Source organism: Cololabis saira, chromosome 15 (assembly GCF_033807715.1).
Source record: "Cololabis saira isolate AMF1-May2022 chromosome 15, fColSai1.1, whole genome shotgun sequence".
NCBI lineage: Eukaryota > Metazoa > Chordata > Actinopteri > Beloniformes > Belonidae > Cololabis > Cololabis saira.
Window position 1 is genome coordinate 5,337,804 of NC_084601.1, and position 288,358 is coordinate 5,626,161.

Here is a 288,358-nt window from a genome sequence, read left to right on the forward strand (position 1 = left end):
AAGATGGCGATGACTTGGTGAAAGGAATATAAATCTGAAAGAGCAATGTTAATATAAGAGGTTACATGAGGCTACTGAACACAGAGAAGCATAGTCTTAAAGATACATACAATTTAGTTGAGGAAAAACATCAACTTTAGACAGTTACAACATTACAATTTTGGATGTACAGGACTGTCTCAGAAAATTAGAATATTGTGATAAAGTTCTTTATTTTCTGTAATGCAATTAAAAAAACAAAAACGTCATACATTCTGGATTCATTACAAATCAACTGAAATATTGCAAGCCTTTTATTATTTTAATATTGCTGATTATGGTTTGCAGTTTAAGATTAAGATTCCCAGAATATTCAATTTTTTTGAGATAGGATATTTGAGTTTTCTTAAACTGTAAGCCATGATCAGCAATATTAAAATAATAAAAGGCTTGCAATATTTCAGTTGATTTGTAATGAATCCAGAATGTATGACATTTTTGCATTACAGAAAATAAAGGTATTTATCACAATATTCTAATTTTCTGAGACAGTCTTGTATGTATTCGATTAAAGTGTAGACTTTCAGTTTTGATTTAAGAGTTTTCACAAAGAATTTTTTTTTTAAATGATACTATTTAGGAATTACAGCCATCTTAATTCAAATACTTCAGTTTTCAGGGACTCAAAAGTATTTGGACAAAGTAACATTATTGTGAATATAAGCATCATTTTAAATACTTGGATTAAAATCCTTTTCAGTCGATCTCTGAAGTGAGGAGCAGATGGACATCATTAAATTCTGAGGTTTCTTCCCTGGAAAAGCTTTGCCAGCCCTTCACGGCAGCCACCTTCAGTTTGGGCCTTTCTGCCATCGGTAAGTGAAAGTCCTGCTCTGCTGGGTTGAGATCAGGTCACTGGCATGGCCATTAAAGGTATTAAATATTGTATTTCCTTGGCTTCAAAAAGTCTGGAATTGCTTAAAATAATAATAATAAGCAAGCGATGAACGGGCCCTCGCACCACATTCAGGCTGCAGTGGAAGCTTGTATGACTTGCATGTAGATTCTTCAGGCCCGGACGTTTAGCGGAATACACTAGCCACGACTCTCTATGTCAAACCATTCAAAAGTTATGGCAGAAAATAGGGATTATAAAATATGGACCAATCAGAAGAAGGGGCGGGGCTAATTTGCAACAATTATGTTCAAGGACTCAAAACCGAGTCCGATGACACCACCCACTTTAGTCTTTATATCAAACCATCCAAAAATTATGGCAGAAATAGGAACTATCAAATATGGACCAATCAGATGAAGGGGGGACGCGCTTTTTGGCGTCTATCGTCGCCACTGTAACGCTTTTGAAAGAGAAAAGTAATGCGCGTCGTCGCAGGATGGAGACGCACATTTTGATGTATAACACACCTGGGTGCACGTTATGGTTCGGGCCGTATTAACTGCGCCAAAATTACACGATGAATTCAAAATGGCCGACTTCCTGTTGGGTTTCGGCCATGGCGCCAAGAGACTTTTCTTTAAGTTGCGATATGATACAGGTGTGTAGCGATTTTCGTGCATGTACGTCAAACCGTATTGTGGGGCTTGAGGCACAAAGTTTTCTAGGGGGCGCTGTTGAGACATTTTGCCACGCCCATTAATTCAAACCATTAAATATCAAATTTTTCGCCAGGCCTGGCTTGCGTGCAAAATTTTGGGGCACGTTTAGGGGGAAAAAAGGCCCTCATTTCGTCAGAAAAAAAGGAAAAAAAAAAAAAGGAAAATTCCTACAGATACAATAGGGCCTTCGCACTGTAAGTGCTCGGGCCCTAATAACGATAATAATAAATGTTATTCATACGGTGCCTTTCAGAAAAAAAAACCCTCAAGGTCACAATACAACATAAACAGATTATCAGAGTATTAAATACGAAAAAGAAATACTATTTTAAATATTAACTGGTTCAGCAGCACTTTCAGGGTCATTATTCACCTGCATGGTTAAAAACATCCTATCAGTTTTGAAGCATTTGTCAAAATGTGAAAAGAATATAGTCCCATACATCTCAGAATTTGATCATGCTACTTCCGTCAGTAGTCCCATCATCAAACACCAGGGAACCTTTCCCACTGGCAGCCATACAGGCCCATACCATAACACCACCTCTCCTGTACGCGTGTTCTCTGACATGTAAGTCGCTTTGGATAAAAGCATCTGCTAAATGAGTGGTAGTAGAAGTAGTGTTGGATTGTGAGCTGTTTCTTTCTTTTTACCCACACCCAGTACTCGAGTTGTAAAAAAGAATCAAGGGGGATGGTGGATTTTATCATATGGGGACAGATAATTTGTGCTGATTACAAATAATATAATATATTACAAATAATAGCAGTGACCAAAACACCTGCAGAAATACTGCAGGAATGACATAGCAGCAGTTAAATGCAGCCTTCTGTAAGCTTTAAATATCCACTGGGCTTACATCAAATACATCAAAACACAACAATAAAAAACACTTTTCTGAACTTTTCAATATGACTCTGTCCTTCACAGGATAAGTAAAATGGATCACTGCAAAAACTCAGAATCTCTAAATGTTGAAATAGCAGTAAAACCACATTCATTGATGAAATGACATAAGGGATGGAAAGGGGGGATGGCAGTTTTACAGGGGGGATGATTTGGACCGTTTTTATTTCAGGGGGGATGCCATCCCCGTCAACTCCAGTACTGACACACCTTTTCTCTTCTCATCATTCAGACAAGTTTAATTTGGTTTTATCTATCAAATTAATCTAAATTCGGAACAAATTGACCATCCAAGTCTTATCTGGCTTTCCTGGTCTTCGGTATTACTAGTGGTCTGCAGCTTGTTAACCCCGTCTTTCCCTTCATGAAGGCATCTGTTGATGGCAGATTTTGACACAGATGATCCCACCTTCTCCAAAGTAATCCTCGACTTCTGTTGACGTTGTGAAAGGTTTATTCGTCATCACCATGAAAAAGATTTTGCCATAATCTACTTTCTTCTGTGGTCTACTGGGCCTTTTGATGTCATCAAGCTCATCAATTCTTTTGAGAAAGCAACAATTTTAAGGTTTGTATTGTTTTTTCTTATAGATGGAGCTCTCCTTTGGCTTCATATTAGTAGTTTCAGTCAAAGAGCTGCCAAATACCAACACCTGATATCAACCTAAAACTTTTATTATCTTATTTTGTTTTGAAATAGCGAGGGAATGGAAAACACCAATTTAATTTCCTTGCAATTGTCAAAATCCCTTTGAGTCCCTGATGGTACTTTACTTAAAATGACTGGTATTTCTAAATGGTAAGTGTCATATTTTTATTTGAAACCTCTCAAATTAAAACTGAAAGTGTACACTTTGATCACATCCAAGTTTTTATTTTTATTTACCTCTGTTGTGGTGATACAGGACTGAGAAAATTAGAATATTGTGATAAAGTTCTTTATTTTCTGTAATGCAATTAAAAAAACAAAAATGTCATACATTCTGGATTCATTACAAATCAACTGAAATATTGCAAGCCTTTTATTATTTTTATATATATATATATATATATATATATATATATATATATATATGGATCTATGGATGAACCATACTGTTCACTGTTATTACCTCTTTACTTCACAATAAAAGTCCCATGTTTACGGTTGTGCCACCCTGACATTTAAGAACATAAATTGCTTGACAAAAGTTTTTCAATTATATCAACAGCTTTAAAACTATTTATATTTGTAAAATTTGGTTAATTTGAAAGGTTTCAAACATAAAATAATGCCATAGTATTTTATCTTGAATTTCTTATCATTAAAAGGTCATTTTTAATAGTTTTCTTAGTCTGTTCATTTGCACCGGTTGCACCGCCTGACATTTTGGGGGTTTGAGATGCCAAAATGTAAAATAATATATTATTTGAATGTACCTAAAAGGTATTCAAACTAAATAGGTTTTATAAAGTATAAAATAAAGTGATATATGTCATAAATTGATTAAAATTATTTTAAAAGGAAATAATGCACCCGGACACAAAAATGTGCATGTCATGTCATTGACCCATATATAAAAAAAAAAATCTGTCGCACTTGAAATATGTAAACAAAAGAAAACCCCTTATGGGACTAGTTGGTTTGACTGGTAACAGGTCAGTATGTCAGGCTGACTATCAGAAACAAAAAAGGGGGAAAAGCCTGTGGATGAATAATTAAACAATTTAACCTTTTACTGGACTGTTAATGATTTTTATATACATATAGACACACACGTTTATTTTGTTTAATCTATGCAACAACCTCAAAATCCAGACAAGCTTTTGCCTTCTTAATTCAAGATAAATTACAGTGAAGGACTGCCCAATGATTTGATGAATCTAAATGTAGACCTTTTGACACATACGCTCGTCTTCCAGCAACGAAGGACTGGACTACACATGGACCCATCAACTGATATTTGTAGTGATTGTCCAAATACTTCGGAACTCTTTGTTTGAATACCTGTAATTCCTAAATGGCAACTGGCTTATTTGTGTTAAAAAAAAAAACTGATTCTAAAGCTTAATAAACCTCCCTACAGGACTGTCTCAGAAAATTAGAATATTGTGATAAAGTTCTTTATTTTCTGTAATGCAATAAACAAAAATGTCATACATCCTGGATTCATTACAAATCAACTGAAATATTACAAGCCTTTTATTATTTTAATATTGCTGATTATGGTTTACAGTTTAAGATTAAGATTCCCAGAATATTCTAATTTTTTGAGATAGGATATTTGAGTTTTCTTAATCTGTAAGCCATGATCAGCAATATTAAAATAATAAAAGGCTTGCAATATTTCAGTTGATTTGTAATGAATCCAGAATGTATGACATTTTTGTTTTTGTAATTGCATTACAGAAAATCACAATATTCTAATTTTCTGAGACATCCTGTATACCATATTCACTAGTCAGCATTCACATTTTTTTGCTTGACCAGAACAGTTTGGACAAGAGCAACTTTTAAATTCAAAACACATGAATTCACTTGTTTTTTAAACTTAAAATTCTGCATCAAATTGCTTGTTAAAACAGTCAGAAGTTTACTCACCATCTGTCCGATACCATCATCGGTGACCAGGTGTCTTTTTGCAGAGCCCTTTGAAAAGCCCTTTGTAAAGCTCTTGCGGCATCTCTGGAAGGTTTCTTAGTGAGCATCTTACGTAAGAATGTCATCAGTTACCAAAGACTTCTCTGTCCTGCACCTTCAATATTATTACACAAAAAATGAGCAGCCCACACATTATCCCCAGCAACATGTAGTCAAGCCTTCTCCTCCCCCTCCAACCTCCCCCTGCTGTGGAAATCCTTTATTAATACTTGAGTAGGAGTTGAATAACGGTCTACATGGTTCACAAGTGAATCAAACACCCCTCTGCTTTTGTTCTCCTGTAAGGAGACCTCCACCGTGTCACCAATTAGACTTCACAGCACCTGCAGCTCACGCACTTTCCACGACAATTAGTTTGTTCATTTCATCAGCCTGAAAAAAGGCAGCAGTAAAATTCAATGAACGAGCACAGGGAAATATTTCAGGAGGAGCAGTGTACGACTGGAAACAAAAAGGGGTGCTTTGACAGAAAAGGTCCAGAAATGTTTGGGGCTGGAGAAACAGGAGATGCACTAGCAAATTAAATTACAGAGGCAAACGCAGGAGCAGAGTGGAAATTAAGCCTTCTACTTGAAAATGTAGATTGTTACAGTGAGACTGCCAGTGACAGGAACAGTCCAGAGGCTAAAGGGCAGCGCAGGATGGTAAAGTGATCCCACTCCATATTCAATTAGCTATTGAAGCCTTTGAGGCTGCAGCCAAAAGACAGAAGAAAAGAGAGTGACTTTTTCAATGTGGTGGAAAAAACCACAACAAACTCAAACCTTTATACTCCAACCTTATGATAAAACAGAAACCTTTTATATTTTTTGTCATTTAAAAACCCCAATTGTGTCAAACTATGTCACCGCTGTGACATGTGATATTCTACACATGTACATGACTGTCTCAGAAAATGAGAATATTGTGATTTTCTGTAATGCAATTACAAAAACGTCATACATTCTGGATTTATTACAAATCAACTGAACTATTGCAAGACTTTTATTATTTTATTATTGCTGATCATGGCTTACAGCTTAAGAAAACTCAAATATCCTATCTCAAAACATTAGAATATTCTGGGAATCTTAATCTTAAACTGTAAGCCATAATGCAATATTTCAGTTGATTTGTAATGAATCCAGAATGTGTGACATTTTTGTTTTTTTAAAATTGCATTACAGAAAATAAAGAACTTTATCACAATATTCTGATTTTCTGAGACAGTCCTGTATTCTACAAATGTAACGCTGCTGCTGAGTCGATGCATCCTGGTCTGTTCACTACAACACGACAGTCCCTAAAAGAAATGGCTATACTTCAGGAAAAATCCACCTGACAAAACTCTAGTCAGAATTCTTTTATATGTAAGTAGGGGGAAGAAAAATGGAAGTTCAACCTTTGGTTGAAGACAGACCTCAAGTTTAAAGCAAATTAAAACATGTTCACGACTAATAAGTAATTTCTCCTTTCAGTTTTGTCAGATGTAAGAGTTCCAGTTTACCAACAAACACGACATACAGGACTGTCTCAGAAAATTAGAATATTGTGATAAAGTCCTTTATTTTCTGTAATGCAAAATGTCATACATTCTGGATTCATTACAAATCAACTGAAATATTGCAAGCCTTTTATTATTTTAATATCGCTGATTATGGCTTACAGCTTAAGAAAACTCAAATATCCTATCTCAAAAAATTTGAATTAAACTGTAAACCATAATCAGCAATATTAAAATATAAAAGGCTTGCAATATTTCAGTTGATTTGTAATGAATCCAGAATGTGTGACATTTTTTTTTTTTTTTTTTAAATTGCATTACAGAAAATAAAGAACTTTATCACAATATTCTAATTTTCTGAGACAGTCCTGTAAGGAGCTGCACTTCTCAGCAATTAAACTAATATGTTGATAAGAAATTTACATCAGTTAATATAAATATATAAATCTTGCATGCATGCATGCACATATGTATAAATGTTTCAAAATTATTACATTTTTAACCATCATAATGTTCCAGGGTAAAAAGATTTTGACAAGTTATAATGTTAAATATCTGAAAAACTATTGCTTCAGATTGAAATTAGAGGAAAGAAACAACATTTTTACACAATTAACTTTATCACTTTATCCACGGAATGAGAATATGTTGAAGACGCTGCATGTGTGGTCCAGATCAGGAAAGTGTTTGGACACAAAAGACACAAGACACAGAAAAAGGTTTCTTTCTTTTTTTTTTTTTTTGCTCATTAAACACTTTAAAATGATGAAGGCACTTGCAAATGAAGAGGTGATGGGAAATTGCAAACCATACTTTGGTGTTCAGTCTACTGGAGATTCGGAGAGTTCCTTTAACTTTTCTTTTCTAAACAAAGTGAACCTATCAAAGAAAATTAAATCAGTCACAACCTCTCCCAACTAAAAAAAAATAAAATAAAATAATAATAATTGTAAAAATGTAATCAGATATACTAAATTTTCGTCTATCCCGAGCTGCAGAAGAGCCGTAAAGTGCATTTTAGGGCAGCGAAGGCACCAAGTAGAAATGCTACTGATTCTTCTGTCGGTCTGTTTTGGTTAACGCTCAAACAAATTGCTCCCAAATAGAAATTGAGCTGAACAACAAATAAAACAAACCAAAATAAAATTAAAAAAAAAAAAAAAAAAAAAAAAAAAATCATACAACTAAGAGATATTTAACTTATTAAAAATGATGCGTATTGCTTCTGAGAAGAAAAGGGATTTTAAGACAAACTTCCAACAAAAGGCACAACTTCAGAACAAGTAACAGATGTAGCACCTTCTCTCAGTTCGTACAAAATTGTTATTTATCCACAGTGAAGATCCAAAATTGCAGCTGCAACACCTGGACTAACTTGTTACTGAATTAAACTCTGGACTTTAGGTACGAGATTTATGGTCCACGGAAAGTCACTGCCACATTCACATTAGTGCTCATCAAAAATGTTGGCAGCCTTTTTCTTTTTTAATTCAAAACGAAACATTTTTCAAGTCGAAAGTCATTAATACTTAAAAAAGTGTTAACAGACTGCAGTGAGGGAGTGCCAGTCCCAACCGTAGTCTCCTGAAAACACTTCCATTAATAAAACAAAGCTACAAGCAGGCAGGTTTGACATGTGGCAACGTCACCGTGTCAACAGCACAAAATCTCAGCAGAAATCAGAAGGACACTGGAGGTGAGAAGAAATAGGACATTAGAAAACCAACTCTGCTGCTAAAGGTACCAAGCAGATCGCTGCCCCTCCTCTCTCTTTTAATTTAGTGTCATTCATCGAGGCGATACTGGACTAACAGGGTTTTTGAAATGGAGGACAAAGGTATGAACGTGCGCTGCAGGCTGCCTCTTTCATCATGACATTCTCACGTACTTTGGCTTCAAGATGAGGTCCCATCGTCAAACCTCCTTTTGTAACCTTTTCCCTGGCTCTCCATGTCCAAATCAGTCCATTTTACTGTGGTTGTTGTTGAGGACAGTGTGACCGTTCTGCACATGTCCATTTTTAGACTTTTCCTTATGCATGTGACTTTCATCTTCATCGTCAGACTCTGTCTCCTCCTTGTCGCTGCGTTCGTCCTCAACGATATCCTGCTAAGATGAAAACAAAACAAAGAGTGTTCCAGCTGGTCAGAGGTGACAATAACTGTGTTTACATGCATCAATAACCCTTTTAAAACCCAAATATTGGCAATAACCCAAATTTGCACGGCCATGTAAACACCAATAACCCCTTTGAATAACCCGAATTTGCTCATATTCAGGTTTTTAAAAACCCCAATATGACCCCTGGGTTACTCCTTTTAAAACCAGAATATTCGGTCATGTAAACCAGTGGTCCCCAACCTTTTCTGAACCGCGGACCGGTTTAATGTCTGACAATATTTTTACGGCCCAATCTAATGGTGTAGCTGATAAAAACTAAATAAAATGACAAGATCGGCATTAAAAACTGTTGTGTTTTCTCTATAGTAATAGTAATAATAATAATAATAATAATAATACATAATTTTCGAAAAAATGAAATAAAATAATGGAAATTGTAAATTACCTTTAATATGAGTATTTCTATAAATGTGTTTTTATGTTTGTTTTCTCATTAATGTTATTCAAAGGCAGGCTTTTATTTTATTTGTTATATATTAAGGAGACCGATATTTAGTGCTTTTATTTTGAAGGCGTCTCACCGAGACCTCGTCAACATCCGGCGCTTCGGACTTTAACGGTAAAAGTTTAACGGCAGTAGAAAGTTTGTCTGAAAGACTAAACGAGTGTCGGGAATGCTAAAGTGGAGCCTAACTGACACAAAGAGCACCTGCTGATGAGGATTTGTGCAAATTTTATGCCGTATTGCCGTATTGCCATATTGCGTATCGCTCATGTATTGTGTTAACGGTAGCTGTTATTACCGAGCGAGCGAGCAGCTGGGTCGGTCTGTATTTAAATTAAATGAAACTTATATGAATGTAGTAAGACTAACTCTATTTTATTTTATTCCTTTATAGCTCTTACACACCGTAAGTTTGCAGTGTATTTACATCCAAGGAATAAAAACATTGTGAACCATCAGTTTGAGAGTCATCCATCATCAGTCGGGGATGCCACAGAAATTATTTTTTCCTTCTGTGCGGCCCGGTACCAGATGACCCACGGCCTGGTACCAGGCCGCGGCCCGGGGGTTGGGGACCACTGATGTAAACGCCAAACGGAATATCCCCATCAAACGGAACATGAATTTGTTTTCTGCGCAGGAATCCTGGTCTTTTGAGTCCAGGAAGTTCTTATCACACAATCAAAGCACTTTAAAATACAGAGGACCGTCGCTATGGAACAATTTACCTACATCACTAAAATCAATATCTTCACTGGCTTTGTTCAAAAAACACTTGAAACATTTTTTTTTTTAGTTAAGATCAGAAAAACATCTGGAGTGTTTAAATTGTACTTTTTTCATGCAATTATACTACATTTACTTAATTCTTTTTCCATCTTTCAATAATTCAGTAGTGTTTTTCTTTTTCATGTTAAATTGTCTTTTTCTGTCTTATATTATCTATTTCTAGATTGTGTTTTTGCTTTTGCTGTTGTTAATGATTGTTTTATAAAGGGGAGGCATCTTCATAAGCCTTTTTGGCTTCCACCTCTCCTGCACAATGCTTCATTTGACCTTTGTTTTTTACTGTTCTGTTTTATGTGCAAAATAAACTAAACTAATCTAAACTTATAAACACGGAGAAACCAAGACCAGGAGGAGACTAATCACTTCATAAATGTAATGAAGGATATGAACATTTCTGCATTTGTAGATGGTAGAAAGTACCGGGATAGCCAGATTTACAAGAAGGTGAGTGAAAAGTTGCGCGAAGCAGCATTTGTTTTGAATTTGGATACAGGAAGAAGAAGCAGAAATGACAGGAATTGCATCGTGACGTTCTCCGTGCGTCGCTGGTTTGATCCAGATATTCTAATGATTAATTACCATGTAAGCGGAATATTCCCAATGTTTCAGTAACTGGAATATTAGCAATGACCCGAATTTTGACTGCATGTAAACGTAGTCTGTGTTACATACATACATACATACATACAGCTGTGTAGGAAAAGCCTCTTACATTGCCTGGCAAGAATTTGACAACCATGCGCAAGATGAGCGCTGCCCAGAAGACGTGCAGAATCTGCAGCACAACCATGAGCCCGTTGAAGAAGTAGAAGCCCAAGAAGGGGCGGTAGAGACTCAGCGGGTACACGGCCGTCGTATGGATGATCCTGGACAAGAACAAAAGGTTCACTGATACCCTCCGGTCACTCAACAGCCCACTGACACAACACAATGGCTCTTTTGTATTAACAGGGAAAAAAAAGAAAAACAGTTTGTGAAATATTTGTAGAATAAAATAAATCGGAAATAATACATGCTTTCGTCAGCTATATGCTGCTGACATACTGAACATTAACTCTTATTAGATCTTGACATTTCCCTGATCCTTTTCCACCTAAGACGGCATCTGTGTGTCCTTTATGAAAGGGTTGGTCTGTTTTGAGCAGCTGCTATTGTGACAGAGTGGGAGGTGGCATGTACAGAACAAGAGCTCTTACACCCACTTGTTTTATTCATGTTTGGGGAGGGTCAAGTGGAGGTGCGTTCAAACCACAGGCAGCATAACTTGAATGTTAAGGACACTTGATCCATTACACTTGGCTCCACATGAAGATGCAAACCTTAAAAATTATTGCAAATATCTTATTTGCCTATGTTAAAGCACTGAAACACAACACAGACAAATATAGTCACATATTCAAATTGTTAATATGTAATGGGCCCGACCACAATCACACAATACATCTAGGAAATGAGTGGTGGCAGATTTTCCTTCCCTTTTGTCATTACTAGTGCACTACATATTGTCAGTGTCTGCAATTAAAATACTAATCTGTCAACTGTGGAATAATTTATGTTCATTCACGTCAGTGACTAAACAGTTACACAAAAGTCTGATGCAACATCCGTCTTTACCAGAATGGGAGGATTATGAGGCGAGTGATGATGAAAGCTGCCGCAAACGCAGTGAAGATGAAGTTGCAAGTTCTTTTCCAACCTGCGTAGTTGAACATTTTGGCTGACTGGAATTCAAAAGAAGAAATAGAGAAACTTAGTGTTTGTTTACCTGTAGGGGGCAGTGGGAAGACACCACTTCAGTGTAAAAGGTTTACTTAATGAATACTTATTTATTTTTAATTTTTGACTTGTAAAAGTAACAAACTCTAACTCGAGTCGTCAGTTAACCCTTGTACTGTCTTTGGGTCAAAATGACCTAATTCTCCTGTTCTTTTCTTTCTTTCTTTCTTTCTTCCTTCCTTCCTTCCTTTCTTCCTTTTCTTCTTTTTTCCCTTCCTCCCTTCATTCTTTTTTCCCCTTCCTTCCTTCTTTTCTCCCCTCATACACTTTCCTTGTTTTCTCCTTTCCTTCCTTCTTTTTTCCCTTCCTTCTTTTTTCCCTTCCTTCCTTCCTTCCTTCCTTCCTTCCTTCCTTCTTTTCTCCCCTCCTTCCTTCCTTCTTTTCTCCCCTCCTTCCTTCCTTCCTTCTTTTCTCCCCTCATACATTTTCCTTGTTTTCTCCTTTCCTTCCTTCTTTTTTCCCTTCCTTCCTTCCTTTCTTCCCTCCCTCCCTCCCTCCCTCCCTTTCTTTCCTCCCTCCCTCCCTCCCTCCCTCCCCAGGAAGACAGAAGACAGCACAAGGGTTAAAAATGTTCAAAAAAAAACATTGCATCGACATGTGGAGGTGGAATGAAGATTAAAAACTTTTGTTTTCCTTCTCATGCAAAAGAAAAAAGGATCTTCATACCTCCATCAGATAGTCAGAGGCATCGTGCACCAACATGATCAAAGTCCCGGCCCGGATGTAGTTGACTAACCACGAGAAACTGATGAGGGAGATGGTGGCTATGTGGTGAATTATCTGCTCTTTGAAATCCTAGCACAGACACAAGAAATGGGGTTTAGAAAAAAAAAAAAAAAAAAAAAAAGCCAGTGTTTGTCAATTATCGATCAAGCTGTAAAAGATTAGTCATCAAGTAACGTGTGCCACATCCTGATTTAGGAATGATTAACAGTCCCTGCAGACCAAAAACCTTTCAAACAAAAACTAGAAGCTCTACTAGAAGCTACAAGAGAAATGTTCAATATAGAGGACGACCTCAATATCAGGATTTCTGGATTTAAAAGATTAGCTTTCGTGTCCTGAAGTTATAAAACCAGCCCTGGGACAGAGGATTTATTGTTTGCCAACAGGATAGAAGGTCAGACACTTCTCACAACATTTAGACCTCCTTTTCACATGGACTTGAGTTGGAACCAAACATAATCTTTAATAGCTTTAATAACCAGACAGTTGGACTCGTGCATCGAGTTAGGGTTTAATGTTGAAATCATTCCATGAACCAAACAGCAGCCTATCATCAGAGTGGTTGGGATGTACCCATGAAAAGTTGCTGAGTATAATAATAAATAAATAATAAATAATAAAAAAAAGAAGAAGGAGTCAGATAGCAGTCTTACCTTACGTTTGACATCGGACGCTACGCTAAAAAGCAGTGAGAAGTAGAAGCCGAGCTCAATCACGTAGTACCAGTACTGCGACGGCAACAGCGGCTGGGGAACATGACAAGGAACGTTTTTTAGTTTTTTTAAACCCATCATCTCTCCAGTACTTTGGTAAAGACAGGAATTAACATATCCATGAGTATGTCAACACATACAGGACTGTCTCAGAAAATTTGAATATTGTGATAAAGTTCTTTATTTTCTGTAATGCAATTAAAAAAACAAAAATGTCATACATTCTGGATTCATTACAAATCAACTGAAATATTGCAAGCCTTTTATTATTTTAATATTGCTGATTATGGCTTACAGTTTAAGATTAAGATTCCCAGAATATTCTAATTTTTTGAGATAGGATATTTGAGTTTTCTTAAACTGTAAGCCATAATCAGCAATATTAAAATAATAAAAGGCTTGCAATATTTCAGTTGATTTGTAATGAATCCAGAATGTATGACATTTTTGCATTACAGGAAATAAAGGACTTTATCACAATATGTTGTTTTTGTAATTGCATTACAGAAAATCACAATATTCTAATTTTCTGAGACAGTCCTGTATATAAATAAATACAGTCCAAAACATTCCAATAGAATATTAGTTACCATTTGTGGAAAATTCTCCCATATCAGTTTCACGTCGTAGAACCATGGTTTCTGAGAAGAGATTAAATAAAGACATGGTACAAAACAAACCACAAATCAGGGCTCATGTGGCACTAAAACATGTGAACATTACAGACACAAAAAGCCTTTTTTTTTTCTTACTTTCTGTACTTCATATCAGCATGTTTGCTTAAACGTAAACTGAACGCACAGTTGTCATGATAGACATGAACTCAATTGTCTCATTGGCCTTTCCAATCTCAACTGTTAACAGAATGATTTGTATGAAATTTATCTTTTGTAGGAAAAACACAAAACAAACAAAACAAAAACAGACCTCTTGGAAACAAGAATCTGGTGCTTACGTTTTAATTCATTGTCAATTTTCTGAACTCACACTTATCTTTGGACTGAATGTCCTTTGGCCCTTGACTGAACACTAGCCAGGCATTAACAAGCTTTAGGCTGAATATTTACAAGTCTTCTTGGGGGAATTGATAGGAATGAATTCCAAAATGTTCTTGTTGCAGACTTAACTTTGGAGCAAAGTCTACACATTTTTTAAAAGAGTAAAAGGTGCAGCCGGTCCAAAAGCTTTGTCCATTTAACAGCTAGTTTATATATGATCTGGGATCAGTGTGGGTGCAGGTTCAAATCCCAGCCTGTCGCTCATTATGTGTCCTTCCTCCTCTTTACCAATGTTTCTTGTCTATCAACTTTCAAAAAAAAAAAAAAGGCAACTCAAGCCACAAAAAAAAAAAAACGTTATAAAAAAAAAAAAAAGGGTTAGGGTTTCGGTGTTGGTTTTCAATGTTTTACCACTTTTTACTAATAATTTTCTCCAGTGGGTAAGATACAGCCCTCTCAAACATTTTAATTTCTGAATTAAATGTTGTCGTTGACTGACTATTGACGTTGCAGTATTAATACACATGGTGCATGGGTTGGGCCTCATCCACATTTATGTACGATTAGACGGTGCCCAGTCATACACTGCAAAAACTCAAAAGCTTACCAGGAATATTTGTCTTATTTCTAGTTAAAAGGTCTCATTTTTAGTCAAAAAATCTCATTACAGTTAAAACAAGAGTCATTACCAGAAAAATAACTTATTTGACAATTTTCACCCGTTTCAAGTAAATTTTCACTTGAAATAAGTAGAAAAATCTGCCAGTGGGACAAGATTTATCTTCTTATTACAAGCAAAAAAATCTTGTTCCACTGGCAGATTTTTCTACTTATTTCAAGTGAAAATCTACTTGAAACAGGTGAAAATTGTTGTTTTTTCCAGTTATGAGTCTTATTTTAAGTGTAATGAGATTTTGTTTGACTAAAAAGCAGACATTTTAACTATAAATAAGACCAATATTCTTGTTCAGGGTTTATACAGCAATCCTTATGTTAAATTTAATACCAATTTAATACCTTTTTCACTACCTTCAGATTTTTTTTTAAAATTGTCACAACATTAAGTGTTAATCACGGACCTTTTAACATTAATACAGATTTTGAACTATAGAACACTATACAGAACAGATTTATAGACTCATTGATGTTGACCAGATGTTTCACATTTATTTCACTTTGTGAATGACAATAAAATAGACTGCTTAAAATGTAAAAGGTAAAAAATAATACCAATTTAAAAAAAATAATACCTCTGACAGTGAATTTAACACTTTTAATGGCCTTAAATTTGGCAATTTTCATTTATCACTTTTTAATACTTTTTAAAACCCCGCGGAAACACTGTTGTTAAGATTTTGAGTTTTTGCAGTGTACCGCAGAGACCAGGAACTGTCCCGAGCTCAGACACAGACGAGAGGACTCACACTAGCCAAATGAACTTAACTTTAGGGGTCAGTTATGCTTCTACTGTGACTGTAAGTTAAAATCTTCTTTGACTGCAGACGGTGACACTCGTGCTGCAGAAGCTGGTGGTTCATGGAAGACTGGGAAGGTTCCTGCGTTCTTACTGACCCAGATATGATGTTTCCAACTGTGGCCGACTCTAGAAAACTGGTTCCAACTTCTGTCAACAGCTTCAAAGGCTCTTATATAATCATAATCATCTCAGACATGTGGTCCTTTCCAAAATCACTCACATGTCCCAGTTTATTGATCATAAAAATGTTTCAAACAGCTGATTTATGCCAAATGTCTTCCTGCTTGATTTGTGTGAACTGAATCTGCAGCTGATTTCCTGGAGTCTGAGTTCTGCCAAACATGCGTTTCCACCGCAGCTATCAAGATCACTTCATGGTTTAGAAGCAGCTACTGACAACATTCATGTTTGACTGCATGCAACTTCCAACCACAAGTTTAATATTAATACATCCTGAACAATTACTTAAAAAAAAACACTTTTTTTTTTTTAAAGAAAGTTTGTTTTGCTTATAATAAGCTTTTTCTGGTCAACTACTTACGTCAACAAGGACCGCCAGGCCAGCAAAGAAAGCAACAAGGTAAAACGTAAATCTCCAACTGTAAGAGAATGGAAAACGATATTAGGGAGGAAAAAAGCAAATTATATTTTTACTTTACATTTTGTTCTCAGCTCTGAAGCATACGAGTTCAATTCAGTGATTTGTGTTTTGAGAAATGCAGGCTCCTATGTTATGGGTGTGTCTGAGTGGAAAGGCAGGGATCTTAAGATGAAATAACCATTACTGGCCTGTCCAACAGTTGAACACAATATAATTAAAGCTATAATGTGCTGCAGTAGCAGTTCAGACCAATTCTTTACATGAGCAGCCTCAATAAATCATCGTTACCAAAGACCTCATTGCTTTAATACAGCTGAAATGTTCAAAGTGCACAGAGCTTTGGTGCTCTGCCACCTTTAAATCAAATTGAAAGATACTTTTCTTTAATACAAAAAGCAAATAGGATTGAGATGATGAGTCCTGAGTCTGTAACTGCACACCATGACCTGCTCAAGAACTTCCCTGAACCATGGTCTTAACTCCAAATATGCTCAAGAAAATACTTTCAAAACACTATTTTTGCACAAAGGAAGTGAAAGCATAATTGTGACATCTGTGATGTGTAAACCCACCATGCTTCCTGGAACTTTTTCAGCTTGCTGGGCCGGTCCTGGTTCCTCCGCCGTCTGAACCACCTCTGGACCTGTCGCACTGAACAACCTGTCTGTTTACTTAAATTCTCTACGGAGCTCTAACGACAAAAGCAGGACAAGGGAATTCAGCCACAACGACATTAACACATTTATATCATGCTGTCATTCCTGTCCATTTCTACCCAAAGATTTATGAACTCCACATTTGGGTTGGAGGTGTAATGACATGCTTTAAAGCAGCACAATGTAACTTTCAGCTTTTGTTGAGTTTGGCGGCTCCTTTGGACAAAAGCGGTAGTGCTTTACCAGAAAGAACTACATTTCCCATGAGCACCAGCGCGTACTGCCGGAAAACTCCTGTCCCCGTCGCTGCATTTGTTTAGATAATGAATGAAATAAGACGGGACGGACTTTCAAAACTACTTTTCTGTTTTCAGCGGTCGTTTGCAGGATGGATAGTGAAGAGTTAATGTATCTATTTTTGGCTAAACAATATAATATGACGATGTTGAAAATCACTAAGTTCAACTTGGTTTTATTAGTGAAGTCACCCCCGCCCCCCTGTCCTGTTTCAGCGTTTCTACTGCACCTTTTTCCTGTCACGTTTTTTACAGGGACTTTGTCATAAATTAGTAGTCCAAGATACTTAATGACAAAATAAAAAAATACTTTATAACCTGTGAATAACTGAATGCCCATTCCTTATATGTTGCAGATCAGCCCTGCACAATTTTACAGTTCTCAGGAAAAATACTAGAACCCAAGACGAATCCCCTGTATGTGAAAACATTCTAATTTTGATTCTTATTGAACATAGAACTTTACATTTACATTTGTATCATAACAATTCTGTCTCTCTTGTCGGACATCCCTCCTCGTCTTTCAGCTCACGCCAGCGAGTGAACGCCGGGACAATGTTTATTCTTGTCCGGGCATTTAGCTTGTTACTCTCCCGCTTTATTTTTTTCGCCTCCTCCGATAACATTTTTATTTTCTTGGGGTTTTCCGCTGCGTCGGCCATGATACCAGCTTCTGCTGAGCTCTGCGCTCCACGCCCCGCCCAGCTTTGGTCTGGACTACGAATGGGGAAGGAGGGGGAAGTGACGTATGCCGTAAAGCAGTCAAAGCCGTAAAAATGTGTAGTTTTTTAGTGTGGCAGGGTTCCTACCATGCTCCTCAAAGTTACATAGTGCCAGTGAAGGAGATACAGACCCCTCAGACCATGACAGAGGTTCATTAAACCTGTTGGAAGTTGATGTACCATCACAATGATGATGATGAAATATTAGATTAAGCTGGAAAAGTTACATAGTGCTGCTTTAAACGGCCACTGATGTTTGTCGCTGAGGTACCTGAGTGGGATGCTTGGACGTGGAGCAGAAATGAGCCTCCAGGGTGGGATTTGGAGCAGCACAAAGACGCTGTTTATCTTTCACTCCCAGCAGAGAGGCCATAGGAAGCGCTACCGTCCTGGAAGGTGGTGAAGCAGACACGTTGGTTTGTACGTCATTGAACATTTCCCCATGAGAGACGGCAAATGAGCCCGTTAGATTTAGACCTAACAGGACAACGACAAGTCACACTGGACATGACTCACTGCTCGAATATCCGTCTCAAGACGAGGAAGCCGATGGCTATGGGTATAGTAGCCCACAGGTCTTGTGTTTTGGGAAAGACTTTGCCATCGTGATCCTTTAAGTCGTCCCAGCCGTGGCCTTCGGGGAACCAAATCCAGTCGGCCCATATCATCTCTCTCAATTGAGATAACATCCTACACACGGAGCAGAAAGAAGGTTTTGTACGTGAGGGAAAGAAAATACAAGTATTAAAATAAAGGAGGATTTTGTTCCGCTTGGTGAGTTTTACTCAAAATGTTCAGCTTAAAACGGCCATGACAATATCCTAACAGGAGAGGAAAGAAAGAAGCAGAGAAATGAGAACTGATTGTAGCTCATTAATCTCACTGTGCAACTGAAAAAAAAAGCCCCATCTAACCACTTCCTATCGAGATGAGAGGGGGGAAGATGAAAGGAGCTTTATAACGCAGCAAACACCGGTTTGATACTTTACAGCTCATTTAACTCTAGAATATCTCCATTTAGTTGAAAAGTTTTACTCAAATCCATGATTTAAAAACTCCCAACATCTCAAAAATACTTTATTTATCCCCGATGGGAAGATTATCTGGTAACTACTATGCTCCATTCCTCAGAGTATTGTTACCGTCATATCTAGAAGATAAAGCTCAACAACTGTTCTGGGAAATAAGATAAAGACATTGTTCAGCATTACTTTGCTTATATTACACCTCACACAGTACACATTCATCTTATTATCAGCAGAGGCCTCGGTCGGTAAAGCAATTTGTTCATATAAAACTTTTTAACAATAAAAGTAGTTTGATAAGCCTAACATAGAAAATTGAACAGAGGTTTAGTGTTTTATTGCTTTTTTTTGGATGCAAAAGATCTGCAGCATTTCAAAGAAAAACTGCTCATAAACTGTTTAAAAGCACTCGTTTGTAGTCCGGCTGTAGTCTCGTGCTACTTTTCTACAGAAATAGTTAACCCAATTTGCTCGATGCCCACCTAATAGCTGTTCAACAACTCTCGACGGTCAATAGTTACAAGGGCACCAAATGTTCCAGGATTGGTTCTGAGGGCAAAGGACGAGCGTCTTTATACGTCCCCGTTATCTGGTACGACTGGGTCACCATGTCCCTAAAACAGTATGGCAATCATTAGCGTTGGCAAAGTGCAAAAAGCTTATGTGGCAACGTCTGGCATGAGCACTGATCATATGACCACAGCCCCGCTCTTTGAAAAGCCTGTAAATCTTACAGACAATTCAGAGTTGTGGGAACTTTTAGATTGATCTGAAACACATAAACAAGTATTGGGTGTGGTTTAGTGTGCTTTCATCTGTCCTTTTGTTGCTGAAATGCTTCTTATTCTCAGCTGGTTGTAATTTTAGCCTTCCTCTACAGAAAACAATTGAAAAATGTTGCATGAAGTGACCAATTTTTTAAAATCGCACAGCTATTGCATGTAAATATTCTCCATTTAGCATAGAGAATACTGCAGGAATTATTTCCTTGCTGTGTAGAGGTGTCAAAAGTATTCACATTCATTACTCAGGTAGAAGTATAGATACTAGAGTTTAGTATCAACTATCAACTCAAGTTTTTTACTCAAGTAAAAATATAAAAGTACTGGTTTCAAAACTACTTAAAGTATAAAAGTAAAAGTAATGTAAGGGGGAAAAAAGCACTTAAGGACAAAAGCCATTGAACATGAATGCATCTTAGTATAATGCAAATATATTAAAGAAGCATATATGTGTACTATTGAGCATTAACATGTGTTTCAGAGAGCAGCAGATATGATGACTAGTTGCCTATAAGTATTGTAATGGTGCAAAAAGTCAAACTTCAGAGGCATGTTATCATTTATCCTAACCTTTATTGGAATGTACATCCAAGTTTAGTTGCAGGAATCTGAGGGAACGGATGTAAGAACAAAACTGGACAAGAACATCTGAAACAACCACAACCAAATTCACTCTATCCGGATGGAGCAATTTAACTGGATAGTTTTTTTTTAAAGGCCGAAATGAAATAGAGTAACGAGGCTGTTTTTAAAATGTAAGGAGTAAAAAGTACAGATAATTGCGTGAAAATGTAAGGAGTAAAAGTAAAAAGTCGTCTGAAAAATAATGACTCCAGTGAAGTATAGATAACCAAAATTTCTACTTAAGTAAGGTAACAAAGTATTTGTACTTTGTGACTTGACACCTCTGTTGCTGTGGGACTGATTCTGGCTCTAACATCTGGACTGCAGAGGTTTTGTTAATGGTGGAGTAGTAAGTCAGATTTGTTGCATATGGGACTCAGGATTTGCCACAAACTGTGTTCAGAACTGTTATCGTCTGAATTCCTAGGTGCAGTAAAGGCTCATTCAGCTCAGTGGAATCTGGATTTCATCTGTTTTCTGCTGACAATGTTGTCTTGTTAGCATCCTCAGCTCTCAATAATGCTGTTTATTATGACATAAAAGTCATAAAAGTCCTTTACAGTTTGCCATATTTTTATGGTTACATGGGGTCAATGTCAAAACAGAAGCAACATCTGATACCTGACCACAGCTAACCACTTTATGAGAATGCATTTACAGCAAGATGATTTCCAGTTAAACTGGGATGATAGCGCTGTAATTACTGGTAATGCTTCATCTGGACACTTCAAATAAATGTCAGGCATTTTTTGTTCCAGTTAATATAAATTTACTCCAATGAAATAACTCAAGAGGAAAATTCAAGCGTGTGTGGACTTGATCAAATGACAAGACAAATCTGCTTACACTGAAGCAATAATGGTCAAATATCAACTTTCCTATCTTTTAGAGTTAATCAGTCTATGAATATCCGTTAACCTGGTTCCTCCTCTTTGTCAGATGTCATGTTGGACTTCATGTATAATCATCTCTGAAGTAAACTATAGATTTCTCTCAAAGACCTTAGCTCAGAACAGACCAAGCTGTCTCTTTTAAAAAAAAGAACAGATAATATAGTCTGAGGCTTGTGTTAAAATAGGTCAAGGAGATCTGGTTTGTATTCCCTTTTAAAGCATTGTGGGATTTTGGGTGCATTTATTAGATACATTTTCTGTTAAACGGGGAAACTGAAAAATCCCTCCTTGAAGTTGCACATTAGGTTTGCTTCTCAGCACTTGAATGCAAAACGTAAACTCTGCCTGCAGACTGAACAGCTGACTTTCACTGCACAGGCAAAAACATTTAAGAGGCAGCATTACAAGCACGTAAAAATAAAGTATGCACAGACATAAACATAACATAAATGCCATCAAAATTCCTCTGTCCCAACAAGTGTCTCAACGGTAAATGACAGCAGTATCTGTTTGGGGTTTTTAGTAGGAGTTCCTTCAAAGGTTTCATGATTTGAGAGTATTTGCAGTGACTACATGTATTATTTTTATAAGAATATATTTGTATCTAGGAAATCTGAGGAGGTCTCAGGGTTTTTTTCCCCTTATTTAGGTTATAAGGTTATATATTGTATGTATATGTATTATATGTGTAATTTATAGTCGTTCTGCTGTGTGACTGGGCCCCTATTCATAAGCTACAGTAGCTTCTGGGGAGGCCCATTTTACAAAACTCAATTGATTATTATCTGTATTTGTGTTTTTTTTATTATTTGTAAAATAAACTCTAAACTTAAACTTACAAACCTGGATATTATAAGTTTCGTGGAATTAATTAATAAAGCCCAAGTGCTTAAGCAACAATATTTAAGTAGCACGAAACAGAAGAGTCATTATATGGCCATCTCCATGTTTATTTTAGTCTTGCATTTCTTCAAGCACCATCTTTTAGTATATATCTTAGTATATCCCTGGTGCCTTCAGGCCTCTTTCTTTTTGCTTCTTTGTACTGTTGGTTAAAATCTGGCTCACTCAGCTCCATTCAGAACAATATTACCTAAAGCGCAACATTTCCAGTTAAACCTGGGCTGTGGTTGAGTGTGAGGCGATTACAGCTTCACAAGTACAAGATTAGCTAATCCACAATTAAATTGGCAGGAAACACAACTACGCAACAACCATTAACCCTACAGAGCCAGTGTAGTCTGCATGACATTTTTTGTATTAAATTGATAATCACATCTACGCCCATTCTTCATCATGTTGTCTTTTGCACTATATTGTTACCCAACAGAAGGAAATGGTTGTTACATTTTGATATAACGTTTGACTATTACGAAAAAAAATTGCAATAGTATCTACAGTAATTTGTGGCATGTTCCAACCACAGGTTAATTTGCACATTTTATTTATATTAGAAGAGGTCATCACTGATTGGATTTTATTTTCAGTGAACTTTTATTATTTGTCCTGTTTCTTTATTTATCAGGTTGTATTTTTTTCTACTTTGTGATTTTATAAGCTAGGAAACTTGAAGGACAATGGTACTTTTGCTGTTTGCACTGTTATCCCACTGTTTAAGCCATACAGTTTAAATAAATGTTGAATCTGTTCTTACATTTCAAACTTGTTTCATTTGAGTCATTGCAGTTTTGCAGTACAGGTGTATTAATTTAACTGGTTTCTATTAATTCAATTTAATTGGTGTAGTTTAGTAGCATTTAGTATTCTTTTAGAGCAGTGTTTTGGGGGCTCCAAAGACTGAATGTGGTGATAGATTTATAGTTAAAAAGTTGGAGTTGAATTGGTATTTTCTTTATCGTCATTTTTATCGTTATAAATGCCAGAAATTATTGTGATACATTTTTTAGTCCATACCGCCCAGCCCTAGTGGTCACTACTCAATGTTTCACCATAGGTGGAAGTATGAACATAGATCAACCCCTAAATATAAATATAGATCCTGCCATTTAACTCAGCTCCCTGTACACAACGGCATAGCTGGAGATGCAGATGATCCAATCTGCCCGTCAATCTGGCGCTCCATTCCTTCCTCACTCGTGAACAAGAGTCACAGGCATTTGACCTCGTCCACATGAGGCAGCATTTCTGAAGAGTGGTTGTAAACGGGCAAACCGGCCTGGGACGCCGGCCAGAGGAACACACTGTCAATAACAGTCAGCTATTTCAGCTTGGCAGACTAATTCTAAACATATGATGGTGATGATGATGAATATTACATTATTTTCATTCTTATCAAATCTGGGGGAGGCAGTGACTTAGGTGATTGAGTTCAATAATCGAAGGGTTGGCGGTTCGAACCCCGCTCCCCCCAGTCATCTGTCGTTGTGTCCTTGGGCAGGACACTTCCCCCTCCCTGCCAGTGATGCAAGGAGGTGGCGTGTGAATGTGTGTGAACGTGGTATGAATGTTCCAGTGGCCGTTGGTGTGAATTGGGCCCCAGGGCCCCAGGGCAGCTGTGACTACATGTGTAGTTTACCACCACCAAGTGAGTGACTGGTGAATGAATAATGTGAGCGCTTTGAGTGTCCAAGAAGAGCGCAACATAAATCAAATCCATTATTGTTCAACTATCCTCATTAAAAATGTCACTTCTGTGAGTGCTATCTGAGCTGAAATGAGGACGTAAGGCTGAGTTATGGTTCTGCGTCAAAACGACGGCGTGCCTACGGCGTGTGGTACACGTCGACGCAGACCACACGCCGACACTGACGCCGTCACTGACGCGTACCTCCCAAAAATTGTGTGATCTGCGATTGGTTCGCTTGGTAGCAACGCATTTCCGGTTTGAAGCAGTCTTGAACTTTCAGCGCTATTTTCTTCGTGTATGTGTGATTTTTTTTTGTACAATAGTTGTGCGACGCCGTGCATACGCCGTCACTGTGAGGCCGTCGTGAACCCTTCGGACTTCTCCGTCACTCCATTTCGCCGCGGTGCAGTTCCCCCCACGACCGCTAATTCGCGATCTTCTCCTGAATGGTTTATCCAACTTTTTCCGGTCACAGTGAATCAAAGAGATAAGGACAACTATTGTGCAAACCCCCCCCCCCCCCCCCCCCCCCCCAAAAAAAAAAAAAAAAAAAAAAAAAAAAAAAAAAAAAAAAATCACACATACACAAAGAAAGAGCGCTGAAAGTTCACAGTTCACGACTGCTTCAAACCGGAAACCGGAAATGCGTTGCTACCAAGCAAACCAATCACAGCCCTCTCATCTGCATTTGGTCTGCGTCGCCTCGACGCGTAGTTACAATTTTTGGGAGGTGAAGTCAGTGACGGCGCGTGGTCTGCGTCGACGCGTACCACACGCCATAGGCACAGGTGTCGTTTTGACGCAGAACCATAACTCAGCCTTAATTCAGGCTTTCTGCATGACTGTCAATGCGAATCATTGTTACCGTGTGGCTATCAGCTACTCCAACAATCCCCGTGGAAATATCTCCAGAGCTGCCGGCAGACAGACATTAAAAGCACACTAAAAAGATTGCTGTGGGGTTAATGCTAAACAGCTGGTTGTTTGTTAAGCGTGGCAGCATGACTAGGAAGTGATAGTGGCCGGCCATTGGCTGAGCTGACTGCCAGTCAGTCCTATTAGAAATACATTTAATGCTTTACATAAGCTCTCTTGGCGTGGTGAAAAAATAAAAAAATTAAATAAATCCCCTCAGAATTGTCATCGGGGTATAATCAAATGACTGAGACCAACACGTGTTTTTGAACAAGGCTGTAAATGTGTCCATTTCTGCTCTAGATGTTAACACTAGAGTCAACAGAGATGGACTGACTTTTGGAGGAAGTCCATAGCAGTTGCTTCCTGGATGAAAGTTGGAGCTGATTTCTGCTCTACAGGACTGTCTCAGAAAACTAGAATATTGTGATAAAGTTCTTTATTTTCTGTAATTCAATTAAAAAAACTAAAATGTCATACATTCTGGATTCATTACAAATCAACTGAAATATTGCAAGCCTTTTATTATTTTAATATTGCTGATTATGGTTTACAGTTTAAGATTAAGATTCCCAGAATATTCAAATTTTTTGAGATAGGATATTTGAGTTTTCTTAAGCTGTAAGCCATGATCAGCAATATTAAAATAATAAAAGGCTTGCAATATTTCAGTTGATTTGTAATGAATCCAGAATGTATGACATTTTTGTTTTTGTAATTGCATTACAGAAAATCACAATATTCTAATTTTCTGAGACAGTCCTGTACATCTAATGCTTTACATAAGCTCTCTTGGCGTGGTGAAAAAATAAAAATAATCCCCTCAGAATTGTCATCGGGGTATAATCAAATGATTGAGACCAGCACGTGTTTTTGAACCAGGCTGTAAATGTGTTCTGCTCTATGTTAAAACTAGAGTCAACAGAGATGGACTCACTTTTGGAGGAAGTCCATAGCAGTTGCTTCCTGGATGAAAGTTAAGGCTGATTTATGGTTCTGCGTTAAATCGACGCAGAGTCTACGGCGTACGCTCTGCGTCGATTCAACGCGGAACCATAAATCAGGCTTGAGTGTGGGCGATGGTTTTATGATATCCGCCAGGGCCGTTTGCATAAACCGCTCAGGGAGTGGCTGGGCCGGTCCAGTCATCGGGGAGTCTCCCGGACATAGCGGAACACTTTTAAACTACTTTTAAACACATTATAAAGTAAATAACTTGAAGCTTGTAAAGTACCAGCCATGCACTTCGTGTAATTACCATCAAATTAAAGATAAAAGTTTGCTTGGGCGTTTCATAACTTTTTTTTCTTCCCCTTTATACAAATAAACCTGCACGTCTCGGGGCAAAATAGGTCGTAAAACTACTATTGTATTTACTTTAAGTCCATGTAAAAAGTTTGACCGATTTCAACCACCTATTCTTGTTCTTATCGTGGTTTTCCTGATAAAAGAGCCAGTAAAAGGCCTGCTGGCCGACAACTTTCATGTGCATTTTTCTCCCGTCGCTGCAAACACATCCCGCTGCTGGAGGCAGTTTGATTGATTCAAACTGGGATTCTCCAGCGATGAGGACTCTCCCATTTCTGTCTATAAATAGCGGCCTGGGGCGTGTGTGCCCGAGGTGAGGTCTCTGATTTGAGATTTGCCCCAAGCATCCCAGTGTAAAAGGCTGATTTATGCTTCCGCGTCGCACCGACGCAGATCCTACGGCGTAGGGTACGCGGCGACGTAGGCTACGTGCGTCGCTCTAACGCGGAAGCATAAATCAGGCTTAATAACGGTGCGGCTCCTCTCACCTCTCGCTGCTTCACGGCGAACCGGAAAGTAAAGTTGTCTCCAAAAAACACTCGACGTCTCCACAGCCTTAGAGTTTGCTTTTTTTTTGTTGCCCTTGTTCCAGTTCAGAAGGCTTCATGAAGTAGTAGACGACACGAAAAAAACCCGTCAACTTCAGGACCGTTCAGGAAGATATCTCGTCTTCTTTTCTCTCCCTTCTTTCCCTTCCTTCAGCTCATTCTCCGCGAGAACAGCGAGGGGAAAGAAAATGTCGCACTTTTGCCTCGCAACTCTCTCCCGTTGTCGCGATCAAAGGCGAATCCAGAGATGATAATAGTACGTTTAGTTTGTTTTTTTAGTTGACTTTCTTATCCTGGTGGCCCGAGTTTTGGTCAGCAGAGCAGCCCGACAGACAGTCGGAGATATAGTGGATTTATGGTTAGTATGTGCAGCTCAGAGTGAAGGGGGGGCGGATTCTTAAAGGGACAGAGTCCGCGATATGGGGGGTGGTTAGTGCTCTGTTTGTATGGGGGTGGTTAGAGACACCAGCTCCTCAGACACATAGCAGGGCTCAAAAATGAGCTCATATATAGTATAGTAGAATATACAATACTGGAGTTGAAGGGGGATGAAGAGGGATCCCCCTGAAATAAAAACGGTCAAAATCAAAATCATCCCCCCTGAAATAAAAATGGTCAAAATCATCCCCCCTGTAAAACTGCCATCCCCCCTTTCCATCCCTTATGTCATTTCATCAATGAATGTGGTTTTACTGCTATTTCAACATTTAGAGTCATCACCAGAAAAATAACACCAGAAAAATAACTTATTTGACAATTTTCAACTGTTTCAAGTACATTTTCACTTGAAATAAGTAGGAAAATCTGCCAGCAAAAAAATCTTGTTCCATTGGGAAAACCTGTTGTACACAGACAGATAGTAACTTTAATTTAACTTTAATTGTAAAGTAGGTGGTTCACGCACCATAATCTTATATTTTGATGTAATTAATGTGTCTGTGTAATCCCATGAGGGATGGGTCATTTAAATATCCAGACACGAAAATAAAATAATTCATTCATTCATTCATTAATTCAGTAATTTATTTACTTCAAAACAGGGACAGTGCTCAATAATACATTAATCTTGTACAAGAGAATATGCATTGTGCCAGGTTGTAGCAGTTTGCTATTTTCCAAGTGTAGTCCCTGGGCAGGTACTACATACAATTTAAGATAAGATATTCCTTTATTAGTCCCACAGCGGGGAAATTCGCCATTTAGTATAGAAAAAGAAAAAATAAGTAAAAGAGCAGAACAAAGCAAAGAGACATAAAATAAATAGAAACATGGAAGCAGATTCAACAGAGCATGGGATCTGTCAGATGTTGGCACCTACGGTAAGATTTAAAGCTAGGCTGCCCCCCAAACACACACACTTCAAATAAAATAACACTTTTAGTTCCCTCCCAAGTATTGCTTTTTTTTTTTTTATTCCACTGTACATCCATTTTCTATACCCACTTTATCCTTTGCAGGGTCAGGGGGGTCCAGCTCATTACAGGTTCACCCTGCACACGTCGATGCATCACACAAACAACCAGACAGGGCCATTTACAATCATCAATTTACCTGCTATGCATGTGGGAGTAACCAGAGGAAACCCACGCAAGCACGGGGAGAACATGCAAACTCCACACAGAAAGACTCTGCCAGGCCAGGGAGTCGAACCGGGAACACTTCTCGCTGTGAGGCAACAGTGTTAACCACCAAGCCACCGTGCTGCCCTCCCTCTTTTGTAAATATATTTTTTACTTTTTTCATCCTCCTTTCCCTGCATGTGTGTGTTGTGTGTACTGCTGCTGCACAAAGCAAATTTCCCCACTGAGGGATGAATAAAGGACAATCTAATCTAATCTAATCTAAAATATATAGAAATAAGAAACCACAGTAGACTTAACATTAATAATAGAAACATGAAAACCTTTAATGAGATTGCAGATACACCAGCCGCATATTTACAGATACATTTTTTAAGGCAGTGAAAAAGGAAATTTGTTATTTTCTTTGTATGTAAAACCATCAGTGGCCTCTACAATAGAATGGAATTAGATTAGATTAGATTGTCCTTTATTCCTCCCTCAATGGGGAAATTCACTTTGTGCAGCAGTAGTACACACAACACACACATGCAGGGAAAGAAAGATGAAAAAAGTAAAAATATATAATTACAAAATATAAACATAAGCATTGGAATGAAAATAAAAGGAGTGCAGTACGAGAAAGAAAGTGCCAAAAAAAAAGCAGGTAGTATGTTTATGAGGTAGACAGATCTTGTTGTTATAGTCCGTTATTACTGTGAGCAGGCCTGGTTGTAGAACATTAAAAATACACTTTATTTTCACCTTGAGGAAATTTGTCATGACAAAAATAGCTGCGTTCAAAGAAAACATTGAATAAATAAACTACAAGACCATTATACAATACTTCACATACTAGTCTACCAACAAACAGCACATGTTGCATTGCACTTTACTCATATTGATCACCAGATCGACGCACTGACCGATCCAAAGGGTCACATCTAGTTTGCTAGTTTGATTGAATCCAGGAAGCAAAGAACATTTGAGTTATTTTACTGACCACTACAGGCTGACTTAAAAAAACTTAAAAAAAAAAAAAAAGACTCAATCTTCATCGACCTCCATATTAAAATGTCCTAGCATATTTACAGCCTGCTTTGAAAAAAGAAAAATGTTAGCTGGATTTTACTTCCATAACAACTGGTGACTTTTTATGTGCCACATCAGGTAAAATCACGCCCGCCGATAGGGGGGGGGGGGACAAATAGGTCTGTTGTCCCGCAACCCAGTCTCACAGGAAAACGTGGTAGAGGCTACGTTGGCCCAGGATAGGGGGGGGGCAGAACTGAATTTTTTTTAATTTTTTTTATTCTCATTAAATTATGGAATCATTTTTCAAAATGTTTCAAAATATGCATATTTGTGGAAAAAATATGTAGTATTTGAGTTGCATAAAAGCTTGTTATTTGTTTTCTTCCTAATTGTCACAAAAATGGTTTGGCCGCTGATCAAAATTTGACGTTATCATTTAATTCAACCATTAGAATGGTCAAAATGTCCGGTCAGCACAAGTCTGGTGCTCAGAAAAGAAGAGAAAAGAGAAGAAGAGAAGAAGAAAATAGACGCCTCAGAGATTCTCTACACAAATATTTTAAAAAGGTGGTGACGGTGAAGCTGGAATTAATAAAGTCAGCGTAGAGCAAGGTAAGAAACAGCAGCCAACGTTTACCAACCTCGTAACTTGACCTAGCTAACTGGCTAGCTCTAATGTTAACGTCCATTAGCTTGTTTAAAAACCTGAAGAGCAGAGGGAGAGGAGAGGAAGAGGAGAAGGAGAGATCCGGGTGCAGGGGGGCCCATCTTAGATTATTTTGTCCCGGGCCCCGGCAAGACTGTCAGCTGGCCTGGGTAAAATAATATAATTTATGAATAATTACATAAAGCCACTAATTTATGGTGTAATATTTAGAGATTTTGAGAGACAGGTCACTGTTGTCATTGGCTACCTGTTATCACTTTGTCTTTTCAGTGCTTATCACGACACTTGACTTTTGAACTATGACTAAAGACCTCAGTGCACAGTAATCTTATTTAAAAGATAATACATTATGTTGTTGCTTATTAATTCTGCTAATAGACCACGATAAATGACCCTGGAAGGGTCAGAGGATGAAGTTTATCTAAGCTTGTTCCTCTAGATAAGACATCCTCGTGTTTGTCCTGCACCGTTTCAGACTGATTAACTTTGACCCCCACCAAGGCCCAGGTGTAAAGAAGCTACAGGGTTTCCTGATGTCGCCACGGAAACGGCCTTTACGACAGCAGGTCTCCCTGCAGACGTTTGCAATGAGATCCTCACCTGACGAGCCACTGGACAATAACCACGGCCTCGTAATAGAAGTTAAAGCCACTGCTCTGAAACCATTGTTTTCTGTTGGACAGACTTTCTTTGGACCGGTAATAATGGTGATTTTGTTCAGGAGAGCGGGAACTATATGAGAATCGACCGCTTTTTAGAGCACTAAGCTGGAGTTTGCTCTTCTGCTGAGGGCTTTAAGAAGAAAAGCAGAGATGACACCACAGCTGTATTTTTTCATGTGGTTTATAGTTGCCAAACAGGACACTGTTCTGTTTACTTGTTCTTCTGACCACATTGAGCAAACAAAACACTACATCAGAAGTTAAAGTCTAACACAATAAATATACAGGACTGTCTCAGAAAATTACAATATTGTGAAAAAGTCCTTTATTTTCTGTAATGCAAAAATGTCATACATTCTGGATTCATTACAAATCAACTGAAATATTGCAAGCCTTTTATTATTTTAATATTGCTGATCATGGCTTACAGTTTAAGAAAACTCAAATATCCTATCTCAAAAAATGAGAATATTCTGGGAATCTTAATGTTAAACTGTAAGCCATAATCAGCAATATTAAAATAATAAAAGGCTTGCAATATTTCAGTTGATTTGTAATGAATCCAGAATGTATGACATTTTAGTTTTTTTTAATTGCATTACAGAAAATAAAGAACTTTATCACAATATTCTAATTTTCTGAGACAGTCCTGTATGTGCAGTGTCCAAATGAGTAGTTACAATTTAAAACTGCCTCTCTGCTCCTTCTAAAAATGACTACAATAACTTTCTTCATCTGCAGTTGCTCCTTAGTTATTACCAAAATATGAATTTGTGCCTATTCAAACAAAATGAACCCTTTTTGTCTCATATTTGATTAAGATTTCACTGTCGTCCTCTTTTTCTTTTCTTTTTTTTAACCACTGGTGCAATAATTTTCCTGATAGTGCCTTTGATCCCCAGCCCTCGGTTTATCTCAAAGGTCTATGATCCACTCGTTCTATTGAACAGTTTCTTTTGGTCTTTTTTGCAGACAGGCACAGCTTAGTACCTTGTAATGTCTGTTTAGTAGCTAAAAAACAAACAAACGGGCTGAGCCCTCCTTTCTGTTCCCTTATCGCTCAGACAAGTCTGTGGTGGTGACATTCCTGGAACAAGTGAGCGGCTGAGTTCAGTTCTGGTGTTGCATGAATCACCCTCCATACCGCTGCACGTCAGAGAACATGTTTAGACCCATCGTGATGGACCGGCAGACCTGTACATGCCCAGCTCTGCACACACCTCAGTACCGGCTTACTCACGCCCCGAAAGAAGAGCCAGGAGGGTGCAGGGAGAGGAAGAGGAACTATATGATTAACCCTGGTGCTGTGTTCGGGTCAAGGGAGGAGGAAGGGAAGGAGGAAGGGGGAAAAGAGGAAGGAAAGAAGGAAGGAAGGGAAAAAAAAGGAAGGGAGGAAGGAAGGAAGGAAGGAAGGAAGGAAGGAAGGAAGGAAGGAAGGAAGGAAGGAAGGGGGAATAGAGGAAGGAAGGAAGGAAGGAAGGAAGGAAGGAAGGAAGGAAGGAAGGAAGGAAGGAAGGAAGGAAGGAAGGAAGGAAGGAAGGAAGGAAGGAAGGAAGGAAGGAAGGAAGGAAGGAAGGAAGGAAGGAAGGAAGGAAGGAAGGAAGGGGGAAAAGAGGAAGGAAAGAAGGAAGGAGAGAGCAGGAGGAAAGAAGGAAGGAAGGGAAAAAAAAGGAAGGGAGGAAGGAAGGAAGGAAGGAAGGAAGGAAGGAAGGAAGGAAGGAAGGAAGGAAGGAAGGAAGGGGGAATAGAGGAAGGAAGGAAGGAAGGAAGGAAGGAAGGAAGGAAGGAAGGAAGGAAGGAAGGAAGGAAGGAAGGAAGGAAGGAAGGAAGGAAGGAAGGAAGGAAGGGGGAAAAGAGGAAGGAAAGAAGGAAGGAAGGAAGGAAGGAAGGAAGGAAGGAAGGAAGGAAGGAAGGAAGGGGGAAAAGAGGAAGGAAAGAAGGAAGGAGAGAGCAGGAGGAAAGAAGGAAGGAAGGGAAAAAGAAGGAAGGAAGGAAGAAAGAAAAGAAGGAAAGAAGGAAGGGAAGAAAGAAGGAAGGAAGGAAGGAAGGAAGGAAGGAAGGAAGGAAGGAAGGAAAGAAGGAAGGAAGGAAGGAAGGAAGGAAGGAAGGAAGGAAGGAAGGAAGGAAGGAAGGAAGGAAAGAAGGAAGGAAGGAAGGGAGAAAAGAGGAAGGGAAGAAGGAAGGAGAGAGCAGGAGGAAAGAAGGAAGGAAAGAAGGGAGTAAAGAAGGAAGGAAGGAAGGAAGAAAGAAAAAAAAAGGAAAGAAGGAAGGGAGGGAGGGAGGAAAGAAGGAAGGAAGGAAGGGAGGAAGGAAGGAAGGAAGGAAGGAAGGAAGGAAGGAAGGAAGGAAGGAAGGAAGGAAGGAAGGAAGGAAGGAAGGAAGGAAGGAAGGGAAAAAGAAGGAAGGAAAGAAAGGAGTAAGGAAGGAAGGAAGGGAGGAAGAAAAGAAGGAAGGAAGGGAGGAAGGGAGAAAAGAGGAAGGGAGAATGAAGGAGAGAGCAGGAGGAAAGAAGGAACAGTCATTTTGACCGGAAGACAGTACAAGGGTTAAGAATGTGTATTGTGTAATGTATGAAGGCTTGTAATTAAACACAATTATCCACACTTTGGTCTCTGGCTGCACTTAAGACAACATAGACCAAATCAACAGTTCTAACATTCATATCTAACTTGGTTCTGGTGAATGTAATTTTTAACCAACTCCAGATCTTTGTACACAGCAGTGACAAAAATTAAAGTTGCAGTCTGGGTGTAAATCCCTTTGCACCTAAACTACTGGAATTATGCTGTTTTTGTGTTTTCCAGGTCTATCTACAGCCTTTGATACAGGGGATAATATATATCTGTTGTCAAGACTTGTACCTTTGAAGAAACTTTGTGGCTTTTTTGCATCTGCAAAAAACCTTGTCTGTTTGTTTGATAGATAGATAGAAGTTTTTTGTGATTAATGCGATCAAAAGCTTTTGACGCATCAATAAAGGACATAAGGATTGATTAATTTTGCCCCCTATTTGTTCACTATTTCCTTTAGTGCATAAATGCAAAGTTAAGTGCCATGCTTGGGCTTAAATCCAAACTGGTTATCTGTGGGGTAAATATATTGATTTAATCTGTCTAACAGAATCATTTCCATCACTTTAGACACTATACACGCTAAAGCTATAGGTCGGTAGTCGTCTATACTACTAATTTTACCAGTCTTGTCCTTTATAAGTGGGACTAATAAAACAGAGAGCATGGAGTCAGGAAGCATGCCATGATACATAAAACCATTAAAACACAATGAAGAACAATAATAATAATATGAAGAACAATAAAAATGTTGGTTGTGATTTTAATTTAACAGAAGAAAGAGAAACATTTAGGCAAAATGAGTTCACACAGATTTCTTTTTTCTAAATTGTACTTTATTTTCTTTTAAAGACATATGTTTTAAAACAGCGACTGTAGAGAATAAATAAAGAAACATGTTTTTTTTTGTTTGTTTTAATTCCATAGGTACATTTATGCAATTAAAAACTTTATAATATGCATGTCCATTATCTTGAAGACCACAGGAATCTTCTTTTTTTTCTTCTTAAATTAAAAAAGAAATTGTCCCCCTCTCTCCATCCATCAAATTTATTACCAGATAAATTAAAACGTAAAAAAAAAAAAAAAAAAAAGAATCAAGATAGAAAAATTCCCAGCCCTTCCTTCCACTTTGTTAATTTTTAAAAGTAGTGGCAGCAGAGAATGTTAATTCTAAGTTTTTAAGTCCATCCATTTTTAAAACAAAGGTATGTACAATGAGAGGAGATCCATTTCTTTCCTTTTTATTCACTCCATGTTTTTAATTTATGTATAAATAATAAAACTAACTCTACATAACAATATTACCAATGGTTTTCTTACAGAATAGTATTTTCTTTTGCCTCCGGCTGCGTAGACTGGCCTTCTGTTAACGCCATAGACCACAAATCACACCATAAAGTAGAACCCTGTTCAGTAGAATAACATCAGTGATATGCTTTTTCTTAACAGGAATATCTTGTTGCCAACAATAGAGTATGTACATAATATAAATGAATCCAGCAGTGGAATGATAGGAACTTTGGAGCACTTCTGATACTGTGAACGTTGACTATGTCAATGATTATTGTGATCTTTTTTCTCTTTTTTGCTGACATTACTGCAGTTGTTGTTGGTGTTGTAGTTTTTGTAAGCACGCGCATGGGGATACTGCTTTTGCGAAGTGTTGCTCCTGTGCTATACGGTTGGTCAGACAACCAAAAAAAAAGGCTGGGACATCCCGAGTGGTTTTCTTGATTGAATTCTTAGGTTTTCCTGGAAGCAAAGAAGCAGAGGGAGAGGAGAGAGCACAGAGGATTTTTTAACCAGATCATAGAAATTAAAACAAAAAAAAGAATACAATCAAACATTCATACATACAAGACTTTGGAAGTGGAGTGGTGTCTGCAATACACACTGCTTACACTGATGCCTCAAGGCTCATTTCAGAAATCACCTCGTGTTCATGCAACTGTAAAAGTGATAGTTTCACCGCTGCAACTGCACGTACGTTCTGAGAAAATTGTCGGTCATTTCTTTTTGATTAATTCAGAACATGCACAGTAGGAATTCTGGTGGGGACCAGATCTTCAGATTTTAGAAAAACTGCAAGATCACAATTCAAATATATTCTAGAATATTCAAAAAAGACATCCGTCATTTTCGATCATCCACCAAATCTTTTACTTGTGATGCAGTTTGCTGTAAACAGAGTATCTGAAGGTGCTAGATACTGCAATTTTTTAAAATGTGAACACCTGTTTTAAAATTGCCTGTTCTATCGGAATACAAATTAAGAATTTGTTTAAGCAGTTATAAAAACAGCTCTTAAAAGTGATCAGCTTCACCTCATTGTTTGCAAATTGTACTCAAAGAGATGAAAAAAAAAAAGATATGTCAGTGTGAATTAAAGGACGACTGCATGAAATTTTGCAAAAGTAATGTGTGGTATCATATATTTAATACGCCTATGTCTTAGGTTCTTTGTCATGTTTCTTGAGATGTTCGCATAGGTGGATAAATTAGATGGCCAACATCTCACATTTCATTGGTTTCTATGTTATTGCTGATCAGCTATAAAAATGAGATGTAATGTATGCAGTCGTTAAAAACTGTGTTGATTTTGATATAAAGAACAATAAAAGCTTAGCTGCTGAGTTTATGCGTCTTAGGGCCACAAACCTTTTCAATTTTTGATTTATATTAAAAGCAAATGAGAAACACACATTTTTGAAAATTTTAAGGCATGAATATTGATTTCCTTACTTTTGTGGTCTTAATGACCTGAAGAAACCCTCCCAATGAAACATCATAATTATAGGCAATTTGAGGAGAGATTTCTGAGTTAACAACCTGAAGTCTTTTAATAGATGGAGAGGAGTGTAAACTTCCTTCTAAACGACTTGAATCAAAGCAGTTTTAAGTTAGAAAGTTATATATGCAGGAAAATGGTAGTTGATGTTAGCACTGGAAGAGATGAAGCCACATCAAAATCAACTGCTATTTCCAGCCTCGAAAAAGACTCAAAAATGAATATGAAATGAAGTGATGTTGGAGATAAAGCCACTACAGACAAACTGAGGTCTTTTTTACTTTCTACTTGTACAAAAAGGTGAGCATACAAAGCACTGTTGGTGCAGACATCTCTGTCCCGTCGCTGCTGCCAGAGTTGTGAATTGCAAAAACGTATTTCTAAGAAAGTAAAAATGCCTTGGTTAGAAGACTATTTTAAAATATATTTTTGCTTAAAATGAAACAACTTTGACTAGATTTAAAGAATACTGGAGTTATTTCTGGAGGGGATGCTTTTGCAGTGTGGAAGCTACGGTCAATAGACACATAAGTATTAGTATTCTGCTTTCATGGTAAAGCTAAGTAGTTTACTTCTTTGGGCTTACAACACGATAGTAGCGACTGGACAGAGATGCTTGTAAGAAACAGTCCTTTTTATAATGTTTTGTGCACACACAAAGTGAAAACTACCTTCATTTGTGTGGAGTGAAGCTCCACACTATAACTTGAGTGAAATCACATCTTTGAGTCGTGTCAGAGTCCTAAAATAGCCACTTATTTTGACGTTGCGCCACCGTGCTCACATTAATTACTGTTTTGCTGCAAACAAATATTATGTTCTCACTCAAAACTGCTTCTGTTCACATCATTTAGGTAATTTACGAAGGTTTAAACTCCTTACCATCTACAGGACTGTTTCAGAAAATTAGAATATTGTGATAAAGTTCTTTATTTTCTGTAATGCAATTAAAAAAACAAAAATGTCATACATTCTGGATTCATTACAAATCAACTGAAATATTGCAAGCCTTTTATTATTTTAATATTGCTGATTATGGTTTACAGTTTAAGATTAAGATTCCCAGAATATTCTAATTTTTTGAGATAGGATATTTGAGTTTTCTTAAGCTGTAAGCCATAATCAGCAATAATAAAATAGTAAAAGGCTTGCAATATAATGATTTGTAATGAATCCAGAATGTATGACTTTTTTTTTTTTTCTATTGCATTACAGAAAATCACAATATTCTAATTTTCTGAGACAGTCCTGTAAGTTATTTTAACTGTGAAATGTTCTTTTAGTGACCTTGAGATACCCCGTACACAACAAACATCGTGCATTTCTTGCCATTTTGGGTAGGACATAAAAGAATTGGGGTGTTATTACTGAACACATGGTGATCCTTGTTTTGTTGTCCCAGAATTCCTACAGAGGAATGACGTTCCTCAGCCAGCAGCACGTGTCACAGCAACCAGACAGCCTTACCCAAAACCTTCTGAAATAATCAAAATAGTGTCTCTGTTGGGTCAAAACAACACACCCACACGGTAAATACACACACACACACAGACGTTTTTGTTTTTTGTTCTTAACGCTTGACAGTTTTAAAACACTTGTCTTTGTGTCAGACTCAGATAAAACACGCACAAGCACAGTCGCTCACAAACGCTACGCTGCCAACCAGATACAGGGGCACGTCCAGTACAGTCTCAGTCTCACCAAAACCAAACAAAGTTCAGGCACAAAGTCACTGGAGGAAATGAGTTACAACCAAACAAAAAACCCGGCACTCAGTCACCGCAAAACTACCACATCGACCAACTAAACAGAGGGAATGTGTAAGAATGATAATCATGACAGACAACGAAAAAAGGAAATTAATCAAAACCAAAAAATGTCTAAAGGGAATAAAAACCTCTAATGTATCCATTTTTGATGGACAGCAAGCTTACATTATCGCTTAGCTCTGAGGCTTTTAGAAGACTTTTAAAAAAAAAAACAGCATGTCATGATAATCAGTTACTTACAGATGCTGAGGTAAAAAGTGACAATTATTGATCAGTGTTTTGCAAGGATAAAAAACCAGGACAAAATAATGAGAGGAAACTCACAACGCAACAAACACAGTTCACGGTCGCCACAGTAACCCGCCATGCAAGTTGGGCATGGTGAGTCAAGGCAACGGCCCAAAATCAAAAATTTGCTAATGGCAACCATCACAGGCAATATCGCCACAGCAACCAACCAACACAGGCCAATTAACTTACAACGCGCTGAGGAGGTAGGGGGGGAGGTTTAAGCGGTTGCTAGGCAACCGTAGCCATAGCGACGCAGTCTCCCCATATATGTATGGACGGTACAGCCTTCTGAGTGGTTTGATGGTTTTTGTTTTTTTTGTTGTTGTAGTTTTTTTTTCAGGAAATATGGAATGTGGCACAGCACAAAAACAATAAATGAAAATAAAACAAATAAATTAATGACGGACAGTAGTCAGCAATCAATCCTATGACAGAACACTTGTTAGAAAAAAGCATGTAAACCGAGTTAAAGTCTCAATAAAACTGTCCCTACATACTAAACAAGAGAAAGAACCATTTTTTGCACAACAAATATATCTTATAATTACGCTTTTTAAGAACTGAAACCTCATCAAAATTAATCTAAGTGTTCAACTCCATTCTTGTTGTATCTTTACACTGCAAAAACTCAAAATCTTAACAAGAATATTTATCTTATTTCTAGTTAAAATGTCTCATTTTTAGTCAAAAAATCTCATTACACTTAAGATCAGAATCATTACCAGAAAAATAACTTGTTATTTGACAATTTTCACCTTTTTCAAGTACATTTTCACTTAAAATAAGTAGAAAAAATCTGCCAGTGGAACAAGATTTTTTTGCTTGTAATGAGAAGATAAATCTTGTTCCACTGGCAGATTTTTCTACTTATTTCAAGTGAAAATTTACTTGAAAAAGGTGAAAATTGTCAAATAACAAGTTATTTTTCTGGTAATGACTCTTGTTTTAAGTGTAATGAGATTTTTTGACTAAAAATGAGACATTTTAATTAGAAATAAGACAAATATTCTTGCTAAGATTTATAGTTTTTGCATTGTAACCTTCACACAGGTTTTTCAGCTGTCACTTATTCCCTCCTTGAACTCTCTGTATCCTCAAAGCCATTGATCTGGAGACACTCACCTCCTTCAGTAAGGCCTGTTCGCATCCTTAGGCCTCTTCAGCTGCACCTTCAGCCTCTTCATGCCGATCTGGAAGCCGTTCATGGCCTGAATGGCCGTCTGGGCGCTGGACGGGTTGTCAAAGCTCACAAACCCTGCAGGCGGGAGCGATTAAACACACACACAAACACACACACACACTTTCACATTGCAGAAAAGGTTGCATCATTTGTTAAAGGGAAAAACAGACAACACCATTCAGTGCCACTCACCAAAGCATTTGCTCTGGTTGGTGGCGCGGTCCACAAAGACTTTTGCAGAGATGACATTTCCAAAGGGCAGGAACATCTGCAGGATCTCTGAGTCCGTGAACTCCTGCGGCAGGTGGTATATGAAGATGTTACACCCCTCTGGACCTGCATGGGTAAGAAAAGAAAGTCCTGAAGATACAATCAAATGGCTCACAATAGAGTTGAACTAAATTTGCTAAATTTCCTCCCACTTTTATTCATCCGATATTGTTTTTGAGGAAACCCATGCGATGTGGGACCCCAGGCAAAAATCAGAAGTCACCAATTCAGAGACTTGGACCCATGCATAAAATTATTTGGGTGAAAAGGGAAGCTGAAGACAACATTGTAAATTATACCTTCATATTTCTAAACGTTTACCTTTAATTCATATTGCATACCGTGTTTAGATTCACTTGGTCTTTGAAAAAGCATTACAAACATACAGGACTGTCTCAGAAAATTAGAATATTGTGATAAAGTTCTTTATTTTCTGTAATGCAATTAAAAAAACAAAAATGTCAGTTCAAGATTAAGATTCCCAGAATATTCTAATTTTTTGAGATAGGATATTTGAGTTTTCTTAAGCTGTAAGCCATGATCAGCAATATTAAAATAATAAAAGGCTTGCAATTTTTCAGTTGATTTGTAATGAATCCAGAATGTATGACATTTTTGTTTTTGTAATTGCATTACAGAAAATCACAATATTCTAATTTTCTGAGACAGTCCTGTATCAAATCTTCACCATCTGCTCATACTAACTTGAGTTAAACAGCTAAATCTGTAATTAAAGCTCATGTACATCATCACCTTTTCGTTATGTGTTCAAATCATAAGGCCCTGATGGTGAAAAAAATATAAAGAAGTGAATGAACTGAAGTGTGTGCACCTATTAGACACAGATCTTTCAAGGGTGGAGAATATTATTTAATGTTGTCGTTATCATTTTGGCAAGGTGTGAAGAAATAAATATGTAATGTGTGCCGCTGTAATGGATGTACTGGCACTGCTGCAGGATTAAACGAAGGGAAGAATTATGGGGAAACAAAAGTCCAAGGACCTCAAGGATTTACTGGCCTGTGGGCACCTTGATTTCTGCGTCAGGAAAAGCCTTTCATCTACATTTCTGTCTTTGCCACAGATCAGCAGGCTCATTTCTTTTTCCATTGACATTCATGAGATGCGTTGCATTGACTGTTTACATGAGGATGTGATCGTGTAGGGGCTGCTGCACGGGGATGATTCACATACGCATTTACATTTCTCTTTATAAACTGTGATTTATGGAGAGAACATTTTTCCTGGACCACTTTCAACTGCTTGCTTTTATAAACCTTATTATGCTATTTTCAGAGTATAATAAGAATCCTCAAAAGTATACATTTTTAAATGCTTGCAGGGTAGGGATAGTCTTTTAATGTATTTTTTCCCTAAGTCACTGTTTTTAATTCATTATGTTAGAAAGACTGAATGGTGGTTATAAGAAGGTTATGTAATCCAGTGCAAAGAGCCCTTTGCAGATTTTTTTTTCATCCATTTCTTTGTAATGGAAAATGCTTTGAAAGCTCTTTACTCACGATTTGCATATTGGCAGTGGGGCTAAATCGATTAAAAATGTATTGTCTGGTTCCAGGTCTTCTACTTTGCGGGGCCTGATTTTTTTCAGTTCTATACCTTGTAAATTAAATGTCTTTAGAATATTGGATTTAAGATGACAAGATGGGTAGTTCACTTAATATCAGACTTATTAGCGACTGGATTTATTGTTTCGTAGATGTTATCTTTTACGGTGAGAAATTATACGTTTCAAATGAGTCCTGAAAACAGAAATGCATCTCTACTTTGTATAGATTCGAACAACACAGCCTTCCAGATTGGCCAGGGACCTTATTAGACTGCTTTTATCAGCAGTATTTTCTGCAGAATCTGGTGTAAAGTGGGATTTATGATGATATAGTCAAATATGAAAGGAGGCTAAAAAGAGCGTATATGTGGTTGTGCATGGTGCTGGTGTTTTTCAGATATGCGTTTTTATTTAAAAGCTAAATTCAAGTGAAGGGAATATTCCTGGACAGTTCAAGACTTACTTTAAATTAAAATCACAGGTTCATTCTTATTCAACTGGACAATCCTCAGATCTTCATCCTCCTAAATTTCTCATTTGCAGAGGTCAACTTTCGGTGAGATTTAGAGACTAAATTGTGGAATGATTTTTCCCACTTGGCAAAGAGTTCTTCCTCTTTGAAATGTTACAAAATACGTTTGAAGAAACTTGACTGATGTTTTGTAACTGTTTTCCCAATGTAATGTTGTACATGTATCCATTTTTTTGTTTTTTTGTGTTTCACTCATAGTGACATGTACCGTCTTATTTGCTCAGGAGTCAATATAAGTAATATAAGTTGTAAAAACAATATCCCATGCACACTCACACACACTTATTTTGTTGTCTTTATTCTTTATTATTTATATATTGCATTATTAGTTTGTCATTAGTTTGTTTGTAGTTTGTTAGATTGTCATCACTTTTGTGTAGTTATACTTTTTGTTTTTGTATGTTAATCTTGTGTTCTTTATAACACATGGAATTGTAATATCTTCAGTGGAGGCTTCAAATAAGCCCATTGGGTTTTTTGCCTCTTCCTGCACCTATAGTATTTATATTTGATATTTCCTATATATTTTTAAAAACTGTGAAAAACAATAAACTAAACTAAAACTAGCAGGTGTTTACCTTCTCTCTGCTGGAGCTGCTGCGGCTGCTGCGGCTGCTGGGCCACCAGCGTGGGCTGGTGGGGAAACGGCTGTCCCACCAGGCTGTAGGCAGCCGGGTAGGTGGCTGAGGAGAGGAAGGACAGGTCCGCAAATTATTACTGTACATTATATCAAATCATGTTGTAAAAATGCATGTGTGCTGATGGCTTTACTAAAAAAAAAAATCATTGACTGTTTTACATTTCCCCTGCGACGTCTCCTCGCTTGGTTCTGCAGGAGACTATTTACATTTTCTAATATATGCTTTGATGATTGATCATGATGGATGAAAATCTGACTTCACAAAAACACTGTTGAGTACTAAAGGAGTCAAAAGTTAATGCTGTGGTAGTTATTTATGTATTTCCACACATACATAATATGTCATGTCAGAGTTTATGGCATTAAATTGGCCCACCTGTATAGTGCTGCATGCCTGTGTATGCTTGCTGCAGGGGGTCCAGGATGGGACTCTGAGCTGTGACACACAAACACACGGTTACCTCCTGTTTCATGACTTAAACAAAAATAATCCAATATTCTATTCAGGGTATAAAAATACAAAATAAAAAAAAAAAACAAAAAAACAAACATTCACCTAACAAACAACAGAGAAAGAGCAGTTACAGTGAGCACATTGTGGATAGACACAAGCACTTTCACAGAACGTATTCAGTACTCGAGTTGTAAAGAAAAATCAGTGGGGATGGTGGATTTTATCATATGGGGACAGATAATTTGTGCTGATTACAAATAATATAATATATTACAAATAATAGCACTGACCAAAACAGCTGCAGAAATACTGCAGGAATGACATAGCAGCAGTTAAATGCAGCCTTCTGTAAACTTTAAATATCCACTGGGCTTACATCAAATACATCAAAACACAACAATAAAAAACACTTTTCTGAACTTATCAATATGACTCTGTCCTTCACAGGATAAGTAAAATGGATCACTGCAAAAAATCAAAATCTTAACAAGAATATTTGTCTTATTTCTAGTTACAATGTCTCATTTTAGTAAAAAAAATCTCATTACACTTAAAACAAGACTAATCACTGGAAAAAACAACAATTTTCACCTGTTTCAAGTAGATTTTCACTTAAAATAAGTAGAAAAATCTGCCAGTAGAACAAGATTTTTTTGCTTGTCATAAGAAGATAAATCTTGTCCCACTGGCAGATTTTCCTACTTATTTCAAGTGAAAATTTACTTGAATCAGGTGAAAATTGTCAAATAAGTTATTTTTCTGGTGTTATTTTTCTGGTGATGACTCTAAATGTTGAAATAGCAGTAAAACCACATTCATTGATGAAATGACATAAGGGATGGAAAGGGGGGATGGCAGTTTTACAGTTGGGGATGATTTGGACCGTTTTTATTTCAGGGGGGGATGCCATCCCCCCTCATCCCCCCTCAACTCCAGTACTGAACGTATCCACTTGTAACCAGTAGAACAAAACTTAAGAGAGAAGAATGCCTTAAAAAACAAAACCTAACAACCTGCAGCTGCACAAAGAAAAACTTTGTGGACTGAACACAGCCTCAGAAGTTTGAACAAAACTGACCAAAATCTTTGGTAATCATAAAGCTGCTGAGTTGTTTCTTGGCTCACCGATTACAATGGAGTGATTGTGATGCTGAACATTTATCAGGCACATCAGTACAGGAGTTTTAAGGGTCCTCATACAATATATCAGGGCTAAACTTTACATTTAATACAAAGATAGCTAATATCTGCATGCTTCAAGTCACAATTAATGCTTTGGTTTCATCGGATTTTCTCGTGCCCTCATGTATGCACATGAGACCAGGAAACCCGTGGATCCATGAAGGGATATTATACAGTACAGCATTATTACTAACTACACTGATACAAATATTTTGCTTGATCTACTTAAAAAAAGTAAGTCAACTTTTTGCATGAGATTATTATGTAGATCAAGAAAGACTAGTCTTTGTATAAACTACTCAATTTTATGTATGTAAATAATACATTTTGCAAGTAGTCAGTCAACTTAATTATGTTAAGTTTACTTTATTTATCAAAATTAGTTGACTTTACTTGCAAAAATTAAGTTGACTTTACTTGCAAATGAATTTTGTACATACTAAAAATTAAGTAGTTTATACAAAAACAAGTCTTTCTTGATCTACATAAAAATCTCATGCGAAAAAGTCGCATTCATTTTTTTGAAGTAGATCAAGCAAGATATTTTTTACTGTTGTGTTGTATATAAAACAAATAAAGCATGTTTCATCTAAACGTTGGTCAATCTGCCCAATAGATTAAAATTGTTAAAGGAAAAGTAAATACAACAAGATCATTGCTTGTTGTTTGTGTGTAAATGAAAAGATTACTGGGATTACATAAATACTGCTTGTTAAGGAAAAAATGCACAATGTCTTGTTTTTTGAACAAATGCAGATTAAGTTCAAAACTAGATGTATTCATGTAAAGCAACAAACTTAATTTTTAATTGTTAATATCACAGATTTATATATGTTATATTTACAGTACATGTGCTTAGATTGATTTTTTTCAGTGTACATTTGATGTTATGGTTGTACCTTGATAGGTGTGAACCCCGTTAGTGTACAGGGCTTCTGTGGCTGATTGGCCGTTAGGGGGCGCTGGCACGGAGGGGTAGCTGTTGACGGCGATGGGCGGAGGCAGAGCGGGGACAGGTGTGGCTGCGATGGAGGGAGGAGTGCTGGTACCTGCAATCAATTTTCCAAGAAAGTGTTCTGCAGTAGAAAGATTTGCATAAATGATCCCTGTAGATGGGTGTTATTCAGTGTGTTATGTGCACTTTGTGGAAAAATACAGTCATGTTTTGTACAGTATATCCAAATAAAATAAAATTCAGAGCATTTGTAGTTTGGTTGCCCTAACTTAAACAATTTCAATGTTTAATTTCTTTTTTTTTTATTATTGAGCTTTATTTCGAATATGCATATTAAAAAAAAATACAAAAAAGTAAAAATAAAGTTCATATATATATATATATATATATATATATATATATAAAAATCTTATATAAATCTTATATACATTTTCCCAAATAGCAAGAGAATCAATGAGCTCACTTATAGAACACAAAAAGCATAATATAAGTCTATATATCAACATGAATATACATCCATTTATCAACATATCTACATATAACTATATATCCATATATATTAACAGAGATATACCCATACATAAATACTTTATGTATAATATATCTCTATATATCCATATACATATAACATGTTTATTTCCATAACATTAGTCTATATATCTACACATATTAAATACATCTATATATATCTACATTTTTATTTGCCACTGTATTTTGAGAAAAAAGTTTCTTTATGTCTTTTTTTAAATTGTGATATGTTTTGACTTTGTTTTAGATCTATGCTCAGGCTGTTTAATTTCTTAAAAAGTAAGACATTATTCTGTATGAATCATGAATCTGTGGGAAAACAAAGAGCCATAGACAGAGGAGAAAAAGATCTGGTCAATACCTGCTTTAAGATTATGCTAAGTGGACACAGGTGCTTGATCTCTAATACTCTAATACCGTAAAGTTCACATAAAACGGATAGGAGGACACTTGGATCTGAGGTTTAGGTTCAAACAGTTGAATATCAGGTTAATGGTCTCTTGTCTGATCAACAACTCCAGTCTCATTTCCACCCCCTCCATATCTCAGAAACAACCCTGACAAAGATTACCAACGACCTCCTTGTGGCAGCTGACTCCAGAGCGTTAACCGTTTCACCTTCTTTGAGCCGAGTCCCGTCTTTTGACAACATCTTTCATAATATCACATTCATCAGCATTCCCCCCCACTAGGTTTAAGCCATATCTCTCCAGCTCCACTTAGCTGATTTAATTCAAAGCCTTTAAATCTCTGCCCTCTCCAGTCACCACTGGTTTTCCCCAGGGCTTTGTCCTGGGCCCTCTCTTATTAATCAATTTTTTTCTCTCGGGAATCTTCCCCAGAAGTTTAAGGTCATGCTATGCAGATGACACCCAGACATGCCTCACTACCGAACTAATCTCCATGTTTTCATCCACCTCCCTCTGTGATTGCCGATATGAAATTCAGGTCAGATTCTCCCGTAACCTTCTCAAACTTAACAATGACCTTGACCAAACTGGGCAGTTTTTCCATTACTTTTGGAGTCTCCTTCGATTAAGAGTCAGAGTTTCATCCTCGACAGCACACTATCATTTCAATCTTGTATCGGTGACACCATGTGGTCTATATATTTTCATCTTTGTGACATTACTCAGTCTTCAATACCTCTCCCAACTTCTGCACGTTGATACTCCCACTCGTACTCTCAGGTCTCTCATCCATCTCACTGACCACTTGTCTGTTTGATGACCATGAGAGCTACAGCTTTTATCCACTCTGGCCTCATTTATAGAACTCCTTATACTCTTGAAACAACGACTCTCTGTCCCTTTTTAAAAACCGTCTTAAAAACTTGCATATTCTGACTAATTTCACACCTAACTAAGATTCACATATCTGATTTTTGTCTTTGTAAATGTATGTTTTTATTGGATTTTAACCTTGTAAGCTAACCTTAAGTATTCTGAAAGTCACCTTTTTTTGGTATTGTTAGGTCAGGTTCCAGATTACACTGCAAAAACTCAAAATCTTAACAAGAATATTTGTCTTATTTCTAGTTAAAATGTCTTTTTTTGGCAAAATAAATCTCATTACACTTAAAACAAGACTCATCACTGGAAAAAACAACAATTTTCACCTGTTTCAAGTAGATTTTCACTTAAAATAAGTAGAAAAATCTGCCAGTGGAACAAGATTCTTTTGCTTGTAATGAGAAGATAAATCTTGTCCCACTGGCAGATTTTTTCACTTATTTAAAGTGAAAATTTACTTGAAACAGGTGAAATTTGTCAAATAACAAGTTATTGATCTGGTGAAGACTCTTTGTAATGAGATTTTATGACTAAAAATGAGACATTTTAACTAGAAATAAGACAAATATTCCTGATAAGATTTTGAGTTTTTGCAGTGTATAAGTGGCATACAGTGTACCGGTACAGCAAGAAATACAATACTTAAATATATAATTTAGTCATTTAGTTTAGTTAGGGGAATATAAAAGTAAACTTTACACATCAACATAACAAAGAAGAAAGAAAAACGACCCTAATGGATGTTCGCAAAGTCAACCCCTTGTGTCCACCTCTCCTTGCTTGTCTGATATCTGTCCTCATATTTCAAGCAGAAATATAATCAAGGGCGACTGGGCCAGACATATATGGCCCTCATTACCTGAGGACGGGGTGATGGATGCAATTGGCGTGGCAATAATGCTGCTGGGGTTGAGGGCGGCGAGCTGCTGCATCTGAACTGCTGCTACCGTGGCAACAGGAGAAAGGTAGGCCGACTGAGCCACCAGGGCCTGCTGCTGCATCAGCTGGAGGACAGAAACAGACACGGGTTGGGATGGAGGGCAGAAAACACAGTCTGGTGAATCCATGTTAAGTGTGTTTACAGGACTGTCTCAGAAAATCAGAATATTGTGATAAAGTTCTTTATTTTCTGTAATGCAATTAAAAAAAAATGTCATACATTCTGGATTCATTACAAATCAACTGAAATATTGCAAGCCTTTTATTATTTTAATATTGATTAAGATTCCCAGAATATTCTAATTTTTTGAGATAGGATATTTTGATTTTTCCAGAATCCAGAATGTATGACATTTTTGTTTTAGTAATTGCATTACAGAAAATCATAATATTCATATTTTCTGAGACAGTCCTGTAGTTTGTAATTCAACCCTTGAAAAGAACAAAGCAGCAGCAGGTTTTCAAAATACAAGAAAAATTGTGAAAATCCTTAACATCCGACACCAAGTGAGTGAATGAATCCTTCACAGACATCCATAATCCATTCATCCATAAAGATCATCTCCATTTTTTTTAATACAATGTCAAATACATTATTTCATAATCCTTCAGTGGTCAATGCATTGGAATAATTGGTCTTTACATCATGTTATACAGGACTGTCTCAGAAAATTAGAATATTGTGATAAAGTCCTTTATTTTCTGTAATGCAAAAATGTCATACATTCTGGATTCATTACAAATCAACTGAAATATTGCAAGCCTTTTATTATTTTAATATTGCTGATCATGGCTTACAATTTAAGAAAACTCAAATATCCTATCTCAAAAAAATTTGAATATTTTGGGAATCTTAATCTTAAACTGTAAGCCATAATCAGGTATATAAAAAATAATAAAAGGCTTGCAATATTTCAGTTGATTTGTAATGAATCCAGAATGTATGACATTTTTTTAAAAATTGCATTACATAAAATAAAGGACTTTATCACAATATTCAAATTTTCTGAGACAGTCCTGTCCATCTTTTTTAATACAATGTCAAATACATGATTTCATAATCCTTCAGTGGTCAATGCATTGGAATAATTGGTCTTTACATCATGTTATATATTATATATGCACAGTAACTATCACAATTATTAATTTGATCTAATCCTTCCTCTGATTTGTATGTTGTCTCAAGGCTGTCAGGTTATTTTTTTAAATTTAATTTAATGTTTTATTACTTTGTTTTTTTTCAAGCTAAATTGTACATCACCATGGATCAATACATTCATCATGGGTGAAAATGTCAGGTCCCTTTAAGCTTCACAAATTGAACAACTGCAAATGAGGCACATCAGAAACCATTTGCAGTCAATTAAAAATGAGAATGGCAATTTTGCACTAGTTTAAATAGTAATTTGTCATTTTTTTACAAGCATCCGCTTAAACATTAAACTGATTCATGGCTAAATAAGTTACAGTTGATTTCCAGAGTTTGTTTTGTTTTTTTCGGCATATTTATAAAATATTCATCACATGTCATCAGTTATTTCAAGACAAAAGCCTGTCAATGGAGAGCCTTTTATCCATGCTTATGGCACAGACCGATCAATACGCAAACTGCCGTCTGACATGTAAATGCTCTTTACAGATCATCAGTATGCACACAGTGGGATAAGGTTACACAGGATGTCTCCAATTAGTCGCTTTGCAGGGGTATAATTATGTTCACAAATCATGTACGGTTCAATATCTCCGTCTATTTTATATTTATTTTATATTTGATATTCATAAAAAAGCTGAATGTCATGTCTGAAGTCAACGTAAGGCGGAAAGAGATGGAAAAAAAGAGATAGAGGAAAACAAACTGCACAACGAAGAGGCAAACAGGCGCAAAAAATGAACCAACCACGACTTTACCTCCTCTGTGTTTCACTTTGATTAATTATTTAACAAAATGAATTATAAATAAACACCCATTGATTTTCAAGTCTTTGCAGTTGCTACCTGTCCAGATAGGGATTGATTTTAACGTTCTTTCACTGGTCTGCAAAACTCTCCACGGTCTTGATCCTGACTGTTTATCAGATTGGTTTTGACTGTAAAAGCCTTTCAGAACCCTGAGCTTCTTCTGGAAGATGTTTTCCTAATTTGACCCAAAGTTAGAGCTAAAAACCCTATAGCGATGGCTCATTTTCTTCAATTGTCTCCTATCTGTGGAACAAGCTTCCTGAAGACCTGAGGGCTGCAGAGAGTGTAGATGTAAATGATTCATTGTTAGTTTTTGTCCATGTGTCCATGATTCTTTTGATTATACTTCTAGATTCATCCTAAATAGATTTTTTTTATTTCAGTTTACATTCAATTTTTTTAACAACTTGTGCATCAGTTTATTTTATTTACAAAAATTGAAATGAATGATGTTTATTCCTTCATAGGATGTAAAAAGCTTTACTGTTCTTTTATGTCGTGGGCAGCTGTAGGGGCTGCACCGGTGTTCTGCCAATTTCTGCTACCTGCAGAGAAATGCTACTTCGTGGTTCTGCGCATGCGCACAGTTGATTTTCAAAGTTTGCATAATTTCTTGCACGATGTAAAATTGATAATATGGGATGTTGAGTATTTGATCCTTCAAAATACACGACCCATTACATGAATCGCATTACACTTTGTGAACATTATACAATAAAGAGAGAAAAAAAAACAATTCTATCGCTTTATTTGATATTCATTCAGTCATTCGCCTTTATTTAACCAGGCAGGTCATTAAGAACATGTTCTTATTTACAATAACGGCCTGGCAAGCGACCAGGACCACTTGGGGGAAAAGGAAGTGGTTTATGGAGTAAAACACAGTAAAACTGTAGCTCTACAAAGGTAGAAAACCATTAGGGAGCATTTTTTGGCAAAGCAGCAGAAATTGGCAGAACACCGGTCCTGTCACTCATCTGTCCTTTATCTGAGAACAAACAGCCACCAGATTAAAAGACCATGCAATTCCGAGCCCAAACAGTTAGTGGCGCTAATGTACCAAAGAGGAAAGTGTATAAAGCTTCAAAGCCACATGTTGGTTGTCGTTATTCTGTGTTAAAGTTAAGATGCAGTTTCTAACTGCTATTCAGTCGTGAATCTCAAGATTTCACTAATAAATCTAGCATAAATAAAGGATCCTGAACAAATACTTGGGCTGTCTGTGAGGAATTTGGTCCCCTCATGGCCCTTTACCTATAAAAATCCTACAACTAGGTTTCCTTAGATCGTATACTTTTTTGGCTGGAGTTGGCCTCGCTGGGATGGGAAGGTGGAGAATGGTGCGGTTGCTTAAAATGCTTACTTAATTAGGGCCCGAGCACTGACAGTGCGAAGGCCCTATTGTAGAATTCTTTCTTTCTTTATTCTTCTGACAAAAGGAGGGCCTTTTTGGCCCCTAAACATGCCCCAAAAGTCACCAAATTTTGCACGCAAGCCAGGCCTGGGGAAAATTTGATATTTAATGGTTTGCATTAATGGGCGTGGAGAAAATGGCTCAACAGCGCCCCCTAGAAAAACTTTGTGCCTCAAGCCCCACAATACGGTTAGACGTACATGCACGAAAATGTTGGATTAATCGTGTAATTTTGGCGCAATTTATGCCATTCCTTCGGCAGTTAATACGGCCCGAACCGTAACGTTCACCCAGGTGTGTTATACATCAAAATGTGCGTCTCCATCCTGCGACGACGCACATTACTTTTCTCTTTCAAAAGGGTTACCGTGGCGACGCTAGACGCCAAAAAGCGCGCCCACCCTTCATCTGATTGGTCCATATTTGATAGTTCCCCAAAAGTCACAAAATTTTGCATGCAAGGCAGGCCTGGTGATAAATGTGATATTTCATGGTTTGCATTAATGGGCGTGGCCTAACGGCTCAACAGCGCCCCCTAGAAAACTTTTCTCTGCCATAACTTTTGAATGGTTTGACATAAAGACTCGTGGGTGGTGTCATCGGACTCGGTATTGAGTCCTTGACCATAATTGGTGCAAATTGCACGCGCAAGGGCCCGTTCATCGCTGCTTGCAGCTTTAATTATTTGTTGTTCTTCAATGCATGTTCACTCCGTTGTTTTAGTTGTCTGCAGTGCTCGATAAATAAAATATAATAAAAAGAAAAACCTCCAGACTGCTACAACTTCAGTCAAGTACTGTGTGTTTGTGCAGAAGTGTGTTTGCCGTAGTTCTGCTCACAGCCTGCGTGTAGGCGTTGTAGGCCCCGAGGTGCAGGGTCATAGGACTGATGACTCCCAGCTGAGAGGCCACCTGCTGCATTCGCCTCAGACCTCGCTCCTTCTCCGAATCTGCAAACTTAACCACCAGGCTGGAGGAGGCACCCTGTGGAGGATAAGCAGATGATGGCAACTTTGAACAGCTTTGGGAGTAATGCCAGTCAAAGGTCATGCTGCACGCTTCCAGAACCTCCCAACTAATGTCCCGTGAGCTCAGTGAAGACCATATACTAATAAATAGTTCAATATGGTACATATACATAACATACTGTACAAATTATTCATGACCCACACTAGAGGAACTCACCCTTATTCAAACTTTTAATCAAGTCATATCTATCAAACGTGGTGATATGGGTTTTATATACAGGACTGTCTCAGAAAATTAGAATATTGTGATAAAGTTCTTTATTTTCTGTAATGCAATTAAAAAAAACTAAAATGTCATACATTCTGGATTCATTACAAATCAACTGAAATATTGCAAGCCTTTTATTATTTTAATATTGCTGATCATGGTTTACAGTTTAAGATTTCCAGAATATTCTAATTTTTTGAGATAGGATATTTGAGTTTTCTTAAGCTGTAAACCATGATCAGCAATATTAAAATAATAAAAGGCTTGCAATATTTCAGTTGATTTGTAATGAATCCAGAATGTATGACAGTTTTGCATTACAGAAAATAAAGGACTTTATCACAATATTCTAATTTTCTGAGACAGTCCTGTAATTATTAAATGTTTTTAAATCAGGGTTAAATGAGCATTAAACATTTAAGTTTCAAATGAAACAGTGGTTTGTGTGCCCATATCAACTTTTGGAAACAGATATTTTTGTTTTCAAAAATGTGATGATAAGCAAAAAGAAAAGAGGGGAATTGCATCGGCAGATATAGTTTTTGTAATAACACCTGCAAAAAAGAACAACCTCCCATTAATTTGATTAATGTGGTTAACATCGGTGCACCGGCTAAAATTAAAAGGGAAATGAAGACGGTTGTAATTAAAAGAGTAGAAGACAGAAACAAAAATGTCATGGGTAGAAACAGTTTTCTTCTGAAAACACATCAATTACCAGCTCCATCCAAAAAACGTCCCTGTTAAAGATGCTGAGGCCCAGATTCCCCCCACTGTCCCAGACACTCCTGGTCCCAAACTGGTTGTGTTGGTTCAAAACAACCCTGTAGTTGCCTGATCAGCCATAACAACTCAAGCCACAAAATATTCTGACTAGTAAGATGGCTCTAGTACCAGACGTGGTAGTAACGAGTTACTCTTCCTCCGCTACATTAGGCTACGTTGAGCTGTTACTTTTCTTTTATCCATTTTATCCGCGTACGCGTCAATCTCATGACATCACTGGGTGATTCTTTGGGAAAAATGTTTGTTTTTGCATGTTTTGTCACATTTACACAGACTCAAACACACACAGAGTTTCTATGAGTTCATGTTTGTTCTAGTTCTGCCTGGTTAAAAAAGAAAAGTACAAAGGCTTGAAATGTTGTGCTACTTGTGCTTAATTTATTTTTTTATTCTGTTATTATTTTATTTATTTTATTATTTATTAAAGTACTTGAATTTACTTTAAGATTATTTAATTTTTTTTATTAATTTTAATTAATTTTTATTATTTTATTGATTTAATTTGCCTGATGATGATTATTTTGTACTTTTGTCTGTTTGAATTTGTGTTAAAAAAAATAAATCAGACGTTACTCAACAGTTACTCAGTACTTAAGTAGTTTTTTCACCAAGTACTTTTTTACTTTTACTCAAGTAATTATTTGGATGACTACTTTTTACTTCTACTTGAGTCATATTATTCTGAAGTAACAATACTTTTACTTGAATACAATTTTTGGCTACTCTACCCACCTCTGTCTAGTACCCCTGCTAATCACAGCAACTGCCACTGGTACACAACGTACCGAACCAATCGGTTGTGTTGGGCTTTTATCATGCAGGAGCATCCAAGAGCCACTGTTCATAATAAAATTGCTGAAAAACGTGCTAATAATGCCTTGGATCAAAAAAGTTTTCATTACAGAAGTGACAACCATCGTCCACAGGCGTCCCCGCTACAGCGCACGCCACTGTGGATAGTCTGGTTGTCGCTCTGCCTACGTGACATGCTTTGCTTCTCCGACCGGTTGCACGCCTATCAAAACAGCCTAAAGAGGCAGTTTCTTCTGCTTGAGTTGATACTGCCTCTGGAAATCAAAGTGAAACCTGAGGAACAAGAATAAGTCTTGTTACTGAAGAGGAGGAGAATCCGGGAAAACAAAAACACCAGTAAAATCTACTCTCTGTGTGTCGATTGAAGCGGCTCTCCTTCTCTATTTCAATATTATTTGTTAAAAGGGCTTTCACCTCTTCATTTTGAGGCTGATGAACTAACCTGACTTGGGAGTTAAACTTTAAATCACTGCGGCTGAGATGAACGTGACGTTGTTCGTCTCAGAACACGGAACCTGAGGTGGTTGTTTATATCACCAGCAGTGTCAGGGCGTCATCAGCATTCAATAAACTATTTAACCCTTATGCTGTCTTTGGGTCAAAATGACCCAATTCTTCTATCCTTCTTTCCTCCTGCCATGCTCTCTCCTTCCTTCTTCCTTTCCTCTTTTCCTCCTTTTTTACCCTCCTTTACTCCTTTTTCTTCCTACCTCCCTTTCGTCATTCGTTCCTTTATTACCTTCTTTGCTTTTCCTTCCTTCTTTCCTTATTTTCTCCATTCCTTCCTTCTTCCCTCCCTTCTTTCTTTCCTTTTCTCCCTTCTTTCCATCTTTTCTCTCTTCCTTACTCCCTTTCCTACTTCCTTCCTTTTTTCCTTATTTTCTCCTTTTTCCCTTCCTTCCATCTTTTCTCCCTTCCTTACTCCCTTTCCTACTTCCTTCCTTCTTTCCTTCTTTTCTTCTTTCTTCCTTACTTCCTTCTTTCCTTCCTTCCATCTTTTCTCCTTTCCTTCATTCATTCTTTTCTCCCTTCACCCTCCCTTGACCCAAAGACAGCACAAGGGTTAAAAAAAAAAGTTTTGTCTCCTGATATTTGCTTTTCAGGACCTTCCACCATCTGCACGACTCTCCGAATAATCTGCATTGATTTGACAGTGACTAAAAAAAATCCATAGCAACAAACCACTGATCACAGTGTTCCTGGTTCAGGTGTGTCTGGGGACTTGAGTCCTATTTCCTGTTTCTCACCTCATTCTTTTGTCAAATTTACAGTGCAAAGGGTCAAAAAACCTGAAAATGCAGTACTTTTTAAGCACGCATCAACTCGTACTGAAAACAGCATTCAAATCTTCACCAACGCCTAACAACACAGTCAGAAGCTTCTCGGACTCAGGAGTTAATTTGAACTAAGAGCTCCCAGAATAGATGAGCAGAGACTTACAAACAGTACTCGAGTTGTAAAAAAAAAAATCAGGGGGGATGGTGGATTTGATCATATGGGGACAGATAATTTGTGCTGATTACAAATAATATAATATATTACAAATAATAGCAGTGACCAAAACAGCTGCAGAAATACTGCAGGAATGACATAGCAGCAGTTAAATGCAGCCTTCTGTAAGCTTTAAATATCCACTGGACTTACATCAAATACATCAAAACACAACAATAAAAAACACTTTTCTCAACTTATCAATATGACTCTGTCCTTCACAGGATAAGTAAAATGGATCACTGCAAAAACTCACAATCTTAACAAGAATATTCGTCTTATTTCTAGTTAAAATGTCTCATTTTAGTAAGAAAATCTCATTACACTTAAAACAAGACTCATCACTGGAAAAAACAACAATTTTCACCTGTTTCAAGTAGATTTTCACTTGAAATAATTAGAAAAATCTGCCAGTGGAACAAGATTTTTTTGCTTGTAATGAGAAGATAAATCTTGTCCCACTGGCAGATTTTCCTACTTATTTCAAATGAAAAATTACCTGAAACAGGTGAAAATTGTCAAATAAGTTATTTTTCAGGTGTTATTTTTCTGGTGATGACTCTAAATGTTGAAATAGCAGTAAAACCACATTCATTGATGAAATGACATAAGGGATGGAAAGGGGGGATGGCAGTTTTACAGGGGGATGATTTTGACCGTTTTTATTTCAGGGGGGATGCCATCCCCCCTCATCCCCCCTCAACTCCAGTACTGCTTACAAACCTACAATAGTAAATTCAAAGTATTCATAAAAAATGTAAACATTCATCATACCATAGTTACAGGGTCTGCAGCTACACCCAGCAGAGGTGGGGACAAGATAAAGAGCTCTGAGGTATAAAGGAAGCCCTGAGAAGGCACTTATGGTTTTACATCTATTCTCATGAGCTTGTTATCATCAAATCCTGGTACAGGGCTGAATGAAAAACCTGAAATTCCCCAAGAGGACCTTGACACTCCTCAGCGTTACCGGGAAATTGACCCGTTGACTAATGAAGGTAAAGCTGAATTATTTGGGAAGAAGGCGCTGTTGTAAATAGGGTGAAAGATATCAATAGATATCGATGTGAAAGGGAGCGGTTATCATTATTTGGGGCGGGCTGTGCTGCATCAGTGATGAGAAAATGAACTCACAGGCTTTTTCTTCTAGGTTAATGTTAGGGTGACCCCCTCCTAAAGTGGGCTGAAGTGCTACAAAAGCAGGGTGATGGACAAGATGGGAATGCCGAAAAAATCAAAGTCAATCTGGTGGAGATTGACTTTAAAAAGAAAAAACATTACCCATAACAGCATTTTCTTTTACTAGAGCTTTGCTTAATGGGAGCATCATATGAAAACATATCAGAGTAAACATTATTTTTCTTTTATATTAATCTGAAACATGCCGTGTTCTAGGGCTGGGCGATATGGACCAAAAGTCATATCTCGATATTTTCTAGCTAAATGGCGATACTCGATATATATCGATATTTTTTCTGTGCCATAATTGGGGTTTCCCCCAAAGCATTATAGCATAGCATCTCTGTTAGCTTCATTTTTTTCTGAGGCAAACCCTAAAAAAACAGTCAGTTTTAATACAAAGCCTCGTGCCAAATGTCACACGGGTTCCTTTATTAACAGAGGTCTGCACAATATCAAAATGTATAAAACAAATGAAATAAAAATAAACTGCCTGCATATATAGAATAAAAAAGCTTCTTGAATAAAATAAAACAAATATCCCTTTCCTGCATAACAATTAAATTCAAATACACTGTGCAATTAATACAATGTAGACAGTAACAGGCAGACTTTTCCACTGAGGTTGACAGTTGTGCAAATAACAAAATATTTGTGCAAATCTCAAATAAAACATTCAAGTCAATTTGTCACAAAATAAGCTATAACAAAATCATGATTTTTTTTTAAATCGATATAAACGATATTGTCTCGTACCATATTGCGTTTGAAAATATATCGATATATATTAAAATCTTGATATATCGCCCAGCCCTACCGTGTTCATTTTATTACTCTATAATAGGGGATTATTTTTTTGTAACCACATAAGGTGACAATCAAAACGTACATCTTCGAGCCTCAGAAGAAACATTTTCATAGAAAAACAGCTGCTTTTTTATTTCAGTTTGACTGCATTGAACAACCCCAAAAAAGAAGAGAAATAGAAAAAAAATGACCTTTAATTTGTGTGATTTGTGTGTGTGGAGGAGGAGGGAGACAGAAAGGAGAAATGGTGACTGGTAGCTGAGTCACCATGTTTGGTTTCTAAATGACTGGATTGGAGCATCTGAGTGCGTTTTTATATATATATATATATATATATATATATATATATATATATATATATATATATATATATATATATATTAGTATTGTGCTGTGTGCGTGTTTGTGCAGCTACGTGTAGCTGTGTGTGTTGGGAATGACTCACAGGTAAAGTGCGACTCCCATGCAGAGCGTTGATGGCAGCCTGGGCCTCTGCGTTGCTCTGGAACTTTACAAATGCACACCCTAGATAAAATGACACACCATTAAACACAGTCTGACACACACACACAGACACACACACATAATATTACAAAACTACTTCCCTTTAAAAATACATTAGAAGCCGTGTTACATCCAGCGCTCCATCAGTTACCGCGGCGTCATTAAACATGGCCCACAGAATATTCATTGCTTCATCAATCATGGCCCGTAAACCACCGAACGCATCATTAGCCGTGACCCATAAACCTATTGCACTATTTGTCATGGCTCATGCAACAAACGGAGAAACATCTAGCATCTGTGTTTGAGCTGTTGCCGGACTTTGATTTACATGGCAAATATCATTAGCATTGTTGTTGGTGACAATAGTCATTTATATCACGTGCTGGTAATGTGCTCCGGGCTTCATTCCCGGGGTTACAAACAGTTAAACAAAGTCAATACCACTTTCACGGTCATGCCTGGAGTTCAGCGGCAATCATTTCCAACTACAGCATTTAAAAGGATATTTGCCTTAAGGCTGGAGTGCTTACCGCGGAGGCTAAATCCTAAAATCATTGTATTACTGATAATTGTATTTGTTGGGACAAATATATATATATTTTAGTAGCAGTATCATCCTGGTTACATCAACTTAATCACATTTGTCAGATTTAGTTTGTAGAAGCTACAAGTTTCAGAGGATTCTCTATAAAGAATGAGTCTATCACTGTCACGGGCGAACAGATTATTATTGTTGACGGTCACATTTAGTACAAATAAAGCCTTGAAATGCCTGTCGTAAATCTATATTTATGAGCTTTGGTGGCAAATCGAGTGCTCGGCAGAGTGGACGCTCTAGTGAGTGTGATATTGTGAATTTCATGGGAATTTTAGGCATCTTTCTTCCCAGCGATTGTCTCCAGCTCTTCCTGGAGGATCCTGAGGGCTTCCAAGCCAAGGTGGAGAATACACCCCCTACTTTCTACCACTAGCCCTCCCTCACTACCACTAGCCCTAAAAATTAAGCCACAAATTTTAAGGGCCCTCGTAATCTTCCCAGGGCCCTGTCCCAATACTTCCACTACCCCTACTTTTCAACACTACCCCTAAATGTTGCTTGCTACGTCACTGTGTGGTTTACGTTCGGGTACGTAAGCGACTGCGTAGTTACGTTTGCACATACGTCACACCATATCAGGAAGCCCAGAGATAAAAGCTGTTTTAATTTCAGCTGTAGCGCTGTTAATATGCCACTTTATTAAGTTTTAATATTTTTTCAGGCGTAAAAGTAACCGTTAAGATCCCCAACCTGGGCTCAGTTTATCCAAATAACACCTGTTAAGAAATTTGACCCGATGTTTTCGGGATGAGAAGAGCCGCCGGCGATTTATGGTTCCGCGTTAAATCGACGCAGAGCCTACGACGTACGGCACGCGTTGCAGCGTAACCTACGCCGTAGGCTCTGCGTTGGTGTAACGCGGAACCATAAATCAGCCTTTATTCTGGCGGTTTGAAAAAGACTTTGCAACAACGGGCAAGCGAGTGATTATGTACATTCACTGAGTGAATATTATGAAAGTAAAATATATATTTCTCGCTAGAAATGTAATCAAAACGCATTTTTATGCAGAAACTAACTCAAAATATTGATTTTATTCACTAAAAAATACGATTTTTTTTTTTTGATTCAGTCCGCAAATGACGACGAAAAGCATTCTGGGAAATTTTTCTGGCCCTGAGTCAGCTAGTGTGCATCGGAAAACCGTTGCTCCGTAGGGCTAGATTGATGCCCCCTAACACTCGTTTTCCCCACTACCACTAGGTGAAAAGAGGAATTGGGACACCACTACCCTCACGGGAACGCGCAAAATTTAGGGGTAGGGCTGAAAAGTAGGAGTAGTGGGGGATTGGGACTGGGCCTAATCCCGCCACTGGAGTCTAGGTCCAGCTCGCGGCCTCAGGAACAGGCATGGCTGGACAAACTATTGTAACCAGATGCCGACCTGAGCTGACCCTTACGCTGGCTCTAAAGCCGTCCCCAATGCAGGAGACTCATTTACAATGGTTCTGTCTCCAATCTTGTTACTGCGGCCACACAAAAGTGTCCTAACTAACTGTTAAATCGATAGCTAGATGTTGACTGCATTATTCCACTACAGTGCCCACATCCCTGCACATCCCGCACCAATCTGCCCGTCCGTCTCACGCTGCAAATCACCTCACACCCAGAGAGAGCGTTTAACCACCGCCTCCAGGGGGGCGGGGGGGCTTTAGGCAGGTCCGGCCTGGGGAAGGTTTAGGGGAAAGACCCAGGACTTTTTGGAGCGTATTTATTTACTGAGTGAGGAAGTTTGGGATTCTATTCTAAGTGCCACCACTAAACCCAAAAAGTGGTCGAAAAGAATGGATGGATGGATGGATGGATGGATGGATGGATGGATGGATGGATGGATGGATGGATGGATGGATGGATGGATGGATGGATGGATGGATGGATGGATGGATGGATGGATGGATGGATGGATGGATGGATGGATGGATGGATGGATGGATGGATGGATGGATGGATGGATGGATGGATGGAGCTTATAGATGTTATACTACACATATTCCTTTCAATATGTTAAAGCAGCACTATGTAACTTTCAGCTTTTGTTGAGTTTGGCGGCTCCTTTGGACCAAAGCGGTAGTGCTTTACTAGAAAGAACTACATTTCCCATGAGCACCAGCATGTACTGCCGGAAAACTCCTGTCCCCGTCGCTGCATTTGTTTTGATAGTGAATGAAATAAGACGGGACGGACTTTCAAAACTACTTTTCTGTTTTCAGCAGTCGTTTGCAGGATGGATAGTGAAGAGGTAATGTATCTATTTTTGGATAAATATATAATATGTCAATAAGTTCAACTTGGTTTTATTAGTGAAGTCTCCCCCGCCCCCCTGTCCTGTTTCAGCATTTCTACTGCACCTTTTTCCTGTCACGTTTTTTAGAGGGACTTCGTCATAAATTAGTAGTCCAACATACTTACTGACAAAATAAAAAAATACTTTATAATCTGTGAATAACTGAATGCCCATTCCTTATATTTTGCAGATCAGCCCTGCACAATTTTACAGTTCTCAGGAAAAATACTAGAACCCAAGACGAATCCCCTGTATGTGAAAACATTCTAATTTAGATTCTTATTGAACATAGAACTCTACATTTACATTTGTATCATAACAATTCTGTCTCTCTTGTCGGACATCCCTCCTCGTCTTTCAGCTCACGCCAGCGAGTGAACGCCGGGACAATGTTTATTCTTGTCCGGGCATTTAGCTTGTTACTCTCCCGCTTTCTTTTTTTTGCCTCCTCCGATAAAACTTTTATTTTCTTGGGTTTTTCCGCTGCGTCGGCCATGATACCAGCTTCTGCTGAGCTCTGCGCTCCACGTCCCGCCCAGCTTTGGTCTGGACTACGAATCAGGAAGGAGGGGGAAGTGACGTATGCCGTAAAGCAGTCAAAGCCGTAAAAATGTGTAGTTTTTTAGTGTGGCAGGGTTCCTACCATGCTCCTCAAAGTTACATAGTACCAGTGAAGGAGATACAGACCCCTCAGACCATGACAGAGGTTCATTAAACCTGTTGGAAGTTGATGTTCCATCACAATGATGATGATGAAATATTAGATTAAAGGAGTTTGAGGCTCCTTTTAAGAAATGAGACTCTCTAGCGCCACCCTTCACCACGACGGCCGTTGGGGGTACTGCAGCCAACAGTGAAGCCGGCACGGGAGAACGGGGAGAACGTGCATGCAGTGTCATGTGACGTCACATCCACAGCCCAGCGCGGGAAATTCGGGACCGAATTGCAGCACATTTTGCAGCAACAGCCTGTTCAAGGCAAAGGAGAGATACACTAGAGGAATCATTCTTTTTGGTTTGGAACGCTTCATCTGACATTATTACTAGAAAACTTAAAACGTATACAAATTTTTTTCATAAATCCTGCCTCAATCCTGCCTCAGGCTCCTTTAAGGTGGAAAAGTTACATAGTGCTGCCTTTAACTAAAACTATAAAGCATCAGAAAGACATAAACATCTTCCTAGTATTGATCTATATTTGACATTTTGAATGAGCTCCAGTTAAATCTGTGTCCCCCCTTTGCCTGCGATGTGATACAGATGCAGTTTGTGTTATAATGATTTATGGTATATAATCTTGACTTTTAGTGGTTTTAACCCCCCCCCGCTTTACTTTCATGCGTGTTACACCCCTGTAGTTTGTTAGATTGAGTGCTCTGACGTGACTGGACGTTACCTTTGCTGTTCCCATCAGGCCCACGGAGCACCGTGCACTCCTCTATGCTGCCGAACGGCTCAAACATTTTCCTCACATCCGTGTCCGTCTGCTGTTTCCCCAGCATACCCACAAACAGCTTCCTGTCTTCTAAGGGGAAGGAGGTGGAGAGGATGGGGAGGGAGGAAGCAGGATCACGTGTGGGCAATGTTGTGAGAGATTAAAGGAGGGGGACAGAGACAGTTTTATGAGAAATGTAACACAAGCAGTACGAGAGGAGAGGTTTGCCAAGTCATTGTACATGCATTAAAAACAAGAGCGGGAGCAGCAGTCACAAAGCAGGATGGGCATTAGTTTGCTGTTCCTCACGGCACCAGCAGAGAGCAGCACCATGAGCAGAACAACAAACAAACAGCATCTGGTGGTGACTCAAATGTTTGTTAGCCTCTCAGAAGCTGCTCCGTCTGCCTCTGAGGGATCAAATCAGCGGTTCTGCACGTTGCAAAGCCTACTCACTACCAATCACTGCGTTTTCCATTCCTCTACAGTATTTAAATTACCAGGAGATGGACCAGTATGATGGTTTAGTTTAGTTATAATTGCACACAGAGAATAGAAGTCATTGTCTTTATTGCTCATTTACATACAGCTTGGATGTAAGAGATGCTGCAGATGGAAATGTGGTTTGATTAGAGACACCTGCGTTTGTAATTAGTTAATATGAAGCATTAAAATCTTGCTTGGTAAAAAATAGAATTAAAAAAAATTGATCAATTCTGTCACTGTTGTCAAATGACACTGACTACGTTTACATGCAGTCAAAATTCGGGTTATTGCTAATATTCCGGTTACTGAAACATTGGGAATATTCCGTTTCCATGGTAATTAATCATTCAGGATATCTGGATCAAACCAGCGACGCACGGAGAACGTGATGACGCAATTACCGCCATTTCCACTTCTTCTTCCTGTATCCAAATTCAATTATTTTCTCTCACCTTCTTGTAAATCTTCTATCCCGGTACTTTCTACCGTCTACAAATGCAGAAATGTTCATATCCTTCATTACATTTATGAAGTGATTAGTCTCCTCCTGGTCTTGCGTTTCTCCGTGTTTATAAGAACTTCCTGGACTCAAAAGACCAGTATTCCTTGTGAACAGAACATGTGCAGAAAACAAATTCATGTTCCGTTTGATGGGGATATTCCGTTTGGCGTTTACATGACCCAATATTCAGGTTTTAAAAGGAGTAACCCAGGAGTCATATTCGTGTTTTGAAAAACCCAAATATGAGCAAATTTGGGTTATTCAAAGGGGTTATTGGTGTTTACATGGCCGTACAAATTCAGGTTATTGTCAATATTCGGGTTTTAAAAGGGTTATTGATGCATGTAAATGCAGTCAATATTTCTTGCAGGACTGATTTTTATATTTAGTATGTTTTTGATCATGGGGACCAAAATGTCACACGGTTTTGTTTTTATCAGTTTCAACCCCATTTTTGATAGAAAATAAAATCCACTTTCTGCCTGTAGGCTGACTGATCCAAGTACTTGCTTATACTGTTTACTGTTAAACAGCATTACTGTGTAGGCCCACATCCAGGATTAATGAAGAATCACAGGCAAACAAGATCCAGATACATTGTCACATCTGGAACTGGATTCATTTAAGATGGACTAAGAATAAGTGAAAAAAATGCTCTGTCCTCTGACAAATCAATCTGAAAATGTTTTTAGGAGGAAGAGGATGGAGACCGTCTGTCTGAAGAGCATTTTGTTTGTAGTTTTGTTTCTTTTGGCCCCCAGTGTACTCTGATAATGTGCAGGTAAGAGATGTTCAGTACATATCCCCCGCATTTGACAAAAATATTCTGGGTTAGAAAGCTTGTATAATTACATACCCTACCTTTAAGAAACGATTCTCATCACCAGTTACTCGGTTTCCAAGACTTAAGGAAATAATACCTGCCAATTTTTCTCCAACCGGTGATTAGAAAATCCAATTTTCCTTTTTTTTCGTTTAATATGCCATCGGTAATGCAGCACCATGATGAAACATTCACCACGTACACAACAGCTCTTGATGTTAAACTTCTAAAAAGATTAACAAACCACAGGGATGGAGTGATACTGCGGATCAGGGTTCATCGAGTTTATATATGACCAAAGGATTAAAACACAGGTTTGACTCCTCTGTGGCCATGGCTGCTGGGCTAAAATCTCTCTTTTTTAGTTTGTTATTTTAATCACACTTAAAAGAAAGATATTTACAAACTTCTGGTGGTTAAAGAGCAGAATAAAAACATTTCGTGGGTATTCTTATTGTTGATGTAGGTTTGGTGGGTTGTAGTGTGATCTCTTGTGCAAGCTACGGTATACTCCCTCAGAAAGTAACTATTTGGGTTATTCTACGGTGGGCGACGAGGGCCAAACGCACTGCAACGGCCTAATGCGCCTCAGTTAAGGAAAACGGCTTCAAGTACAGAAACAATTCAAATTCACAAACTCAAAACGAGGTACAAAAAAGAGGAACGTGGTGCAAATGAAAAAACGTGCTGCAAAAAACAGACACTGTGGTTCAGTCAGCTGTTCGGTCTCTCTCTACATCCCGTGTGTTTCTCCATTGACCTGTTATGCCGAGAGCGCCCCCTGCAGGTTTGGAGCACTTCCGGTTGTAGTGACCGGTTATGAAGCGTTTTTCTTTTGAAGATGGTTTCTTGTTTTATATCGTTTTGTGCTTTGCATCGTTTCTCTATTTGCAGCGTTTGATGATGCTGCATTTTTCTTTGTTTTTTGCAGCACGTTTTTTCATTTGCACCACGTTCCTCTTTTTGTACCTCGTTTTGAGTTTGTGAATTTGAATTGTTTCTGTACTTGAAGCCGTTTTCCTTAACTGAGACGCATTAGGCCGTTGCAGTGCGTTTGGCCCTTGTCGGCCACCGTATTATTCAGTGTAATCTGTGTCCAAAATGGCATTTGCCAAAAGGTTTCAAAGAATTTAAAGCGGGAGGTTCGAGTCAAGTCACTTGTCGCTCCCCCAAAACCGACTACTGTGACGAGAGGTGTAAAGCTCTGCCTCAAAGGTGTCCCTATGAAATTAAAACCAAAATCAATCTACACTAGTCCAATAAAAAGACTACAATAAGTTAACAAATTCAAAAAAAAAAAAACAGAAAATTAAAAAAAACAGGGCACACAAAGATTAATTAATGAAGGTTACAGTTTTAATGCTTTAAGTGGAAAATGAAAATATACATAAATCTGGCAAATCATAAGAGGCTGTTTTTAAATGCATCTACGGCTTTAAAAAGTATTTTTGTTTTGTTTGTACCACCTAATGCTGAATGGCGAGAGGAGTAACATGTGAAAGGCCGTCCAGGGAAGCCCTTTCTCATTTCAGCAAAGCGATGCCAAACCACAGCCTGCATGTATCACAACAACATGATTGTGGAGTCCGGGTGCTAACCTGACCTGCCTGCAGTTCTGCACCGTCACCCACTAAAACATTTAGCACATTATGACATGAAAAATGAAGACAAATGAGACCCAAAACTATTCATCAGATTAGCTCCTCTTTTAAGAAAGGATGGGAACGTTTGAATTAAAAAAAAAATGCTACATAAATGAATCTACTAATTTAACCAGCACTTACAGTAGAAAGTGATGTTTCAACAACTTGCACAGTTTTCAATTAAAAACAAGGCTTTTAGAAACAGGGTTGCAGAATTTTACAGGGAGCGTTTTAAGAGCTTCTTTTAAAAGCTTCTTAAACATGATTTCTAGAATAAGTGTCTTTATTAACATGGCCATTGTTGCTGGCGTTGCTGTTTGAACAGGTGCTGTGTGTCGGGGGGGACAGGTGTCTCTTACCTCCTCTGCTCTCGCTGTCTGCTGGCTTCACCTGGATTGGGCGGTTCATCTGGAAAGAGGTCACAAAACCCAGTAAGTTTAAACACAGGTCAGACAAAACCCGTTAATGAGGCAAAAAAGAAAAAAAATCCTGCATAATCCAGTTTAAAGCAGCACTATGTAACTTTTCCACCTTAATGTAATATTTCCAGAGTCTTTGTGATGGAACATCAACTTCCAACAGGTTTAATGAACCTCTGTCATGGTCTGAGGGGTCTGTATCTCCTTCACTGGCACTATGTAACTTTGAGGAGCATGGTAGGAACCCTGCCACACTAAAAAACTACAAATCGTTACGACTTTGACTGCTTTACGGCATACGTCACTTCCCCTTCCTTCCCGATTCGTAGTCGAGACGAAAGCTGGGCGGGACGTGGAGCGCAGAGCTCAGCAGAAGCTGGTGTCATGGCCGAAGCAGCGGAAAAAACGAAGAAAATAAAAGTTTTATCGGAGGAGGCAAAAAAAAGAAAGAGGGAGAGTAACAAGCTAAATGCCCGGACAACAATAAACATTGGCCCGGTGTCGTGCCAAAAAGTGATTGCGTGCCAGAATCTGATTTCTGGCCGCGGGAGCGCGCACAGCAGCCCGTTGAGCGATAGCGCTTAAACGTCAGATTTTCAGATTATGAAGCTCAAGAATGAGATCAAATCATATTTAGGTAGAAACAACCTTTCATTAACTGTATTTGGCCTTCAATCAATTTTTAGCAGGTAAAAAGACCCATTTTCAGAGGAGAAATCAGATTCTGGCAGGCAATCACTTTTTGGAACGACACCGGCGTTCACTTGCTGGCATGAGCTGTAAGACGAGGAGGGATGTCCGACCGATGGGGATTTATGGGGATAAAACAAGACACAGAATTGTTATGATACAAATGTAAATGTAGACTTCTATGTTCAATAAGAATGTTTTCACATTCGTCTTGGGTTTTGGTAATTTCTAAAATGACTGACAATATCAACAACAGACACATAGAATAATAATAGTGATCATAAAATTGTGTAATTGGCAATGAGGAAGCTTTATAAAATAATAATACAATTGAATAGAATTACAGCACTAGAGGAAATAATGCAATGCAAAGAAAATGTATAGAACATTTCTACTATTTTTCCTGAGAACTGTAAAATTGTGCAGGGCTGATCTGCAAAACATTCAGTTATTCACAGGTTATAAAGTATTTTCTTTATTTTGTCAGTAAGTATGTTGGACTACTAATTTATGACGAAGTCCCTCTATAAAACGTGACAGGAAAAAGGTGCCGTAGAACAAAACCAGAGCGCATTATCAAATGCACGCCACGGGGACAGGAGTTTTCCGGCAGTACGCGCTGGTGCTCATGGGAAATGTAGTGTTCTTTCTGGTAAAGCACTACCGCTTTTGTCCAAAGGAGCCGCCAAACTCAACAAAAGCTGAAAGTTACATAGTGCTGCTTTAAATCTGGCCCCACTAACTTGTAGATTACAGGAAATTATGTTCATTTATGTAACCCTTCATGCATAATCATCAAGAATGAATACTGCACATGTGCAGATGTTTTTGATCTGCCCTGTGCCACAGTTTAGCCGGGGACAGATCATGGACTGTACGATGATGATGACGAGCTGATTCTTTCCTTTTCAGCCAACACTACTCCAGCAGACCACAGCTGGTCCAGATATGCACCCGCTTACGTTTGCAGTGTCATACGGCCCCTCTCCTCCTCTCTCCTCCTCTCTCTCAGAATCTGCTCTAATCCTGCCGTCCATCGTTCCCTCTCCCGCTATCACACAAAACCAGGAAAAGCACACACCCACGCGGGATTGGAGAAGTGATAAGATTAAGAACACTCGCCAGCTAATCTGGATTAAAGGAGCAGGCAGCATCAGAATACAGAGATTCTGAATCTCACAGAGAGGAAGAGATGGATGTCTACATGGTTAGAGAGGAATGAATAAAACAAAGAATGATAAAGGAATCGGAGAGCCCCCCATTCCCCGACATTTAGAAGAATTAAGTAACCTTTTACATATTTCATCAAGATCCAAGCTTGCTGAAATGCCATTTTCATTTACTCCTCCATTGTGGCCGCCACTATTTAACTAAATCCCTGTGTGAAATTGTGCAAATATCACCGCCTTCGCGGCTTGTCCTTCAAACGTATAGAGCATAAAAACGGTGAAAAGAGGTATTGAATGAAATGAAGACAAAGAATGAAGCAGAGGGGGGACGAAAGGGGAGAAGGGTGGGATTGAGAGGGATTGAAGGGAATGGAAAGGAGCATATGGAGGAAAAGAAGGAGGTGGGGGATGTGCATGAGGAGGAGGAAGAGGAGGAGGAGGAGGAGGAGGAGGAGGAGGGGAGGGGTGACAAGTCGAGGTGAGAGCAACAGAGTGACACTCTGTTAACTGTGGCTTAATGAAGGTCTTAATTATGGAGCTGGTGACATTTCGGCCAGTCACTGATCCCGTGTCACCGATTGATCCGCTGTGATCGGTCACCGGGAGACGCCATCGATCGGCGCAAGGGTGATGGTCCTGCTGGCAGGACCGGCATACGCAAACATCTCACCACAGCGCGCCGGGCCAGACACCGGCAGCACCTGCTGCAGACCCCCCGGGTCTCCTCGTGGAGACGGTGCAATTGATTGCGCCAATTAATGAGATGATGGAGGGGAAATGTGTTAGAACCATCTTCCAATCGGTCACACAAATGAAGGTCTGCTCCTGCAGTCTGTTGAATAGCAATTTTAGTAAAGTAAGTAAAGTAAACTTTTTGCCTTGCATGAAATTTGCTGGACATCTTTAGCAACAATTCTACGTTCGTATGTTAACATTAGGGATGGGCGGTATGGACTAAAAAATTTATCACGATCATTTCTGGCATTTATCCCGATAACGATAAAAAAAATACCAATTCAACTCCACCTTTGTAACTATAAATCTATCACCACATTGGAGCCCCCAAAACACTGTTCTAAAAGAATACTAAATACTACTAAACTACACCAATAATTGATAAAAAAAACAATTAAATGAGTCCACCTGTACTGCAAAACTGCAAGGACTCCTCACTCTCAGATCCGCCATGTTTGTTACACAAAAACGTATCAACGGGAATTTATCCTTTTTTCTTTCTTTCTTTCTTTCTTTCTTTCTTTCTTTCTTTCTTTCTTTCTTTCTTTCTTTCTTTCTTTCTTTCTTTCTTTCTTTCTTTCTTTCTTTCTTTCTTTCTTTCTTTCTTTCTTTCTTTCTTTCTTCCTGGCTCATTTCCTCCCTACCTCCCTACCTCCCTTCCTTCCATCTTTACACAAAAACGTCATCAATGGGAATTTATCCTTTTTACCGTGAGATACAAATTCTTACCGTGGGGAATTTTTTTGACGGTAAATCGTGAACGGTAAAATATCACCCATTGCTAGTTAACATCAGAATTTGCTTACATTTAACATGATTTGCAAATTCACATACATGCTCTGAGAGTTTTCTTTCATCTCTAAATTAAAGGTGACATTGGTTTCTTCCTCCTAAAGGGGAGTTTTTCTTGCCACTGTTTGGTTTAATGTTTTTCTCCCACTAGGGAGTTTTTTTTACCTGCCATTGTTTATGTTATATTTATGTAATAATTGCTCGGGGGTCATGTTCTGGTCTCTGGAAAGATCCTAGAGACAACATCTGTTGTAACAGACGCTATATAAATAAAATTGAATTGAATTGAAGCAAATAAGGCACTTTTGAACAAAGTCAACGTCGAACAAAGTTACTTTTACTGCACGAATCAGGTCTGAAGAAAAGCTTTTCATTAATCTTACTACAAAAATCCACATTACAAGGATATTAATCTATACATATCACAAACAAAGGGAGATATTTCCCAGTGAAATATAATTTAGGCATGATCAAGTTCATGACATTAGTCTATATGGCACGTTTGATTGATGCTGTAGAAAAAACAAATCCCCATGGCCCATATTTCACCGGGGGGGTTGGGGGGGGCAGTGATGGCCATGGCAGCGGTGATAAGGAGAAGCAGAGCAGATGGCTCAGGAGATTGGAATTAGAATATACAAGAGGGAAAACAGTGAGAAGTGGAGGCCATAAAAGCTGCGCCACTTCAGATCCGCACGGCAACCGGTCCCCACCGCTCAGACGAGGGCCACGCTCACATGGCCATCGCCATGGCGACCCCAGTGATGAGAACCTCACATCAGGTAAACAAGGTTACCCAGAGCAACGCGCAGTAAGAGATGCCTGAAAAAAAAAAAAAAAAAAAACAAATGAAAAGGACAAAGGGTGCTTCAAGGTTAAGAGATGGAGGGATTAGATGTTCGAGGGGGAAGGAAGGTGGAGATGAGCAGAGAGAGGAAGAAAAAAAAGACAGGGATCTTTGAAAAAAAGGTTTGATGGAGGAAGATTCGTGCCTGTTGAATGCTGGCGCTGCCTCGAGAGCAGATGCAAAAGCGAGGAGGACGAATCTCTCTCTCTCTCTCTCTCTCTCTCTAAGCCTCCACCGCTAACACACACTATACAGTAATTTGCTCTCTCCCTCCTTCTCCTCCTCCTGTTGCTCCCCTCCCCTCCCTTCAACTTGTTTACAAAAACAGTCCCATACTGAGCGCAGACAACAGACAGGCAAAGCCTGCCTTATCAACAACCCATTATGCCAGTGTGTTTTTTGCCGTTTGATTTTTTTTTCCCACCCCCTGCACTCCGTCTCCAAACACAGTGCAGACATTACATACAGTCGACTAATACACACACACACACACACTCACGTCGTCTGCCCCCGGGCGCACATCTACGCACAGTCTCCTCTCTGTGATGCCGCTGGGGATTTGACTGGGATTATGAGATATTAAATCCATAGATTATCCAATCAAATAACAGCTCGACCCCGGCAAACATAACGCATGACCCTTGCCGCCATCAGCATTCACACACACACACAGTGAATTCTGGCAGTAACTACTTCTGTAAAAAAGCATTTTCATTTACTGTTGCGCCATAAATGTGTTTTTGATAGTGGGAGTGTTTAAATATATGGATGAGGAGATTTTTCTTGCTGCTCGTGTTATGACCGGCAAAAGGCAGATGATTATCTTTACTCTCTCCCCCCTCAGCACAGCCGTGTGTTGTTTTAATTGTATACAGTAGGCTGCTTTGATGTGTGTGTGGAGGGGGATGCACATTTTTGCTGCCTTTTTTCTCTCCACTTTCAATCCATCCTATTTGTGTGCCTTAAAAGCAGCTGCTATGAATGGGAAATATATCAGCAGAGACCATCACCCCTGCTCTGTCAGGAACATTTACAGCAGGGAGGCAGAGCAGGAGGGCTAGTGGTGTGTGTGTGGGTGTGTGTGTGTGTGTGAGGGGTGTTTGGGTGGGGCATGGTTATGGTGGGGGGGGTGCAAAGACAATTTTCTGTCTTCACCTCCCCTCCGCTCCATCACACAGCACTGGTCATTGCATCGTGCCGGTCGCCTAGCAACCTGGCATCTCTCGTCCCCGCCGTCTCCAGGCAACGAGACCTGCGACCGTAATCAACCCCCCCCCCCCCCTCCACTCCCTGCCTGCTCTGTTCCTCTCCCATGTCTGCTGCTACCGCTGCTGCTGATGCTTTTGCTTCCCCTCGCTTCTTCATCCGCCTCCTCGTCGCAAAATACGCGCCGAGATGCTCTCATGAATTCACTCCAGGGGAAACTGAAGCAGCACAGGTGGAAATTGGTGTATTCACGAGAAAGAAAGAAAAAAAAATGTTTAAGGAAGGAAAGACAATGAAAAAATACGTTTCAGAAGCACCTGACTGTGCATTCATAACAAAGAGGTGGAACAAAGCAGGGGGGTACACAAGTGTGGTTTGTTAATGTTTTCACACGTGGCTGCACACACAGATGCGTACACACACACACACACACGGAGCAGGGAGAAACCCAACCTACCCCGGCTAGTCACTAAATCAATCAAACACAAAGAGACGGACAGCCCCAGCGCCGCTACAGTTCAATAATATTTAATCAATGTCCAAGTGCTCAGTGTCAATGCCGCTTCCCAGTGTTGTCTCCCATCTTCCAGGGTTCAATAGCCTGCCCGGTATTACAAAGAGGCTGACAGCTCTTGAAGCTGACATTCAGCCGTTTTGTCAGACAGCCAACACAAATCCCTCAAAGTGAAGAAACTGAATATCAAAGAGTAAATTTTCTAACAACACTTCAGTTGCCTCTCAATTGTTTTGCCTCCTCTGACTGTTACATATTCATGTCAAGTGTTGTTTGACTTGATTCAGCGGAGCAGAGGAGGAAGAGAACTGAATCACGGACACATTTCTGTGTGTCCTACTTTATTTATTTTTATTTTTTTTACACAATTTGCACACTTCAACTCTGCTAGAGTACCATCCGTGTATGCCGAATCAAAACTAGTTCTGAAAAGTCCAAAGGGGCCTAATGACTTCTGTGACAACAGCCCTACTAGACGACTGTGTGCACATCTACCACACACACACACACCCCAAAAAAACACACTATTTCTCGTAACAGATGTCTGTATTTAAGCTGATAAACACACTGCCTCAATGCACCTCCAAATGAGCCACCCACTACTCATTACATCAAACTTTCATTCATTACTTCCTCCCCTCCCTCCATCTCCCAATATTGCCCCTCACCCTTCGTTTATCCAATCCTTCTCTCATTCACACCCTTTTAACCGTCTCCATAGATTCAATCTGCATTCATCATTACAGTTGCCCCATAGTGACGTGCAGAGGACAGATACACCCCCCCCCCCAACCTTTTATTGTGGCACATTGATATGCATGCGTATGTAAATGAGCGGATGCCCGAATGCACACTTAACTCCACGCAGATTCATCAAGTGCACGTTCTGAGGCGCACTAATTGCAATCATCACCGTCCGCGTCTCGCTGACATTCAGATATAGGTTACATGCGCAGGCACGGCTCTCGTTAATAGCTGCACCTCTTTTCTTACCATTTTATTTCATTGTATTTTGTTATTTACTGTTTAATTGTGTCTTGCTGTTTTTAATGTTGATGTAAAGCAGTTTGAATTATACGGAAGAGTATTAGGGCCAGGCAGGAGAAAAATAAAAATAATATTTTAGAGGAGGAAGATTTTTTTTTCATTATGCACTTGGAGAAAAAAGTCGAAATGTCGAGAAAAAAATCGAAATGTCGAGAAAAAAGTCGAAATGTCGAGATTAATGTTGAAGTACAATTTCGATAAAAAAGTCGAAATGTTGCGAAAAAAGTCGAAATGTTGCGAAAAAAGTCAAAATGTTGAGAAAAAAGTTGAAATGTCGAGATTAATGTTGAAGTACAATTTCGAGAAAAAAGTCGAAATGTTGAGAAAAAAGGCGAAATTTTGACTTTATTCTTGAAATTGTATTTCAACATTAATCTCGACATTTTGACTTTTTTCTTGAAATTGTATTTCAACATTAATCTCGACATTTCGACTTTTTTCTCCACTTTGCGACTTTTTTCTCGAAGTGCACAATAAAAAAAATCTTCCCCTCTCAAATATTTTTTCTCCTGCATGGCCCTAATAGACTGGGCTGTAACTTCAGAATCATGTAACCCTGTAGGCATTTTTGAGGAAAAGATGGCATACAGCATTTTTTGAAAGATCAATGTGTCCCAAACCAGAATCCACCGTATGCCAAAAAAATTAGACCCCTGGTTTTCTATATTCCCACATTCAAGATGGCCACCCCATATGGTAAATTGGACTGTAAACGCTGTTGCCTATCCTGGTTTAGACTCATAGATCAAGCAATTCCTAAGTTCCAATAATACTGTGTTTGGTATCATTTTAAAGGAGACATTTATAGCTGTCTTTCAAACCTAAAGTTGAACTTTTCTGACATACTTGGAGGTCAATAGAGCTCCAGAAACCCCAGAGAATGTAAATTTTTCACCATTTTCGCCTATGTTATTTTTATTTGTATTAACTCTGTGACACCTAGGAATACCAGAGACATAAAAAAACAAGTACAGCAATACTCACTTTCATATACAGTTTCAGAAAATGTACAATATCACCATATTATTTCTATCTTGTGGGTGATTGTGATTATAATACTCTTCCGTAGAATTACCTTGTGTTGAATTGTGCTATACAAATAAACGTGCCTTGCCTTGCCTTGCCTATCGTCAGAAGGAAACGTGGGACTTGTTGCACGCTCAGACCATTTCAGCCCCTCGGGGGAACACGGTTCTGGCCTCGTAACACATTAAATGACACATTCACTTCCTTCTTATTCCTCTTTAAACATGGAGACTAAAATGCAGAAGCTGAGTAAGTCTTCGGTGGTAACAGTCATGGAAAAAGATAGTCTAAGTGTGTGGAGCTGAAATGTATCTACAAAAGGATGTTTGCCAAGACATTAAGGGAACAGATTATGGCATTCTGCCTTACAACTTCCTATCTCATATTCTACTAGAAAAAAAAAAAAAAAAAAAAAGACCTAGGCTATATTTAGTTTCTGCATTTTTTCCCCCTCCCTGACTATTGATAAAACTCCTAAGCCTGCTCTGTCTGAGTAAATGTCAGGCTAAGTCAGATGTTCCACTCAAAGAGGGCTATTTCCTCTCGTACAGGAGGCTCAAACACAGACGCACAGATTTCACCATCGCATAAAGGCTGTGTGCTTTCCGAATCAAGAAGCCTGAGAGAAGAGCTCATAATAAAACCTGAAATATCCGTCCATCCATCCATCCATCCATCCATCCATCCATAGAAACACATGTGCGCAAAAGCAAACAGAAAGTTGCACACACCCACACACAAAGGCGCACGTCCTTCATTAAGGCACGTTAGCGTGAACACCTGCCCTCCCTTCCCCCCTCGCCGTGCCTCCAAATACACACCAAGAAAAAAAAAACCTCACACAAAGCTACATTTCTCACTAATAAATGAAGGTAGCAGATCTAAACAAAGAGCGGTACGGCGTCTTTTACAGGTGCTGGAAAGACAAAAAACCAGCCAGCTTCTGTCTGGGTTTTGATGCCCAGTTAAGTCAATTCTGTTACAGGCGGCAAGTTAATATTTACATAAGCGACATGAAAATGTTATTGATCTTTTCATCTGACTCTAGGCAAGAAAGCAAACAAGATTAAATCCCAAAATGTCAGACTTTTCCTTTAATCTTCTGCCTGGCTTCATGATTAATCACAAGTTCCCAGAGCCAAAGCGAGATTTTCTCAATGTTTTGTCTGACCGACACTTGAAAAAAGCTCAATATATGCAGTTTCATGTGTTTTATTTCTTGTCGTTTCTTCTTACCAAAGAGGCCCAACTTAAAAAGAAATATTCACATATATATAAAGCAGCAAAAATGGTTTATGGACGATAGAATTTGAGCTGATTAAAATGAGATCATGTGACTTGTGTCGTGTAAATTCGTGCACAGGGTTTCAGTTATTGAAACACATCATCTGTTGTGGATGTTACTGCGTCCCTAAGTCTTTAAAACAGCTGAAGAGGCAAGACAAAATGCTTTGAGACCGTCCAGGGATGAAGCAATGACAACAGAGAGGGCGAGACGTCCGAGCAGGACAGAATGAGTGCAGCTCCGGAGCAGAATCTGCTCTCCTTCAAATCTCCATTTCCACACTCAGAGTGAATCAGCTTTATTGCCCCTGCCTCTTTTCTTCTCCTCCAATTCCCAGCTCCCCACCACATTTTCTGTCCTTGCTTCCTTTCAGGACCAATGTTGCTTTTTTTTGACACTCCTCTTCCTCCCATCACTTTGGAGACAAACTCTACACCTGAAATTAAACACAGGACCAGGTGCCACTCCGGTACAACCATCTGCCGGCCCTGTTTTTTTTTGTTCTCTTTTTCATTTTCCCAGTTCTTGTCTTTGCCATTGTTAGCAGAGACAAAAAAGAAGTGGTAAGAGTAATTCTTTCTACTGGAAGAAGCTTAAAAAAGAAGAAAAAGCAGGGACTGTTAATGACATCTTTCAGCTTTCTTTCCTTATACGCTCAGGTGTGATTTCATTTAGGTTCTCTCCTCTCGGTCCGGTAATTGCTATCATGTTATTCCTTTTGTATCGCCCTGGACATGAGATGCCAAAGTTAATTATTCTTTGGCAGCGCAGGTGCAATTACATGACAATTACACCACAGCTGGTGGCAGGGGTGGGAAACAGATCTTGTCCGCGTGGGCGTGTGTGGAACTAATAAGATGCTTTTTGTCCTTTTTTTTTTTTTTTGCATCCTTCTTTGGCAAAAAAGGGGGGATGGGGTTTGAGGTGGACGGATTGGCAGAACACAGGAGGGTTTTAGCTTGTTCCACATGGCTTAGAGGTAAGAGGTTGTGATGAGGAGCGGGTGGACGGGGGAGAGGGTTTTAGAGTGGGCCCCGCTGATCCCCGACCAGAGGTCACGGAGGTTACGCTACTGTCACGCTAACAATGGGATTTCTTTTGTCGCTATTCTAATAGCAGCGCTCGCTATAAAACTGTCTTTATAATCTCCATTTACATCTTGCCTGCCATTACCAGATAGCCCTATAGTGCTGAAATTCGATTTGGCAGTAGATGAATCCCAATTAATAATCATGAAAACTAAATATTTGCGGGTTCAAGAATGAAATGCATCCTACTCATGACTCATTTTAGTCATAGTTTACTTGTTACCTTTATTTAAAAGTCATACACATTGAAAAGAAGAAAAAATATCACATAGTGAGATTGCGACTTGTTTTATTTTGGCATACTAAAACATAAAATTCAAGCGTACGACGTCTAACACCACTCGAGACAAAGAAAAGCAACGAATCCTGACGTTTGAGAAATATTTTCTTCATCTGTTCAAACAAAAAAGCCTGCTTTATGTGTTTGAGGCTACACTTTGTCTGCATTAACGGGGACTTTGTGCACTTGTTTCAGGCAGATTTCTCCTCCTCAACAGTTGCCTGATGCTGAAAATAATCTTATAATAATCAATGGAGCCACATTTTATACCGCCTTCTTCCTCTACTGACACGCACTGACATCCAGGAGTGGGGAGGGGGGAGAAAAAAAGAAGTAAATGATGTAGATTCAAACAAAAATACCCAAAAAGGAAACAACGCTAACCCTAACCCTAACCCTAAGCCTAACAAAATATTTGCGGGTTCCAGAATGAAATGCATCCTCCTCCTGCAGGATTTAGAGGTTAAACTCATGACTCATTTTAGTCATAGTTTACTTGTTACCTTTATTTAAAAGTCATACACATTGAAAAGAAAAAAAATATCACATAGTGAGATTGCAACTTATTTTATTTTGGCCTACTAAAACATAAAATTCAAGCATACACCACTGAAGACATAGAAAAGCAACGAATCCTGATATATTTTCTTCATCTGTTCAAACAAAAAAGTACCTGAAAACAACAGAAACCAGCTTTATGTGTTTGAGGCTACACTTTGTCTGCATTAACGGGGACTTTGTGCACTTGTTTCAGGCAGATTTCTCCCCCTCAACAGTTACCTGATGCTGAAAATAATCTCATAATAATCAATGGAGCCACATTTTATACCGCCTTCTTCCCTCTACTGACATGCACTGACATCCAGGAGTGGGGAGGGGGGAAAAAAGAAGTAAATGATGTAGATTCAAACAAAAATACCCAAAAAGGAAACAACCCTAACCCTAACAAAATATTTGCGGGTTCCAGAATGAAATGCATCCTCCTCCTGTAGGATTTAGAGGTTAAACTCATGGCTCATTTTAGTCATAGTTTACTTGTTACCTTTATTTAATAGTCATACACATTGAAAAGAAAGAAAATATCACATAGTGAGATTGCGACTTATTTTATTTTGGCCTATGAAAACATAAAATTCAAGCATACGACGTCTAACACCACTGGAGACAAAGAAAAGCAACGAATCCTGACGTTTGAGAAATATTTTCTTCATCTGTTCAAACAAAAAAGTACCTGAAAACAACAGAAGCCGCTTTATATGTTTGAGGCTATACTTTGTCTGCATTAACGGGGACTTTGTGCACTTGTTTCAGGCAGATTTCTCCTCCGCAACAGTTACCTGATGCTGAAAATAATCTTATAATAATCAATGGAGCCACATTTTATACCGCCTTCTTCCCTCTACTGACATGCACTGACATCCAGGAGTGGGGAGGGGGAAAAAAAAAGAAGTAAATGATGTAGATTCAAACAAAAATACCCAAAAAGGAAACAACCCTAACCCTACCAAAATATTTGCGGGTTCCAGAATGAAATGCATCCTCCTCCTGCAGGATTTAGAGGTTAAACTCATGGCTCATTTTAGTCATAGTTTACTTGTTACCTTTATTTAAAAGTCATACACATTGAAAAGAAAAAAAAATCACATAGTGAGATTGCGACTTATTTTATTTTGGCCTACTAAAACATAAAATTCAAGCATACGACGTCTAACGCCACTCGAGACAAAGAAAAGCAACAAATCCTGAAATATTTTCTTCATCTGTTCAAACAAAAAAGTACCTGAAAACAACAGAAGCCGGCTTTATGTGTTTGAGGCTATACTTTGTCTGCATTAACGGGGACTTTGTGCATTTGTTTCAGGCAGATTTCTCCTCTTCAACAGTTACCTGATGCTGAAAATAATCTTATAATAATCAATGGAGCCACATTTTATACCGCCTTCTTCCCTCTACTGACATGCACTGATATCCAGGAGTGGGGAGGGGGAAAAAAAAGACGTAAATGATGTAGATTCAAACAAAAATACCCAAAAAGGAAACAACCCTAACCCTAACAAAATATTTGCGGGTTCCAGAATGAAATGCATCCTCCTCCTGCAGGATTTAGAGGTTAAACTCATGACTCATTTTAGTCATAGTTTACTTGTTACCTTTATTTAAAAGTCAAACACATTGAAAAGAAAAAAAATATCACATAGTGAGATTGCGACTTATTTTATTTTGGCCTATGAAAACATAAAATTCAAGCATACGACGTCTAAAACCACTCCAGACAAAGAAAAGCAACGAATCCTGACAAATCTGTTCAAACAAAAAAGTACCTGAAAACAACAGAAGCCCGATTTATGTGTTTGAGGCTATACTTTGTTTGCGTTAATGTGCACTTGTTTCAGGCAGATTTCTCCTCCTCAACAGTTACCTGATGCTGAAAATAATCTTATAATAATCAATTTTCTACCGCCTTCTTCCCTCTACTGACATGCACTGACATCCAGGAGTGGGGAGGGGGGTAAAAAAGAAGTAAATGATGTAGATTCAAACAAAAATACCCAAAAAGGAAACAACCCTAACCCTAACAAAATATTTGCGGGTTCCAGAATGAAATGCAAACCAGCTTTATGTGTTTGAGGCTACACTTTGTCTGCATTAACGGGGACTTTGTGCACTTGTTTCAGGCAGATTTCTCCTCCTCAACAGTTACCTGATGCTGAAAATAATCTTATAATAATCAATGGAGCCACATTTTCTACCGCCTTCTTCCTTCTGACATGCACTGACATCCAGGAGTGGGGAGGGGGGAGAAAAAAAGAAGTAAATGATGTAGATTCAAACAAAAATACCCAAAAAGGAAACAGGGGTAACGTCTTGTTAGTAAAAGAGGAAGCAGCAGCGAGTCTGGGAGCACACTCTGTCTCAGTAATTCCTTGCCTTGTCGCCTTGTCTCCCGTATAGACGGTTATTATAGAGACGCGGCTGTCATGTCATATTTAGCTCTGAAAATGTCATTTGGCAGCACACCTGCTGCCTGGCTATGCTAATAAAGCTAGATTTAACTTTGATTAGAATTCAGAGAGAAAGGTGGGGGTTGGGGGGGGGGTTGGAGGCGAGACGGAGACGCGGCGAAGGAAGAGAAACGTCGACGAGAACATGAGCTGGCGTAGTCACTCCAGCAGTGAGCCACACAGCCATCTCTCCCGACCCGTGACATGTAAGCAAGATGACTCATGCCTTCGCTGGATGGATGTGTCTGGATGCATCACATATGAAACATAAGAGCGAGAGAGCGGCATCTGACCTTTATTATAGCATATCAGCTAAAGAGGGAATTCAACTGCACACGTCAAACTTGGTTAATATTCCCTGCAATATTCCGTGAGTGAGTCTGCGTTTGCTCGTTGCATTCGGCCCGGCCTCGCAACACTGGCCTTTTTTTTTCTGTTCAATCTTGTAAACTGGCTGGGAACCCGAAGAAGAGATCAACACACTTACCCCGGGTAGGGTCTTCTGCTCGTGCAGTGCATTCTGGGCTTTCAGGGCCGACTCACGTGCGCAGTATGTGAGGAAGGCACAACCTTGAAGAAGATCATAAAAGCAATCAATCAATTAATTAGTCTTCATTCATATAGCACTTTTAAAACAACCACTGTTTGCTACTATCGCCAGATCTGGTGATAGTAGCAAACATTGTTACTTAAGATGTGGATGGTTTTGGTTGGTTACTTAATCTTGTATTTTTGTGAATGTTTTTCACCCTTTTTGAGTTGTGATTATTGTAATCTTTTGTATGTCTATGTGTGGACCCCAGGAAGAATAGTCTTCCTATTAGGAATGGGTGATATTTTACCGTTCACGATAAACCGTCAAAAAAATTCCCCACGGTAAGAATTTGTCATCTTGCGGTAAAAATGATAAATTCCTGTTGATGACGGAAGGAAGAAATGAGCCAGAATGAAAGAAAGAAAGAAAGAAAGAAAGAAAGAAAGAAAGAAAGAAAGAAAGAAAGAAAGAAATGAGCCTGAAAGAAAGAAAAAAAGAAAGAAAGATATGAGCCAGAAAGAAAGAAAGAAATAGAAATGAGCCAAAAAGAAAGAAAGAAAGAAATGAGCCTGAAAGAAAGAAAAAAAGAAAGAAAGAAATGAGCCAAAAAGAAAGAAAGAAAGAAATGAGCAAGAAAGAAAGAAAGAAAGAAAGAAAGAAAGAAAGAAAAAAAGAAAGAAAGAAAGAAAGAAAGAAAGAAAGAAAGAAATGAGCCAGAAAGAAAGAAAAAAAGAAAGAAAGAAATGAGCAAGAAAGAAAGAAAAAAAGAAAGAAAGAAAGAAATGAGCCAGAAAGAAAGAAAAAAGAAAGAAAGAAATTAGCCAGAAAGAAAGAAAGAAAGAAAGAAAGAAAGAAAGAAAGAAAGAAAGAAAGAAAGAAAGAAAGAAAGAAAGAAAGAAAGAAAGAAAGAAAGAAAGAAAGAAAGAAAGAAAGAAAGATAAATTCCCGTTGATACGTTTTTGTGTAACAAACATGGGGAACTGGGATCTTTTATCAATTCAATTTAATTGGTGTAGTTTAGTAGTATTTAGTATCTTTTAGAGCAGTGTTTTGGGGGCTCCAAAGACTGAATGTGGTGATAGATTTATAGTTAAAAAGGTGGAGTTAAATTGGTCATTCTTATCGTTATCGGGATAAATGCCAGAAATTATCGTGATACATTTTTTAGTCCATACCGCCCATCCCTACTTCCCATAGTGAAGACTAATGGGGATCCTTTACAGTTAAAATCAAATAAAATATAGAACGATAAAAACATTCAAGTAAAAAATCCAATAAAAGGAAATGTATGTGTGGATTTTAAAAAACGGTACCATGTGCGCTTTAGCAGAATTGTACTATTGTAGTAACACCTTAAGGCATAAAAACACTTAGAAGAGAGTGAGTGAGTTATTATAAATATATAAATGTGCCATTTGTTGTATGTTCTACATGAATGAATACTGACAACAATCCCAGCTCAGAATACCTTTAAATTTCCTCAAAAATGCCATAAAATAACAACAACAGACAACTCTCACTTTGTTAACAGCCCCCCCTGTACCGCGTGAGATCCATGCGATTATTAAATAGTAATATCTGGAGACACAACGGCCTGAATGAGTATTTAATATCACGCTGTTCAAGTAAAATGTATGCAGTGCCACATAATAGAGAAAGGCCTTCATTAACCTTTAAAGCTCTCTCAGATCATGAATATGCAAATATATGCAGAATAGGTGTTATAGGTGTAAGAGGACTGATACCACCTGGCCCATACGTCTCCCTAATGACTGATGCTTTTGGAAGATTTTTTTTTTTTCTATAAAGCCTTTTGTTTTCCACGCTCAGATTTGCATTAGAAATGGGGGGAAAGATCATTGTTTAGCTTAGATTGCTTCCTCAGCCTCAGTCCATCTGTCAGAGGAGATTTGCTGAGCTCTCTCCCTAAAGGTTGGAGGCCTCCTATATGACGGAGAGTGTCAGTAGTGGGCAGCTCCAATACCTGGAAACTGATTCTTATTCCCAGACAAAATCGATTACTGACATCCAAAACATTTTTATGGAAAAAAAGGAGATCTCAACAACTACCTTTATGTAAAAGAGTGTTCATCATACTTGTATTCAATTAAAGCTACTTGCAGTAATTGTTATTTGTTTTTTTTTTTATATTATTATTGTGCATGGCTGTGGTGAGATTGGTACATTTGTACATCTGCTTTGGTTCTGCCCATTGGTCCAACAATTCTGGTCTGAGGTCATTGACATTTTGGAAGCTATTTTGAATATTCGTGTTCCTCAATGTCCTGTTGTATGTTTATTGGGGAGTGCAGTGGAGAACGTGCATGGGAAGATTATGCAACGTATCATTGCTCTCGCCTTTCTGACTGTGAAGAGGTCAATACCAAAACCAAACTGCTTTCATAAATACAATTGGCTGAAGGACTTTTTGGATTTATTATCAATGGAAAAGGCAACCACAATCCTCAAAGATAATGAAAATGACCAATTTGCCCCATGGACTGTCATTAGACAACAGGTGAGAATAATGGAATAACAACATGACCTGTGTTGGTCACATGCTTCTTATTTTATTTTACTTATTCTTCTTTTAGAGCTGGACCTGAACTGACGGTAGAGGCTCCATCATTCTTAAAGTTTACCTGTACCAACCCTTCCCCCCACCCCCTTGTCTTTTTTTTTTTTTTTTGTGTTATTGTAATGTTTCTTTTTTTTGATTATGTGAAATGTGGTGTTGTTAACCTTTTTTTTATTTATTTATTTATTGTCCCTGACTTCATTTTGAAAAATAAAAATTATAAATAATAAAAAATATATATATATTATTATTTTGGCTTTAAACAAATGTGTTATTAAAGTAGACTGGCAGCTGTCACCAAACATTGAAGGAAAAAAAATGTAAAAATCATGAACTATTGGTCATTTTGTCTCCATCCATGAGCATTTGCATTGTTATTGCACAGTTAGTATCCTCCCACAAGAAGTCTGCACACAGTAGAAGGACTATTCAAGTGTATTAGCCTTTAATGCGAAAGGTGGTGCTATTCCTCTTGTCCTTGGTCAGGACACTAAATTGAAATTGCAATAGCTGTCAAAGCCTCCTGCCAAAAAAACCAACAACGTTTTATTCTTGCATATGCTTAATGTCTTCAAGTATGTTTGACCACTTCTGCAAAAAATGGTTTTCTTTTTCAATCCATTCATGTAAATCTATTGAAAACAATCCATAAGCAACTCTAGGAAATAAACTCAGAACCAAATGCATCAGATTTCCTCCTCAGATCAATGGTGAACTGTGTGTTTGGCCTCACGTGGGTCTTTAGAAAGGCTCCAAAGGGACAACAGCTCAATGAGAAGTCATTTAACCTCAGTCATATTTATCGGAAATCCAATCACAGATGGAAACTATAGAGGAGATCACATGCTTTGCCTTCAACCGCTTTCTCTACACAACCACAACGTTATACTCTCCGTTAGTTTCTTCACCAGCACCTTTGCTTACCTTTGTGCATCCCTGTGTATTTGTCTTTTATCACCGTCAACTCATAGATCTTGCCAAACTGCTCAAAGATGGGCTTCAAGTCCTTCTCCTCCAGGTTTCGGGGTATTTGCCCTATGAAGAGCTTGATTGCATCAGGCTCCTTCATTGAGAAGTCTGAAAAGAAATAATAACACACACACACACACACACACACAGAGGCAGAGTGGGGGCGGTCAGGAGCCTGCAGTCTTAAATCCACATTGCACAGGAGGTGGAAACAGGAGGCAGGGGATGGAAGTGCAGATGGGAGCGTTGGGTTGGAATGGGAGACTGAAACATTGCTTTCTACATTCTTGGATAAGTCATAATCCAAACATGGTGGTAGTTATTATTTTTCCAGCATTTTGTAACCATTTGATGTGGTTACTGTATCAAAAAAGGCTTACAAAGTAATTCAAGACCACTCTGAAACTCATTCTTGACTATTTCAGAAGAACTGAGGGAAACAATTCCATTCCAATCTTGCATTCAAAATGGTTTTGTGCTCACAAAACAGTCACAAAACCATAATTAACATATAATAAGCATCAAAAATGATAACTTGTATATTTTCCCCCGTCAGAATTAGATTATGACTCAATAAACATGATTCATGCTAACGGAGCTCAAATAAACCGGTCCATTTTTTTTTTTGTGATCACATTTTTATTTCTTTTTTCATTTTTGAAAAAACAACATGGGGCATGTATATGATATTTTAACAAAAAAAAAAAAACACCAATACATAACAACAACAAATGAATAGATAAATGTAATAACAAAAAGCAAAAAAAAAAAAAAAAAAAAAGTAATGCCCAAACCGGTCCATTTTGACTCATTTTGTAAAAGTGCATTGTTTGTTAATGTTTTTTTTTCTTTTCATTTAAAGATAAGCTGGTTTAGTTTTGATTTATAAAGATAATCGGAATGAATCGGCGGCTCCAGATCAGCTCCAGCCCCCACACAAACATGACAGCGTGTCAGTCATCGCAGCAGGAGACCTGCGCTCTTTGTCAAGACGTCCATGACAACAACAATGACCTGGACACCATTTCACCCGTTTGACCAAAATCACAAACAGCAAAGAGTTAATGAAAATAAAAAAATAAAAAACAGAGAGAGAGCAGGAGCGAGAGAGAGAAGGGGGAGAAAGAAAGATACCTGTGGTGCTGGTCGCGGGACGGAATGGGCGCTGATCGCTGGATGCGTGTGTTCTTCTCTCCCCCGGTGATGTTTAGTTACCACAGCTCAGTTTCTCAGTTTCTCATCAGTTCATCTGTGTCTCTGAATCCTGTAACAAGTTAGGCCCGCACGCCCCCTAAAACAACACAAGTACCATCCAGCGACGCTCCTTTATCCGGCATCAGCGTGGCGACCGAGGGAGCTCCGCTTTTTGGGTTTATTCCCACTACTCTTTCCCTGGGATATTCTCTTTTCTCTCTCTATTTTTTTTTTTTTTTTTTTGTAAATAATCCGATATTAAAAAAAAAAAAAAAAAAAAAAAAAAAACTCTTACGGGCTTGGCTAAAAGGAGGTCTTGTAGCGGATGAATATTTAGACTTCCTTCAGTAGACCGCTGGGAATTGTCAGTCTGGCTGGCTGTCCTCTCCTCTCCGTCAGTGTGAGTGTGTGTGAGAGTGTGTGTGAGTGAGTGTGTGTGTGAGTGTGTGTGGTGTGTATGTATGTGTGTCTGGGCTCCTTTGACGTCGTAAGCCGGTGTCTCCCTCCCTGTCCATCAGCTCCATCCCTCCCTCTCCCTCCACCCCTCCCTCATCCCTCCATCCCTCCCCGGGCTGGTGATGTCTGCTGCCAGGGACCGTCGCGAAATCACAAACCTCGACATAAACGAGGACAAAGATCAGGGAGGACGAGGGGGAAAAGGGAGGGTTTGTTTTCTGTTGTCAGAATTATTTGGCTTTAACTAACTCATAGACTGCGTTTACATGCAGTCAATAACCCTTTAAAAACCCGAATATTGGTAATAATTATTAGTTATTAACAATAACTAATACATTTGAACGACTATGTAAACACCAATAACCCCTTTGAATAACCCGAATTTGCTCATATTCGGGTTTTTAAAAATCCGAATATGACCCCTGGGTTACTCCTTTTAAAACCCCAATATTGGGTCATGTAAACACCAAACGGAATATCCCCATCAAACGGGACATGAATTTGTTTTCTGCGCATGCTCTGTTCACAAGGAATCTTGCGGTGCGTCCGAAATGCCATACTAAAAAGTATATACTAAAAAGTATACTTAATTTCGGCACACTTTTGAGTAAATATCAGTAGTGTGCATTAATTCGAACATACTATTAAGAGCGCACACGGCACTTCCTGCCGTAGGGAGGGGGGGGGCGGGGGGGGGGGGGGGGGGGTTGTTACCATGGTAACCTGTCACAGCAGCAGTAGCAGCACCACTCCACTCTTTCCCGTTTATCCTGGCCGAAACAAGATGAGATTATATAATATTATTATATACGAATATTATAATATTAATATTATATAATAATATTATTATACTTAATATTATACTTATGACATATACGTATCACTTAGCAACCAAACGCTGCTGCAATGCATTGTGGGAAGTTTCTGCTCGGCTAGTGTCCATCAATCCACACTAAAAAAATTATCCGGAATGAGTATGGATAGTACATACTATTGAGTACGTTCTAATGTTTCGGACGCACTAAAACATCTCGCATACTCATTTTGCATACTCATTAGGGTGGAAGTGTGGGATTTCGGACGCAGCCTCTTTTGAGTCCAGGAAGTTCTTCTAAACACGGGGAAACGCAAGACCACGCCACACTTTTGGAGTGAGGAGGAGACTAATCACTTTATAAATGTAATGAAGGATATAAAAAATGTCTGCATTTGTAGACGGTAGAAAGTACCGGGATAGCGAGATTTACAAGAAGGAGAGAGAAAAGTTGCACGAAGCAGCATTTGTTTTGAATTTGGATACAGGAAGAAGAAGCGGAAATGACGGAAATTGTGTCATCACGTTCCCCGTGCGTCGCTGGTTTGATCCAGATATCCTGAATGATTAATTACCATGGAAACGGAATATTCCGAATGTTTCAGTAACCGGAATATTAGCAATAACCAGAATTTTGACTCCATGTAAACGTAGTCTAGAGACTATGCTGTGTTTGTTTTCATCAAATGCGTTGCTGACAATTATGGCCAGAGTATGAGGCAGTGCTCTTTTTTTATTATATTATTTTGGTGATTTGTCTCGGCATTGACAAGTCTGACCTTTAAGGGAACTGGCAGAGACATCCATTTCTGTGTAGACTGGCAACAGCCTTTACTGTTTCTATGTGTATTTTATTATTTCTCTGTGTAGAATTAATCACTTCAACTGGGTTGTAAATTTCTTAATAATCATTAACAGACTAGGTAGCTGCAATTGCTTTTCTGAGATCACTGCTGAAGTCTTTTCATGATGGCCTTGTGTGACACAACTCAATGCTCCAGACAAATAACTCAAAACATCTTCCATCTTCATAATGATGAAGTTCTGTTAAGTTTTTCCACACTTGTTGTGCATTAAGGTTTAGCTTTTGTTGAAAAAATAATAACATGTAATATTTGATGTGATGTAGGACATCCAAGGTTGTTTTTCACATGAATGTAAGATGCATACTGTAATAACTTTCTTTCTTTCACATTTCTAACTTGCAAGTACAGAAAGGCAGTAATGGCCAAGTACTTTTCAGATCTCACCTTAAGTTATTGGAGCTTTACAATTGTCTGTCATATGCAATTGAGCTGAAATACAGGACTGTCTCAGAAAATTAGAATATTGTGATAAAGTTCTTTATTTTCTGTAATGCAATTACAAAAACAAAAATGTCATACATTCTGGATTCATTAAAAATCAACTGAAATATTGCAAGCCTTTTATTATTTTAATATTGCTGATTATGGCTTATAGTTTAAGATTAAGATTCCCAGAATATTCCAATTTTTTGAGATAGGATATTTGAGTTTTCTTAAGCCATGATCAGCAATATTAAACTAATAAAAGGCTTGCAATATTTCAGTTGATTTGTAATGAATCCAGAATGTATGACATTTTTGCATTACAGAAAATAAAGGACTTTATCACAATATTCTAATTTTCTGTCCTGTATAACATGATGTAAAGACCAATTATTCCAATGCATTGACCACTGAAGGATTATGAAATCATGTTTTCTGAAACAGTCCTGTATATACTTTAAACAATAATTAACACTTTACAGGGCAAGTGACTATATTTTGTCACTTCAGTATAACTATACAGTGTATGATTATCACAAAAAAAGTTACAATGTTAATAAAAGTCATTTAATATTTTACAATAACTCTTTAGTTGAATTTTTTTAAATTTCAAGTATTTTATTCACATCCCTATAAAAGGGTTAAACGACCATAAAGTAAAACAACAACAAGAAGAAGGCGTTTGCTGTGAGTGATTTTCGTTTTTCATGCGAACGGTAAAAAGCAGACGGTCCCTGACATCAAGCGCTTCAAATCCGCCTTTTGTTCTCGCCGTGTAGCTGGCCATGGTTCTGAAATGGATCTACTTAATTCATTTTACATGATCAGTGACATAATACAACCTTTCTCAGCGGAGGAAAGCACATACAATCCATAAGCCTGTTCGTAAGTTGTAGATCACAAAGATATAAACACACACACACACACACACACACACATACACACCCTCTGAAATTTGGGCAGCGTGTAAACAATGAACCCACATGACAGCAGGCTGCTCACGCCTGCGCATGCGCACTAGCCGCACTTCAAACGAGTCACGATCTGGACCTGTTTGGCTCCAACAGCAGCAGTAACATTATGGTGATTATTTTAAGCAAAGTTCTGGGCACAAATCTCAATGCGGGCTCGTCATTAATTCATTTATTTCCAACGTTAGAAATCTCTCTCCAGCTTGTCTCGAATGCTAAGACTGCCATCTGCCATCAGCCACTAAATCCTATCTGCCTCCCTGCTCTCAACGCCACTATAAGCTTGTGCTGCAGGTGTTGCAAAGATTCACTTCCCTTTCAGTGGATAATTCAGGAAATATAGTATAAATGTGCTTAAGGAACGATGTGTGTCATCTTCATATTACACTGGCAGGTTGTGAGCGACGGAAACATCTGGTGACAAGCTCAAAACAGTGATGAAGTGAAAAGGGGGTCTTAATATTAAAGCCTCTAAATCCTGAATAGAAAGCAGCGTGTATATATAATGGATAGATAGAAGTAGGATGGATCAACTGACCAGGTTAATGCATTTTTTAGTGATGCATTATTGTAAAAGCAGTATATTTTACTGTTGCAGCTGGTTTTATTATGACGTTGACGTATAAACTAGATTAAATTTGACCCTCAAACTATTTTCATCAATCACAAAGGCTTGCTAACGGTTTAAAAATAGGTTTGAAATAGTGAATTAATGCTTAAATAAAACATGACTTATGATGATTCAATATATCAAGCTGTATCACGGCATCATATTACATTAAAAAAGGTCTAAAAGCCAAAATAGAAATAAAGCACGACACATTCTTCTTCTGAATTCAGCTTTGAATGATGACATTGATTTGTGGAGCTAAACTCAGTCACAGATCCACTAGACAGGGACAAATCTGCTGACTGCAAAGACCGGCTCACGACATTTTACCCAAATCTGTCCCTTACAACACTTGGCATAACTCATCCCAGAAGCACAATGGCTTCAGGAAAAAAGACACAGAGAAAGACTGGGAAAAAACAATATTCAAGGGTTGTATTATTGTTATTATTTTTATTATTATAAATAAACCATTTAAAATAATATATTATGTGTTATAAATGCATATCAGCAGTGCAGTGTTGCCATTATCTAAAAGAAAAAAGAAGAGAATTAAGCATGAAATATTGTTTTTTTTTTAGTTTTTAAAATGAACCCTTTAAAAATATAAATGTGGGTTAAGCAATGGTATGTGATCTCAAACATCTTTCATATATTGCACGAGCTGGCAACAGGGGTGCCACAGGGATTGGTACTGGGCCCTCTTCTCTTTTCACCGTACACCATCTCACTATTGTAATCGTCAGATCTCATGGCTTCTCACGTTGGCTGCCATGGTTCCGTCAATTTGCCCGAGGGAAGCTCTGGCTACTCACGTTGTTGTTAGTTAGTTAGTTAATATTTATTTCGGTCAATCACAAACATAAAAATCAACAAACAAGATAACACAGGTTTTTCCCTGGTCAACATTGGGATTATTTTGACCGAAAAGGTCTGGGCTTGAAGCATAAAGCTGATCTTGCCCACCTTTTAACAGAATAGAATATACAAAAAGAACAAATGAAGTATCATAAGTCTACACAAAATAATAATAATAATAATAATAATAGTAAAAGTAATAATAATAACAATAATGACGATTATGATCATAATAGTAGTAATAATAATAATAATAGCAATAATAATGATAATAATAATAATGATAGCTCTGAAAACAGAAAGTGAAAAGATGTCATTTTGTCATTTTATCTCATGCATGTGTACATTCTTCTTTGTTTGCTTATTGTGCTCCTATACATGTGTCCATTACCTTTGCTTTGAATAATATCTTGTATGCTTTTATTGATTTTGCTAGTTTAAGGTCATTGTCTAATCAGTTTTACTCCTAAAACGGATATACATCTGCCCTTTGTATTTGTTCTTATTGCTGTTGTGTCAAACATTGCTGTTCCCCTGAGGTCATATTTGTGTTGTAAGTGCTTTGAGTGTCCTTAAAAAATATATATATATAATCAATCAATTATTATTATTACTATTATTATTCTCCTACCACTGCTATGCCGATGACACCCAGCTCTTCCTTTTCTTCCCACCTGGCGACACGGCCGTCTCAATGCAAATATCAGCCTGTCTGTCTGATATCTCTGCATGATTGAAGAACCGTCACCTTCAGCTAAATCTGTCCAAGACTGAGTTTATTGTCTGTCCAGCCAGTCATTCTGTACCTCCTCAGATGAGCGTGCAGCTGGATCCCACCACACGTCTTCTGCCAGGAATCTTGGTGTCGTGTTAGACAGCCAGCTGACCTTTAAGGACCATGTTGCCTTGGTTTCCCGGTCTTGCCGATTTGCTCTTTACATCAGCAGGAAAACCAGAGCCTACCTGACAGAACATACCACACAGGTCTTGGCTCAGGCTCTGGTCTGGTCACGCATTCACTACTGTAATTCCTTGTTGGTCGGCCTGACGGCCTCCCTGCATGCTCAGTTTACTCTGCAGATTACCCAGAATGCAGCAGCATGTCTGGTCTTCAACCAGCCCAGGAGAGCTCTCTGCACTGGCTTCCACTTGCAGCATCAAGTTCAAAGCTCCGCTTTTGGCAACAATTACCCAAACAATGACCCAAACGGCTCCTGCCTACACCACTCCTCCATCCAGAGCTACTCTCACTCTACCTCCACTCCTCCATCCAGAGCTACTCTCCCTCTACCTCCACTCCTCCATCCAGAGCTACTCTCCCTCTACCTCCACTCCTCCATCCACAGCTACTCTCCCTCTACCTCCACTCCTCCATCCACAGCTACTCTCCCTCTACCTCCACTCCTCCATCCAGAGCTACTCTCCCTCTCCACAGCTCTGCTCAGCCAGTGAAAGATGCCTGGTGCTTCCACCACAACGTGGTGTGAAGTCAGTATCAGACTCTTCTCCTCCATTGTTCCCCGATGGAGGAACGACCTGCCAAACTGTCAGATCTGCAGGATCTTTACACTTTTAAGAGCAAGATAAAGACTCAGCTCTTTAACCTGGTACTGTCTTTGGGTCAAAATGACCTCATTCTCCTGTTCCTTCTTTCCTCCTGCTCTCTCCTTCCTTCCTTCCTTCCTTCTTTTCACCCTTCCTTCTTTTTCTCTTCCTTCCTTCCTTCTTTCCATCCTTCTTTTCTCCCTTCCTTTTCTCACCCTTCCTTCCTTCCTTACTCCCTTCTTTCCATCCTTCCTTCCTTCCTTTCTTCCTTCTTTTTCCCTTCCTTCCTTCTTTCCTTCCTTCTTCCCTTCCTCTTTTCTCCCTTCCTTCCTTCTTTTGTCCCTTCCTTCTTTCAGTCCTTCCTTCCTTATTTTCTCCCTTCCTTTTCTCCCATCCTGCCTTCCTTCTTTTCACCCTTCCTTCCATCCTTCTTTTTTCCCTTCCTTCTTTCCTTCCTTCCTTCTTTCCTCCCTTCTTCTCTTCCTCCTTCCTTGACCTGAAGACAGCACAATGGTTAAGGAGGGTCAGAAAGCATCAGAATGAGTTAGATGTGTCCAGCTCTTTGCAGTAGTAGTAATAGTATATTGAACAGATATCACTTCACCATCCTCTAACTGCCCATCTTGTTGAGTACATGGGGGGAGAACAACCAACATTGTTGGCATCCTACCCCTAAAACCATTACAAACACTGCTCAGGTTGGGAAGGGACAGACGCTTCGGGAAGTTTACGTCGGGCTGTTTTCTCTGAGAGCACTGGTGGAGGTGAAGAGAGGAGCAAGGTTTCTATTTCTTTCTCTACAGCTGTGATGTCATCCAGAAACTCCTTAACCAAGCTTAATGAAAGATAAAAAAAGAAAGAAAAGTAATGGACCGACAATGAAGTTCAGGGATCATGGAAGCATTATAGAGAAAACACTAAGCGCTTTATTACTCCCAACGACTGGCCATCGTGTTTCAGCCTTCCTATCTGTCATACATGGTTGAAAATCCACTCTTATACTGTATCCCTGCAGTATTCCATAGCTGTAACTCTCCCAAGTGTTATTACTGTGTCGAAAATACTGTAAAAAGCAAAGATTAAGACCATAAGTGTCTGTGAACCTGGTTTAGTCGCTCGGTATATGCAGTACTCCAGTTGTAAAAAAAAAAAAAGAAAATCAGGGGGGATGGAGGATTTTATTAAATGGGGACAGATAATTTGTGCTGATTACAAATAATATAATATATTACAAATAATAGCACTGACCAAAACAGCTGCAGAAATACTGCAGGAATGACATAGCAGCAGTTAAATGCAGCCTTCTGTAAGCTTTAAATATCCACTGGGCTTACATCAAATACATCAAAACACAACAATAAAAAACACTTTTCTGAACTTATCAATATGACTCTGTCCTTCACAGGATAAGTAAAATGGATCACTGCAAAAACTCACAATCTTAACAAGAATATTTGTCTTATTTCTAGTTAAAATGTCTCATTTTAGTAAAAAAAAATCTCATTACACTTAAAAGAAGACTCATCACTGGAAAAAACAACAGTTTTCACCTGTTTCAAGTAGATTTTCACTTAAAATAAGTAGAAAAATCTGCCAGTGGAACAAGATTTTTTTGCTTGTAATAAGAAGATAAATATTGTCCCACTGGCAGATTTCTCTACTTATTTCAAGTGAAAATTTACTTGAAACAGGTGAAAATTGTCAAATAAGTTATTTTTCTGGTGATGACTGTAAATGTTGAAATAGCAGTAAAACCACATTCATTGATGAAATGACATAAGGGATGGAAAGGAGGGATGGCAGTTTTACAGGGGGGATGATTTGGACCGTTTTTATTTCAGGGGGGGATGCCATCCCCCCCCTCATCCCCCCTCACCCCCCCTCAACTCCTGTACTGGGTATATGTGACTTCTTCATGGGACCTTTGAAAAATATTGCCATAACTGTATCCTGACAACACAGGGTTACAGGAGGTTTGCAGACACACGGACAGCAAAACACACAACTTCTACTAACCACTCACTCATTTGTAGTGGTGAGGAAAAAAACAACTTACTGACACTAAACAATACAGATTGATAGAATAGCAAACCATAAAGCATTATTTTAAATATGTTTTTATTGTTTTTATTTATCACTTAAGTATTTCATTACTGCAAACTGCCTAAAAAAAGGAAGAAATGTGTTACAATTAAAGACAGTCACGTGTCTCATGATAACAAATTGTTTAATAAATGCAGTTTGTTTAATTACAGCTTGAAAAGGAAATTCAATGAATAAATCATAAACACTTAACCTTGTTATCTAAGAAAATTGCTTTTCATATAAAGTTAGTACATCCAATGAAAAAATGTAAAACAATTTACTTGAAAAATACTTTTCCTAATTTCTGCTGAGATACATGGAAACATTTTTCATGGATACAAATAGTTTTATGAGGTAGGCACCACCTGGCTGGCTGTAAAATCACAAAGAAATCACCAGACAACAGACTGATATTCTAATTTTACAAAGACACGATCAACAGGACAAAGCAATCAAAAATGGCAGATTTTGGACTTCTCCATGCAAGAAGAATGATTGCACTACATTGGAAAACCGTTGAACCCCAATCACTTGGATTATGGAAGAAAGAGCTGGTGAAGGTCTTGGACTGGAGAGGTTGATTATATAGTCCAGGGTAAACAGACAGAATTTATAGATATTTGGGACTCATTTATGTCTTTCTTGACCAACGAAATGGATTACACTGAATAACAAAACTTGGCGATGTGAATGTACCGATCCTGCCTTTTAATTAATTTTTTTTTTATTTTACTTTACAGCACTTTATTAGTTTGATGTCTGTAGTTATTCTTCTTTTTTTTTTACTGTCTGTGTGTTTGTGTGATTGTTGAGGGGATATATATGTGTATATATGTGGAAAATATTTGTAAATTTACCATAAGTTATGATATGCTTGTTGAACTTAAAAAAAAATATATTGTTAAAGAAAAAAAGATATTCTAATGGACAATGACAATTATTTTTACAAATGGAATAAAAACAAACACTCATGTCTTCAGATGCTTAACCCTTGTGCTGTCTTTGGGTCAAGGGAGGAGGAAGGGAAGAAGGAAGGAAGAAAAGAAGGAAGGAAGTGAAAAAAGACGGAAGTGAAAAAAGAAGGAAGGAAGGAAGGAAAGAAGGGAGAAAAGAAGGAAGGAAGGGAAGAAAGAAGGAAGGAAGGAAGGAAGGGAAAAAAGAAGAAAGGAAGGAATGGAGAGAAAGGAAGGAAGGAAGGGAGAGAGAAAGGAAGGAAGGAATGAAGAAAAGAGGAAGGAAGGAAGGAAGAAAAGAGGAAGGAAGGAAGGAAGAAAAGAGGAAGGAAGGAAGGAAGGAAGGAAGGAGAGAGCAGGAGGAAAGAAGAACAGGAGAATGAGGTCATTCTGACCCAGAGACAGTACCAGGGTTAAACCTGATACTGATACCTGGTACTTACTCACACGGGTCTCTCTGTCCAACCCTCCTCCGCTTTCCTCTCAAACGCGCAACTAAACATCCAAAAAGAAAAAAAGAGACAGACAGTTTCAACATTTTTATTTCCTTTCCTTTCCCTGCATCAAGCGTTTTGATTTCCTGCCGGTGCTAGTAAACCTGTGATTTATGATCCAGTAAAGTGCAGCTTACTCAGCGGCCGTGACGCGCAGCGGCCGCACCGGGGAAGAGGCGCCTCCGGCGGCAGAGCAGCTCCTCATCCTCCGCTCCCACCCCAACACGCTGGGAAACCGTCAAACCACACACATCAAACAGCCCTGGTGCCTGGGGGGGACAGGGGGGAGCAAGGTGCAACGTTAACATTCAAGGAAAAACACTGTTATGTGAAGCATGTGTAACCTCCAAATGCGCTTTATTTCTTATGAGCAATTAACAAAAATGAATGAAAATGAAGTGTCACGGGAGCGTAAGTGCGGGGCGCAACAATCTCCTCCTGCACTAAAAATAAAGATTAAATATGAAATCAGACCAGAATATGGCGGAATGACACACAATTATTGTGTTTAATGCCATAGCTGCTCATCTTTTTGGAAAAGGGTGAGGCAAATAAGGACGACAGTAATCCAGAAAAGATCTGCTGACACCTGGCGACAGCTGCGTCTCCTCAAACAGAGACTCAATAAAGTCTCATCCAAACGCGGGTTTTTTTTTTTACACATTCAGGACTGTCTCAGAAAATTACAATATTGTGATAAAGTTCTTTATTTTCTGTAATGCAATAAAAAAAAAAAAAATGTCATACATTCTGGATTCATTACAAATCAACTGAAATATTGCAAGTTTTTTTTATTATTTTAATATTGCTGATTATGGTTTACAGTTTAAGATTAAGATTCCCAGAATATTCTAATTTTTTGAGATAGGATATTTTAGTTTTCTTAAACTGTAAGCCATAATCAGCAATATTAAAATAATAAAAGGCTTGCAATATTTCAGTTGATTTTTAATGAATCCAGAATGTATGACATTTTTGTTTTTGTAATTGCATTACAGAAAATCACAATATTCAAATTTTCTGAGACAGTCCTGTACAATTGGAGAGGAAAACAAAATAAACTTTCATGCACTACTACATGAAAAAATAAAGAAAGTTGTTGGCCAAAGTTTCCATACTGCGCTACAGGATGAGAAACTTCACACAACTACTGTAGATTAATGTAAATGTTTAATTAATGCGTAATTTGGGTAAAGCGCAGGACTGAACACTCCTGCAAAAGCCTCATCAATAAACCTGATGTGGTCTTGGAAACGAGCTCCCACATTAAGTGAAGTGGGGCTTGGCTTGGAGTCAATTTGACCCTCATCCTGCCCCCTCCATTAAAATAAAACGCTCCCAGAGAGAGAAGGGAAAGGAGTGAGAGAAATCTCTCCCACCCCTAACCTGCCAAGAGGGAAGAAATGGACCCTGGACTGGAAATGGGATTATCACACCACTGGGGGACTCTGAGTTGAACCAGGTAAGATCACAGCTCAAGAGTTTGCACATTACAGACATTTGAACTGCTTCAGGGGCTGATTTATACTTTTAAGCATGTCCAAAAAACTACTGAGGCTCGGGGCATAATGAGCTCAGAGGAACCTAAGAATAACTGGCTCCACTGAAAACACAAATCTAGTCTCGCTTTAGAATCTAATTTAAGACAAAATGCACAACCATTCATTTGCATATGAACGGGGCCACCGTGTCCTCTTCTACACCTCTCACATATAGGTGTTGTAATAATAAAACTGAACTAGAAGAATTTAAACTAATAATGGAGCCTGATCACAACCAATTCTGAGGGCCTTATGTGTGAAAAGGTGACTTTATTTAAAGTAAAACTGCTCAGCACATCAACCTTTTTGGGGGGAAAATGTCTGCATTTTCTAAGCAGGAATAGGAATAGTCGCCAAAACTATTCATTTCTATTCTACCACTCTTCTGATTACACAAACTGCATCCACATTTAGAGACCGTTGCTGAAAACGGAGTACAAAGCTTTTGAAGATAATACTGGAGTGATAGAATAAGATAGAATAGAATACTTTATTGATCTCCCAGTGGAGAAATTCAATCGTGCAGCAGCCAAACACACACACCTTCAACGGTTTATACAATAAATTTAAAATAGAAATAACCAATAAATAGCTAAATAATAAAATATTGCTAAATATGTTGAAAATATGATCAAATGCATGCATTCACTCATTCATTCATTTAGTTAGTGACAGTGGTGTGATTACTGGTGGTACCCCTGTTAAAACAAAACCTATGTTTAGGCGGCTACAAATCCAACGTAAAAAGGAGCAGCAGCAGTTTAAAGAAATGGTGCAAACAGTCCAACAATCACTGGAGAGAGAAAAAGAAACCACACTTTTTTTTTCCAAACTGATTTTTATTAGTCAGTACAACGAAATAAAAGCGAAGACGGGAAATCTTCAGCTCCTCCAGAAAAAAAATGGACTTCTGCTTCAGTGTCGCAGGCTGGGGGAAAAAAAAATACCTCACACCTCTTCCTCCGTTCGCTTAGTCCTATCACGGTTTCATTTGAGGACATTTACGAGACGTAAAACTATCAGCGAAAGCGTGGCGCGCACTGGCGGAGGGGACCGTTACTCCACAGATCAGACATTCAGGGCTGGATCAATGAAAAATCATTTATCAAATATGCTACTGCAAAAGCAACAGAAATTCTATGACATACACTCAAGATTATTACACCCAAATAAAAAAAAAAAAAAAAAGGATATTTTACCGAAAGCTACTGGGAAACTGATGACGGCGGGGGGAGGAGCAGTCGAAACTGCTCAGCGTGGAGACTCATAACAGCTGAAACATTAGAACATCTACATTGTTTTGTTACTTTAGTAGCAAAAATAACTATCCTCAAAATTTAACTTGGGTTTGGAAAGTGAACGTTCTGTTCTGCAACTGTCAGATTTACCTTTAGCTGCATGCACACCCGCACTCACGCTGAGCTATATTAAACTTATCCCCAATTACATATTTATACAACGTGCCGCACTGGAGCAAATAACACAAAAAGGGAATTATATACATGTATATGTATATATATATATATATCCACCTCTTAGTTTCTTGAATCTTCTTTCAGCTTCTCATAGCGTCGGTGTTCTCTATGTCTCTTCGTGTTGGTCTCGTTTCTGACGTCCCTCTACACAGCATCAGTTCTTCCCCAATTCCTCTGGTAGTTTCTTCTTCCGTAACTGTTTTCTTATAGCCGTTTTCTCATAGCTACCTGAAAATCTGCAGCTATATCACCCCCCTCTCCCCTGGCTGAGTGTCCTTCCCCACTCCCCTCTTCATGACGCTGAAAGCTGAGACTCCCGTCAGTATCGCGGAGGTAGGAAGGGTCTTTTCAGAGGGAACATGGGCCCCCCTCCTCTCGGGCCCGGCCGCTTGCCCCTCAGCCTCATATCGGGCCCTTGAAACGGAGAGAAGGGCATACGTGGCGGTCCTCGGGGGTGTGGGTGGGGCGGCTGGTGGGGAGGTCGGTGTAGGAGTCTCGGGCCGGGGCCGGGGCCGGGGCCGGGGTGACGGATCTCGTGAGGAGGCGGGCGGCGTGGCGGGTACTGCCGGGGAGAGGGAGCGTGCCCCTGGTAACCGTGGGGGAAGTAGGGCTCCCTAGACGGGGAGATGGGAGGAGTGAGGCGCCCTCGGGGTCTGGGGTACGGGTGTGGGGGACTGCCCGGTCGGTAAAACGAATCCTCGGGGGGGTGGTGGGGGTCGTCGTGGAACAGGTTGGAGTCATTTTGGTAGGGCTCGTTGTGGTAGCCGTCAAAGTTCTCCTGGTTGTGAAAGTTGTCTCTGTGAGGAGGAGGAGGTGCGCCCTCGGGACGCCGCGGGGGCAGGTGGGGGTCGTTGTTGTAATGTGGTTCTTCTGGACGCAGCAGAGACTTGTGCTGGTGGTCGTGAACCACCATGCCGGGGATGACACCGTCCCCTCTGGGCCCCGGGGGTCCCGGCGGTCCCCCTGGGACCGTCCTGGGCACCGGCCGCTGCTCCGGCAGAAAAATAGAGGGTGGCGGGAGCTCAAAAGCAGGAGGAGGGGGCGGTGGTAACTTTGGGACGGGAGGAAAGGTGTTTTTAAAGAAACTAGAGGTTGGGGTGGACTCCTGCTGGAAGAGGAACTCTTTAGGTTCCTGCGGCTGCTCTGCCTGGTAGGGATAAGGCTCTAAAATCTTGTTTTCTCTAATTCCTCCAGGCACTGTGGCATTGAATCCCCCAGACTGCTGAGGGTTCCCCTCGGGGTAACTCCCACCGTACCAGTTTCTCTCATTCGCCCCTTGAAACCCCTCTGGTGTCTGTAAGCCACTGGCGCTGCCCGGAGCTCTTTCTCCAGGCAAGCCCACCTTTGTTTGGGCAGAAATCTGTTGGTAATGAGGTGGAGGAATGCCGTGCCCCGGTGGATCCTGCTTGCCGTACGGGTACGGCTGGTACGCTTGGCCGTTCTGAGCCTTGCCCGGCTGCTGCGAGTGTGTCTGCTGTTGGGGGTTTCCGGGGTTCTGTTGGGCGTTATTCTCAAACGCCATTGAGAGCGTTTTAGCAGTTTGGCCAGCAGACGGCTGGTTTCGGCCAGCGGTGAAAGGGACCACCACTGGCTTGTCCATGATCTCGTCTTGAGTCGGGGTTCCCCCGCCCTCGTCCCGGACCGGGGTCCCACCCTGAGTGTCTGTGCCGGTCGCTGGGCTAAAGTTCTCCCCTCCCGCAGGTGGATTTGTGGTAAAACCGACATCAAATGCACTGAAGGCAGGGTTCCCCTGCAAGAAGCTGTGGATTTTAGACTCTAAACTTGTAGAGGAATAAGACGGTTCTGCGTCTGTAGTCAAATCCATGTCTCTATGGAGAGCCTGGACTAGGGCGGAGGCCTTGTTGGAGGTCTGGATGGGGGCTTGGGGCTTTGCTCTCGGCTCTACTACAGAGCTTGAAGAAGAAGGCACGGCTGCTACGAAGGAGGGAGTGGAGCTCTGAGACGGTCCTGCTGTTGCAGGAGTGGATGGGGCAGGAGGAGGAATCTTCTCTGTACTGGTGGAGTCTGGGACATTTGAAGATGGGCTGTTCAGGAGAGAACCGATGCCTAGATGACAAACAGAAGAACACAACGGCACTTTAAGCAAAGCTGTTGCTGTGGAAAGTTAGATCAAATGTCGGCTTTCAAACTGATCAAATGTCTTCCTTATTCTTACCCTCTATTCTGCTTTGCCCCTGGACTTTGGACAGAGCACTGAGGATATCTGCAGGACTCACGTCCACCTTGGAGAGGAGGTTGACCAGTGAACTGGGGTCCTGTGAGGCCAGAAGGGCAGCAGGTGTAGTGTTTACGGAGGAGCTGACGGGAGCAGACGCAGGAGGAATCTCCAATACTGGTGCTGCAAGACAGAGACGGACACTCACTCACTGGTGCTCTAGGAAACGCCCATGGTCATCATATGTCACAATAGTTGACATTACTGTTACTCACATGCTCTTAGATTTTAGTATATGTTTTTTTATGAAACACAAAACTGTATCTGAATTTAGATTTACAAACCGGATTCGGTTGAAGTTGGAAGGTGCAGTAGAAGTTGGGAAAGGGCATGTTTACCACTTCGTTACATCCCCTTTCCTTTTAATAACACTCAATAAACGTTTTGGAAGAGAGGAGACTAATTCTCTTAGCTTGTCATCTGGAATTCTTTCCCATTCTTGCTTGATGAACCGCTTCAGTTGTTCAACAGTCCGGGGTCTTCTCTGTCGTATTTTACGCTTCATAATGCGCCGCACATTTTCAATGGGAGACAGGTCTGGACTGCAAGCGGGCCAGGGGAGAACCTGGACTCTTTTACTTCCAACTACGCTGTTGTAACATGTGCAGAATGTGGCTTGGCATTGTCTTGCTGAAATAAGCAGTGGCGTCCATGAAAAAGACGTGGCTTGGATGGCAGCATATGTTGCTCCAAAATCTGTCTGTACTTTTCAGCATTTATGTTCCTTCACAGAAATGTAAGTCCCCCATGCCCTGGGAACTAATGCACCCCCATACCATCACAGACGCTTTTGAACTTTGCGTTGATTAGGCCTGTGTTGAAAAAAATCGATTCTCCGATTTTAAATCGATTTTCATATTAATTCCTAAAAATCGATTCATATGTCTAAAGATCGATTTAAAAACAAAATTTAAAAAAAAATTTTTTTTCAACATTACAACTTTTGGTACTTTTTTGTTTATCCCCAAAAAAGGAATATTTTGTTGGACACGAGAATAACTGGTTCCATGTTTTTGCCTTTAAATATGTTTAAAGGTATGAAAACATTAAAGTTTTCAGTTATAATTGCATAAATTGTCTATATTTCTTTGCTTTATATACTGTCTTGGGGTTACATTTGCACAAATGTTACTTACCAAATTCTCATAAATGCGGAAAAAATAAAAGCGATTTCTTTCGTCCTCTGTTTCCTCCCTGGATCTGTTTGGCAATTCTGCCCCACGATGTTTCTGAAAGCAGTTCTATCAGCATTCTGGGAGCTGATTGGTCCTTACAGCATCATTAGCTGCAATACTTGCTGTTAAACCTCAATATAATACTAGTATTAATATGTTGCATAACTACACAGTCATATAATTCATGCAACAGCTCAAAAAACAGTTTTATTAACAGTAACCCAAATCAATATCGGATCGAATTGGATCGAATCAAATCCTGATAATCGATTCTGAATCTTAAGAATCGGAATCGAATCGATTCTTGATATTTGAATCGATCCCCAGCCCTAGCATTGATAACAGTCCAGATGGTTCCGCCTCCTCTTTGGTCCGGAGGACACGACGTCCAGTGTTTCCAAAAACAATGTGAAAAGTGGACTCATCAGACCACAAAACACTTTTCCATTGTGCATCAGTCCATTTTACATGAGCTCGGGCCCAGATAACCCGGCGGCGTTTCTGGATGTTGTTCATAAACGGCTTTTGCTTTGCATGGTAGAGTTTTAACCCGCACTTACTGATGTAGAGATGAACTGTATTTACTGACAGTGGTTTTCTGAAGTTTTCCTGAGCCCATTTGGTGATATCCTTTACACACTCATGACGGTTTTTAAGGCAGTGCCGTCTGAGGGATCGAAGGTCACGGTCATTCAGTCTTGGTTTCCGGCCGTGGCACTTACATGCAGTGATCTCACCTGATTCTCTGAACCTTTGGATGATATTATGGACCGTAGATGTTGAAATCCACAAATTCCTTGCAATTTTTCTCTGAGAAACGTTGCTCTTAAACTGTGACCCTCACCCCATCCTTGCTTGTGAATGACTGAGCATGTTTGGGGAGGCTCCTTTTATACCCAATCATTGTTCCCACCTGTTCCCAATTAGCCTGATCACACGTGGGATGTTCCAAATAGATGTTTGACGAGCTTTTCTCAGCTTTCTCAGGATTTTTTGCCACCTTTCCCAGATTCTACTGGACGTGTTGCAGCCATGAAATTCTAAGTTAATTATTATTTGGCAAAAAACAGTTAAGTTTATTAGTTTGAACATTAAATATGTTGTCTTTGTAGTGTATTCAATTGAATATAGGTCGGGAAGGATTTTCGAAATAGTTGTATTTTGTTTTTATTTACATTTTACGCAATTTCCCAACTTCAACCGAATCCGGTTTGTAATTTCTGTGTTGCAAAGACACATGTTCTTTCACAGCAGATAAAGACAAAATACACGATCATGGTACATGTGCTGAAAAATACACTTTTTTTCACCAGTTTAAAATGATGTGATCTGAAGGACATCAGAGCCACATCAAGTCTGGTTACTTATCAAAAGAAACGGTAATGCTACAGTATTATGAAGTAAGAATTACCATCAGCACTCACCTGGGTTTTTCATGGCTGGGTTAAAACTGTTGAAGAAAGACCCTATTTTACCCATGTCAACTCTCTCTGCAGCAGCTGGAGGGGCGGCTGCAGGGGCGGCTGCACGGATGGCTGCAGGGATAACTGAAGGGATGGCTGCACGGATGCCTGCAGGAGCGGCTGCAGGAGCGGCTGCAGGAGCGGCTGCACGGATACCTGCAGGGATGACTGCAGGGATGGCTGCAGGAGCAGCTGCAGGAGCAGCTGCACGGATGACTGCAGGGGCGGCCTCATGGAGGGCTGCACGGATGGCTGCAGGGATGACGGCAGGGGCGGTGACCTGAGATGGCTTTGCCACTTCTGAAGGTTCACTTGTAGCAGGGTTTGGAGTGGACAGCTTCGGGATGGGGACTGGTTCAATCTGCTCCTGAACTGAAGTGAGAGTTATGGGATCAAAAAGGTGATTCATTTGAACGGTGTGGGCAGTACAGTTCTGCAAAAGCAAAACTGTTGTAAAAAATGCTTAAAGCAAAAAAATCACTCGCTACCGGATAACATTCAGAAATTATTTATTGGGAGGGAAGGGGGTTATAATTTAAGGGGAAACCTTAACTTCAAATCTTTATTTGTGCGTACAACAAAAAGAAGTTTTTGTGTATCAGTTTGTGGAATCAAACTGTGGAATGATTTGAATTTGGAGTTAAGAATGTACAAACATAAAACAATTTAAGAAGAAATATAAAGACAGTTTATTTGAGGTATAAAAGTGAAGACTGTGTTTAAAGATCAGCAGCTGTGTGTGTTCTGGTATTTAGTCATGCTGTCTTTGTATGTTTGTATAGATATACGTATCATATTTATATCATAGTTATATTATATTTATGATAGAGCTCACATTTGGTATTAAACAGGTTATTTTTGTAAAAATGATATATATTTATTTATACAAATTAGTGTATAGTATAAAACGTAAATACAGGCATATAATTTATGTTTAGTTGTGGAAAGGGGGTGGGATTAAATACGTTTATACTTCCTCCCACTCCTTTTCGAACATGTAACTGAAATATTTGTTTTGATGTGGGTTTTTTTTTCTTTATGTGGTGGAATGCCCACCTGGATTGGTTTCTCTTATATTTTTTTCTTGTTTATTTTTTTATACATGTTCGAAATAAATAAAAACGAACAAACAAAACCACAAAACTAAAATATCTTCCCAATTCCCCATAAAAGCAAAACAAAAACGGCTTACCTATGATGCCCACACTGTCCATTTCCTCGTCAGAGAGCTCCATGTCCTCTACCTCGCGATTGTCATTGTTCCCGAGGATCTCTGTGTGTTTGGGGGATCCGCCCGGAGAGGAGAGGGGGCTCGGGGCTGGTGGTTCTGCTTCATCATCCATAGCAGAACCATCCAGATCTGGATCAGGGTGAGCCAACTCAAGGCCGTGGAAAGGAGACTCTGAGCCCGTGGGAGACGGTGCGTCTGCAGAGGGAGAGGGGATGGGAGACTCGTCCAGGTCTGGCAACGTGGCCTTCAGGTTATCCAGCTTCCGCTTGAGGTGGGACACCCGGTTAGCAAATGTTTGGTAGGCCTTAACAGGGGAACAAAAGTGATGGATTTCAATAAATAGATGAAAATAAGGACACTTTATTTTAAAAACATGAAACTGATTTTTGCATTTAAATGTGTTTTCCACATGATATCTGATGTGTATATTACACAACCACATTTTCCTAAAACTTGTTGATACTACAAAATATGAATAAAAAACAACTTTAAAGCCAAATATTCAGAGCCAAATACAAAAGAGACATCAAAGAATTAAAACATGTGGGTCAATGATGAATAAGGATTTAACAGGTCAATTTTAAAATAATAAAAAGAATATATTGCAATAGTTTCAAACATTTAGAATGTTGTGTACACATAAATTCATATTAAAATTTTAAATTAAGTGATTTCAGAGTTTTTTGTCAAGATAAATTGGCACTAGCCTTAAAAAAGGTCGTGGTGCAACCATGATTCAAATTAAAATACATTAATTTCCTTAAAATCTTGACATCTTTTTTTTTTTTTTACAAGTTTTCAATATTATCCAAAAATGGTTGTTTTTTTTAATGGTCGCGCCACATGATATTTCATAAAATGGACATCAGTCAAACTTTGTTTGTATATTATGATGGAAATATAAATACAAATGTGTTGCAATCTTACACACTACAAGACATTTGGGAAATCATGTCAGACTGGGCAGAAGATTGATTTAAAGTTTTCAAAACAAGAGTCATGGTCGGACGGTCGCACCACATGACATTATGACGCTTAAAACAACAACAAAATCCCAAATAACTAGTATTTTTTGTAAAATTCAAGTGAGTCCAAACGTGGAACAGGTAGTTCATATATCTGGTATTTTTTTTATCCATTTAAACCTTTTTAGAATTGAAAATAAATCAGTTTTTCAGAAAATATAGGCATCACGTCATTGACCCATGTACATTCTTAGGGCTTTCACATAGAGGGCACACAGCGGCGGTCGCCGTCGGCTTTCCCATTCATTGTGTATGTGCTGCCGCCGCGCAAGGGTGCAAGGCTTCGCCGCCGAGCTCGGCGGGGGGCAAGACGGCGCAGGCTGCCGCTGGGAATTGAACATTTTTTAATTTCACCGTGCGCCCTGGGACGGCATCTCGGCGGTGTCCAATAGGAGAGAAGGTGGTGGACGGTGAAAAAAAACTTGCAGCTTGTAGATCAGAGACGATCAAGATGGAGGAAAGAATGATCTTGGCTGTGAGTCTATGAGGAGCTCTGGGATACGAGACTGCAGGCCTATCGGGACATCAATATAAATTGACGAAAGTGGAGAGAAATCTCCCAGAATTTGGACATACCTGGTGTGTTTAAAAGTGGTATAAATGTGATATTCTTTTGCTCTTTTAACAATAAAATATAGCATTTCCATGCCTCATATCAGGATCAATTGAATCATTTATCAATATATGGTTATGAAAAGACCACGCGTCAATACTTTTCTAAACTGAAGCACTACATGTCCTCTCAGTATAAAAATCTAGATGACTGACATGAGCTAAAAAGCAACAACATAGTTCAGAAAGGTTTTTTAATAAAATATGTTTTTAACTATTTACAGTGGATGACGTGAAGAAAAAATGGAAAAACTTGAGGGACAGATATATAAAGGAGAGGAAAGGAGGCCAGGCGTTCAGTTGCAGTGATGGGCTGCCCCAAGTCTGGCCCTCGGCAGGAGGGTCCCCCCTCATGATCCAGGTCCTGCTCAAGGTTTCTTCCCTCCTAAAGGGGAGTTTTTCTTGCCACTGTTTGGCTTAAGGTTTTTTTCCCACTAGGGGAGTTTTCACCTGCCATTGTTTATGTAATAATTGCTCGAGGGTTTATGTTCTGGGTTTCTGGAAAGCGTCTAAAGACAACATCTGTTGTATTAGACGCTATACAAATAAAATTGAATTGAAGTTGGTTGATCCTGCTGAGGCTCCAACTCTCCCCAACAGGCTGGCAAACTGCTCCCTGTTCAGCCTGAAGTAGACCTGGCCATCGTGGAGCTGGAGCTCCAACGAGCCTGTATTCCCCCAAATCCTGTCTTCATGAGGATTTCATGGACCCTCCTTGCTGCTGCTGCTCGTCTCCTCCTCAGAAGAAGAACTAAAGCCAAGGCTTTTCTTTGAAGCAGGGACAGATACATGTTTCAAACCGAGCTGTAGCTACTGTACGTCCAAACGAGTGGGAAAACGGCGCCAGACCGGAAAAACTTTTTCGGTCGCCAAGCGACTTCCAACAAATACAGAACCGTCTCAGAAAATTTGAATATTGTGATTTTCTTTAATGCAATTACCGTATTTTCGCGACCATAAGGCGCAACTTTTTTTTTTTTTTTTTTAAATGTGCCGGGCGCCTTAAGAAACGGTGCGCCGTGTCTATTACCTGAATTACGGTAATGTCAGGTCGGCCACCATGAGAACGGTAAAGGGAGAAGGGGGCGGGTGAAGCTGAATGAGACCATCCACTGAGCTGTTTAATGCGAAACAGATGATGAAGACTTTTAAGGATTTGCTTGATGTGTAAAGTGAAATAAAATACAATCAAACTAAGTTTTGCTCCCGCTCTATTTAAATAAGCACACTTGTGTGTGAGTGTTCTGCAGCGCGCGTGTGTTTTGCATGTCGGAACCGATCGCACCTGCCGTGGGTTTGCGGGTCCGATCGCCGCATCCCCGCTGCAGATCCGGCTGAAATGCCGGTGCTCTTTCCCCGGGAGCCCCTACTACCAGTCCATGTGGGCTGCTCCGGTCCCGGTCGGTCGGAACCGGTCACTTTCCCCGGTTAAAGCAGCGGCTGCAGCAGCGCGGTGATGGTCGCTGCTGCAGCCGACTTCCTGGTTCCCCAAGCGGGTCCGATCGACTTGGTTCCCGGCCGCTTTAAGAGCAGAGATTTCTGGGGTCTGTCTCAGGTCTGATCAGCTTCACCCTCCGAGATTTGCAGCCAAATCTGTCGGTTACAAACCCGGTACCGGATCCCGACATGCGCGTGTGTGTATTCGCGGCGCGACACACAGATTCTCATGTATGTGGTGCTTGGCTGGCGCAGCTGATGGACAGAAACCTATGGTGATTTTTAAAAGAAAAACTTTGCATAAGACGTTTCCAGCCGGAGTCATTATAAGGGTGAATGAAAAGAGGGGGACAGGAGACAGGTCTGGAAATTTGGACTGGCGCAGCTGAATTAACGGAGCTCCTGTCGGATACAAACCCCGGTACCGGCTCCCCGACAGCGCGTGTGTGTGAGCGGGTCCAGCGCGAGGGTCCCGGGACGCGGGATGCGGGACCCGGTCCAGCGCGAGGGAGCAGACGGGGAGCGGGACCCGGGACCGCCGCGGTCGGGATTTTTAAAAGAAAAGCGTTCCCTAAAGAGACTTTTCCAGCCAGAGTGAAATGAAAAGGGCTGGATGGATGAGGAGATGATCAGTGGCTGAGACAGGTTTGTGCAGCAACCCGGTGGTTTTTTTAAATTATTTAATGCAGAAACAGAATATGAACCTTTGAAGGGTTTGATTGATGTGAAAAGTGAAATAAAATATCAAACTAAGTTTTGCTTCTGCTGTATTTTTAGCGCTTGTGTGTTTTGCAACACGTGTGTGTGCAGCTCCGTCTACAGAGACGGCGCCTTTTGGGTCGGTGCGCCGTATGTGTGTTTTAAAACCAAAAATGACACACAAAACTGAGGGTGCGCCTTTCCACACAGTGCGCCATATGGTCGCGAAAATACGGTACAAAAACATCATATATTCTGGATTCATTACAAATCAACTGAAATATTGCAAGCCTTTTATTATTTTAATATTGCTGATCATGGCTTACAGGTTAAGAAAACTCAAATATCTTATCTCAAAAAATTAGAATATTCTGGGAATCTTAATCTTAAACTGTAAGCCATAATCAGCAATATTAAAATAATAAAAGGCTTGCAATATTTCATATGATTTGTAATGAATCCAGAATGTATGACATTTTAGTTTTTTTTTTTTTTTTTTTTTTTTAAAATTGCATTACAGAAAATAAATAACTTTATCACAATATTCTAATTTTCTGAGACAGTTCTGTATGTACGCAATGCGCGCGCTGCCCTGCCCCGAGTCTGCCCGGAGTCTGCGCCCACCCTGGCGGTGTGCGCGGCGCAAACCACGTTCTACGTGAAAGCCCCTTTACTCTTTTCTGAACAATATTTGCTCGCTCACTGCAAACCATAAATATTACAACTGAAGTTAAAAGTTTGGAGAGGAATATGTTGAAATCTTTTCCCATTCTCGCTGGATTTAGCATTTCGGTCATCTTTTACGGTATATCTTTCACAAACACAACCTTTTCATTTGGGTCTACAGGTATACACAAAGCTCTGATCGGAGTTCTGCCTTTAAGGGGTACACATAATGACTCCCAACTAAGAAAAAAAACACAAGTAGGTTGACCGTAAAATCAGCAAGTGCCAGTGATTAATGATGCAAAGACATGCCCTTACTCACATTTGCAACGATCTTGACCTCCTTGTACTGCATCTCGTAGAAGATATCTGCATTGCTCAGCGCCTCCATGACCGGAGGACCGACCTTGCTTTCTTTCTCATAGAACTTCACAAACTCCTGTAGCTGTGCACTTCCCTCTTCAAAGTCCTTGGAAAACTTCTTTCCACCTGCTTTATCTGCAAGAACCAAACATGGGAAGATGAATTTTGAGATGATGTGGAAAAAGAGAAAGAAAGGGAGCAAATACTACGCTAAACTGAAGAGAGATACAGCGTTACACGGTTTTTATTGAAAAATAAACGTGGGCACAGGGCTGGGCGATATATCGAGATTTTAATATATATCGATATATTTTTAAACACGATATGGTACGAGACAATATCGTTTATATCGATAAAGCTTATTTTGTGACACATTGACTGTACATCAACGCTGAACCCTCGCGCTGGCAGAAAAGTACCTTTGTGTGCTGAAACCTGACAGTGTTGACAGGTTAGTTTTCCTGGCACAAAATCTGTAAAATGTACAGTAGTTGACTTGTTGTAATTATTTGAGATTTGCTCAAAGAGATGCAATATCTGTTTACATGTTTTATTTGAGATTTGCACAACTGTCAGTGGAAAAGTCTGCCTGTTACTGTCTACATTGTATTAATTGCACAGTGTTTTTTAATTTAATTGTTATGCAGGAAAAGGATATTTGTTTTATTTTATTCAAGAAGCATTTTTATTAGGGATGTCCGATATTGGCTTTTTTGCCGATATCCGATATGCCGATATTGTCCAACTCTCAATTTTCGATTCCGATATTATCCGATACCGATACCGATGTCGAATCAATGTGGGTTATTTTTCCTCCAAACTCATTTTAGGTAACAACATCACATATCTCCACCACAACATGCTTAATTTTATTGTGATGCCCCACTGGATGCATTCTCGAATGCAACAAGGCTTTCCAAATGTTAACATCTATGCAAAATAAGAAAGATAGGACCATACAGCAGCATTTGGGTGTTGTAATTCAAGCATTATTTTATCGGCGTTATTATAGGCAAAAATATCCGATACCGATATTACATTTTTATGCTACTATCGGGCCGATAATATCTGTGGGCCGATCTTATCGGACATCCCTAATTTTTATTCTATATATGCAGGCAGTTTATTTTTATTTCATTTGTTTTATACATTTTGATATTGTGCAGACCTCTGTTAATAAAGGAACCTGTGTGACATTTGGCACGAGGCTTTGTATTAAAACTGACTGTTTTTTTAAGGATTTGCCTCAGAAAAAAATGAAGCTAACAGAGATGCTATGCTATAATGCTTTGGGGGAAACCCCAATTATGTCACAGAAAAAAATATCGATATATATTGTGTATCGCCATTCAGCTAGAAAATATCGAGATATGACTTTTGGTCCATATCGCCCAGCCCTACGTGGGCACAAATAATATTAAATTAACCTTTAAATAAGCCACTACTTTATGAAAGAGCTCACAGTACTGACCCTGAAAGATCACACTAGTGCACAGTAAACTGCTATGTTTTTCAAGTATTTGCATGTTCGTCACCTGAAGTTTGACACTTAAATCCTGCAGCACATGTAGGAACTTCAAAGCTACATGAGGAATGCACCAGTCAAATAAATCCTGTGTAAAGTTCTCGACTGTGCGAAGGCTCGGTACACCCTGCTCGTCACCGCTGTGTCATTCTTCTGTACTTTGTAGGTTTTAGAGGCCAACAGAAACAACTTCTATTTCACCAATGTTTAAAGGTTTGTCTTTCATAACAGCTTCTGGTGCTACACTATTGATGCATTCAAGTACAAAAAAGGGAAAAGAAAATACAAAACACAATTTAAAACTACTTATGCTTCACTACAATGCAGACCGGTACATACAACTATTTCTAGCCCACAGCTGTTGCAGAATGACCTTCTACAATGACTCTTTGAAGTGACTGTGAAACTGACTGACTGTCATCCCAACTTCAAATCTAATTTGGCTTTAAGAATTAATAACAAAATTATCAAATCAAGACTGAATCAAATAGAAACATCAGATAGTGTACCGTCACATAAGGACAAGTTAATTTTCGTCTAAAGTTATGAGAACTACATATTTGCAGATTATAGCCTGCCATTATTAGTGGCAGCCGTGGGAGAGTGGGTGGAGTGGACGACCCTGGAACCCGACGGTCACCAGAACGATCCCCAGTTCTGCCACCGGCCCAGCCCCTAACGGGCCACAGGCCCAGGTTCTCATAGTCCTAACCCTGGGTAAATGGGGAGGGTTGTGTCAGGAAACGCTTCTGACATCAAATCTGTGGCAGTTCAATATGTGGAACACAATCATCTCTTGTGGTGATGTGAGTGTTTGCTTGTTTTTTTCTCTTCATTTTGCCTTTCAGAGCTGCTCCTTGAGACCAGGACATTTGTACAAAAGAGATTCTTGATCCCAATTCTCAAATGAGTTAAATGAGTAAGTATTTGAGCAAAAAGGTCAAAGTTTACCACTATTTACAACAAATGCCATATGATTTGAAGGTAAACTTGGTTGAGAAGTTGTTTTTATTACAGGACTGTCTCAGAAAATTAGAATATTGTGATAAAGTTCTTTATTTTCTGTAATGCAATTAAAAAAAACAAAAATGTCATACATTCTGGATTCATTAATAATAATAATAATAATACATTTATAATGCACTTTCCATTCTGTGAATCTCAAAGTGCTACAAGAAAAAGGTAAAAAAAAAAAGTAATAAGATTTTAAAAAAAAATTATAATAATAAATAAAAAAATACATTTGGCAGATCATTGATCATAGCTGGCGTATGTTTTGCTGAAAAGGTGGTTACAAATCAACTGAGATATTGCAAGCCTTTTATTATTTTAATATTGCTGATTATGGCTTACAGTTTAAGATTAAGATTCCCAGAATATTCTAATTTTTTGAGATAGGATATTTGAGTTTTCTTAAGCTGTAAGCCATGATCAGCAATATTAAAATAATAAAAGGCTTGCAATATTTCAGTTGATTTGTAATGAATCCAGAATGTATGACATTTTTGTTTTTGTAATTGCATTACAGAAAATCACAATATTCTAATTTTCTGACACAGTCCTGTATACACGTCAAAAACTTAATCGTTCACTGGGTAACGTGGTGACAGGCTTGTGCTTCCTCAAAGTATTTCACATCAGACACCAAAATATTTGCTCTAATGCCCAGAAACAAAGCATATTTTCATAAAAGCACGTCTCCTTTGAGGCAAAGACGTCTGTCGACATCAGCAGATTAGATAATACAGCAGTAAAGAGGTAGATTCATTTGGCACCTTTGAGTTTCTTGAGGGCATCTGAGCTGAAGATGTCAACCCTCATGGCAGCCAGCTGTTTTTCTCTGAGATCCACCTCCTCCAGGGACTTCTTATATTTGGCGAGTTGGTCTACGAGTGCCTGGGGCTACAACAGAGATTGAAAAAAAATTTAAAAAAAGTCAGTGATATTGTCGGATCTACACAGAGAGAGCTACAGTGTAAAATGTCAATGTTCCAGTTTATTTGGGTTGTGTTGCTTACCACAAACTCGGCAACAATCTTGGACCGCAGATACGCATTGGACTCAACAGGAGCTTGAATAGATAAAAATAAAAAATTAACCAATGTTAAGCGAGCCACATTTAAATTTGCAACATTTAGTATTTTGCATACAGAAGCTAAACACTAGGGCTGAAATGACTCCTCAAATAATTCGAGTAATTCGATTACAAAAAATGATCGAGGAATTTTCTCTGCCCCGAGGAATCGTTTAATTTTGCAGCTCAAAGCAGGTGTTTCGCCCGGACTACATTTAATGTGGCACAACGCGCTGACGCCGCGCACGTTAAAGGAAGAAGAAAGAGGCGGCGGATATGTTTGGTTTTTGTAACATCATGCTCAGGCAATGAGTCTGCAATGGCTCAGACGGGAGACACATGTAGCTCAGTGCTTAACTTTTATTTTCAATCCACGCCATATTATTCTGGTCCGTTCTCCTATATGTTCCCCCTCTAACCCGGTACATACATAGGTTCCTCTAAACATCTGTTCCCGCTACAGTTTTAACTAAAAGAAAAGGCAGAAAATGTCAGAAAAATAAAAACGTAATAAAGCTAACTGGGTAGTTTTCAATTTTATCTCTGTAGTCATTCATGGATAAAACAAGCAGCACTGGTGCCTAATGTGCTCCAATACAGCAGGAATCAGAATGTTATTATGAACACTGCCAAAACTCAAAATCTTATACTTTAACTTGAAACTTAACTAGAACTTTAAATGTGCTTGACACAAATGAAAGTTCAATTGAAACACGTGGGAAAAACACCTAACCTTTTAAGTGATGTGTGTTATCAGGTTTAATGGCATTTTTAGGTTAGAAATAAGAACATTTCTTGGTAAGATCCTTAGTTTTTTGAGTGGAGTCAGTGAATTTGGTCAACTGGTGTAAGTTCAGGGTTTTTAAATGCACAGCCATGAACCTACTGGATTATATAATTTAGTCTTAGTGATGTCAATTAACATCTAACATCTTATGTATATTTATAATTGCTGTTTAACTAAACAAAAATATGTTTTACCTGATTACTCGATTAATCGATGGAATTTTCAGTAGAATACTAGATTACTAAAATATTCGATAGCTGCAGCCCTATTAAACACAAATGCCAAATATTTCAAAACAAATGGAGACTAACTGGTAAAAGAGCTACACACTGCAACTAATGATGCCAAGATGACTATTGAAGAGGTGTACAAACAAAAAAAGAAATGACAAACATGCTTACTTTTTTGTTCCACTGGAGGGGAATCCTCTTTGACCAAGATACCCCTAAGTTCAGTAATAAGTACTCCTGAATACACATCCCTCTCCTCCCAGATGGACAGAATCCTCTCCACTGATTTAACCACCTTCGGGTCGCTCTCGTGGCTGTAAATAAAGAGAGGGAACAGCAAAATAAACATATAAGTGCACTAGAGATGTGTGTTCTTAACGCGAGACACGTTCATGAATAAAACCACACATCTTCAATCTACTTACTTAACCAGCAAGATGGCGTCAGGAAGGACATCAGCAAACGCTGTGCGGTAAAAAATGGCATTTTTCCGTTTGCAGTTCTGAATGATGTCGTTGGCGAGGTACAGCAGGTTGAGCCGGTGCGAGGGATCAGCTGGACGGGAAAGGAAAGAACCATTAGGGAGGACAGATAACCCGGAGTCAGGACACAATTAAACTTTTCTCTTTGGATAGTTTGTCAAATATTTTCTGGTATTACCGGTACTAGAATTTAAAAAAGGCACCAGCTAGTAAATAAAATGTGTCCATCGCCAATATTTTCTTTATGACATACTGATTTATTCCTACTGACCAGCAGAGTTTACTCTATTCCAAAGAAAGCTTGCTAGAGCCTTTAAGGATTACGTGGACCAGCAGACATTACGTGGACATTTAAGTGTGTGGCCTCTTGGAGACAACAGAAACATACATGTTTAAAAACATTCAAAAACCTACTTTAGACTGTTTTCAGTCAAACAACATTGAAGCTACAGGACTGTCTCAGAAAATGTGTTCTTTATTTTCTGTAATGCAATTAAAAAAAAACAAAAATGTCATACATTCTGGATTAATTACAAATAAACTGAAATATTGCAAGCCTTTTATTATTTTAATATTGCTGATTATGGTTTACAGTTTAAGATTAAGATTCCCAGAATATTCAAATTTTTGGAGATAGGATATTCGAGCTGTAAGCCATGATCAGCAATATTAAAATAACAAAAGGCTTGCAATATTTCAGTTGATTTGTAATGAATCCAGAATGTATGACATTTTTGCATTACAGAAAATAAAAAGGACTTTATCACAATATTCAAATTTTCTGAGACAGTCCTGTATATCTCACCACAGCGCGCTTTTATAGTCACAAAAAGTAACAACCTACGCTGACCTTGACACAAAAGTACATAGCGTTCCCCATATTCAGCTATCAATGTGAAAAACATAAAAACATTTTGTAATATCAACCAGTGATATTTAATGTGCTGCTCAGCGGATCACAAGGACAGTTAATCATATTATTAAAAGACATGTAAAACAGCTATACTATAAACAAGAGGGCAATTTGGAAACACAGAAGCGCTAAACCTGCTCAGAAATACAAACATCTGAGCCGACGGCCTTGCAGCTGCTGGGAGAAACACCATGTAATTGTGCTCATGAACAAGAGTATAACACGGCAGATGGGACTGTAAGGCAACTAGAAAAATTAAAATGCATGTCAATGAGACTGCAATACAGACAATTAGTTTTTTTTTATGTCGGTTTATTTATTTTTATTTTTTTTTTAAAAAGGACATCCTGGCAGAAGAATACATTCTGTAGAAAATGGCGACTGAAAAAGAGAGAAAAAAGCTTTTAGGAGAGCAAGACAGATAAGACTGGCTGAAGGCCGTATTCTACCAGACAAGCTGGAAACTGGTCTTATAAATCCAAATAACATGCAGTTCTGGCTATCAGCTAGACTCAGCAAAAGAAAAATGAATAAGAACAGAGGAATAAAACAAAAATAGGTAAATGTAGGTTGATTGTCCAAAGTGCTAACTTTAAGCACTATTTTGCTGTGAACAGTCAGTTCTCACTCACGCTGCTTTTGTTTACATCACTATAGTCCCTAATGTAAGTTTTGAGAGCTAAACCACTTTGGGTTCTTTTAATTCTGGAATGATCTTTATGGTACAGAAACGCAGGCCCTCGTGCTCATACCTGCGTTGCGGTAAACATGTGTTTATTTGGTTGGTTAAGATTGCTGCATTGCATGTGTTGCCACAGCCGAACTTTGAACCTTATTAAGGGTCTGCAACAGACTTTCCAATGTGTCTCAATTAATTCACATTAACACTCATAAAACATGTTTCTTATTCAATATACAGTAAACAACCTACATGTAAAAAATGCTTGAAAAGATATAATCAATGGTTCAGGCAGTGGTTGTGTTGTGTGTGTACTCCAGATGTTCTCACCTCACCAGTCTGGTTACTTTGTTGGAAAAAAGTTATTATTTTAAAAGTATATTTTATGTTGTCATAAAAATTCACCAAATCAATTTCATTTTTAAAAAAGGAGGTTTTTGTATCAGTAACAACAAATACAAGAAATTGAGATATTGTTAAAGAAAAGTGACTGAAGTATTGAGCTTATCTTTTTAGCAGTATTGACCAAAAGAGATACCTTGGTCAACAAAAGCATGTCCTATAAAAATGTCTAGATAAAACAAGACATGGGAAAATAAGCTGAGAGTTAGCAAGAAAAGAAAGACTAACATAGAAAACTATTACAGTACGACAGTTCTACATTTTTCAAATCAAAGGTTTTACATACCAGGAATAAATGATGGACCGTATTTGCCTAAAACTAGATAATGACCACACAATTCACTACACACATTGCAACTTTTCTTTAATTAATCAAACTAATTTTAGGAATGTTGCATGAAAAAGTAAATGGATCCTTACTACTGGAGTCAATGTGGACTTTCTGGACAATCACAAGGGCTTAAGTGAGTACAGAAACAAACTAGATTGAGGTAAACACTAAATCCTACTAAAACAAGGATGAGCAACAACTAGACTTTGAGGCTGTTGAGGTGTTTTGATATCAGACAGACACGGATCCACTACCCGTCTGTGGTGCCATTACTCCTACTCGCTGTTGTATTATTGGAGCAGCAGATTAATACTGGAAGATTGAAGCTGAGGAAGGTTATGGCCATGACAGCAAGGAAATCTTAATCATAAGAAATAAGAGGATTAATTATGTATTTCTTCCATTTTATGCCAAGATTACTTTTAAAGCTTACTAATGATTCATAATGTACATAATCCTAAAAAGGATACCAGAACTTAGATTTGAAAAACCTATTTCTAGTTGCCTAGGCTTTCTACATAAAAAATACCACATTCCTTCACATGCCATCTGCAAGGTACAAAAGAGGAAAGCGAAAGAGCATCAACTCCATCAGTTAGTCATTTCTATCAAATAGCGGTCAACAATGTGGAAACATACCGGCATTAAAAATGTTTTACCAATCAACATTCAGAAAAGATTTGAAAAAAGAGAAAGCAAGTATAACTTAAAAGGAACAGAGATTAAAAAAAAAAAAAAACAAGATTCAGGACTAAATTGATGGAACGTTGTGTTTCTGTGAAAGGAATCAGTTTATGGAACAATCTGAACAAAGAAACCAAAGAATCCAAATCAAACATTACATTCAAAAGAACAATTAAAGCCTGTATGTTAAGTAAATATAATGAAATATGTTAGTTAAGTTTGATTGACATACCCATAGACGGCGGTAATTTTATTTTATTTTAGTTTTTTATTTACTTAGTTGTTGTTTTTTAAATTTTTAATTTATGTTATTTGTGAATTTATTTCTTGGAAAAAGGGGCAGATTAGATAATATTCTTCTTCTTTCTGCTCCCTTTTCATTCACAATTTATGAACATTTGTATTTGTATTGAATTGTTTGTTTTATTTTTGAATGAAATAAAGAATAAAATGAAAAAAAAAATGAAATTACAGACATACCAAATCATTTCTATGCACGTTAACAAAAGACGATTACTCAGACACGACCACAATGATTTCAAATTAACTCCCATCATCATGGCAAAACCAAGCATCTTACACTTCAGGACTTGCTGGTCAACAGCGGGGTGCATTCAATGCCCCTTCCATAACCTCAGACCACCTCTGAATGTGGTTGGAGTGATGATCATATCTCAATCCGCCCTCAACTGCCTCCTGGGTGTGTTTAAACCTCTACGTAGGGGGGCCCACTTCCATCAGATCACTCAGGATTGATGTTAAAAGCAGGTGTAAAATAGAGTCAGTGTAACAGTTCTGTTTGAGTTAAGCAAGGAGCCAGGACGACAACAAGCTGTGCAAATTTGCCAGGTCATTAAACATAAAGTACACAGCTATGTTCCAATAAGCTGCATGCAGGCTCTTCTGTGGTTTGAAATGATTCATTTAGGGCGACTTGTATTCCTGTCTTTTGCGAAAAGAAACCAAACCGAGATAGGTATGGTACATGTTTATAAAATCATCAAGTCATTTCCACATCAAACCAACTCAAAAAAGAAAAAGAACTGCCATAAGATACACCTTGCACCACAGAACTTTGTTGTCTGGTCTTTAATAAAAAGTGTTAAAATATTCTTAATATAGCATTTTAAAAACTGGAAAAATCCTTTCAGGCACTCCTGGCATCTTATTAAAAGACCAAAACTTTTTACCTGAATTAAATAATTCAAAAAAGGTGAATGGCTGTATTAACTAATTTAAAGCAGCACAATAGACTCTGTCATGTTAAAATATCAGTTTCAGTTTTATTTATTCTCCACATCTATCTGGGTTTCACGTAGCTGAAAGTGACAAAAATCCTTTAGCCATCCATCGTCTTCATCTCTTTATACTGCTTAAAAACTAAATTATTGCTTGGTACTGAACAACTGGCTGTGATTCTGACAATGTGTTTGTTTAAGGTAGAGCATGAGCAGGAAGCCTCAAGTGTCCCGTGGCTGTGTTGCTCAAGGGCCACTGTCCTGCCTGCTCTAGACTACATCACACTGCCAGCTCCAATCTGATGGTCACCGTTTCCAGATTAGAAGTATTTAAGATTTGTTTTTTTTTGGCAGTCTGGACAGTTAAAAATGCAGAAAATGTAATTTTTTCAAAAAGAAAAAATTTCCAACCGTATAAGGGTGTGGATTTAAACACAATTGCAATTGTATTTGCAAAGAAGAATTTCAATCTGAACAGTCTAGTTGCTGAAATAGGATTTCAAGTAGTTTTTTTGTACCATTTGCAAGGGAAACACAAACGAGACAATGTCTATCTGAGTGGCACCGGCGAGTATTCCTCTTTTAGCCCATTAGCTAAAAGTGCCAGTGACAGCAGCCCTAAAAAAAAAAAAAAAAAAAAAAAAAAAAAAAAAAAGCCACTCACATAAGCATCCTCTGTCTCTGGTGTTGTCTTGTAACGTGTTGAAAATTTCCACCACGGCTCAACAAACTCATTTGCAACTGTGACAAAGCCAGTTTCCCACCTGCCAGTTTGGTCTGTCTACATGGTAATCTAAATGTTCCGTCAGAAAGACAGGACTGTGGAATAGAAAAGAATAGAATAGATCCCCAGATTATGTTACCCCTAAATAGAATTAAGAAAAAAGGAAAGCCATATAATGGTCCAAATAACAGTCCTGGGGTGTGTGTGTCAGCCAATGTCAAACAGTCACAAATGAGCATCTGAATCCCTCCGTGTTGCTCCTGGGTAAGAGGAGCTTGTGGCTGAAGTTACTGACCAACTACACGGCTCAGTCTACGGGGCACGAGAGGGTTTTCTTCCCCCCCAGAATGACCTGGATTTTGTTCTTCATCCTCCTTTAAGCCACCGTTTCCAGATTGTCCAGATGCAGACCACCGGGCCAATGCTGGCTACCACAGATTGTTAAAAAGCTTTCAGCATTTTGGTGTGCACACTGAATGATCCGCGTCTCCTCAGAAAGAACAGACGAAGGTGCACAGCTATAGCACAAACCTGACAAAAAGACAGCACTCTAAACCCAAACAAAACACACACAGCAGTTAATAGATCAACAAACTCAACAGGTCTTCCTGTCTCATTCAATGAAAGACCAACAGTGCTCAAATTCCCAAAGAGGAAGAAACAGGTGTGTTTACTCAAACAATCAGAGAAACGGACAACAATTTACCCAGTGGACATTTTCCAATTTTATAAAGAAATCAATCAAAAGCCAAGAGAGAAATGTGTGAACTCTGCTTCAAAAGATGTGATTATTTCCACTCAATGACAGCTGCATTATCAAACAGGCCTTTATAAAGAATTAAAAACCAAAAGAATAAAGTGTCCTCACAGGAGAGACTCAACAGGTAAAAGAGGGAAAATAATTTACCACATTCTAATATTGTTAAACTTCCAATACAGATCATGTTTTTAAGTCTCCAAAGCAGAAATCTGATCCCTACATAAAGGCAGGTTAGAAAGACCTGCTGTTGTTTGCCGACATGCTGTAATAAAAAGATTTTACACATGGACTTTGGGTCACTCTTTTATAAAAACTCAATAATCTGTGAAATATGTCAATACTCTGGAGGGGAATAAATGGACAGGCTTTTACAAACTGAATGAAATGAAAATCAGGCAATGAATGAAAGATGAACAAAACCGTATTATAGACATTGATAATATTGTTAGGGAAGGGGGAAAAAACGACTTATGTGTGTGTGAATGCTAAGATTTATTAGTAGAGACTGTAACAATGGTAAGTCTGCGTTTAAAGATAACTATCAACTTAAATATAATAGATAACTACTATTTCAATTTATTAAAACGGTAGATTTTTTCTTTTTTTCCCCAACAGTAACATCTTATAAATTTGACTATCATAATGGAAATCACCCAATACCGCATTTTTGCAGTTTTCTTTAGTTTTGTTTATGAAAAAAAAAGAAATTCTGAAAAAATATGAATTTTACAAGATTTTAGAGGGAAAAAGACATATGAAATTAGGTAAATATCAAATGAATATTAAGTGTTGCACTGGCATTATTAAGCCAATCTCAATTCTTGAAATGATAAACGGTTGATCATTTTGTCACAGGTCTTCTGCAGGTTTGTGTTAATGATAATTAACTCAATAATGCACCACCAGACCAGGATACGCATTTGAATAAACAGACAGATTCCCTTCAGAAAGTGAAGCCACGAGACAGGCTCATTTACCGTGGTAGTAAATAATACATCCCCAAACAAAATAAGTAAGCTGTCTTGAGTAAATATTTAACTTCAACTAGTTTCCCTCCACTGACATCACACAGGCTGGATTCCCATTCACTTAGGAGGATCACACATTTTAAAATCCAAGGACAAACCAATATTAATTAAATCAAAATATTTTCACAATGTGGGTTATAAGGATCACACAAACACACTGTTTTTAAAGTCGCATGTGTTGAAATTCTGGGACATTGTCAAACTAAAAACTCTACAATCATATTCAAAGCGAGAACTGATTAACAGCTTAAGAAAACTCAAATATCCTATCTCAAAAAATTAGAATATTCTGGGAATCTTAATCTTAAACTGTAAACCATAATCAGCTATATTAAAATAATAAAAGGCTTGCAATATTTCAGTTGATTTGTAATGAATCCAGAATGTATGACTTTTTTTTTTTTTTTTTTTTTTTTAAATTGCATTACAGAAAATCAAGAACTTTATCACAATATTCTAATTTTCTGACAGTCCTGTATTTGTCTTAAACGCCAACTGTGGGGAAAAGAGTAATTTCATACGAAAAATACAATATTCTAATTTTCTGAGACAGTCCTGTATAGAATAAAAAAATAAATAAAAAAATAAAAATAAAAAAATCACTGACAGCACACGCTGTTTAATCAAGAGTAAAGGCTTATTTATGGTTACGCGTAAAACCTACGCAGAGCCTACGGCGTACGGTGTGCATCGCCGCGTACACTACGCCGTCGATTTACCGCAGAACCATAAATCATCTTTGAGCCACTTACATTTCCTCAGACACTTCATCCACTGCCGCACAATGAGGCTGTGGTACTTCTTGTTGTCGATGCACCACGTCGAGAGTCCCTGGATAGAGTCCATGGTGTTGCTCAGCCCTCGGAACTTCTTGTCCAGGGTGTTCTCCAGGGATCCCCCCGAAGCGGCTCCTGCTCCGGCTGCCATGTCCACTAGAGCCGGAGCGTTAGCCGCTTAGCTTAGCACTTAGCTTAGCATGTAGCTGATCGCAGCGCCAACGGGATCACATTGAGCAGCCGCCCATCTTCCAACGTAACTTTACAGAGAATGGTTTAGTTTATAATGTTTGCGGTCCCTTTTCTGTGTTCAGAAATTATTCAGCATGGCAATTCTGCAGCATAGCTGACTGTTAATCTGACCAGATACTCATGGTTAAAACTTAGCGCCTTACGACGTCCTGTAGGTGTTTACTCGTTGTCAGAGCGGCAGTGAGCGCATCCGCCACCCAGCACTGCAGCGCCGCCTAACGGCGCGGAGGGGAATTACGTCTATTAATCATGATTTGTTGTAATGGATTTTTTAGCGCCACCTGCTGTGTATTATTGGTAAGTTTGTTTTCTATGGACGCGCTGCTTACACTGCAAAAACTCAAAATCTTAAGAATATTTTTCTTATTTCTAGTTAAAATGTCTAATTTTTAGTCAAACAAATCTCATTACACTTAAAACCGAACATTTTTTTGCTTGTAATGAGAAGATAAATCTTGTTCCACTGGCAGATTTTCCTACTTATTTCAAGTGAAAATTTACTTGAAACAGGTGAGAATTGTCAAATAAGTTATTTTTCTGGTAATGACACTTGTTTTAAGTGTAATGAGATTTTTTGACTAAAAATGAGACATTTTAACTAGAAATAAGACAAATATTCTTGGTAAGATTTTGAGTTTTTGTAGTGTACGAAATGATTTGACAAATCACAGAAGAATTATGCTCAAAATATACGTCAAAATTGAAATAAACAATACTGGCATGCAGAATTTCCCCTTTATAAGTGTCGTGAATAAGCCTAACAATGCAAATAGACTACTAAAATGTAAATGCTTTTCCTTTTTTGGCATTTCCCGTTAAGATCGGTTGTGTCCATCTTATCTTGTCTTCGGCATCTTCCTTTGTCCCATCAGGAAACTGCAATATCCACTTAAACCACCTCCAGAAATGCTTTAAAAAGTCTCTAGTTATTATAGCTGACAGAGGAAGTTTCATTGCTGCTCTGTGTGTATAGTAGATTTTAGTGAATAATTATCTAATATATAGCAGTATAATACTATAAAGCAGTACTATACATACTGTATTCTGATATATAGTTAAAACTGAAAAACTAAAAGATTGACTGGCATATTTTAGACAAATTTGGACTGAAAGTGTATTTCATTCAAAATAGATCAATTTTAAAAATTCACAAACAGTTTTTCTTAAACAACCTTAGTCTTTTAATACAAATACATAAAAAAAATAACCATGATTATTACAATGTCATAAGCAATGTCAAAATAAATTGCATAAAACAGAGAAATTAAGAACAGCATTATTTGTCCCACATATAACCATGGGGTAAGAGTTGTGCTCTTATCCCACAAATAAAACAATGTAACAAAATTAAAGTGTACTGGAGGACACTACATTCACAAACACAAACTAACACTACACTATCATTCTCCACCCTGTGCTTAAATCTAGAAGTCAATAGTGATAAAGCCTGAGAAACATCTACACAAAAGCACATTTGGTTTATCGTGATACATATGGCAAATCATGTATATGTACTCACACACTCACACACACACACACGTATACACACACACATATAAATATAACCATTGTTATTATTAAATGCAGTTTCCAAATAATGTGTCTGAATGATTCAATGTCAGGCAAGCACATGATCACCTTTGTGCTTATCAGTAAATAAGTAAGGCTGACTGGTGATAAACCACCAAAGATGAGATGTCATTCAACGTGAATGATACCCAATTTAAAATATCATGATTCAAATTCCGATGGTATTAATATAAAAATTAAAATAAAAAAAACAAAGACAGAAATTATGTGTTCAGGAATGGAAATAGTTTGATTTATCCAATCTCCAAGATATTTCGTATTGCTTACTCAAAAATAAGAGTGTTGCCAATTTGATAACAGCAACTCAGTGGTACTAATCCATTTTAAATGCCTTTTTGGTGGCGACTGGACGTGGAACATTTCAAATGGATAGCAAGCCTCGTAATAAATCCTAAATTCCCTTTTAATTCCTAAACTGTTTCCCTTTCACAGAACCACACAAGTTTGACTTTGCACTGAATTCATCTGTAAGGTGCAACAAATAGCATCATAACTCTGCCGATCCAATTAAAAAAAGCCAACTGGTGCTTTTGTAAATAAAATTACAACTGCTTGATGTTCAGATATGTGCAACGTCTGCTCACCATCCAACATCTAAAGTGCAATTGCATTGATTCAAAATTACACAAGCTCACATATATATCAACTCATATTTTAAATAGTTAAATAAAACATTTAACTTTAAACTCTCTTTTAAAAAATAAAAAAAACAAGGTTTCTCACCATTTACTTAAAAAAAAGCAACTCAATAATTATTGGTCAGTAAAATCTCAGTGTTTTATCCATGCAACAACTCATTTTCTGAGTATAGGTGAAAGCAAATATGATGTGCCTGTGTTAAGTGACGTCTAAAAATAAAGTGGTTAAAAAAAACAAAGTCGTTGGAGCAGTAAGCTATGTATAGCATGACAATGCAAAATGCTTCGTTTGGCACATTTTGGCAGAGGCTACATGTCTAAACTTTGTTGTATGCTACAATCAGTCAGCTTGAAATGTTTTCCTAAAATTCTATTTTTACTCATTTTGTGGTCACAAAAATAATAGTGTTCTTATATTTGATGAATATAAGGGATACCATCCATAATATTAAAAAAAATACAGTCTAGTCAGACTGCATCAGCACATTTCACATGTAGTTATCGCCAAGGTCTTTCTCCCTTGTTATGCATACAAAAAATGAACCTCTTACGGACCTGGGAATAATATAGTGCAATAATGCATTAAAAAAACACACACATACTGGAGAGTTAAGGGTTAAAGAGTCTCTGTCTGCACTTCTCCTCCTCCTCCTCCTCCTCCGCTTTAATGTGCTGTTGTAGCTGTCATAATCGGGCTCTGTGCCCAACTTTATGCTTATGTAATTGGGTCCGCCCCCTGCCGGTCCTCTGGGTGGCATGGTGAGGCACCTCTACGTGATTGGAAGGTCAGCCTCGCCAGTTAAGGCGAGTGAGTTACGCTACCGGCGTTGCTTGAAGACACCGAACAGTCCTGCATGGCCGGACTGCCGCACAAGGAAATCTCAGAAGGCTTCAGATTCTTATTTTCCCTCCGGCTCCGTGAATACGGCGACGTGCTGAAAAGGACAGTCCTGTCTGTAAACCTGTAACCAGGTGCACAGCCGTCTCCCGCCGGCTCGGCCGGGTGTGTTTCCGCTGAAGTCTGCTTAGTAGGTAAAAGAGGAAGACATGTGGAGACGGTGTCGAAGGAAGTTGGAGCTTGACTTCTCTCGCGTTTTGCCGGCCGATGGTGGTTGTGCTTGGTTGGGAGTCTGCCATCGTCGTAGTTTGACCAGCTCAGTTTTCTCTTCTGCCATGGGAAAACAAAACTAAATATAAAAAACTGTGACAAAGGTCTAATAGGAAATTAACTTAGAAGAAGAATGTACACATGCATGAGATGAAATGACAACCTAAATTGGTTTTGTCGGTTTCTTTAGCATCTTTTCACTTTCTGTTTTCAGAGCTATCATTATTATTATTATCATTATTATTGCTATTATTATTAATATTACTATTATTATTATCATCATCATCATAATCATCATCATCATCATTATTACTATTATTATTATTATTTTGTGTAGACTTATGATACTTCATTTGTTCTTTTTGTATATTCTATTCTGTTAAAGGTGGGCAAGATAAGCTTTATGCTTCAAGCCCAGACCTTTTCGGTCAAAATAATCACAATGTTGACCAGGGAAAAACCTGTGTTATCTTGTTTGTTGATTTTTTTGTGTGATTTTTATGTTTGTGATTGACCGAAATAAATATTAACTAACTAACTATAACTTCTCTGACCATTTAAAAACCACTTAAAATGATGTGTGATCATCTCTGAATACTGTTGAACTAATACCAAACTAAGGAGCTCACCTTTACTGGCATGTGGAGCTGATTTTGATGCCACTGTCGTGTATATGTTGAACAGGTGGTCTGTTTTGGTGTGTCTGCGGACTTGAACGCCTCATGAGGGAACCAAATTCTCAGCAACATCTCTATCTGCAGCAGATTTTGAAGATATTTCTCTCTGTAGAAAAAAAGTTGAACAAAATCCAATATTAGGCATTTTGTGAATTAATAGTAATAATGATAATAATATCAGGTGAGTCCGGATGGTCTTACCCCATTTCAGGTTTCTGCAGGACTCCAATAATCCTCTGCAGCCTGTCTATGGCAACACTTGACTGGAAAGTGTTTAAACCTACCAATGCGGACAATTCAAAATGTTAATACAAAATGATTTGGAGCTTCAATTAAACTACATCATGTAAATGATGTAAGGTGTAACTTAGTCACGTACCTCTGTCAAATTTCCCGATCTTTAGTCCACGTAGAAGTTCCACCAAAGGATGAATAAACCTGTGCAAATCAGCACACTGGAAAAGTAAAGACACATTGATTACTTCCTCTGAACTGCTCTTTTTCTGGCAAAAACACACTGAAACAAAAGACCACGCTACGACTTTAAGATTTGCTCACCTTCTGAGCAAAGGCCAGATCCCCGGGTGTCGCTGACGGTGATCGCAGCGCGGCGGCTCCGGGAGAAAAGCCAGGGTCACGGGGTTGCGACTGGTCAGGGCAGAGGTCAGACCTCGAGCGCAGCTCCTCTGGATGAGTTGGGAAACTGATGAAACTTCCTGAATGTGTGATTCCGTCAGCAGCTGCGAGGGATCCTTTTAGTCCGCCGTCCCCCTCCCCGTCTGAGAAAACCTCCGCCTCGTCCTCGGTCTGCTCGCTCTCGCTGTGGAAGAAGCTCGGCGTGGAGGGCAGAGAGTCGTAGGACGGCCATTTGGAAGAACTCCCCAGAGAATTCATCTGTAGGAACAGACAATGTCGAGGAAAATTATTAAATCATTTCTGGGATGGCTGTCACAATCTATAGTCTCTTACTTTGTAGCACTATTGGTAGACTCAGTATACAGGACTGTCTCAGAAAATTAGAATATTGTGATTTTCTGTAATGCAATTAAAAAAAACAAAAATGTCATACATTCTGGATTCATTACAAATCAACTGAAATATTGCAAGCCTTTCATTATTTTAATATTGCTGATCATGACTTACAGTTTAAGAAAACTCTAATATCCTATCTCAAAAAATTTGAATATTCTAGGAATCTTAATCTTAAACTGTAAGCCATAATCAGCAATATTAAAATAATAAAAGGCTTGCAATATTTCAGTTGATTTGTAATGAATCCAGAATGTATGACATTTTAGTTTTTTTTAATTGCATTACAGAAAATAAAGAACTTTATCACAATATTCTAATTTTCTGAGACAGTCCTGTACATAAGACATATATTGCTCATGTTATAAATCCAAAAAACCCAACCAATATATCATCAGTTTAATTTAACGCAAATATAATCCAGTCAAGGTGAGTACAAAGTCCACTATCAACTGAACATAAACACACACAAAAAAGACTGGTGTAAATCCAGTCATCCAACTGGACCCATCAGACCTGGAAGTCTTTTAGATTAAATGTACAAAAGGAGTGATAATCAGGGAAGTCCCCGTGTTACACTCCTAACCGTGGTTGGGCCACCGAGTGAAATATAGAACAACAACAAAGCCACAGTCTAATCTAGGCACGTTTAAAAACAAGTGACCAGGAAATGTCTCATGTGAACAGTCCATGTCCATGTAAAAGGAGCTGGTGTTTACTGCTGCCGTCCCCAAATCTGGCACATTTCCATTACCTCGGTCAAAGTGATTAAACTAGTGTCTACGGCATCTTCAGCAGGTACGGGCCGGGTTATATTTGTTATATGGTAAATAAAAGCAGTGTAAGAGACATACACTCCATGCATTTTGTTGAAAAATAAAAAAATATTTTATAATATATATATATTTATATATAGACTTCAAAACTGTCACCGAAAACAGGGATGGAAATACAACAATTCTACGTGGAAGACTGTATTCTTTATTCTTCTCTATACTTCTTATTCTCTGCAGAAGAAAAACCTGTCCAGTTCAAACCAACTTTGACCCAATCAGCTCTCAACATCTGCATAGCACCATGGCCCATGAGCAAAGCACTGTTCTGTTTTGGGGACGACTGTACAGTATGTGAGCAACGCTCCGTATCATGCATGTTGGTTGAATTCCCCTCGTCTTTCAGGCTGCACGTGCACGGGCTGAGAACGATGCAACCATAAATCAGACCTTTTTGTAGATTGTCTAACTAATCTAAATGTTCCTATAAAAACAACCTGCAGTTATTACATTATTACAGGATAGCCAAGTTTGCAGCGTGATTGATGGTTTTTTAAGACTGAAGAGGATTCTAGTATGTAAAAATCATCTGTTTTATATTGGACTATATTTTTGTTTTCTACTAAAAAAAAAAACATGAAAGATGAACAGACATATAAGTTCCATATATATGTAAAGTTTGTGGCATTTGAAACACGTGCACCAATCGTGTGATACCAGGGTATCTGCAAGTAGACAAGCTTATCAATGTCAACTCATAACATCGTTAGAAAATGGTGTTTCTTCATTCCATCTTATTTTTTTCTAACAATTTATCAGTAATTACAATACTGATACTGACAGATCACCAAACAGTTTATATCGGCCGATAATATCGGCCTATGAATCAGCTTGACTCTCACTACAGTTGCCTGATAAATGAAAGTGTGCGATGCCTAAATGCTGCTTCCACGTCTAAAAAAGAGATGGCATCCCCTGACAATAGAGACAAAGGTAGACCGAAGATGAAAAGGTGACTTTGTGTCTATTAATTCACGTTAAAACAACATTAAATTAATAAAACTTAATATAAAGGTGAAATCTTATTCAAAAGCCATTTTCTAACCTGTTTTCCAACATTATTGAATTGAACTGACTGAACTGATATCTGGAGCCTTATTTCTGCATGTTTCCTTTAAATCATTCATCTGTGATCATTGCACATGTTTATAACTCTTCCGTACCAGTGCTACCACTTTGAATCAACCCTGAAATAAAAACGGTCAAAATCGTCCCCCCTTTCCATCCCTTATGTCATTTCATCAATGAATGTGGTTTTACTGCTATTTCAACATTTAGAGTCATCACCAGAAAAATAACACCAGAAAAATAACTTATTTGACAATTTTCACCTGTTTCAAGTACATTTTCACTTGAAATAAGTAGGAAAATCTGCCAGTGGGACAAGATTTATCTTCTCATTACAAGAAAAAAAATCTTGTTCCACTGGCAGATTTTTCTACTTATTTTAAGTGAAAATCTACTTGAAACAGGTGAAAATTGTTGTTCTTTCCAGTGATGAGTCTTGTTTTAAGTGTAATGAGATTTTTTTTTTTTACTAAAATGAGACATTTTAACTAGAAAATAAGACAAATATTCTTGTTAAGATTGTGAGTTTTTGCAGTGATCCATTTTACTTATCCTGTGAAGGACAGAGTCATATTGATAAGTTCAGAAAAGTGTTTTTTATTGTTGTGTTTTGATGTATTTGATGTAAGCCCAGTGGATATTTAAAGCTTACAGAAGGCTGCATTTAACTGCTGCTATGTCATTTCTGCAGTATTTCTGCAGGTGTTTTGGTCACTGCTATTATTTGTAATATATTAAATTATTTGTAATCAGCATAAATGATCTGTCCCCATATGATAAAATCCACCATCCCCCTGCCTTGTTTCTTTTTTACAACTCGAGTGCTGTGTGTATCAGATCAGGTGCCTAGAAGCATGTTAGGAGGGAATGATTTCCAGAGGGAACACGCCCCCCAACACACACGCCCCCCAACACACACGCCCCTCTCACACGCGCAGACCACTGTTCAAACGGAACCTGAGCCTTTCAGCCAATGAGTTTCCTCACATGTGTTTATACGAGTTTCACGTTGGAGCCCCATCTCCCAAACATTCAAGCTCAGGTTTCACATCAAAACTCCTGTTGTCTCCGGGTCAGATATCCAGCCTAATGTAAACTGAGTGACTTATCTTATAGTCCTAGTTAATATCCGTTATGATTACTTTAGTCATTTTGCTCATTTTAGGTTATTTATTTCAAATAAAAAATTAAAACATATACAGGACTGTCTCAGAAAATTAGAATATTGTGATTTTCTGTAATGCAATTACAAAAAACAAAAATGTCATACATTCTGGATTCATTACAAATCAACTGAAATATTGCAAGCCTTTTATTATTTTAATATTGCTGATCATGGCTTACAGCTTAAGAAAACTCAAATATCCTATCTCAAAAAATTAGAATATTCTGGGAATCTTAATCTTAAACTGTAAACCATAATCAGCAATATTAAAACAAAAAAAAGGCAATATTTCAGTTGATTTATAATGAATCCAGAATGTATGACATTTTTGTTTTTTTAAATTGCATTACAGAAAATAAAGAACTTCATCACAATATTCTAATTTTCTGAGACAGTCCTGTATTTGTATTAAACGCCAACTGTGGGAAAAAGAGTAATTTAATACAAAAAATAAACAGCTAAAATAAAATAAAACAATAAAAAGTGAAAGGGTTTTAACCTACCTTTATTTTGGGGATGAAACACACTAGTAAAAGCAGTGTAAAGTAACCGATCAGGGCTCTGGTTCCTGCAGAGCTGTTTCCTGCAGAGCGTCCTCCCCTCGTGTGCGTCTCCGTGGCCAGAGCGTCGACCCGGACAGGAGCCCCAGCTGAGCTCCGCACGTGCCAGCCGGCTGAGCAGCCGCAGATTGGCCGAAGGCCGCGTTCTGATTGGCTGACGGCTCCGGCCAATCGACGGCGTCCTGGCCGCTGATTGGCCGGCCCGTGTTCAGATCCTCCTGCACTGGGAAGCGAAGCACGTGTCGGTGGTGTGCATGGATGTATGGTGGTGTGGCACAGGGGGCGGGGCCGGCAGGAGGAACGGACAGCACGCGTAGCAGCTGCTAAAGACATTTGCTGTTCATAACAGATCACATTTGCCCCGTCTTAACACAAACGCTGTAGCAATGGGGGAACAAAGAGACAAAAGGACAGGGTTCTGGTGTTTTCTTTCCTAAAATGTAACATTTTTTCAGCGGTTTTTGCCTCCCACATTTAGTAAAATAAGTTATATATACATTTGCCTTTCTATTAGTATAAAATATGATGATCCAACCAAAAATAACAATATGATTTAACACTTAACTGACTATTTTTGAGGAAAAAATACAAGATTTTAAAGGCAGGCTTTCCTCTAAAATAGTTTATTTAAAATTATTATTATTATTATTTTATTAAATTATTTTTTTTACGTTGAAAACATGTTACATCCCTGTAATATACATACTGCCTATGAATACTTACACATTTGGGTCTGACCAAATGCGATAAATACACTTGTATGCTGTAGCAATAACAAATACACAGTTATCCTTTAAAATGTATCTAAACAATACTTGAGGATCTAGTTTCTTTTGTTGTTGGACTCATTGTTAAAAGATTCACTAATGAGTCATAGGCCTATTAAAGCCTTCACATAAAGCTCCGAAGAGAGTCTTATGCAATTACATAATAAGATATAGGCTGTAGGAATGAATCACTTCTTTAGTCACATGCAGAATAGGGTGCCGCATGCAAAAGGATCATCTTGGTTTGCCTGTTACAAAATGTGCTTGTTTATAATCAGGAATCTTATTATGAAATGGCTATGGTGATAGATTGTAAAATGAAAGTAAAAAGAAGGTTATATAATTGTCTGCACGAGAGTTTGAGTTCCAACATATCTCAAGACTAGATTTGAAGAAAGGCTGGACTAGAGTTTCCTGACAGACTATAGGGTGTACAAATCAGAGGATGAGGGATTTTTCTTTTCTTTTTTTATGGGTCACTCTTGCAGCAGGCTCGACACGTTCCTACGCTTGCAAAGTTACATTTAGTGCTAGATTTCTGTGATTGCAACATTTCGTACTGTTTGCAAACATTGATGACAAGCACTCTCAGCTGACAAACAAACAGCGGTGGACAAATCAAAGCCTCAGTATTCAGAAAAATTTGTGCTGGTTATATTATGTAATATCTTTGCAGATTTATGATTTTTTTTAACTAAAACTGTTTTAAACAACACCTTTATCAAAAAAAAACAGGTGTTATGATTTACTTCTTATGAAAATGTGATGAGATGTTGTAAATTGTTGGGATATTTCAACTACGTGTTATGGTTTGTTGTGCACTATAGCCACATTTGCAGATTTTTGCAACAAGCACATTAACACATTTCACAAAATGACCATACAGCCTATTTTAAATAGAAAGCTCAGCAACCATAAGCATAAAATCCTCATATGCACTTATATTTTTCATAAAAGAAAAGCTGTGGAGCTATTGAAAGGGTCAAAAACATGTTGTCTGTCTGTTCCCACAATGTTTCACCGGTGGAAATATACTCACCTCTCTTACTGAGAAATCATAGATTCATATTTACTTCTAAGTGAAATGTCATCATCTCTACTCAACAATTTTTTTTTTCTTAAAGAAACACTTTTATGTTTTAAAAGGTTATGCTTTCACCACAGTCAAAAATGGAAATAATAGTTTTTCAGGGGGCTTTCAGATTCCATTTCAAATTAACATATTATTACACTCCCTGCAATATTTTCACAATATCTATGACATGACACCGAATCATAGCATAAGATGTATAAATCCTTTTTAAAGTCATTAGGAAATACATAGTACTCTGATTAAGTGTGATGCTGCCAAACGTGCTCAAGGAACAACATATATAAATCAAATTAGCATCAAACCCAGGCAATGAAAATAATTTAATTCAGGCTCAACAAGGAAAAAGCAGAAGCCTGAAGGCAAAAGCCACAAACAATTAAGAAAAATCTCTTTCCAAAGAGAAATTCAAATATCTATTATCTATATTTTCACATTACATATTGAATAAAGACTGTTATTCATCATTGCAGCCTCTTTTATAAATAGGAAGCAAAGTCGAATCGGAAAAGACGTCAAAGAAGTTGTTTCTTGTGCGTCAATTCAAAATTAATTTCCTTTTACAAAGATGTTTTACTTCCTCAATATCCCCACTAATAATACACTATAATTGTAACGTTATGTTTCTACAGAATGATCAAATACCTTGTCTCCCTCCCAGGGTTGCAACATCTCCAAATCCAGAACAATCAGCCGTTGATCTGCGTTACAACTGCACTGTATGAGCTAAATCAGCAATAATACTGTTCAATACTGCAGTAACTATCAATAGTTTAAAATTTGCTGTTCAGTTCATTTGTACTCTTGGTATAGTAAATGCAATACCAACAGAGCTCAAACATTAAAACGCCTCTACCCACATAGTAAATTATTCCAAAAGTGCTTTTATAAGAGTTTATTTTTGCATCACAATTTGACTCGGTTCAATTAATCACTGCAATAATTGAGGAACAAAGAATTTAATCAACTGTAAATTAAATGATAACATGCTTGACATGTTTTTGATAATAAAATGCTTATGAAATTAGTTAACTCCAACTTAAATATTTTTCAAGAAACTTTCTTCCTCCAACATTTATCCACACTTGAAAAATTGTATTACAAATCATGTAGGAACACTCATATGAACAAAACCCAAACGTATGGCGAGATGCCACTAGACTTTATTTGTTTATAACATTAGGCGACCTGATCCTTTAAAAGGCCCATCTTTGAGTATTAAATACAGGTCATCTACCTGAAGCTCCAGTTTTGGGAGTTTGTGTGGAGATATAAACACCACATTGTACAGTAGTGACGCTGAATGAACCAAACCCTCATTTACATGCACAAAAAAAACATCTGCAACAAAGTTGTTGGTTAAATCAAAAGTCTGAGTATTATTTTCAAAGTTGAGAGAAGAAATTGCCATCAATACCCATTTACACAATTGTTTTTGATGTTATACAACTTGAGCACTCTGCAGTCACTATTGTGAAAATGTTCCAAAGTCCCTTTTCCTCCTTCCACTTGGTCCGGTCGATCCACAGATGACGTCCTTTCTTAAACTCCATCCTCTAGCAGCCCACCCAGGGATCTTCTCTATTTGTCCTAGAGACGAAGTTAATTTTTCGGGCCATTTCCATGTTGTATATTTGCTTGCATCGCTCATGGTTCTTCCTCTGTCGTTCTTGGCAGGGCTTCTCGAAGTAGCGCTTGCGCTTCACCGCGTCCATAATTCCATCATTGGTCAGGGCCCTGAAGGAGGAGTAAAAAATTAGTGAATAGCTGGTTGTGGAAAGAGCCATTTCTACAGTTAAACAGAAATCACTAAAATAACACTGGCAGAGCAGTTCTATTATTATGATTGAAAGACACATGTTCTGCATTGCTTCACAGTGCTAAATATAGCAAAATGCAGCCATGATCTGCTGTAGAAACCCTGAAAATGGGGTAGATGTTTTTTTTAAATTACTTGGGGATAATATATTATACACTCAAACTAAAAAGCCATTTTAACTCACAAATACAGAATCTTATATTTCAAAAGTAGCAGTAGTAGGGCTTGACTCATTAAAAACTTGGAATTTTCACATTAAAACACAATCAGATTCTTGTATACTTCAAAATAATATCCACGAATCAATAAGATAAGTGTGTATATAAAAATATATAAGCCATAAACCATATATTTTTAAAAGCACATCAAAAGAAAAGATATCAATATGAATTTCAAACATGATATTGCAAATTGAAGCTCTTCTAGGTCTAGATGTGGATCTGAAACTGCGTTGAAACATGCTTTGCATCAACGCTGCAAGATAACTGTGTTTTTATGTGTGGATGCATGTATTTTTCTTTCCACTTTTCGTGTGCAAGTGCGATTAAAGTCAGTATAAACAGTGCTGCGAGGTGTGCCGTTGATTTTCTTCTGTTAACGTACAATAAAAACATTCAAAGTGAGGTTAAAAGCGCCCCTTTGCTCCAATACAGGACTGTCTCAGAAAATTAGAATATTGTGATTTTCTGTAATGCAATTACAAAAACAAAAATGTCATACATTCTGGATTCATTACAAATCAACTGAAATATTGCAAGCCTTTTATTATTTTAATATAGCTGATCATGGCTTACAGCTTAAGAAAACTCAAATATCCTATCTCAAAAAATTAGAATATTCTAGGAATCTTAATCTTAAACTGTAAGCCATAATCAGCAATATTAAAATAATAAAAGGCTTGCAATATTTCAGTTGATTTGTAATGAATCCAGAATGTATGACATTTTAGTTTTTTTTTTTTTTTTTTTTTAAATTGCATTACAGAAAATAAAGAACTTCATCACAATATTGTAATTTTCTGAGACAGTCCTGTACATTTCCATTACATTTTCCTCTTTACAGATGAGGCTTCGCCACTATATAAACATACCGGACGCGTTAACGCGGAAACGCTACGAGTACGAGCCCTATTGGGGTTGAATGTACCCCAACTTTTACTTGTAGTTATAGGCTTGCATAATGATTTCATCCCCATTTACCGATGGTTTACTGCGTTTTTTCTACCATCAGATATTACATAAAGACAATAAAAGCCCTGAGCTGTTGTGTCTACTGCGCAGGCGCAGCCCTGTGACATTGAACACAACACCGACCCGTCCAGCGGGAGCTCGTCTCTCCCGTGATTGAAACAAAACTGATACTAAAGGTTAACTGGATTAAGTTTGACCTGTTTAAAATCTTGTACGCCGCGTCGATGTTACCATCTTGAACCATGACTGTCCGAGCGATGAAACGCATATGCCTCGACATGATGAGAGGAATTCTTCTTTAATTATGTTCCGGGCAGGAACACGTAATGACAAAGGTTCCGTGTGCAACAACACCTCGTGTAACTCAACGCCAGGCGTCGCTTCACTGGATTTGGTCGTAAATTGGGATTACTTTACAACCCTTTACTACAGGCAAAACCACCATATCTTGTTTGATATTATTGATTAATGCTTTCCACAATGACTGCTAGAGCTGTTATCTAATATAAATAGCTTTGTTTAACATTTCCAGTAAGATAACACTGTACAACTGAATTGACTTGGTCAGTTTAATGTCACATGTTTAATGATCTAAAATGTTATAACACTCAAAAAAAGCACAATTTATGTAGTAAAATGTGTGATTATATATTTTTACCCCTTGAAGTTATTGTGTTAAAAAACATGGACCTCAAAGGACAGAGTAAATGCAACAAAAGGCAGTAAATATTGAATTGCTCTAACTGAAATCTGATGTGTTAATCATTAGTGCACACACTCACCTTCATGACAGAGATGCACACGTTTTCCATATATTTAAAATTCTATAAACACTTTAATTGAGTTTGCAAACAACTTTACCCTGGATTCAAGTTGCTGTTATCTGACAAAGGTTACAGTTTTCATTTTTGATTCATATAGAATCTAACTGATGTTGACCTTTGATTATAATCAACCATTTTAGAATATCCACAGATATTTATGATGTCATTGTTTTTCCACATTATCACACTTGGAAGCTTTGCTTCACTGGTGGAGTTATGCATTCCTGACTGACAGTCCTGACCACGCTCCCACCAAACCAGACATAATCTAAATCTTTTTTGACAGGATCTTTGATGCTGTCCGTACAGATTGGTGTCATGGAGAGGCCCTCACTCTGTTTCAGGTGTACCCTGTCTGAAGCACTTTGATTTTTCAAAGCTAAATAGTCCAAGTAGCACAATGTTTTCTGCACAATTCGGAATAAATGAACGCATATATTCACAATAATGCAATTCAAATCACTTTGATGTTTGTCAAATTTACAGGACTGTCTCAGAAAATTAGATTATTGTGATAAAGTTCTTTATTTTCTTTTAATGCAATTCAAAAAAACAAAAATGTCATACATTCTGGATTCCTTACAAATCAACTGAAATATTGCAAGCCTTTTATTATTTTAATATTGCTGATTATGGCTTACAGTTTAAGATTAAGATTCCCAGAATATTCTAATTTTTTGAGATAGGATATTTGAGTTTTCTTAAGCTGTAAGCCATGATCAGCAATATTAAAATAATAAAAGACTTGCAATATTTCAGTTGATTTGTAATGAATCCAGAATGCATGACATTTTAGCAATACAAAAAATGAAGGACTTCATCACAATATTCAAATTTTCTGAGACAGTCCTGTAAATGTCTTGACTGCTGCATCCATGGTAAGGATATATTTTTATTGTGGGGCGGCAGTAGCTCAGGTGGCAGAGCGGGTCGTCCAATGATCGGAAGGTCGGCGGTTCGAATCCCGCTCTGTCCCAGTTTGCTGTCGTAGTGTCCTTGGGCAAGACACCTTACCCACCTTGCCCCGTGTGAATGTGTATGAATGTCGGAGGGGCCGTTTGGCGCGATATGGCAGCCACGCTTCCGTCATTCTGCCCCAGGGAAGCTGTGGCTACAAACGTAGTTTACCACCACCAGAGAGGATGGGTATGAATGAATAATGATCTCTGTAAAGCGCTCTGGGTGCCTTGAAGGGCGCTATATAAATCCAAGTCATTATTATTATTTTCATTTTAATATTCTGTGTTCAACTGGCATATTGCTTTTGTCCAGACGTATAATTTCATTTAGTCTGTATGTCATTATGTAAATGAAAAGCTTTGACTCTTGTGGTAGTCCTCTGTGTTTTCTGCAGTATTAAAACCCTCCACTTGGGGCTCTGGATGGCTCAGTGGGTTGAACAGGTGCCATTTACAGAGGCTGTAGTGAAGTCCTCATGCATGCAGCGTAGGTTCAAGTCCTGGCCTGTAACTCCTTACTGCATGTATTCCCCCCTCTCCGTACCCATTTCCTGTCTTCTTTTAAAAAAAAACTCCACTTTTATTTCAGATCAGAGAACTAAACGTTGTTATGGTTGGTATAATGCAGTGTTTCTCAATCCTGGTCCTCGTGGGCCCCTGTCCTGCATGTTTTAGATGTTTCCCTGCACCAACACACCTGATTGTAATTAATGGTCCTCATTAGCTTGTCACCAAGGTCTGCACAACTCTGTTGATGACACAGGTACTTTTATCACGTGTGTTGAAGCAGGGTAGCATCAAAGGGCCAATCCCAATGTTCCCCCTACTTTCTACCACTAGCCCTCTCCCACTACCACTTCACCCTAAAAATGAAGCCACAAACCGTAGGGCCCTTGTAATCTTCCCTAGGGATTGGGACACCACTTGCTCCGTCACTGCGTGGTTTACGTTCAGGTACGTAAGCGACTGCTTAGTTACGTTTGCACATACGTCACACCATATCAGGAAGCCCAGAGCTAAAAGCTGTTTTAATTTCCGCTGTAGCGCTGTTAATATGCCACTTTATTAAGGTTTAATATTTTTTCAGGCGTAAAAGTAACCGTTAAGATCCCCAACCTGGGCTCAGTTTATCCAAATAACGCCTGTTAAGAAATTTGCACCAATGTTTTCAGGATGAGAAGAGCCTTAAATCAACGCAGCGCCTACGGTGTAGGTTACGCGGCGACGCGCACCGTATGGCGCGCGGTGTAACGCGGAACCATAAATCAGCCTTTATTCTGGCGAGATCTGAAGATACAACACAACAACGAGCAAGCGAGTGATTATGTACATTCATTGAGTGAATATTATGAAAGTAAAATATATATTTCTCGCTAGAAATGTAATCAAAACGCATTTTTATGCAGAAACTAACTCAAAATATTGATTTTATTCACTAAAAATGAGAAATCTCCGCTATGTTTTTTTGTTTGATTCGGTATGCAAATGACGACGTAAAGCATTCTGGGAAATTTTTCTGGCCCTCGGTCAGCAGAGTCAGCATCTGAAATCCCTCGCTGTGAAGGGCTAGATTGATACACACTAGCCCTCGATATGTCCACTACCACTACATGCAAAGAGGAATTGGGACACCACTACCCTCACGGGAACGTGCAAAATTTAGGGGTAGGGATGAAAAGTAGGTGTGGGACTGGCCCTAAGTCATGCAGGACAGGGGCCCATGAGGACCAGGATTGAGAAACACTGGTATAATGGGAGATTGCTTTCAGGGGAATCATAGATTTCTCAAGCTACATCTGTTGTCATAGCAACGGGAACCACAGTGTCCTGTGTTATTCTGTCATCGTGTCCATTCTCCTCTTCCTCTCCTGAGCCCCGAGCTGCCGTTGCCGTCTGCATGTCTGAGTCTGAGGTCAGGTAGCGGTGAGGCAAGGTGGATCTAATTTGCACTCAAAAATCCTTTCACGTATCCTTTATTTGCATAAAACAAGCCAATGAGTTTAATTCGCTTAATGTTGCTTTGACTTTACACAGTACTCTACCTGTATGGGGCCACTGGGAGAGACAGTTACAAAACCTGAGCAGCTAAATATCCTCGCTCCTTTTGTTGAGTGAATGCTGTGCATCATGTTTCCAGGGGCGTCTCTTCTGACCAGGAGCCGATGAAATATTTCTGGCAGCGAATAAGTGGGTTTGTGAGAGAAAGAAGAAAAGGAGACAGAATAACTTAAACAAATGCCACAAAAGGCTCTGCCAACAAGTTATGTTTCTCTTTCAGTGCTCAAAGAAAACATATCTCACTGACAATGCTTGAGAGCAGATAAATAATGTATGACTTTATTTTACTAAAGCAGTTTCAGCTGCTCCATCTACCTGTTGCTATGGCGACACTTAGGTAGAGTGGCTAGACTGTCCATCTGACATTACAGGCAGCACTGTTTAACTACACAACTGGAATTCCAGAGTTCCCAGGAGCAAAAAAAAAATTCCCAGCAATTATAACATACATGTGGCAGTCCAAATAACAAATTGTTGAGGCACCACAGAAGAGCGCAGGGAAACTCAACCAACAGGGCAGCGATGGGGGAGGACAGACAGGACGCATAGGAGAAAGAGGTGTGGATAATGACACTAAAACAGACCACTGAAGGAGTTAAAACCAAAGAAATCACACAGAAGGTTAAAACACCTTCTAAGTAAAACAGGAACTCCAACTGCAAACAAAACAGGAGTTCAACAAGAGCAAAAACACAAGTAGGTCAAGACTAAAACATCCCACAACAGGTGAGCAAGATTTACATAAACATAAATCCTCTATGTTCAAAATACTGAATAATATGTTTTCAGCTTGCATGCAAATAATAACTAATCCCAGTCATTGAGCAACGTTTTCATATTCACAACTGTAATGCAGTCACCTTGCATGTGTATAGCTATAATCACATTATATATGTTATATTATATTATAAGTAAAATCACATCAGAATACAGCCCTGTTTGATTTTCTTTGATTACTTGTTGTTGTTGGGGTTTTTTTTTTGAGGGGGGGGGGGGGGGGGTGAAACTGTCAAAGCATTTGATAATAATAATAATAATAATAATAATAATAATAATAATAATAATAATAATAATAATAATAATAATAATAATAATAATAATAATAATAATAATTATTATTATTATTATTATTATTATTATTATTATTATTATTATTATTATATTATTATTATTATTATTATTATTATTATTATTATTATTATTATTATTATTATTATTTTAAATTATTATTATCATTATTGTTGAGGCAACTTCCCCCTGCGATCCTGGAACGGATAAGCGAAAAAAGATGGATGGATGGTTTATTATTATTATTATTATTATTAATAATAATAATAATAATAATAATAATAATAATAATAATAATAATTATTATTATTATTATTATATTTCTGGTTTCTGTACCCTAAAAGTTTGTAAAAATTCTGTAGTTCGGTTGTACAGTTCTACATGTTCTAATTGTGATCATGGTTTTGAGCTGACCTCCTGTGGACTTCACCTCACATGTACATCTGGGGTTGGTTGTGTGGTTTATTGATCTACAACAGTTTAATCCTGAGCCATTCAGACATGTCTAAGTGTCGCTGGCGAAGACACTAAACCACATCTTGCTCCTCATCGGTGTGTGACTTTATTGTTCAAATCCAACCCCAACAAAGAAATAAAGGAATGGAACCACCGCTCTTGTCGGACGCTCAAGCAAATGTGTTTGTTTTTGAAAAATCCCAATTATAACATAAAACTCTTTCACTTAACAGCTGAACTGTTGGATTTGTAAAGAATACTTTTGACAAAACAGGTGTAATCAATTGGGATGTGATAGTGTTGCGTAGTAGAGCTGTAATCCACTCAACACACCTGGCAGCAGAAATACAAGCTTCATGAGGTTAACGCTCCAAAATGGACCGTGTTTACCCAAAGCTCAGTAGAAACGTGGCTTTGGGGATCTCATGGGGATCTAAACCATTCAAGAGCTCAAAATGCTCCACAATATCTTGCTTTGGTCATACCTTGTCACTGTAAACCATCCATCCATCCATTTTCTATAGCCGCTTTATCCTTTGCAGGGTCACGGGGGTCTGCTGGAGCCTATCCCAGCTCATTACAGGTGAGAGGCAGGGGTTCACCTGGACAGGTCGCCAGTCCATTGCAGGGCCACATATAGAGACAGACAACCAGACACACTCACACCTACGGGCAGTACTGGAGTTGAGAGGGGATGAGGGGGGATGGCATCCCCCCTGAAATAAAAACGGTCCAAATCATCCCCCCCTGTAAAACTGCCATCCCACCTTTCCATCCCTTATGTCATTTCATCAATGAATGTGGTTTTACTGCTATTTCAACATTTAGAGTCATCACCAGAAAAATAACACCAGAAAAATTACTTATTTGACCATTTTCACCTGTTTCAAGTAAATTTTCACTTGAAATAAGTAGGAAAATCTGCCAGTGGGACAAAATTTATCTTCTTATTACAAGGAAAAAAATCTTGTTCCACTGGCAGATTTTTCTACTTATTTTAAGTGAAAATCTACTTGAAACAGGTGAAAATTGTTGTTTTTTCCAGTGATGAGTCTTGTTTTAAGTGTAATGAGATTTTTTTACTAAAATGAGACATTTTAACTAGAAATAAGACAAATATTCTTGTTAAGATTTTGAGTTTTTGCAGTGATCCATGTTACTTATCCTGTGAAGGACAGAGTCATATTGATAAGTTCAGAAAAGTGTTTTTTATTGTTGTGTTTTGATGTATTTGATGTAAGCCCAGTGGATATTTAAAGCTTACAGAAGGCTGCATTTAACTGCTGCTATGTAATTCCTGCAGTATTTCTGCAGGTGCTATTATTTGTAATATATTATATTATTTGTAATCAGCACAAATTATCTGTCCCCATATGATAAAATCCACCATGCCCCCTGATGTTTTTTTTTACAACTCGATTAATGCCTACGGGCAATTTAGAATCCTCAATTTACCTACTATGCCTATTTTTGGACTGTGGGAGGAAAACTGTAAATCAATTTGTTGTTTAACTGTTTACTTTTCTCCTTCTTTTTTATGCCATCCTATGACCCCGTAGAAACATGGCAGGGATACTTAAGCAATATAATATTCTATCATAAATATGAAATGACAATGCCAATGCATGCAGACCCCACTCCAGTATGGGGCTAGAACAGTCTCATAATTCACAAATACACACGCCGATTCACAAATGCACAGGACAAAATTCACAAATGCACAGACCGATTCACAAATGCACAAACCGATTCACACGTGCGTAGGACAATATACACAAATGTGTTTTTGATGCACACACAAATATAACCTGATTTACAAACGTTTTTTGTCTGTGAGCTGCGCTGGATTTGCGTGTGACTTTTGAGATTGGCTGAAACAACGGAAGAACATCTGATTGGTTGCAGATCCTTCAGTGTTAAAAAAAACGTATTTGTGGATCGGGTCACGTCAGGGGAGTCTCAAAAGTCACACGCAAATCCAGCGCAGCTCACAGACAAAAAAAAACTTTGTAAATCAGGTTAGAAAGTGTGTGCATCAAAAATACATTTGTGTATATTGTCCTACGCACGTGTGAATCGGTTTGTGCATTTGTGAATCTTGTCCTGTGCATTTGTGAATTTTGTCCTGTGCATTTGCGGATTGGCGTGTGCATTTGTGAATCTGTCTGTGCATTTGTGAATTTTGTCCTGTGCATTTGTGGATCGATCTGTGCATTTGTGAATTTTGTCCTGTGCATTTGCGGATTGGCGTGTGCATTTGTGAATCTGTCTGTGCATTTGTGAATTTTGTCCTGTGCATTTGTGTATCTTGTCCTACGCACGTGTGAATCGGTTTGTGCATTTGTGAATTTTGTCCTGTGCATTTGCGGATTGGCATGTGCATTTGTGAATCTGTCTGTGCATTTGTGAATTTCGTCCTGTGCATTTGTGGATCGGTCTGTGCATTTGTGAATCTTGTCCTGTGCATTTGCGGATCGGTGTGTGCATTTGTGAATCTGTCTGTGCATTTGTGAATCTTGTCCTGTGCATTTGCGGATCGGCGTGTGCATTTGTGGATCGGTCTGTGCATTTGTGAATTTTGTCCTGTGCATTTGCAGATTGGCGTGTGCATTTGTGCATTATGAGACTGTTCTAGCTCCATACTCCAGAGCTGAAAACACCAACCCTCATATCTCATTCCTACATTCAAGCTCTTTAAAATACACTGTGGTTTGGGTTTTCTGTTGGGGTGACTAGTAAAATCCAGCTTCAAAGTGTAGTTATTGTCTTGTCACATCACTGCTTAACATCGCAGCTTCTTAGAAAAACAAAGCAATTAACGCTCGTCCTCACCAACATCAAAAGAGCTTACTGGAAGTGCATTTTCCAGCTCGTATCCAAATGTTTCACCACACTGCCAGAGGTGGAGGGTGCAGTTAGGATCAGGGGGAAAGTCCCTCCCTGCCATCTGGGTCCGCACGGGGCTGGACCAGCACCAGACCCGGGATCATTCCAGCCAATGATCGCAGATCAGCTGCAGCAGAGGAGAGACGGCTGTTGCAGAACCGGGACCGGGGCCGACGCATACTGGACGCGCCGCACACTTTGCAATCAAAATTAAACTTCTAGTGTAGTCTTCTGCAACCACTTGCATTGAAATGGAAAATAAAGTCGCAGATTTTTCAGGAAAATGGAAAATGAAGTCTTCGGAAAATTTCGAGGAGCTTTTGAAAGCCCTGGGTGAGTTCATAAATTGATGTTTTTTTTATTATTAGGACTTTGCGACTTACTTTAAGGATGTTCAACTGTCCCAAAAGTCGGGCTTGTATACAGTTTCTGCAACCTTTGGATGAAAACGCATGCAAAATTCGGAACTTGTCAATGTTAAATGCAGCTTGTTGTTTTCTGGTTTATTGATCAACCACGCAGATGAAAGAGAGAGAGAGAAGAGAAGGGGATGGGATGGGTGCATTTCCATTACAAGGTCCCATCAGTCATCCCACTGGTAGAAGTGCATTGAAATTCAAAGCTGAAACGGACTCTGCCCTCCTCATATGTGCATGAGAAGGCAGTCATTGTTAAGCTTTGCAGCATCCCTGTTTAGATGCAGTTTTTGCAGGAGTGAGAGGTCAGGCCAGGGCCGTCCTGTGGCATCCATTAAAAATCTGGAGACAAATAGCCCGTGGACATGCTGGATCAGACCTCTTTAAACAGGGGTCCTCATGTGGTTGTAATTACAGCCGGTGGATCTAAAAGCTCTGACATGGGCCCCAGCAGCCAGCCGGTTCTGAGACTGACTCTCCTCTACTCCCCCGGGCCTTCCTGACCCAATCTGTCTGCGTATGTGAGAGTGTGCTGGCCCTGTATTAGGACCACAGCACGGGCTAATGTGGTCTGAACTGAATCAGATGTCTGAATTGTGTTGATCACTCAGAAACAAGGTTTAACACATGAGAAATCTGGAAAACTTAACGGTTAACTGGCGCTTTATATTTACTTTTACGCCACATGTCAACTGTGCAATGCAATGATGAAACACAGCCATTTCCTTTTGGGTTAGTCTCCTATTGAAATGTCCTTTTTTTTGCAGTGCAACTCTGATTGTTCACTGACTGAGCCTTAAGGGCATAAATGTATTGCTGGTTCAGCTTCAGTCTGAGCTGATTTTTGAAAGAGAGTAAATATACAAAATTATGCAAATTATCTGTAAGGAGTCCCAAAACAATCACAAAGCTGTCCATGATCCCACATGTCGACACATTAAACCTCGATTTTATTATGATTCGTTATGATTAAAGGTAAATTAACTAGTAATATCTAATGAGAATGTTCTAAAAACATACCGATCATTACTGAAACCCCCCCACAGATAACAGTTAAATAAGTCTAATTTCCATAACCAGAGGTGCAGTTTTCAGAAATGTACATTTAAAGTAATTACTGTCTCCCTTTGTCTAGTTTTAACAGTTCTAAATCATCCATCACAGCTTAGGCATGCCTATACCTGTAGTAACTATAAAGCAGAGCCAAGTAGGCTGAACCTTTATTCATTTATTCAGGGATTTTCTTTCTTAGACTTTAAAACTATTGAAATTAATGCAGTCGAGTTTATTTGTGCAGGGTAGAAACAACTTGGGTTGGAGACTCAAAGGTGCAAATGGAGAAACCGCTTCACTAAACTACAGAAAATCATACGAGCACCCTATAAGAGTGACATTTATCCCACGCTCATCTCACTAAAGTGCTTTGCACTCGTAGCCACATCCAGTACCATAGCTTGGTGGGATGTCTTACGCGTGTTTAACACCTGAAAACATCCTCAGTTTCTGACTTTATCCCAATCTTTTGTTGATGGCCTTGGAGCCTTTCAATGCTGACATTTTTTTTTTGATCATTTGATGCGTTCAGACTTCACCGTTGTGGAAAAAAAGACCCCGAGAACAATCACCCCCTTTATATGCAGCTCTCATTCATTCATTCATTATTCACTCAGTGTTTATGCTGAGATCTGTTTTGTTTGAGGTAACCAAAGCTGTTTGGATTAACAGGCTCCACGGAGGTTTGGGGATCATTTTGGTGTTAAGAATGTATATAATTAGCAGTTTGAACCATGTGTGGGTTATTTCCCATTAGGTATAAAACAGACATATCTGGCAACCATTTTCTAAAGCATGGCGCTGCTTTTCAGATGATCGTCTGTGGTTTTAGTTCATTTAAAAGAAAGTCGTCTTACTTTGACTAGATGTAAATCCCACTGAAGACTAAATAGAGAAAAGTTTAAACCAGGGGTCAGCAACCCAAAATGTTGAAAGAGCCATATTGGACCAAAAACACAAAAAACAAATATGTCTGCAGTGGAGCCGCAAAAAATGAAAAGTCTTGTATCAGCCTTAGAATGAAGACAACACATGCAGCATGTTTCTATATTAGTTAGAACTGGGGGAAGATTTTTTCTTTCATTGTGCACTTCGACAAAAAGTCGAAATGTCGAGAAAAAAGTCAAAATTTTGTGAATAAAGTCGAAATGTTGAGAAAAAAGTTGAAATGTTGAGAAATAAGTCGAAATGTTGAGATTAATGTTGATGTACAATGTCGAGAAAAAAGTCGAAATGTTGAGAAAAAAGTTGAAATGTTGAGAAAAAAGTCAAAATTTTGTGAATAAAGTCGAAATGTTTTAGAAAAAAGTCAAAATGTTGAGAAAAAAGTCGAAATGTCGAAATTAAAAAGGAAAGGAAAAAGGAAGAAAAAAAGAGAGAAAAAGGGGAAAAAAGGAAAAAAACAAGAAAAACAAGAAAAAAAGGAAAAAAAGAGGAAAAAAAGAGAAAAAAAAGAAGAAAAAGGTCAAAAAATTTTGAAAAATCTCCAGGAGCCACTAGGGCGGCGCTAAAGAGGCTAGCTCTGAAAATGATGACATACATGTTGTTCCTTTTCATAAAGGCTTGTGTTGACTCTCAAATATCAGATGCATATTTTCAGTGAGCCTGAAACAAGGACAAAAAACATTCCACACATTTCGCTCTCACAGTTCTTCGCATATGGAAAAAAGGGGAAAAAAGGTACAGAATAATTCCCTGTGATGAATTGTTTATGACAAGAAAACTTAAAACCACCGACATGTGCTCTATTATCATATACAGAACTCCTCTCCACAGCTTTCAGATTGATTTTTGATCTGTTTGCCTGTATGTTCAGGTGTGAATGTGTTCCTGAGGAAGATTGCGGTGGCGGCAGCCTCCAGTCCAGCCGTGGAAATCACCCAGCAAGGAGAGACTCTCTCCATCAAGACGTCCACCAGCGTCCGCACGACCCACGTTTCCTTCACCGTGGGCCAGTCCTTCAACGAGGCCACGGTGGACGGGCGGCCGTGCACGGTACACACATCTTTACTCCTCTGAAAGTATTCCTGCGTAATATAACTCCACGCATACCAGAATTTACTCAAGGACAGCACGACCAGCCACGGTTCTGTGCAAATGCAACACATGGAAATGATTTCAGTGCAACTCCAGAGTCACCCTGGGCAATAATGCAGAGATGTGTTTTTAATTTCTTTGTGCTGGATGAGTACTGTACACAGTCCCCGACGGGCCATTTAAATGCTCTGACATGCGGCGATCCGCACCCTGAATCCCTGTTGTGAGCAAATCCAAACTCTCTTTGAACCTGAGTCTCCAAAACGCCTCAGTGACGTCAATTATTAATATTCTTCTCATTTGATTCTCTGCAGAGTTTGCCTAAATGGGAAACAGACCAAAAGATCTGCTGCGAACAGACTTTACAGAAAGGCGATGGCCCTAAGACGAGTTGGACCCGCGAGCTGACCAACGATGGAGAACTCCTTCTGGTAATTATTTTGTGCACAAAAACAAAGCACAGCTTTGGTAAAATAAGATAAATGCCTAATTGGTCGCCTTTATGCAATCATATCAATTTCAGCAGTACTTGCAGTATCCTTCATTCCCAAATTGTTATCTGTGCCGAGTCCTACAATCTCGTAAAAATAAAAGCACATCTTTCCTTTCTAAGGCTTTAAAGGCCATTATAAAAACATGATTCTTCTCATAGGTCTTGAAATTAAAGCAGCACTATGTAACTTTTCCACCTTAATCTAATATTTCATCATCATCATTGTGATGGTACATCAACTTCCAACAGGTTTAATGAACCTCTTTCGTGGTCTGAGGGGTCTGTATCGCCTTCACTGGTACTATGTAACTTTGAGGTGCATGGTAGGAACCCTGCCACACTAAAAAACTACACATTTTTACGGCTTTGACTGCTTTACGGCATACGTCATTCCCCCCCTCCTTCCCCTTCCTAAACAAGGTAGCCTAAGACGTGGGTTGTGCAGAACTGCGGCAGTAAATCCTCATTGGAGCTCCACTCTTTAGTAGGGATTTCATATGGACCCAAACCGTTAATAATCATTATTTTCTCCATATACCGCTCCCTGGCTTCCTTGTTTAAGGTATCCCGGTAAATTACAGTTCCTTTCCAGCAGTTTAACATGTTTTTTTTGCGTTCTGTCTGTTCACTTGGTGAAACAGAAAAGTAGTTTTGAAAGTCCGTCCCGTTCATTCACTATCAAAACAAATGCACGTGACGGGGACAGGAGTTTTCTGGCAGTACGCGCTGGTGCTCATGGGAAATGTAGTTCTTTCTGGTAAAGCACTACCGCTTTTGTCCAAAGGAGCCGCCAAACTCAACAAAAGCTGAAAGTTACATTGTTCTGCTTTTAAGGAGCATGAGGCAGGATCGAGTCAGGATTTCGTATACGTTTTAAGTTTTCTAGTAATAATGTCAGATGAAGCGTTCCAAACCCAAAAGAATGATTCCTCTAGAGTATCTCTCCGTTGCCTTGAACAGACTGTGTGCTGCAAAATGTGCTGCAATTCTGGGCCCGAATTTCCCGCGGCTGGGCTGCGGATGTGACGTCACATGACGCTGCATGCATGTTCTCCCCGTTCTCCCGTGCCGGCTTCGCTGTTGGCTGCAGTACCCCCGACGGCCGTCGTGGTGAAGGGTGGCGCTAGAGAGTCTCATTTCTTAAAAGGAGCCTCAAGCTCCTTTAAGTAAATAAAACGTCAACTTTTTTCTTTTCTTTTTTTTAGCAAAAACTAAGCCAAACATGCGGAAGCAGCGTTGTAAAAACTTAGTATACAAGATTTGGCATCATCTGGGACTGATCTGAGATGTAACATTGGATACATATATGATGGTCACATGAATAAGTATTTCAGACCTTTTTAGAAGAATTTAATGCCTCGAGTTCCAGGTAAAGAACCTTCCACACTGTTGTGAGCAACAAGGTTGTTCATTGTGGTACAGGGTTGAATTAGGGCCTTGGCAAAGATCATTTACACTTTTGTGAAAACAACATTATCACTGAAAAACACTTCATATTTTAGAGCATCTCCATATGCTGCATTCAAGACGGCGTCTTTTCCAGGGACTCCTTTTCATTTTACAACAAGACAATGCAAAACCACACTGTGCTCACATGACTTTTTTTGCTGTTTTCTTCCAGACAATGACTGCTGGGGAGGTTGTCTGCACACGGGTTTATGAGCGGGAATGAGGAAGATTGTTCTACACCATCATTCAGTTCTTCCGTTACGTGCTTCATATATGATTTCCATTTTCAAGCGTTGTTTTCTTCATTTTTACCTTCCTCTCAGCTAGAGACCGCTGGTCAAGCCTTGCTTAAAGATTGAACAGTGGAGAAAAGCAAATTACCTTCAACAGTTGAATAAACTCTTTATCTTTGAATTAGTCATGCCATACATTCCTTATAAGAGCTCTATTGCGGGGTCCAAGTTTTTTTTTTTGAAGATGTTAATAAACTGTTTTATATGAATTTACTGTTGGCTCATTCCTTTTTTCCCCTCATGTCCACCTCCCATTCCTGTCAGCATATCACCTTACACTATGCTCTGCTTTCTGGTTCTCCTGATTATTCCACACCCTCTAAATCTTTCCATCTGCTCTCCAGTACCTTGTCTTCCACAAGTTTTATTTTTCTTCATCGTTCAGTTCAATATGCAGTTAATTAGTATATAAACTCCCTCAAAACAGTCGCTCTTCTTTGAAAAAACATGGCATAGATGGATAGGAAACAGGGAGTGGAAATAAAAATGGTGAGTGGAAAAGGGAGGGGGGGCATTGCCATGACAAACGTATTTCATAGGATTGGAAGATGTTATATGTCCTATATATACCAGGAATGTGCTCTCTAAAATATCCCCACACTCAGATGACTGGTTTCTCACGCCGATATGAAGAATTAACTGTCTTTCTCTTATGCTGCACGGTTGTTGCACTGGGAGACGTCTAACTGTCAAAACCTGCATCTGCACAGAATAATCACAACCAGAACAGTGGAGAACCCAACTTATGGGATCAATTTGACTTTAATTGGTCGATTTAACACAAATCCCAGTGCAAATGCGCTAAAACAACTAGGATTAAACAGAGTTGTTCAGTTTGAAACTAACTTCACCTCACTGTGAAAAATTGATCTTTGGGGTCTCTCAGGCATTTCCTGGAGAGAGGACGTGTGCAGTTCACAGACTCTGATGGTTATTCCAGGTTTATAAACAGCATAAAGTGCTGCTCTTCAGTGCTTCCCAGTTTATATGCATGCAGTACTTAATAGCATTCTGCCTCCTTGCAGTCGGTGTTTTCCACAACATCAGCTGGTACATATGTGTCACTTTCAGATCCATCTCTTACTTCAACTTTTACTCTAAATCAGAGCTGGGTAGAGCAGCCAAAAATTGTACTCAAGTAAAAGTACTGTTACTTCAGAATAATATGACTCAAGTAGAAGTAAAAAGTAGTCATCCAAATAATTACTTGAGTAAAAGTAAAAAACTACTCAAGTACTGAGTAACTGTTCAGTAACGTCTGATTTATTTTTTTACACAACCATTCAAACAGACAAAAGTACAAAATAATCATCTTCAGGCAAATTAAATCAATAAAATAATAGAATAAATTTAAATTAATAAAAAATAAAAAATTGTTTAAATTAAAATAAGCTTAAAGTAAATTCAAGTACTTTAATAAATAATAAAATAAATAAAATAACAGAATAAAAAAATAAATTAAGCACAAGTAGCACAAAATTTCAAGCCTTTGTACTTTTCTTTTTTAACCAGGCAGAACTAGAACAAGCCCATGAACTCATAGAAACTCTGTGTGTGTTTGAGTGTGTGTAAATGTGACAAAACATGCAAAAACTAACATTTTTCCCAAAGAATCACCCAGTGATGTCATGAGATTGACGCGTACGCGGATAAAAGGGATAAAAGAAAAGTAACAGCTCAACGTAGCCTAATGTAGCGGAGTAAGAGTAACAGTTTCTTCTTCACAAATCTACTCAAGTAAAAGTAAAAAGTATAATGATTCAAAACTACTCCTAAAAGTACAAAATTTCCCAAAACTTACTCAAGTAAATGTAACGGAGTAAATGTAACTCATTACTACCCACCTCTGCTCTAAATAAGTCCATTGGTTTTCATTACCTGATACTTGACTCCTGAGCTGAAGAAATGATCAACGAGGCAGAAAACTGCAAAAATTACCAGTGCTTTGTGCTTCTCTCTGTTTGTGAAATACTGATTAATCTTCCTGATTTGAGCCTCAATCTGTAGCCTATATATGTATATTAAAGAATGGAGATCTTATGTGCAAGTATGCATGTCTTTCTCAACATCAGCCATCATGTACAGTACGTGCTTTTATGAGCTCACAACTGCAAAATATGTTTTCAATGACCCCAGTGAAAATTCAACTATTGTGCAACTTCTCTTCCATACCGCAACACTTTAACTGCTCAGAGGGATCGGAGAGCTTCCAATGTTTGCTCACTGAAAAAAATGCATTACACACACACACACACACACACACACACACACACACACACACACACACACACACACACACACACACACACACACACACACACATACACACACCAGATACACAATACTCTGTCTAACTGAGTGCTTTGACGGATCATTGTAACTCCGGCTGAAACATTGTAAAGCAGTCCCTCCTTAGGCGAGCCACTTTCCACACACAACTGTTATGCCAGTTCATTCCTCAGGTAGTGATGTCATGGAGCATCGCATTACTCCATTGGCTGAGGGGGAATGCTGTGGTTTCAGGACCAAGGAGTCACCCGAGTCCAGTGTTTGATTCAGGGCCATCTGGACTAATTATACCTGGAACCATTAGAGGAAATGATGAGTCATAGGAGTTAGAACCACAAACATGGATGCTGTAATATAAGCCAGTGTTTCTCAATCCTGGCCCTTGTGGGCCCCTGTCCTGCATGTTTTATGATACTCTGCTTCAACACCAGAGGTGTGAAAAGTATTCACATTCATTACTCAGGTAGAAGTATAGATACTAGAGTTTAAAAATACTCCTGTAGAAGTTGAAGTATCAACTCAAGTTTTTTACTCAAGTAAAAGTATAAAAGTACTGGTTTCAAAACTACTTAAAGTATAAAAGTAAAAGTAATGTAAGGGGGAAAAAAGCCTTTAAGGACAAAAACCATTGAAAATGAATGCATCTTAGTATAATGCAAATATATTAAAGAACCATATATGTGTACTATTGAGCATTAACATGTGTTTCAGAGAGCAGCAGATATGATGACTAGTTGCCTATAAGTATTGTAATGGTGCAAAAAGTCAAACTTCAGAGGCATGTTATCATTTATCCTAACCTTTATTGGAATGTACATCCAAGTTTAGTTGCAGGAATCTGAGGGAACGGATGTAAGAACAAAACTGGACAAGAACATCTGAAACAACCACAACCAAATTCACTCTATCCGGATGGAGCAATTTAACTGGATAGTTTTTATTTAAAGGCTGAAATGAAATAGAGTAACGAGGCTTTTTTTAAAATGTAAGGAGTAAAAAGTACAGATAATTGCGTGAAAATGTAAGGAGTAAAAGTAAAAAGTCGTCTGAAAAATAATTACTCCAGTGAAGTATAGATAACCAAAATTTCTACTTAAGTAAGGTAACGAAGTATTTGTACTTCGTTACTTGACACCTCTGTTCAACACACCGTGATACAAGTACCTGTGTCATCAACAGAGTTGTGCAGACCTTGGTGACACGCTAATGAGGGCCATTAATTAGAATCAGGTGTGTTGGTGCAGGGAAACATCTAAAACATGCAGGATAGGGGGTTCCCGAGGACCAGGGTTGAGAAACACAAGGACTGCGTCTGCTTGGCTTCCTCATGGTTGACTACAAATATGTCACTAAACTGAATATGGGTTTATGTCTAAAATACACCTCAGAATAAAATAAAGACAAATATGAATCAATAAAATATTTGTAATCTCTGCTTTCATACAATTTCATACAAATGTATGAAATTGTTTTAGTTCCATGACCTGTTCTGTACATAAGATTCCTTATCAAATACAGGACTGTCTCAGAAAATTAGAATATTGTGATAAAGTTCTTTATTTTCTGTAATGCAAATTAAAAAAACAAAAATGTCATACATTCTGGATTCATTACAAATCAACTGAAATATTGCAAGCCTTTTATTATTTTAATATTGCTGATTATGGCTTAGTAATCTCTCTTAAACCCAACACACCCGTAATTCAGAATTATTTTACAATTTGTTATTATGAACTCTTATCTGAAAAAATCATGTCATCATCACAATCAGGCATTTTACATTTTTTAATTCAATTTCCAATTTAATGTATGACAACTGTTTTGTCTTCCTTTTTTTATTCACAGCAATATTGAAATATATGAAATCACTGAACAAACTATGGACAAATATCTGATTTTGCTGCTTTAAAAATGCCTAAAGTTAATCCAGGAAAAAAAAAAAAAAAAAGAAAAGCTGTTCCAGTAAGTAGTACTTTTATAACCCTAACACTACTAACTGTTCTCTCATGACCCTTAACATTATCAGGAATGCCCCGACATGCCAAACATTTTATGTACATAACACCTAAACCTTGTTAAACCACCCTGTGTATTTATTATTATACATCTGAATTAAACTATTTAGCTGACATGAGCATCCATAGCATAGAGTTCCAATGAGAGGAAAGGTGCATTGTGTGTGTAACAGGTCAGAAGATGCATGCAGTATGTGTGCATGACAGCCAGTTTGACCGCTGTGCGTAAAATCTCATGACTGTCTTCACCCATGTGACCCCATGTGACTTGTAGGAAAGGAGAATGAAAAGAGATCAAGCAGGATTTTGCAAGATCAGTGGGCCATACAATATGGACAAACTGAGCTAAAGATGTAATCCTACCTGCTGCTGCTCGGTGGACAACCAGTGTCATATGAGAATTTAAACCTGGGGTGTGTTATTGCCCACAAGCTGGGAGATAAAGATAAAGGGAGATAAAGGGAGATAAACCTTTAATAACTCACGTTTTAATTCAGGGTGTTGAAATTCAAATATAATTGGATTTGAAGATTACATTTGGTGATGTTTGACGTATCTGTTGAATTAAAATATCTTTATCTAGTGTAATGATAATAAAAATGAGCAAGAATGTTGTTGGGGTGTTTTTTTTGCACCTTGGTCACATCACTGTTGAATGAATCCCACTTTTATCCTAAAATTCACTCTCAGATGAGGTTAACAATGCACAAGTGTGACATCTACTGGAAAAACAGATAATTACCATCTGTTATCAACTGAAGACGTGATGTCCCCGAAACACGAACTGATGAATCAATATGACGTATCAGGTCTTGATGAGTGAAATCAGCTTTACATCTATTTAAAATTTTAAATGATTCACACTTTCTGGTGTTTCATAGAAGAAGAGAAGGAAAAAAAAGTATTGTGAGTGCCTGGGCGTGACTGGAGCATCTCAAGTGACTATGAGCACAAAAGCTAGGACATGTACAATTTAATATGATGTGGCATTTTGTTTAGAATAATACTGTAACTTCAATTCCAAAAAGAAGCCCTCCCCATGGAGGATGGGGGTAGAATGAGCAGGACATGTACTGTTTGGATTCGGGTTTTTCTTCCACAAGGGGAGTTTTTACCTGCCATTGTTTATGTAATAATTGCTCGGGGGTTTATGTTCTGTGTCTCTGGAAACCTAGAGACAACTTGTGTTGTAAAACATGCTATATAAATAAAATTGAATTGAGTTGAATTGCATAAAACCAGTTGCTACAGAGGCTTTAAAGTAATATAGATATAGAACATGTCTGAGCTTCTTATTTATGGACGGTCATTCATCTCTCAGATTTTTCTGGTATGATTTATGTAACTGGCTGTTACTCAAAACCATCCTACAGCTTCTTACAAGGATGTGTGTTTTTTTGCAATGAATTTCAAGTAACTGTTTCAGAAACTATTAATGTAGTTACTCAGGTTACAGGTAAATACCACACACAGTACATACACTATCTATAATGATCACTGCTGCCTCATTCAAAGTATCCTTCAACCCTTTTGCTGACTTTGCTGACATTTTTAAAATGCATTGTTAATATGGACAAATAGCCAGTTTTATATTCCAAAATACAGGACTGTATCAGAAAATTAGAATATTGTGATTTTCTGTAATGCAATTACAAAAAAAAAAAATGTCATACATTCTGGATTTTCATTACAAATCAACTGAAATATTGCAAGCCTTTTATTATTTTAATATTGCTGATCATGGCTTACAGCTTAAGAAAACTCAAATATCCTATCTCAAAAAATTAGAATATTCTGGGAATCTTAATCTTAAACTGTAAACCCTAATCAGCAATATTAAAATAATAAAAGGCTTGCAATATTTCAGTTGATTTGTAATGAATCCAGAATGTATGACATTTTTGTTTTTTTAATTGCATTACAGAAAATAAAGAACTTTATCACAGTTTATCACAGTTGTGTCTTATAACTCTTCTTTTCTTTTTGTTTTTCTTAACCAAATTGTGAACATTCACAAGGAAATTTTTATTTCATTTTGTCAAATCAAGGATAACGTCAACTATGTGGTGAAATGTCTTTTGTCTTTGTCTTGTTTTAGTTCCATGACCTGTTCTGTACATAAGATTCCTTATCAAATAAATATATTAACAATGGACTCAAATATCCCTTTTTAAAAGGAACAGGTTTCAGCCAACCTACCAAAAAAATAAATAAATAAAAGATATTAAAAGAACTAAATGAGTCAGGTTTCAGGCTCCGCCCCATTCCATCTCCCACGTGACCTTGTGCCGCAGCAGTCATGTGACTGCCTCGGTCACGTGGTCATTTCCCCTTTCCACTGATGTTTTCCTGCGGGAGAAAAATACGACCCTGCTCTTCCCCCGGCTAACGTCGCATAACTACTAAGCAGACCCCGGGAATAAAGAAGATAAAACGCGGTGGTTTCAGCCATTGTGTGGGTCGTTTAAACGGAGATATGAGCAGCGCAGGCGCGTCTCGCTGATTGCGTCGCCGCTCCAGAAACGGAACCAAAGGCAGCGTTAAAACCTGCTGGACTGAAAACGGTTTTCTCATCTTTCTCCTCTGACGTTGGTATTGAGTTGCGGCTTTCTCGACGTCAGCAGCCGCAGATATGTCCAAATATACCAGCTTTCCGGAGCCGATGGAAGACCAGAACCCTTTCCAGGTGAAGACCTGTATTTATGTTCCAGTTTCCTGTCAGGTTTGATGTCGGGCGTGTTGTTGCTCATGTGACGTGGATGTTCTGGTCCAATCTGTCTCCCTTCAACCCTTGGTGCTTTTATTAACAGTGGACATACAGGACTGTCTCAGAAAATTAAAATATTGTGATAAAGTTCTTTATTTTTCTGTAATGCAAAAATGTCATACATTCTGGATTCATTACAAATCAACTGAAATATTGCAAGCCTTTTATTATTTTAATATTGCTGATCATGGCTTACAGCTTAAGAAAACTCAAATATCCTATCTAAAAAAAATAGAATATTCTGGGAATCTTAATCTTAAACTGTAAGCTATAATCAGCAATATTAAAATAATAAAAGGCTTGCAATATTTCAGTTGATTTGTAATGAATCCAGAATGTATGTCATTTTTGTTTTTTAAATTGCATTATAGAAAATAAAGAACTTTATCACAATATTCTAATTTTCTGAGACAGTCCTGTGCATAATAATACGATGCACTCCCTTTCGCCAAATGTACAGGACTGTCTCAGAAAATTAGAATATTGTGATAAAGTTCTTTATTTTCTGTAATGCAATTTAAAAAAAACTAAAATGTCATACTTTCATTACAAATCAACTGAAATATTGCAAGCCTTTTATTATTTTAATATTGCTGATCATGGGTTACAGTTTAAGATTAAGATTCCCAGAATATTTCAATTTTTTGAGATAGGATATTTGAGTTTTCTTAAGCTGTAAGCCATGATCAGCAATATTAAAATAATAAAAGGCTTGCAATATTTCAGTTGATTTGTAATGAATCCAGAATGTATGACATTTTTTCATTACAGAAAATAAAGGACTTTTATCACAATATTTAAATTTTCTGAGACAGTCCTGTAGTTGACATTATCCTTGATTTGACAAAATAAAATAAAAATGTCCTTGTGAATGTTCACAATTTGATTAAGAAAAACAAAAAGAAAAGAAGAGTTATAAGACACAAGTTTGGAAATAGCCCAACGATAAAAGACTTATTTTGGAATATAAAACTGGCTATTTGTCCATATTAACAATGCATTTTAAAAACGTCAGCAAAGTCAGCAAAAGGGTCGAAGGATACTTTGAATGAGGCAGCATTGATCAGCAATATTAAAATAATAAAAGGCTTGCAATATTTCAGTTGATTTGTAAAGAATCCAGAATGTATGACATTTTTGCATTACAGAAAATAAAGGACTTTATCACAATATTCTAATTTTCTGAGACAGTCCTGTAGGTTGACTCGGAAACACCATAATAACTGAATCTCAGTTATTATTAATATTATTTGTATGCATTTTTGTATTTGTTAGGATCCTGCTGTGACTCAACACAGCAGCAACACAGGATATGCCACACTGGATCTCTACAACCCATTTGACAATCCAACAGGGGTGAGTACTATTTGGATTTTCACTAATGACAAAGCAATGTGCTTATGCATGAAAAAAGTATTTTCCCTCGTCCCATATGTGTATGTGTTTACCTCATTACCACACATGTGTACCCTTTGTAAAGTAATTATCAGGCTTTTTTGTGTAGGCTGTTTTTGTTTGAAAGATATTAAAACTCAGAAATGATCTTGGTTATATTACTGTCATGTGAAGGCGACGCTGTGCCACCCTCTCCTCTTCCATTCACAACAAACCCCAAATGTTTCCAAACTTGAGCTGTGCAGCTTTGGGGGATAAAAACAACAATATTTGTACCATTGTAGTTGGGGTTTCAAATAAATAAATAAGTAAATAAAAGAGAGAAGTTCCTGACATTCAGTCTGGTTTCAGCCGATGGTGAAGTGAAAGCAAAACAACTTCATACTACTACAGGCAATAGGTCATATGCAATAAGATGGCTATATAATTATCATGACTGTGCAATTTCTGAAACATAAAAGCTCTTGCATTACTCTAGGGAAATGGCAGATAAGAGGATGATATAGCAGAAGTTCTGACTTATTTACCATTCATTATCATCTTTTAAGTTTTTAACACAATCTGTTATAACCTTTCATGTATCTCATTGTCAGGCTGCTTTCTATAAGGCCTTCTCCCTGCAAGCTGAGGGACATTATCTATATGAATAATTAAGCAAATGTGCACTTTATGACTCATCTTTTTTATTAAAATAGGCCAAACCACATGACACTAGAAGTGTCAGAGCCCTTGAGCGCCGTTGTTCGATATGTTATGTCCTTGGCCTCATTGTGATGTTTAAATTGTGTATTAAATATGTTTATATATTCATACAGTGACACAGTTCATGCACTGTGTTCATATACCATGAACTGTATCACTGTGTGAGTTTAGTTGCTAGGAAACAGCCTGGGCTCATATCATTACTGGCCATGAGTGTTACGATCACAGTTTTACCTTCAATTATCTATTCTTTTTAACCATCACGTGTACTATCCTATTGTTGCCACATTATTAATCATATTAATGGATGCATGTTGTGTTTTTGTTTCTGCAGCCTCCGCCACCGTACGAGCCCACCTCTCCCTCTGCTCCAGCCGTTCCTGCACAGACGCCGCCCAGCAGGACGACGCCCACCGAGGCTCGCAACTACGGCTCCTATAACTCGCAGGTATTCACGCTGCAGTTGCCCAAGCACATACTAGTATTAGCAGAGTACACAACTGTTTCTTCACAGTCACTGGAAGGTTGTTTTTCTTTCTTTTTAAAGGATATTACATCACAAGTCGACTACAGAGTTTCTCTATATACAGCTGGGTACCGAATCTTTAAAATAAGAAAAAAATCATTACTTGATGTGAATAGATTAATGCAAGCATCTTTAAGCACCCTAAAACTTGTACAGGACTGTCTCAGAAAATTAGAATATTGTGATTTTCTGTAATGCAATTACAAAAACTAAAATGTCATACATTCTGGATTCATTACAAATTAACTGAAATATTGCAAGCCTTTTATTATTTTAATATTGCTGATCATGGCTTACAGTTTAAGAAAACTCAAATATCCTATCTCAAAAAATTATAATATTCTGGGAATCTTAATCTTAAACTGTAAGCCATGATCAGCAATATTAAAATAATAAAAGGCTTGCAATATTTCAGTTGATTTGTAATGAATCCAGAATGTATGACATTTTTGTTTTTTTAATTGCATTACAGAAAATAAAGAACTTTATCACAATATTCTAATTTTCTGACACAGTCCTGTACTTGAAGCAGTTTTTGAATCTGTAGCTAAGCTTTTACATCACCTTGATACAAATGATCGTGCACAAATTTGCATGTTTTGAAATCCTTTATGTAATTCTCTCCACCATTTTACACAAGTTATTTTGAAAGTTCAGTGCAGTTTGGATGTGTTATTTGTCTCCTGCCTGTATGTGTAAGCCTGCAGTGAACGCTACCACGGCGGAGCTCCTCAGGAAGCAGGAAGAGCTGGAGAAAAAAGCCCAGGAGCTTGAGAGGAGGGAGCGGGAGCTGCAGTCACACGGCCTTGGACCTGGAGCCTGTAAGAAACAGAGAAACGGCAGATACAAATAGATTTGGAGGAACTAATTAATGTGGATTTCAGGATAAGATTGATAGTGAACCATTAAAAGATATGTCATGGTTATAGAATTCTGTATTTTATTTTTCCAGAGAAAAAGCACATTGGTCCATATTGCATTAATATCAGAATAAACAGTTATTGCAGTCACTCTCTCTTCCTGTATTCTTTTCCTCAGCTCGTCAGAATAACTGGCCTCCACTGCCTTCGTTCTTCCCTGTGGGCCCCTGCTTCTATCAGGACATCGACGTGGAGATCACCCAGCGGTTCCAGCGTACCGTCACCATCATGTACTACTTCTGGATGTGTGAGTCCTCAATCTTGTATCTATAGTGTCTGAAAGCAGCATTGGAACAACCGGGTGTTTGATCTTGGGGTCACCTATAGCCAGTACATGGAATTGTAAAAAAAATCAGGGGGTGTGGTGGATTTTATCATATGGGGACAGATAATTTGTGCTGATTACAAATAATATAATACATTACAAATAATAGCACTGACCAAAACACCTGCAGAAATACTGCAGGAATGACATAGCAGCAGTTAAATGCAGCCTTCTGTAAGCTTTAAATATCCACTGGGCTTACATCAAATACATCAAAACAAAACAATAAAAAACACTTTTCTGAACTTATCAATATGACTCTGTCCTTCACAGGATAAGTAAAATGGATCACTGCAAAAAAAGAATATTTGTCCTATTTCTAGTTAAAATGTCTCATTTTAGTAAAAAAATCTTATTACACTTAAAACAAGACTCATCACTGGAAAAAAAACAACAATTTTCATCTGTTTCAAGTAGATTTTCACTTAAAATTAGCCAGAAAAAATCTGCCAAAATCTGCCAGTGGAACAAGATTTTTTGCTTGTAAAAAGAAGATACATCTTGTCCCACTGGCAGATTTTTCTACTTATTTCAAGTGAAAATTGACTTGAAACAGGTGAAAATTGTCAAAAAAGTTGTTTTTCTGGTGTTATTTTTCTGGTGATGACTCTAAATGTTGAAATAGCAGTAAAACCACATTCATTGATGAAATGACATAAGGGATGGAAAGGGGGGATGGCAGTTTTACAGGGGGGATGATTTGGACCGTTTTTATTTCAGGGGGGGATGTTGTCCCCCCTCATCCCCCCTCATCTCCAGTACTGATTATAGCTCTAGTGGGGTCTAGTAATTTCATAATGCTAAATACAAGCCATGAATCGTACCCTACACACTGATAGGGTTATATGTGGATGATGGTTTTTACCCAGTGAAACCCACTACACCCAGCTAAGAAAACAAAGCCTACAGGACCAACGGAGACAACACAAGAAGAAGCACTTCAGCTTCCAACAGCAACATATAGTCATTCTTACCTGCCGTATCTCTACAAATAAGAGTCACCTGACACAAAGTTAAACTTATTTTGCAGTCTGTAGCCCAAACAACTTGACAAGCACCGTTTCAGGAGAACACATCGCACTTTCACATTAGTCAATTCTCAGAACTTGCACGTTTGCAACGTGTACAGGACTGTCTCAGAAAATTATAATATTGTGATAAAGTTCTTTATTTTCTGTAATGCAATTTAAAAAAAAAATAATAATAATAAAAATGTCATACATTCTGGATTCATTACAAATCAACGGAAATATTGCAAGCCTTTTATTATTTTAATATTGCTGATTATGGCTTACAGTTTAAAATTAAGATTCCCAGAATATTCTAATTTTTTGAGATAGGATATTTGATATAGTGAATAGTGAGTTTTCTTAAGCTGTAAGCCATGATCAGCAATATTAAAATAATAAAAGGCTGGCAATATTTCAGTTTATTTGTAATGAATCAGAATGTATGACATTTTTGTTTTTGTAATTGCATTACAGAAAATCACAATATTCAAATTTTCTGAGACAGTCCTGTATAAATGTTGACAAAATGCGTAAACACAAAACTACAGAGTGCACCACTTTATTGGCACATCAAAACAAGAAACCACAGTGACCAAACACAGCAAGCCAGTTATCATTGATAAGACATTTCTGTCTCCTGTTTTCTTCTTGTAGCTCTTACCAACAAGTAAAAGACTTTCCAAGATTCTCCCAATCTTTTTCCTTTCTCCTTCCTGCAACTTAGTCTTTTCACTTTTTCCGTTGGCAGCTCTTACATTAAGTCAGCCAGGTTGGTGTGTTATGGGTTCTGCAATGTGACGCACGTTCTTACAATAGTGATCTGGTCTGAACCACAACGTTGCATTTCCAGGCTGGTCGGTCGTAGTTTGTTAGTACGGGACGTCCCATTCACTCTGATACAAGTCAGAGATGCCAGGATTTTGAAATCAGAATCTTATGGTGAACAAAAAAATGCAGTGTTGTTTTAACATTTCAGTCGAGTTGGGTAAAACTGTAAGGTTTTTGTGTGGTGGTTTGGTTTTTTTTCTCTCCACTGAAAAACGGGCTGTAAAACGAATGGTGTGGCATGGAGTGGTTGACATTCCTGCCGTACTATTGGTTGTAAGAGTTTCAGTGTTTGTACAAGGACTCTGACACTTCACTGCTACATGGAGGCCTTGGAGGACACGCTGGGCACGAGAGGAGAATCAGTCCACTTTTCTTCACAACAAATGAGTTTTTCCAAATATCACCTGGGTGGATGTTAGATTTTTCAGTCGTGTACATATCAATATATACAGGACTGTCTCAGAAAAATAGAATATTGTGATATAGTTCTTTATTTTCTGTAATGCAATTTAAAAAAAAAAAAAAAAAAAAAATATGTCATACATTCTGGATTTATTACAAATCAACTGAAATATTGCAAGCCTTTTTTTTATTATTTTATTTTATTCCCAGAATATTCAAATTTTTTGAGATAGGATATTTAAGTTTTCTTAAGCTGTAAGCCATGATCAGCAATATTAAAATAATAAAAGACTTGCAATATTTCAGTTGATTTGTAATGAATCCAGAATGTATGACATTTTTGTTTTTGTAATTGCATTACGGAAAATCACAATATTCAAATTTTCTGAGACAGTCCTGTAAGTGAAACCAGACCCATTTTTTACATCAATATCTGTAAAATAAGTCACGCAGATTAACCTTGTATGAATGAAAAAATGATTGATGCAAATTGTCTGAAAAGGGGGTATGACATAACCAGTACATAGTGAGGAATGTTGACAAAGGCATTGGTAAAAGTTAAAATCTTGGAAGCAACAATCTTTTACAGACGTATTTAAACCCTCAGTCTGACCTTCCATCTGTCAAAGTTACTTCTATCACTAAATACAATTATATGAAACAAATGTAGCATTCTTATCAATCTCTTCTTGTATATACAGTGTTTGTACTTCTAAGATAAGATAAGATAGTCCTTTATTACTCCCTCAATGGAGAAACTCACGTGTTAGCAGCAGTACACTTAACATACACACACACACACACACACACACACATACACACACACACACGCATGTGGGGAAGGGGGTAAAAAGGTAAAAAAGTAAAAGATATATATAATTACAAAATATGGACAATATATACATTGCAGTGGAGATAAAAAGATAAAAAATATAAGATAAAAAAATAGTGCAAAGGAAGAAAAACAGTGCAAAACAGCAGGTAGAATGAATGTGAGGTAGACAGGTATTGCATGGATATTGCACATATGATTATTGCACATCTAGTTATTGCACATGTTATTATTCTTGTCCGTTAGCTACTGAGAGCAGTCCTGGTTATGGAGTCTGAAAAAGCACACGTTTTCACAGAAAACAGGACTGAACAATAGTCCAAAACATATAAAACGAGACAATATACAGACGAGTCGACGGAGCTGCTGCAAACGAGTCGCCACTAGCGCAGCGCCATCTTGGAAAAAAAACCAGCATAATATATACTTTTTTATGATACATAAATATGAAAAACTAAATAAATGCTTGACCAAGATCAGAATCTCTTTTTGGTAGCAGGTTTCTACGTTTATATGACAAGTTCTACATCACATGAAGTCGAGCTCCAGCGTGCCTATTGAACAGCTGAAGACAGATTGTTTATTGGAGCATTTATCTGCATAAATCAATTATACATTAGAAACAAAGGAACTTGTCATATTGGTAACAAATCTGTCATCTGTAACAAATGTATAAAAATTAATCGGAACGCCTACTTTTTTCTTTTTTTTTTTTTTAACAGAACATCAAGACTGTGTTTTGGTATATTATATTAAATGATTGGATTACAACATAACAACATTATTTTTTGAGCTTCTGAACTTTGTGACAGTTGTTTGTTGAAAACAGACTAAAACAAACCATTTTTACGGTTATCGGAATTATTTAACATCATACAGAACAAAATGACTCTTTAGATAACGGTGAATCCACCATGTGGAAAATGCCTGAATTTGGACACTCGTGATCTTCCCCTTAATTGACACATCCCTTTCCGTGCTATTTTTTAGTCTGCACCTGCACGCTGCTGTTTAACCTGGTCTCCTCCCTGGCGATGTTCATCGTGGACGCCTCCGGCGGGGTCGGTTTGGGTCTGGCCATCCTCTGGGCCCTGCTCTTCACCCCCTGCTCCTTCATCTGTTGGTATCGACCCATGTACAAAGCCTTCAGGTGGGTGCTGCTGTCTCTTGAACAGGGCTGGGCGATATATCGAGATTTTAATATATATCGATATATTTTCAAACACGATATGGTACGAGACAATATCGTTTATATGGATATAGCTTATTTTGCGACAAATTGACTGTACATCAACGCTGAACCCTCGCGCTGGCAGAAAAGTACCTTTGTGTGCTGAAACCTGACAGTGTTGACAGGTTAGTTTTCCTGGCACAAAATCTGTAAAATGTACAGTAGTTGACTTGTTGTAATTAGTTGAGATTTGCTCAAAGAGATGCAATATCTGTTTACATGTTTTATTTGAGATTTGAACAAATGTTTTGTTATTTGCACAACTGTCAACCTCAGTGGAAAAGTCTGCCTGTTACTGTCCACATTGTATTAGTTGCACAGTGTATTTTAATTTAATTGTTATGCAGGAAAGGGATATTTGTTTTATTTTATTCAAGAAGCATTTTTATTCTATATATGCAGGCAGTTTATTTTTATTTCATTTGTTTTATACATTTTGATATTGTGCAGACCTCTGTTAATAAAGGTACCTGTGTGACATTTGGCACGAGGCTTTGTATTATAACTGACTGTTTTTTTAAGGGTTTGCCTCAGAAAAAAATGAAGCTAACAGAGATATTGCTATAATGCTTTGGGGGAAACCCCAATTATGTCACAGAGAAAATATCGATATATATCGAGTATCGCCATTCAGCTAGAAAATATCGAGATATGACTTTTGGTCCATATCGCCCAGCCCTACTCTTGAATACATTTTTTATCATTAACTTGCTAATAAATGTTTTATTTTTATTGTTTGTGCTACAGTAAAGTTCCTATATTTCGTTACTGCATTTTTAAGTTTTTATATAAACATTTTCTCCTTCTGTAGGAGTGACAGTTCCTTCAACTTCTTCGTCTTCTTCTTCATTTTCTTCGCCCAAGTGGGCGTCTTTGTCATCATGACCATCGGTATCCCTGGATGGGGATTCAGGTACGAGAGAATCACAACCCGTCCGTGTTCGGCAGCTGCCTCCAGTTCATGTTTAGACGTGCATTGAAAACGATCGGCATCTGATCGGGTTGAGAAAAACGTACACGATTCCAAATAAATATAAACGTTTCTTTTTCGATGGCACGCTTGTCATAGTGGAGAAAGCACAGTTATTGCTAATAAAAAAAGAACGGTGGTTTTACTGTAAACTGCATAGCTTTTTATGTAGTTTCCTGTCTCTTTTCTTTATTCATTTGAGTTGTACCTAAATGGAGAACCTCCTTTATATCCAAAGACATCTCCTTTCACAGGAGACACTAAACCTCAGCATTTACACTGGGGTTTTTCCCACTCCGACACTTTTAAAGGGGAAAAAGATGTCAGCAATAGAGAAATGAACAGATATTCTAGTTCAGGGGTCGGCAACCCAAAATGTTGAAAGAGCCGTATTGGACCAAAAACACAAAAAACGAATATGTCTCGAGCCGCAAAAAATGAAAAGTCTTGAAAAGCTTTAGAATGAAGGCAACACATGCTGCATGCTTCTATATTAGTTATAACTGGGGGAATTATTATGCACTTTGAGAAAAAAGTCGAAATGTCTAGAAAAAAGTCAAAATTCAAAGAAAAAAGTCAAAATTTCGAGATTAATGTTGAAGTACAATCGAGAGGAAAAAAGTCGAAATGCTGAGAAAAAAGTCGAAATGTCGTGAAAAAAGTCGAAATGTTGAGATTAAAAAGGAAAGTAAAAAAGAAAAAAAGAAAAAAGAAAGAAAAGAGAATAAAAGGGAAAAAAAAGAGAAAAAAGAAGAAAAAAAGGGAAAAAAAAAGTCAAACATTTTTGAAAAAGCTCCAGGAAGCCACCAGGGCCGCGCTAAAGAGCCGCATGCGGCTCTGGTTGCCGACCCCTGTTCTAGTTGGAGGGACTGCTACTACGTGCAGGGGTTAAATTTATTAACCATTTATAAAATTGTCATAATTAAATCAGAGTTCTAACAGAGAAAACATACACTTCACGAATACCAGGTATGAATATCATTTTCTGTGCCTAATGTAGTAATTTCTTTTTTAATGTTTGTTCAGACAAAAATAATGTATAACTTTTCCCCCCACATTTTTATATATGTTTCTCTCTGTATTTGATTTGACCTTGTTTTCCTCTCAGTGGCTGGATCGTGAGTCTGGCTGCTCTGAAGACGAGTGTCCCCGTCGGTGCCATCATGATGATCAATGCCATCTGCTTCACTGGCCAGGCTGCCATGGGAGTCGTCATGCTGAAGAGGGTGAGCACTTTGGTTTTTTCACTGCTAGCAACACAAATTAGGTCTGTCTTATTGCCAGAATTAATTCATACAGATAATACATGACTGGTATCCTCTTGTGGAGGAGAAGATTAAAAAGATATTTTGAGGTGCACAATTAAATACACATGCAGACTCATGTTGCTTTCAGCACCGTTTGAATCAAAATGTCAATCACATGAATCATGTATCAGAGTATTTTTAGTGCACCCCAACACGCACGCGTGAGTCTTTCGGCCCAAGATAAGAGCATTGCTTCGTTCCCATTACTTGGGGAAATGAAGGTAATTTTTCATGCTTGGTAAAGTCTCTAATTTGATGTCAGGTAGCTATGTAAGAAGTTGCTAAACACTTTAGTGACCAAACATGTGTTATTGTACAGGACTGACTCAGAAAATTAGAATATTGTGATAATGTTCTTTATTTTCTGTAATGCAATTTAAAAAAAAAAAAAAAAAAAAAAAGTCATACATTCTGGATTCATTACAAATCAACTGAAATATTGCAAGCCTTTTATTATTTTAATATTGCTGATTATGGTTTACAGTTTAAGATTAAGATTCCCAGAATATTCTAATTTTTTGAGATAGGATATTTGAGTTTTCTTAAACTGTAAGCCATGATCAGCAATATTAGAATAATAAAAGGCTTGCAATATTTCAGTTGATTTGTAATGAATCCAGAATGTATGACATTTCTGTTTTTGTAATTGCATTACAGAAAATCACAATATTCTAATTTTCTGAGACAGTCCTGTATAGATGCTCTTTGATTCACAATTCCTGTGACTGACATTTTGATTCAAACGGTGTATGTCGCTGAAAAGCGATAAGAGTGTATTTTGATGGGAGTTAATATCCAAGTTTTTATGTGACTTTGTTAAAGCAGCACAAGAGAACTTTTGCAACTTTCAGCTCACCAGGTCGCCCTAATGGGACTTTTTTCACTTTCATGTTTTCTCTTGCTTCATTACTTTCTTGAGTGTCTGAAATGATGTAATCCGGAGCTCTGTAAGGTAATTTAATTAATATTCATGTGTGATTTAGTGCCCCAAAATCCGATACAGCTGTCACAGAAAACCACCCGGATGAGGGTCCACACTTTCTTGAGCTGGGTTTTCCCAATAGTAGGGACAGAATGGCACAAAGACTTAACCGCACCTCCTAAACGTGATCAAATACTCTTTCAAATTAAATTGAAACTGGTATTTTAACATGAAAGTCTTTTGTGCTGCTATAATGATTTCATAAATCCCATCAGAATGTAAGTTTCAGATTAATTGTTTTTCATAAAACACAAAATAATCCCGAATTTTTATGTTTTGTTTTGTTTTGTTTTTAAGCATTCTTATGCCACGGTATTGTAGTTTATGTCTTAAAAACAGACTTGAAAGAAACTCTTGTAATATCAATGTATAAAAACGTTGTTATCTGCCTTGACTGCAGTAAACTTGGCTCTGTATGAACCTCAGAAGGTGCTGCTTTAGATCATGTGAGCGTCGCTAACTGCAAACACAAGGTGGGGGAAGAAGACATTAAATGAAATTAGTATATCACTTCTTGACAACTGCTTTGCTTTAGGATTACCACTTATATATGAACCCTTTTTTAAAAACATGAACGATTATCTTAAATTTCCATTGACTTTTTCTTAAGATCAGCTTTAAAACTGACATTAAAAACACACATAGTCTAAAACACACAAGTATGGGCACGGCTCCTGGGTTTTAAAAATAAATCTGATGGAGCAGTTGCCGTAAACCAAATCCTATTCGTTTTATTTAACGACCAGAAGGGGGCGACTCCATTTGATCCTTAAAAAGGGAGTACAGGACTGTCTCAGAAAATTAGAATATTGTGATAAAGTTCTTTATTTTCTGTAATGCAATTACAAAAACAAAAATGTCATACATTCTGGATTCATTACAAATCAACTGAAATATTGCAAGCCTTTTTTTATTTTAATATTGCTGATCATGGCTTACAGCTTAAGAAAACTCAAATGTCCTATCTCAAAAAATTAGAATATTCTGGAAATCTTAAACTGTAAGCCATAATCAGCAATATTAAAATAATAAAAGGCTTGCAATATTTCAGTTGATTTGTAATGAATCCAGAATGTATGACATTTTTGTTTTTTTAATTGCATTACAGAAAATAAAGAACTTTATCACAATATTCTAATTTTCTGAGACAGTCCTGTAGATGCTCTTTGATGCACAATTGTCGCTGAAAAGCGACAAGAGTGTATTTTGATGGGAGTTAATATCCAAGTTTTTATGTGACTTTGTTAAAGCAGCACAAGAGAACTTTTGCAACTTTCAGCTCACCATGTCTGAGACAGTCCTGTACATTTGACTTGACCATCCAGGTACTTCTGCTCTAACTGAGCAGAAGTTTCAAAGTATAATATTTCAATCAAAAAAATTGTACATCTCGTCAGTCAAAACCGTCAAGGTGTGCAATCACTACCTGGTAAATGCAAATACTCTTAGCACTTTGCCCTGGCCTCCCGTCAAACGTTTAAAGCAGGTTGTGGCTATCATCTTTCACTCATACCGTGGTGATAATTTGTTGATTTAATTGCTACATTTATCAGGTCTCCATTTACTGTGCTCTTCCCACTCCAGATCCACAGTCAGTACAGGCAAACCGAAGCCAGTTTTGTGAAGGCTCAGGCTGAGTTTGCCACCGGAGTCATGTCTAATCAGGCCGTGCGCCAGGCGGCCGCCTCTGCCGCCCAGGGAGCCTTCACTCCACCTCGGTAGAGGAGCCGACGGGACCGGGAGGGCGAGGTGTGGAGGCTCAAGAAGACCTTTTCAGCGTGATGGGGAACCGGTTAGGTGGAGCTGAGTCTTTATATTTACTTCCTGGGCAACCAGACCTCAAGACACATGCATGAGGCAGACCGGGGTTGTCTAATATCTAGAGCTGCATTGCCAAACTGAGGTAACAAATCATAAAGATTGATTCAAGTGGCTCTATGAAATTTGATGCTCTCACACACAGTGTCCGTTAAGCAGGAAAATTACTGTGTGCCAAGTGGGGTGGGATTATACTGGATAAGTCCCATGTTTAAATGACTTGGATTGTGTTTATGAATACCCATGTTTGAAGCAAGGTGTAAAAGAGGGGGCTGCACTTTGAAATGTTGCTTTTATAACGTTTGAGCCACGATTGAGCCGCTCAGCTTTAGCCGACACTGATTCTTGTTGCTTAAGTGTTTAACTAACAATTTGTTTTTGTTTTCACTACAAATGAGAATGCCTGTTTTCTGTGTTGCCAAAATCTCTCATATTGCAAACATTTTGGACATGTTGTGTTGTGTTTTCCAGTATCATTGTTCTGTTGGTGCTGTTTGTGATGGTTATTAGAGGTCAATGTCTTGGTTTTATTAATGATAATAAAATAATAAGAAGAAGAATACATATTGTCATGCTTTCAGTCTGCCACAACTATTCGTATTGGTAAAATAAACATTATTAATACAATTTGAACCCAAATATTTTGTTCTTTTTTTTTTTTTTTTACAAACAAACAACGCAGTTGCTGCGTTCCTGTCCTGCACAGTCGCAGTGGAACCGCATTGCTAGGAAACGGCGTTGGCACACTGGCTGTAGGTGCAAACAGAGACGTTCTATAAACTGTATAGAGTATCTTTGGTGCAAAACACAAAAGGTTTTATTGTCGTACGGTACATTTTTAACCAAAAAAAAAAAAAAGTTTTTAGAGATAAGTGCTAAGGTATTTTAGGTATTTTATTCTCTGGCAACACCGATCCCGACTGAATAACTGCAACTTTGGTGTCAATCTGTTGCTTCGCTTTGGATTCTAAGTTATTTTATAGGCAACTTGACCTTTTCCACAACTACAGGACTGTCTCAGAAAATTAGAATATTGTGATAAAGTTCTTTATTTTCTGTAATTTAAAAAATGTCATACATTCTGGATTCATTATAAATCAACTGAAATATTGCAAGCCTTTTATTATTTTAATATTGCTGATTATGGTTTACAGTTTAAGATTAAGATTCCCAGAATATTCTAATTTTTTGAGATAATAATAAAAGGCTTGCAATATTTCAGTTGATTTGTAATAAATCCAGAATGTATGACATTTTTGTTTTTGTAATTGCATTACAGAAAATCACAATATTCTAATTTTCTGAGACAGTCCTGTATGCTTATTGGTAAAAATAATTTTTAATACAATTTGAACCGAAATATTTTGTTGTTTTTAATTTTTTTTTTTCCAATTCAAACAACCCAGTAGCTGCGCACCTGTCCTCATATTTGTTAGTTTCTGCGCAGTGGAACCGCGTTGCTAGGTAACGGCGTTGGCACACTGGTTGTAGGTTTTATCGTCGTGTGGTACATTTTTGTACAAAAAAGTGAAAAAAAAAGTTTTTTGAGATAAGTTCTCTCTAAAAACGTATTTTATTCTGGCGGCTACACTAAATGAAACTGCAACTTTGGTTTCAACCTGTTGCTTTTCTGGTTTTTAGTTATTTTATTGACCAGTCTTTTTTTTTTTCCTCAGTCTTTCTTTCTTTGTCTTTAGTCAATATAATGTAAACAAACCAAATCTATCGATCTCAGCACCTTTGTTTTGTGTCGGTTTATCCCAGCGAGGGTGCTCCCCCAGTGATACCCTACTCCTGGTTTGGTGTCCTGACCGCTCTCACTGGGACTGATCCAGTCCGCCCGATTAAGGCAGGCAGACTATTATGGTCTGCCACACCGACGGGGAGAGCTTTTCACCGTGAAGATGGCGGAGGCTGCGGATTTACAGCAACATCGCTTTTTCTGTCATTGCTGTAAATGTGAGACGAGTCCGAAACTCCCGGTGAGTGTGGTTGGTGGTTTTGCTCCGCGCCTGTCCTCCGTAAAGGCTGATTTATGGTTCCGCGTTACACCAACGCAGACCAGTGCGCGTCGCCGCGTACTCTACGCCGTACCCTACGGCGTAGGCTCTGCGTCGATTTAACATGGAACCATAATTCAGGCTTGACCCCATAAAACTGCGGATATTTCCGCTTTCAGGGAAAGCTTTCTTAGAAATAAATACCTAGTTATTTATTAATGTAGATAAACACTAAATCCACAATTCTAATAACTTAAATATCTAAAGCGCACGGGCCTATGTAGCCCTGAGTCATGTGGACGGCATGTATTGGACTCCTAATTTAGCAGGAGGGAGTGGGAGCTGCCATATTTAGAAGCGAGTGCGTGTCCAGCTGTCTGCTGTCAGCCGGGGGGGAGACAGGGGTCGCACTAGCACCAGGAACACAACACAGCAGCATGCTGCCTGCACCTCCTGGAAAACACCGCTAGAATTAAGGGCAGTACTCCAGTTGTAAAAAAAAATCAAGGGGGATGGTGGATTTTATCATATGGGGACAGATCATTTGTGCTGATTACAAATAATATAATATATTACAAATAATAGCAGTGACCAAAACAGCTGCAGAAATACTGCAGGAATGACATAGCAGCAGTTAAATGCAGCCTTCTGTAAGCTTTAAATATCCACTGGGCTTACATCAAATACATCAAAACACAACAATAAAAAACTGTTTTCTGAACTTATCAATATGACTCTGTCCTTCACAGGATAAGTACAATGGATCACTGCAAAAACTCAAAATCTTAACAAGAATAACAAGACTCATCACTGGAAAAAACAACAATTTTCACCTGTTTCGAGGTAAATTTTCATTTAAAATAAGTAGAAAAATCTGCCAGTGGAACAAGATTTTTTTGCTTGTAATGAGAAGATAAATCTTGTCCCACTGGCAGATTTTCTTACTTATTTCAGGTGAAAATGGTCAAATAAGTTATTTTTCTGGTGTTATTTTTCTGGTGATGACTCTAAATGTTGAAATAGCAGTAAAACCACATTCATTGATGAAATGAAATAAGGGATGGAAAGGGGGGATGATTTTGACCGTTTTTATTTCAGGGGGGATGCCATCCCCCCTCATACGCCCTCAACTCCAGTACTGATTAAGGGTTTTCTCTCTAAACAAGACACGGAAAAACTTTCATTTTTCCATGTCTTTTCATGTATTCATTTTCAGTAGGTTGGATTATTGCAATGGCATCTTTACAGGCTTTAACAAGAAATCAATCAGGCAGAGTCCTTACAAACACCAGGAAACTGGACCATATAACACCAGGAAACTGGACCACATTACACCGGTCATGAAATCACTACACTGGCTTCCAGTGAGTCAAAGGATAGAGCTTAAAATCTTACTGCTGGTCTACAAAGACCTGAATGGTCTTGGACCAGAATACATGGTTGATCTGTTAGTTCCTATGAAGCTCCCAGACCCCTGAGGTTCATCTGGATCTGTTAGTTCCTATGAAGCTCCCAGACCCCTGAGGTTCATCTGGATCTGGTTTGTTGTGGTTCCAGAACCAGAACCAAGCAAGGTGAGGCAGCGTTCAGTTATTCTGCTCCTCACCGGTGGAACAAACTTCCTGTAGACCTGAGGTCTGCTCCAACTGTAGATCCTTTAAATCAGGCCTAAAAACATTACTGTTTACTGAAGCGTACTCTTAAATTAAATACTTACCTGCTGTACTCTACTAACCCTACTTTTAACAACTTTTGCTTTTTATTATTTTACCTCTTTTCTTATAATGTTATTTGTTATTTACTGTCTAATTGTGTCTTGATGCTTTTAATGTTGATGTAAAGCACTTTGAATTACCTTGTGTTGAATTGTGCTATACAAATAAACTTGCCTTTCCCTCAAAGAACCGGCTGCTGCACATTATGAGTTGCCACTCATAATGTCAGGATGCAGATACACTCTCTTCCACTCAGACACGATAAAAGTTTGGGGGTTTATGCAATTCGATGATTCATTGATCGTTTCACATGAAGTCGTGCTGCTTTGGAAGTGGCAATCCAAACAGTTGGCTGACAAAGATTGATCTGAATTGTACTTCTTACCTCCTGCCTCAAGGATCTGGTCTGCCCCCGATGTGACTCTGGCTTCATTGAGGAAGTACCAGCAGATTCCAGGTGAGTTTGGATGATTTTTCTGTAAACTGTCGGTAGATAAGACATTTAGAAACAACAACAAAAAAAGAATCTAAAAAGATTAGCCCAGTGTTATTCAGCCCAGATCCCCAGGAACCATTATGCTCGTGTTTGAAGTGTTTTCCTGTTCAAACACAGATCATTCAGACTCATGGATAACCATCATCTTGTCTGCAAGATCCACACTACTATGTCATTGACCTATTCATTTGGGTCCTGTGTGCTGGAGCAGGGAAAGACCCTAAACTTGTAGGGCAGTGGGTCCTGATCACCTGTTTTTTTTTTTCATGTTTCTTTATTGGGTAGTCGATGTAATGCATATTACACAATAAACATTTTTTAAAGGATTCGACAGAATACCCCGTTTTATATTTTACCACACACAAAACAAAAAAAAAAAAAAAAAGTTAAATAAATAAGGACACAAAACTTAACATAACAAACACCCCAAAACACACACATTGTAAAATACGTAATTATAAACAGGTCCCAAAGTAAGTACCAATTACCAATCCAACTCTGACTGAAGACAATAATAGGAAAAATAAAGTAATAAAATAAAATACAGGAAACACAAAACAACAAAAATAATTAAAAAAATAAATAAAATGAAATAAAATAAATAAATACAAATTAAAATAAACAGACATAAGAGGAACCCTAAAAAAATAGACATGGTTAGCAATATCATACTTCCCTATAATTAAATTAAATGATCACCTTTTGGTTTATAAATGCTAAACCGTGAAAGCCTGGGCTTATCTAATATCAAGTGAGCGTGTCAAGTTAATGTCAGGGATTTTCTTCCATTGAAAACTTCTATTAGGTTGGTGGAAGCTGAAAATACTATCATTTTTGTGATCTGTTACAAGCTTTGCTTATTGCACATTCTATACAGTCTGAGCATTTTTTTTCATATTTATCTTAGTTGTTGGGGCTGTTTTATGTTTGTTTGTTTTTTAAATACATACAGTTAAATAGTATCATGAATTTGGTATAGATCAGGGGTCGGCAACCCGGGGCTCTAGAGCCGCATGCGGCTCTTTAGCGCCGCCCTAGTGGCTCCTGGAGCTTTTTAAAAAATGTTTGACCTTTTTTTCCTCTTCTTTTTTTCCTTTTTTTCTTCTTTTTTTCTCTTTTTTTCTTTTTTTCCTTTTTTCTTTTTCCCTTTTTTTCTCTTTCTCCTTTTTCCTTTCCTTTTTAATCTCGACATTTCGTTTTTTTTCTCGAAATTTTGACTTTTTTCGTGACATTTCAACATTTTTCTCGACATTTCAATTTTTTTCTCGACATTTCGACTTTTTTCTCGAGATTGTACTTCAACATTAATTTCGACATTTCAACTTTTTTCTTGAAAATTCGACCTTTTCTCAACATTTTGACTTTTTTCTCGAAGTTCATAATGAAAAAAAAAATCTTCCCCCAGTTCTAACTAATATAGATACATGCAGCATGTGTTGCCTTCATTCTAAGGCTTATACAAGACTTAATGTTTTGTGGCTCCAGACATATTTGTTTTTTGTGTTTTTGATCCAATATGGCTCTTTCAACATTTTGGGTTGCCGACCCCTGGTATAGATGCTTGGGGTCTTGCAAGTTAGATGAAATTACATTTCAAAGTTTTCCTATCCTTTACTATTTTTCCTGAGGTATAGGTGAGTTACCATGATGATCTTGAACAGTCCATATTTTTGTATTTATCTCATAACCACACTGTTTTAAATAATTTTTTTGTGCATGTAAAACTCTATGCGGGGGTATTGGGTAAGAGAGTGAGTTGATAGGAGAACTACAGATTGATTCATGAGGAACAATGCAGGATGTGAGTTCATTCCTGGCTGTGGAGCACTGCCAAGACTCAAATAGAGCCGCGGCTCCTTCACATGAAGAGTAGCCAGCTCATGTGGTTTGGACATCTGGTTCGTGTGCCCCATGAATGCTCTGGGAGGTTCCAGACATGGCCAACGGAGAGCCTAGAGGCAGAGCCAGGATGCACCAGAGGGACTGGATCTCTCTGCTGGCCTGGGAATACCTCCCTGCCCTCCTGGAGGAGCAGTAAGAAGTGACGGCAAGAGGGAGGTCCAGACCTGTGCTGCCAGCGTTACCCCGGTGACTTAAACCAGGATTTCAAGGCCCAATCCCAATACACCCCCTACTTTCTACCACTAGCACTCCCTCACTATCACTACCCCTAAAAAAAGAAGGGACAGATTTTAGGGCACTTGAAATCTTCCCATGGGCCTGTCCCAATACTCCCACTACTCCTACTTTCAGCACCACCACTAATCAGGAAGCTGAGAGCCAAAAGCTGTTTTAATTTCAGCTGTAGCGCTGTTAATATGCCACTTTATTAAGTTTTAATATTTTTTCAGGTGTAAAAGTAACCGTTAAGATCCCCAACCTGGGCTCAGTTTATCCAAATAACGCCTGTTAAGAAATTTTATCCAATGTTTTCGGGGATGAGAAGAGCCGCCAGTCCGGGGAGCAGCAGCAGCAGCAGCCGGAGTACACACGTGATCGCCGGGTCAACCTGCTCCGTCGTCCCGGGGAGAAACCTGCACCTCTGTGGAGAATTACCGCTGGCTGAAATAAATCATTTAGGAAGATAAATGTTGGTTTAATAGATGAAATCTAACAGTTGTAGCTACGCCTGTTAAGAAATTTGCTCCGAAAATTTCGAGATTTCTGCCTGCCGGCCGGTTCGGGAGCTGATTTATGGTTCTGCGTTAAATCAACGCAGAGCCTACGGCGTAGGGTACGGCGTACGGCGCCGCATAACCTACGCTGTAGGCTCTGCGTTGGTGTAACGCGGAACCATAAAGCAGCCTTTATTCTAGCGTGATCTTCGCAACAACGGGCAAACGAGTGATTATGTACATTCACTGAGTGAATATTATGCAAGTAAAATATATATTTCTCACTAGAAATGTAATCAAAACGCATTTTTATGCACAAACTAACTCAAAATATTTTATTCACTAAAAAATAAGAAATGTCCGCCATGTTTTTTTTTTTTTGATTCAGTCCGTAAATGACGACGAAAAGCATTCTGGGAAATGTTTCTGTCCCTAGATCAACTAGTGAGCATCAGAAATCCCTCGATCCGTAGGGACAGATTCATAGCCACTACACTACTTTTCCCCACTCCCCCTAGGTGAAAAGAGGAATTGGGACACCACTACCCTCACGGGAACGCGCAAAATGTAGGGGTAGAACTGAAAACTAGGGGTAGGGGGGGGATTGGGACAGGGCCCAAGTTATTGTTTAATCAACCTACTAAAGGACAGTCAGTCCCCTGTAGTCAGGATCACACCCAATTATTTTTCAGCACCCCTAAAGCATCATTTTTGGACATAATTGTTGCAAAGTCTTTCTTTCAAGCTGGTAACATAATTATCACCACATTAGTTGCTTAGGCAACATTAATAAATGACGGTGAAACTTTCAGCAAGAGATGTATTTTATTGTGTGCTTTAAGGCCTATCTGTGGTGTGTGTGTGATCTAATGCTCATAGCATTAACCAAGTACTTTTTTGTGTAACAACAAAGTCATGGTCAAAGTGAAAGAAATAATTAACATTAAATTAGGAAAAAGAGGAAGAAACACAGCAGCCCCAATGTGACTTTCAAACCAGAGCACCACATTTTAGAGTAAGCTATCAACCTCCCGTCCTTTTGTGGTTCATCTTACTTGTTGATAAATGAATGCCATAGAATGATCATTTGCTATTGTAGTATACAAATGATGATGCTGGTCAACCCCTCAGCACTAAAGATAAGAGGTCATATGCAGCTGTAGAGCAGTTTGACATATCAAAAAGTGACAATAGAGGGTTATCTGGTGAATGGAGAACTGCTGTGGAGGGTTCTCTACCAAGCATTAGTGTTACAAGCTCAATATTAATATAATATAAAGCGTTGATCTCCCCCAGCAAAGACGATCTTGATCCCCTCATTTGTAATACCTGCTTTTCTTCCTTTACTTTATTACATCATCATGTATCACATTTGCAAAATTCATGTTTTTTTCAGATAATGCCACACTGTCTTAGTTTGACATACCTTCAATCAAAGAATTAGCAGATGTCTTGCGTGCTCTTATACAGGACTGTCTCAGAAAATTAGAATATTGTGATTTTCTGTAATGCAATTACAAAAATAAAAACGTCATACATTCTGGATTCATTACAAATCAACTGAAATATTGCAAGCCTTTTATTATTTTAATATTGCTGATCATGGCTTACAACTCAAATATCCTATCTCAAAAAATTAGAATATTCTGGGAATCTTAATCTTAAACTGTAAGCCATAATCAGCAAATATTAAAATAATAAAAGGCTTGCAATATTTCAGATGATTTGTAATGAATCCAGAATGTATGACATTTTTGTTTTTTTAAATTGCTTTACAGAAAATAAAGAACTTTATCACAATATTCACATTTTCTGAGACAGTCCTGTATTTGATCTGATTGACTATAGCAGACTGGGCCTGTTGGGATGCGGGTCTTTAACAAGACAACTAAAGCTGTCCTGTTTCTTTTTAACGTATTGTAGTAGGAAACCCCCTCACCGCCCCAAATAAATAAATAACAAAATGGCGTATCCTGTTCACGATGATTAAACGTGCGATGCTTGGGAATGCTGTGTTTTTCATTTACAATTTTGCTGCTCTGACAGATTTCTTTTCTTTTTTTTCTTTTCCAGCCTCCTCCAGGACACCTCAGCATCGGTTGCCAACGAAGATTCAAACTCTTTATTCTCAGAGGTATGTTGTAATGTTGGGGTTTTCAAAGTCTCAGACAGTAAGCCTTCCCCAAGATAAAGTCTGGCAGAAAAAGACTACATTTGCTCCATCTTTCTGCCTCGTTTTTCTAAATTCCTGCATTCCTATAGCGTCATGTTTATGTTGGCTAATCACTTTCACATTTATCATGTGAGACAAGATAACCACATATTGCTGACATACGTATCCAGGCCTCACTTAAAAACTCGTCTGTTTTAGTTTATAACTTTAGGTAAAACAGGTGAATTCCGACCTGAATGAATGTGTCTGAACTTTTTAAAAAAAACATCACAAATGCTAAAAATGACCCTTTTGATAACTAATGTAATATTTCTTTATATCTATTCACTTTCCTTTAGTTTGGTCCCTCCCTCCCAGGGGAAGACCAGGTCACACTTTGAAAACCTCTGACCTAACAAATGGCATTTTAATAGGGGCATTCCTCTCTCTCCGGGGCTTTGTCTGACACTTTTACTGCCCTGGTTTTTCTCCAAGTTATGGCAGCTGCTATTCATGGAGCGCTCTGACCTGCTGTCGCATCCACCTTCGTCCGACGCTTACCCAGATGGCAGCGAGCAGGTATCTGCAGGTCAGAGCCCTCCCCCTCCACACACACCCACGACTCCTGAGGCCGGAGAGCAGGAGTCGCCCCCCGGCCCCGAACAAGAACAAGAGAGGCTGTCCAGGCCCGACCAGAGACCTGCAGTGGAAGGGTAGGTGTGGACGTGGTACAAACTAGGCCTGTGTTGAAAAAATCCATTTCCCAATTCTAAATCGATTCTCATATTAATTCCTAAAAATCGATTCATATGTCTAAAGATCGATATTTTTTTTTTTTTTTTTAAATTTATTTATGTATTTTTTTTTCATCATTACATTACAACTTTTGGTTATTTTTTTGTTTATCCCCAAAAAAGGAATGTTTTGTTGGACACGAGAATAACTGGTGCCATGTTTTTGCCTTTAAATATGTTTAAAGGTATGAAAACATTAAAGTGTTAGGTTATAATTGCATAAATTGTCTATATTTCATTACTTTATATACTGTCTTGGGGTTACATTTGCAAAAAATGCTAAAAACCAAATGCTCAAAAATGAAAAACCAAAATAGACCGAAAATGGAACAAATAAAAACGGAATGTGGGAAAAAATAAAACCGATTTCATCCGTCTCTGTTTCCTCTCTGGATCTGTTTGGTAATTCTGACCCACGATGTTTCTGAAAGCAGTTCTATCAGCATTCTGGGAGCTGATTGGTCCTTACAGCATCATTAGCTGCAATACTTGCTGTTGAATCTCAATATAATACTAGTATTAATATGCTGCAGAACTACAGTCATATAATTCATGCAACAGCTGAAAAAACTGTTTTAATAACACTAACCCAAATCAATATCAGAATCGGATTGAATCAAATCTTGATAATCGATTCTGAATCTTAAGAATCGGAATCAAATCCATTCTTGACATTTGAATGGATCCCCAGCCCTAGTACAAACGCCTTCTTGCTACAGTATTAAAGGGTTATTTCCCTCTTTCACAATTTCATTTCATTTTATTCTTTATTTCATTCAAAAAATAAAACAATCAATTCAATACAAATACAAACACAAATGTTCATAAATTGTGAATGAAAAGGGAGCAGAAAGAAGAAGAATCTTATCTAATCTGCACCTTTTTCCAAGAAATAAATTCACAAATAACATAAATTAAAAATTTTAAAAACAACAACTAAGTAAATAAAAAAATTTAATTAAATTAAATTACCGCAGTCTATGGGTATGTCAATCAAACTTAACTAACATATTTTATTATATTTACTTAACATACAGGCTTTAATTGTTCTTTTGAATGTAATGTTTGATTTGGATTCTTTGTTTTCTTTATTCAGATTGTTCCATAAACTGATTCCTTTCACAGAAACACAACGTTCCATCAATTTAGTCCTGAATCTTGGTTTTTTTTAAATCTCTGTTCCTTTTTAAGTTATACTTGCTTTCTCTTTTTTCAAATCTTTTCTGAATGTTGATTGGTAACGTTTTTATATGAGCTTTAAATATAATTTGCACAATGATGGCAAAAGGTGAAATGCAAAAAAAAAGTACCACATGGATAATTATGCCTGCCTGTTTTTGCTCTTTCAAGGATTGTTCAAGGATTCTTGGCTGGCCTATTTGCCAATAATGGAAACCCTGGGGCAGCCCCAGCTACACTGTAAATTGATTTCTTTTTTTAACTTTCGATTCACATCATATGCTTTTGATTCCATGCTGACATTGTAGGAAAACCTCTGTCTTCCTCCTCTCTGCTCCCTTTCTCTCCAGATCCAGCATGCTACAGCTGTACTCAAACCCGGGAGATTATGCGTGGGGTCAGGGAGGTCTGGACTCAGTCATCACAGAGGTCACTGACATTAATATTGCATTGATACTGTATATGTTACTCCTAAGCTCTTTGGTGTCCACTCATACGCTGATGCCACTTCTTCTCCATACCCAGTTGTTAGGACAGTTGGAGAATACGGGTCCACCTCCAGCAGAAAAGGAAATGATCGCATCCCTGCCAACAGTTTGCATCTCTGAAGAACAGACAGGTGAGAGGTCGAGCATAAAATGCAGAGCATTCAGTCACATGTAGGGTTGCCACCCGTCCCGTAAAATACGGAATTGTCCTTTATTTGAGAAAAAAATGTTGCGTCCCGTATTGAACTAATACGGGACGCGATTTGTCCCGTATTTTCATTAACGCCCCTACACACGTCTGTCACACACACATCAACACTAAATTTAACAATAATGAACAAAATAAAACACAGGAAACATTAAGGCCAGCAAAGTAAATTTGAGAATATTTTATGAAATCAATAAACAATTCCATCATCAAAATTATAACAAATAAAGGTTTAACATATCTTGTTTTGCATGTAATAAGACTAGGTAATATATTAGTTTCACCTTTTAAGTTGAATTATTGAAATAAATTAACTTTTACACCATATTCTAGTTGAATTATTGAAATAAGTTAGCTTTTACACCATATACTTGTTTAATTATTGAAATAAATTAACTTTTACACCATAATCTAGTTGAATTATTGAAATAAATTAACTTTTACACCATATTCTTCACCTGTAGGCTATATTATACATTGGGGCTGATGTGGACATACATAGCATAGGAGGCTATTTCAGTTGCTAGTATTGGTTGGCTGTCATGCAAGTTCAATGCTAAATGCTAAATGTTCAATGCTGCGCTGCTGAAATCGGGGCGTCCCTTATTTCTATTTCTGAAAGGTGGCAACCCTAGTCACATGATCCATCAAAAACATTTCTATCTTCATGATGTCTTTCTTTGAATCAACCTGTGTTCTCCTTAGATCCTTTCACATGTTCTTCCTTCTCCTTGTTGTTATTTCCACTCGTGCACATTATTTTTCGCTTCAGTCATTGCTTAACTCCCCCTAAACCTTCCTTCTTCATCTAAATCTTCTTTTCATGTTTCTCTCATCTTTCATGCCACCTTTTTTTATAGCGGAGAAAATACGACGTAGCCATAACAGCTATATTTAAAGCCCACGTCAATGATATGTAAACAATATTTGCTTTTTTGACTTGAATATGTGATTACGTATAAAGGGTTTAAAAAAAGAAAAAAGGTCTTAACAGACATAGCTATAAATGAATACCACCAGAAGGCAGAGTCCTCAGCAGTGTGTGATGGATGATTGAAATAATCTTTTCTTCTCTTCCAGACTGCCGTCTAGAATGTCCAGTTTGTAGGGAGGAATATTCATCAGGGGAGTGTGTCAGGAAGCTCCCCTGCCTCCACTACTTCCACAGTGAATGTATAGTGCCTTGGTTGGAGCTGGTAAGGACGAGGAGTGGCTGTGGTCTGTTTGAGGTTTGAACAGAGCTGGGTAGAGTAGCCAAACATTGTACTCAAGTAAAAGTACTGTTACTTCAGAATAATATGACTCAAGTAGAAGAAAAAAGTAGTCATCCAAATAATTACTTGAGTAAAAGTAAAAATGTACTTGGTGAAAAAACTACTCAAGTACTGAGTAACTGTTGAGTAACGTCTGATTTATTTTTTTAACACAACCATTCAAACAGACAAAAGTACAAAATAATCATCTTCAGGCAAATTAAATCAATACAATAATAAAATAAATTAAAATGAATAAAAAATAAAAATAGGTTAAATTCAAATAATCTTAAAGTAAATTCAAGTACTTTAATACATAATAAAATAAATAAAATAATAACAGAGGAAAAAAATGAATTAAGCACAAGTAGCACAAAATTTCAAGCCTTTGTACTTTTCTTTTTTAACCAGGCAGAACTAGAACAAACATGAACTCATAGAAACTCTGTGTGTGTTTGAGTCTGTGTAAATGTGACAAAACATGCAAAAACAAACATTTTTCCCAAAGAATCACCCAGTGATGTCATGAGATTGACGCGTACGCGGATAAAAGGAATAAAAGAAAAGTAACAGCTCAACGTAGCCTAATGTAGCGGAGTAAGAGGAACAGTTTCTTCTTCACAAATCTACTCAAGTAAAAGTAAAAAGTATAGTGATTCAAAACTACTCCTAAAAGTACAAAATTTCCCAAAACTTACTCAAGTAAATGTAACGGAGTAAATGTAACTCCTTACTACCCACCTCTGGGTTTGAAGAGGATACTTTGGTGCTGCTCACGTGGATGCAGAAACGTTTTGTTTTCAGAAAATCTACATGTTTTATGTCATATTTTGCATGCTTAATAACAGGATCTCTCTCCTCTTACAGCATGATACTTGCCCGGTGTGTCGCAAAAGTCTTGATGGGGTTGACAACAGCCTCGCTCCAACATCAGAGCCCCTGGACGTGCACACAGTCAGGCGGGAACAACAGGAGAAGCAGACGATCTGAGAAACAGCTTTACCTCCTTTACTGTTTTCAGAAAACACAATTGTCACCTCAGACCAGCTGCTTTTAGATAAAATACACTACTACTACAAGCATTACATCATAACTTTTGGATTCCACCTGCACGTGAACCATGCATTTTGGTTTTCCACCGTAGCATAATCACTTTTTCTACACAACACTGCTCATAGAAGAATCCAGAAATGTGTCTTTCTCACTGCACCGCCCTCTCACGTGGTGTTTTCAATGACTGACTTTGATTTCACAAACTAATCACCCCTGAGCTTCCAGTTGCTGTCAATGTGACAGCGTCTCGCATATTTATGGGAAAACACTGTTGCTTTATTGTCTTGGTAAGACAGTTTTTCATGCAGCGTGTTGTTCATCTTTTATGACGTAAAGCTGTTATTAAAGCTTAAGACTGTGACCTCCACCTTCTGCACATTCTTTCATCATCCGCGTCGAGTGATAATCAGAAGAAGATATTCCAACCTGTTCAGTAATCATGTGGGCTAACAAGGTCATCGTGATTTACTGACTGAATTAATAGTTTTGCATTAAAGTCACTATTGTTATGCCTAAACTGATGTCATTTTGTGTCAGATCATAATCTTAAATAGACTTGAAATACAAGACACGTGTTTGACTTTGACAGTAATTACATGATATAGTGAAACATTGTCTTATTAAAAAAAAATCTGAAATTATACATAAACAATTCAATTAAATGAAATTATACTTTAGTAATCCCCAAAGTGAAGTTATATTTTGCAATAACTGTCAGTATTTAAGACTGTTCAGAGTGACTGCAGATAGTTATGTCTGCGGGCGTGAGGAATCTCGTGCAGCGGTTTGTGCTGCAGCGGATCTGAAGAAGCCTGACTGAAGACACTCCATTGTTGACTCACTGTGGTATTCATGTTTCCAATTTATGATCCATTCTTCTTTGCACGATCAACTCTAGCGACTCCAGGACAGTCCCCAGAACAGAGTCGGGGACTGACTTCTTTATCAATTTGTTACGTTTTTCTTTTTTCTCAAGTCACTGGCTCTGATGCTGCTACCCTAACAGATGAAATGACACTCTCCACAACAGACTTATAGAAGATATGCAACATCTTGCATCATATACTGTAGGGCCTAAGCTTCCTCCAGAAGTACAGTCTGTTGTATCCCCAGTCGGGTCTGTTGTCCAGATGGAGGTTGAGGTATTTGTATTCACCCCCCGCCTCCACTTTTTCTCTCATGATGAAATGGTGATTCACTTATTGCTCATCCTCCTAAAATCCTTAATCAATATCATTTGTTTTATGGGTTATATGATTTGTTCCCACACTAGTCCACTAGTTCTCTACTAAGGGCCAGTCCCAATCCACCCACTACTCCTACTTTTCAGCACTACCCCTAAATTTTGCACGTTCCCGTGAGGGTAGTGGTGTCCCAATTCCTCTTTGCATGTAGGGGGAGTGGACATAATGAGGGGTAGGGGGTATCAATCTAGCCCTTCAGAGTGAGGGATTTCAGATGCTGACTCGCCGACCGAGGGCTAGAGAAATTTCCCAGAATGCTTTACGTCATCATTTGCAGACTGAATCAAACAAAAAAACATGGCGGACATTTCTCGTTTTTAGTGAATAAAATCAATATTTTGCATAAAAATGCGTTTTGATTACATTTCTAGCGAGAAATATATATTTTACTTTTTTTCAGATCTCGCCAGAATAAAGGCTGATTTATGGTTCCGTGTTACACCAACGCAGAGCCTACAGCGTAGGTTACGCGGCGACGCGCGCCGTACGCCGTAGGCTCTGTGTCGATTTAACACGGAACCATAAATCAGCTCCCGAGCCGGCAGTCTCTTCTCATCCCCGAAAACATTGGAGCAAATTTCTTAACAGGCGTTATTTGGATAAACTGAGCCCAGGTTGGGGATCTTAACAGTTACTTTTACGCCTGAAAAAATATTAAAACTTAATAAAGTGGCATATTAACAGCGCTACAGCGGAAATTAAAACAGCTTTTAGCTCTGGGCTTCCTGATATGGTGTGACGTTTGTGCAAACGTAACTACGCAGTCGCTTACGTACCCGAACGTAAACCACGCAGTGACGTAGCAAGTGGTGTCCCAATCCCTAGGGAAGATTACAAGGGCCCTACGGTTGTGGCTTCATTTTGAGGGTGAAGTGGTAGTGGGAGAGGGCTAGTGGTAGAAAGTAGGGGGAACATTGGGATTGGCCCTAAGGCTCTTGTCCACCACTGACACACCCCACAACTGCAGAGTCATCTGAGTAGATGACTCCACCCAGAGTTCGTGGTATTGGAAGACTGACGTGTACAGCATGAAGAGAAACAGTAGGCCTACCCTGTGATGCTCCTGTGCTGCTGTCCACTTTGTCAGATGCACAATCATTTGCTTTGACAAACTGTGGTGTTTTTTTCAGGTAGTCAATTATGCAAATGATGGTGGAAGCATCCATCTGTGTCCTCTGGAGCTTATTTTCTAGTAAAGCAGGCTGAATCATGTTGAATGCACTGGAGAAATGAAAACATGATCCTTACAGTGCTGTCTGCTTGGTGCAGATGATAGGGAGTTAATTGAAGCAGGTGTATGATGGGATCTTCAAAAGGTGCTGGTTTTGGTTGCTCAGGTGGGCCAGTAAAAGCCTCTGTAGGACTTTCATGATCATGGTCATGTTTGTGCAACAGGTCTGTAGTCACATATCCTCCACACTAGGAATGGGCGATATTTTACCGTTCACGATAAACCGTCAAAAAAATTCCCCACGGTAAGAATTTGTCATCTCGCGGTAAAAACGATAAATTCCCGTTGATGACGTTTTTGTGTAAAGCGGAGACAGCGTTAAATCCACGTACGAACGTGAAGGAAGGAAGGAAGGAAGGAAGGAAGGAAGGAAGGAAGGAAGGAAGGAAGGAAGGAAGGAAGGAAGGAAGGAAGGATGGAAAGATATGATTCTGAAAGAAAGAAAGAAAGAAAGAAAGAAAGAAAGAAAGAAAGAAAGAAATGAGCCAGAAAGAAATGAGCCAGAAAGAAAGAAAGAAAGAAAGAAAGAAAGAAAGAAAGAAAGAAAGAAAGAAAGAAAGAAAGAAAGAAAGAAAGAAAGAAAGAAAGAAAGAAAGAAAGAAAGAAAGAAAGAAAGAAAGAAAGAAAGAAAGAAAGAAAGAAAGAAAGAAAGAAAGGTGCACTCATTTAATTGGTTTTTATTAATTCAATTTAATTGGTGTAGTTTAGTAGTATTTAGTATTCTTTTAGAGCAGTGATTTGGGGGCTCCAAAGACTGAATGTGGTGATAGATTTATAGTTACAAAGGTGGAGTTGAATTGGTATTTTTTTTATCGTCATTTTTATCGTTATCGGGATAAATGCCAGAAATTATCGTGATACATTTTTTAGTCCATACCGCCCATCCCTACTCCACACCACTGGAACCTTGGTTGAAGATTGAAGAGAAGCTGCAGAACTCGATTTAACTAGTCCCCACATACCCCTGATATCATAAACAAATGAAACGCAGCTTGCACTCACTCTGTACAGTGCCATTTATTTAAATGCAATCAAAATGTAATTGAGTAACCTTTAACACTATAACGATAATCAAATTAAGCCTGCTATTTCAGATCAAATCTGTCCCTAATTGTATATTTTCTAATCGGATTCATTAATTTTAAGTACATGTGTAGTCTAATTAGCCAATTGATTACTACTGCGAATGAATCACTTATTACTGCGTTATTGAGAGAAGTTGCTGTTAAGGTCACGAGGATTTGTCGGAATTTACAGCTTCAGCTGTGACAGCGGAGGAACTATGGTGTCTGTGATCTCTCCCCTGCTGCCTTTTTTTTTAATTTTTTTTTATTTAACATTTGCAAACAGTACAATGATAACAAAACTTCAAATTATGCAATTTCACGTTGAACTATAACATATAAAGAGTATAACTCAAATAAAAAACAAAACAAAAAGCACAACACATTATAACCAGCCAGGGGGGATGAAATTATAACAGAAAGCCAAAACATTTACATACATTTATGGTTTTGATTGCTTTTAGAAAACTTAATAGAGTCCAGATACTGTTTTAATTCACAATGAAAAGTAAAAAAAGACGGTTTTTTGCGTAAGAATTTGGATTTGTGGATGTGGATCTCCCCTGCTGCCTGCAGGCTGCTGTTTGTGTGCTGCGACGTAAGGCCTGATTTATGGTTCCGCGTTAAATCGACGGCGTAGGGTACGCGGCGACGCGCCCTGTAGGCTCTGCGTTAGTGTAACGCGGAACCATAAATCAGCCTTGAGTGTTGACCCTCTGCGGCCGCGCAGCAGGCATCGCGAGTCTTGACTGTTGACAGTTGCATAGTAGCAAACACGCCCTTGACCGGCCCTTTCAGACCGTTCAGACCGCTCTGAACAGCAAACGAGAATAGCTAAATAATGAGGCACAGTCATTTCTTGCCTGGGACCACATGAACCGCGCACAACCGACATTTACACCCACTTCTGCTCCTCTCTCTCCTCTTTCCCTCACCTCCTCTCCTCCTCCTCCCCGCTATGGCAAGCCGTTTTAATATTGAACAGCTAGACTGGATATGTGTTGCAGATATCCGCAATTCAAAACAGCATTTCAGATATCTACAATTACATTCTTCCTATCCACAATTGTCATTTCAGATATCCACAATGTTATTCAGCCTAGGACAAATGACGTCACATTTGCCATTCATGTGTGTGGGGTTTCTAATTACAGATATCTACAATTCAGTTGCAGATATCCGCAATGTGAATTACGGATATCTGTAACTGAATTACGACTATCTGTAATTCCAGTTTCAGATACCTACAATTTAATTCTGACTAGTTATAATTCCAGTTCAAGATATCTTTAATTCCCCTCAATTCAAGATATCTACATAGTCTTTTTAGATATCTTAAATTAAATTTTGACTAAAAATCATAGGTCAAAATCACCCCCCCTGTAAAACTGCCATCCCCCCTTTCCATCCCTTATGTCATTTCATCAATGAATGTGGTTTTACTGCTATTTCAACATTTAGAGTCATCACCAGAAAAATAACACCAGAAAAATAACTTATTTGACAATTTTCACCTGTTTCAAGTCAATTTTCACTTGAAATAAGTAGGAAAATCTGCCAGTGGGACAAGATTTATCTTCTCATTACAAGCAAAAAAATCTTGTTCCACTGGCAGATTTTTCTACTTATTTCAAGTGAAAATCTACTTGAAACAGGTGAAAATTGTTGTTTTTTCCAGTGATGAGTGTTGTTTTAAGTGTAATGAGATTTTTTTTTTTTATGAGCCTATTAGAGAGGTACGGTCACCGCATCTGTTAGGTTGAGATTAAGCTGGGAGAAGGATGTAGGTGAACAGATTTTGGAAGATAGATGGAAGGCTTTGGTTACTTCCTGGCATAACTGTTCTCGAGAAGCACAGTCTCAGCGTATTCAGTACAAACTGCTTAACAGAAGCCACTGGACACCCAGAAAAATGGCCAAACTAAAATTTAAGGACAGTGACTCCTGTGGGAGATGTGAAAAAGAAGCTGGTACTCTTGAACATGTGTTCAACAGACGCACAACACGTGAAGAGCTTCTGTATGTCGACCTGTGGAGTGGAACTGTGGAACAGCCTGGGCATGGGGCTAAAACAAAGTCAAAACAGATCACCATTTAAAAAAAGATACAAAGAAACTTTTTTTTCAAAATACAGACGCGAATAAACATGTAATAAATGTACATTTATTAATATATGTAGATATATAGATTTATATTATGGATATAGATATATTAGCAGGGGTGTTTGGTTATGTGTGTTTTATAAGTACGTTTATTGAAACTCTTGTTATATGTAAGAATGTATGTAAGATTCAGGGGTAGTACTCGATAAGTGTTTACTTCAATCCAGATCCGTGAGGTCTGCCCAAGTGCTGTCTTGCCTTCTGTCTACAAACATAACGTATTTTCCGGACTATAAGCCGCACCCGAATATAAGCCGCATCCGCTCTATTTTTAAAAAAATAATAAAAAAAAGATATACAAGCCGCATCCACTCTATTTAAAAAAAAAAAAGGTATGCAAGCCGCAGATATTTATGTTAGATTAGATATTTACTACATGTACAGAACGATTTTGAACTGTTTGTACCTAAATAGATCTTTCCTAACAGTGTCTTTTAACACGGCAGCAACTTTGCTGATTAAAACGGGACAGAACCAAGAGAAAATAACCGGTATTTATTTATCTATTTATCTGTTTGAAATCTGCTTCTACCTACTTCTATTTGCTAAAGAAGAAGTAGCGTATTCTTCTTTGCATTTATTTCTTAGTTTTGATTCTAATTCCGGTTAGAGCGCCCCGAGCGGTGGAAGAAAAATCCACAGAATAGCTGCACCTTTGTATAAGCCGCACGGTTGAAAAATGTATGAAAAAAGTAGCGGTTTATAATCCAGAAAATACGGTACATATATTTGTACTTTATTTTTTTTTACTTTTTGGTATTTTTTTTTTAACATGCATGTTCAAAATAAAAATCTTCAATTCAATTCAATATTCTTGTGAAAAAAATGAACACCTGTGGGAAGGGGTTGTTACCCTCTTAAATGAAGTGTTCCAATTACACCTCATTAAGTCCCCAGCTCTGTGTATTTGGGGTTTGTTGCCAGACAATATCCCTCTGACTGGAAGACAGAGATTATGGTACGTTTGGCAACTACAACAGGATGTAGAATAATCTTGAGACACTGAAAGTCATCTGCTATGTGTCGTTTTAAGGAATGGATCGAACTAATGTCTAGAATGGCAACGTTTCAACGGGTCACTTACAGAGTAATGGGGAGAGAGGATCTTCAACCAAGTTTGGGGCTCGTTTTTGACATTAATAACGAGCTGTCTGATTAATTATGTGGCACTTGATGTAATAGAAGTGATTGGTCAATTTAAGGGTCAAATGTACATTAGATGTAAGGCACATGTTTGTTTGTTTTTGTTTTTTCTTATTCTTATGTGTGATATGTTCTCTTGTTGTATATGTTTTAATTTAAAAGAGGACAGTGAACATCATGTATCTTCTGTTTGAACTCCTCCCCTCTTGACGGCTACAGAGCACTGTACGGCAAAACCTCCAGACTCAGAGACAGTTTCTTCCCCCAAGTGATGAACTCTCATTACTCATCAAGTCTCAGAGTAATCAATCACTGTGCAATTATAATAATAATAATAACACAATCATATGCTGTAACAATGCACCTTTCAATAACCATGTCTACCTCATACTGCTGCACCTTTCCATCCATCCATTTTCTATACCCACTTTATCCTGTGCAGGGTCACGGGGGTCTGCTGGAGTCTATCCCAGATCTGCCAGTGGGACAAGATTTATCTTCTCATTACAAGCAAAAAAATCCACCATCCCCCCTGAATTCTTTTTACAACTCGAGTACTGGTTGCAGATATCTGCAATGTTCATTCCGGATAGTCAAACTTAAAGCCTGAATTATGGTTACATCGACGGCGTAGCCAACGTCGTAAGGCTGAGTTATGGTTCTGCGTCAAAATGACGCCGTGCCTACGGCGTGTGGTACGCGTCGACGTGTACCCTACGGCGTAGCCCACGCCGTCACTGACGCCGTCACTGACCTGCACCTCCCAAAAATTATAACTACCCATCGAGGCGACGCAGACCAAACGCAGACGAGAGGGCTGTGCTTGGTTTGCTTGGTAGCAACGCATTTCCGGTTTCCAGTTTGAAGCAGTCGTGAACTTTCAGCGCTCTTTTCTTCGTGTATGTGTGATTTTTATTTTATTTTTATTTGTTTCGGTTTTTTGTACAATAGTTGTCCTTATCTCTTTGATTCACTGTGACCGGAAAAAGTCGGATAAACCATTCAGGAAAAGATTGCAACCCCCTAGCGGTCACGTGGGGGTACTGCACCGCGGCGAAATGGAGTGAGGGAGAAGTCCGAAGGGTTCACGACGGCGTCACGGCGACGGCGTAGGCACGGCGTCGATTTGACGCAGAACCATAATTCAGACTTAATACATTTCTCCAGAATGAGTATGGATAGCGCACACTATTGAGTACATACTAATGTTTCGGACGCACTGAAAAATTTTGCATACCATATTTTCCGCACTATAAGGCTTACCTAAAAGCCTTCAATTTTTACAATAGCTGACCATGCACCTTATAATCTGGTGCGCCTTATATATATGGATCAATATTGAGCCGCAACAGGTCTTGCAACTCGAAAATAATGAAACAGTTGTTTATTCATTTTGGGAGTGCATGGAGTTGTCAGAAAGCTGATTGATCTGATGATCTATTAATAAAGTTTGACTGACCTATCTGACTGTTTTGTTGACATTCCTTTTAGCGCAGCACCGTCTAATGGATGATAACGTAACCCCAGCCTCTACTGTAGCGCCTTATAATGCAGTGCGCCTTATATATGGAAAAGTTTTTAAAATACGTCATTCATTGAAGGTGCACCTTATAGTGCGGAAAATACGGTACTTATTTTGCATACTCATTAGGATGGAAGTATGCAATTTCGGACGCAGCCTTTGATTTTGTTTAAAAACTGTTTATTTGTATTCTTTTTTGTTTTGTGAAATAGTTTTTTTTGTTATCTGTTTTTGTATGCTCGAAATAAAGATTTCAATTCAATTCATCCATCCATCCATTATCTATTCAATTCAAATAGTTTAATCAAACCTAAAAAAAATGCAGTTGCAGACAGTACTGGAGTTGAGGGGGGATGAGGGGGGATGAGGGGGATGGCATCCCCCCTGAAATAAAAACGGTCCAAATCATCCCCCCTGTAAAACTGCCATCCCTCCTTTCCATCCCTTATGTCATTTCATCAATGAATGTGGTTTTACTGCTATTTCAACATTTAGAGTCATCACCAGAAAAAAAAACGTATTTGACAATTTTCACCTGTTTCAAGTAAATTTTCACTTGAAATAAGTAGGAAAATCTGCCAGTGGGATTTATCTTCTTATTACAAGCAAAAAAATCTTGTTCCACTGGCAGATTTTTCTACTTATTTCAAGTGAAAATCTACTTGAAACAGGTGAAAATTGTTGTGTAATTAGTGTGTAATTAGATTTTATTACTAAAATTAGACATTTTAACTAGAAATAAGACAAATATTGTTGTTAAGATTTTGAGTTTTTGCAGTGATTACTAGTCGTAAAAAAAAATGCAGTTGCAGATATCTGCAATGTTCATACCGGATAGTCAAACTTAACCCTGAATATGGTTCAGCGTTACAACGACGGCGTAGACTACGGCGTAAGGTGCGCGTCGCCGCGTACCCTACACCGTAGGCTCTGCGTCGACGTAACGCAGAACCATAAATCCCCCTATACCCATGAACTGCTCCCCGTCTCTCCCCCGCCCCCCCTGCACTGACACAGTAGCCGAGCAGAGAGACATGGAGGCCCGCTCACCGAGAGAGGCCCGCGACTCCTCCGAGCCCAGCTAACCGACACGCTCTGTGGCTCTCTAAAGCGTCCCGGGGAGATATCACCAACACCATTTTGCTGTAAGGATTAACCGCTTTCTCAAACTGCGAAGAAGGAGAAATAAGAGGGAGATCCATTTCGGGTCTCTGTTGATTCAACGCAGCCGCCATTTTGTTGACAGTTCGTGTTTTTTTTTATTTTTTTTTTATTTTTTTTTTTAATAACCTCCACGGAGCATCTGCTCTTTCTACCACTGGAATATATTTTTTTCTGCGTGATTTCCAGCCTTGTTTAACGTGGTGTGTGTGTTTAACCCCCCGCTGGGTGTTTTTGTGCTGTAGCTCCACTGCTAGGGCATCGTTAGCCGCCGTGGCTGCTGCTGGAGGAGCACGAGAATGGGATGCAGGATTAGGATCACTCTCCCAGGGCTGGGGCACGTCCCTGTGCCTGGTCTGACTAGTGCATAATGTTTCTGAGTTATTCTGCTTGTATATTAGTGTAAGTTCCTGCCGATGGGGGGTGAATTTAGCCCAGATTGTCCTTAGAGACTGCTGATAGATGGACAGAGATGGCTGTCTATTCCTGGACTATTGCTGGTTCCTGCAAGCATGTTGGAGAATAAACACAACCCCTCGTAATATAAGGTGGATCTCTATCATAAAGTGATCAAACCAACACTTTAGTGATCTGGTTTGATTAGATTTGATTTGATTTTTTGATTTATTCACACTCACACATGTGAATTGGTCTCAAAAGCTTATGGTAGTAGACAGAAATACATACTTGCACTTAATACACACTAAACAATACAACATGCACATTATACTAGACTACCACTTACATACAACATATCACATTTCAAACACTTAACATGAAACATTTTGTGATCCCGGAGTGTACATTTAAATATATATGAGCTTAACAATTGTTAATTGTTTGAATATGGAGATGGACTGAGACTTTTTAAGGCTGTCATTCAACTCCTCTACACACAACACTCATGCTTGTTCCCACAAATTTACGTTTTTTCCTCCTATAATAAGGTGTTTATGTCTAGTTTTGATGGGGAACAGAGATTGGGATGAGTTGAGTTAGTCTGGGATTCAAACCTGAGACCACCTGATATATTGTACACGCATTAAAGGAGTAGTTATATTCTTTAAGGCGAAGAATACCATAGATGGCTTGTAGGTGAATTAAATCCATAAGCATTGTAGAATATGCAGTGATTTGGGGGATGCTTTTGCATGTTTGCACTCCAGCTTTTACCAGCGCAACTTTCTGGTTGAGAAACCAGCAATTAATTTTACTAGGTCGTCAAATGGTGTATATAGGGGGGATTTGGGTTTCAGTTTTTGCAGCCAGAGTTTATTTACCTCGTTGGCACTTCCTAACGACACTAGCGACACCCCGAGTTGTAGTTAAAGCACGAGGGGTGATGTGTTAACTTTTTGGTTGCTGTTAGTTGGCACATGGATGGATTTATATGCTGAAATTCAGCTCTGACTGTGTGTTTTTTGGCTTTTTGAAATTTCAGCTGTTGGACGTTTTTAAAACAGAAAAACAAAACAAAAAACTAAAAAGATGTGGCCACCACGTTGATACACACGAGGGCAGGACACCGAGCCAAATAATGTGATCGCCACCGTTTCTGCACAATTTCAGAGGTGAGTTGAATGTTAATCTTAAATTTGCTGTGTTTTGCTGCCTTGTCCTGTTTTGTCAGTTTAGCAGATTTTCAAAGAGACGACGTTTTATAGTTATAATTTATACATCATTTATGCATGGACGCTTTGAAAACGCTGCAGGATCATGACTGTGATGCGGTTGTTTTCTTTAAACTGAGCCCGAGGTGTCATGGGCTTGATTTAACAGCGAGTAAAGCCTGAATTATGGTTCTGCGTTAAATCGACGCCGTAGGGTACGCGGCGACGCGTAACGTACGCCGCGTACCCTACGGCGTAGGCTCTGCGTATGTGTAACGCGGAACCATAAATCAGCCTTAAGTGCTTTGAAAATCATGGGCGATCGGTCCGCAGATTGACGAGCTGTTCCCACGAGGGCCGTGTTGACTGTACAGGAAACCCAATGCAGATAATGTTTTGCTTGTTCGGTCCTTCGCTTTTTTTGCATGCGATGCGGGAAATTGAAGCCACGTGTTATGCTTGCGTTGTCTTATAAACACATAATTTATTACCCTCGCTTCTGCAGCACGTTTGCACGCTGGAGGTCTGACTGACACCTGTCATTCTGATCTCGGTTTTTTGCCGTTTAGACCAGGATTCTTCAACCCTGGTCCTGCATGTTTTAGATGTTTCCTTACATCATCACACCTTATTCTAATTAATGTTCGTCATCAGGTCTGCACAAGTCTGTTAATGACAAAGTCATTTGTATCAGGGTGTGCTGAATAGAATAATAGAATAATACTTTATTGTCAATGTACCTGGGTACAGTGAGATTGAAAGCATCATCACCTCTCCAGTGCAAGACAAATAATCAGAATCAGAATCAGAATCAGAAAAGGGTTTATTGCCAAGTTTGTTAACACACACAAGGAATTTGTTGTGATGATTGGTGCAATACAATAAAAATATAAAAACAAACAAATATATAAGAGATAAAATAAGAGATAGAATAAAATGTATAAACAGAAATGTACAATATGAGGTTTTAAAGTGCAATAAGAAACATTAGTGCAAACAATAAGGAATATAAGAAATATAAATAATATAAATAATATAAAAAAGGTTAAGGTGCATTTGAATATGTGCATCTGATATTCTATTTACAGATGATAGTATTTAGTTACACATGTAGTGGAATATTGCACAGATAGAAGTATTGCACGGTAAAAAAAACAGTAATGAAGACATTTACGTTTTATTCAGGGCGGTTATGGCTTTGGGGAAAAAGCTGTTTTTAAGTCTGAAGCAGGGAAACATCTAAAACCTGCAGGTCAGGGGGTCTCGACTAGGACCAGGTTTTGAAGACCACTGGTTTAGACTATAATCCACGCAGCACACCTCTTTCTATCCGTTTTAAACATTGCAGCCCATAATTTAGTTATCTGTTGTGGTTCAATAGCCGCACTGCTTTTCTATGATTGACATCAGTGGTAGTAGTAGAGGAATGTGCCCGGTTCCTCCCCCGAGCACGGCTCTGCACTAATGCCCATGGAAATGACAAGAGAGCTCTCGGGCCAAACGCCAGCTCTCATGTGAATGATGTGGGTGGGGGGGGTTGGATACTCTTGCTATGGCCAAAGGGAAATCAGCAGTTATGAACAACGTGTGCAAAAGTGAGGAGGGAGTGAAAGAGTGGGTGGGGGTGAGGGGAGGAAAGAAATGGGAGGGGGCAAGGGAAGTTGTTTACTACGTCTTTCCACGCTCTGCTGTTTTTGCTTGTTGGCCTGACTGGCTATTCATTGTGGATTTTCTAGTATTTGTATTTTTCTTATATACAGTTGTTTCTGTTTTATTCAGGGGATTGCCCTGGAGATTCAGCAGACACAGTGACTAATATCAGTCTCAAAGTGCAGTACTGTTGTTATTGCTTTAGTAAAATAGTGCAGTATGTCTGAAAATGAAATGACGGTTGTGCAGTCATCACGTCTTAAATTCAAAAGTACCTTAACGGCAAACTTGAAAGTTACAGTCTGTGCTTTACTGTCCTTACTGGTCTGTCAGTCTCAAATTAGGTGGTAGTCTGGTTGTCATTTTAGTGTTAAGTTACTTGGAAACAAGTCTATGTGTAATGTCTGTCGTTCCTTTGTGGCATATAATGTCAGCCATATGTATAGACTGGTTCCAAAGCTTTGTTTTAGTATCAAAGTTTTTGGAAGAAGTTTATTTTCATTTATTTCCTTCATGTATCTGTCAAATGGCTTTTGAGTGTTGCTTGATTGCCAAGAGACAACACCCTGGCAAATATCATTATCCAAAATTACATCTGACTCATTGATTTACTTTGGTTCCTAGAACTAAGAACCTGATGATATACAATGACTACGTTTAAATGCAGTCAAAATTCGGGTTATTGCTAATATTCCGGTTACTGAGACATTCAGAATATTACATTTACATGGTAATTAATCATTCAGGATATCTAGATCAAACCAGCAACGCGCGGAGAACATCATGACGCAATTACCGTAATTTCCGCTTCTTCTTCTTGTATCTAAATTCAAAACAAATGCTGCTTCGCGCAACTTTTCTCTCACCTTCTTGTAAATCTTCTATCCCCGTACTTTCTACCATCTACAAATGCAGAAATGTTCATATCCTTCATTACATTTATGAAGTGATTAGTCTCCTCCTGGTCTTGGTTTCTCCGTGTTTATAAGAACTTCCTGGACTCAAAAGACCAGGATTCCTTGTGAACAGAGCATGTGCAGAAAACAAATTCATGTTCCGTTTGATGGGGATATTCTGTTTGGCGTTTACATGACCCAATATTCAGGTTTTAAAAGGAGTAACCCAGGGGTCAGATTCGGGTTTTTAAAAACCGGAATATGAGCAAATTCAGGTTATTCAAAGGGGTTATTGGTGTTTACATGGCCGTGCAAAACCGGGTTATTGCTAATATTCGGGTTTTAAAAAGGTTATTGACTGCATGTAAACGCAGTCAATGTCAATAGTATATGGGTAATTATATTTCAGACAATGATAGTGTTTTTTTATTTATTCAAATATATATATATATAATAAATGGTTCCAGTATTGCCAACAGTTTGTCACACTGGGGCACTCTCTCTTATACTATTCTTGGTCTTGACGTGGGATCATAAATACCCAGTGTTTACATTTTCTTTTTCTTCTTTTGAAGAAGTAAGGGTCACAAAGTCATCAATCTTCCCTCATGGGTTAATGTTGCATTGTATAGCAAATATACAAAACAAACAAAATAACAAGATGCACTAGACTCAATGTACAGTTCTTCGGTGTGAGGATGTTTGTAGAATGACAGATTAAAATCAGTGCACGTAAAGAGTTCAGATTTGGCCTGCGAAGGCTTTGTGTATTACTGGATTACGATGGTTTGTTTTGGGCATAGTTGTTCCCAGGCTGTTAGAATTAGCTCTTCTATTATTGAAACCGACGCAAGAATCAGTGAGTAAGAAACAGTGTCTATGCAAGAATGAGGGGTATATTTGTCACTGTGTTCAAGGAGAATGCAGGGAACAGAGTAGGGGGGGTGATGGGTGAAATGTGGTTTTGATTAAAGAGGGAACACAGTGAATCTAGTTTGCGTGCTGTTACTATTTCATTCTAAGTTTTCAAAATATGAAGAAGGGAACAGAAAGAAAATCAGAGGAGCACAGAGATTGATGGAGTGTTGTATAAAACAGTGAGGGGTGAGGTTTTTTTTGTTTTGTTTTTGGTGTGTGTAGCAAGGATTACTCCTAAACCACGAGCCAAAACAGAGTAATTAAAGCAGGCATAGAAAGGAGGTTACTGGACGGTTGAACAAAATCATTTATACTGTATGCTTTAGTATTCATAATCCTAAACAAACATCTTGCGAGGCTATACTTAGAGAAGATTTCTTTTTGTTCCTCTGGTTCTGATGCTTTAAGGACACGACGGCTTGTGTGGCTTTTGCAAAGCTTCATTAAGTAGCTCTCCCACTAAAATGTTGCTGCAGGAAAAGTGCTGGCATTCTGATGCTCATTCACTTGCTTTCTAATGTTGTTGGCAGAGGAAAAGCAGCCGGATCGTTTGTCTAGTCCCAGAGGACTCAATGTGCTGAGGTCACAGATCTGAATTGCCTCGAAACGACTTCACTAAGAGAAAGCACCTGCTGGGGGCAAATCTGCATTAAATCACTTAGTGGCCACGAGGAGCTGCAGAAAACTTCATTGAATTGGGATTTCCTCCACAGAGTACAATTAAGAAGCATTTTGGTCTCTGTTGTTGTGCTTACTCAGGGTAGGAGCAGTTTACCACTAACACAGCTACACTGATGCTCAAGTGACTGCTCATTTGGCATTTGATCCTGCAACGGTTAGGATGTGGCAATGCTGTGGGATTAACTATTGGCTCTAGACCATGTGGGATTTGTTAATCACAGTTGGACAATTCAGAGCCCCTTGTATCTGTGGGGTAGAAAAACCCTGGCTCTGAAAATGTTACATGTTGTTTGCCGAGAAGAGTGCATATCATAAAAAAGTTGTAGGACACTGCTTAAAAGTGTGAAGTATTTTGATAAGAGGTCGACAGACACAGATTTTTATTGGATGCAGCATTATAGATCTGTTTAGTTATTTTGTCACAGAATTAGGATGGAATCAGGATCAGGCTGGTATTTTTATTTGTTTCTCTTGGGTACGCCGATTTTTCTTTTTTCCTCTCTTCATACAATATTGCAGCATACAGGACTGTCTCAGAAAATTTGAATATTGTGATAAAGTTCTTTATTTTCTGTAATACAATTTTAAAAAAAAAAAAAAAAAAAAAAAAAAAGTCATACATTCTGGATTCATTACAAATCAACTGAAATATTGCAAGCATTTTATTATTTTAATATTGCTGATTATGGTTTACAGTTTAAGATTAAGATTCCCAGAATATTCTATTTTGAGATAGGATATTTGAGTTTTCTTAAGCTGTAAGCCATGATCAGCAATATTAAAATAATAAAAGGCTTGCAATATTTCAGTTGATTTGTAATGAATCCAGAATGTATGACATTTTTGTTTTTGTAATTGCATTACAGAAAATCACAATATTCTAATTTTCTGAGACAGTCCTGTATATATTGTTTGATTAACCTAACCAAGTATTTGCAAAACATTTACATAACATAATTACCCATACATGGGTAATAATCCACATGAACATAAACTTAAAACTATTTTTCCACATTATTTTCACATCCATTATTTCACGGATGCCCCTATTGGATCCATTTTTTCCTTCTCTCTTTGTCCTTCTTGGGATTATTTTTATTTTTATTTTTTTTTATCTCCAAGAGATTTATTTCCACCACCCTAAAAAAATACATTTAGTTTCTTGAACTGCAACAGCATGTTTACAGCAGTAAAGTCACCATATAAACTCAATCTTATATCTGGAAACAAATATAAAGTGGCTAAAGTAAATTGTTACTGAGTCCAGATCAGTCACTCTGTCATCTCCTCCTCTTTGTAATCTCAGTCTGCAAGTAGAGGGAAGATGCTGCTTCATTCTCCAGCATCATTTACATGAAGTTTACACAAAACTGTTTCATGCAGAGTGAAAACTGTTATTCTGCTTCATACTTAAATGTTTTTTTTTAGGTGAACAATGGTTCACCTAACAATATGTGGTGATGCGGACCACTTTTATGAAATGTACCTGATAAAGTTGCCAGTGAGTGCATACACCCCTGACCGCTTTATATCTGTTGACAACTTCATAAAACTTAGTAAAAAGTGTAGTGTCAGCTCAGAACTTTATTGTTGCCTTAAGGCTCATTCATGCTTGATGCAGAAGATGGACGTGCAGACAGACTGATCCTTTCACCTTGCTCCTCTGTCAATTATGCACGTAATTTGGTCTGTTGTCAAGGCCCTCACGGATCCATCGCTTCACGCTGCAAACGGTGCAATAGCACCAGAAACCGGGGGCAATGTTGAGCAGTATATGTAACAGGGGACCAGCAAAAGGAACAAACCAGAGAAAAACAGGAGGAACAGGAACAACAACAACAACAACAAATGTAGACATTGCAGGAGCTTTTGAAGAGCGGCTGTGTGAGTGTGTCTGCAACTGCAGCCATATCTATGACATCACGCTGGCTGGGCATGGGGACAAGCAGCTATTAAATAATAATAGCTGGGAGGAGATTGCTTGTGACCTGGGAGTGAATCCAAGGGTGGTGAAAGACAAATGGAGGTGTAAATGGGACAAATTTGTACGTGCACACAACAAAACAAGGAGGAAAAAAGAGTGGTGATGCAGCTGATGAGCTGCTGTTGTCTCTCCGTGTATTTCATTTAGTTTAATATATTTGTATTTTTTTTTTCTGCCTTATATATTTCTTATTTGCTGTGCACTATTAGATAAAACATTTATAGAAATCTTATGCAACTTTTCATTACTTGCTAAACACCTTACAAAAAATGATCCCATATGGAATAATACAACTGAACTTTCTGGGAGAGTCAACTGAAAGGACAAAAGTCCCTGATTACTTGCAAGAATTAAATACTCTCTTTTTGCACTGTGAATGTAGGATTAAAAATATATTTGATGGTTCTGAATTTAATTTTATTACACCAAAATATAAAAAAAAGAAGAAGATAGTCATGATTGGTTTGGAAAATCAGTCAATGTAAATATGCTCTATATTAAACTCTGAACTGTGAGCTGCCCGCTAGTGAATGAATGGACAACGTCAAAGACACCTGGAAGTTTGAGGACAGCTGCGACGCGTGACAACACTTGAAACAGACGTAGAAAGAGCATGAATGAGCCTTTAGGGGGTTGTGTTGCTGAGTGAGAAGGACCTGAAGGGCCGTAGCCTGACACCACTGCAAAACGTAACAAAAAAAATAATACCGTTTGTCACTCGCAATGAAATAAGAAATGTACTGCAGTGTTTCATAAATCGGGTGACCTCTAATTTTGATTATGTTGAGTGTTGCATTGTTTTTTGGCCTCATATTTAATCATTTTGCACTGCTGTACCTGTTTTTTTTCACCTACAGTTGAAGGACGGAGAAAGAGGGCTGGAGAGAGGTGTCACTTCATAACGAGGAGAGCTTCACCCTCACCGTTATCCTCCTTCCCCCTTTCCCTGCCCACCCCTATCCCAACTCCACACACAAACTATACCTGCTCCCACAATTTCCACTCCCACATAAACACCCATACCCCCTGAAGCTCTGATGGATCAGAAGATTCAGGGGAGAACTTCACCTTCACCTCCTCTTCTCTCTGGAGCTCCCACAGGGGATCGGGAAAAGGAGGGAGTGGGTGGGAAGAAAGACGAAGAGGATGAAAAGAAGCGGGAAAGAGAAAAAGAGCGAGCCGCTGCTGGCCCTGCCGGTGCTGGAGGTTCAGGTGGAGCGGGCGGTGCCAGCAGCGACCAATCCCATTTCTCAATCAAAGAGAGCAGTCTGTCTGAGGGCAATGTCAAGCTTAAGATCGGCTTTCAGACAAAACGCATGAAGAAGCCTCCGAAGAGCTTGGAGAATTATGTGTGCCGGCCAGCTTTCAGGGCCACCGTTAGGCACACGAGTCGAGGAGGAGGTGGCGGTCGTGGGAACCGTGCAGGAGCTACAGGTGATGGGCTGCACAGTCACAGTCAGAGCCAGAGTCCTTCACAGGGCCGTGAAAAAGAAAAGGAAAAGAGTCCTTGTGCGAACAGACCACCAGCCTCCTCTTCCTCCTCAGCCCTCTCTGCTAAAGCTCCTCCATCCCCTTCTCCCACCGCTACTCCCAGCAGCACCAACATCCCGTCACCTTCTCAAGTCAATGGGAGTGCCTCAGCAAAAAAAGTAAGGATGGCTTGTATTGTCAGTTTGTGTATTTTGTTTCAGCACTGGATTTAGATCAGGGGTCGGCAACCTGCGGCTCTTTAGCGCCGCCCTAGTGGCTCCCTGGAGCTTTTTCAAAAATGTTTGATCTTTTTTTTTCTTTTTTTTCTTTTTTTCTTCTTTTTTTTCCTTTTTTCTCCTTTTTCCTTTTTTTCTCTTTTCTTCTTTTTCCCTTTTTTTCGTTTTTTTTTCTCTTTCTTCCTTTTTCGTTTCCTTTTTAATCTAGACATTTTGACTTCTCTCGAAATTTTGCCTTTTTTCTCATAATTTTTACTTTTTTTCTCGACATTTCAACGTTTTGCTCGACATTTTGACATTTTTCTCGACATTTCAACTTTTTTCTCAACATTTGTACTTCAACATTAATCTCGACGTTTCAACGTTTTTCTCGACATTTCAACGTTTTTCTCGACATTTCAATGTTTTTCTCGACATTTCAACATTTTTCTCAAGATTGTACTTTAACATTAATCTCGACATTTTGACTTTTTTCTTGAAATTTCGACTTTTTCTCAACATTTTGACTTTTTTCTCGAAGTGCATAATGAAAAAAAAAATCTTCCCCCAGTTATAACTAATATAGCTACATGCAGCATGTGTTGCCTTCATTCTACGGCTTATACAAGACTTAATGTTTTGTGGCTCCAGACATATTTGTTTTTTTTCGTTTTTGATCCAATATGGCTCTTTCAACATTTTGGGTTGCCAACCCCTGGTTTAGACTTTGTCAAAACTAACATTTATAAACAGTATATTAACAAAACTATTTTAAATATGATCAGTCAGTGATCCACAGCAAAGCTGCTCTAGTAATCGCTGTGTTATTGCTCAGATAAAGAGTGGGGCATAAATTGTTCTTTAGTTTTCTTTGTGTTCTCAGTTGGCCTATTTCTATTCATGGTGACAGCCCCCTCCCACGTCCCTCTGTCTGTCTCTATCCTCTGGCCCTGCTTAGCCATGCCCCCCACCTTCCTGCATGACCCCTCATACTAGTTCTCCCTCTCTGTCCCCAGCCTGACCCCAGTGACTAGCCCTCCCTACCCTCCCCCATCCCAGGATTGCAAGTGAAGCAGAATTTTAGTGAAAAATCTAATTTGTGACTCCTAATTTTTAAAGTATAAATACAAATACTCGTTTTCAATTTATATAACACATATTTGTGCGGCTTTCAGACACAAAACGTGTACTTTTGTAACACAGTAGGAGAGAAAAACGAGTATCCATTCAGACAGACTAGGGATGCAGTGATCACAACTTTTTCAGTCTCTGAAATGTGATCGGAGACCATTGTTCAATCAATGAGTTGTATACCTCCCCCTGGGGAAGAGATTCAGGGCATCAGTCATTTCCTGGGCTAAACGTACCCAAATTATGCAAAATAAGTACAGTAAACTGTTATTTGTTACAAAAAATAATATTAATTATATATAATAATAATAATAATAATTGTACAGCAAATTCCAAATACAATGGAATCTTTCTCAAATCAATTTAAATAAAATGTTGCAGCTAAAACTGAGCCTAAATAGAAACAAAAACTACAGGACTGTCTCAGAAAATTGGAATATTGTGATAAAGTTCTTTATTTTCTGTAATGCAATTAAAAAAACAAAAATGTCATACATTCTGGATTCATTACAAATCAACTGAAATATTGCAAGCCTTTTATTATTTTAATATTGCTGATTATGGCTTACAGTTTAAGATTAAGATTCCCAGAATATTCTAATTTTTTTGAGATAGGATATTTGAGTTTTCTTAAGCTGTAAGCCATGATCAGCAATATTAAAATAATAAAAGGCTTGCAATATGTCAGTTGCTTTGTAATGAATCCAGAATGTATGACGTTTTTGTAATTGCATTACAGAAAATCACAATATTCAAATTTTCTGAGACAGTCCTGTATGTCTACATTAACGGCAACAGAGTTAAAGTGAACGTATCAACTGGTGGAACCTTTTTAATACTGTTAAAATAAGGTTAACCATCAGTAAGACAGGGCCTGAACAATACATCGATTTGATCGATTAATTCAGGTTTAAAGTTTATGGAAAAATGAAAATCAATTTTGAATTTGTTCTGCATAGTTGTGGTATGGCGCTGCAGGGGATACTTAAGAACTTCACTCATCTGGCTGCTCTGTGTTGGATGAGCTTCTTGCATTCCCTGAAGGCAATGTTGCCTCAATGCCCCCCCAAAGAGTTCTCCTCAAGCGCAGACAGATCCACAGTGTAGCCATGTGAATAGTTTTCCTATAAATAAGTTTCCAAAACAAACGCAGTTTCTTCTGTTGCCTGGAAGTGGTTTGTTTTTGCGACTTCCAATGTTGTAAAAGCTGCTAACTTCTATTAAGTTTGTCCACAGTTGTCTGTAGTTTGTTGCAGCTAAAGGTAGCAGCACAACTGTTTTTTTTAGTATCTTAAATGGAAACATGCAGCTTATCTTGAGAATAAAGCTTTAGTTACACTTTAATTCTTATGTATATGCTTATTATTTGTTTTAGAATAAGCCAAGTCTTAAACTTTAAACTCAGACTTGTTTGTTCTGAATGGGATACTTAAGAACTTCACTCATCTGGCCGCTCCTGTCACCTGTTGCTTGCTTCATTCTTTATCTAAAAGGAATCATGAGAGCTGCTGGTCTTTGCAAACGGTTCTGACTAATATGCAGCTACACGTATCAAAATACGTCCAACTGCCTTCCCTCTGACTCAGCAGAGGCTGAGACAGAAACCACTCAGTGTTATACTTGGATGAAACTTGTAAAACTGCCTTGGAAGAGTCGGTAGCGCTGACTTAGTGACCTGTTCCTGTAGTGCATGTCCCTAATGTTGTCAGCTCTTTCCATTTTACTGTAGATGACTGCTTCTGTGTCACCAATCTGCAGAGAAATGTCTGCCTTGTTGTGAGAGAACAGCTCGAGTTCCTTGTCATTCCAGGGTCCTGTCATCTCTTTCTGCAAGTTTTTGTGTATTCCTGAATGATTGCACTGATAAATTGTTAATATTTGCAACGTTGGTTGCGTATCGACTTTTATTATTTATTTAAGTCACCGTCACAGCATGATAAATGGTCTGCTCTGTTTCAGACTTAACATGTTTTAAAGGATTACCTGTTAATCATAATAGGGGGGCTAATTATTCAAGTGCCAGGGCATGTTTTGGACTTATTAAAATGGATCACCTTAGCACTGAATTTGTGAGTTACACCCTCTCAAAAGGTTATTGGTGTTATGACTTGTGTCATACTTGATATATATTTGTATTATGCTCATGTCTTGTCTGTAAAAAAATAGCATTTTTCTTCTTCTGTTATTGTACTTGTGTTTTAATTGTGACTGTACGTGGGTGGGAGGTGAAATCTGGCACATCATTTCCAAATTCTTGTTTAATGTTTTTTGTATTTTATTTTTTTTGTATAAATATCTTTATTGAGGGCAATAAAAAAAAAAAGATTTATAACAACAATGTAATTATCAATATTTCCCCCCTTTTTTAACTTTTCATAACAATAATTAAACAAAAATAAATAAATAATAATAATAAGAGAGAAAATATAAAATAAAATAAGAAAAAAAAAATTAAATTAAATAAGTAAATATAAATAAATACAACAACACACCCCTCTCCCCTTCCCTCCCTCATATGGTCAATAGATTACATCATTTAACTTCTTTTCACATATGCCTATCAATACTGGAACAATGATTTTGTATTTTAAACCTTAAGTTGGCGCCTATAACTTATTGTAATTGCTTATTGTTTTATTTAATAATTCTTTTTTGATTTCTTTCAATACAGGGTCCAACAAAGATGGATTCCAAATCAGATTCAAAATCAGAGACAAAAGCAGCCTCCGCTACGTCCGAGAGACCCCTTAACCTTCACCGCCCTCCGCCAGAGAACAAAACACATTCTTCTGGGAAGAAAACACCAACTCCGCAAACCAACCCTCGTACATCTTCACCTTCCTCTCCATTGCCTGCATCAAAAGAGCCTACATTTGAAAGTGTTAAGCCTGCTCAATACACCTATTGCACAGAAGCTCAGAAAGACAAGGACAGAGGTGCCCAAAGTTGGGGAGCGCCCACGGTCACTGAGAAATTGGCCCAACTTATAGCAACCTGCCCACCATCAAAAACCTTTAAGCCAACCAAACCCACAAAAACGGATCCTCCTACTCCTCTCCCCAGCTCGGGCTTTATGGCACCCACAGCCAAGCAACGGGACAGGGCCATGGCAAATAGAAACACGTATTCAAGAATGGTGCACCTTTCTCCTCCGCCTCCTGTGTCAAGACCGCCTGGTCGGCCGTACGGTTCTAGGAGCAAAGACGGTGGCCCAGACAATTCACCCTGCCGGACACCACCGAGGAAGGAGGACTCTGATGGGGCTGGAAAAACAAGTAGCAGCAGTGGCAACAGCATTAATGCCAACAACAGCAGTCTCAGCGTCAGCTCTGCATTTACCTACGGCAATAACCGCCTGTCAGCCATGTCTAAGGAAAGCAACAACGACAACACCAACGGTAGTATTTCTAAGCCACAGTCACGTCCTACTCACAGTTTACCACACGCATCTTCTTCATGTTGTCCGGTTTCAACTTCTCCCTGTAACTCCGCTGAACAGAGGACATTGAGCGCAGTGAGTTACCTGAGCTCCCCTGTTCCCTCACAAGGGCATCATGCACGAGAGCCCCCTGCTCTCACGGAGGAAAATAGTGCAGGGGAGAGGGAACAGGACATGGACGGCCACAGAGACTTCCCTAAGTGCCCTCCTTCGACAGCAACAGGAAGGCAAGAGGGGAAAGAGAAGGGACCAAGTGCTCAGTCACTTCATGTTGAGAAGGGGAAGAGCTGTAGCCCAAGTAAGCGCAGTCCCAACCGGGATTTTAGTCAATCTGGTCGGATTAGTAGTCCTCCTGAGGCTGTTAGGCAAAGAGAACCTTCTACATCGGAGATTGATGATGACGAAGGCCCACAAACTCCTCTTAGAGATAATTCTCCTGATTCATCTATAGATTCACCCGCAGAGCAGGACAGCAAACCCCTTAAAAAACGCAGGGGAAGGAAACCCCGTTGGACTCGCATAATGAACAAAACACACATTCAAAGAGCAGGCCAGGACAGCCCCTTCAGGGAGAACAAAATCACTATGCCTTTATCATCCAGTTTGGATATTCCATCACCACCAGTCAAACGGCCTGTAGGCCGGCCCCCCAACCCAAACAAGATCAGACCAAATGTCGTGCCACAAAACCCAATGTCGCAGTTCTTCCCACCGCAGCCTAAAAAAAGAGGAAGACCAAAGTCTAAAATGCCAAGGCTTGACGCCCCAATCCATGGGCACCCCTCTCATAAGCTTCCCCCCTCCAAGGTCTACTCGTCTATGCTGAAGTCCAAAGAAGAGCAGGACCCACCTGTTCTTCACCCAGAGGTCGACTTAAATCCTCCCAAACCTATGCCTAGAAAACGTGGACGCCCCAAACGCCTTCCTCCTACCTTACCCCAAGAGGGTCAGCCTCCCACACTGGCCCCAGAAGCGGGAGACATGGGAGACAAACGTTTCCGCACCAAAGGAAACGGACAGCTTATCATGAAAACCATTATTGGTAAGATCAACAAGATGAAAAGTGTCAAGCGGAAGCGCATTCTGAGTCAGATCTTATTGGGTCCAAGACCAGAAGACCCCCCTAAAAGCACCACTAGTGGTGTAGTTGCTTCTGCGGAAGCTACAAATCAGTCGTTATCATCTTTGGCTGCTACTTTTGGGGGGAAACTAGGGCCACAAATAAATGTAAGTAAAAAGGGAACAATATACATGGGTAAGAGGAGAGGCCGTAAACCAAAATTAGCTTCTAACACAGCTGGAACGTCACCAGAACCCTTCCTATCTCCCAACACAACTTCCCCTCTCCATCACCACCAATCACAGTCTCAGCAGCAGCATCAGCTTTTGTCTTCAGAACTCTTTCCTTCTCCCTCCCTCTCACAATCGAGCGGAGGCCACAGTCCCATCAGTGACGCCAGCTTTGTGGAACCAGGCTCAGTGCACTTTGCAGGTAGCTCTCACTATTCCAACTCCCACCATAGCCACCACACATTCTCCTTTCCCACCCCAACCTTTTCTGCCCCTAATAAAATGCTGGGTTCTTTGTCATCCTCTATGGGCACGGTAGCTTCCCATAAAAAGTCCTCTTGCCGTGGATACCCTCATCATCACAATCATTATAGGCAGCATTACCCTTATCATAAGCTTTCTCCTCCCAGGCCACTCCATCCCACCTCCCCCGCGCCCCTCAGTGAGCTAAAAGAAGCCACTCCGTCACCAGTTAGTGAGTCACACAGCGAGGAGACCGTGCCCAGTGACAGCGGTATAGGAACAGACAACAACAGCACATCGGACCGTGGTGAGAAAGCTGGAGGGACAGGTGGCGTGGGTGGAATGGGGATGCCACCCGGGATGGGCAGTGGATTATTGATGCCCAGCGTCATAGCTTCAGCAGTGACTCCAGGGATGGGCCTTAATTCCAGAGGCAGGCGTCGACACTCCGCCGTGCTGATGGAGCGTCCCTCACCTTCTCCATCACCCCACGGAACGAGGTTATCACCGGATCACCGGCGGCCTCACCCGGCAGCCCCCGCCTCTTCCCTAATGGGCCACAAGGAGAAACACAAGCACAAGTGTAAACGTCGTAATCACGGATGTCCTGGCTACGACAAGCTAAAGAGACAGAAGAGAAAACGAAAGAAGAAGTACTTGCAGCTTCGGTCTCGGCGGCTCGATCCCGATTTTCTCGCCGAGTTGGATGAAATTATCGTAATGCTAAGCGAAATACGGATAACGCACCGTTCCTCTGGGCGCCGGCTGAGCAGCGGGATAGGCATAGCACCAGGAACAAGCAGAATACCGGGCGTGGGGAGCAGAGCCAGCGCTGGAATAGGAGGAACAGCTGGCCCTCCTCCTCATCACTATGTTCACAGGGACCTCCTGCCGACAATATTCAGGGTTAATTTTGGAAGGTTTTACTCCCATCCTGCTTACTCTTGTGACCCGTTGCACTTTGTCCGTAAACCGGACATGAAAAAGAAACGGGGACGGCCTCCCAAACTCAGAGAGTCGATGTCTGAGGTTCCATTTGTACCCGGGCTTGGATTCCCACTCTCAAGTGGAGGTTTCTATCACCCCTCCTATGGTGTTCCTTACTCATCTGGTCCTCTGGGGTTGGGCTATTATCGAGGTTTTCCTCCAGCAAGTGCTCTTTATCCTCACGCACACCACCAGTCCCCTCACACCGCCCCATCCCACCACTCTCACCACTCACCTTCCTTCCCCCCTCCTCCTCCCCCAACATCTTACTTGCACCATCACCATCCATCTCATCTCCTACTGAACCCCTCGAAGTTTCACAAGAAAAAGCATAAGCTGATTAGGCAGGAGTACCTGGGAGGAGGAAGGTCCCCTGTCCTCTTCCCTCCCATGTCTTCTGAGCTGTCTTTTAACTGGCACCATAAACACAAACACAGACACAAACACAGAGAGCGCTGCTCCGAGGAAGACAGGGAAGAGGCGGCGAGGAGTGGGTCAGGAAGCCGAACCAATGCAGGGATCTCTGACAAAGGTGCATCAGGTAAAGGAGAGCGAGTTGGCGGCTTGGGAATGGCAGAGTCTTTACAGAGGTGCCGCTTCGGAAGAGACGCCTCCAGCACCACGACTAGCAAGCAAGCGGCCGCCACCTCCGCCAACTCCCCCTCATCTTCCTCATCGTCGTCCGCAGAAAGGTACAAGCGTAAAGACAGTTCCATGTCCTGTCTAGGACCATCTAGGCTAACACTGGCGAACACCTCAAAAGGACATCACTCAGTCGAATCCTGGTTCAGGATAGGCAGCTCCGACGCAGACTACTCTACGATTTCACAGAGTCAAGTGGTTCCTGGCCAGGGCTCTTTCTCAGACGGACGGGTGGAAGACCCAACAGGCTGCTCCGACAGTGAGGACGACGAGCCTCTCACTCCCACAGAGGAAGTAGAAGCTCACAGTTCTCCAAATCTTTTTGCCTCCGCTATGACCCGCACTTCCATGAAGGGAGGCAGAAACAGAAAGAATGACGTAGTTACAGAGAGTTCCAACTTCTCCCACATGGATCGTCTGATGAGGAAGGACCGCTCAACGTCGTCTGAGAGGAGAGAGTCAGGTAAGTCCAATTTAAATTATAAGAAACAGTGTACACCTATGGCAATGGTTTGTCTTTTTTTTTCTTTTTTTTTTAACTTACAGGACCTTCTCAGAAAATTAGAATATTGTGATAAAGTTCTTTATTTTCTGTAATGCAATTTAAAAAAAAAAAAACTAAAATGTCATACATTCAGGATTCATTACAAATCAACTGAAATATTGCAAGCCTTTTATTATTTTAATATTACTGATCATGGTTTACAGTTTAAGATTAAGATTCCCAGAATATTCTATTTTTTTGAGATAGGATATTTGAGTTTTCTTAAACTGTAAGCCATGATCAGCAATATTAAAATAATAAAAGGCTTGCAATATTTCAGTTGATTTGTAATGAATCCAGAATGTATGACGTTTTTGTTTTTGTAATTGCATTACAGAAAATCACAATATTCTAATTTTCTGAGACAGTCCTGTAGACATTTAATTAACTGCACTGAATCCCTAGCTTCATGTAACCCACACATTTGTACCTTTTTAATAAACTTTGCAGTACAAAGAATAATTTGGCACAAATTGGTTTCTGTTTTTAAAGGTTTAAAGTTTACTAGAGTCAGTGTTGTTTCAAATTCACCTTCGAGAAGTACTTCTGTTGCATTATGAATTATCTGTCTGATTGGTAAATGTCTGAGTTTTATGGCTTGGAACAGCTATGATGAAACTAGAATTATGTAGACTTTATCAGGTCTAATATGTAGTTCTGGCTTGTGTATTTGGGCGATAATTGTTTCAAACATTGTCATGTGTTGCTGTAATTAGGGTATACAATTTTGCAGGATCTCCACACATTTGTATATAAGTATTTCATTAAAAATGTTCAGATTGTGCAGTAGTTCCCACTGGGACCATCCATACATATGTTATCTAGAACAAATAACGCAAAGAAATTTGTCTTTCTCAGCTTTCTGCTATTCCAAAAGAAAAGTTAGGTGATGAGGGCCACTTATTAAAATGATTAAAAGTCCCCATGTAAGATGTTTTACACACCCTCTGCATATATTTAGTTAGTTAACAAACATTTGAAAGCCGTTTCAGGAGTTTGCCATATGTATTACTACTTACTTTTTTTTTTTTTTTTACGCACAGTCCTGCCACCTAGTTTGATTAATGATCCATTAAACAAACAAGTACTAACATGGACATGAGGCACTGAATAATGGTTTTTGGTTTTGATGTTAGGTAAGATATGATTGTTCAGTCAAATGTAAAGCCTAAAAGTAGGTTGACAAGAAAATGATGTTGTACTTCACATTTTTTCGCCACAAAGTCACAGCCATCCTTGTTTTTTTTGAAGAAGCTCAGATGTGACGGCACAGGCATGTTTTTCACGGACCCCCTGTTTATGTTTATTGCAAGCATAGATTGAAGAGATCAAAGATCTACGGAAGAGTATTAGGGCCATGCAGGAGAAAAAATATTTGAGAGGGGAAGATTTTTTTTTATTGTGCACTTCGAGAAAAAAGTCGAAATGTTGAGAAAAAAGTTGAAATGTCGAGGAAAAAAAGTCGAAATGTCTAGAATAATATTGAAGTACAAATTCGAGAAAAAAGTCAAAATGTCTAGAATAATATTGAAATACAATTTCAAGAATAAAGTCAAAATTTCGACTTTTTTTTCCTCAACATTTCGACTTTTTTCTCAACATTTTGACTTTTTTCTCAAAATTGTATTTCAACATTAATCTCGACACTTCGACTTTTTTCTCGAAGTGCACAATAAAAAAAAATCTTCCCCTCTCAAATATTTTTTCCCACGCATGGCCCTAATACTCTTCCATAAAGATCAGTGGGAAAAAAGAGAGGGATTATTGTATTAACAAGTCTTATCATCACGTTTCTCCTCTGCACTAGCCCTGGTTACCTCACCGTTACTTAGCTGAACTGAAGCGCCTGTAGTTGACCCATTTAATTGTTCTGATTATCAGGAGAAGGCTGGCTTTGACAGTGGGAAGTTTGTTTCACTGCACCACAAATCGGCTGAAGCCAAACACAGTACCATGAGTGTTCAGTTTCAGTGCCACGGTGACGGGAATACTGACAGACCAGTCCTTGTTAAAGTGACAGATACTGCTCTTCTCTGCAGAGACAGGGCACATAAACGAGCTCGCCAGGCAGAGGATCGAAAGGTAAATTTACTCCTACCTGTCTAGTTGAATTCATGCCATAGGCCTCGGGGGCAGATTTAAGTACGGGTGACGTGGGCAGCTGCCGAGGGCGGCATCTTGACAGGGAAGACACGGCGTGCAGTCAAATAAAAAGTCTCATGAACATTTCTTTCTATTGCTAATTTGTGAACCCATTAAGTTATATGCTTGTGTTGATATTTTGTGGGTTGAAAAGATCCTACTTGTTAGTTATCTGGACTTTGACTAGCTGATCTCTGAGAGTGAGAGATGTCAAGATAGCAGGCTACCTGTCTGGCAGCTGTCACACTGGAAGGAGAAGGGAGACGGGGAGGGGTTGATGCATAATACATTGATTGTAGAGTGCCAAACCAATGACATTAACTAAGGGTCCTTCAGTGCTAGTCTGTTTTAAAAAAAAATGCAATTTCAGAACAAAACAGATCTGAATCTGTGTATCTTAGCTCAGAAAATATCTTGTTATCCATGTTACGCCACCGTCATAACATATTTCACATCTACCCATGCTCGCAGGACGTGCATGTACAAGTGGAAACAGATAAAAACTTTGCTCAAAATTGTTGTTTTTTTTTTTTTTTTTTCTTTGGCAGATTAACAACATAACATATTTGCTCCAGCACACACATTTATAGTTTTATTAAATCCAGTATTTGGCTGCATAAAATCCGAACTATGATCAGCTGCCAATAATGGGATATTTTTCTAATGAAATTGTACATGACTTTGATTTTAAAATGAATTAAAGGAATCATTATTACTAATCATTAACTATTTAGGGTTATTATGCAATACTTAAAAAAAAAAAAAAACAAAAAGAAATAAATATCTTGCTAAAATAGCTAATTACTTTCAGTGTTGAATTGTAGAACATAACCTACATTTCTATTAAACAAATATTTGAAATAAGGCTGGTTAGAAAATAACTTGAATTTTTTGGTAGCAGTGACATTTTAGTTTTAAAGTAAGAATAATGCTCTTAAACAGTATAAAATTACTAACTTTGCATTCCTTGTAAACCAAGTTTTTAAACACCACCCTGTACAAAGTAGAAAAAATGCATACCTCTTGCAGACAAAGTAAAGTTTAACTCGTGACATTTGAAAAGTAGGAAGTAATAAGTTACATTTCTTGTAAACGAATGCTGTGTGGTGATTATTAGATTGTGTGCTCATGCAATGTGATTATGTTGCATGTTTTGAAATAAGTCTGTAATTTTACTTTTATTTACTTAAAAATCTTTTGTTCAGTTTACATTTGGCTTTTTTTTGTTCAGTGTCATCTTCATTAAATCCAAAATGTGTCTTAGGTCTTGCTCAGTTGTCTCTATGACTGAGCTATCCGTGTTGCAGACCGGATAGGGTGGAGTTACGTGTATACAAACACAGCACCGGTGATAGTAGTGTAAACATGTACGCATTTAGGACTGTAATAACGGGGGAAAAAGCAAATAACGGACATGGGCATGGGTTATAGGTTTTAAATGACTGTTTCGATTTGTGTTTGATTAATTTACTAGCCCTGGTGTCAAGCAACTGCTAGTGGTTTAGATCTACAGAACCGTTCCTGTGAAGTCACCGACACCAGTGGTCCCCAACCTTTTCTGAACCGCGGACCGGTTTAATGTCTGACAATATTTTCACGGCCAATCTAAAGGTGTAGCTGATAAAAACTAAATAACATGACAAGATTGGCATTAAAAACTGTGGTATTTTCTTTATAGTAATAATGATAATAATAATAATAATAATAGTAATAATAATAATAATAATAATAATAATAATAATAATGAACTTTTTTTTTTCGAAAAAATAAAATAAAATAATGGAAATTGTAAATTACCTTCTAATATGAGTATTTCTATAAATGGGTTTTTATGTTTGTTTTCTCATTAACGTTATTTAAAGCCAGGCTTTTATTTTATTTGGTATATATTAAGGAGGCCGATATTTAGTGCTTTTATTTTGAAGGCGTCTCGCCGAGACCTTGTAAACATCCGGCGCTTTGGACTTTAACGATAAAAGTTACCGAGCGAGCGAGCTGCTGAGTCGTTCTGTATTTAAGTTAAATGAAACTTATATGAATGTAGAAAGACTAACTCTATTTTATTCCTTTATAGCTCTTACGGTGTGTTTGCAGTGTATTTACATCCAAGAAATAAAAACATTGTGAACCATCAGTTTGAGAGTCAACCATCAGCTTGCAGCTTAAAGTGGAAGTGTACTAATTTATGTAATTTTTTTTCCCCAGAAAAGGCTTACTTTTGTGACTTTGTCTTTCTTTTGTTGTTTGTATATTTTGATTTTTCATTGATTCTATAAATATCCATTTGTTTTAGCGCTTCACTTCTGCCTTAAAGTGGATTTAGTCCAAAACAAAGCAACGTGTTTCGTTTATTGTGAGTGTGTGGTGTGATAACGTGAATAATGATAGTCACTGTAGAAAGAGATGACAGGAAGCTGGAATGACAAGAAACATCTAAAGAAGATAATCTCAGGTGATTTAATAAATTAAAATTTCTTTGATAAAAAAAATTAATCACGTTAATGATTATCATCACTCAAATAGCAGTGGGTGACAGTTTCATAGGATGCAGCACCGTCATTGAGTTCCTCAGATCCTACAGGAAGAACTGACATAGGGATGTGTACTATGAGAGAGGGTCACACAGTCAATGCTGCTTGCTCTTACGGGCGTTCACAGCGAATACCATCAGAGGAAAATACCGGGTAGGTTCCGTCTCAGCCTCTCTTGGTTTAGAGGCTGGATAGCAGTGGGTGACAGACCAGGGGCCTCATTTATAAAGCTTGCTTGCGCACAAAACAGGGCTTGAAAGATGCGCATGCCATCTTCTACGCAAAGGTTGGGATTTATTTAAAAAAAATTAACGGGAAAATGTGCGTATCTCTACGCAAACTTTAATCCTAGCTCACTAACATTTTGAAGATACGGGGAACTGGCGACGCAGACGGTGAGGGGGTGAAATGAAGCGTGTGATCGTGTCCCTCTGTGTTTGAAGCACAGCGTCAGTCAGGACGCGGCCTCTTCCAGCTGCACCATGCGCTTGGGACGCTCTGGTGCTGCTGCTGCAGCCGCCGTGCAGGACACGCCGGGCCGGGAACCTCCTCGTCACCCACCGCGACAACTGGAGAGTGACTGAGGACAGAACAAATAAGTCCAATGTGCCTTTTCCCCGTTGTTGTTGAAATGTATATTAGGGTCAATGACACCTATATTTTCTGAAAAACTGATTTCTTTTCAATTCAAAAAAGGTTTAAATGGATAAAAAAATACCATATATATGAACTACCAATCCCACATATGGACTCACTTGAATTTTATAAAAAATACTAGTTATTTGGGATTTTGTTGTTGTTTTAAGCGTCAAAATGTCATGTGGTGCGACCGTCCGACCATGACTCTTTGAAATCACTCTAAATGTTTAAATCAATCTTCTGCCCTATCTGGCATGATTTCCAAAATGTCTTGTAGTGTGATTGCAACACATTTGTATTCATATTTCCATCATAATATCAAACAAAGTTTGACTGAGGTCCATTTTATGAAATATCATGTGGCGCGACCATTAAAGAAACAACCATTTTTGTATAATACTGAAAACTTGTAAAAAAAAAAAAAAAAAAATGTCAACATGTTAAGGAAATTAATTTATTTTAATATGAATCATGGTTGCACCACATTACCTTTTTTAAGGCTAGTGCCAATTCATCTTGACAAAAAACACTGAAATCACTTAATTTAAAATTTTGATATGAATTTATGTGTACACAACATTCTTAATGTTTGAACTACTGCAATAAATATTCTTTATTTTATTATTTGATAAAAATATATAAAATATAAAATTGACCTGTTGAAAATCCTTATTCGTCATTGACCCATTAATAAACAGATAAAACTGTACTTACCGCTCTCCTCTGTGGTCTCCACCAAATCAGTGTCTCCTTCCCTCTCCAACACGACACCACACACGCTGGCCGTCCCAAGGATGGAGGCTGTTCTGGTGTCCAGCGGTGTGGGCTCCGTTGTGCACCGGCCCCCACCTGTCGCTCTGACGGGGCCGGGCCACTCTCCTCTTGGCCTTCACCTTCAAATCGCACCACTTCTTTTTTTATTTCTGCCACAGATCTGTCCGTGGCACTCACGGCGTGTACAGCAGCAACGACGTGCTGCCACTCACTCGCTTTCTTTTTGTTAGTGATGCCACTACTGTACTACTACCACCAAATAATGTGGTTTTCCTGGCCTCCACCTCATCCACAACATCTCGATCTCGGTCTCTGTGAATTTTCGCTTTCTGGTCTTCCCTGCCATGATTTTTGAGTGTAAAACACCATTGATCAGCAGGCTCATTTATATGGTCAACGCAGTCATGAACTACTTTGCATTGACCATTCATGGTAGAAAGTGGGCGTGTAGAGGGCGGGATATGAGGCGAATTCACCTGCGCAATCTTCCAGGTGGACTGATTTATAAAGAGAACATTGCGTGCAAGTGTGCGTGCACACGGTTTTATAAATCAGGATTTTTTTTGTGCGCACGGCATTTTCGGCTTTTGAGCGCACATACACTTTTAGTATGAATCTTACGCACTCTTTTATAAATGAGGCCCCAGGTCATGTTTTCTTACGTACAGTTCCATATTGGACACTATATATATATACATATACATATTGGACTGCTCTGTGAGCAGCCACAACAGCCATCCGACTTCAGAATGAAGAGGCTTGAAGTATTTAGTTTAGTACTAGAGTCTTCTTTTAATGAACTAACTTTTCTTTTCCAAACTTAAAATCTTTTGGTTTATCTGTAATAATTAGCTGTAGCACCTAGTTTTTTATACACAGCATCAGTGATTAAACATCGATTAAGCGATGCAAACAATGATTAAAATAGTTTGAGTAAGAGCTGGAAACGTTTACTCTTCCTCATTATATTTTAGTTTTGTCAATTCCTCCCATGGGACTGTTTCCCCGTGAGGGCAATGGACTTGTTAATTGTGTGCGAGTTTGTATGACATACCTACATATTGAGAAAAATGCCACTGTAGAAAGAGAGAGAGTGTGTTTGTGTTTGGTTCCTCAGTGGAAGTAAGAGGATTATACTGTTGTGTGTATATAAAGCCACATGAGTATGTAACGGCATTCATCAAAACTGTCTGTTTTTGTAATTTGGAAAACATAACCCATAGTTTTTTTTTAAGATTTGGAAAAGGCCAATATGTTTGTATGACTTGATTGTGTGTGTGTGTGAATTGGGGAAAAGCAAATGTGAAAAAGGGCTCAGGGTGAATAAGTCGGGCAAAAGGAGAGAAGACAAGGGATGAAAATGCACAGGAGAAGAAAGGGGTGTGAAAAGATACAAATAGAACATATGAATAGGTGTGAAAAAGTCTTGACTTGTCACACAACTAAAAGCAATGAGGGCAAGATGGAAGGCAAAAATGAAATACAACCATTATGACAAATAGAAATGAGGAGAAATTTGTTGAAATGATCTAAGCACCGTTTTGCAGATTTAGCAGAAAATAGTGTTTAGTTTTCAGATTGCTGAAAGCTCAGCTATCCACATGCCACTTGTCTTTACTGTGAATATAATGCGTGGTTGTCAATCCAGCATTAATTTGCAGTTTGTTCTTCCCAGGGTCGTCAAGTCTCCAGACGAGAGGTGTAACCCTCCCGCCCTCCGACGGCCTCGAGGGATCCCTGCACCACCGGCAGCACCACCACCACCAACAACCTTCTCTGTTTCACTCCCATAGCTCAGCCTCCTCCTCTTGCCTTTCTCCCTCTCAGGACTTTTGCCTGGACGCCCCCCTGGCCCACCACCACTCCTACCGGGTGCAGCCTTCCAAGCACAGCCTCCATCACGTCAACAAAATTTTGCGAGCCAAAAAGCTGCAGAGACAAGCTCGTACAGGAAACAACGTGGTGAAGAAGAGGGGGCCCGGGCGCCCCAGGAAATACCCATTACCCTCCCCTCCACCTTCCCCACCGCCTGTGGTTGAGTTGAACGAGAGCCGGCACAGGGACAGAGGGGGAGAACGGTTGGCTGGTGGACAAAGGTGGGAGGGGGACACCGTCTCGGATGCTATCGAGTCAGTTGTCCAGGGCCAGCGCCGGAAAGCTCAGAAGAGGAAGCATTGGGAGGGAGACGAGGAAGAGGATGATGAGGTTGAAGAAGACAGGGAGGTGGAAGAGACTGAGGAGCCATTACCAGACAGAGAGGAGAACCTGGGCAGCCTGCCTGCAAGGCCCAGAGCTGTAGCAGGAAGAAGTTGGCCTGCCCAAGAAGAGCATCATCACTTTCAGGGGTAAGCAAAAAATCTTATCCTGGGGGGGGCAGAGTTACACTGCAAAAACTCAAAATCTTAACAAGAATATTTGTCTTATTTCTAGTTAAAATGTCTCATTTTAGTAAAAAAAATCTCATTACACTTAAAACAAGACTCATCACTGGGAAAAACAACAATTTTCACCTGTTTCAAGTAGATTGTCACTTAAAATAAGTAGAAAAATCTGCCAGTGGAACAAGATATTTTTGCTTGTAATGAGAAGATAAATCTTGTTCCATTGGCAGATTTTTTCTACTTATTTCAAGTGAATATCTACTTGAAACAGGTGGAAATTATCAAATAACAAGTTATTTTTCTGGTAATGAGGCTTGTTTTAAGTGTAATGAGATTTTTTTTACTAAAAATGAGACATTTTATCTAGAAATAAGACAAATATTCTTGTTAAGATGTTGAGTTTTGGTTCATTAGGTCCAATTGAGACTTGAAACCACGTTATATTTTTAGATGTAGCTCCATGGAGAGGAAAGCAGATGGCCCAGCCCCCCTGGAACACCTCAACACAGTCTCCAGGGAACCAGCGCCACCCGTGCCCATACCCAGCCAAAGAGAGAAGAGGCCAGCCCGACCTCCGAAGAAGAAGTTCCAGAAAGCAGGACTGTACTCTGATGTCTACAAAACAGACGAGTATGTTGTGATTTTTGTGTTTTTTTTTCCTTGCAGATGTTAACTAACAGCAACAACATATCCTATACCATTTTCTTGCCATTATTAAGCTGCTTTCACTCTTCACATTTTAGCCCCCGCAGTCAGCTTCTGCAGCTTAAGAAAGAAAAACTAGAATACATACCGGGGGAACATGAATATGGACTGTTTCCTGCTCCAATACATGTTGGTGAGTTCAAATTTGATGAGTTCTCCAGTGTTTTTTTATCAGTATCCAAACACACTTTTTAATGTTTGCAGTTTAAAGTTTTGAACAGGATAGTCATGTTCCGAATGTTCAGATCAAAAATTGATAAATCTCATCAAGTTGGATTTCTTGGGTTTGATTGTCAAATCCACAAAGACTTTAACATTTCTTTTACTTAAGTCCTTTTTCGAATATTTACAGGGCCTCTATAATCTCAGCAAAATTATTCAGATGAGCCTTTTTCTAGGGTTAAAACCTTTCTCTTCAGATCTTGACAACCTTTATTTTTAGCTGTTAATCATAAGATTCAGTTTTTTTGTGAATGCTAAAATTCTGGTTTCTTCTTGTGATGAAATAAATATATGTTAAACGTGTTCCCTGGTCTGTGTTTTCAGGGAAGTATCTGAGACAGAAACGCATTGATTTCCAATTGCCTTACGACATTTTATGGTTGTGGAAACATGATCAGGTAATCCTTCTACTTGGAATATTTTTAGGAGTTTTTCCATTGGTATACAGAGGTTTTATAGTAGGAAGCACAATTACTAATATTAGTCTTTAAACCTCTTTTTGTTTACTATTCTGTGTTTCTCTTTCAGCTTTACAAGAGGCCTGATGTCCCTCTTTATAAAAAGATCAGATCAAGTGAGTAATTTCCTTATCTAAATACATTCTACCTTATTGTCTGCAATTTTTCTGTCCTTACATGGCCTAAAATAATTTTTGGGAGGAACTGAGGGAATACTGCACTTTCTTATTGTGATAACTATCTGTCTTACTTACTATAAGTCAACTATTTTTCTTGAGGGGGCAAAAGTAATCAAATTGTGCAAAGCTGCGCGGTTCACAGTCTCAAGATTTCACATCAACTTCTGCAGCTTTTAGATAGTGATAACAGATCCATTTCAACATGTGTGTACTGTAGCACACAGCAGTCGTTGTAGTCAAGGGTCTCTGGGAAATATGTAACCGAGATCCAAACAACAGCAGGAAAACATCCACTCAAACAAGCCAACATAATACTGTCCCAGAATCAGATGAGGCAGGCGTGTTATTAAAATCTGAAACTGACCAGCGGTTTAAACCTCCCAATAATGAAGAAATAAAATAACTCAGCAATTCAGCTTGTACAGCCTGCATTCTTTTAAAACCAAAATCTTCATGGTGCGCTGATGAGTCGCATGCTCATCTGACTTCAGTGCCGAAGAACATTATGTCTTAGTTTATTTTACTGTGTGTAGATTTAACCAGCTTTACGATCACACTCACAGGGGTACCTTGTTTATATTCTCATTTTCATCTTGTATGTGGAATTCTGTGAAATGAAACACACTTCCTCCCCTTGTGGACTGAATTTCAGCCCCTGACATCCAATTTCATGATAATTCATGACTCAACTCTTGAAACTTTAGCTGTTTTTGTTACCAGTTTCATGTAAGACACGGTTAAACCTTATGATGTGTTGAAAAAGTGTTGATAACTGTAAATGATAAGTGTCAATCCTCTGTTTGTTTTTTGCAGATGTCTATGTAGATGTGAAGCCGCTCTCCGGTTATGAAACAACTACATGTAACTGTAGAGTTCAAGAGAGCTCTGCTGAAAAAGGCTGCATGGACGATTGCCTGAATAGGTAAAAACATGCAACAAAATCGAGCCATTAGTAGATTCTACTATCAGCAATCAGTAGTCATACAGGACTGTCTCAGAAAATTAGAATATTCAGATTTTCTGTAATGCAATTACAAAAACGTCATACATTCTGGATTAATTACAACTGAAATATTGCAAGCCTTTTATTATTTTAATACTAATGATCATGGCTTACAGCTTAAGAAAACTCAAATATCCTATCTCAAAAAATTAGAATATTCTGGGAATCTTAATCCTAAACTGTAAACCATAATCAGCAATATTAAAATAATAAAAGGCTTGCAATATTTCAGTTGATTTGTAATGAATCCAGAATGTATGACATTTTTGTTTTTTTTAATTGCATTACAGAAAATAAAGAACTTTATCACAATATTCTAATTTTCTGAGACAGTCCTGTATAGTAATGTCCTTATTCGGGATCAGTATTGTAAATGTTTTGTTAATGGCAAGTAAGCAGGACATCAAAGCAAACAAAACAATGATTCTCCTAGCCTTATTTTACTCTTGTTTTTTGACTCAATCTTCTTAGGATGAGCTTTGCGGAGTGTTCACCCAGCACGTGTCCCTCTGGTGATCATTGTGACAACCAGCACATCCAGAGACATGAGTGGGTTCAGTGTCTGGAGCGATTCCGGGCTGAGGGAAAGGGTTGGGGCATCCGCACCAAAGAGCCTCTGCGGTCCGGACAGTTTATCATCGAGTATCTGGGAGAAGTGGTCAGCGAGCAGGAGTTCAGGTGAGAGAGCCAGCACCGTAGCACTGCAGATGGGAAATGATTTATCATTTTTGTTTTGATGCCTCTCAGTTGCTCAGATTTGGGCATCGTCAAGAAAACATCTCTTTTAACCTTCCGCCACTTATCTCCCATGTTTTAGGAGCCGTATGATGGAACAATACTTCTCCCACAGCGGCCACTACTGTCTGAACTTGGACAGTGGCATGGTGATTGACAGCTATCGGATGGGCAACGAGGCACGCTTCATTAACCACAGCTGCGAACCCAACTGTGAGATGCAGAAGTGGTGGGTATCATTACAGTTTTAAGTTCCCTCCTAATGCTCCTGTGGTACACTTAAGCCTGGGAAAAAAATTGATTGAATTAATTAATTCAAATTTGTTGTTGTGGGCGAATTTAAAAAAATTAATTCTTGTTTTTGTGTAACAGCACATTTTTGGCTCCTCGGAGCTAAAAATGTGCTCCAGAAGCACTACGGGCCAGTCCCAATGACCCCCTAGTCCTACTTTTCAGTCCTACCCCTAAATTTTGCGCGTTCCTGTGAGGGTATTGGTGTCCCAATTCCTCTTTGCATCTAGGGTTAGTGGGCATAACGCAGGGATTAAAGTTCTCCGTCTCTGGACGGATTTCCGTCAATTGGAAAATGAGGGGAAAAAAAAAACTTTGCATGTGAGTTTTGTTGTGGTATAGTTTTAGACTATCCAATGAAATCATGTTAGGCATTAAACTGACGCTGTTGTAAACCAATAAAACTGCCGGAGCCTTGGATTAGCCAATCAGAGCAGAGGAGGCGGTAACTTCGGGATAAAGATTGGCTCTAAGGGCTGGGTCGGTCGGGCTGGGGTGCGAAGCGGGGCTGGGCTCGAGCCGCGGCTGGGGGAGCAGTCGCCCCCCCTCCCCGCCGCCGAAGGCTCGGCAGCCCGGCCTGCCTCGCGGGGCCTTCGTCCAGCGGCGTTCGCGCGTCGTCGGGCGGGGGTCTTTCGCGGGGCGGTGTCCGGCGCCGCGTGGAAGGCGGGCCGGCGGGGGGGATCGGGAACGGCCGTCGGCGGCGGCAACTCTGGACGCGCACCGGGCCGTTCTCGCGGATCTCCCCAGCTGCGGTGCCCGTCGGGGACCCGTTTGCGCGGGCCTCCCGGCGGGTCGCCCCTAGGGTTGCCACCTTTCAGAAATAAAAATAAGGAACGCCTGATTTCAGCAGCGCAGGCGCCAAAAAAGGCAACATCCCCAAAACGTCTAAACTGCATAGAAATGTATTTATTTTATATGAAAAAACTAAATGCTTTGATTTAAAGTTTAAAGTGCTTTAATAGCATTGGATTTGCACGACTGTACAGACAGACATCCACACCAGTAACTGAAATAGTCTCCTATGCTATGCTTGTCCACATCAGCCCAGATGTAGAATATAGCTACAGGTGAAGGTTGGAAAATTAGAATATGGTGTACATTTATTTAAATTTAAAAGGTGAAACTAATATATTACATAGTCTCAATTAGGGTTGCAAAATTCCGGGAATTTTCAAAGTTGGAAACTTTCCATGGGAATTAACGGGAATATATGGGAATTAACGGGAATATATGGGAATTAACGGGAATTAACGGGAATAAATAAGAAATTTACAGAATTGAAGGTTGGCCCTTAACAGGGAACTTAAATATAGTTGGGGGAAATATATTGTAGCATAGTCTTGGCTAAAACAACCAGATTTAATGCAAGTACACTCCTCAATCACATGCACACAGCACATTGCTTACTGCAGGGCTATTGAGGCCACACCCCCTACATGCACTGTGCATTCCTCCATCACATGCACAGGTGATTTCTTGAAGCCTGGAGGCCACACATTTGAGCTCAAAGCACAAGACTATTGAAGCCACACATTTGAGCCCACGGACTATATAAAGTCAAGTAAGTTTTGATAATATTATGGGGTAAATATATTTGATCTATAATGGTATTAATGTTTAACTTGCAAATATTAAATAAAAATGTATTAACACAGTAGCTAGCTAGCTGGTAAGTTAGGTGCTAAATGAAAGCTATTTTTCATTTCATTGACCATTTAAGAGGCTAGCTTATTATGGTGGTAGCTACCTCAAATTTGATGCTGTTTTTTCTGACTCCAGCAAGACGGTTTTCTGTAACCATTGGACCATGGATATCTGCTTATGACAAAATAAATATTTACATTTATGTTTGGATATGATACAGTTTGTTTAAATTACCCCCAATTTCCAGTTAATTCCCATAAATTCCCATAAATTCCCAATAATTCCCATAAATTCCCATAATTCCCATGGAAAGTTTCCAATTTGGAATATTTCCAAAATTCCCCAGCTTAACTTCCCATGGAAAGTTTCCGGAAAGTTTCCGGAAATTTACCGGAAATTTTCCACCCCTTTGCAACCCTAGTCTCAATACATACAAAGCAACACATGTTAAACCTTTATTTGTTATAATTTTGATGGTTGAATTCTTTATTGATTTCATAAAGATTTTTTATTTGGGGTTTTCATAAACTGAGCCATAATCACCAAAATTATAACAAATAAAGGCTTGAAGTATCTTACTTTAAATGTAGTGGGAAATAAGATATTTGTTTCACCTTTAGTTGAATTTACTACGAATGAAGTTTTGTGATATTCAACTTTTCCGACCTTCACCTGTAGATTATGACATCAATAAATAAGAGCATAATATATGTCCGTATTGTTTCAATAGGGAACGCAACTTTTAATTCGCAATTACGTAACATTTCCGCATATCAAGGGATGGGTGGCGAGCCTTGTCACCTCGGCTGGCGCCTAGCAGCTGACTTAGAACTGGTGCGGACCAGGGGAATCCCACTGTTTAATTAAAACAAAGCATTGCGAAGGCCCACGGGGGTGTTGACGCCATGTGATTAGGAAAACCTTCCTCTCAACAATAACATCATCATCTCTTTGTCTGCACTAACACCATCATTGATTGTCCATGAAACAGTCCAGGATGCTTTCATCACCTTGGCCAAAGCCTTGCCAAGTGCAGTGACATCAGAGCAGCTGGTCAACTGGATGAAGAAGTGCAGTTTACCAGGTCGACTCAGATCTAGGAGAACAGGCCTAAGGCTTTAATGACCAATTGATGTGGACAAAAAGCAAAGCAAAAGCAAACTAACAATAATAAAACTGCTCAAAAACACCTTCCTCCTATAAAATGCTATTGGTCTCGAGTATTTAAATAGTGTTGGTTAAAAGTCTTATTACACCTTAAATGCTGTATTAGAAAACAGAAGGGCTAACACAGCATTTAACTTTTTTACTTGAAACCTTTGGGAAGCGACCGCATATGAACTGGCGTGAAAAAATTTTTTCAGTCAAAAATATTTTTTTTGCTTTAATCCCTGGCATAACGAGGGCTAGGGGGCATCAATCTAGCCCTTCAGAGCGAGGGTTTTCAGATGCTGACTCGCTGACCGAGGACTAGAGAAATTTCCCAGAATACTTTTCGTCGTCATTTGCAGACTGAATCAAACGAAAAAACATGGCGGACATTTCTCATTTTTTAGTGAATAAAATCAATGTTTTGAGTTAGTTTCTGCATAAAAATGCGTTTTGATTACATTTCTAGCGAGAAATATATATTTTACTTTCATAATATTCACTCAGTGAATGTACATAATCACTTGCTTGCTCGTTTTTCAGATCTCGCCAGAATAAAGGCTGATTTATGGTTCAGCGTTACACCAACGCAGAGCCTACAGCGTACGGGGCGCGCGTCGCCGCGTAACCTACGCCGTAGGCTCTGCGGCTATTTAACACGGAACCATAAATCAGCTCCCGAGCCGGCGGCTCTTCTCATCCCAAAAACATTGGAGCAAATTTCTTAACAGGCGTTATTTGGATAAACTGAGCCCAGGTTGGGGATCTTAACGGTTACTTTTACGCCTGAAAAAATATTAAAACTTAATAAAGTGGCATATTAACAGCGCTACAGCAGAAATTAAAACAGCTTTTATCCCTGGGCTTCCTGATATGGTGACGTATGTGCAAACGTAACTACGCAGTCGCTTACGTACCCGAACGTAAACCACGCAGTGACGTAGCAAGTGGTGTCCCAATCCCTAGGGAAGATTACAAGGGCCCTACTCATTTTTAGGGCTAGTGGTAGAAAGTAGGGAGTGTATTGGGATTGGCTCTAACACTAGTGTTAGTTTCACATAGCACTTTGGCCAGCGACAACAACATCATAGCACAACAACAGCAGGCGACAACGAGGCTACCGGTGAGAGTGGGAAGTTTGTTCCCAAGAAAGGAATAAAATCATCTGTTGTTTGGAACTGGTATGGATTCACTGCAACAGACGTGGAGCAAGAGACCCGACGCCGCAGAATTTGCCTAAAGCCCATCGCAGCAGCAGCACAAACCTGTTCCAACACCTGGAACAGAGGCGTCCAGCCCAATATGAGAAATGCCAGTCTCTCCGAAACTAACAAAACCGCAGTGACCAACAAACCTTAGCTAAAAAACAGCTCACTGCAGCCCAATCCTTTGCACAAGGCGCCGCATAAATAAACACTGGTCTTGATTTGAGCAAATGTCCAAGTAGTCTTAAGCTATTAATCTTTAGCAACACAGTTTGTTCAATTAATACAAATCTGTAAAATTCCCTGTTAATTTCAATTAGAATTACAATTTTGGATATCAGTTGTAATACAAGTCCTGTTGCACTCGTCTTTCTGGAGAAAAAAAGCTAGCGTTTGTTTATTTACGGGTCCACTTCATACCATATTAATTTGATAAATGTCAACTTTTATACTGAAAGGGACTTTTTTAAATAAAAGAAAACTACAATATAATTGTATAAGGCATCTGTGATGACAACTGAGCATACACATGTACTATGTGCATGTTAAAATTGTTTGGGAGACAGTTGCCTTGTGCAACTTTTACAGCTCTGGCATGAATGTTCAGCTTTTCTTCTTTAGAAATGATTGGAAACAGTATTTTGTTTTATAAATGGCTTAATCACTTAAAGTTAATGAACTGGGAAGTAGACAGCCTATTACCATAATGCTTTTACTAATTGCTGTTTGTGCCTGATCATTTGGTTGAGCTCAGTAGTTTCCTATTTCCTCTGTAATAGAAAAACTGTGAAAATACCAGAAATGTCCTGCTAATGGCATTGCAGAAATTATTTTAAACAAGGTGAGAGCATTCCAACCTGCCCAAAAACGCCTGGTGGGCATGCTCTCACAACAAGGAACAAGTGTTAAGAGAGCACGCATATTTAAATGTCACTTTAGAGCACATTGTCTATTCATTGCAGGTTTATGAGATTCATTATTAAACCTAAGGCATGGAAAGGTGTTCAAAGTGCAAACAAAGCAATATTGTTGTCTTAGGTGTCTTAGGGTGCTTTCACACCTGTCCTGCTTGGAGCAGTGGTTCCGGAACAGGGCCACAGGTCTGAAAGCACCCTTACCCCTGCTGTGAAAGAGACACGTGTGGGAGCTGCGCTTCACTGGAAAGGAAAGGGTTCTACCTTGAAACCCCAACCTTATAAACGTGGTTCTGTGGTAATCTGATGAGATTGCTTCACTTTTGCTGTACAGCGACCTTAATGGCGTAAAGTCCTTGCAACCTGCCAAGACAATTTACTAGTTTCCTGAGGGTTTTTTCTCCCACCATGGGGACTTCACAGCAGTTTGAGACCTGGATAAGCAGATCTCTCTCTGTGCCTGATTTTCCTAAGTTAAACCTTTTTTATTTGTCGTTGAATCTGAAGAATTGCTCATTGGCGTTTTATTTGGTGTTTCCAATTGTAGACAGCCTAGTAGTGACCTCAGAAGAATGTACTGACCCAAATATAAGATGAGTTGGGGTTAATTCCCACTCTGAATATATCTGAAAAAGTTAGGTGGATTTATATTGAGGGTCCTCACTTAAACTCAGTGTTACATCTGAAACAAATGGTGACACAGTTCCACCAACCTGAATGTGAAGATGCTGCGTGAATGAGCCATGGAAAAAGCACTCGTGCTTGGATTTAATTTTTGTTTTAAAGTCTACTAAAACAAGATGAGATTGCAGTCTTTTTCCAAAATATGTCTTGAAAAAGGGAGGTCATCCTGTCAGTGGGGTTATCTGATAATACCACGTCCTACAATATCAACCCACTCATAATCGGAGACACCGTACTTCGTATGTGAGTATGTTATGTAGAATGGCCCGGTTGAAACAAGACTCCACAAGGATGGGGGTTTTCAGCACAAAGCCTGACAAGCCATCCATCTTGTCACATAAGAGAGATTATATGCAACCAGGCCTTTATTTATCTAAGGTATTATCTAGACTACACCTTAGATAATGCGTTTTTTACCTGTCCTTTTTACATTAACTGACACGGGGTGGCGTGTCGAGCCGGCCCCGCCAATAACTGGCCTCCGATCGTATTTAATCGTGGGTCATAATGTAAACAGAACTGACGCAGGTTGGCAGATCATGGGTAGGATTTGTTGATGACAAAACGAGGATGTCCGCGAGTTCCTCCTCCTCAGAGTTGTGGACATCATAAATCAGCATATAAGGGAATCGTAATCTGCAAATGGCTACTTAAATGACAGAAACAAAACCAGAGTCATTAACAAACTTAACCCTTGTGTTGTCTTCAGGTCAAGGAAGGAGGAAGGGAAGAAGGGAGGAAAGAAGATAGAAAGAAAAGAAGGGAGTAAAAGAAGAAAGGAAGGGGGGGAGAAAAGAAGAAAGGAAGGGAGAAAAGAAGGAAGGGAGGGAGAAAAGAAGGAAGGAAGGGAGGGAGGGAGGGAGGAAGGAAGGAAGGAAGGAAGGAAGGAAGGGAGAAGGGAGGGAGGGAGGGAGGAAGGAAGGAAGGAAGGAAGGAAGGAAGGGAGAAGGAAGGAAGGGAGGAAGGGAGGAAGGGAAAAAAGAATGAAGGAAGGGAAAAAAGAATGAAGGAAGGGAAAAAAGAATGAAGGAAGGGAAAAAAGAATGAAGGAAGGAAGGAAGGGAAAAAAGAATGAAGGAAGGAAGGGAGAAGGAAGGAGAGAGCAGGAGGAAAGAAGGAACAGGAGAATTAGGTCATTTTGACCCAAAGACAGTACAAGGGTTAAGAGCCTTAGAAAGAAGTTATTTGCGGTCAACAACCACAACAGCAGGAGCAGTGGAGGGAGACTGAAGGTCATATTTGTACTTGTATATTTGTATTAACACTTACTGTTAGAGCAACTGAATGAACATAGTTTCCACTCTTCCACTTAACACGTCATAACTTGACATCACTTCCTTTGAAAGCTGGAAATATCAGAAAATATCAACTTAAAGGAGCTGTATGTAAGAGCAATAATAAAACGAATCATAAAATGACCCCGATATGTCAACAGACATTTAAAAATCATGTTCATTTCAAATACTTATGTCACTGACAACAGCACTCAAGCCAGGATATTCCAGTTTAAAAAGAGGAGTTGCAGCCCTCAACTGATGTTTATGTTGTCATTTTTTGTTTTGGTCTGAAGCTCCACCCTCCACCTATCTCCCAATCACCAAGTCAGTATTGTTTCTGAAGCTCCACCCTCCACCTATCTCCCAATCACCAAGTCAGTATTGTTTCTGAAGCTCCACCCTCCACCTATCTCCCAATCACCAAGTCAGTATTGTTTCTGAAGCTCCACCCTCCACCTATCTCCCAATCACCAAGTCAGTATTGTTTCTGAAGCTCCACCCTCCACCTATCTCCCAATCACCAAGTCAGTATTGTTTCTGAAGCTCCACCCTCCACCTATCTCCCAATCACCAAGTCAGTATTGTTTCTGAAGCTCCACCCTCCACCTATCTCCCAATCACCAAGTCAGTATTGTTTCTGAAGCTCCACCCTCCACCTATCTCCCAATCACCAAGTCAGTATTGTTTCTGAAGCTCCACCCTCCACCTATCTCCCAATCACCAAGTCAGTATTGTTTCTGAAGCTCCACCCTCCACCTATCTCCCAATCACCAAGTCAGTATTGTTTCTGAAGCTCCACCCTCCACCTATCTCCCAATCACCAAGTCAGTATTGTTTCTGAAGCTCCACCCTCCACCTATCTCCCAATCACCAAGTCAGTATTGTTTCTGAAGCTCCACCCTCCACCTATCTCCCAATCACCAAGTCAGTATTGTTTCTGAAGCTCCACCCTCCACCTATCTCCCAATCACCAAGTCAGTATTGTTTCGGCATCCGGGTTGCCAGCTCGGCTCTAATTATGGCAGCCATGGCAGCCTACGTTCCTGCTGCATTCTGCAGCCTACCTGGCAACCTCTGGTCGGGGGGAGGAGGGGGAGGGTACACGCCGCTCAACAATATTTTGAAAGTGACTGCAGTACCAGTTTTGGACATTTCTTACAGACGGCTCCTTTAGTGTTCAGATTTCTTTGATTTCTCTTTGGACTGGCCTACGTTCACCTCATGAGCGCAGGTATGGGCAGGTCCATGTGAGCCTGAATAGGAACACGCGGGTATAGGTGATGGATGGATGACTTGAAATTGACTTCAATTTTACGTTTATTTTGTTTTAAGAAGTTGAATCATTTCACTGTTTTTCAGGTCAGTGAACGGGGTGTACAGGATTGGGCTCTTTGCTCTCAAGGACATCAGCAATGGGACTGAACTCACCTATGACTACAACTTCCACTCCTTCAATACGGAAGAGCAGGTGAAGCATCATCAAATATGTTCTCCTCTTTGTGGACCAAAGATCCTTCAGACTTCTGTGACAAGCTTTGCTTTCAGAAGCATAAAACAAGTTCATGCCCAAACCTACAACTGCTATCAGGGATCAACAATAAGAGAAGCAAACAATAAAAAAGCATCCAAATAGAGTTTGAGCCAAATAAATGTCAGCTTGAATACACCTACAAACTGTTTAATCTTTTTTCTGTTTCACTTTTTATCCCTCGTTTGCTTCTGTACAAGTTGTTTTCAAAGATACCATCACCGCTTTTTAGTCTCAGAAAAGTAAGCACATTAAACACTTTTTGTTGGCTCTTCCTTCACAGCAACCGTGCAAGTGTGGCTCAGAGAGTTGCCGGGGCATCATCGGAGGGAAGAGTCAGCGTATTAACGGCCTGCCCGGGAAAACGGGAGGTGCACGGCGACTGGGTCGACTCAAGGAGAAGAGGAAGTCAAAACACCAGCTCAAAAAACGAGTGAGTGAATCATGACAATGAAAATATTATACAGCACTGTCTCAGAAAATTAGAATATTGTGATAAAGTTCTTTATTTTCTGTAATGCAATTAAAAAAAACAAAAATGTCATACATTCTGGATTCATTACAAATCAACTGAAATATTGCAAGCCTTTTATTATTTTAATATTGCTGATTATGGCTTACAGTTTAGGATTAAGATTCCCAGAATATTCAAATTTTTTTAGATAGGATATTTGAGTTTTCTTAAGCTGTAAGCCATGATCAGCAATATTAAAATAATAAAAGGCTTGCAATATTTCAGTTGATTTGTAATGAATCCAGAATGTATGACATTTTTGTTTTTGTAATTGCATTACAGAAACTCACAATATTCAAATTTTCTGAGACAGTCCTGTATGTTCTTTTGAATGAATTATGTTCCAAGTTTACTTAATTTAAGATAAGTTAGGGGTTCATCTTTTCAGTGATAACGTTGACTCTTGAGTGCCTACGTTTTTGCTTGGTTGGTGAAACCGCTGTCCAAAGGCATTCATAGTTGGCCACAAAGTTTATTTAAAAAAATCACTACTTAAATCACTGCTTGTTTTAATGCTCTTGTATTTATATTTAGGAGGAAGAGTCGAGCGACAGCAGCAAGTTTTATCCTCATCTCATGAAGCCCATGTCTAACAGAGAGAGGTAAATACACACAAATACTGAATAAGTCTATGTATAGATCCTATAAACATTATTTGATTGGAATCCCTTACAACGGTTTGTCAAGATTGTAGTTTTTGATCTTTATGCTTAATAGAGTGGTGTATTGGCATTGATGCCATTTTATGAGCCCTGAACAGTTCATAATTAATGACTTCCTTATGATTTTTATTGTTGATGATGTGTGGTACTTCTCTTAGTACCATGTTAGTTAAGGTGAGAACATAGTAAATATAATGTGATAATACAGCAGAAAAGGAAACATTCATGTGAAACAAGATGAGAAAGAAAAAAAACACTTACTGTACTCTCTACCTCAATTTTCAGAAATTTTGTCCTGAAGCACAGAGTTTTTCTCTTAAGAAACTGGGAGAAGATGAGGGAGAAACAAGAGCTGCAGAAAAGAGAGGGTGAGAGAGAGAAGGATGCCAGCAGTCTCTCCCTGTATACACGCTGGGGGGGAGTTATCCGAGACGATGGCAACATCAAGTCAGGTGAGAGTTCAAGCTCAGAGGTTTCACGAGCTGTTGATGTAAATTTCAGAAAACTTGCAGAAAAAAGCTTATCAAGAAAATCCCTGGAAAGTAGCTAATAAATGTCTGTTTATTTTCCCTGCATACCTGTAAACGCCTCTCTGAGTGTATAACTCACAATGAACATTAATACACATTATTATTTTTTCTTTATTTGGTATGGACATCACAATTACATAGGACAAACCAAATGCACTGTTTGAGTGTTTTAGCATACATGCTAATTTGCAACACTTGTCCACAGGAGGCTTTTAAAAAAAGTACAGACAATAAAATATACAATAAAATTAGAGGATGACATAAGATATAAAGCAAAGACAACATAATTCAAGAGCAGAACCAGACCTGACCTATTCATGCAGGCACTGTTGTTTAGATTTGAGCCATAGTTTGAGTCCTCTGTTGAAAATATTGCCACGCGTTTCTAATTTTAAATTAGTGGATAGAGAATTCCAGAGTTTTGCACCCTTCACAGAAAAGACAGACTCACCAAAAGAGTCTTATACTTTGGGATACGACAATCACCATTGGTGGAGGCCCGTGTGGTTACTCTACCTAATAACTACTTCAGAAGAACAGGGGGGAAACATGATTATGTAAACATTTAAAAAACTCTTTAAGACTACTAACATTCACAAAGTTTTCAAAAGTGAAAAGGTTGTGTTTTCTTAAAATTTCACAGTGGTGCCATCTCATAGGTTTCTGATCCGTAATTTTTATTGGCTGCTTGTATAATGATATTATAGGTTTTAGAGTTGGAGAGGCAAATGACCATGATGTGATGCAATATGACAAATGTGAAAAGATCATTGCGTGCATGTATAATCGAGCAGTTTGACATGACAAATTCCTTCGAATATAACGAAATAAATTTAGATTTGGTTTGACCTTCTTGGAAATGTGCTTAACCTGACTGTCGAATTTTAAATTATTGTCTAGAATAATGCCTAAGTACTTGACTTCGGTCACTACATCAATTTTTTTCATTGCTCTGTTTCTAGATGTTTTCCTGACGCAGTTCTCAGCTCTGCAGACGTCGCGGTCGGTACGCACACGGAGGCTCGCTGCAGCCGAGGAAAACACAGAAGTAACACGCACTGCACGCCTCGCACACATCTTCAAGGAGATCTGTGACATGATCACCAGCTACAAAGGTTAGTGTCGTGCAAAGGTGTCAGCCACTAATCTACTGTTCTAATTTATCTAATTAATCCTCATTGTCTGACCTCTAGACTGGTCTGAGGTTTGATGTGGCCTCCAGATTATATCTTTTTTTTTTCTTTCTCATTGAATTTACAAAAAAACAAGGCACATTGTACATTCCAAAAAAACATTTTCATCAAAGAGCACTGAGCGACCAATGAGTAAAACAAAACAAAGAAGATACACAGCGAAAAGAAAAAAAGGAATAAACAAACAAACCAAAAGAAGTGATCAGTCAGGAATTAGGGAACAAAGATACTTTTGAAGATGCTGGGCTTTTTGAATCGTGCAAGATTTTAAATATTTTTTGTACTGAATTATTTCATTTAAATATGCAATAAAGATTGAATTAATTTTCAAAAAGCGACATTTATGAATAAAAGATTTAGCCAATATAATTAAATTATTAATCCCAAAGTCTATTTTTTTGTCCTCCACTTGTAAACCAACTTTAATGCTTTCAAATGTAAGAATAGGAATGGTTTGATCATTATATTATCCAGTATTAAAGCTTCCCAAAAGGTACTGGTTAAGCTACAAGAGAAAAGAAAAAGATGCTCTAAGGTTTCGATGTCTGTGTTACAAAAAGTACAATTATTCAAATCTAAATTAAACCTTTTTATGTAAAAAATCATTACATGGATAAACCTCATTCATTATTTTAAAATGAACGTCTTTAGCCCTAGGTGGAAGTGGAAAGGAGAGGTAACGGGTTCTCATCTTAAATAAAAAAACTAGTAGTATAACGTTGAAACATATGTTTCCTCTTCAAAGGTGAAGAGAAACACACCAAAGTAAAATTAGTTCTCAAGAAAAAAAATACGACCATCTATAACCAAAGAAGGCATTTGTGGACTAACCACAGAATAAGTCATCATGCCTTTAAGTTGGAGAATCATCGCTTGTGGAACTGCCTTAATTTCCAGATTATATATTTATATCTTATATCTCTATCCTTTCAGATTATATCCATAATGCTAATATCCACTGAATGATAAGGCTCTGTGATTAGAAAATGATGACAGGAGTGTTATTTTGTTTTCCCGCAGACTCAGCGGGCCAGACACTTGCTGCTCCGCTGGTTAACCTTCCATCCAGGAAGAGGTAAAACTGCAAACCCAACTAGTTCATTCTCAATGTTTCACTGCTTTCTAGACAGAAATGTTATTTGAACTGTGTCTCAGTGTACAGTACCCACATGGTGTAACAGTTTTATCATTCACCGCACATTTGAACCGTGAAAGCGTGTGTTGATTCTCTCCAGCATTGATGGCAATCAGTTGGTGTCAAAACAAAGAAATCTCCTCGTTATTTTAGCAACATGGTACTAAACATTTGGTGTCCATGTCTACATGGATATTCATTTTTGCTATTATCAGATGATTTGAGAATAATGCCAAACTGCATTTGTAGAGAGTAATGCTGCTGTCGTTGTGTTTAATCAGGAACAGCCAGTACTATGAGAAGGTGTCTGACCCTCTGGACTTGAGCACCATCGAGAAGCAAATCCTCACTGGCCATTATAAGACCGTGGAAGCGTTTGACACAGACATGCTCAAAGTCTTTCGCAATGCTGAGGTAGGAAGGTGTCTGATCAGCTGCTGCCCTTGATGATTTTCTACGTTATTTAAAAAAAACGTCTAATATTTACACTATTTTATACTTAATCACATCAAGCATTATACAGGACTGTCTCAGAAAATGACAATATTGTGACAAACCCTTTATTTTCTGTTTTGCAAAAATGTCATACATTCTGGATTCATTACAAATCAACAGTTTAAGAAAACTCAAATATCCTATCTCAAAAAATTAGAATATTCTGGGAATCTTAATCTTAAACTGTAAACCATAATCAGCAATATTAAAATAATAAAAGGCTTGCAATATTTCAGTTGATTTGTAATGAATCCAGAATGGATGACATTTTTGTTTTTTTAATTGCATTACAGAAAATAAAGAACTTGATCACAATATTCTAATTTTCTGAGACAGTCCTGTACATTTGAGTCCCACAGTTCTCACACACACACACAACTGTGGAAGTGGGATTTAACTTCTGGGCTGCAGATCGTCTGAACACGTTACAGAGCCTTTTGATTTACGTCTGTATAATTTAGGAGTTTCAACAAGTGCCACTTGAAAGTTCTCAGGGTAGATTAGTCTTCCATTCAGTGGGGCTTGAAGTGGAGGTATAAATTACTTTTTCTCGCCGAGGCCCTCGTTTGAAAGACCAAAAAAGAAGGAAGGGAAAGCTTTTTTTTCTTTAACAGTGAACTTTTTGGTGCTTTGATGGCTTGTCTGTGAATTTTGATAGTTTTCAAGGTCCCTTTTTCTGTCGTTAACATATAACCCCAGAAAACTGTCCATAGATCTGGAAACAATTCGCTAAATAATTTGAGTGAATTATGGTATTAGTATGATTTGTAGTATGACTTAAATAGGTTGTAAGTTTGGAGTCAAATCCTAATATGACTGTCTTGCTCTTTCGCATAGAAATATTATGGTCGCAAGTCATCCGTGGGCAGGGACGTATGTCGACTGAGGAAAGCCTACTACAGCGCCCGTCATGAAGCCGCGGTGCAGATTGATGAGATTGTGGGTGAGACGGCCAGCGAGGCCGACAGCTCGGATTCTCTGGAGCGGGACCACGGCCACCACCACCACGGAGGAGGGCCGGGGCCCCACGACAAAGATGACGACGTCATCCGGTGCATCTGTGGGATGTACAAAGATGAAGGGCTGATGATCCAGTGTGAAAAGTGTATGGTAAGGAGTCACAATGACAGCAAACGTGTGGATAAACTCTCTTTCTGCCATAAAAACAAAATCATTTCCATGTTTTCTCACTAGCACATAGAATACACCTTTATGCACATTTCTATTGAGACTACGGGCCAGTCCCAATCCCCCCCTAGTCCTACTTTTCAGTCCTACCCTTAAATTTTGCGCGTTCCCGTGAGGGTAGTGGTGTCCCAATTCCTCTTTGCATGTAGGGCTAGTGGACATATCAAGGACTAGTGTGTATGGATCTAGCCCTTCAGAGTGAGGGATTTCAGATACTGACTCGCTGACCGAGGGCTAGAGAAATTTCCCAGAATGCTTTTCGTCATCATTTGCAGACTGAATCAAACAAAAAAATATGGCGGACATTTCTAATTTTTAGTGAATAAAATCAATATTTTGAGTTAGTTTCTGCATAAAAATGTGTTTTGATTACATTTCTAGCGAGAAATATATATTTTACTTTCATAATATTCACTCAGTGAATGTACATATTTAATCACTCGTTTGCCCGCTGTTGCAAAGTATTTTCAGATCTCGCCAGAATAAAGGCTGATTTATGGTTCCGCGTTACACCAACGCAGAGCCTACGGCATAGGTTACGGCGTAGGTTACGCGGCGACGCACGCTGTACGGTGCGCGTCACCGTGTAACCTACGCCGTAGGCTCTTCGCCGATTTAACGCGGAACCATAAATCAGCTCCCGAGCCGGCAGCTCTTCTCATCCCCGAAAACATCGGATCAAATTTCTTAACAGGGGTTATTTGGATAAACTGAGCCCAGGTTGGGGATCTTAACGGTTACTTTTACACCTGAAAAAATATTAAAACTTAATAAAGTGGCATATTAACAGCGCTACAGCTGAAATTAAAACAGCTTCTAGCTCTGGGCTTCCTGATATGGTGTGACGTATGTGCAAACGTAACTACGCAGTCGCTTACGTACCTGAACGTAAACCACGCAAGTGGTGTCCCAATCCCTAGGGAACATTACAAGGGCCCTACGCCTGTGGCTTCATTTTTAGGCCTAGTGGTAGTGAGTGAGGGCTAGTGGTTGAAAGTAGGGTGAATATTGGGATTGGCCCTCCGACTAACACCGTGTCCACACTGCATGCGGCGCGAGCGAGCGTCAGCGTCAAAAACAGTTCCATTGCTTTATTTTTTATTTGCACTGTCTACACTGGTTGCGAGCGACGCGGCGCGATGCGGCGCGACGCGGCGCGCCGTTTTGAGCTGGACTTTTGTCGCACGCCCTGCTCCTATTTTCTTCCCGTCGGTCGCATTGAAAGCCGGTTGAAAGTTGGAAAAAAAAGTTGAAAGCGCTGTAGGAAACAGTCATTTCAATACAAGAACCTCAATAAAGCGGCAGCTGCTGGAGGGAGATCGCCAAGGAGCTGGAAGGTTCTGATAAGATAATAAGATATAATAAGAATCTTATCTTAATCTTATTAGGGCTTAATTTGTGCCGGATCCAACAAGATCTGGTACCTATTTGATCATTTCTCGTGTCCTCTGCTTTTTCCCACATCCCAGTAATGATCTGACATGCTCACATGTTTGCTGCATTTAACACCACGAACACGCCGGTCACTCCAGCTGTTCGCTGTTTGATTGCGTCAACACACGCCGTTATTTTGTTCGTTTTTTTCCCCACTTTGGTCGGACGTTAGACCTGCTTCTATTTTCTTCCTGCCGCCTGCGTTGAAAGTCGGTTGTAACCGCTGTAGGAAACAGTCATGATGAGGAACGGCTGATCCAGTTAGTTGAAATGAGAAGTTATCTCTATGATTCCTCCTCATTTCACTACAAAAACCTCAATAAATTGGCAGCTGCTGGAAGGAGAGGGACAGGGAGCTGGCAAAGGGAGCGCACGGGCGGTTGGTGGGGCGAATAAAAGGCGAGTCTCGGGCGGGTGAATAAAGGCAGATTTATGGTTCCGCGTAAAATCGACGGCGTAGGGTACGCGGCGACGCGCACCGTTCGGTGAGTGCGCCGCGTAACCTACGCCATAAGGTCTGCGTTGGTGTAACGCAGAACCATAAATCAGCCTTTTAAAAGGCGAGTCTCCGCTGTCAATCAAAAGAACGTGGTAGAACGTGGGGGCCGATAACGCATTCAGTGTGGACAGAGCGCGTCCGATTCCACGCAGTGCGACGCGACAGTCGGACGCTCGCATGCAGTTAGGACAAGCTGTAAGGAGATTTTCCGAGGAGTGAGTAGTGGTTCCGTCCATATATTATTTTGAGCTTGTGTTTTTAGAAATACCATTGGCTATATGAATTCCCAAGAGAGTGGAGGGTGGCAGTTCTAGCTGGCCCATAATCTGTAGTAGTTATAAGTTCTGTTGTTTTCATATGGGGAAATGATGTCGTTCTAGGTGTGGCAGCACTGTGACTGTATGCGGCTGGAGAGTGAGGTGGAGCACTACTTGTGTGAGCTGTGTGAGCCTCGTCCTATAGACAACGTAAGTCTGTCTTGCCTTTCTTGTTGGTTACTTTATTCCCAGGCAAAATTGTCACCACACACGTCATATCATTTAAATGTTTTTTTTTACTCCAGGAGGTTCCCATGATCCCCCAGCCCAGCTATGCACAGGCCGGCTCCGTCTACTACATCTGTCTCCTCAGAGACGAGCTGCTGCTGCACCAAGGTATGGAAAGAATAAAAATGTTAATAGTCCAAGAGTCATTTAACTCTGATTGCTCCATGTTTGTCAACCCTCGGGTGGTTTAACTTACAATCGTGGTATCCAGTGATGTATTTATTCCCGTATTGCAGGACAATATTGATTTGCTATTAACCACACAGAGCAAATCTGTTTTCAGGACTGTCGGGTCATTGTTGGAGTTGACACAGATTAAAAGTTTCAGTCAAATGGGAAATATAGATCCATTTTCAGTTATGTTGATGTTTTAGTTCTAATGCAAAATGTATGTTTGATGCAATTTAGTTGTCTTTGAATAGAAACACTTTTAGGGCGCATGTTAGCATGCATTTAGATGTTGGGAATATAACTCGAAGACAATAAATTTTTAAAAAGAACAATTCAGACAATTTGATTTGATGGAGTTCAATGCAGTTCTTGACATTTGTTTAAAAAAGATATTCATTTTCCTTTCATAGTCACTGGAATTAAGCTATTTCTTTTAGTAAGCTTAGTTACCTTCATATTGATGGAATTTGATTTAATAAAAAATCTGAAACTCAAGCATTTTTATTTTTTTGATGCTGAATATTTTACATTTGATTCTTCTTATTTAATTTGTTCTTTCCCAACACTTAAGGTCAGACATAGATTTGTTGTGTATTTTACTGTGGTTTGGTTGTGTCTACTGTGTCATCAAAGCCATCACTCTCGACAACATGAGCAGATCAGACATTTTTAGCAGTAAATTCTGCAAACCTGCTGTAATAACTTTAGATCTTTGGGACTTTTAGACAAAGTTTTCGGTATCCACAATTTGGCTTATGTATTGTTGTTGCTTGAGCTAGCTGTACACAGGATACACAGATTTACAATGTCTTGCACCTGGCTCGCACAATCCATTCTGTCGGGTCGCATTTTTCTCAAGTTTTCAAAAAACAGAAACATTTAAACCAAATATTTGGTTCAGTTGTTTTTGTGTCTTGAAAAACTGACTTAAAAACTGACAGATTTTAAATGTAATTTCAGCCCAGTGAACAATTTACAGCGTATTTTCAATTTACAATCCATAGTTTGGTGCTTTGATGCAGTTATATCTATAACATTAAATGTGTTTCTAATTCATACCGACTGCTCTTCAAGTTTACATTGTTTTCTTGTTGCTTTTAAAATATACAATTTTAGAAGAATAATCTGTTGGATGTGTGTGTTGTGTGCAGGTGACTGTGTGTATCTAATGAGGGACAGCAGGCGGACCCCTGAAGGCCAGCCCGTCAGGCAGTCGTACCGTCTCCTGTCTCACATGAACCGAGATAAACTCGACATCTTCCGCATTGAGAAACTCTGGAAGAATGAAAAGTAAGTTCAGATGTAGAACATGGAATGACAACATGTACTGTTCATTGTACTGTGAGTTTGCAAATAGAGCCGTAGTGGTTTTGAAAATACTAATCTTCAATTTTTATGTCCCGCTCAAACTCTGAAGGGGTGAGCGGTTTGCCTTTGGTCATCACTACTTCCGGCCTCATGAGACGCATCATTCCCCATCACGACGTTTCTACCAGAACGAGTTGTTCCGCATGCCGCTGTACGAGATCATCCCTCTGGAGGCCGTGGTGGCAACCTGCTGCGTCCTGGACCTTTATACTTATTGCAAGGGTGAGGAGGGAGCACTTTTGCTTTCCTCTTTTGAATGATTGATTCTTTCTTAGATATCTTAGTTTTATAAATCTGTTATTGGGGTGTCTGAATACGGTGATTGAGCAGCTCAGAGCTGATCAGTACTGGAGTTGAGGGGGGATGAGGGGGCTTTTTCAACATTTAGAGTCATCACCAGAAAAATAACACCAGAAAAATTACTTATTTGACCATTTTCACCTGTTTCAAGTAAATTTTCACTTAAAATAAGTAGGAAAATCTGCCAGTGGGACAAGATTTATCTTCTTATTACAAGCAAAAAAAATCTTGTTCCACTGGCAGATTTTTCTACTTATTTTAAGTGAAAATCTACTTGAAACAGGTGAAAGTTGTTGTTTTTTCCAGTGATGAGTCTTGTTTTAAGTGTAATGAGATTTCTTTACTAAAATGAGACATTTTAACTAGAAATAAGACAAATATTCTTGTTAAGATTTAGAGTTTTTGCAGTGATCCATTTTACTTATCCTGTGAAGGACAGAGTCATATTGATAAGTTCAGAAAAGTGTTTTTTATTGTTGTGTTTTGATGTATTTGATGTAAGCCCAGTGGATATTTAAAGCTTACAGAAGGCTGCATTTAACTGCTGCTATGTCATTCCTGCAGTATTTCTGCAGGTGTTTTGGTCACTGCTATTATTTGGAATATATTATATTATTTGTAATCAGCACAAATTATCTGTCCCCATATGATAAAATCCACCATCCCCCCTGATTTTCTTTTTACAACTCGAGTACTGGAGCTGATGGATGTAGTTTTATCCTTGCAATTAGATTTCAGTCACTAGTGCTGTAGCTTGTTATTGGCAGTTTTTTCTACTGTTAAAGTTACTAAATAATAAAAAGCGTATTCTGTTTACAGGCCGGCCGAAGGGTGTGAAAGAGCAGGACGTGTACATCTGTGATTACCGCTTGGACAAGTCGGCGCACTTGTTCTACAAGATCCATCGTAACCGCTACCCGGTCTGCACCAAGCCATATGCCTTCAACCACTTCCCCAAGAGACTCGCGCCGAAGAGAGACTTCTCGGTGAGATTGATGGGGGTCCTGACATCGTGGGCAGTGTTGTGGTGGGGTCTGGTACTGCTTTATAAACACATGAGAAGAGACTCAAGGTTATAGTTAGGATTGTCCCGATCAGGATTTTTTAGCTCCCGATCTGATCCCAATCACTTGAGTTTGAGTATCTGCCGGTCCTGATTTTTCCTGATCCGATCACTTTTTTTGGCTCCCGATACATTACCGATACTTTTTCCCGATCAGATACATTTTGGCAATGAATTAAAAAAAAAAAAGAGAGAAAAAGAGTACTAAAACTCAAATTATCCCAAGTTTCTTTTATTGTCCATTGGAGAACAACATGGACATTTATTTCAACAAAGCTTATCAGCACTGGTGCCACAAAATGTAAAAACATGAAATTGCAAACTATAACAAAAAGTGCAGAATAGTGCAATAACAAAAATAAATACATTTAACATCAAAAGAGGCAGTTGAATGACATCCAGTCAAATACTTTTTGGCGTAACCTTAGTGCAGAATTCTGAAGGGCATGAAATGAATAGCAGCAGCTAATGCAACATGAACATATAGAACATTTCACAATTCAAACATGTAAACCATGTTAGTTTCGCTTACTTCGTCAGTTCCGGCCACTGGCTGGAAGTGACGTTAAATGCAACGATATATAAAACGATTGAATATACATTAAAAACATTAATAACTAGGTATGTCCTGATACGTTTTTGGCCGATACCGATGTTTTGAAAATGCCGTGATCGGGACAACACTAGTTATAGTACAGTGCTTTGTAGTTTTTAGTGTCACTGCAAAGGTAAACCATTGAGAAAATCACACTTGATCATTGTTACCAAGAGGGAGACTACAGACAAAATGTAATTTGGTCACTAGCTTGGTAATAACAGAACTTTTTGTTGCTCAATTATGAAGATCTTAACTTTTAATCAACAATGTATTCGGATCTCAAAAAATACTAATAATTATACTTGATGTGAAGTTAGCTTGCTCTTTTTGCTTCTACCTGATGTTGGATTGACACCAGCTACAGTGTCATGGATTGATTTTCTAAGTTAACTGAATGAAATGGAAGGAATCTCAATTCTGGATATTTTACAAAAAAGGCAAAACGTCTGATATATGTATATATTTAATAATCTGCTATGTTTTTTGCAGACTTGAATGCCATTAGTTCATTTGAAACTTAAGCTGCAGCCTTTTAAAACATTTCAAACACATTTTTAACAGGGTGTGATTTTTACCATTTTTTTTTTTTGCAGCCTCATTATGTTCCTGACAACTATAAGAGGAACGGTGGCCGATCGGCATGGAAAAGTGAACGACCCAAAGACACAGATGACGGGTCCTCCTGTGACCGGGGCGAAGACTTCCCTCCTGAAGCAGAAGACGGAAGAGGAGTGGACGACGACATGGACATGGCTGCAGACGATCCGGACTTTCTGCCAGCCAAACCCAGACGAGCTGAGCGGGGAAGAGGAGAAGATGAAGATGATGAAGAGGAAGAAGAGGAGGAGGAAATCCAGGAGGATATGGTGCGCAAGGACCTGGAAGAAGGTTCTAATGAGAGGATAGGAGAAATGCTTGAACTCCCATCATCCGTGGCCTCCTCACCGCTTCATCAGCCACCTCTTAGCAGGAGGGATGCCCAGAGGGAACGACTCAACAAGATCCTCCTGGATCTGCTGCACAGAACACCCAGCAAGAACGGTAAGGAGCTGGGAACAAACCAGATACATTAGGGTTGCTTTGACAGATCATTCTAATATATTAGATTTTTTTTTTTTATATATTTGTGTTTTTCAACTCCCTTTTTTATAAAAATAAAAACAGTTGCACATACAGAAAGTACGGTGGCCGAGACCCGCCATTGCTGAAAATAAAAGTAACGCTGCGAACAGAAACAAACGCCGCTGCAAATAAAATAAACGCTGCAAACAAAAAGAAACGCTGCTGCAAATAAAAGAAACGCTGCAAATATAAAGAAACCCCGCTGCAAATAAAATAAAAAAACGACGCAAATAAAAAAGCCACAATGGAAGTGAATTACCGGGGACTGTTTTTGCCGATGCACCGGTGTTGCACATTAAAAATTACACGTAGCGACGTTGAACACTAACCTTTTCACTTATTTTCTCGTTCGTTCTTCTTATTCCTCGCTCCTCTTATTTCTTCCTTTTCACTTACGTCCTCTTCGTCTTCTTCTTCTCCTCTCACGTAAAAAACACAGGTGCATCAGCAAAAATAGTCCCCGCTAATTCACTTCCGTTGTGGCTTTTTTATTTGCGTCGTTTTTTTAAAATTTGCAGCTGTGTTTCTTTATATTTGCAGCGTTTCTTTTATTTGCAGCAGCATTTCTTTATATTTGCAGCATTTCTTTTATTTGCAGCGGCGTTTGTATTTATTTGCAAAGCGTTTATTTTATTTGCAAAGCGTTTATTTTATTTGCAGCGGCGTTTCTTTTTATTTGCAGCGTTTCTTTAATTTTCAGCAATGGCGGGTCTCGGCCACCGTAAGAAAGTGAGCTAGAAACACCCCGACTAAAAAGTGTCAAAGCAAAGATTTTACTTGCATGACTCAATAGAGCAGCCATCAACTGCTTTTCATCTCTTCTCACTGCATCTTTAATTCATAGAGAAGCAGATTGTACTTTTCTCTGCTGGTTCCAGTTTTAGATGATTTTTATTTGAAGGAACATAATTGACAGGTCACAAAATCCTCTTAATAATTGTTGTCTTTACTGAAAAATCACCTCGATACTCACAATAAACGCTAACTAAGAATAAGCTGGTAAATTAAAAAATAAATCAAACTTTAAATTTCCATCTTCCATCTTCTTCTCTCCAGCCATTGATGTCACATATCTCCTTGAAGAAGGAGCAGGACGGCGGCTACGGAGACGGACGCTTGGTTTCGGAGATTTTATTCTGAGGAAATAAAGTTTCCACGTGCCTGCCACGCACACTGCCTTTCACTGCCGTGATCGCAGGGCAGAAAAAGGAGGGACATCAAGATGGGAAACAGCATTGTTAGTTCTCCACCCGTTATGGACAACAATGCATCCCTGGGGGCCTCTTCCACTTTACCTCTTCCAAGACTGTCGTCTCAGCTCCGAGAAGTTGGAGGGGGTTTGGAGGCGTCGAACTCCAAGACGGTTTCAGCTCGTCAAGAGTTGCAGAGGAGATCCGACAAAAAAAAAGGCTTCTCTTATTTAAATAGTATCATGCAAAATCTGTTTTTGAAAAATGCACATAGGAGAAGTAACCCATGCGCTTGGATACATTGAACATTACAGACATGGGTATAATGTGTTCCACTAGCAAGCATCAGAAATGAAACAACTGGTACTGAAAAGGGATGGACAAGGATGGAGGGATATTTTATCTTTTTAGTTCAGTGGGCTTGTGGATATTGAAAAATTGTTCCCCCTTGTGGGATCTAGCTGCAACTACATAGTGTAAGAGATGAGTACAAACCTGTACCAGGACTGTCTGGGAGAGAGATGGCATAGGAGAAACGTAGAGTTGAGCGTGAGCTCAGATGCTGCTCTTTGGAAAGAGAGAACAGGGGGGGGTGAACTGCACTTTTGGTACCATGGATATTGTGAAGCTCTGTGTAATGTATCTACAAATGAAACACACTAACACTCACAGTATTGGATGATGCAGTCAGAAAAAAAAGCAAGTTAAAACATTTCTTATCTTTTTTCCAGTTATACTGTAGAAACTCATTTAGGAACAGAGGAGGACTGTGGTGTGTTTGTTTTTAGAGGCAATGGGAGGCGCGGGAGTGAGGATTTTTGGGGGAGGGGGGCTGAGTGTGTGTGCTTTTGTCAAAGTGTCTTGTTATTTTTCACTTTTTCGTGAGGCAGTCAGCTTCGCCCTCTTTTTTGAAGTAACATGATTCACCAGCTTAACTAAATCAGGCAGGGAGGGGGGGGAGAGACGCCGGCTCCTACCGTAACGCCTTATACAGCCGTGCTCTTCCCCCTGCTTTGCTTGCAAGTGTGTGTGCGTGCATACACACTCAGTGTGTCTGCCAGGTTTCATGAAAATATACCTTTTTAAAGAAAAAAAATACAAAAAAATAAGGGCTCTATGGCAATTAACAGTTTTAAGAAAACTATGAAAAACAATAGTTAACATGAAATGTATTGTGATGGTCATATTTTCTTACATTCTGTGAGACGGATGGGGTGGTGTATACTGTATATTTGGCGGGGGAAGGACTTCAGATCTCTTTTTTTGTCTTCTGACTGTTCCTGGTTGCCATGGAGAATGTTTAAAAAAAAAAAAAAAAAAAAGAAGAAGTTGTGTATTTGATGAGATTTCTTTCTCTTTTTTTTTTTCCCCCCAAATGCCTCTGCTAAAAAGGGACACCCTGCAATGTCCGAGTGCGGTAAACTGACAGAAAAGTGACTAGAATGAGACACTGAGGGAGGGAAAGCAAGAACAGGAAGCTGTACAGTGCCAAGTTATGTAAATATACACACTTTACATTGAGGAGTGTCTCCAAAAGCAATATCTTAAATATGGATTTTGTTTATTAATGTACTGTACAGGACTCAGCCCTAAATGTATTATTATTATTATTATTATTATAATATTATTATAACTACTTTCAGTTGTATTCCTATAATGAAGACACTTAAGTACGGAAGAAAGTGATTTTTGTAATATCCAGAAAATCTCACCATAACTGTCCTGATGACATAAAACTTAAGCTGAGTTTTCCTTGCCTATAAATTAAGTTCACCTATGTACTGCATGAGCAAGAAGAATGTCAGACGGACGCCGAAGTTACTGGGACAGGACAGTGACTCAGCAATGACACCTTTGTCACTGAATTTTGTTAATAATATTACTTTTAAGGAGAAATTTACTCCTTGTTTTTTGCTGCAAAGTGTTGAACACTAAAAAAACAAACCAACATAAAAATGTTAATGATATTTTTAAATGGTGACAGAAACAAAAGTAAAGCTGTCAGCCCAATATCATGCTATAACTTTTTGTTTTTCTTTCAAATAGGAAACTTCCGTTTTTGTGATAGCAGTCATTGTATGATGCTTGTACTTGTATTTGTGTGTTTTGTGTGATCTGTTTAGTTATTTTTAGACAATCACAAAGTAAGATGCAAGCATTGTAAATGGCAGACTGGCAGATATTTTGTGATTTGTACAGTTTGTCAAAAAAAAAACCTTCTTCCACTCGTTTAAAGTTTGTAATTATGATTCTTAAGTCATGAAAAATGCTGTTGGTTTTTACTTTTTGTTTTATATTTGTTTTGTTTTTTTGTTTTAATTTGTTCGTTTTTTTTAATAAAAAGCACTACATTATTGTAAATATATATTGGTGTTCTGCGCTGAAAATTACATACACAAATATAATAATGTAGTCACATTTGTTGTGATCCTTTGAGTATAAATTTAGTAGAAGAGATGTTTTTCACATGTTTTGACCCAATGGCAATGTTCATTAATAGTCACTTCATGTATAAAAAAAAAATAGCATTTAAGAATTTTCAAGATTTGCTGATGGATGGATAGTTCCTAAGGTCAGTCAGTGATCATGATACATCTTGTGATCAATCAATTGAATAGAACCAGGACGAGCATTAAAAAACTTGAGGGGAAAAAAAATCTTCATTTTTGAGTTTCTTAGCTTATTCAAACACTAGAAATCCTAATAAATTGTAAATATTGAATAATATAAATTAATATAATAAAATAAATGTATAAAATAAAATAAATAAATACATTTTGGCAAAATGTAATTCAAAATTCGCAGTAGTTAAAACGAGAAGCCGAGTATGGTCATGTTTAGCAACAGCTTAATCAAAGTTTAGTTTTTTTTTTGTTTTGTTTGATTTTTGGTTCTTGAGGTATAAAATCACACCATATTTGAAAACCTGTTGTTGCATTTACCAATGTAGACACTACAGTTTTACAGAAAACTTATTGTTTTGAAACGACCTGATCCAAGTCTCGCGATAGGGTTCGGGAGTTGGTTGCCCTGGTAACGCGGAGGTAACACCGAGCCTGATGGAGGTTAGGTGTTTGAGCACTTTTGCTGAACTGTTTAGTGACCGAACACTGTTTCCACTATAAAACAATTAAGATATGCCGAAAAAAAGACCTCAAAAGAAGAAAATCCAGGAAGATGAGCCTCCTGAAAATACAGGTCAGCACGACGTGTCTCTTTTTTATCAGCAGGTCAAGAATCATTGATATCAATTTAGATCTGCTCCGCGGTTAGATGTCAGAATATGAATTTGATATTCTTAAAATGAAAAGGAAGAAAAACTCCTAAACTTTAGATAGTACAAGTGTATAGCATAGAGTTTGTGTTATTAATGTGTTCTATATTTATTTCTGCAACTACCTCTAAAAGCAGAGAAATGTTAGTGAATAAGTAATGCTGTAGTATACTGTTTTGCTTCATACATAATGGTTTTCAATAACTCCACACAAGTTGTACGATCCGATAGTTTACTCAGAACTTAGATGGGCAGGTGTAAAGACAACAGGCAGTCGGTTGTAAACCGTTATAACCGTTATAACAGTTATATATATCCGTTTTTACCGTTGGATGTGTTTCCAGCACCGCAGTGACGTAACCATGGTAACGCAGCCCTGCCCAAAGGTGCAGCAGCATACACATACAGGACTGTCTCAGAAAATTAGAATATTGTGATTTTCTGTAATGCAATTACAAAAACAAAAATGTCATACATTCTGGATTCCTTACAAATCAACTGAAATATTGCAAGCCTTTTATTATTTTAATATTGCTGATCATGGTTTACAGTTTAAGATTAAGATTCCCAGAATATTCTATTTGTTTTTTTAATTGCATTACAGAAAATCACAATATTCTAATTTTCTGAGACAGTCTGTATATTGCATATGGGTCAATGACGAATAAGGATTTTCAACAGGTCAATTGTAAAATAATTAAAAAAAGAATATCTATTGCAGTAGTTCAAACATTAAGAATGTGTTGTACACATAAATTGATATAAACATTTTAAATTTAGTGATTTCAGAGTTTTTTGTCAAGATGAATTGGCACTAGGCTTAAAAAAGGTCATGTGGTGCAACCATGATTCATATTAAAATAAATTAATTTTCTTAACATCTTGACATTTTTTTTTTTTATTATTCAAAAATACTTGTTGTTTTTTTAATGGTCACATGATATTTCATAAAATGGACATCATCAACCAAACTTCGTATATTATGATGGAAATATAAATACAAATGTGTTGCAATCTTACACACTACAAGACATTTTGGAAATCATGCCAGATAGGGCAGAAGATTGATTTAAAAACATTTAGAGTGATTTCAAAACAAGAGTCGTGGTCGGACGGTCGCACCACATGACATTTTGACGCTTAAAACAACAACAAAATTCAAATAACTAGTAGTTTTTGTAAAATTCAAGTGAGTCCATATGTGGGACAGGTAGTTCATATATATGGTATTTTTTTATCCATTTAAACCTTTTTTGAATTGAAAAAAAAAATCTTTTTTTCAGAAAATATAGGCGTCACGTCATTGACCTTAAGTTGTTTACATTTCAAGGACACGTACCTTCCCATCTCAAACGTGGGATAGGAGTATCCAGGAATTGCAGAAGTAAAACAATAATGATCCGGCATGCGTTTGGCACATGGATAATAATCGCCAAATAAAATTTTCCTTTTAACTCATCCAGTCATAGTGAATTAGTTTTGAAAGATAGCAAACAGTCACTTGTGTTATTGCGGTAATAACTGGGTAAGATTTAGTCGTATCTTTATTTATTACAATTTAGACCATTTGTGCCTCTGTTCTTCCACAGCACGACCTGAGAAGAAACCACAGACCTTTGGTAAGCTGCATTTTCCTCGGTTTGTCTTTACTTCAGCCATAGCATATTTTCAGAGGAGTTGCTTGGTCAGTCCCTTAATTCTGGTGCCCTACAGATGAATATCACTGTTCAGGAAATGTGCAGATCGACTTCCCTGCTCTTTGCGCTCTTCTGAACGTGAAGGAGATCCCAGCAGTTTGGACCAGACATTCGACCTCCTCCACCATAAGTAAGAAAGAGCTGCTCATGTTCCAAACAAAGAAACAAACTCCAACAGTTTTGCACTTTCCAGTTTAATCAGTTCTAATGCTTCTGCTTACTGTTTTTAGAGCCTCATCTCAAATTTTATGCACAATTCACACGGGAGAGGTCATTATGTGGGAAATGTGCATACACAGTAATTATCCTTTTTATGGCCTGCACCTCTGCTTATAAGTAATTTCACTTCCAGGAGACAAGCAGTTAGAGATAAATTCTGCCCCTCGCGACTGGTCCAAGCCATGCTTAGAGGCCGAGCTGGAGAATGAAAACCCTCTCAGTACCAAAGAGGTCAAAGTTTCTGGTAAGAGCTAGACACTGAGGGGACCTGTTCACAACCATAGTGCCCTTTGAAAACACACTTAAAAGCCTCCGTCACGTCTATAGCTACAAATCACATTGGTTATTTATTTTCCAGTCATGTTATTCACAATTGTGCTGCATTTTGTATCATGTAATGCTGAAATAGTGTGGGTTAAACAAATAAGATTATCATTAATCAGCATTTAACTGTGACTAGACAAGATCCACAGCTTCTTTGAAGAGTTTTATTGTGAACATAATCAAATTTGTCACGAATACACAGGATGGAAGGTGGATGAGCAAATGTTTAAAGTGCTGCTTAAGGTGCTTCCCTCAATCAGGCTGCTACATGGACTCCAGTGAGTAATTACACTTAGAAAATGAAGAGTGGTGCACTCTTGTCATTGCAAACAGCGGTACTTCTATCACTGTTTGGTTCTTGTTTGTTTGTGTTATCCTCTTCACTGCGGTGCAGCTTTTGGCAGGCAGGACTGAAGGAGGAAATGCTAATCTCTCTCATGGAGGTGGTATCTCTGAGCGCCAGCCTCAGGTGCGTGGATTCTATGCAATTCAAATTAAGAGTCTTCATTTTCCATCTCCCTGGTTCATAGGTCTAAATGCATCTGACTTGTGAAATGGGAATTTCATTTGAGTTCAAGCCAGTAACTACGGAAGAGTATTAGGGCCAGGCAAGAGAAAAAAAATTTGAGAGTGGAAGATTTTTTTTTATTGTGCACTTCGAGAAAAAAGTCGAAATGTTGAGATTAATGTTGAAATACAATTTCGAGAAAAAAGTCGAAATTTCGTGAATAAAGTCGAAATTTCGCCTTTTTTCTCAACATTTCGACTTTTCTTCTCGACATTTCTACTTTTTTCTTAAAATTTCGACTTTTTTCTCAACATTTCGACTTTTTTCTCAACATTTCGACTTTTTTCTCGAAATTGTACTTCAACATTAATCTCGACTTTTCGACTTTTTTCTCCACATTTCGACTTTTTTCTCGAAGTGCATAATGAAAAAAAAATCTTTCTCCTCTAAAATATTATTTTTATTTTTCTCCTGCCTGGCCCTAATACTCCTCCGTAAGTAACAGTTGTACATTTACAAATAAATTTAATCTAAAATTTGCTGAATAAAGTTTACTGATCTATCATCTACTTTGAATTATTTTAGGTCTCTTACACTTGAGGGCAATGTGCTTCCCAATCAGAGCTTCCACCTTCTTCTCCCTGAAGGCAGCGTGTGAGTCACACATACAGTAATAAACCCATCTTTCCATGGAAGTGCCTAAACATGTCTAAGTCATTAAATGTGTTTCTTTGGTCAAGCCTTACCCACTTGTCCCTGCGAAACAATCGGATTGGAGACGAAGGCGCTCGTCTGATTGGTGCAGCTCTCTCAACCACCAGATCTGCTAACAGTAACCTCCTGTCACTCAACCTGGCATTCAACTCCATCGGTGATGCAGGTGCTGTACATATTGCACAGGTAGAACTCAGAGCTGACTCTACACTGGCACTTCATTTCTGATTCATGTTAGCTGACGTGTTGTCCTTTTCCTGCTTTACATCCCAGGGACTCCGGTTTAATCGTACTTTGCTCTATCTCTCACTGTGCAACAATCATATTGGAGACTCAGGAGCTGCGGATCTGGCGACGGTATCCATCTTCATCATAGACAACACATTTGTATCGTATTAATGTATTTAGATAAATATCTAAACCGCATTCTGCTTATTGCATTTAAAATGTAATTACCTTGCACTGCTCATCATTTCCACTTTCAGATACTTGGTGAGTTTGCACTAACTCATGAAGAAGTTGTGGAGAGAAGGAAGCTGCTCCTGCAAAGAAAGCAGGCGGTGAGTGTGGTTAATACCCAGCCTTCCTTTAAACCAATCCTTATCCGCCATCATAAAAGAAAACTGGGAAAAGAGGAAGGGTGAAACACAGTTTCACAAATATGAAAAGCTTTCATGGATTAATTGTGTTGCTCTGTCTTTTCAGGAATCTCTATTTGCTGAACAACTTGCCTCAGCACTTGACACTTCACTGAGTGTTGGCAAAGGGGAGAACAAAAGCCTATCCAGAAAAAAAGTAACATGCTATGCTTACACACCAACGTGGACAGTAGCTAAAACTGTTTAATCCTAAATATTTAATTTATATTTTGAACAATGGGATTTTTATGCGTGTCATTTCAGGAAGCTTCCAGAAAAGATGAGGAACTTACTAACATCAAAGAAAAGTCTAAAAAGAAATCCGATAGTCAGTAATAAACACTTTTTCTATTCATTATCTTGGTGAAAGAGAGTATAAGTGTTTTCTCATTGCCATCTTTTAAATCTTACAGCTAAAGGTAGAAAGTCCGAGCAAAAAGAGGCAGAATCTCCTGTGGTAGGTACCTGAAACATTCCCTAAACTTCTGTATAAAGTGCCAGATGAATGCCAGCATGCACAGCACTGTATGTCATTTGATTTGTATAATAATTTATTTATTTTTTATTCAGGATGACTCGAGTGTTTCCCTGAATAAGGTTTGGTGGATGCAACATTTTATGGAACAAGAAACTTCTTAGCAATGCCTGTGATGTGAGGGACATGTCCGTGTTCTCCTGAAGGAGGAGGAGCTGGTGGAGAGAGTGCCCCCCCTGCTGGAGGAATCTGTGTATCGCAGGGACGGACAACTCTTCTTGCCTGGAAACAGCACACTAGAGTCCCTGAACCTGGCAGGTCAGAAACTGAGTAGCAGGGGCGCCTCCAAACATGTTTCCTAGGGGGGGGCAGATGGGGCCACTTCAATTCTTGGGGTGGACACCAAAACTAAAAGCCATTAAAATCATTACAGGTTTTTATTGTACTGTTGTAGTATACAGGCTCAGAAATACTTTTATTTTGTTGTTTTTCTTACTTTCTAACTTGTCTGCATATATGTTAATGGTTAATACCATGTCGGTAAAAACCTAAGGCATATATATGTATGTATATGTATATATATATATATATATATATATATATATATATATATATATATATATATATATATATATATATATATAAAAATAAATACGCATTTTTAATATATAATATAGATCATACATATATATATATATTTATTTATTTTTTATTATTAGGCTCAGAAATACTTAAATAAACGCCGACTGACATGCATTTGGCCCAAATGATTTGGGATGAAACGCATAACTGATGATAGAATCTACGTGACCGGCAAGTGTTTTTTTTTATTGAGGCTAGTGGGGTGGCCAGCAAATTTGTAGGGGGGGCCATGGCCCTGGCCACCCCCTGGTGGCACCACTGCTGAGTAGGATTCATCTCTTTTTTTCATTGTTATTTCTATTTTAAATTTTTTGTATAAAGCGTGTGTGTGTTTTGGCTGCTGCACGACTGAATTTCTCCTCTGGGAGATCAATAAAGTCTTCTATTCTATTCTATTCTATTCTATCTCTGCGGAAATGAAGATCAGATTACAACTGCCCTTGTTTGGCAAGAGGAATGTTTCAACTTGTTTTTTTTTTGTTTTTTTTGTTTTTGTGTTTTAATGTTTCTCTTTAAGACCTTTTAATATCTCTTCATGTTTAATCTGTGCTTCAAAACAAGCTGATCGATAAATCACTCACTCACTCACTCACTCACTCACTCACTCACTCACTCACTCACTCACTCACTCACTCACTCACTCACTCACTCACTCACTCACTCACTCACTCACTCACTCATTATTGTGATTCATTTCAAAAATGACTAAATATTATTAATTATTTCAGTTTTTGTAATCCCATTTACAAGAGGGACCTGTTTAAATGTATTTGATAAGTAGCAGCCACTTACTTAGGGCTCTGTGCAAATTAGCTAATGACAGTTTGTTAGGCTTTAAGAATAAATAGTTATATTGAGTGTTTGTTTTTTTTTTTGCGTAGGGAACAGGATTACGGAGAAGTCGTTGCCTCTGTTCCTCAAGTCACTGGAGATGCAGGAGGAGAGAGGAGGCCTGCTGCGTCTCTGTCTACAGGTGTTTTACGGCTTCACACTTCAATAGACTCAGGTTGACATCAGGCTTGTGCGGTTTACATGCAGAGCTGGGTAAAGTAGCCAAAAATTGTACTCAAGTAAAAGTACTGTTACTTCAGAATAATATGACTCAAGTAGAAGTAAAAAGTAGTCATCCAAATAATTACTTGAGTAAAAGTAAAAAATTACTTGGTGAAAAAACTACTCAAGTACTGGGTAACTGTTGAGTAACGTCTGATTTATTTTTTTAACACAACCATTCAAACAGACAAAAGTACAAAATAATCATCTTCAGGCAAATTAAATCAATAAAATAATAAAATTAATTAAAATTAATAAAAAATAGCTTAAATTGAACGAAACTTAAAGTAAATTCAAGTACTTTAATAAATAGAATAAATAAAATAATAACAGAATAAAAAAATAAATTAAGCACAAGTAGCACAAAATTTCAAGTCTTTGTACTTTTCATTTTTAAACAAGCTCAGCAGACAGAACTAGAACAAGCCCATGAACTCATAGAAACTCTGTGTGTGTTTGAGTCTGTGTAAATGCAAAAACATGCAAAAACAAACATTTTTCCCAAAGAATCACCCAGTGATGTCATGAGATTGACGCGTACGTGGATAAAAGGGATAAAAGAAAAGTAACAGCTCAACGTAGCCTAATGTAGCGGAGTAAGAGTAACAGTTTCTTCTTCACAAATCTACTCAAGTAAAAGTAAAAAGTATAGTGATTCAAAACTACTCCTAAAAGTACAACATTTCCCAAAATTTACTCAAGTAAATGTAACTCGTTACTACTCACCTCTGTTTATACGTCTGTACAAATGTCTGAGCCTGACCCTAAATACAGCTGTACACTGCACATCAACAGGAAGGAAAGACAACAATAAAAACAATATCATTTAGTTTAAAAAAAAACTTGGTAGTTGATAAAATATCCCATTTAAGGAAATAGCGAAACAGGGAACACAATCACATAAGAAACCTGAGACTTTGTTTGTCTGTCCTTTATTTTATCTGTTGGGATCCTTTTTCTTCCAAGGTTGTAAAAAAGAAAAAAGTGAATAAGATTGTTCTATATAAGAATTGGTAATTATAAATAAAGTGTTCAAAAAACCAACACAATCACATAAGAAACCAACGTTATTACATATCTATATTTTTTGTCAGCATTAGTTATTGTAACTTAAATATCTACGAGCATTAACATTAGAAATCGCCGGTGAAAAACTATCTTCTTATTTAATGTGTGTGGAGTTACTGTATGTTTATCCTCTATTTATTTATTGTTGATTAATGTACACTGTCTGTTTTTTTTTTCATAATTGGAAAAGCTTAAAAATCTGCTGTTATTTATACCTTTGTGCAGCATTCCTCTTGGTTGCATTTACGTTTAACATACTCCCTTTTACTTGCACACATTTTTGTATAGTTTTCCTTTTCTTTTCCCTTCTCCTACCGAGCTCTGTTTAAACAGCGAGTGTATTGCTTGTGCCATGCATGCATGTTGAAATCTATAGGATTAACTCTTGAATATGATGGTGATCTGTGTTTTGTATTACAAACATCTGTGTCTCACAGAGAAACCTCTTTCCACCGGAGTGTGAGTGTTACATGGAGATTAAGAACCAGATGGAGCTCAGACTCTCTCGCCAAAAACAGACTGAAACAACAGAAGAAGAGGAGACAGTGCTTGATTAGCATTTACTTCCACTGACATTTGGTGTTATATAGCAATGAAAACATGTGTACTTTTCTTTTAGTATTTGTTACAAGAGATACAAAGAAATTATAGAAGTCATGTTGAGTCATGGGATATAAAGGTTGTGTACAAGCTGGAGGAAAGAGAAGAACTTCGATCTTTTTGAACTCTGAGCCACTTTGCAGCTTTGTGTAAAAATGCTTTCCCACTACTTTGCTTTGCTCAAAACTTCAATTTACTTTGAATAAAAATATCCGCTAAATAAAAGTACTGTCAACATAAATAAACCACTGGTATTATATCTCACATGCTCTCATTTCTATTCATTGCATCTCAGTAAAAAAAAAAAAAGAGAAGAGAAGAAAACAGAGAGAAAACAAAACCACAAAGAAAAGCACAAAAGTTGAAACTTTTAATGAATCCCTCTGAGAGCATTGAAGCCTCACAACACTGACTTTTTCCCCCTTTACTACAGTCAAGTCACAATGGAAGGGAGCATTTATTAAAATAAACTTGGAGCTACTCGAAACAGTCCTGATTAGTGTCGCCAACCGTCCCTTGAAAAACGGAATCATCCCGTATTTATAAACTAAAGTAGCGTCCCGTATTGAGCTGTGAGAGTCAAAAAATAGTCATAAAATATCACTGGAAAATGGCATTGAGCTGTTGAGTTCATAAGTTATTTTTTCTGTTTTACTACAACTGTAACCTACAGTCATGGCCTTTGAGGCACAAATATGTTTACAAGTTTTCTACAGACTTTCTGTTTGCACTTTTGTTATTACACTAAAAATGTTCACTATTACAGAATGGATGTTCTGCTTTCTTTCTATTGTTTTATATTAATTTATACAATTTTAAGTTAAGCAGGACAGGTTTCTGTTTAATAAAGATACTTATTTTATTCAGTTCATTTTATTATTTTGTATTAAAGTGAATTGCTGGATAATAATTTGTTTTCCATGTGTTCATGGTATTCAAAAATATGCATCTAATTCAATTCAGGTACCCCACAGACTGTGAACCTCCTTCTTTTTGCATCGATATTAGAAGCTTTTTTCTTCTTCTTAACTCTACTGCATCACTATTTGAATATTCCCACAAGAAAGATCCTACGCAACCATCAAAATATTTCCATCAAAATATAGTAAGTGTAGATTGTTTGAGGGATAGTTACTGTACAATTGAATATTTATTCTTCTTATGTAAAGTTGCAACTTTACATTGGAAGATACTTATTTTATTCAGTTCATTTAGTTATTTTGTATTAAAGTGAATTGCTGGATAATCATTTGTTTTCCATGTGTTCATGGCATTCAAACATATGCATCTAATTCAATTCAGGTTTGAGTCAAATAGTTAAAAAATCGTTTCACTCACAAAAAAAGGGGCTAAAAAAATTCACCACGGCAGGAAGGGTTAAGGCAATAGGGTTGATGAGGTGTCCCTTATTTATTTTACTGGGAGTTACTTAGAGTTGGGTAGTAACGAGTTACATTTACTCCGTTACATTGAGTAAGTTTTGGGAAATGTTGTACTTTTAGGAGTAGCTTTGAATCACTATACTTTTTACTTTTACTTGAGTAGATTTGTGAAGAAGAAACTGTTCCTCTTACTCCGCTACATTAGGCTACGTTGAGCTGTTACTTTTCTTTTATCCCTTTTATCCACGTACGTGTCAATCTCATGACATCACTGGGTGATTCTTTGGGAAAAGTGATTGTTTTTGCATGTTTTGTCACATGTACACAGACTCAAACACACACAGAGTTTCTATGAGTTCATGTTTGTTCTAGTTCTGGTTAAAAAAGAAAAGTACAAAGGCTTGAAATTCTGTGTTACTTGTGCTAAATTATTTTTTTTTATTCTGTTGTTATTTTATTTATTTCATTATTTATTAAAGTACTTGAATTTACTTTAAGATTAATTTAAGCTATTTTTTTTATTAATTTTAATTTATTTTTTTATTTTATTGATTTAATTTGCCTTAAGATAATTATTTTGTACTTTTGTCTGTTTGAATGGTTGTGTTAAAAAAATAAATCAGTCGTTACTCAACAGTTACTCAGTACTTGAGTAGTTTTTTCACCAAATACTTTTTTACTTTTACTCAAGTAATTATTTGGATGACTACTTTTTACTTCTACTTGAGTCATATTATTCTGAAGTAACAGTACTTTTACTTGAGTTCAATTTTTGGCTACTCTACCCAGCTCTACTTTACATTTCTGATGGTGAAGAACAATAACACTGAAGGTCCCCGTAATACAAAATACAATAAAATACAGTATTAAAAAAAATAAAAAAAAACAATGAGAAGGGACGTAAATATCTCTCTATATATTTATTATATGTATATAATATATGTTTTTGTGTGTGCGTGTGAAAATAAATAAAAGAAATGAAGATATAAGTTGATGTGACGTCACTTATATAGGCGGCCCGCCGCGGGAATGTGTCGTCACTTCCGCCTCGTGCTCAAAGCGCCGACAGATATGAAGCCGCAGCTTCCGGTTGATCCTCCTTTTCGGCAGCGGCTAGATCTTCGCCAACATGCCAGTGAGTATCCCCAGCCCGACCAAACGGCATATTTACCCCATTTCACCAAAAGCTGAAGGGCAACTACCGAGCCCGACGGCTCTATAAGACATTGCCGATCCAACCAGTGTCGGTTTTATCCGGCTTCGTTGGGCTGAAGTCCCAGTTTTTTAAACATTAGTTTCGCACATTGCGAGCGCATTGTGACACAAGATGGCGGCGCGCAGCCCGCAAACATGGAGCCAGCTCAGCGAGGATCTGTACCGGAGAAAACCTCACGATCGCTGCTGCTGCTGCCGGCAATGGCTCTCGTTAGGGCTAGGGTTGTGTTTTATTGTTATAGTTTCCAGGTCAGGTGTATAATATTGGTGCAAATGCCTGGTCGCTGTTACCTAAGCCCGGGCTCGTAGGCCAGAGAGAAGCCTGGCGAGGACAACGAAGAACAAAATAAAACCATCCGATTACACTTTACTCCTATAATCAGGGGTTTAGATCCGATGTCAGGATTGGGAGGGGACACCAACGTGATTTTAATTTTTAATCTTTTGCCAATATGCAACTCGTACCATAAATTGGTAAATGCTCGCCAAAAATACTGCAGGAATAATTTATTGTGCTTACCTTTCTTGTTTATTTGTCCTAAACAGCCAACAGTGTGTGTCACTGCTTACTTAACTCATAATTTTAAGGGTTTTGGGCATGTAGTGTCTACTCATCTCAAATTCTTCTCACCATCTTCCTTTTATCCTATGGGACTACTTTATGCACGATCAATTGATATATGGATGAAATATGGAGCCCTAAACAAGTTGTTTAAGCTAATTGATCATGTTTTGACACAGTTATGGTGGTAAACAGTTCTAAAAAAAAAAAAAAAAAAGGACCCATTGCTAAGAGCACAATAAACACAGCACAAGTTGACCCAACATATTTATTTACATAAATGTCAAAAAGCCTGTCAAAAATTTTAAAAATATTAATTCAGACTTAAAAAAAATGTAAGGAGTAGCAATACTTTCATTCTGTACACCTCAAAACGCACCGTGGGTGTATTATTTTTTTTATAAATATATTTTTAATAAATATTCTACATATTCAACCTTTAAGTCTGAAAATACATTTGTTCAATTTTGAATAATTTAGGGTATTTTTATTGGGGGGGGGGGGCAATTCATGTTTTTCAGAAATTCTTCCCCCCCGGGATCTGCGTGATGTTTTGTTCTTTAAACGTATATATTAAGATTTGTCACTGTATTAACGCTTTTATTTCCTCTTCCTTTTCTACACTGTCTTCATCCTTTTTAAATCTCAGAGCATTGAATGTCAGCCAACATCAAATAAAATAAAAATGCTGCTCATCAGCATCTGTGCTGCAGCATTACCCATGATGCACCGCCGGGCTGGGAGACTAATATATTCTCATACTATGTGCTAAAATAAAAGTTGCATTGGTATTTTGTGTTTCAAAGGCAGATTTAGAGGTGATATTTGTGTCACATTTTGAATTAGTTGCACTGCTAAGTGACTGGACTTCCTCTCTCGTGGTCTTCCAATCTCATTCCAGTGCCAGAACAACCTCAGTTTGCAGAAGGGTTGAGCTAGACACTGGTTCCCCCCTTTCGAAGACTGAGAACAAACACATTCCACCATGAGCTGTTGTTACCAAGTGTGGGTTTGGGCAGTTCAATCTCATACTGCTTCACTCCCGTCCCGGGCAGCTCGTGATGTTTTGTTCTTTAAACGTATATATTAAGATTTGTCACCATATTAACGCTTTTATTTCCTCTTCCTTTTTTTTTTTTTTTTTTTTTTCTTTCAACGTAGCTCGCAAAAGACTTGTTGCACCCATCCCCTGAGGAGGAGAAGAGGAGGCACAAGAAGAAGCGTCTCGTTCAGAGTCCCAACTCCTACTTTATGGATGTGAAATGTCCAGGTACAGTTTATTCCACATTCATGTCCATGGTGGTGATATCTTTGTGGGAATTTGGATATCTGGGTTTGTTAGAGGCTGGAGTATTAACTGGTGTCTTTTCTTTGTTCTCCAGGATGTTACAAGATCACAACGGTGTTCAGCCATGCCCAGACAGTCGTGCTGTGTGTGGGCTGCTCAACAGTCCTATGCCAGCCCACCGGAGGAAAAGCTCGCCTGACAGAGGGTCAGTGACGTCCACACACTAGTCCGTCCACCGCTCGGGTGTCGGGTGGGGGTTCAGGGTCTCGCATGCAGCCCATCGCTCAGCTTTAACCACTGGCTTGGGTTTCTGTATGCACTTTTGTTTCTACAAGGAAAAAATAGTTTTTGTTTTTGTGACATAAAGGGGCTCGTATGTTTTGTCTTTTGTAGTTACACCCAAACTCGCATCATTCTATCTTTAAGTCATTTTCTACACCGTCTTCATCCTATTAAATCTCAGAGCATTGAATGTCAGCCAACAGCAAATAAAATCTTGGAAAAAATGCTGCTCATCATCTGTGCTGCAGCATTACAGGACTTGTGATAAAGAAGTTCTTTATTTTCTGTAATGCAATTTATAAAAAAAAAAAAAAAAAAAGTCAATACATTCTGGATTCATTACAAATCAACTGAAATATTGCAAGCCTTTTATTATTTTAATATTGCTGATTATGGTTTACAGTCTAAGATTAAGATTCCCAGAATATTCAAATTTTTTTAGATAGGATATTTGAGTTTTCTTAAGCTGTAAGCCATGATCAGCAATATTAAAATAATAAAAGGATTGCAATATTTCAGTTGATTTGTAATGAATCCAGAATGTATGAGATTTTTGCATTACAGAAAATAAAGGACTATCACAATATTCTAATTTTCTGAGAGTCCTGTATTCTCATACTATGTGCTAAAATAAAAGTTGCATTGGTATTTTGTGTTTCAAAGGCAGATTAGAGGTGATATTTGTGTCACATTTTGAATTAGTTGCACTGCTAAGTGACTGGACTTCCTCTCTCGTGGTCTTCCAATCTCATTCCAGTGCCAGAACAACCTCAGTTTGCAGAAGGGTTGAGCTAGACACTGGTTCCCCCCTTTCGAAGACTGAGAACAAACGCTTTCCACCATGAGCTGTTGTTACCAAGTGTGGGTTTGGGCAGTTCCATCTCATACTGCTTCACTCCCATCCACTCGGTCACTGCGAGCGCTCAGCGCGTGGACCTAATCCGTCACATTTACCACCATGGCTCGCCAGGGCTGCGTGTGCTTTGCGTGCAGTATTTCTGTGTAGTGAGGTGTTTCTTTTGTCAGCAGCTGACTGTCATTGTGTCCTGTAACAGGGTGCTCATTCAGGAGGAAGCAGCACTAAACTCTCCTCGGAGCTGAAGGGAGAGCAGGGGATGGACCGGTCGATATCAGCGTGTCTCGAGAGAGACTGGCACAGAGTCCTGCAGTCGGATTGGAAATGAGACCAGAAGACTGGACTGGACAGCTGATGGGATTTCCACAGTTGGTGTCAACGGATCAAATGTTGCTGTAATTCCACTCTCCAACCCTGTTTCTCTCAATAAATATTGTTTTGGCTAAAGTAATGGTTTTTGTGTGATCATTTTTGTAAGCGGACTTCTTGCTGCTGAAGTCCCAAAAGTGTCTTTTTCCTCTTAATGCCCGATATATGACATCTGCACCACCCCATTATTAAGAAAACTAAATTAACCTCTTTTCATAGATTGGAATAGGAAAAAAAAATAGAAAACTGAAGTACAAAATTGCCATTTTTAATTTAAATGTACAGGACTGTCACCGAAAATTAAAATATTGTGATTTTCTATAATGCAATTACAAAAGAAAATGTCATACATTCTGGATTCATTACAAATCAACTGAAATATTGCAAGTCTTTTATTTTAATATTGCTGATCATGGTTTACAGCTTAAGAAAACTCAAATATCCTATCTAAAAAAATTAGAATATTCTGGGAATCTTAATCTTAAACTGTAAGCCATAATCAGCAATATTAAAATAAAAGGCTTGCAATATTTCAGTTGATTTGTAATGAATCCAGAATGTATGACTTTTTTTTTTTAATTGCATTACAGAAAGAACTTTATCACAATATTCTAATTTTCTGAGACAGTCCTGTATATTTCATATCAGGCATTAAGGGGTTAAAGGACAACAGTCTTGTATGAAGTGTAGGATTGCATCTTTATAGCAGAGTGCCAGACTGAAGCTTTATTACAAAGTAAATTATTTGCATATGGAGACACTCATAGTTCCTTTATTAAATTATCACGTTTATGGGGAATGTTGTACTTTTTCAGACCAACTGGGATCTTTAGAGACGATCACAAGCCGAGGTCAGACTTTCACCTTTGGTGGAGACGAGCCGTCAGAGGTTGGGATAATCTTCTGCAGAGATCTATGTTCTTCCTCAACTTCTACTTTTGTGAAACCTTCACATTCTCAGGACCACGAATCTGCCCACCTCTGTTCGGCATAAAAGGTCGCCCATGAACAGTGTAGTCAGGCCGAGGAAGTCTTCATCACGTCCTCTACCTGTCTGCTCCACCCGGGCCGTGCTCGGCCTCCGCCTCCCTCTCCCGGAGCAGGTGGCGGATGGAGGAGTTCTGCGTGGACAGGGTGCTGGACAGCAGAGGCATCAGGCTCCTGAATCCCTCCCTCAGCTCCTGCACGTGCTCCTCCAGGCTGTGGATGTGCGTGTCCAGCTCCCCCCGGCAGCCCTGCACCTCCGACAGCACGTCGTACATCAGGCTCTGCATCTGAGACACGGGGAGAGGAGGAGGAGAGACAAGAAACAAGGTCATGAAGAGTAAAGGCTCTGGTTGATCTGAGTTTCCCTCAGAGGTTGAACTCCTTCACTTGCATCTCCTCCCATTGTCCTTGGTTGTGATTTCAGAACAAGTGTATTTAAAATGCATAGAAATCTCTGCTGGTTAATGGTAAGGGAAAGATTACTTTATTCATTATTAATATTTATAAGAAATGTATCCATATCCAAAACCCGCAAGTTCTACACAGAAAACTATGTTACAGTTCAGAAAATCACAGCTACAGCACGAGACAAGCTGCCAAAAACAAAGACCAACTATAGTAAGAGAACGGTGATGTACAGAGCCATGTATGAATGGAACTTACTTCCCAATCACTTTGAGCGAACTACTAGCATAAAAGAATTCAAATTATTAGTAAAGAAACATCTCTTAAATAAATACATATAAAATGTATTTAATTATTATTAAATGGCTATTGGTTTACTAAAAATGGTCATGGGTTCAAGTTACGATAAGTGATTATAACTTAAACGCATTGTCGATGACTAGACATTGTTTGAATTGGTTGATGCTATTTAAAGAAGGTATGATTTTGTATTGTAAATGCATTACATCTAAATGTTTAACGGAATGACTGTAACCTTAATGTGAGTGTCAAAAGGAGCACTGGTCTTATTTGACAGAAATCTAGAATATATTTCGTAGTAGAATTTCCTTTTTTTTCCTTTTCTATGTTTCTTTTCTTTTACTTCTACTACCTCTTTAGGTTTGCTTTTAATTTTTGTCTTGTATTGTATATTATGTGTCGGACCCCAGGAAGAATTGCTGCAGTTTTGCTGCAGCTAATGGGGATCCAAATAAAACTTCAAACTTCATCTCCTACCTTAGAGAGATCCACCAGCGTGTTGCCCTGATCCACAAGTATGTTCTTCTCCAACTTCACGCTCCGCAGCCTGGAAGAAACAACCGGGACATCTGACTCCATGTATCAGCAGTTTTTATGGAAAACTTTCTCCTGAACTATTTACAACTAGTGTTTTATATTTATTTGATTTATTTAAAAAAAAACTTCTAATTTTTAAGTACAGATCTAATTTATTTAATATCTTACCCACTTACAGGACTGTCTCAGAAAATTAGAATATTGTGATAAAGTTCTTTATTTTCTGTAATGCAATTAAAAAAACAAAAATGTCATACATTCTGGATTCATTACAAATCAACTGAAATATTGCAAGCCTTTTATTATTTTAATATTGTTGATTATGGTTTACAGTTTAAGATTAACATTCCCAGAATATTCTAATCTTTTGAGATAGGGTATTTGAGTTTTCTTAATCTGTAAACCATAATCAGCAATATTAAAATAATAAAAGGCTTGCAATATTTCAGTTGATTTGTAATGAATCCAGAATGTATGACATTTTTGTTTTTGTAATTGCATTACAGAAAATCACAATATTCTCATTTTCTGAGACAGTCCTGTACTTTAACTTATTTTATTTGTGATTTGGTTGAACTGGCCCTTTAAACTGTCTGGACTTCAGAAGAAAGTTATTTCATTTTGAAACGATGCCCTTTGAGTTGTCATTTACTCAAACTGCTGCATGCGCAGGACATAACATTTTAAAGTGAAACAATTTCACCTTTGAAGAAGTGTTCAAACGTAGCCAATACTGAAGCCAAATCAGAGGTGACATTTCAGCAAATCATTCACAAACACATAGGGAAAGAAGCCAAAGTAGATATCTGTGTTGTGTCAGAAATGAATCATCTGATTAAACCTCTCTCATGGTTTCTGTTTTGAGTATGCATTTAGTGTTGGATGAAAAATAAAGGCAATTTAAAAAGTCCTTCATCAGGGTTGGGTCTTACTGGTGGATGGCCAGGAGCAGCTTCCTCCGATGCATGCGCACCCTGGTGTCGTCTCTTTCTCTGGAAAGCTTAGTGTGCTTGTAGATAAGCCAACTCTCTCTCAGCACATTTGCTGCAGCAATTTTTATCTAGTGAAAGGACAGAACATCACTAGGAGACTGACGTGTGTGACGCATGTTTATCCACAAGGGGCTGATTTATGCAGATAAAGAGCAACAAACGCTGTATGTCCCACTGGGCCATTGTCATTTACATTCATTCCCAACTTCCACAGCTAAAAAACAATCCCCTCAATGACTGAAATGTATTTTTTCGGTGAAAATCTGCCTATGTGCTAGTCATGGCAATGCAAGACCTTCTGGTGCCCGAAGGTCAAATTAGTATCAAATTAGATTACTTGGGTACACAAAGCAAAAACAGCTGGAATGCTAGTTACAGAGAAGAAGCTGTACAATATAACCAGTACTCGAGTTGTAAAAAAAAATCAGGGGGGATGGTGGATTTTATCATATGGGGACGGATAATTTGTGCTGATTACAAATAATATAATATATTACAAATAATAGCAGTGACCAAAACACCTGCAGAAATACTGCAGGAATGACATAGCAGCAGTTAAATGCAGCCTTCTGTAAGCTTTAAATATCCACTGGACTTACATCAAATACATCAAAACACAACAATAAAAAACACTTTTCTGAACTTATCAATATGATTCTGTCCTTCACAGGATAAGTAAAATGGATCACTGCAAAAACTCAAAATATTAATCTTATTTCTAGTTACAATGTCTCATTTTAGTAAAAGAAATCTCATTACACTTAAAACAAGACTTTCTGCATCCCTCTGCGAGAGGATTTTCCTAATCTTTGCAATATTACGGAGATGGAAAAATGCTATTTTACAAACCTGATTGACATATGGTTTAAACGACAAATCCTGATCGAAAATAACACCAAGGTTTCTCACAGTTGCACTGGAAGCCATCGCAACACCATCTAATCCCTTCCTAAAATGCTCTGGACCAAGAATGATAACCTCTGTTTTATCTGAATTTAGAAGCAAGACATTTCTGGACATCCAGTCCTTGATGTCCCTAAGACATGCCTGAAGTTTAACTAACGGTTCTGTTTCATCCGGCTTCATAGACAAATAGAGCTGCGTATCATCAGCATAACAATGAAAGTGTATGCCGTGATTCTGGATTATACTTCCCAACGGCTGCATGTATAAACTAAACAAGATTGGCCCTAGCACTGAACCCTGCGGAACACCATAACAGACCCTTGACTGTTCTGAAGAAACCTCATGTACATGAACAAACTGGAACCTGTCAGATAGGTATGATTTAAACCAACATAGAGCTGTCCCTTTAATCCCAACAACATGCTCTAACCTGTGCAGTAAAATGCTGATCTATAGTGTCAAAAGCAGCACTGAGGTCCAGTAGAACCAGTATGGACACTAATCCCTTATCTGAGGCCATAAGAAGGTCATTCGTGACTCGAACCAGTGCTGTCTCTGTGCTATGATGCATTCTGAACCCTGACTGAAAGACTTCAAACAGATCATTTCTATACAAATAGTCACATAACTGGCTTGAAACTGCCTTTTCCAGAATTTTAGACACAAATGGAAGGTTGGAAATTGGTCTATAATTAGCTAAGGTGTCTGGGTCAAGGGAAGGTTTTTTAAGTAAAGGTTTAATTACTGCCACTTTGAAAACCTGTTGTACATATCCTAAGCTTAGGGATAGGTTAATTTGGTCCATATCAATATGACTCTGTCCTTCACAGGATAAGTAAAATGGATCACTGCAAAAACTCTAAATCGTAACAAGAATATTTGTCTTATTTCTAGTTAAAATGTCTCATTTTAGTAAAAAAATCTCATTACACTTAAAACAAGACTCATCACTGGAAAAAACAACAATTTTCACCTGTTTCAAGTTAATTTTCACTTGAAATAAGTAGAAAAATCTGCCAGTGGAACAAGATTTTTTTGCTTGTAATGAGAAGATAAATCTTGTCCCACTGGCAGATTTTCCTACTTATTTCAAATGAAAATGTACTTGAAACAGGTGAAAATTGTCAAATAAGTTATTTTTCTGGTGTTATTTTTCTGGTGATGACTCTAAATGTTGAAATAGCAGTAAAACCACATTCATTGATGAAATGACATAAGGGATGGAAAGGAGGGATGGCAGTTTTACAGGGGGGATGATTTGGACCGTTTTTATTTCAGGGGGGGATGCCATCCCCCCTCATCCCCCCTCATCCCCCCTCATACCCCCTCAACTCCAGTACTGAATATGAGCAAATAATTAGGGAATATATGCTCAATATGAAGATATTGGTGTTTACCCTCTTGGAGATGTGTGAGTCCATCATGAAGTTGTGAACATGTTTCTCTGCTCTGGTCAGCTCCAGCTTCCTGGCCACCACGGCCACCACCAGCACCGTGCAGCCCGCGCCCTGTCAGGAGAGAGGGGCACAGTTAGTAACCATTCCCTGTTACGCATCATCGGACTGGAACAGGTTGGCCCGATGACTAGAGGGGGTGACCGTTTGAAAAAGCTCAACCAGAGAGAGACTTTCTGGATCCATCGTCTAGATCAGTGGTTCCCAACCTTTTTTCCTTGTTCCCCCCCTACTTGTCTCTAAGACCAGCCAGGCCCCCGACCCATACGTACTAGCAGCAAAAGAGTAAAGTTATTTGTTACAAACTTTTAATTGAAAAAATGAACATTAATTATGTTTTTTTGATACATTTCTCTTTGGTTTACCCTGTACTTTGTTTTTCTCACCTTCATTTTGTGTCACCAATGTATAAAATACACAAAAAATAATTGCAAGGACATAAAAATATTTCTAAAACATTTTTTAACATTTTTCCTTTAACAACCTGTCGGAGTAATAGTATGATTAAATGTTGAATAATGATATAATAATACGTTTTAAGTTTTTATCCTGATAAATAACTTAGTATTTTAAAATGACCAAAATATATTTCTAAGTGAGTTTATACAGACTTGGATTACTGTACTCCATTAGGTGTGTTATTATGATTTTTTATTTATTTAACATATGCAAATATAATTTTTACAACTGCATATCCTCAAAGCAGACAAAGTTTTGCGCCCCCCCAGAGATTTTAGGCGCCCCCCCAGGGGGGCCCGGACCCCAGGTTGGGAGACACTGGTCTAGATGCCCTGAATGAGCCTGGCCTTAACGAAGATATTGATTTCATTTGTTTCTTATGGATCTGGGTGTACAGGTCGTTTTGGTTTATATGTCTATTGGTACATGTGACTGTATAATGTAGCCTACTGCTTCCTTGTCTTGCTTGCTCTGCAGCCTTCACCTTGTGCTCATGGCTACTGTAGACTATTTTAATTATATGCCGTCCTTTGTCAGCTTCTCAAGTTCTTTCCTTTTGATTTTGGTTTCATATTGTGTAGTGTTTTTCTTTTTCAGACCTGTCTTTACACAGGTTGTAGCTAGGCTGTGCGATTAATCGATTTTAAATCTAAATCGGATTTATTAATCAAGACGATGTTAAAAAAAGGAAAATGGGAAAATGGATTTTCCTTTTTTGCAGCTGGCTGCATTACAGACAGAGCTCGTCTAGTCATCTTTGTTTGGTCAAGGAAATTGTAAATGTTGTCACTTTACTAAACTCAAGGAGGATTTACAGTATCTTTCAATTGCACTTCATTCCCAATAGGGACATTTGTTTGCTACGACAGAGTATTAGGGCCAAACAAAAAAACAAAAAAAGGAAATTACTAGAATAAAGTCATAATGTAATGAGAATAAAGTCGTAAAATTACGAGAATAAAGTCATAATATTACGAGAATAAAGTCATAATATTACGAGAATAAAGTCGTAATATTACGAGAATAAAGTCGTAATATATTATAAATATATAAATATAACTTCACAAGATGCTCAATATTCCTCATTTTAACACAGGGAGAAGAAGCTCTTCCTGTTAGAGTTCTCATAAATTATATTTTCACGACTTTATTCTCATTATATTATGACTTTATTCTCGTAATTTCCAATTTTTTTTGTCTTAGTTTGGCCCTAATACTCTATTTTTTTTTTCATTCATTTCATTCATTATCTTACCCGCTTTATCCCTTGCGGGGTCACGGGGGTCTGCTGGAGCCTATCCCAGCTTATTTCAGGTGAGAGGCAGGGGTTACACCCTGGACAGGTCACCAGTCCATCACAGGGCCACATATAAACACACAAACCATGCTCACAATCACACTCACACTCACACCTACGGACAATTTATAATCATCAATTAACCTAACATGCATGTTTTTGGACTGTGGGAGGAAGCTGGAGTACCCGGAGAAAACCCACGCAAGCACGGGGAGAACATGCAAACTCCACACAGAAAGGCCCTGCTGGGCCTGGGAGTCAAACCGGGGACCTTCTTGCTGTGAGGCAACAGTGCTAACCACTAAGCCACCGTGCTGCCTACTCTATTTTTCTTTAAAAATAAAGATAAAATATTTGAAACTATTTATTCCATGGTCTTTTGTAGTTTTATCAAAAAAATCGAAATCGAAATCGAAAATCGGGTTTTCAGAGAAAAAAATCAGGATTTTATTTTTGTCCAAAATCACCCAGCCCTAATTCCAATGATTATTGGTTGTGATGAGTTTAACTCCCCATACCACCTTAAAATGTTGCTATATGGTTCACCTGTGTGTTCGCCTTGATGAGTGATTGTTTTCACCTGTGCTCATTACCACACCGGTGGTTATTTATACGGGTTCCTTTCCTCTGTATTGCTTTTGCCCTGATGAAGGCCAGATAGGCCCAAACATGTTGGCAGCCCTCTTCTAATAAAGGCTTTTTTATCTTTTTATCCACCTCGTCTCGAGTGCCTGGATCTTTAGCTTCTATTTTTCCACAGGGTCACGGTCGTGTTGTGATGTTACACTCAGGACCGGAGCTACTCTGGCTCGTATACGTGAAGGAGCAGGAGCGTGGGCCTCACCATGATCCCGGTGAGGAGGCAGATGCTGCGACCGCAGTACGTGTGAGGGACCACGTCCCCGTAACCGATGGACAGGAAGGTGACGGAAACCATCCACAACGCCTCCATGTAGTTGCTGCTCAGGTCCCTGTAGTTGTGATGTCTGCACGGAGAAAAGGGACACTTTGAGAAGTTTATTTTAGAAGAGGTGGATCATTTCCCTTTACTTATTTGAACATCCATTTCCCATTTACATTGAGTTTGATTAAAAATAAAGCAAAGCTATACAGGACGGTCTCAGAAAATTAGAATATTGTGATAAAGTCCTTTATTTTCTGTAATGCAAAAAATGTCATACATTCTGGATTCATTACAAATCAACTGAAATATTGCAAGCCTTTTATTATTTTAATATTGCTGATCATGGCTTACAGCTTAAGAAAACTCAAATATCCTATCTCAAAAAATTTGAATATTCTGGGAATCTTAAACTGTAAACCATAATCAGCAATATTAAAATAATAAAAGGCTTGCAATATTTCAGTTGATTTGTAATGAATCCAGAATGTATGACATCTTTGTTTTTTTAATTGCATTACAGAAAATAAAGAACTTTATCACAATATTCTAATTTTCTGAGACAGTCCTGTAATTTTGTCACTCAGACATTTCAGACCGGATCCTCTTCCTAAATGCATGAACAGCCAGATATCAACATTTACGCTTCAATTGAGTAATTAAGACTTTTATGAAAATCTGCTGGAAGTTAATTGAAGTAAAGTGTAAAAAACATTCACGCTCCAGAGTATACGTGCCAGAAAGTGGATGCCAACTCCATTAAGTAACACGTACCTCTCGCAGACATGTAACCCCCACGCTGCCACGACCCAGAGAGAAATGCTGAAAACCATCAGCACAGTCCCCGGGTACGTGGTCATCAGGGTTTTCCCCACAAACCGGGTGTTGAAGTGGATCTGAAGATCAACAAGAAAGATTGCATGATGTCACAATTTGCTGGCAAAGACGTACGGAGCCAGACTGTTTAGGACGGCACCGGTCAGATTATCCTTATATAACACAGAGGAAATGTCCCAAATCTGGCCTGATACATGGCCAGGGTTACGGCACTGCAGAGGAGAGTGGCCCAAAGGTCATGTTCATCTCTGTTAAATAGCATTAATAAGGGAAAGGATTAGTCAGGAGGATGAAATCAGCTGTTGGGGAGGAAAAAAGCAGAACAGCAAGAGAGAGTTGGCATTATGCTGTTAGCACATTAAACCAATAAAATCAATGTGAGCACAACCAGGATAGTAGCACCCTAGATAGTGCAGATAACTCATATTTTGTGAGCTTCATTTTCAGTTGTTAATATATTATGAGTAATTGAATTGGAAAAAACATATAAATTTCATTCATAATAAAACTGAAGTCATTGGGCATCAACAGCAAACTGCGAAATCTCATTAATATTTCTTGCTTATTAACTCTATATTATTCTATGATTTATCCTTATTTGATTTATGGTAATATTGTTTGGGCAAATACCCTTCCAGTCTTCATCAACTTTATTTAATGCAAAAACGATTTGTAAGACTGGCAACTTTTTCTAACTCTAAGGAACCCTCTACTCCTCTGTTCAGAAAACTCACAATTCTTACAGTATATGACATAAATATTCATCAGATATGTGTGTTTTTATACAAACATATGTTTTTCCCTTTTTCTTTACCACTATCGTTTAGTAATTTTTTCAAATATAATTCTCAAATACATTCATATAATACTAGAAAGGTCAATCATCTTCCTTTTTATAAAACTAAACACGGCCAGTTTTCCCTCAGATATCGTGGTGTACAGATATGGAACTCCAAATCTCACATTATCAAAAGCTCTGTTTCTCTAAAGATTTTTAAAATAAATGTATCATCTCTAATTCACATTTAAAATGTCACAAATTTTCTTTGTTGATTTTTTTTTTTTGTTTATTTTTTGTGTGTTGATGATCTGTAACTATTTAGTCTAACCTTCTTTGTTTTTGGTTTATAGTTTTCGTCTTGTTGTGTTTTTTTATTTTTGTTTTTTGTAATTACTGTTTTACTTCCTAAATTGAAAAGTCCAAATTTCAAGAAAAAAGTCGAAATGTCGAGATTAATGTTGGAGTACAACCTCGAGAAAAAAGTCAAAATGTTGAGAAAAAAGTCGAAATGTCGAGATTAAAAAGCAAAGGAAAAAGGAAGAAAGAGAAAAAAAGAAAAAAAGAGAAAAAAAGAGAAAAAAGGAAAAAAAGGAGAAAAAGGAAAAAAAAGCTCAAACATTTTTGAAAAAGCTCCAGGAGCCACTAGGGCGGCTCTAGAGCCGCATGCGGCTCTAGAGCCGCGGGTTGCTGACCCCTGCTCTACACCAAGAGTTTCAGTTTCTCCCATCAGGTACATTGCTCAGACTTCCACTGGTCAAAACTAACAGATACAAACATTCTTTTGTACCTTCTGCATCTCCTTCTCAATTCCATGAGGAAAAGGTAGCTGTTGTGGTGCTTGGATTTTTAGATTTAAATAGTCTAGATGGAAAGTGGGGTCCACGCGCACCCCCCGGATTTTTTTACGCCACCTGATTTTTTTTAATCCTTCTAATGTCTAGTTTCAGAATTTGGTCAGTGCCAAGATCAACTAATGTCTGAAAGGCTTCGTTTTCACACTTAATTGCATCTAACTCCAGACCAGAAAATCGAAATTTGAGATTGGCAAAGTAGCATATCCTATCATACATACAAGCCACAGAGACTAATAAACACATTTATTTTTGCTGCAACCACCGAGCAACGACCAAAACAACCTAGCAACCACCTAGCAACCACTTTTAAGACCCTAACTACCCTAGCAACCACCCTAGAAACCACCCTAGCAACCACACCTAAAAGAACTTAAAACCTCCTTGGTCTAGAAGGAAAATGGGTTTCAAGGGTAACCCCTATTATTTATGTCATCTACTTTTTGTTATCATCAAAGTGTCTTCTTTCAGAATTTGTCAGGTGCCAACCTGAAATCATCTCCCAAAGGCTTTATCTTTTATCCTTGTACTGCGAACCCCGACCAGAAAACTCTAAACGCCGACATAGTATGTGGTGCAACTTTTGTCCTAAACAACTTACAGAGACAAATTAATACATTTTCCAAGCCAACTCTGATAGGCCATCACGTAGCAACCACCTTTAAGACCCTAGCAACCACCCTAGCAACCACCCTAGCAACCGCCTCTGTAAGTTGTTTAGGACAAAAGTTACACCACATTGTAGATATTTGTGAGAAAGGCCTCAAACCAGGTCAGGTACCTATGAAGAATGAATCGTTTAAAGATCAATTTAGTATGCAATTACAAGTTTGTCACTTATTTTTACATTAAGTAATAAAAGAATAAGTTAAAATAGATTATTAATAGATTACCTGGAGTAATTGTGGCCATCATACGCGAAGAAGAGATCCGCCATGGCGCCATTACAGTGATGGAAGAGCTCGAAGTTGTTGGTTTTCACAGCAACATCCATCATGAAGACCAGCCTCGCATGATCCATCACGGAGAGCCAGAACATTCCTGTTTTACCCAGATGTCCTCTGCGTACCTTGTCTTGGTATTGTTGGTACTGACCGATCAGGTTTAGGAGTGAGGGATCCTTCAGAGTGGTGTCAAGGTTCTCCGAAGAGCAGCAGTGGATGAGGTTGATTAGGGTCTCATGTGGGATGTCTGGCTTCTCGTCATCTAGGAAGACATCGAAGAGCAGCCGTTCAAGTGCTTCTGTGACTGCCTTCAGACTAAAGAGAGCCTTGGCATATGATTTCCCACTTAGGATGTGTTTCAGGCAACCACTGGTTGTGAGGCCTGCCTCAATGAGGATCTCTGCATAGCCAGCTCCAAGAAACTTATGGCCAGTGAGCCTGCCCATGTAATTCATGGCTGTATGGAACTTGCCAATAAGGACGACATGCCTACTGAATTCCTCCTCATATTTCCATACTATAGGACAGGCCTTCATCACCACTCCTAGGTCAAATGCGTTGATCGTGTATGGCTGTCCAACCTCCTCGGTTGCTTCCTCAGACCTCTTGAGGATCTCATACACCATCAACACTAGATGGCTTGGATTTGGCAACAACTGGATATCATCAAAACTGCTATACATGCTTCACAGGGAAATTATCTCGGTTGCAAGTATCAAAGGCTGTACCATCATTGTCTGTAAGGGATTCCCTCCGCAATCTGAAATCTCTTACAAGTCAGTTTGGAGCTCGTTGTTCCTTCTTGTTTCCCAATGAGTGTATTTTCTGTGAAAAAACTGAAACAAAGTACAAGGGCAAGTTTGAAGAGCTTACTAAGTTTCAGAGTTGGAAACACAAGGAGCCTGCCTGGAAAGTTGTTGAACCCAGGGCACAGGAATTGAAGAAGGATGCACTTTATCGCAAAGTGCAGGGCAAGGACCTCTTTGCGATGGAAGCAAAGTATCATCAGTCATGCAGGAACCTCTTCAACACAGTTTGGCGAAACCATTTGCGAGGAAAGCAGAGAGATGAGAAGGCAGCAGACAACATCGACAGCCTGGAGGCCCAGAAGATGGCAGCACATAACAAATCCTATGGTGTGGTAAAAGACTACATTCTTACCAATGTGATCAGAGGCAAAGAGGTTGTCCAGCTAAGATACCTCTGCAAGATGTACATCGAGACATTGGAAAGTGAAGGTTTCCCTAATCCCAAATACCGCAGTGAGAAATTGGCAAAACGACTGCAAAAAGACAAAGACATCTCATGTGACCTCACATTCTCCAAGGTGCCACAACATGGCTGTATTGAGATTACCCTCATATACAGTTCGAGCATCACAGTAGATGAAGCTGTAGTATGTGCCTACAAACTTGGGACAGCTGACCCTGCATTCTCACATCATCAAGGGATTCAAAGAATCAAAGGAACTACCATCCTGTCAAGACTGGGACACTCGGAAACATATGATTTCAGTATGGAGCTTGAGACAGCCATGAGCAAGGCTTTTGGAGAGATATCCACCCTCCTAACCCCTCAGATTATCACCGGTGAAGGAAACACAGTGTTTCACAGTGAGTGGGACAATCTGAACAAAATAACAACCAACGTTCATGGTTCAAATGGTGAACAGCGCAGGGGGGGTCATGATACAAGAGGTGAAGGAGAGCCTTCCGAGCACCAGAAGGAGGACCCTTCCTCTGTATGACAGGTCATCCAAGATGAAAAGCCTTAAGATCACACCTCCTGAGAGTCTCCAAGAGCTGGTGTTCAAAAGGACCGGCCCCAGCTTCCCCAAGAATGCCAAGTTTACCCCTCCTGCTGAAAACCAAATTGCGTTTCATTCCTCAATGTTGCAATACAACATTCATCTTCTCTGCAGATGGTTGAGCAGCCAGGGCAAGCAACAGGTGCCTGGGTTTGGTGGTTTTATCTCGAGCACAGGGAAAGTGCCTCCGAGGAAATCTACTATCGACTTCTACACGCCCATCGACCAGCCTATAACAGACAACGCAGTGGTGTATGAGATCCTCAAGAGGTCTGAGGCAGCAACTGAGGAGGTTGGACAGCCATACACGATCAACGCATTTGACCTAGGAGTGGTGATGAAGGCCTGTCCTATAGTATGGAAATATGAGGAGGAATTCAGTAGGCATGTCGTCCTTATTGGCAAGTTCCATACAGCCATGAATTACATGGGCAGGCTCACTGGCCATAAGTTTCTTGGAGCTGGCTATGCAGAGATCCTCATTGAGGCAGGCCTCGCAACCAGTGGTTGCCTGAAACACATCCTAAGTGGGAAATCATATGCCAAGGCTCTCTTTAGTCTGAAGGCAGTCACAGAAGTACTTGAACGGCTGCTCTTCGATGTCTTCCTAGATGACGAGAAGCCAGACATCCCACATGAGACCCTAATCAACCTCATCCACTGCTGCTCTTCGGAGAACCTTGACACCACTCTGAAGGATCCCTCACTCCTAAACCTGATCGGTCAGTACCAACAATACCAAGACAAGGTACGCAGAGGACATCTGGGTAAAACAGGAATGTTCTGGCTCTCCGTGATGGATCATGCGAGGCTGGTCTTCATGATGGATGTTGCTGTGAAAACCAACAACTTCGAGCTCTTCCATCACTGTAATGGTGCCATGGCGGATCTCTTCTTCGCGTATGATGGCCACAATTACTCCAGGTAATCTATTAATAATCTATTTTAACTTATTCTTTTATTACTTAATGTAAAAATAAGTGACAAACTTATAATTGCATACTAAATTGATCTTTAAACGATTCATTCTTCATAGGTACCTGACCTGGTTTGAGGCCTTTCTCACAAATATCTACAATGTGGTGTAACTTTTGTCCTAAACAACTTACAGAGGCGGTTGCTAGGGTGGTTGCTAGGGTGGTTGCTAGGGTCTTAAAGGTGGTTGCTACGTGATGGCCTATCAGAGTTGGCTTGGAAAATGTATTAATTTGTCTCTATAAGTTGTTTAGGACAAAAGTTGCACCACATACTATGTCGGCGTTTAGAGTTTTCTGGTCGGGGTTCGCAGTACAAGGATAAAAGATAAAGCCTTTGGGAGATGATTTCAGGTTGGCACCTGACAAATTCTGAAAGAAGACACTTTGATGATAACAAAAAGTAGATGACATAAATAATAGGGGTTACCCTTGAAACCCATTTTCCTTCTAGACCAAGGAGGTTTTAAGTTCTTTTAGGTGTGGTTGCTAGGGTGGTTGCTAGGGTGGTTGCTAGGGTAGTTAGGGTCTTAAAAGTGGTTGCTAGGTGGTTGCTAGGATGTTTTGATCGTTGCTCGGTGGTTGCAGCAAAAATAAATGTGTTTATTAGTCTCTGTGGCTTGTATGTATGATAGGATATGCTACTTTGCCAATCTCAAATTTCAATTTTCTGGTCTGGAGTTAGATGCAATTAAGTGTGAAAACGAAGCCCTTCAGACATTAGTTGATCTTGGCACTGACCAAATTCTGAAACTAGACATTTAAAGGATTAAAGAAAATCAGGTGGCATAAAAAAATCCGGGGGGTGCGCGTGGACCCCACTTTCCATCTAGACTAAAACTGGTTGTCCTTTTTTACTATGTGTATATGTGTATATATTGCTGCAGAATTAATTGCCCCATTGGGGACAAATAAAGTTATTGATTGATTGATTGATTGCAGTCATGATTTAGTGGAAGGGCCGTATGTAAGACTGATTGTTTGAGAAGCAGAGAGGAGCAGAGCCTGTCCGCAAATGCATAAGTCAATCATTGAAATTTGAAAACCAATATTCTTCCAAAAAGAAGAAGATCTATCAGACACGTCTGGATAAAAAGAAATCCATTAAAAAGAAATACTTTGTTAACCAAGCTCATTAGCATTATTTTGGAGAAACATAAAATACCTTCATGACAACTCCCCCCCCAGGACCCTACGTGTATTTATACTTGGCTCACACTACAATCACACATCTAAAGAAAAAACGGGTTCAGATATTGGATTGGTCCCGATAATGACCCACGTGTCTGCAGGGAGATTGTTATCCTCACTGCCAGAGCTTCATTTAAGTCATTTGTAATTTATTTATTTATTGCAAAACAGGGACAGTGCACAATAAAACATTAATCTTTTGCAAGATGCATATGCATTGTGCCAGGTTGTAGCAACTTGCTATTTTCCACCTGTAGTCCCTGGGCAGGTTGATGAAATACTGCATAAAAATTAGTATAGAAAAAAAAAAATAAGTAAAAGAGCAGAACAAAGCAAAAAGACAATAGATAGAATAGATAAATAAAACAACAGAGCAGGGGATCTGTCAGATGTTGGCACCTAAGATTAAAGCTAGGCTGCCCCCCCCAACACACACACACATTCATAAATGTAAACACACTTGTCTTGACAGTAACCAACGCTTGGCAAGATGTGAGACGGTGTGGGGACTTTTACATGAAATAATGTCAGTTGGCAGAGTTTTCCATTGCGTCATTGCAATAAATGAGAATAATGACTTCCCAAATGCAGTTTTGCGTTGGGGTACACGACATTCACCCCTGGTAACAGATCTTGTTTTTCGTCAGAGCAGAGAGTAACACATTTTCTCAAGGTGGGAGCTGCTGCATTATGGATAATTTTAAAAAGTAAGCAGACATTTAAGTGCTTTATCAGGTTTTCAAAGTTTAAAATTTCATGTTTATTGAGTATATGATAATGATGGTAGCGACGTGGTTTTTTATCATGGATTTTTAGGGCACATTTGTATAATGATTCAAGTGGTTTTTGAACTCTTTTACTTGACTGAGACCAGCTTGTAATACAATATAAAAAATGTGGTATAATCATAGCATTCAGAAACATACTGGAGGCCTCAACTGTGAGTGAATTCCTTATGTATCTGAAATTAGCAAGATTACATTTCAGTGTGTTTCTCATTTTTTTAACATGCTTTTTAAAGCTGAGAGTTGGGTCAAGGGTGACACCCAAGTACTGGAATTTATCCACATTGTTTATTGTTTGCCCATTTACTGAGACGTCTGGAGAGTGACTGGAGCAGGAATGGCAACATGGACTGTGATATGGACCTAAAGTCCAGGGGTGGATATTTATTAACAAATTAAATTGACAAGACAAATAAAATAAGTTAATTTATACTGTGGGAAATAAGTCAAAATAAATGCAAAAATGATTGCATTTGCACTTTGAGCTGAGGTCAGAACCAGAGGCCGGATTCACAAAACATTCTTAAGAAAAAAAATCTTCTTAAAGGAGCTTGAGGCCGGATTGTGGCAAGATTTATGAAAAAAATCCGTATACATTTTAAGTTTTCTAGTAATAATGTCAGATGAAGCGTTCCAAACCAAAAAAGAATGAGCCCTCTAGTGTATCTCTCCTTTGCCTTGAACAGGCTGTGTGCTGCAAAATGTGCTGCAATTCGGTCCCGAATTTCCCGCGCTGGGCTGTGGATGTGACGTCACATGACGCTGCATGCGCGTTCTCCCCGTTCTCCCGTGCCGGCTTCACTGTTGGCTGCAGTACCCCCAACGGCCGTCGTGGTGAAGGGTGGCGCTAGAGAGTCTCATTTCTTAAAAGGAGCCTCAAGCTCCTTTAACTGTTTGTTAGCTTGTTAGTTAGCGTGGTAGTTAATTATTATTAATTTTCCCCAGTAGTATTTTTTTTCGCACATTAATCTCATCCACCGTAACCTTGAAAAGTTCCTGCATCTCTTTTTCTCCTTCTCCATGTTTAGTGAGTGACTGACAGTTAAGACCTAAACTACCTATAAATGTTGTTTGTTGGCGCGTGCAATACAATTACATTTTAAGAAGTTCTTAAGTAGGAAAAATAAGAATAAAAATAAGAAATTCATAAGAAATGACAGTTCTTAAGACGGTTCTTAAGAAAATATTGAGGAATTGCACTTAAGAACTTTCTTATAAACTTCTTCATTTTAGATCTTAAGACATTTCTTAAGATTGTTCTTAAGAACATATTGGTGAATCTGGCCCCAGGTTCTGCAGAGCACCAGGTTCTGCAGAGCACCAGGTTCTGCAGAGCACCAGTGGACTCCCACCTTGTTGAGTGCTCCGATGCTGCGGGAGGCCGTGTCAGTGAAGAGGCGGCTGTGCAGCATCATGGCCCGGCCCAGCAGGTACAGCCGCAGGAACATGGGCAGAGCCAGCACGATCTCCAGATCCGTCTCGGACAGCGACATGCGGACCGTGGTCTGCTGGAAGCGGGCCAGCAGCCCCACCGGATAGGGATGGATGGCTGCTACCACCAGCTCCAGGACTATGAGAGCCAAACGGTTGGTTGTCATGGCAATCCGCCAATCCCCTGCACCAATGTCGTGGACGTAGAGCTGTCACAAAGATGGGAGGGGAACGGTACAGTCATAATTAGATCTGCAAAGAGCTCACATACATACTGGATATCAGACAAAATACACTTTACTGTCTTCTCCAATTCTAAGGTCTAATATATCCCCTATTAAGACCAATAAAAAAATCAATCTTAAGGTAAACTAGACATAAAGGCAGTCAATTTTTAAACAAACGAAACCATCAAAGTAAACTTTAAGATGCAGAAAAAGGCAATTAATGAATAAATACATCTCAGGGTAGTTACAGATGTATAGAAAGTAAACATGTCTAATTCATTTGAAACCATTTCAGTTTGATTATAATTAAATCTCTTGAGATTTGACTGGAATATGATTTAATTGTACCCAACTCTTGAGAGATGCTTTTGTACATTTATATTATTTCCGGGCTCTTTGGAAACATCCTTCCTCTTTGACAGTGCTTTATTTCAGACTGTGACATCATACGTTGAAAGAAACCTGTTCTAACTTAATTTTTAAATGAACTGCTTATATTACAGCTGAACATACTTTTGTCACTCAGACATTTCAGACCGGATCCTCTTCCTAAATGCATGAACGGTACAGTCATAATTACATCTGCAAAGAGCTCACATACATACAGTATATCAGACAAAATACACTTTACTGTCTTCTCCAATTCTAAGGTCTAATATATCCCCTATTAAGACCAATAAAACATGTATTTAAATAAAAGATAAATCAATCTTAAGGTAAACTAGACATAAATAATAGACATAAGTATTTTTTTTAATTTTACATGTGAATTGATAGTATTCCTCAACTCTCTAAAGGGCATGTAGCGTTGTTTTGTGTAAAGAGAGAGAATAATCACCTGCACCCCACAGCAGTGGTACGCCACGATGAGGCCGAGCAGCACCAGTGTAGAGACACTGATGACTGACTTCATTGCAAGAGAGTAGATGGAGCTCTGCAGGACACACACACACACACCCACACACACACACACACACACACACACACACACACACACACACACACACACACACACACACACACACACACACACACACACACACACACACACACACACACACACACACACACACACACACACACACACACACACATGCCACCTTTGTCACTTGCAAGGTTGAGTGTGTGTATAGTAAAGGCGGCAGGTCTGTGTTATCTTCTGCCATTTTAAACAATAACATTTGTAATATTCAATGTCGTGGACTGATTTGCAACTATAGACTGCAAATGTATATTAAGCCCAAAACGGCTTAGCTCTGCATTATTTGCAAGACCCAATAGTGCCTTATGTTCCTGGCAGAGCTCTCCGTTCTCGGAGTGCAGGTTTACTCGTAGTTCCTAGAGTTTCCAAATGTAGATTTGGAGGGCGGGCGTTCTGCTATCAGGCACCATTACTTTGGAACCAACTTCCAATCTGGGTTAAGGAGGCTGACACCACCTCCACCTTTAAAACTAAACCTAAAACCTTTCTGTTTAGTTAGTGTTTAGTAAACCTCTAGCTGGTGTTGGTAAATCTCTAGGTAGTGTAAACTCTAATGTGTGAGTCAGTAGTCATAGTTGCAGCTATAGAACAAGACTATAATAGTTAGTCTCAAATGTAGCTTCGCGGTAGATATGCTGCTATAGGCTTATGCTGCAGGGGGGCACCGACATGATCCACTGGGCGGTGCCCATCACCCTTCTTTTCCTCTCTTCTTCCCTTCCTCTCTTCTCCATTTCGATTTTTTATTTATTATAAATATCTCATAGCTATCATTTTTGTCCATCGCTCCTTTAGTCTCTTGTGTTAGCCCCCCTATTTTTTCTCTGTTTTGTGCATGTTTGCAGGCCGGAGCTTCGGGAGCTGCATGCTGGCCTGTGGTCCCGCCCCCCCCCCCCCCCCCCCACCCCCGGTCATCCCGTTGCTGCCTCCACCTGCCTGCTGTGTGCTGCTTACGTCCACGACCACCCCAGTCTGGCCTTCGGCAGGAGGGTCCCCCCTTATGATCCAGGTCCTGGTTCAGGTTTCTTCCCTCCTAAAGGGGAGTTTTTCTTGCCACTGTTTGGCTTAAGGCTTTTCTCCCACTAGGGGAGTTTTTACCTGTCATTGTTTATGTAATAATTGCTCGGGGGTTTATGTTCTGGGTGTCTGGAAAGCGTCTAGAGACAATATCTGTTGTATTAGACGCTATACAAATAAAATTGAATTGAATTGAATGTACAATGTATTATTCTTATTATCAAATTTTGGACTGTTGCAGAACTTTTACAGGTGAAATGCACTCTGACCTTGCTGTACACGCTCCAGGACAGCTCTGTCTCCATCACCATCATCACCACTCCGAACAAGCCCACGGTCAGAGCACAGTCGTTCAGCTGCTGCCTCCGCAGGAACAGAGCCCTCCGGTGGAGCAGCCGCCAGCCGATGTTGTGGCTCCTCCCGGGCGGCTCGCTCTTGGTGTCGTCCTTGTGTTTGGAGCCGTGCCGAGGGCTGTGCCGAGGGCTGGGGTCAGGGCTGGGGTCAGGGCTGGGGTCAGGGCTCGGGATGGGACACTCGGCTCCAGGCAGAGCTCCTTTGGCTTCACCTGGCCGCTGGCAAGACCGGGGTGGATTGTTGCTTCGCAGGAGGTTGTCATCCCTGCTGGTGACGATGATCTCCGGCAGGTTCTGGCGGTTGTGCATCTCCATAGAAACGTTGCTTGCCTTTCGGTAGCCCGGATGGTCAACGTTCCTAATATCTAGGTGTGACCTGCCGGCGACCCTAAAGGGCGAGCCGCATGGGGAAATGGGCGCGTCGGTGAAGGATGTGATCCTCTCCAGGAGTCTGTGACCTTCTGCATTTATGACTTGGTGCTTTAGCTCCCTTTGTCCTGGACTCCGTCTGCCTGTCCCTGGCCTTTTCCCACTCCTCTTCTCGTGGCCTTTGGGCTTGTCCTTCCTCCGGCTGGATGGAGGTGTGGATGTGAGATAAAGCTGGCTGTTGTATAGCCGAGTGGCGGCCATGGCCTGGCTCCTGTCCAGCCACACAGGGTGATCTATCGACGTGTGGAGCGTGTGGTGTCTTCCACATCGTGGTGAGCAGGCCTGAGACTGGAAGACTATTCTTGGAGGGAGGAGAGGTCGGTGTTCCTCCACCTCTTCTCCATCCACCACCGACGAGGTCATGGAAACGGAGTGCTCCATGGTGGCGGGGAACTTTTAAAGCGGTTGAAGGAAAGGACGAGGATGACAATATTAGACCAGGCGAGCGCGGTAATGAATACAGATTAAGTTTTGACCCCGGAAAGCTTAGTGAGCAGAGATTTTCACTTTTATTAGTCTTTCAGCAGTTATTTTGACAATACGTTCTTAGCTAAAAGCATCAAAACAAGATCATAGAAGCTTAAAATCAAACAATCTTTCCCTTCCTGGTGTGTTTTTTATTCTTACCTTGATTTTCAAGTTCAGGTCTACAAGCAGTCCTCTGTGAAGATGAAACAAGTCCTTTTCTCTTATGAAGATGAGAGTCTTATCTTGTTACATCCCTTGAGAGGATTTACACACATAATTCTTAATGAAAAAAAAATAAAAAAAATACAGCAAACCGAAGAAAAGGTGCAACATCAATATTTTGCACCTTTTCAGTTTACATTTAAAAAAAAAAAATCCAGATGCCTGCCCTCCTTATTTATGGATCCATGACCCTATGAATCCATGAGCAGCCTCAGCATCACCGGGCTCCTCCCATAAATCTGAGCGATGCTCATGAACTTTCCGTGCACATGACAACCTGCAAGGTAAAGGCTCGTTGATACCCGTCACATGCACAGACTTTTCTTCAGCCCAGCTTCCCGCTTTTGTGATTGTCTGCTGTCAGAGTGTCTTTCTTAAAGCTGGAGGGGATAATGACTCCAAAGACTCTAAGGTACAGATGTTGCAAAGGCAACGACTAGGTCATCTGTCATTTTTTCCCCCCACCTTGGATTGGTAGCCTTTATCCCCGCCTCTCGCCCGAGGGCGAAGATCAACGTGGTGCAGTTCTACTCAAGTATGCTGTAACTGAATTTCATTTTTTATATTATTTAATATTTAAATTACATCAAGAGAAAATGTGTGCTGCTAACCTTTTGACAAAAAAAACCTACATATCTCTCTACATATCAATTCAGCAGATTAGTTCTGAAGATTAATCAGGTGAAACAGAGACGGGGGAATCAGCTGATGATGAAATATCAAATATGTCACCAGAGTCAAGAAATATGTGCCGGAGCAGGAAGTGTATTAAGCATTAAAGTCATAACAATGACATTCGGCGTCAGGACTTTATCTAAATCCTTGTGACAGATGGGTCCACAGATAACGGAGCTCAGTCCAAACGGAAAGACCCAAGGAGCAAAGGGTGGGTGGATCACGGCTGGATAGTAGCAGGATAAAGAGCGGTGTTATCTAATCCGGACGTGTATCCAGGGGACAGACAGAGGGACTGGTGGGGGGAGGGGCCGCACAGGTATCTCATCACTCACACGGAGCTTCCTCAGGCTTCCCTCCAGATGTGGAATGTCAATTATACTAAAACTTTTCATTCTACTCCCAGACTTAGCCATATGCTGCTTGTCTTGATTCTGAGCTTTTATTCTCTGCAGGCAGCGAGCTCCCAACTGTCCGTCCCCCAGAGTGCAATCACAAACACCAAACCCCCACTGGTGCTTTCTCTTTTCCTTGCACGTCTTGCAAGTCGGAACTAAGACTACAGGACTGTCTCAGAAAATTAGAATATTGTGATAAAAGTTATTTATTTTCTATAATGCAATTAAAAAAACAAAAATGTCATACATTCTGGATTCATTACAAATAAACTGAAATATTGCAAGCCTTTTATTATTTTAATATTGCTGATTATGGCTTACACTTTAAGATTAAGATTCCCAGAATATTCAAATTTTTTGAGATAGGATATTTGAGTTTTCTTAAGTTGTAAGCCATGATCATCAATATTAAAATAATAAAAGGCTTGCAATATTTCAGTTGATTTGTAATGAATCCAGAATGAATGTCATTTTTAGGGCCCGAGCACTTACAGTGCGAAGGCCCTACTGTATCTGTAGGAATTTTTTCTTTATTCTTTCTTCTGACGAAAGGAGGGCCTTCTTTTTCCCCCTAAACGTGCCCCAAAAGTCACCAAATTTTGCACGCAAGTCAGGCCTGGCGAAAAATTTGATATTTAATAGTTTGCATTAATGGACGTGGCCTAATGGCTCAACAGCGCCCCCCGGAAAACTTTGTACCTCAAGCCCCACAATACGGTTTGACGTACATGCACGAAAATCAGTACACACCTGTATCATGTCGCAACTTAAAGAAAAGTCTCTTGGTGCCATGGCCGAAACCGAACAGGAAGTCAGCCATTTTGAATTAATCGTGTCATTTTGGCGAAACTTATGCCATTTCTTCGGCAGTTAATACGGCCAGAACCGTAACGTGCACCCAGGTGTGTTATACAACAAAATGTGCGTCTCCATCCTGCGACGATGTGCATTACTTTTCTCTTTCAAAAGCGTTACCGTGGCGACACCAGACGCCAAAAAGCGCCCCCCCCCTTCATCTGATTGGTCCATATTTGATAGTTCCCCAAAAGTCACCAAATTTTGCACCAAGCCAGGCCTGGCGATAAATTTGATATTTCATGGTTTGCATTAATGGGCGTGGCCTAACGGCTCAGCAGCGCCCCCTAGAAAACTTTTCTCTGCCATAACTTTTGAACAGGTTGTAATAGACATGTGGGTGTCATCAGACTCTGTATGGAGTCCTTGACCTTCAATGGCCTGAATTAGCCCCGCCCCTTCTTCTGATTGGTTGTCCCTTTTTTCTGCTATAACTTTTGAATGGTTTGACATAGAGAGTCGTGGGTGGTGTCATTTCTGATATGCTTATGGGGGCGGTGGCCGTGAGTGCGAGGGCCCGTTCATCGCTGCTTGCAGCTTTAATTGTTTTTGTACTTGCATTACAGAAAATCACAATATTCAAATTTTCTGAGACAGTCCTGTATTTATCTTGCTGAAAGAGGATGAGACTGTTTCCAGCCTCACTCTGCTCCGGTTATATGGGTCATTAAATGTTCTTAAATGATGTTGTTGTGAGTGATGCCCTCTGGCCTGCAGCCTGGACGTCATCTGTCAGTCTCCGCTGCTGCAAATCCTCCCGTGATGGCAAAGAAAGTGAAATGAATCATGGGATATTTTGGGTCCACTGATTGCGGTGGCTGGTAAATGGCAAATCCGCCTCATGCCCTGAATCTTTAGTGTGTGCCAGTTTATCTTGAGGGCAGGTTAATGGCTTCAGTCTGTTCTGGTGGGAAACGCTCGGGAAAAGATAAACAAGTCCCACTTGGACGCAGAGAGGAGTAACAAATCTAGAGCTTTCAGTTTGGGCCCAGCCATGAGTGCACATGGAAATACGAAATGACAGAGCGTGACAGCAGAATAGTATTAATGCACAGATATATCTGTGAACACAGGAGCTTATTGCTCCTACGCTTCTAGCAACAAAACTGTGAATTACAAGTAGGTTTATTCTGCATTACGTAATCCATGTAGTCACCTTTGTTTAACCGAATAAATCCGTTGAAGGACACATCATTTAAACTCTGCAAAACAGGAAAAAGACATTAAACCCAACATTTCCATGTATGGTTATGCATACCCAGAAGGATTTGAATGTTATTTCGGGGGTGGATAGCTCAGGGGTTCATCTTCAGCCGCACTGAGCTTCTGAATGTAAACAGGAACATTATGATAGACCATACAGTCAGTTCTGCTTCTACAACGGCCTTTTTCACTTTCTGATATGCATGTTTATATGCACAACACACAGAGATGGCTGTTTATCATGAAGAAAAATGTGATAGAGCCAAGAAACAAACTGATAGAAAGGTAGGACTGATGTGCAGAGTGGCATGGGTTTATAATGCAAAGCTCAGTGACTGCTTTGAACATTAATATTTCTTTTCCTCCTGTCTGGCAGCTACATGTCCAGCATCCCTCTATGAATGTAGTTATCACCAGTACTGGAGTTGAGGGGGGATGAGGGGGGATGAGGGGGGATGGCATCTCCCCTGAAATAAAAACGGTCCAAATCATCCCCCCTGTAAAACTGCCATCCCTCCTTTCCATCCCTTATGTCATTTCATCAATGAATGTGGTTTTACTGCTATTTCAACATTTAGAGTCATCACCAGAAAAATAACACCAGAAAAGTAACTTATTTGACAATTTTCACCTGTTTCAAGTAAATTCTCACTTTAAATAAGTAGGAAAATCTGCAAAGCAAAAAAATCTTGTTCCACTGGCAGATTTTTCTACTTATTTCAAGTGAAAATCTACTTGAAACAGGTGAAAATTGTTGTTTTTCCAGTGATGAGTCTTGTTTTAAGTGTAATGAGATTTCTTTACTAAAATGAGACATTTTAACTAGAAATAAGACAAATATTCTTGTTAAGATTTTGAGTTTTTGCAGTGATCCATGTTACTTATCCTGTGAAGGACAGAATCATATTGATAAGTTCAGAAAAGTGTTTTTTATTGTTGTGTTTTGATGTATTTGATGTAAGCCCAGTGGATATTTAAAGCTTACAGAAGGCTGCATTTAACTGCTGCTATGTCATTCCTGCAGTATTTCTGCAGGTGTTTTGGTCAGTGCTATTATTTGTAATATATTATATTATTTGTAATCAGCACAAATTATCTGTCCCCATATGATAAAATCCACCATCCCCCCCTGATTTTTCTTTACAACTCGAGTACTGGTTATCACCTCTCTTCTTCATGTGTATGTACCATCTCATCCTCTCCTCCTGTATCTCCCAGACCTCTAACCCTGGTCGCTCC

The 288,358-nt window shown here is 38.8% G+C and overlaps 12 protein-coding genes and 2 non-coding genes across 22 annotated transcripts; 8 read left to right on the plus strand and 6 right to left on the minus strand.

The window, feature by feature from the left end:
* Positions 1-7,343: 7,343 nt before the first annotated feature.
* Positions 7,344-27,062, minus strand: cers2a (ceramide synthase 2a). Of its 2 annotated transcripts, none has more exons than XM_061742218.1 (11): positions 26,630-27,062; positions 18,524-18,697; positions 18,279-18,396; positions 16,906-17,024; positions 16,274-16,331; positions 13,848-13,898; positions 13,198-13,290; positions 12,485-12,613; positions 11,657-11,763; positions 10,755-10,908; positions 7,344-8,733 (listed from the first exon to the last, which is right to left on the minus strand). In XM_061742218.1, exons 2-11 carry the CDS (start codon positions 18,694-18,696, stop codon positions 8,587-8,589), a joined length of 1,149 nt encoding a protein of 382 aa, XP_061598202.1. In that variant the 5' UTR covers position 18,697; positions 26,630-27,062; the 3' UTR covers positions 7,344-8,586. The 2 variants fall into 2 exon arrangements, with proteins under 2 accessions (XP_061598202.1, XP_061598201.1); XM_061742217.1 differs by having other exon boundaries at positions 7,344-8,736; positions 26,630-27,061.
* Positions 27,063-34,056: 6,994 nt separating this feature from the next.
* Positions 34,057-85,396, minus strand: celf3a (cugbp, Elav-like family member 3a). 6 transcript variants are annotated; one of them, XR_009784184.1, is made up of 15 exons: positions 84,850-85,396; positions 83,671-83,823; positions 80,121-80,203; positions 65,893-65,941; positions 62,041-62,169; positions 57,702-57,781; positions 51,785-51,928; positions 47,493-47,637; positions 44,758-44,934; positions 42,599-42,658; positions 42,161-42,265; positions 39,406-39,549; positions 39,156-39,288; positions 38,223-38,321; positions 34,057-34,937 (listed from the first exon to the last, which is right to left on the minus strand). XR_009784184.1 is itself a non-coding variant. In XM_061742227.1 (14 exons), the coding sequence occupies exons 2-13, from the start codon at positions 83,813-83,815 to the stop codon at positions 39,161-39,163; spliced, it is 1,359 nt and encodes a 452-aa protein (XP_061598211.1). In that variant the 5' UTR covers positions 83,816-83,823; positions 84,850-85,396; the 3' UTR covers positions 34,057-34,937; positions 39,156-39,160. The 6 variants fall into 6 exon arrangements, 5 of the variants coding, with proteins under 5 accessions (XP_061598211.1, XP_061598209.1, XP_061598210.1 ...); XM_061742227.1 differs by lacking the exon at positions 38,223-38,321 and having other exon boundaries at positions 44,758-44,907; positions 62,041-62,166; XM_061742225.1 differs by lacking the exon at positions 38,223-38,321 and having other exon boundaries at positions 62,041-62,166.
* Positions 85,397-93,717: 8,321 nt separating this feature from the next.
* On the minus strand, positions 93,718-121,960 carry rprd2a (regulation of nuclear pre-mRNA domain containing 2a). 3 transcript variants are annotated; one of them, XR_009784182.1, is made up of 12 exons: positions 121,517-121,960; positions 113,949-114,078; positions 113,695-113,837; positions 112,451-112,503; positions 112,208-112,334; positions 108,867-109,042; positions 104,067-104,409; positions 102,836-103,246; positions 100,177-100,359; positions 98,058-100,067; positions 95,122-95,253; positions 93,718-94,985 (listed from the first exon to the last, which is right to left on the minus strand). XR_009784182.1 is itself a non-coding variant. In XM_061742221.1 (10 exons), the coding sequence occupies exons 1-10, from the start codon at positions 121,689-121,691 to the stop codon at positions 98,320-98,322; spliced, it is 3,489 nt and encodes a 1,162-aa protein (XP_061598205.1). In that variant the 5' UTR covers positions 121,692-121,960; the 3' UTR covers positions 97,243-98,319. The 3 variants fall into 3 exon arrangements, 1 of the variants encoding a protein (XP_061598205.1); XR_009784183.1 differs by having other exon boundaries at positions 95,089-95,253; XM_061742221.1 differs by lacking the exons at positions 93,718-94,985; positions 95,122-95,253 and having other exon boundaries at positions 97,243-100,067.
* Positions 121,961-122,969: 1,009 nt separating this feature from the next.
* Positions 122,970-130,521, minus strand: ciarta (circadian associated repressor of transcription a). The gene is made up of 6 exons (XM_061741769.1): positions 130,404-130,521; positions 126,364-126,699; positions 126,185-126,260; positions 126,007-126,085; positions 125,758-125,911; positions 122,970-125,188 (listed from the first exon to the last, which is right to left on the minus strand). Exons 2-6 carry the CDS (start codon positions 126,697-126,699, stop codon positions 124,820-124,822), a joined length of 1,014 nt encoding a protein of 337 aa, XP_061597753.1. The 5' UTR covers positions 130,404-130,521; the 3' UTR covers positions 122,970-124,819.
* A 2,943-nt stretch (positions 130,522-133,464) lies between these two features.
* On the minus strand, positions 133,465-135,644 carry mrps21 (mitochondrial ribosomal protein S21). Its single transcript, XM_061741770.1, has 2 exons — positions 135,524-135,644; positions 133,465-134,054 (listed from the first exon to the last, which is right to left on the minus strand). Exons 1-2 carry the CDS (start codon positions 135,604-135,606, stop codon positions 133,874-133,876), a joined length of 264 nt encoding a protein of 87 aa, XP_061597754.1. The 5' UTR covers positions 135,607-135,644; the 3' UTR covers positions 133,465-133,873.
* Positions 135,645-143,662: 8,018 nt separating this feature from the next.
* Positions 143,663-149,527, plus strand: crabp2b (cellular retinoic acid binding protein 2, b). Its single transcript, XM_061741772.1, has 4 exons — positions 143,663-143,910; positions 146,863-147,041; positions 147,398-147,514; positions 149,198-149,527. Exons 1-4 carry the CDS (start codon positions 143,829-143,831, stop codon positions 149,246-149,248), a joined length of 429 nt encoding a protein of 142 aa, XP_061597756.1. The 5' UTR covers positions 143,663-143,828; the 3' UTR covers positions 149,249-149,527.
* Positions 149,528-155,945: 6,418 nt separating this feature from the next.
* On the plus strand, positions 155,946-170,197 carry scamp3 (secretory carrier membrane protein 3). Its single transcript, XM_061742228.1, has 9 exons — positions 155,946-156,308; positions 157,665-157,745; positions 158,821-158,934; positions 159,713-159,833; positions 160,051-160,179; positions 164,320-164,479; positions 165,372-165,473; positions 166,639-166,756; positions 169,404-170,197. Exons 1-9 carry the CDS (start codon positions 156,255-156,257, stop codon positions 169,539-169,541), a joined length of 1,017 nt encoding a protein of 338 aa, XP_061598212.1. The 5' UTR covers positions 155,946-156,254; the 3' UTR covers positions 169,542-170,197.
* Positions 170,198-171,424: 1,227 nt separating this feature from the next.
* Positions 171,425-184,095, plus strand: rnf115b (ring finger protein 115b). The gene is made up of 9 exons (XM_061741773.1): positions 171,425-171,619; positions 173,751-173,809; positions 178,537-178,597; positions 179,111-179,328; positions 180,760-180,828; positions 180,939-181,017; positions 181,114-181,207; positions 182,365-182,480; positions 183,405-184,095. Exons 1-9 carry the CDS (start codon positions 171,542-171,544, stop codon positions 183,525-183,527), a joined length of 897 nt encoding a protein of 298 aa, XP_061597757.1. The 5' UTR covers positions 171,425-171,541; the 3' UTR covers positions 183,528-184,095.
* An 8,869-nt stretch (positions 184,096-192,964) lies between these two features.
* On the plus strand, positions 192,965-245,753 carry ash1l (ash1 (absent, small, or homeotic)-like (Drosophila)). Its single transcript, XM_061742229.1, has 27 exons — positions 192,965-193,101; positions 194,559-194,688; positions 201,714-202,505; positions 206,344-210,736; positions 218,579-219,248; positions 219,735-219,914; positions 220,028-220,122; positions 220,536-220,609; positions 220,740-220,785; positions 221,662-221,770; positions 222,323-222,529; positions 222,669-222,815; positions 231,110-231,218; positions 231,562-231,711; positions 232,327-232,394; positions 232,740-232,906; positions 233,947-234,099; positions 235,198-235,252; positions 235,594-235,726; positions 236,645-236,917; positions 239,309-239,395; positions 239,491-239,581; positions 240,796-240,934; positions 241,062-241,234; positions 242,132-242,298; positions 243,567-244,014; positions 245,152-245,753. Exons 3-27 carry the CDS (start codon positions 201,894-201,896, stop codon positions 245,241-245,243), a joined length of 8,838 nt encoding a protein of 2,945 aa, XP_061598213.1. The 5' UTR covers positions 192,965-193,101; positions 194,559-194,688; positions 201,714-201,893; the 3' UTR covers positions 245,244-245,753.
* Positions 245,754-248,342: 2,589 nt separating this feature from the next.
* Positions 248,343-256,736, plus strand: lrrc71 (leucine rich repeat containing 71). Its single transcript, XM_061742289.1, has 17 exons — positions 248,343-248,483; positions 250,149-250,178; positions 250,273-250,386; positions 250,609-250,719; positions 251,002-251,077; positions 251,194-251,268; positions 251,893-251,961; positions 252,048-252,207; positions 252,295-252,378; positions 252,507-252,581; positions 252,727-252,816; positions 252,924-252,987; positions 253,073-253,116; positions 253,230-253,256; positions 253,341-253,452; positions 254,658-254,749; positions 256,335-256,736. The coding sequence occupies exons 1-17, from the start codon at positions 248,423-248,425 to the stop codon at positions 256,452-256,454; spliced, it is 1,404 nt and encodes a 467-aa protein (XP_061598273.1). The 5' UTR covers positions 248,343-248,422; the 3' UTR covers positions 256,455-256,736.
* Positions 256,737-258,943: 2,207 nt separating this feature from the next.
* Positions 258,944-262,529, plus strand: rps27.1 (ribosomal protein S27, isoform 1). Its single transcript, XM_061742230.1, has 4 exons — positions 258,944-259,014; positions 260,818-260,926; positions 261,039-261,149; positions 262,282-262,529. Exons 1-4 carry the CDS (start codon positions 259,009-259,011, stop codon positions 262,308-262,310), a joined length of 255 nt encoding a protein of 84 aa, XP_061598214.1. The 5' UTR covers positions 258,944-259,008; the 3' UTR covers positions 262,311-262,529.
* On the plus strand, positions 260,503-260,631 carry LOC133461669 (small nucleolar RNA SNORA35). The gene has a single exon (XR_009784227.1). It is a non-coding gene; the product is annotated as a small nucleolar RNA SNORA35 (small nucleolar RNA).
* Positions 261,929-262,057, plus strand: LOC133461670 (small nucleolar RNA SNORA35). Its single transcript, XR_009784228.1, has one exon. It is a non-coding gene; the product is annotated as a small nucleolar RNA SNORA35 (small nucleolar RNA).
* Positions 262,530-263,238: 709 nt separating the features above from the next.
* LOC133461022 (small conductance calcium-activated potassium channel protein 1-like) lies at positions 263,239-284,043 on the minus strand. The gene is made up of 10 exons (XM_061741774.1): positions 283,926-284,043; positions 282,786-283,691; positions 281,356-281,451; positions 280,212-280,499; positions 271,464-271,585; positions 270,633-270,774; positions 267,976-268,086; positions 265,613-265,740; positions 264,621-264,690; positions 263,239-263,725 (listed from the first exon to the last, which is right to left on the minus strand). Exons 2-10 carry the CDS (start codon positions 283,677-283,679, stop codon positions 263,498-263,500), a joined length of 2,079 nt encoding a protein of 692 aa, XP_061597758.1. The 5' UTR covers positions 283,680-283,691; positions 283,926-284,043; the 3' UTR covers positions 263,239-263,497.
* Between the last annotated feature and the right edge of the window lie 4,315 nt (positions 284,044-288,358).

Excerpts from the sequence above, each read along its gene's own strand:
- cers2a (XM_061742217.1), bottom strand. The coding sequence starts at position 18,696 with ATGTTATCTCAATTGAGAGAGATGATATGGGCCGACTGGATTTGGTTC. Across the intron at positions 16,332-16,905 it reads AAAAAGTTCCAGGAAGCATG|TTGGAGATTTACGTTTTACC; the intron begins GTGGGTTTACAC and ends ATTCTCTTACAG. Across the intron at positions 10,909-11,656 it reads CTCATAATCCTCCCATTCTG|GATCATCCATACGACGGCCG; the intron begins GTAAAGACGGAT and ends GTTCTTGTCCAG.
- celf3a (XM_061742222.1), bottom strand. The coding sequence starts at position 83,815 with ATGAAGGAGCCTGATGCAATCAAGCTCTTCATAGGGCAAATACCCCGA. Across the intron at positions 47,638-51,784 it reads ACAACGCCTACACGCAGGCT|CTGATGCAGCAGCAGGCCCT; the intron begins GTGAGCAGAACT and ends TCTGTCCTCCAG. Across the intron at positions 39,289-39,405 it reads CAACCAGAGCAAATGCTTTG|GGTTTGTGAGCTTTGACAAC; the intron begins GTGAGTGGCACT and ends TCCCGCCTGCAG.
- rprd2a (XM_061742221.1), bottom strand. The coding sequence starts at position 121,691 with ATGGCAGCCGGAGCAGGAGCCGCTTCGGGGGGATCCCTGGAGAACACC. Across the intron at positions 112,504-113,694 it reads CCCTCCAGTGGAACAAAAAA|CTCCTGTTGAGTCCAATGCG; the intron begins GTAAGCATGTTT and ends TATCTATTCAAG. Across the intron at positions 103,247-104,066 it reads GGACAGTGTGGGCATCATAG|TTCAGGAGCAGATTGAACCA; the intron begins GTAAGCCGTTTT and ends CTCTCACTTCAG.
- ciarta (XM_061741769.1), bottom strand. The coding sequence starts at position 126,699 with ATGAATTCTCTGGGGAGTTCTTCCAAATGGCCGTCCTACGACTCTCTG. Across the intron at positions 126,261-126,363 it reads ATCTGGCCTTTGCTCAGAAG|TGTGCTGATTTGCACAGGTT; the intron begins GTGAGCAAATCT and ends TTACTTTTCCAG. Across the intron at positions 125,912-126,006 it reads CTGCAGAAACCTGAAATGGG|AGAGAAATATCTTCAAAATC; the intron begins GTAAGACCATCC and ends TTTTTTCTACAG.
- mrps21 (XM_061741770.1), bottom strand. The coding sequence starts at position 135,606 with ATGTCGAGGCATATGCGTTTCATCGCTCGGACAGTCATGGTTCAAGAT. Across the intron at positions 134,055-135,523 it reads GCGTACAAGATTTTAAACAG|GGCCCTGACCAATGATGGAA; the intron begins GTCAAACTTAAT and ends CTCCTCCTTCAG.
- crabp2b (XM_061741772.1), top strand. The coding sequence starts at position 143,829 with ATGGAAAATAAAGTCGCAGATTTTTCAGGAAAATGGAAAATGAAGTCT. Across the intron at positions 147,042-147,397 it reads TGGACGGGCGGCCGTGCACG|AGTTTGCCTAAATGGGAAAC; the intron begins GTACACACATCT and ends GATTCTCTGCAG. Across the intron at positions 147,515-149,197 it reads ACGATGGAGAACTCCTTCTG|ACAATGACTGCTGGGGAGGT; the intron begins GTAATTATTTTG and ends GTTTTCTTCCAG.
- scamp3 (XM_061742228.1), top strand. The coding sequence starts at position 156,255 with ATGTCCAAATATACCAGCTTTCCGGAGCCGATGGAAGACCAGAACCCT. Across the intron at positions 156,309-157,664 it reads AAGACCAGAACCCTTTCCAG|GATCCTGCTGTGACTCAACA; the intron begins GTGAAGACCTGT and ends TGTATTTGTTAG. Across the intron at positions 160,180-164,319 it reads CATGTACTACTTCTGGATGT|TCTGCACCTGCACGCTGCTG; the intron begins GTGAGTCCTCAA and ends GCTATTTTTTAG.
- rnf115b (XM_061741773.1), top strand. The coding sequence starts at position 171,542 with ATGGCGGAGGCTGCGGATTTACAGCAACATCGCTTTTTCTGTCATTGC. Across the intron at positions 181,018-181,113 it reads TGGACTCAGTCATCACAGAG|TTGTTAGGACAGTTGGAGAA; the intron begins GTCACTGACATT and ends CTCCATACCCAG. Across the intron at positions 181,208-182,364 it reads CATCTCTGAAGAACAGACAG|ACTGCCGTCTAGAATGTCCA; the intron begins GTGAGAGGTCGA and ends CTTCTCTTCCAG.
- ash1l (XM_061742229.1), top strand. The coding sequence starts at position 201,894 with ATGGATCAGAAGATTCAGGGGAGAACTTCACCTTCACCTCCTCTTCTC. Across the intron at positions 222,530-222,668 it reads GTCAGCGAGCAGGAGTTCAG|GAGCCGTATGATGGAACAAT; the intron begins GTGAGAGAGCCA and ends CCCATGTTTTAG. Across the intron at positions 231,712-232,326 it reads AACACCAGCTCAAAAAACGA|GAGGAAGAGTCGAGCGACAG; the intron begins GTGAGTGAATCA and ends ATTTATATTTAG.
- lrrc71 (XM_061742289.1), top strand. The coding sequence starts at position 248,423 with ATGCCGAAAAAAAGACCTCAAAAGAAGAAAATCCAGGAAGATGAGCCT. Across the intron at positions 252,988-253,072 it reads GTCTAAAAAGAAATCCGATA|CTAAAGGTAGAAAGTCCGAG; the intron begins GTCAGTAATAAA and ends TAAATCTTACAG. Across the intron at positions 253,257-253,340 it reads CGAGTGTTTCCCTGAATAAG|GAGGAGGAGCTGGTGGAGAG; the intron begins GTTTGGTGGATG and ends GTTCTCCTGAAG.
- rps27.1 (XM_061742230.1), top strand. Across the intron at positions 260,927-261,038 it reads TATGGATGTGAAATGTCCAG|GATGTTACAAGATCACAACG; the intron begins GTACAGTTTATT and ends TTTGTTCTCCAG. Across the intron at positions 261,150-262,281 it reads AAAAGCTCGCCTGACAGAGG|GGTGCTCATTCAGGAGGAAG; the intron begins GTCAGTGACGTC and ends GTCCTGTAACAG.
- LOC133461022 (XM_061741774.1), bottom strand. The coding sequence starts at position 283,679 with ATGGAGCACTCCGTTTCCATGACCTCGTCGGTGGTGGATGGAGAAGAG. Across the intron at positions 271,586-280,211 it reads GCATCGGAGCACTCAACAAG|ATCCACTTCAACACCCGGTT; the intron begins GTGGGAGTCCAC and ends GTTGATCTTCAG. Across the intron at positions 268,087-270,632 it reads GCCTCCTCACCGGGATCATG|GGCGCGGGCTGCACGGTGCT; the intron begins GTGAGGCCCACG and ends CTCTCCTGACAG.